Source organism: Eleutherodactylus coqui, chromosome 8 (genome assembly GCF_035609145.1).
Source record: "Eleutherodactylus coqui strain aEleCoq1 chromosome 8, aEleCoq1.hap1, whole genome shotgun sequence".
Classification (NCBI taxonomy): Eukaryota; Metazoa; Chordata; class Amphibia; order Anura; family Eleutherodactylidae; genus Eleutherodactylus; species Eleutherodactylus coqui.
Genome location: NC_089844.1, coordinates 1,973,832 through 2,262,189, shown reverse-complemented (window position 1 = coordinate 2,262,189; position 288,358 = coordinate 1,973,832). Strand labels below are relative to the sequence as shown.

General features: G+C 45.7%; 1 protein-coding gene across 1 annotated transcript; it reads left to right on the top strand.

The window, feature by feature from the left end:
- Window positions 1-84,045: 84,045 nt before the first annotated feature.
- LOC136576111 (antigen WC1.1-like) lies at window positions 84,046-259,093 on the top strand. Its single transcript, XM_066575132.1, has 12 exons — window positions 84,046-84,227; window positions 112,354-112,668; window positions 125,315-125,635; window positions 125,727-126,041; window positions 131,567-131,872; window positions 181,147-181,200; window positions 182,121-182,435; window positions 189,173-189,217; window positions 192,898-193,035; window positions 193,290-193,355; window positions 218,357-218,467; window positions 255,988-259,093. Exons 1-12 carry the CDS (start codon window positions 84,086-84,088, stop codon window positions 256,089-256,091), a joined length of 2,232 nt encoding a protein of 743 aa, XP_066431229.1. The 5' UTR covers window positions 84,046-84,085; the 3' UTR covers window positions 256,092-259,093.
- The last annotated feature ends 29,265 nt before the right edge of the window (window positions 259,094-288,358 follow it).

Sequence of the window (288,358 nt, the reverse complement as noted above, 5' to 3'; positions counted from 1 at the left end):
CTTTCGTAAAACAATTTCTTTAGTCATATTCTTGGCGTTTTTATTTTTTTTCCCTCAAGCCACGCCTCCAACTAACATGAAAAGAGGTCTATGCAAACCAACAAACTTCAAACACCTACCTTTGGTAGCTGTATGCTATTTAGGCACTGAAACAGATTATCTGACTCGCACTGAGAAGGTACCTTGACCAATTGGCCTGGATTGTAATGGGCTCATATCATGCATCTCTGTATAAACCATATCGCAGCAGTGTTGAACCCTGGGGTAAGCCAAGCAGAAGACACCATATCACACATTACCTCCTTGGATGAATGGGTTAGCTCATAGATCAGGTGTGACATCATGGAGTACAGCGTGCAGGGGAGGCACAGGCATTAACCTTTTCTGCCAGACCTCATTAGTGTTCTGTTCGCTTTTCCACTCCTCCTTTTTCTTCTTTTGAGACCTGTTCCTGCAATTCAAGCAACAGAGAAATATCTACACCCATTTCAGGTGCAAGCAGGTTACCAGCCGTTACCTCATTCAAGGGAAGTCAGGCTGCTGCGGTGCCTGCTCTCTGGTTCCTTCCAGCCTCAGTAGTTGTCTCTTTGGCATAAGCCTGGACTTGATGATGTCACCTGTGCGGAAAGAGCTAAAACCTTGTAGAACAAAGACACTGCTTCTGCATTCTGGATTGGCTTACTCAAGGATCCCATGAAAATTCCACTGTGCCATATAAGATGTGAAATCGTGTACGATTCCCAATGTGTACCTTAAGTCGGTGCAGACACAAACAGCCTTACCTGCAGCCAGCTTACATATTTCAGTGAGCGCCATCACCTCTATTTCCTGAGTAACTGAGTCTCTCAGGAGGAAAAAAGTGTTTTTTATACAATTACCTCTTTCTGTTGGTTACCACTGCATAGCCTGTTTTGCTTGTCCTTTTCCACGATATTTGGAACCATCTATGAGAAAAAAACTCAGAATTTACATTAACCACGGCAGTTTCAACATTATTGTTAGGACCCCTAGTTTCTCTTTTCATTAATTTTCCGACAATCATACACTCATGTGCTTGCTATTTAATATCATATTCTGCGTCTGCCGCCCCTTCCTCTCGACTTTACAAATTTAGTAAAAGATATGAAACGGTATTTGGAACTATACCCCACTTGATTGCGATATGTGAGGGTGCTAGCAGGGCAGTCTCATAGTTAGTCTGGAAGCTGAAAGATGTTTAGTTTGTGCTCTATGCAGCATTTTATGACCTCTTGAAGGAGCATGACGTTACGGGGCCCCACACCATCTCTGGTACCTACATGAAAACATACTTCAAACAGGAGAGGAAACATTGTTATTACAATCTGCAACCATAACCACTGCACATATGATGGTTAACTACTAGAGATGAGCGAGCACCAAAATGCTCGGGTGCTCGTTGCTCGAGTCAAGCTTTCTGCGATGCTCGAGGGTTCGTTTCGAGTAACGAACCCCATTGAAGTCAATGGGCGACTCGAGCATTTTTGTATATGACCGATGCTTGCTAAGGTTTTTATTTGTGCAAATCTGCAAAACCCAGGAAAGTGATGGAAACGACACAGAAACGGATAGGGCAGGCGAGGGGCAACATGCAGGGCTGCATCTCAGGTTCCCAGGTCTCACTATTAAGCCACAATAGCGGCAAGAGTGCCCCCCCCAACAATTTTTACTTCGGACAAACCCTCATCAGCAAGGCACACCTTAGCTAAGCACCACACTACCTCCAACGAAGAACAAGCACTGCCTTCGGGACACACCGCTGCCTCTTCTCCTGGGTTACATGCTGCCCAACGACCCCCCCCCCCCCCACACCCGTACGACCCTGCATCCTCAGCGCACACAAAAGTGCCCCTGCGCAGCCTTCAGCTGCCCTCATGCCACACGCTTGCCTCATAGCCACACCATCCTCATGTCTATTTATAAGTGCGTCTGCCATGAGGAGGAACTGGAGGCACACACTGCAGAGGGTTGGCAGGGCCCGGCAGCGACCCTCTTTGAAAGGGGGGGCGATAGCCCACAATGCTCTTGAGTATTGATAATAGATTGACGTTCCATTTTCATCCCAATCCCTTGCCACCTCCGTCAGGAGCTGCAAACGTGGGCATAAAGGGGAGTCCGCTGCCAGCCCAGCACTACACATCTCCACAATGCAGCAATACTCAATGTGGGAAGTATGTGAGCGGGCCCTGGGTCAGCTTCTGTCCCAGCAAACACCTTGTGAGGCCCAAGGTGCTGCGAGTGACATAGCAATGGGGACTCCCCCAGTAACAGTTATGTTGCAGAAATCTAAGCAGACCCCAGTAACATTTCTGTAGTAACAGTATAGACAGACCCCAGTAACATTTCTGTAGTAACAGTATAGACAGACCCCAGTAACGTTTCATTAGCAGAAGTATAGGCAGACCCCTGTAACATTTACGTGCCAGAAGTATAGGCAGACCCCAGTAACATTCTAGTAGCAGAAGTATACGCAGACCCTCTAGTGACATTTGCGTAGCAGCAGTATATGCAGACCCCTGTAACATTTCAGTAGCAGCAGTACAGGCAGAGCCCAGTATTTGTAACATTTCAGTAGTAACAGTATAGACAGACCCCAGTAACATTTCTGCTGTAACAGCATAGACAGAGCCGAGTAACATTTCTGTAGTAACAGTATGGGCAGACCCCAGTAATGTTTCTGTAGCAGCAGTATAAGCAGACCCCAGTAACGTTTCTGTAGCAGCAGTATTGGCAGACCCCTGTAACGTTTCTGTTGCAGCAGTATAGGCAGACCCCTGTAACATTTATGTAGCAGCAGTATAAGCAGACCCCTGAAACATTAATGTAGCAGAAGCATAGGCAGACCCCTGTAACATTTTTGTAGCAGCAGTAAAGGCAGACCCCAGTACCATTTCTGTAGAAGTAAAGGCAGACCGCAGTAACATGTCTGTAGCCGCAGTATAAGCAGACCCGTGTAGCATTTCTGTAGCAGAAGTATACGCAGACCCCCTGTAACATTTATGTGGCAGAAGTATAGGCAGACCCCCTGTAACATTTATGTGGCAGAAGTATAGGCAGACCCCAGTAACATTCTTGTAGCAGAAGTATAGGCAGACTCCTGTAACATTTAAGTGGCAGCAGTATAGGCAGACCCCGTAACATTTATGTGGCAGAAGTATAGGCAGACCCTAGTAACAGTTATGTAGCAGCAGTATAGGCAGACCCCACCACCATTTCTGCTGTTGAAGTATAGGCAGACCCCAGTAACATTTTTGTAGCTGAAGTATACGCAGACTCCTGTATCATTTTAGTAGTAACACTATAAACAGATCCAAGTAGCATTTCTGTAGCAGAAGTATAGGCAGACCCCTGTAACATTCAAGTGGCAGCAGTATAGGCAGACCCCTGTAACATGTAATTGGCAGCAGTATAGGCAGACACCTGTAACTTTCTTGTAGCAGAAGAATAGGCAGGCAGGCAGACCCCAGTAAAATTTCTCTATTAATAGTATAGGCCTACCTCTGAAAGCATTGGGATACCATGAGCGTAGGCGAAGGCCGGAAAAATTAGTTGGATAACAGTGTAGGCGTGGGCCCCAAAAATTAGTGTACCAAGAGTACAAGTGTACCTATGAAAAATTTATCAACAGAGGTGAAACTCTTTTTTTTTTTTAAGATACAGCTCACTGTTGCTTAATTTGTAACAGAGCCTGTAGGCAGCCCTGTTGAAAAAATTGGTTCATGTTACAGTCTCAATACTTTTGAAACTTAGAAAAATTGTAAAAACATTGGTAGATGTAGATGAGCCTTTTGGGCCGCAGAAAAATTGGCCGTTCAGCGCAATGACATGTTTCTGGGGGAGGAGTAGCAGGAGGAGGACTAATGTCAGAGACAGATTGACAAAGCTAAATGCCCCGTTTTACCAGTGACAGAGAAGAGTGCTTTTATCTGCGGTTACAGCAAAAAGAATCTTTAGGTTCCGCTGCTCTCCGCCGTTGCAGAAGAGAAGTCTGGGGAAATCTAGGCATTGTTCATCTTTATGAGTGTAAGCATGTCGGCACTGTCAGTTGACAGGCGGGTATGCTTGTCTGTGATGATTCCCCCAGTTGCACTAAACACCCTCTCTGACAAGACGCTAGCGGCAGGGCAAGCCAGCACCTCAAGGGCATACAGCGCAAGTTTGTGCCACGTGTCCAGCTTTGACACCCAATAGTTGTATGGAGTAGAGGCATCACGGAGGACGGTGGTACGATCGGCTGCATACTCCCTCACCACCTTTTACAGTGCTCCCTCCGACTCAGCCTTGACTGGGGAGTGGTGACGGAGTCTTGCTGGGAAGCTATAAAGCTGGCAAAGGCCTTGGACAGTGTTCCCCTGCCTGCGCTGAACATGCTGCCTGATCTCTGCGCCTCCCTTGCTACTTGGCCCTCGGAACTGAGCCTTCTGCCGCTAGCACTGTCAGATGGGTAGTTTACCATCGGTTTGTCCACTAGGGCCCTGTGGTATTGCATCACTCTCGAACCCCTTTCCTCTTCGGGAATGAGAGTGGAAAGTTTCTCCTTATACCGGGGGTCGGCTGAATGCTTCAGCTAGGAATAATGGAATAGGACCCCGGTTCTATTTTGTTGGTTTTCGGAACTGGGGCCATGATTAAGAGTGACGGCCGGGGGCATTCGTATTGTGCCGCCAGAGGTGAAATTCTTGGACCGGCGCAAGACGGACCAAAGCGAAAGCATTTGCCAAGAATGTTTTTTTTTATTGTTGGAGGAGGAGGAGGGGGAGGGTTTAGAAGACGTGGCATAGACCGCCGCAGATACCAGAACCGAGGAAGGACCCACAATTCTGGGTGTGCGTAGGACGTGTGCGGTCCCAGGCTCTAACTCAGTCCCAGCCACCACCAAAATCACCCAATGTGCCGTCAGGGATATATAGTGGCCCTGCCCGCCAGTACTTGTCCACGTGTCAGTGATTAAGTGGACCTTCCCAGTAAATGCGTTGGTGAGGGCACGATTAATCTTGCGGGAGACGTGCTGGTGTAGGGCTGGGACGGCACACCAGGAAAAATAGTGGCGACTGGGGACCGAGTAGCGTGGGACCGCCGCCATCATGTTTTTGAAAGCCTCCGTTTCCACAAGCCTGTATGGCAGCATCTCCAGGCTGATCAATTTGGCAATGTGCACGTTTAATGCTTGAGCGTGTGGGTGCGTGGCGTTGTATTTGTGCTTGCGCTCCAACGCTTGCGCTAGCGACAGCTGGACGCTGCGCTGCGGACATTGATGGATGGGGCCAAGGACAGTGGAGGTGAGGGTGTGGGTGCAGGCCGGGAGGCGCTTGTGCCTGTGTCCTGAGAGGGGGGGTTGGATCTGAGTGGCAGGTTGGGGCACAGGGGAAGAGGCAGTGGTGCGACCCGGAGGCGGTGAACGGCCTTCGTCCCACCTTGTGGGGTGCTTGGCCATCATATGCCTGCGCATGCTGGTGGTGGTGAGGCTGGTACTGGTGGCTCCCCGGCTGATCTTGGCGCGACACAGGTTGCACACCACTGTTCGTCGGTCGTCCACGCTTTTATTGAAAAACATCCACACCTTTGAGGACCTCAACCTCTGCTGGGTGGCTTGGCGCGAGGGGGTGCTTTGGAAAACAGTTGGGGGAGTCTTCGCTCTGGCCCTGCCTCTACCCCTGGCCACCCCACTACCTCTTCCAACCTGTCCTGCTGCTGCACTTGCCTCCCCTTCTGAAGACCAGTCCTCAGTTGGCTTAGCAAACCAGGTGGGGTCAGTCACCTCAGTCACCTCGTCCAGCCGCTCTTCCTCCGAATCCTCTGTGCGCTCCTCCCTCGGACTTACTGTCCTTACTATTACCTCACAGATAGACAACTGTGTCTCATCATCATCGTCCTCCTCACCCACTGAAAGCTCTTGAGACAGTTGCCGGAAGGCCCCAGCCTCATCACCCGGACCCCGGGAGCTTTTCAAAGGTTGGGCATCGGTCACGACAAACTCCTCATGTGAGAGAGGAACCATTTTTTCCCAATCAAGGCAGGGGCCCGAGAACAGTTCCTGGGAGTCTGCCTGCTCATCAGAATGTGTCATTTTCATGGAGTGAGGAGGCTGGGAGGAAGGAGGAGCAGCAGCGAGAGGATTCAGAGTTGCAGCAGTGGACGGTGTAGAAGACTGGGTGGTTGATACATTGCTGCATGCATTTTCTGCCATCCACGACAGGACCTGCTCACACTGCTCATTTTGTAATAAAGGTCTACCACGTGGACCCATAAATTGTGATATGAAGCTGGGGACCCCATTAACTTTCCTCTCTCCTAATCCCGCTGCAGCTGGCTGCGATTCACCTGGACCAGGAACTCGGCCTGTGCCCACACCCTCACTTGGACCTCCGCGTCCTCACCCGCGTCCATGGCCACGTCCTCTAGGCCTACCCCTACCCCTCAGCATGGTGTATTTTGAATACAGCAGACACAGAGCGTTGTAAAAAATTACGCAATTATTTGCCTGCACTTGGAGGGTCACAGCGGTTATGTTACGCACACTGTAGGCCAAAAAAATTATACGCTAGGCTGCAGAAAGGCCTAGCTGGCTAATAGTGAGCCACTACAACTCCTAGCAGCCACACACTAAAATGTACACGCGCACAGGTAGCCCTAAGCAGGAGCTTTTTTGGGGTACTTGTTGACAGGATTCTACACTACCACTGTCCCTGCCTGACCAGTACTGCCCCTATACTCTGTATAATAGACTGCAGACTGAGAACGCAATAGTCTGCAGAGCCCAAGATGAAAAACAAAAATTGGTGCAAAACTGCTCCCAGCAGCCACAACAGTAATGCATACGGTAAGATATGGCCATAAGAAGGACCTTTGGGGTTCTTGAAGACGCTGACAGTAGCCTAACACTCTCCCTATAGCAGGAACAGCAGGAGCAACACGCTCCCTAATCTCTCCCAGTATGTGTCTGAGGCGAGCCGCGGGCGAGACTGCTTTACATACTCAGCGGTCACTTGATCTCGCCACCCACTCACTGCAGGGGGGTGTGATAGGGCTGGAACGTCACAGCAGGAAGTGGTAATGCCTTCTCTGTATGTCTATTGGCCAGAAAATGGTGCAAAACATGCAGGGAAGGAAATGGAATTGACTCGAGTACCGCATGGTGCTCATCTCGAGTAACGAGCATCTCGAGTACCCTAATACTCGAGCGAGCATCAAGCTCGGACGAGTACGTTCGCTCATCTCTACTTGTGACTTGATGATGTAGATGATATTCCTAGAATCTGGAGTCTATTAAGAGATATTACTATTGGTCGCTGCTCTATGAATCTCTCATGAAGATTGCTGTTATACGAAGAAGTTGGCTCCGGCTTCTCTAGTCCAATCAGCTGTGATCTCAGGGAGTCATGACTTGGGGTTCTGGTGAATTGACACCCATGTGATGCAGAACTTATCAGATCCACTCAGTGCCCCTCTTCATTCTGGCTCATAGAGGGACCCTGAGCACTAGTCACCCCGCTAAGATGTGCATTGTACTTAATGGGCATTTGGAGAGTGGATGTTATGCTGAGATGAGCGCTTTTATATTAGTATTTCCTTATATTCATGGATTTTTATATTTATTTCTATTTCCATAGTTCCAATGAGATTTTCCCAGGAAAACACAGAATGCGAAGGATTAGTGGAAGTGAGATATGAAGGAGAATGGTGGGGAGTGGAATATTGCAGGGGTAGCAATAACATTGCTAATGTGGTTTGTAGAGAGCAGGGATGTAACACTGCAAATCTACAACATCATGTGACCACAGGGGATATATTTGTGGATGATGACAGGAGGAAGTTGTCTCTACGATGTACAGGAAAAGAGTCATCCTTGTCACAGTGTGAATATTCTACAAATGGTGGTCTATATCCTTCTGCATCTCTGATGGGCGTGAAATGTTCCGGTAAGAGACCTATTTTTCCTCTCCACACATCACACATACCAAACTGGATACAGCATCATACCTGACAACCTGTACAATAACTGCACTGACAACTGCTGAGAGAATGACACTAAATATCAGCCAGCAGCAGCTTCATCCAAAGATGTTTTTTATTAGCCATCAGTCTCATCATGAAGGGTTATTATACTGGTGTAATAGAGCCCTCTGTGTACATGTCTGTGTGGATGATGGGACTTGTAGTTCTGGGTATGAGATGTGTTAGAACAGGTGAGATCTGCTGGTGATGAGATGCCAATTGCTCCGTTATAAGCTCTGTAAATGGTGACCCTATTACTGTAGTCCATCTGTCACATACAAAGTGATAAATCCCAATTATCAGGTGCACATATCAGTTGGCTGCAGGGCCGGACTGCCCATTGTTTTGCCAACTCGAAAGGCAACAAGATCAGATATGGCTTTAAAGAAGGACAAATGGGTTGATATATAGCAATTTATTAAAATGGCAATAATTAAACAAATTTATGAATAATAGGTGATATTGATTACAATTGTATAATGATTCTCCTAGACAAAGGTTAAAGGGGTTCTCCCGCGGCAGCAAGTGGGTCTATACACTTCTGTATGGCCATATTAATGCACTTTGTAATGTACATTGTGCATTAATTATGAGCCATACAGAAGTTATAAAAAGTTTTTCACTCACCTGCTCCATTGCTGGCGTCCTCGTTCCCATGGAGCCGACTAATTTTCGCCGTCTAATGGCCAAATTAGCCGCGCTTGCGCAGTCCGGGTCTTCTTCTGTTCTCAATGGGGCTCCGTGTAGCTCCGCCCCGTCACGTGCCGATTCCAGCCAATCAGGAGGCTGGAATCAGCAATGGACCGCACAGAAGCCCTGCGGTCCACGGAGGGAGAAGATGCCGGCGGCCATCTTCAGCCGGTAAGTAAGAAGTCACCGGAGCGCGGGGATTCAGGTAAGCGCTGTGCGGATTTTTCTTTAGGTCCCTGCATTGGGGTTGTCTCGCGCCGAACGGGGGGGGGGTTGAAAAAAAAAAAAACCCGTTTCGGCGCGGGACAACCCCTTTAAGTACATAAATCACCAAATGCTAGACATAAACATAATTTACTTTACAAGAGACTGCATTTAGAACAACGATCCGCGCCACCATATAACAAACGATAGAATAACTCACCTGGTGCGTGACGGGGTTCCCGTGGGACTGTCAGGGACACCCCGCCTGCACCTGTGGTCCAAGTATGCCTGTAGTGTATATAAGAAGAGACTCCAGATATCCTTCAATGGAGAAGGAGAGCCGCCGGAAAAAAAACCCAGAGAAAAAAAGTAAATGAAGTTGCAGCGAGAAAAAGTTTTCTTTCCGCGCTCCTGCTGTGGATCTTCTTATTCAAAGCAAACCAACTGTCAGATCGGACAGTCTTTTTTTAAATAAATTTATTCCAAAACAAAAAATACAACGGGATTGCATACAAGAAAAAAATCTCTTGCAGCGGTAGTCAACAACGCGTTTCGGCGTTCCCAGACGCCTTTTTCAAGCATAACAATTAATTGGAAATACATCTTTTAAATAGCATGCCTTGCTGAGCAATCAGAACTCCCACCTCCACAAGGTAAGGCATGCTATTTAAAAGATGTATTTCCAATTGATTGTTATGCTTGAAAAAGGCATTTTTTTCTTGTATGCAATCCCGTTGTATTTTTTGTTTTGGAATAAATTTATTTACAAGAGACTGCATATACTCCCAACATACAAACTGTATTCGTCTATTAGACATCAGCTGAAGAAAGTAGCAGCAAAGACTAAACCAATCGTTCATCATCATCATCTATCAGCTGGACAGGTGGCAGTGAAAGGCAAAGAGAACTCCTGGAGATTTACACTTTGTGGGTATGCCTCAACATGTGTCCAAATAAAAACCTCAAATTTTATGCCACCAGACCAAGTCCTTATGTACTAAGAAAAATAGCTTAATCAGCCAGCCGGTATTAGTGTATCTTGACGCCTCCAGCAAGTCCTGGTGGAGCCAAGATTGACAGGGGGGTGACGCCCCTGTACCAGTTTGGCTGCACAGCAGCCTTGCAAATAGGTCCTGGAAGGGCACTAAAACTGGCCGGAAGATACATGCAGCTGTGCCAAGCAGGCCCTGCTGCTAACACACTGCCAGAGCTGCTAGCTCGACACCGAGGCACTCGCCACAGACCCGGTTCACTGTTCTAGCAATTCGCCGAAAGCGTCATGAAGTGGCTTTTGCTGGGGAGCCAGCGGCGCACCACAGGAGGCAACCGCAACCCCAAAACCAATTTCACTTTAACATACCGGCCGCTACGCTGCAGGGCCAGGGGGACAGAGAGTGTTATGCGGTGGCTGCACAGTGAAGGAGCACACGCCACCGGCCTTTCTTCCCCTCCTCAGTGGGCTTTCCCAGCGGTGGAGCAGAAGTGCTGATGGTGCAAGCTGTCAGCGGAGGAGCGGCCGGCAGGGATCTGAGTGTGCCGCAGCGGAGCAGAAGCAGCACATAGGGTGCCAGCTGTCAGCGGCGTGAGCGGCGTCCGTGGAGCTAACACTACCGCCGGAGGAGCAAGAGCTTTGAGAGAGGCAGCGGGCAACAGGGAGCAGACAGTTCCGCCAGTAGAACACAAGCAGTGAGGGTGCCAGCTGTGAGCGGTGTTAGGCGGAAACTTACCAGCAGCACGGTCGGGTCTTGGCAGCACGCCAGTCCAGCTGCGGGGGTCCAGGCACAGTGTCCTTCCTTCCAGGTCCGGCGCCGGTTCCCTTAGGGCGGCCGTCCGGCTCTGGGTGCCTCTTCTGATGTGAGTGGATGGGTCTTCTTCCTCCACCCACAAGCATGTCATTGGCTCCGCCCCTTTGCTAAGGATTAGAGGCAGCAGCTGTCAAGTTTCATTGCCAGTGTTTGTTTGTATCTAGTGGAGTTAACTAGGTCTCTCTGGTCCCCTTAGTCCTTGTGCTTTAACCCTTGCCTTCCCTTGCTGTAGTTTCATTTAGCCTTTTGTGTTTCTTCGTGGTAGTATCTTTCTTAGTTTTTGTGCTCCTTTTCCCCCTATAGTATCAGATTATCCCTAGACAGTATAGGGTCCGATGCCCAGTTGTCCCCCTGGGTTTAGCCAGGGCGAGGCAAGTAGGTAGGGTCAGAGGTGTGGATGGTTTTTAGGGACTTCCAGTCTTATCTCTGTAACCGCCTAACAAGCGGGGGACCTTGGGTTGAGGGTATCATTCCTTGTTAGGCTTACATTATTACACTTTAAGGGTGCGTTCACAAGAGCGTATATCGGCTCGGTTTTCACGCCGAGCCGATATACGTCCTCCTCATCTGCAGGGGGGGGGGAGCCTGGAAGAGCCAGAAGCAGGAACTGAGGCTCCCGCCCCCTCTCTGCCTCCTCTCCGCCCCTCTGCACTATTTTCAATGAGGGGATGGGGGCGGGGCTAAGGTACGCGAATTAGCCCCGCCCCCATCCCGCCTCTCTTCATTGCAAATAGTGCAGAGGGGTGGAGAGGAGGCAGAGAGGGGGCGGGAGCTCAGTTCCTGCTCTTGGGCTCTTCCAGCCCCCCCCCCCCTGCACATGAGGAGGACGTATATCGGCTCGGCGTGAAAACCGAGCCGATATACATTCGTGTGAATGCACCCTAACTCTGCCATGTTCCAGCCTTAACATGGCAGCATTTATGCACACTCTGCTAGTAGGACCTTCCTGTCTTGGCCCAATCGGGAGCTAGGGGTGTGACAGGGGCATTCCTCCTAAAATACAAAGAAGCAGCAGCACTCAGTCGTAAAACACCATCTGGTGCGAGGTGCGGGTCCTGTATGCAGGCTCCATTGGCCCCCACTCCTGCGACCCCAGTAGCAAGCGATTGTAGAAAAACGCAGCAGCACCACAGGTCTTCCAGAAAGCTGTTGTTTTTATTTAATCCATAAAAATGGGGCACCAACGTTTCAACTCATGCAGAGTCTTTTTCAAGCTGACCACCACTATAGAACACCATAGACTTTAAAGAAAGCATACACCAATCAAATGGAACCCACACCCAACACATAATTAAAATGACAGAGGCTCACCTGTGACCAGAAACAATCATAGAATCCTTATGGGAAGCATGATGTCAGGAGCAGCTGCGGCATACCTTATAGCTCAATAATGCAAACCCAATGCATTTATGCGGGATTACTAAGTCCATCGCGGTAGTGCACACGCTGCAATGCACTTTGTGGCTCAATGTCGGAGATCACATGCCCACTGCGCATATGCGAGAGTCCTAGAACTCTCGCGATAGTTCGGGCATCACACAGGGCTTCAGCATATATTATGCCCATTCATACTGATGTAACCATAGACATAGCGATATGTCTACAGTGAAAATTACTTATCCACAATGGCAATGGATCGCATCCACAGAGCACACACTGTCAAGAGGCCATCTACCATACTGGTCTACATCATAGATTGCCATGCCCCCAACTGTCAATCATCCAGAGGCTCCAATAGACCAAACATTACAGCGGGGTTGGTTCGTGAAAAAGCTTAATTCACTCAAACAGGGGGGGGAAAAAACAACTGATCTTCAACATCAATGAAGCCTTATATAACTGCCAGTGTTATGAAAAAGGACTAAATATTATATTTTATCAAGAATCCCATTGGTCGTATGCAAATTAATTTTATTATGGTTATTAAAGGCACCGATTAATCATCCATAAACCAGTGCATCAAGATAGAAATAAATCGTCATTATATTAATAGTGCAGCGCCATTGCTCGTCTCCCGACATCAAGTCACAGGGGTCCTGTCAACATATAAAAAACATCAATTAAAATCCAAACAGAATAAAGCTATCAAAAGACTAGTAGGTTTACACAAACGGTAAAGGGTTATACTCTAAATTCAGACCTAACGGGTGGAGTTTGTCTAGTTCGAAAATCCATTTGCATTCCAAATATTTGAGTTTCTATTCTCTATCCCCACCTCTATACAAAGGGGGTATTGCATCAATAATTTGGAACCGCAACTGACTTATGGTGTGCCTCTTCTCAAGGAAGTGTCGTGCTACAGGTGCATCAGGTTTTTTTGTACGTGTAGTACTCTTATGTTTCAATAACAGTGTCCTGCTCTCCAAAATTGTTTCACCTACATATAACATGGCACAAGGACACGATATAACGCAGACCACGTACAACGAATTGCAGGTGAAGCAGGATTTAATCGGGTATTTCTTACCTGTTCTGGGATGCATAAAGCTATCACCCTTAACCATATTGTGGCAACTGCTACAATTCAAGCAAGGGAAGTTACCCATCTTTAGTGGTGCAAGGACCCTTTGAGTAGTATGTAATGTCCCTGTAGATACAGTGTTTCGACTAGGCTTGACAAAGACTAACTGTAGTCGAAACGTTGCCTGTACCACTTTGAATATGGAGTAATAAAGTTGCTGATTTTACTTTAAAACCCTCAACGGATGCTGCCACTTCTTCTTTGTTTATGTCTAACTTGGGGACTGGAGGTCCATAGTCCCTTCAGTGGCTTGGCATACATTGCTGGATACCTCTGCGCTGTTAGCGTATTGCCTGGTGTGCTGCGGGATTCTCTCTTGGATACCATTGTAGATACAATGTGAACTAGCCTATCTCTAAAGTTAATTCCCCCTCTGATAAGCCATAATGGGAGGCTCTTTGAATTCCTTGACGTCTGTATGGCATTGTGCCAAAATCGGCCAATGTCTGCGGATAATTTGTGCCACCTGCCCGCTAATTGGGCCAAACTCTGAAATGAATGGAATGCGCTAGAGATGAGCGAACGTACTCGTCCGAGCTTGATATTCGTGCGAGTATTAGCGTGTTCGGGATGCTCGTTACTCGTAACGAGTACCACGTGGTGTTCCGGTTACTTTCAGTTTCCTCTCTGAGACGTTAGCGCGCTTTTCTGGCCAATTAAAAGACAGGGAAGGCATTACAACTTCCCCCTGTGACGTTCAAGCCCTATACCACCCCCTGCTGTGAGTGGCTGGAAAGATCAGATGTCACCCGAGTATAAAGATCGGCCCCTCCCGCGGCTCGCCACAGATGCCTTGTGACTTAGCTGAGGGAAAGTACTATCGTGCTGGTGCTGCTGTAGGGAGAGCGTTAGGAGTTAGTGTAGGCTTCAAGAACCCCAACGGTCCTTCTCAGGGCCACATCTACGTGTGTGCAGTACTGTGTTAGCACAGTATTTTTATTTTTTTTCCAAAATTGGATCTGCAGAGCATTGCGCCCTGCAATAGGGACAGAAGTGGGGGTTAGGCAGGGAGAGTGTTAGGAGTTAGTGTAGGCTTCAAGAACCCCAACGGTCCTTTCTAGGGCCACATCTATCCGTGTGCAGTACTGTCCAGGCTGCTGTTAGCAGTGTTGCATATTTTTTTTTCTTTCTCAAAACCGGCTGTGCAGAGCATTGCACCCGGCATTAATACTACAGGAATAGAATTGTGTAGGCAGGGCCAGAAGACATACATTATTCATTGAATAGACGCAGTGTGGGTGTTCCTTGTAAAAAGCAGGGAATAAATTCTATTTGGCCTGCCTATTACAGTACTCAGGGCTCTGGGTACGTGTGTGCTGCGTGGAGAACGTAAAAAAATCAGACGCAACCAGCTACGGTTGAGTGCAGCCTTGCGCCAATTTCTTTCCTGCCTGGGAAATACCTGCTCTGCCACAGTTAGTAACTCTGCAACAGTAAAGTTCTGTGACAGTTTTGCAGGGCCGCAACACAGTGTCAGTTATTAAACTTATTATTCAGTGAATAGACGCAGTGGGCCTATCCTTTTAAACAAAAGGGAAGAAAGTATATTTGCCCTGCCTCTGTCAGTCCTAAGGGCTCTGGGTACGTCTGTGCTGCGTGGAGAACGTAAAAAAATCAGACGCAACCAGCTACGGTTGAGTGCAGCCTTGCGCCAATTTATTTCCTGCCTGGGAAATCAAATCACTGGTAATACAGCATGCTGAGGGGTAGGGGTAGGCCTAGAGGACGTGGACGCGGCCGAGGACGCGGGGGGCCAAGTGAGGGTGTGGGCACAGGCCGAGCCAGTGCGGTGGCCAGGGGTAGAGGCAGGGCCAGACCGAATAATCCACCAACTGTTTCCCAAAGCGCCCCCTCGCGCCATGCCACCCTGCACAGATCAAGGTGCTCTACGGTGTGGCAGTTTTTCACAGAGACGCCTGACGACCGATGAACAGTGGTGTGCAACCTTTGTCGCGCCAAGATCAGCTGGGGAGGCACCACCAACAGCATGCGCAGGCATATGATGGCCAAGCACCCCACAAGGTGGGACGATGCCCGTTCACCGCCTCCGGTTTGCACCACTGCCTCTCCCCCTGTGCCCCAACCTGCCACTGAGATCCAACCCCCCTCTGAGGACACAGGCACTACCGTCTCCTGGCCTGCATCCACACCCTCACCTCCGCTGTCCTCGGCCCCATCCAGCAATGTCTCTCAGCGCAGCGTCCAGACGTCGCTAGTGCCACAGTTTGAGCGCAAGCGCAAGTACGACGCCATGCACCCGCACGCTCAAGCGTTAAACGTGCACATTGCAAATTTGATCAGCCTAGAGATGCTGCCATATAGGCTTGTGGAAACGGAGGCTTTCAAAAGCATGATGGCGGCGGCTGCCCCGCGCTACTCGGTTCCCAGTCGCCACTACTTTTCCCGATGTGCCGTTCCAGCCCTGCATGACCACGTCTCCCGCAACATTGTACGCGCCCTCACCAACACGGTTACTCCCAAGGTCCACTTAACAACGGACACGTGGACAAGCACAGGCGGGCAGGGCCACTATATCTCCCTGACGGCACATTGGGTGAATTTAGTGGAGGCTGGGACAGAGTCAGAGCCTGGGACCGCTCACGTCCTACCCACCCCCAGAATTGCGGGCCACAGCTCGGTGGTGGTATCTGCGGCGGTGTATGCTTCCTCCACTAAACCACCTTCCTCCTCCTCCAACGCAACCTCTGTCTCGCAATCAAGATGTGTCAGCAGCACGTCGCCAGCAGTCGGTGTCACGCGGCGTGGCAGCACAGCGGTGGGCAAGCGTCAGCAGGCCGTGCTGAAACTACTCAGCTTAGGAGAGAAGAGGCACATGGCCCACGAACTGCTGCAGGGTCTGACAGAGCAGACCGACCACTGGCTTGCGCCGCTGAGCCTCCAACCGGGCATGGTCGTGTATGACAACGGCCGTAAGCTGGTGGCGGCTCTGCAGCTCGGCAGCCTCACGCACGTGCCATGCCTGGCCCATGTGTTTAATTTGGTGGTTCAGCGCTTTCTGAAAAGCTACCCCCACTTGTCATACCTGCTCGGAAAGGTGCGCCAGCTCTGCGCACATTTCCGCAAATCCCACACGCACGCTGCCACCCTGCGGACACTGCAACATAGGTTTAATCTGCCAGTGCACCGACTGCTGTGCGACGTGCCCACACAGTGGAACTCTACGCTCCACATGTTGGCCAGACTCTATGAGCAGCGTAGAGCTATAGTGGAATACCAACTCCAACTAGCGCGGCGCAGTGGGAGTCAGCCTCCTCAATTATTTACAGAAGAGTGGCCCTGGTTGGCAGCCATCTGCCAGGTCCTTGGAAAATTTGAGGAGTCTACCCAGGTGGTGAGCGGCGATGCTGCAATCATTAGCGTCACCATTCCTCTGCTATGCATCTTGAGAAGTTCCCTGCAAAGCATAAAGGCAGACGCTTTGCGCTCGGAAACAGAGCCGGGGGAAGACAGTATGTCGCTGGATAGTCAGAGCACCCGCCTGTCTATATCTCAGCGCGTTGAGGAGGAGGAGCATGAGGAGGATGAGGAGGAGGGGGAAGAGACAGCTTGGCCCACTGGTGAGGGTACACATGCTGCTGGGCTGTCATCCTTTCAGCGTGTATGGCCTGAGGAGGAGGAAGAGGAGGAGGAGGAGGATCCTGAAAGTGATCTTCCTAGTGAGGACAGCCATGTGTTGCGTACAGGTACCCTGGCACACATGGCTGACTTCATGTTAGGATGCCTTTCTCGTGACCCTCGCGTTACACGCGTTCTGGCCACTACGGATTACTGGGTGTACACACTGCTCGATCCACGGTATAAGGAGAGCCTTTGCACTCTCATTCCCGAAGAGGAAAGGGGTTCGAGAATGATGCTATACCACAGGGCGCTGGTGGACAAACTGATGGTAAACTTCCCATCCGACAGCGCTAGTGGCAGAAGGCGCAGTTCCGAGGGCCAGGTAGCAGGGGAGGCGCAGAGATCAGGCAGCATGTACAGCGCATGCAGGGGAACATTCTCCAAGGCCTTTGCCAGCTTTATGGCTCCCCAGCAAGACTGTGTCACCGCTCCCCAGTCAAGGCTGAGTCGGCGGGAGCACTGTAAAAGGATGGTGAGGGAGTACGTAGCCGATCGCACGACCGTCCTCCGTGACGCCTCTGCCCCCTACAACTACTGGGTGTCGAAGCTGGACACGTGGCCTGAACTCGCGCTGTATGCCCTGGAGGTGCTTGCTTGTCCTGCGGCCAGCGTCTTGTCAGAGAGTGTGTTTAGTGTGGCTGGGGGAATCATCACGGATAAGCGTACCCACCTGTCAACCGACAGTGCCGACAGGCTTACACTCATCAAGATGAACAAAGCCTGGATTTCCCCAGACTTCTCTTCTCCACCATCGGACAGCAGCGATACGTAAGCAATACGTAGGCTGCATCCGCGGATGGAAGCTACGTTCTCTCTCACCATCCAAAACGGGGACATTTCTGCTTCATCAATCTGTGTCTAATATTCCTCCTCCTGCTCCTCCTCCTGAAACCTCACGTAATCACGCTGAACGGGCAATTTTTCTTAGGGCCACAAGGCTCACTCATATAATTTTTCTAAACAATTTTTATACGTTTCAATGCTCTTAAAAGCGTTGAAACTTTAACTTGAACCAATTTTTTGTTAAACTGGGCTGCCTCCAGGCCTAGTTACCACTTAAGCCACATTAACCAAAGCGATTAATGGGTTTCACCTGCCCTCTTGGTTGGCCATGGCCAATTTTTCTGATGTACATTAGTACTGTTGATACAGCAATTTTTGTGGGCCCTCGCCTACAGTGTAATCAAATTAATTTTTAGCCCACCTGCATTACAGCTGACGTTACATCCGCTGTGTTGGGCAATGCAATGGGATATTTTTGTGTATCGCCGGTGGGTTCCAGGGAGCCACCCATGCTGTAGGTGCACACGGAGTTTAACCTACATGTGTCCACTTGTAAAGAACCCCAGTCTGACTGGGGCATGCAGTGTGGGCCGAAGCCCACCTGCATTAAGCACGACATTACTACCTCAGCTGTGTTGGGCAATGCAATGGGATATTTCTATGTACCGCCGGTGGCTTCCTGGCACCCACCCATGCTGTGGGTCCACAGGGAATTATAAATGCATCTGTGTCCACTTGTAAAGAACCCCAGTCTGACTGGGGCATGCAGTGTGGGCCGAAGCCCACCTGCATTAAGCACGACATTACTACCTCAGCTGTGTTGGGCACTGCAATGGGATATTTTTATGTACCGCCGGTGGGTTTCAGGAAGCCACCCATGCTGTCGGTCGACAGGGACTTCACAATAGGGAGTTGTACCTGCCTGTGTCTATGAATTAAAAAGCCCGGTCTGACTGGGGCATGCAGAGACACCTTGACAGAATGAATAGTGTGTGACACATAGGTTCCCCATTGCTATGCCCACGTGTGCAGCTCCTGATGGTGGTGGCACAGGATTCTATTTCTCATTGCTTCTGTACAGCATTGTGGGCTATCGCCCCGCCCCTTTTAAAGACGGTCGCTGCCTAGCTGTGCCAACCTCTGCAGTGTGTGCCTGCGGTTCCTCCTCATGGCAGACGCACTTCTAAATAGACATGAGGGTGGTGAGGCATTAGGGCAGCTGAAGGCTGCGCAGGGACACTTTGGTGTGCGCTGTGGGGGGGAGGGGGGCGGTTGGGCAGCATGTAACACAGGAGAAGTGGCAGTGGAGTGTCATGCAGGCAGTGATTGTGCTTTGTTGGAGGTAGTGTGGTGCTTAGCTAAGGTATGCCATGCTAATGAGGGCTTTTCAGAAGTAAAAGTTTTTGGGAGGGGGGGGGGCACTCTTGCCGCTATTGTGGCTTAATAGTGGGTCCTGTGAACTTGAGATGCAGCCCAACATGTAGCCCCTCGCCTGCCCTATCCGTTGCTGTGTCGTTCCCATCACTTTCTTGAATTGCCCAGATTTTCACACAAGGAAACCTTAGCGAGCATCGGCGAAATACAAAAATGCTCGGGTCGCCCATTGACTTCAATGGGGTTCGTTACTCGAAACGAACCATCGAGCATCGCGAAAAGTTCGTCCCGAATAACGAGCACCCGAGCATTTTGGTGCTCGCTCATCTCTAGAATGCGCCCCTTAGTCTCCTCTTTGTTTTTCGGGATCAAAAGCGTCTCTCGATCAATTGAACGTGTCTCAGACTGCAAACGAGAAATTAATTCATTTGGGTAACCCCGTTTCACAAATTTCAAACACATCTCATGGAGTCGTCTATCAATCCTATCTTCATCCACAATGCGTCGAACTCTCAATAATTGACTCCATCGTAGAGAGTCTCGCATCCGTTGAGGATGATAGCTAGTGTACAGTAGCATGCTGTTTCTGTCTGTCTCTTTGACAAATTGGTCAGTCTTCAAACGTCCATCATCCTTGTATATGAGGACATCTAAAAACTGCATCTCATTGGTTGACATGGATAGTGTGAAATTGAGAGACGGGATTATGTTGTTAATTTCTTCATGGAATGCATGTAGCTCACTCTCCGTCCCGCCCCAGATGATAAAAATATTGTCAATATAACGAGCCCACATATGGACTTTAGACCAGTGCCATGATACGTAGATATAGCGTTCTTCAACATATGCCATAAATAGGTTGGCATACGTTGGCGCCACGTTAGTACCCATGGCGGTACCACGGCACTGTCTAAAGAGGGCATCCTTAGAGAGAAAGATGTTCTGGTACAACACCATCTCCAAGAGTGTCAATATAAAGGTAATCTTGTTGTTCTCAACATTGGAGGTGGACAGAGAGTGAGCCACAGCCTCCAACCCTTTTTCATGTTCTATGTTTCTGTAGAGACAGACAACGTCAAATGATCCGAGAATACAACTATCAGGGATGGAACAATCCTTAATCTTAAACAAAAAATCTGTTGTATCTTTGATGTAAGATTTCGCCTCAACAGCAAAGTTCCTAAGGACCCTGTCAAGGAATCGCGATACGTTGCCAAAGAGAGAACCTCTCCCGGAGACGATAGCACGGCCTGGGGGATGGTATAGATTCTTGTGTATCTTTGGCAACGTGTAAATAATAGGCATTATTGGGGAGGTAACATTCAGAAATTTTTTTCGTTTTTGATCAATAATACCGGAGTCGAAATGCTTAATTTAAGGTATCCATAAGGGTCTTTTGATAATCAGATGTGGGATCCAACATAAGGGGTTCATATGTCTCACAGTCACCCAATTGTGAAGTCAACTCCTCATGGTAATAGGAGGTGTCCATCACCACCATGGCTCCACCCTTGTCGGCCGCCCTGATGGTGATGGACACATCCGTACCAAGGGAGTGTAATGCTTCAGATTCAACTTTAGATAGATTAGATATAGAAAACAATACAAATTGTTGTTTTCTCAATTTACAAAGATCCACATTGACCATGTTGGCAAATGCTTCCACACCACAGAAATTACCAGGTGCTTGGAATGTACTAGGATTACAGTGTCCCAGTCCCACCGCTGAGAAGCCCACATTATGAATGTTTCCTGAGCTACCACTCAATAGGGCTGGTGTCGGTAATGTTGCAAAATAGGCTTTCAATTTCAAATTTCTATACAATCTACGACAATCAAGGTCATATTTGAACCAATCAACAGATGGAACACTGCAAAAAGACAAGCTGTGTGATAACACTCTAATCACAACATCCGTAAGAATGCGGGTGGAAATATTTACCACAAAAGAAGGGTCAAGGTTTATGTCATTCTCTGGCGTACCACAGCCAGAGTCTGAATTCCGTCCTGCTGAGTTCTTTCCCCTCTGTTGCTGCCCCATTTTTATGGATTAAATAAAAACAACTTCTTTTTGGAAGACCTGTGGTGCTGCTCCGTTTTTCTACAGGGGCATTCTTCCTGTCAAACCACTAGCTTCCGGTGGAGTCAAGATACACTAATACCCAGCTAGCCTTACCCAAGCTTGCATATTTTCTTAAAAAAGAACAAAGTGCTATCAATCTGAGACCCCCCACATCTGAAGTGGCCAGCTTCATTGATGAAAGATTCAGGATCAACAAGACTCAGTTCTATAGACAATGATGATGATATCACAGAATTAACAGACTCAACATATTCATGGCAATACAATGCATATGGACAGAGTTTAAACATATCTATACAAATGGAATTGTAATTAATACAATTAACAATGTTCTGGATAATTGTAGTTGATACAATTAACCTTGCAACTGTCAGGATTGGCTGCTATCGGGTTCGCCATGGCCGCACGGCAGATGCTGTCGCCCCTGCTGCGATTGCGCGACGCAGGGGGACTCCTACGCTGGTCATCACTCCTGCTCGCCCGGCTCCTAAACGGCGCAGGGGTGCTAGGAGCATAGCAGCTGCTGCCCGGCGCCGTGTTCCTGTTTCCATGGCAGCCTGCTGCATCTCCACTGACCTAGCCTGGTCTGCTAGTGCTGAGGGAGGTTCTCCCAGCATTTCTGATTATCCTGCTGCTGTCACATGCTCCGCCCCAATCAGCTGCTGGGGCGGGAGCTCTGACAGCATTTAAACCCCTCAGTTGCTTCCTGACACTGCCAGTGTTTGTATAGGCTTCCTTGCACTCACCAGCGTTACCTTGTATTCCTGTTTATTAGTGCATTGACCTCGGCTTTCCCCCTGACCTGACTTTGTCTCCTCCTTCTGTACTGCGTCTCTCTGGACTGACTTTTAGTGCTTGACCTTTGGCTTGCTCCTGGACTGGTTTGCGGTTTTCCCTTGTGCTTCGCTCTGGTTGTCTGTTGTCTGTCCATTTGCTTTCTGTTTCCAGGGATTGTGGATTTCCCCAGCATTCCCCTAGCCAGTGTAGGGACCGTCGCCCAGTTGCCCGCCTGGGGTTATCCAGGAGTGGAGGCAAGTAGGCAGGGACAGGGGTTGTGGGCTACGTTGCAGGGACCCCCGACTCCTGCTTTCCTTGGTTCCCTGACAGCAACTATAGTTAATACAATTAACATTGTAATTGTAGTTGATACTATGTGCAGATATTAACATATTGTCCAGCAAGTCTATAAGACTCAGCTATACAATCCTTATAACACAGGTCTGCAAAAAAAAATAAAAAAATTAAGAGCTGTTTTGGTTATTCCACGTAATCTTTATATTGAATACCCCAAAATAAATGAAAATAGACTTATAAAATTAATTTTTAATTACACATTTTACATGAAAATCATTATTGAATTAAAATGAGCTCACTAAAACACACTAAAACCGTTTCTTCTTCCCTGTGATGCTCCTCTTGTTACATTTACGCTTGTGAGTAGCATCTGGAATGTCTCTCTGAAGCATCCAAAAGTAGTCTGCCATCATTGTAATGCTATTGTAATGCCATATTCCCTGGTATCTTCTTTCCATCTATTTAATGTCCTAGTGGAATCATTCACCTTGTTCTTCACTCACAGCTCGCAAATTTTCAGGAAAGGTGGGATTGGAGGAAATGCACTTTCAAACTCACCAGGCAACCTAAAACTTGAAATGCATTCAGCAGTCGTCGAATGATCTTTTTGTAGTCAGAATTTTTCTTATTGCCTAACAATTTCTCTATTACCTCGTTAAATGCAATCCACCCTTCTTTTTGAGAATCTGTTATGGTATTGACATTCGCTTGATCAGCTATAAGCCTTCTAATACTGGTCCGACGAACACACCTTCCTTCAATTTTGTCTCAGAGAGACCTGGAAAATTGGTGACCAAATATTTGTAGCATTCTCCATCTCTTTGAAGTGATTTCACGAATTGCTTCATCAATGCCAACTTTATATGGAGAACTTTATGTGGAGGTACTAAAGTTTCTAGGAGAACATTTATTTGACTGTCTGTGGGCACCCTAGACTGCCAAATCTTCTTGGTCCAGTAATTTTGTCGGTCTCGACTGTCCCATGGAAACAGAAAACAAGGATATTTGGTATATCCAGCTTGTTGCCCGAGCAGCATGCATAAGACCTTTAAATCCCCACATACTTGCCAACCGTGGTCTTCATATTTAAGTTTACAAAGAACCAATTCCAAGTTCTCGTAGGTTTTCTTCAAGTGTACAGAATGACCTACAGGGATGGAAGCGTAAAAACCACCGTTGTGGAGTAAAACTGCTTTGAGACTTCTTTTTGAAGAATCTATGAAAATATGCCATTGTGTTGAATCATACTGAAATTTTGAATTGACCCATCAAACCTTCAACATTGATGCAATAAACCAACTTGTCTTCCTGGGCAAAGTAAGGAACGAACTCCTTTTCACGATGTCTGAACCATGAAAAAGACAATCCTGGCAATAATAAATTCCTGCTTTTAAGCCTTGAACCGAGTAACTCAGCGGCATCTTTGGGAAGATTCAAGTCTCTTACCAAATGATTCATCTCCGCCTGGGAAAAAAATTTTGGTCTTGTATCATCTTTATTATCAGAACTTGATTCGTCATCTGGTTCAGGTATGATTCCACCTTCATCAGAGCTAGGAATCTCTTTCAAGGTAGCAGGGGGATTAGGTACTGGTATATCTGTGCCATGGAGATGGGACGAATTGCTGAGTGATGATTGGAGTATGAAATGGGATGCTTCCATTTGGAATTATACCCTTTCACATCGTATGAACTAAAGTCGTCACTATGGTTCTTTTCTCTTGCCATGCTATAGGAATCCCAAAGCAGAAAGTTTTTTCCTTACCCTTGAACCAATTTCGGAGATCCGCAACACACCGTTTGAGGCACACTTTATGAGGCGCCTAAACTTTATCTTGATCTCCAAGTTTTAGTATGAAGTATGCAAAGTATACTTTTTTCACAAAGTCTGTAATATTCAGCTGTTGCTTTAATACTGTGTATTCACCACAAATGAAACAGAAACTATCAGGCAAATTAATACACTTCTGCGGAGCCATAACGCTAACTTGGGGAAACATGATTTAAGAATAACGAGCTAACACAAAGAGATTGTGGGAGTTACTCCCTCTCTTTCCATTTGTCAGTGGCCACAGCAGCAAAGCACCGGCGACACTGGTAGCGGCGGCAGACACTGAGCGGGGGAGTGAGCTGTCAGCGGCCACAGCAGCAGAGAGCCAGCATCTGGGACAGAGCTGAGAGGCAGCACAATGGCACAGACACGTCTGCGGAGGGAGCTGTGAGGGAGCAGATGGCCAGGGGAGATTCTCTGAGGCTTTGTAAGTCACAGCACAAGGGCTTTGCCAGGGGAGATGGGAGGGCACAGCCTCACTGCAGGAGGATCTGTAGAGTGCCTACAGTATCACATTGTCAGCGCAGGTACCGCCTAGCGGTTCACCATGGAGGTAAGTAAGGTGGATGGCTGCTCCAGGGAGAGTGATTGCTGCGGCGTGCTAGGACCTTGCTCATAGCAGCGAATCAGCTCCTGGGGGAGTCACCGTCCTGTCAAACATCCTGTATCTTGTCTCCACCCATACTTCTGGTGGCATCAAGATACACTAGTACTATAGGCGAGAACCTAGAGAAAAAAAACGAATAGAGCCTGTGCATGTCAGAGTCTGTGCGGTCAGCTTGCAACATGTTGATGCTGGTTTCCATTAGCTCACTCTGGAAGTTCTTTTCTTTGAAAGTTATATTTTTTTGGAATAGTATATCTTAAATGCACTGATGTGAATCAATTAATAGTAATTTTGACTTTAAATTTGGTTAAAAATCCTGAGATAAAAAAAATACCAAAAATTGAGAAAAATTTGCTAAATTTGAAGACAATTTTGCATTTTGTAGTAAATCCTGATGTCTATGATTTTTTTCATTTTTTCTTTTTCATTTTCAGCACACCAAAATTCATGGCAATTAGTTTAAAATAATCAAACAGCTTTTTAGTCACAGATCTGTGTAATTTACATATTGAGCATTCATGACTGTAAGAATACAAGATGGAGGGCGACAAATAGCCAATTATATTTGCATCACATCATCTGGTAATTCTGTTAAATCCTACATGGCCTCATGTCTGCTATGGGCCGTCTGCTCTGTCAGTAATTGTGGTGGTGAAGGACCTGTGATGGTTTAATCATGTGACCAGTAAATAAGGACAGCTCGGCAGTATTGAGGATAGGTGGAGGTGAAGTACCAGTGATAATATAATCATGTGACCTGTACATGAGGGCAGAGCTCAGCAGTACTGAGGATACGTGGAAGTGAAGGTCCTGTGATGATATAATCATGTGACCGGTACATAAGGACAAAGTTTAGCAGTGCTGAGGATAGGTGGTACGTAGTCAAGTATTTATTATTATGTCATTGTCATGTGAAATGAGGGGGAGGAGCTTTTATAATGTGAAATTACGCATTTAGTCTTCTTTGTAGGTAATTAGCAGCCATGTGACCGCAGCTAGCGAGGGAAAATGCACTCGTCCAAAAGCAGTCCAATAAAATTTTCAACATAAAATGTTAAACAAACCTTTTTCTCAGGAGAAAATATTGAATTACTGAATAATTTAAGTACAAAACAACTGTAACAAAAAACATATTTGGTATCTCCATAAAAGTCTGAATTATTTAAAGATTTACCTGCACAGAGAATACCATAACTACCAAAAAAAATATACAATGTCAGAAATTCAGAGGTTTTTTTATAACTCTGCCTCCCCAAAATTTTGAATAGAAAATTATCAAAAAAGATGTATCTAACAATTGTACCAATAAAAACTGCAGCTTGGGAGTGGCTTGCCAATGGGTGGGTAGGAGGCAGACCTGAAGTTCTCCTGAAAGGCCAGCTACGTCCAGTGGATAAGAAAATCCCACGAATTGCCTAATCTACACCATGGGACACAGAAAAGTTCTAGGCATCCCAAGGCACCTTCCCAGCACCACCTTGAGAGGTTCCTCTATCCCTGCCAGGACCAGATGGGCGGCGGCTCTACCTGAAGTAAAAGCACCACCATGAGCCCCAGGATTAGCAAGGCCTCCCCTGCTTCTGGCAATGACACCACTGCAGTGTCTGGCTGCCAAGTGGGGCCGGCTTAAGTGTAGGCGAAGACCTGCAGGGATTCCCTCTTCCCTGGGGCTTTAGCCTCACACAACAAGAACAGTGGGAAGATATCCCTGTTTGTTATTATTAGAACAGGGTGTCTCAGAAAGGGGGAGCTGTAGGCTCAGGCCTTTCCTCTCAAGCTATTAGGCATATGGAGTGGTATGACCAACTCAGCCACTCCATAAGATATTTTCCCCTCTGCACCCTTGCCATTAGATGGGGAGAGGAATGAGATTGGAAAGCCCACTTAAGAGCTTTACCTAGTAAATTGGAGATAAATGGCCTATTGCAAAAGTCAGACACTGTTGATGGTGGAGGAGTCGCAGAATAAAATAATAGTCATCATAGACTCTCACAAAAATGCCATACAGGAACAGGTACTATAAATCTCTGAATTGTTCATGCAACTAGATGATATAGAAGATCACCATTGAAGAAAAAACATTTGCATCAGAGGCCTTAGTGAGGATATTGGGAGCTCCCAGCTTGAGGCATGGACCCAGAAGTTCCTCAATAACATTCTCCATAGAAACCCTGAAAGGTCAATCAAAATTGACAGAATTCATAGGTCCCACAACCTTAGGCCCATTGACCCAGCAAGACCCTATGATATCATTAGCAGTGTTCATTTTTGCAACGAGAAAGAGTTGATCCTGAAGAAGGCAAGATGGTCTGTCTTTTCAGGGATCTCCCATCCTTATACTCCCTGACCTATCACGCCGCACTGTCCAACTACGACTGGCTCTAAAACCCTTGCTAACATCCCTGAAAGAGATAGAGGTGCCATAAAGATGAGGATATCCCTTATAACTCCATGCCCATAAATGAGGGAAATCAGCTTTATTCAAAGGTCTGGGAGATCTCCCAGGATTTCTTGAAACTTTCAACATCCCGATGATCTCTCTTCTAGACTGACCAGGGACCTGTATCCCTACCAGTTTCTCCCCCATTATGTCCTGGCTGATGGGTGGGGGAAGATCCCGACACAAACCTAGCAATGCACAGTTCGAGGGCACCAAGGGCACGACAACTCAGCGCATGGACTCTTCATTCATAAACGTTTATGGTTTTCTATAACATTTCTGCAGTTCTTATTTCCTTATATAATTTTTAATTTACAGTCTCTGGGATTTCATTGTTTGTTTGGATTTTCCCAATTGTCTGCAAAATCTCTTACATATAGCTGAGGTGAGTAAGGAAACAGGTCTAACATTGGCTTCTTCATCAAGTTTTACAACACTAGTTACTGTATTAAGACAGGTTTGAATTTAGTTTTAATGGTCCGGTTTCAGGACCTGGTATTTCAAATAATTCCCCCCCTTCCATCTCCCTCCCCTCTAACATCAAGGCTTGGGTAATAGATCTCAGCTCCCCCCAAATCGTCTAATATGAATATGGCTAGTGTGACATTCTGCACTTATGACACCAAGGGCCTTAACATCCCAGAAAAGAGAAATCATATTGTTACCATGAGGCTGGTCACGGACTCGGGTGGCAGTGGCGTGGTTTGCCGCGGCGTTCCGGGGTGACGTTGCTCCCACATTCGGGTCGGCGAGCGATGACGCCGTACTCCGGTATGCGGGCACATCATGTGGCATGTGCGGCCGTGCGCCCGCGTGTGCCTGCTATGAGAGGCGTGCACGCTCTAGCTCTGTGAGTTATAGTTGCTGGCTGGGAGCTCCGGTCAGCCGGCTTGATTGGTCTCTGCCCTAGGGGTGGGGACTCCTGAATATAGTCTGGCAGCTGCTGATAGCAGTGCTAGTTATTGGTTCCGTCCTCTGTATGTTTGACCTCGGTCCTGCTCCAGTGGAAGTTACCTGTCCCGATCCAGCTCTGCCTGTGTTCTGTGGTTTTCTTTCAAATTGGTTATTCCATCTGCCTAGCCTGTCAGTGCTAGTGAGAAGTCACCTACCTTGGTTCCTTCCTGCCCTGCCACTAGGCAGCGTAGAGTCAAAGTTGGCGGCCTAGACGTGTCCACATTTGGGGCTATCTCCAGGAAGGGACATTGGCGTAGGTGAAGGTCAGGGAGCCCCATGCCGTGTGTATCTGTGCACCCCACTAGTACTGTAACATAACTGGCCCAAAAAATATTTTCCTGCGGTTTTTTTGTGGTAGGATTCACTGTCTGAATGGAGTCCTACAATACGATTACTGGTCAGATTCGTGACCTGGCCAGGATTGTGCAGGACCTATCGGGGCATCTCAGCCATCATGAGCAGCGGTTGGTTGAGCCACTGATCCAGTACCAGAACCTAAGTCCTCACCGAACGGACAAAAGGTTTCAACAATGACTTAAGAAAAACTCTGTGAACCCTCCATGTAGCTGGCAAATCAAGTTCATAAGCAAGTGGGTTTACTACACGCGTGATGACCTTCAATTTGAGATTTCTAGAAGACAAATATACCTTCTGTCCCATTCTGTAAGGTTCAGATACAGATAGACTCCTCCCACTACGCAACTGCATACAAGCCCCCATTGCTTCCAGGTTCTTCTGTACTTCTTTCCATACCCCCTGCAGCGGTCTCAGAGGCCACTCCGGATGACAATGCCGACTTTTCCTGCGTGCACAGACAGAGCATCTTTTAACAAAGTCGCTGATCTTCCGAGACATGCCTGGCCACCAGTAGTGTCTAGAACAAAGATCCATGGTCCCCTGAACTTTCGGATGACCTGTGAGAACAGATGAGTGAAAGTCATCTGGCACAAACTATCTGCCCTCCAGCAGCACCGAGAAAGCATCCTGCTGACAACTCCATAGACGAGGAACGGGATCAGATTCTACAGCTGCCACCACCACGCCAGGTGGCAAGATATTCTCGGGAGCCACTGTTTCACTTTCCGGTGAACCGAAACTCCGTGAGAGGGTGTCAGCCTTCACGTTCTTCTCCCCTGGAATATATGTAACGACGAGGTTAAACCTGGCGAAAAACAACGCCCACCTCGCCTGACGAGCTGTGAGTCTCTTAGCGTTGGCGAGATATACCAAGTTTTCATGATCAGTATACACGGTAATGGGATGCCTTGCCCCCTCAAGATGGTGACACCACTCTTCTAGAGACCACTTAATTGCCAATAACTCACGATTACTCACGTCATAGTTACGTTCCGCCGAACTGAACTTCCACAAGAAGAACGCACATGGACTATACCCAGATCTCCCGCTGACTTCCTGAGACAATACAGCCCCCACCCCAACCTCAGACACATCGACCTCAATGAAGAACGGTCGCATCGCCTCAGGCTGTACTAGCACCTGGGCAGCAGTAAACACCCTTTTGAGACAACTAAAAGCCTTTAGGGCCTCTGCCGACCATCTTACCAAGTCACACCCATCCTGGTAAGATCGGTCAGGGGTTGAGCAATAACTGAATACTTCTTAATGAATTTAGGCAAAACTTTGCAAAACCTAAAAACCGCTGGAGAGCTTTCAGGTTATCTGGTCTGACCCATTGGGAGTTTGCTGCCACTTTATCAGGCTTCATTTGAATCTCCATGGGTGAAATCACATAACCAAGGAAAGACACTTGTTTAGTGCCAAAATTGCATTTCTCCAACTTGACAAAAAGTCAGGAATCAGGGGCAAGGAGCACTGGTTCTTCACTGTAATTTTATTCAAGCCTGATAATCCACACAAGGCCTCAGGGGACCTGGTCAGCCAGATATGTCGTTTGGCCAGAGACTCTGAGATATAGGACCTAAGGGCTTTGTGCTCACGCCCAGACAAATTGAAAATGGCTCCGTTAGGGATGGGACTGTCGGGGATCAAATCAATACCACAGTCCCACTCGTTATGGGGAGGCAAAGTCTCAGACAGTTCCTTGGAAAATTCGTCATGAAAATCAGACAAATACTCAGGAATAAGTATGGTATCTGCTGAACACATGGATATAGTAGCTAAGTGACTATGACAGGACAACCCCCAATGTGTCAATTCCCGAGTGGACCAATCAAATCGGGGATTGTGCAGTGCCAAACAGGGCATACCAAGCACTACATCAACAAACATCCTTTCCATTACCAAGAACGACAGATTCTCAGAATGGAGAACACCCACAGTGAGCTGTAACACGGGAGTCCTCCATTGTACAACACCTGCAGACAGAGGGGTAGAATCAATTCTAATAAAGCATATGGGAATCTTTAATGCAGAGAATTCAGTCATAAGAGGTCTGACAAAACTTAAACTAATCAATTTGGCGGCAGCACCTGAATCAATAAAAGCTTGACCGAACCAAGTGAAATTCCGGAAGCCAATCTGACAAGGCACCAACAACTTAGGGAGTACCTGTGATCCTAGGCGATCCTTGCAAAAGCAACCTAGGATCTGAAGTTTTTCCGCTGGTTTGGGCTGATGTTGTAGACACTTCTGAGGACAGGTCGCTACACGATGTCCAGCTTTCCCAATATAGAGGCAGAGATGATGAATCATCCGGAACCGTCGCTGTTCCTCGGGACTTAGCAGGTCCACTTCCATAGGCTTGGCACCAGAAGTTGGCATGGGAGAAGTGGGAGCGGGTCTGATGGATTCCCTAGCTTTATGGGCCTGACGTTCCTCTTTTCTAGATCTCAGCCTCCTGTCAGCTTTAACCGCCAATACCATCGCATCACTGAGTGTCCGGGAGCGGGATGAGAAATGAGTAGATCCTTGACAGGGTCAGAAAGACCCAACAAAAACACATGTTTAAGGGCACTATGGTTCCAAAAGGTTTCACCTGCATACAGTCTAAATTTAGAGCAATAGTCCTCTACTCACTGCTGCCCCTGACGTAGAGATATCAGGTGAGATACCGCCAACCCTGCATGGTCCGGCTCATCAAAAATACTTCCAAGTTCCTGAAAAAACAAATCAACTGACTGCAGGCAAGCCGAACTCTTGGGTAAGGAGTAAGCCCATGTCTGGGGGGAACCCCGAAGTAAGGATATAATCAATCCAACTTTCTGGGATTCTGAGCCGGAGGAGTGGGGCTGCATCCAAAAATACAATCTACATGCCCGCTGAAAAACAAGAAACTTGCTCCTCTCCCCTGAAAACACCTCAGGAAGAGGACACTTGGGCTCAGGAATAGAAGGGTCGATAGAAACATGCACTAACTCCCGCTGCTCCTGGGCCACCATATGACCGGACCGGTCTTGGATCTTGACCACCAAACCCTGCAGCTGACTTGTGAGGATACTCATAACCTCCATTGGAGAGCAATTTTAAGGGCCACTTATTAAGTTACCGTATACTACCCTTGATACGCCAGCCTGGGTGCCCAAGATCTCACCCACAACCCCTGTCCCTGCCTACTTGCCTCCACTCCTTGCTAACCTCAGGTGGGCAACTGGGCGGCGGTCCCTACTCTCACTAGGGACCGAAAAGGGACGCTGGCGTACCTGGATGGAAAGTGTAGAATACCGACAGAAAAGGCAGATGTAAATGACCAATACGACAATACTAAGATGAACTGAGGCAGATGGAAAAAACTTGGCGGATAATAGCAAAGTATAGCAGACAGGCTGACAGAAGCAGGAGACCAACAGAGACAGACTAGCTTGCACACTGAGGGAAACCAATAACTGGCAGTGATTGTCAGTCTCTGTCCGACCTTAAACAAAAGCCTCTGCCCAGGGGCAGAGAGAGGGAGACAGCCAACTCCCAACAGAACCTAATAAAAGGGAGCTCGTGCAAGGCAGCTGCACTCACAAGTGCGCGCGCACGGCGCCGCACGCCACCAGCACTACGCCGGCCAGACACCCGCACCCAAGCCGGGGGGACGCGCCCTGACCACGGGACCCCACACACAGCCGCCCAGGGAGGACCAGCAACTGCCACATGGTAACAGTCCTACAATATGATTACCGGTCAGATTCGTTACCTGGCCGGGATAGTTCAGGACCTGTCGGGGCATCTCAGCCATCATTAGCAGCTGTTGGTTGTGCTCGCTGATCCAGTGCCAGAACCTAAATGCCGATTACCTGAGGTGTTCTTGGGGGACTGAAAAAAATTAATTGTCTTCCGGGTGGCATTTAAGTTGTTTTTTCGCTTGCAGCCTCATTCCTCTGGGTCTGAGTCCTAACAGGCGGGGATTGTTATGTCATTGCTCAGAGAAGGGCCTCAGTCATGGGCCTATTCTTTACTGGCTGATTCCGCTTGTCTGCAGTCGGTAAACTCATTTTTTTCCTTGAGCTCGGGAATATTTTTGATGAACCCAATCGTGCGGGTTATGCAGTCAGTAAGTTGTTGGCCCTACACCAGGGGCGCCAGTCGGCAGAAGAATATTGCTCTAGTTTCAGGCAGTATTCTGGTGAATCTGCATGGAATGACTGTGCGCTCAAAGATTTATTTTTGGTAGGTCTGTCTGACGCAGTAAAAGATCTATTGCTGTCCCATCCGTCACCATCTACCTTGAATCAGGCTATGGAATTGGCAGTCAGAGCTGATCGTAGGCTCAGGTCTAGAAGGGAAAGTAAGCTAGAGGCCCATCAAGAATGTGGTGCCAAGTCTATGGCGACTTCTACAGCCTGTACACCATCGTCAACGCCCAGAGATGATAGTATGGAAGTGGACCGTTTGAGTCCTGGAAAGCGGAGGCACTTCCGGGTTTCAACCAACTCTGTTTTTACTGCGGCAAAACTGGTCATCGCATTGCATCCTGCCAGGAAAGACAGCTACGGAAAAAGCAGGAGAACTTCAGCTCCTAGATGACTGTCGGGAGGGTCATCTAGGAGGTCACATACTCCCTAAATTACTGGTGCCTTGTAGTGTGTCTTACAAGGCTTTTCACAGGGTGGAACAGACATTTATAGATTCTGGGTCAGCCACGAACCTTATCCATTTACAGTTCGTAAGACCACTATTGTCAAGTTTTATCGCATTAGGTGTGCCGATCCACTTTACCAGTATCGATGCAACCCCTCTGTCCTCTGGAGTAGTGCGGTGGAGGACACCAGAACTTCGGTTCATGATGAGTGCATTACATTAAGAGGTTATTTCATTTCTGGTCATGGAGAATATGTCCGTGGATATCGTTCTGGGATTGCAGTGGCTAAGGAAGCATAATCCTCAGTTCAATTGGACTACGCTGGAGCTAGTTCGGTGGGGAGGTTCCTGTCAGGATCATCTTGTGCCTGTTACATTGTGCTCCACCAATACTATTAGTATTCCAGACTATTTACGGGAGCTTCAAGATGTCCCATCCCTAAGGGGGCCATATTTAATCCGTTGGGCGGGGAGCATGAGGCTCTTAAATCCTATATTTCAGAGGCTTTAGCCAAGGAACATATCAGACCATCAAAGTCACCAGCTGGAGCAGGCCTACTTTTTGTTGAAAAGAAAGATGGGTCTTTGCGGCCTTGTGTTGACTATCGGGCTTTAAATAAGATCACCATAAAGAATCAGTGCTCGCTCCCTCTGATCCCTGATCTGTTGAATCACGTGGTGGGAGCATGCTGGTTCTCCAAGCTTGACCTTCGGGGGGCTTATAATTTTATATGTATTAAGGCTGGTGACGAGTGGAAAACCGTGTTCAACACCCCGTTGGGGCACTTCGAGTGTCTGGTTATGCCCTTCAAGTTGTGCAACGCCCCTGTGGTTTTTCAGGGGTCTATGGACGCAATCTTTGACGATTACCTGGGCGTTTTTATGGTTGTCGATTGGGATACACATGTCAGACACCTCCATTTGGTGTTAGAGCGGCTATGGGAGTACCAATTGTATGTTAAATTGGAGAAGTGCTCATTCGAGGGTTAAACGTGTGTTATTCCCGCGCCGGTGTCTACTCAGACGGACCCTCAGGAGCCCTTTTTCGTGGAGATTGATGTAAAGAGAATTTATGTGTTTATCAAAGAGAAGACGATCACAGATCTCGTGCAGAAGTCTGGGCCCAGGAGAAATACAAATCACACCAGCCTGTGCGGTATCAGATGATTTCTAATTTATTCTAAGGTGGTCAAGCTAATATATATCATAAATGACATCACAGCAAAAGTATATACCTCCAAGATTAATAAGAATACATAATAGGCTAAAACAAAAAATGATTAACATAAGTTACACCTCCTAAGGTGTATCTATTACATACAATAAAACCGTTATGAGTTGAGGAAAAAGGAATGCATGGGAGGCTTATAGTCTACTGCGTTTCCTGTATACATTGTCTATAAACATACATACATGGGTGGTCTAGCAGACTGTCTAATCTCGTCTGTCTGTCTACCTCAGAAGACATGCAAGCCTATAGAAGGGTTTCGTTTAACCCCTTCACCACTTTAAAAGAACAATTAACTGATACATTGATCTACAATTTTCTTAACAATTGACGCTTCTGAGATTGGGGTGGGTGCAGTCCTCTCCCAGGAATTGGTGGGCCACTCAGGGTATAGTCCGTGTGCCTTCTTTTCCCATAAGAGTCGCCGTTAGAGCCCTGAGGGACCGTTTAGGCCGTTGCCAGTACCCGGTAGGCCATGGTCGCATGTATCGATGGATTTTGTTACTGACCTGCCTCTGTCACAGGGTTGTTCCACCATTTTGGTGGTTGTTGACAGGTTCTCGAAAATGGCCTATTTTGTTCCTCTGAAAAAATTACCGTCTGCCGCTGAAATAGTAAAGATTTTCATTAGAGAAATTATAAGATTGCACGGAATACTGGTCAATATAGTTTTGGATCGGGGGGTGCAATTCGTAGCCCAATTTTGGAGGGCCTTCTGTAAAAACATGGGAACATCTCTGTCGTTCTCATCAGCATTTCATCCGCAGACGAATGGGCAAACGAAACGTAAAAATCAAGACCTAGTACAATACTTGCGTCTTTTTGTGGGCAAGAGGGTGAGTCGGTGGAAAGAGTTTTTACCTTTGGCCGACTTTGCCATAAATAATCATATCGGTGCGGCGACTGGGGTGTCACCTTTCTTCTGTGTGTTCGGTCACCATCCATGGTTCCTGACTTCCATTCCAGTACTTACAGTTTGTCCCGTGGTTGATCTTGTTACTAGTGAGTGGCGGGAGGCCTGGGATGGTGTACACAAGAACCTGGAGGAAGCAAGTGGTTGTATGCAGCTACGTAGTTGTAAAAGGTCCATTGTTTCAGAGCCATTTCAGGTTGGTCAGAAGGTCTATCTGTCCACGACAAATTTAAAATTGAAGCTCCCCTCGGCAAAGCTTGCACCACGTTTTATCGGTCCCTTTGCCATACCGTGAGCCATTAATCCTCTAGCCTATGAGCTGGATTTACCGTGTTCTTGGAGGGTACATAGGGTGTTTCATAAATCCCTTTTGAAGTTGCTTATCCCATAGCTGATCTACATATCAAAGAACCTTCTGATAAAATAAATGCCCCTAGATATGTTAAAAGCTGAGATATCTTACCTCAGACAACAAATCCTATCACTACTAGACCAACGCTCCCTGGGATATAAGAACAAAATCCACAGAGGCACACTTGAATATGGGGATAAATGTGGGAACTGGCTGGCTAAAACTTTTTACCCAAGGCTACCTCAATCCAATATACTAAAAATTAAATCTAGCCATGGAGAAATTGTCCTCTCCACCTCAGATATACTAGAGAAAAACAGATCATACGATGATAAACTTTGCAACATGAACAAAGATCCTTTGGAAGTTGGGTTCTCGGAGGGGGGATATCTATCTAGATAATCACGCTTCCAACATGATAGACGCATAGGGTGCTCAAGCAATGAAGTCGGATTTCTCACCTCCTGAACGATCGGCATTAATCAAAAAGTTAAAAATAGGCAAGACTCCAGGCACCGATTGTTTTTTAGCTAGATTCTGCAAGATGTTTAGGGAAGAGAACTCCCCTTTCATTCTACGTTCTTTCAACGCAATTTTGAGTGGGCTTTCCTGTCTCCCTCATGCCATACAGGACCATATAGTGGTCTTTCCAAAGTCAGGAAAGGATGACTTGGTCTGTGGCAACTTTAGGCCCATTTCACTTATAAACATTGATGTAAAAATGTTCTCCAGATTGATAGATTGGTTACAAACCCTCACTCCAGGTCTAATCCACAGAGAACAGGTGGAATTTGTCCCGGGGAGGAAAGATAGGAACAATACCATTAAATCCATCAGGTTCCCTCTATGAATCCTAGTGGTAGATACAGAGAAGGCTTTTGAGAAAGTTGGCTTTGATTTCCTAGAAATTGGATAATGGCTCTATTCACTTAACCCACAGCCAGAGTCTGAGTCACAGGGTTTCTGTCATCCCCTCTCCTGATCCAGGAAAGTACAAAACATGGATGTCTCCTGTCTCCATTTTTTTTATATGTTAACAATGGAATCTCTGGCCAGTACGATTAGACAAAATTATTCCATAACGGGGTTGTGGTGTGCCAAACAGAACACAAGATGCTACTTTTTGCTGTCGACCTCCTATACTTGTCCTGTCCAAGGGTGGGCTTTTCAGTGATACTCCACGAGTTTAGAAATTTCAATGCGATCAGCAATTTTAAGGTAAACCTTCAAAAGTCAGATCTTGAATTTCTCCTTGCCACAGACCAAGGGGTAAAACCTTGAGAGACAGTTCCCCTACGAATGGAAACATTCCCCTATAAAATACTTAGGGTTCACTTTCCAACTGATTTGACTGAAGCCTTCACTCTGACTTTCATACCGTATGCGTCCAGTTTAGAGAGGGATTTGGATAAATGGAATCTGTTCTTTCTGTCCTGGAGTAGCAGGGTAAATGCCATTAAAATGGACACACTTCCAAAGTTTTTGTACCTGTGTCAAACTGTCCCAGTAAGAATACTCAGGCTTTTTCTGCAGTGTATCTGAGCATTAATCAGCATATTTATATGGAGGGGCTGAGGACCTCACTTATGGTATAATCTCACATACACAAGGGAATCAGGAGGCCTGGGTTTCTCTCTATACTATAAAGCCAATTTTTCCAACTGCATTCTAAATTTAGTTAAACATCTGTCCACCAAGTTATGGTTAGAGGTGGAATGGGACACAGAGCACAGGCTAATACAGGGAGCATTCTGGATCCCTAGAAGCCTCCTGGGAAATAAACTTATCCTGTCCCCATTCCTGACTCAGATGGTAGATGTTTAGTGCAGGTTCGCACCCAAATTCAAACTGATTTATTTACCAGACCCTCTTACATTGTTCGTGGCTAACCCTCAATTTGAGACCACCACTCATAGCCCATCACTACTATCCCTCCCAACTTTTTACATTCTTCTAAATAGGGGCATCGGGACCAAGTCAGCTCTTAGACCATTGATAGACTTTTTTTTAGAGACATTATAGTCCCCCGTGGGTGTGTTTGCAAGGGGTTTCATAAAATCTCTGACACCTGAGGAGAACATGACTAAGCCACTTACTCCCTTAGGCCTCGGTCAGACGGGCGTTTTTTGCCGCGATTTGCGGATCGCATGACGGATGCGCATCCGCAAATAGCGTGACCAGGGTCGAAAAATCGCCGGAAAAATCTGCTCCTAGACGCATTTTCTTTGAAACGGGCCCGAGCACAGGAGCGCTGTCCAGCCCATTGAATTCAATGGAGCCGGCAATACAGCCGGATCCATTGAAAGCAATGGGCTGCCAGCGAGCGCAGGATGAATTTTCAGGAAGGGCTTAAAAATATAAGCCCTTCTCTGAAAATCATCCAAAAATGTGTAAAAATAAAAAAATATATATATACTCACCTTGTCCGTGCAGCCGGAGTTCAGCCGCGGCCGGCCGGCAGTTCTCCTGAACTGCTCTGAGTAGTATTCAGCAGCCGGGGATTTAAAATCCCCGCCTGCTGAATGGGCTGCCTCTGATTGGTAACAGCCTCACCAATCAGAGGCAGCTCTCACTACTCACCCATTCATGAATTCATGAATGGGTGAGTGAGTGCTGCCTCTGATTGGCTCAGCACAGGGACCAATCAGGGGCAGCTCTCAACTATTAAATGACAGCTGAGAGCTGCCCCTGATTGGTTTCTATAGTTTAAAATCCCTGCCTGCTGAATGGGCTGCCTCTGATTGGTAACAGCCTCACCAATCAGAGGCAGCCCATTCAGCAGGCGGGGATTTTAAATCCCCGCCTGCTGAATACTACTCAGAGCAGTTCAGGAGAACTACCGGCCGGCCGTGGCTGAACTCCGGCTGCACGGACAAGGTGAGTATATATATATTTTTTATTTTTACACATTTTTGGACAATTTTCAGGGAAGGGCTTAAATTTTGAAGCCCTTCTCGAAAATTAATCCTGCGCTCGCCGGCAGCCCATTGCTTTTAATGGAGCCGGCTGTATTACCGGCTCCATTGAATTCAATGGGCAAACATCATTCTTCTCTGCCACAGCTGTTACAGCTGTGGCAGAGGAGAATGATTTGTGTAGTACATGTTCTCAATGGGGTCAGCGCTGCTGCCGCCGGCCCCATTGAGCGCATATAGAGAACACAAGGAATCGCAGATAGCCGCGATCTGCCATTTCTTGTCCTATAATTTATCGGACAAGCGCATAACAAGCGCCCATGTGTCCAATACCATTGTAAAGCAATGGTTCTATAAAATCGCAGATCGCATGCGCATGCGCAAATCGCGCGAAAAATCGCCCATGTGACCGAGGCCTCAGAGGAAATAATTTTGTCCTTTGATCCTCCCAAACACCTGATCTCTGCATTATATAAGGAGCTGCTGTAGCGGGAGATAGAGGATGAAGCCCTGGGATATGTGGGAGTGTGGGAGAGAGAGCTTGGTAGGTACCTGCCATGTGAACTATGGAAAAAAGCACATATTCCAACATCCAAGATGGAGGCTTCATGTAAATTGACAGAACTCAATGACAAAATGTCTAAGTGGTATAGAACTCTGGAGAGATTGAATAACATTTTTGATCTGCCAATGGCTCCCCTTTATGCTACAGATGCTGGGTAGCCATTGGCACTTTGATTCATATCTGGTGGAAATGTGCCCCATAGCCACATTGTGGCAGGATATCGTGACCCTATACAACTAAACATGTGAAACAGCCATCAGGCTTACCCCTGAGGCTGCCCTACTATTTATATTCACAGTTCTTTATCCTTGCTAATAGCCAAGTCATCCCCAGGAAGTGTTGTTCCTACATGCTTCCCTCTAGGGTGATGTAGCTGTATATGATAAACACCCTCATATGGTTTGAGGAGATAAGATTAGATGAGAACAATACACACCCCATGCTTCTATGCTACCTGGCAACCTTGGATTACTATCTGGGCATCCTCAATGTTCGATGACCGGATCCTAACAATTAGGACCTAGGCTTGAGTAACCATATACTGTGTGTTCCTATGATAAACCGGAACCATAAGTGGTCTGAGACCAATCTCCTGTCCTGCTTTCCCCCGCCTTGTCCTTCCCCTTCCTTTTCCCCCCACACATTGGATTTAGTTTTTATTTGTTTATAACTATTGCAAATTAGAGACAGTGCTATCTTTCGAAACATGTAGAATCACTTCCCAATAGAAGATTGGGTAATATAACACTTATTTGTTTATAAATGTGTCTACATAACTGATACTTCAGAGAGGCTGTCTTAATAAAAACTTTTTGAACATAAAAACTGCAGCTCATCCTTCAAAAGACAAGCGCTCACAAACCCTCATCAATGCAAACATAAAAAATACTTTTTTTTTAGTGGTGATACATAAATAAAACTAAGCTTAAGCCTCCAGGGCAGGGAAAAATCAGTAAACAGCATGCAGCAATGTGTTTGCCCCTAGTAGCTGTCCCCCTTCCTTCTCCCGGGCCAAGCAGTCATTCCGGACAGAAGGGAGATGGACAGGGGGGAGCTGCAGCAGCGGGGAAGGGCCGAACACCAGTCTCCTGCATGTCCTGGCGCAGCCGCTGGGGAGAGAACAACAGCGCCGATTACCAGGAGCAGCAGCAGGGAAGGGGAGAGAAGAGAGTAGGACACCGGCGATAACCCAGGGGAGAGAACGCCACTGCGGATCATCATCAGCAGTAGCGTGGAATGGGAGAGAAGGGAGATGGACAGCGGCGATTACCAGCAGCAGCAGCAGGAAAGGGCGTGGGAACACAAAACTGCTGCAGGGAGCCTGGAAGAATTACAGCACCAGCGGGGAGCACAGCTGCAGGATCATCATACTGGCCTTCCAGGACCTGCAGGGGAGCCATTTCTGCAGCCAATCAGGTTCAGGGGGCATCACTGTTCTCTCCACCACTACTTCCTGGTGGTGTCAAGGTACAATAATACAAGCTAACATGTCATTTAACGACAAAAATGACTGCTGTAAAATTTAAATCCCAAAAATTGTGTAATTGTTTGTTTTTTCATTTCATTCTGCTTAAAATTTTTGGAAAGTTTCTTAACACATCACATAGTACATTATGTGCTACCAACAAAAATACAACTCACCGGGGGGTGTGGCCTGAATGCCATCTGAGCTAGTTGCACTCTTCTGAGCTCTCCAGCTCAATCCCTTCCCAAGCGACATAAAAGCATCAAAAGAGTGAGATCTTATCTTATCAGCAGAGGCACTTACCAGAGGGACTGCAGGAATGTCCAAAAGGAGGATTTCAAAGCTTCCCCCACAGAAGGTCTCTGACCTTTTCACCACCCGAGGTGCCGGCCGAGGTGAGACTGCAGCTGCTTACTGCCACCCCCCCCCCCCGCTCCTCCTGATCCCTGCACAGAAGAGGAAGCTCCGAGCCCTGTGACAGCTTCTGTCTGCTCCGAAGAAGCTCCTTCAGCCAAAGTCTCGGCCAGGGAGGACAACGGAGATGCTGTAGCCTGCAACCGATCACAGGCTCCTAAAGTTCAACGCCAGAGGAGGGTGAGTGATATAAATTTACCTCACGATCACAGCGAGGAGCTAGGCAAGATGCCGCCCATAACTGATTTTCAGCGGGAAGTGAACCAGTCCTCATTTTCTAGCCCTGAAAAACAACGGCAAAGAATGGCTTCTTCATCCCCCTCAGCCTCCAGCCTGTCTCTGTCAGAATACCCGATTTTAACCCTTCCCTCCTCTGACCAACCTGCCTCAGAACTTTTCATTAAAAATATTGTGGTTGCTCTGAGGAGATCAATACAAAACGATTTCAACCTTCTGTCCTCCTCTGTAAATGCATCTTTACAAGATCTAGGCGACCGCACAGATCATATGGAAAACAAAATGGAGGAGCTAACTACTTCTCACAACAACCTGATTGACTGTCATTATACTTTAGAGGACAAAGTAACCGCCATTAAAAATAAACTTGTGGATTTAGAAGACAGAAATAGGCGAAATAATATAAAATTCCGAGGCATACCCGAAAACATTAGCCAACCTAATCTGAAAAGTTTCCTCTCTCAACTTATTTGCGCCATACTTCCTGACGTACCAGAATCTGAACGCATCATCGACAGGGCTCATAGACTCCCAAAACCAAATTTCCTCCCTGCAGAAATCCCAAGGGATGTCATTGTGAGAGTCCATTTTTTTCATGTCAAAGAGGCCATGATGCATGCCGCGAGAAAAATGGGCACTTTACCAGATATCCGATATCTACTTAGCAGTATGTACTTCTAAGTGTTTGTTTAATGTTTGATGCGGTCCTTTTTCAACCTCAAGATTGTGTTATCTACTTAACCAACATCCATAATGCTTAAAATTTTATCTCAAAACGCAAGGGGTCTAAACTCTCCCTTCAAGAGAGCTGCAGTTTGGAAAGACGCCAGACAAGCAGGCGCCGATGTTATTTGTATACAGGAGACTCATTTCTCCTCTACAGCGTGTCCAAAATTTTCTAACAAAGACTACCCCCAAATTTACATGTCATGCACCCCCAAAAAACAGGCACGTGTCCTAACAGCCTTTAAAGCAAACACCAATTTCTCTCTTAAGAATATCCTTGTTGATCCCAAGGGAAGGTTCCTCATTGTGACTGGCAAAATAGACCATTGCCCTATCACCCTGGCTAATATTTATGCCCCTAACAAAGCTCAAATTTCCTTCCTAAACAAAGTTATAAAAAAAATTAAAATCTGCAATTTGGTAAGCTGATAATATGCGGGGACTTTAACATCACCCCAGACAGAGAACAAGACTCAACGAACAGGCTTAGATCTTCTCCTATACTAGCCCCATGGCTTCACAAAGAAGCTTTATACGACTCATTCAGATGCCTAAATTCCTCGTCTAGGGAATATACCTATTTTTCCCCACGACACAAATCCTTCTCTCATATTGATCTCTTTTTAATAGATAGATGGACCCTCCCACTGGTCACTTCCTCAGAGGTTGGAATAGCAACATGGTCAGATCACACTCAAATACTAATGAAAATAAAACTCAGTCATTTTAAAACAAACACAAAAATCTGGCGTGTAAAAGTTCCCCTGATCAAATGCCCAATAAACAAAGCTGCAATTACTAAGGCCCTGGAGGAATACTTCATTTTTAATGCCGATCCTGAGATCAGCCCCTACACCCTTTGGAACGCACATAAAGCGGTTATTAGAGGGGTTCTGATTAAACTACATTTTCAGCATAAAATAAATAAACAAAAACAAATAGACAAACTCCTAAAGCAAATTCACAGTATCGAAAAGAAAATTCAAAAAAATTCTTTAAACATAGATCAGATAGACCTTAATACCCTCAGAAGAAAACTAAGAGCGATTCTGATAGAAGAACACAACAAGAATTATAACTTTATGAAAGCCAACTACTACTCCTCTCATAACAAGCCATCCAAACTGATGTCCAATATAACTAAACCAAATCCCATCAAAGCGAGAATTCCCTTCCTAATTAAATCAAACTACCCTAAAACCAAAATTACACATCCACAAGACATAACAAACGAATTTAGCTCCTTTTATGCCAATTTATATAATTTAAAAGACGACACAGCAACGCCTAAACCAAACTCCTCCATTATCAATGATTTCCTACAAAAAAGGTCTCTCCCAAAAATAGACCCCTTGTGTCACACTCTTGACGACCCTATCTCTATAAAAGAAGTCATCTCTACAATTAAGTTACTTAAAAATTCCAAATCGCCTGGTCTTGATGGATTCACTAACGAATACTATAAAATCTTCGCACAGTCCCTATCTCCTCATCTTACTTCCATCTTTAATGAAGCTATGTCCTCAGGAGTCATGCCCCCGGAGATGCTCCAAGCTACTATCATTACTATTCCCAAACCCGGAAAATCATCTGACACCCCAGCAAATTTCAGGCCAATCTCTCTCCTCAACTCTGACACAAAGCTTTTCTCTAAAATTTTAGCATCAAGATTACTTCAATTTCTCCCAAACTTAATACATAGTGACCAAGTGGGCTTCACCAAGGGAAGACAGTCATGACGGCACTAGGAGGGTCCTTAACCTCCTGGCTGGTGTGGGGTTGAGTCGAGTGCCTTCTCTCCTCCTTGCCCTGGATGCAGAGAAGGCGTTTCATAGACTCCACTGGGGCTTTATTTTCGCCACCCTGGAAAAATTCGGCATCAGTAACAATTTCTTAAAAGCTATCAAAGCCTTATACTCCACCCAGTCTGCCAGAGTATTAACTGATGGAGCCTTATCTGATCCCTTCCCAATAACTAATGGCTCGAGACAGGGTTGCCCCCTCTCTCCTTTACTATTCATAATGGTAATTGAACCCATGGCCGAAATGATCAGAAGTTCCTCCCATGTTACGGGCTTCCCGATTGGAGAACGACAGCATAAGATCGGTCTATATGCTGATGATGTTCTCCTAACCCTCGCTAATCCTATTGTCTCTTTAAGACACGCACAAAACATAATAACAGAGTTCAGCAACGCTTCGTACTACAAACTAAATATAAATAAATCTCAGATCCTTGGAATAAACATCCCCTCCTAGCTAAAAGAAGCTATTCAATCTGAATTCGAATTCACGTGGAAACCCTCGATTCCATACCTTGGTATAACTATATCCTTCCCAATACCGGAAAGGGTCGCGATTAACTTGGACCCTTTATACCTTTCAATCCAAGAAGAACTAAAATCCCTGTGCAAGATCGAATACTCTTGGCTTGGAAGGATCATGCTATATAAAATGCTAGTCTTACCCAAACTTTTATACTTTTTTCGAACTATTGCCCTCCCTATTCCCCATAATAGAGTCATTGAATTCCAAAAACAACTATCTAACTTCATCTGGAATAAAAGACCTAGAGTCGCTTCCACAATATTATTTCTTAACAGAAGACGGAGAAGGGGGGGGGGGGGGGCTTGGCGTCCCGGACCTATGGGCATATTGCCAGGCTATCAACTTAAACATATCTAGATCCTGGTTTGGAAAGGCACAACATCCTCCTTGGCTGTCTATTGAAAAACAGTTCAACAAAAATAGGGGGCTGGACACCCTGCTATTGGCAACAACATCAGCTGAGTCCCCGCTTTACCCTTCTTCAGAGCTGAACTTACAAGCCTGGAACATCTACAACCTTAAACTAAAACCGAACACAAATAGAAAAGGGATTGTCCTCCCACTAGAGATTCTTACATATTTTATCCCTGGGCTTTTTACCCTTCCCTGGTCTAAAGCAGGAGTAAAGTATATCTCTGATCTATAAGCAGCAGATAAGATATTGTCTTTCCAAACTCTAAGAGACAATTACGGCATCTCCCCTAAAGAACTTTACTCGTATTATCAGATGTGATCTTTCTTATCTACATCTCCCCTGGAAAGATGCTTCCTACACAATGATATAACCACTTTACTCTCCAAAAATGTCCCCTTAAACATTTCCATGACTAGAAATTTCTATAATATTCTTTCAGGAAATACAAACACAAAAAAGAAAATGCACTTGCTAAACTGGGAATATGACCTGAAAAAATCATTCCCCATAGACCAGTGGCTGACAGCCTTTACTTGGGCGAACAAATCTACTCTATCCGCAAACCTCCTCCTAATACATTACAAATTTTTTACCAGATGGTATTACACACCCTCCAAAATAGCAAGATGCTTTCCTAACTTAGACAATAAATGCTGGAGGAGATGCGGCTGAGAGGGTTCTCTCTTGCATTTGTTTTAAGACTGCCCATTAATACAACATTTGTGGAGAGAAATATTTCATATTATATGGAAAATTTCAAACCACTCAGTGCCTAAATCACTGGAACTTGCCTTACTACTACTAAATTGTAGATACATCCCCTTTTCAAAACGAAAATTGATTTGCCACCTATTAATGGTAATCAAACTTGCCATTACCAGAAAGTGGAAATCTACAGTTCCCCCATCTGTAGCTGAAGTGGATGATACCATGTCGGACCATTACTCTTACGAAAAAATCCTTGCCTTGGCAGGAGATTCCACACCCAACTACCTAAATACTTGGAACCCTTGGTTGAAACATATACGATGAGCTCCTTGCAAATAGATAATTTAAGTTAAGCCCACACACGTTTCTCTTGAGGTTTTTTTTTCTCCTGTTCTGAAGACCGCTTTAAAGTGTTCTAGTGTGCTCTAACTTGTTCTTTCATAACCTTTGAAATGCTTGAAGCGTTCCTGTATAGCCTTATTTAGTGCTGCAAACGCTATCACTCTTACTTTATTTCATCAATTTGCGCATATCATTTATTAAAGGGGTTGTCCCGCGCCGAAACAGGTTGTTTTTTTTTTTCAACCCCCCCCCGTTCGGCGCGAGACAACCCCGATGCGGGGGTTAAAAAAGATCACCGGACAGCGCTTACCTGAATCCCCGCGCTCCGGTGACTTCTTACTTACCCGGTGAAGATGGCCGCCGGCATCTTCTCCCTCCGTGGACCGCAGGGCTTCTGTGCGGTCCATTGCCGATTCCAGCCTCCTGATTGGCTGGAATCGGCACGTGATGGGGCGGAGCTACACGGAGCCCCATTGAGAAGATAAGAAGACCCGGACTGCGCAAGCGCGTCTAATTTGGCCATTAGATGGCGAAAATTAGATGGCAACCATGGAGACGAGGACGCCAGCAATGGAGCAGGTAAGTGAAAAACTTTTTATAACTTCTGTATGGCTCATAATTAATGCACAATGTACATTACAAAGTGCATTAATATGGCCATACAGAAGTGTATAGACCCACTTGCTGCTGCGGGACAACCCCTTTAATTGTTTTAACAATGACAACATCTCTAAAATCATGTAATCTTGTAACCCAGATGTATGATAATATTTGAACCGAGGTGATACCTTTAATTTGTAACAATATTTTTCTTCATAAAACCCAATAAAAATTTATTTGGAAAAAATAAATAAATAAAACTCACCCTGCAAAAAACAACCCCTCATATGATTATGATTATGTAAAAAAGTTATGGCTTTTGAAGTTGGGGATGAAAAAATGAAATCTAGTTGGGTCTTAGGGGGTTAAGGTTTCTCTCCCTATTTACCTTCATGTGACATGATGAGGATTGTCTTCTGCTCTCTACACAAAAAGCAGTTTATATAATATCTGAGCAGTAAGAATCTGGGTATAAAATAACACATATTCTTCGCGTTACCACCTCTGATACCAGAACAGTGGAAATACTCTAATATCCAGCGTTAGAACTTACAGGATTCCCTACATACTGCTAATAAAGCTCATGTACTGACAAAGAGAGGAAACAAGATATTGGGGGAAATCTTCTAAGGCCAACATTTCTAACGCTGGTTTTAGGGACTTCCAGGCAGGACGAACTAGGCTGCAACCTGTGGTAAATTCTGTGCCAAAATCTGAAGGCTTCCTGCAAATTTTAATGCAAAATTGAAAATGGCTGAAAATCTACCTGCAATTCTGTATCAAAATCTGCAGCCAGACCTGCAGATCTTGGTGTTGAATTCCGCAGCTGCAGATTTGGCTGCGCCTTGTGGGGTAATTCCGTTTGATGTGAAAGTACCCTTAGTATAACATTCCTGTATCTCCATGCACCTACACAGAAATGTACGTCAGGTCTGACGTAGCATACATACCTAACATAATTTACACTAGCTTCTGGCATAGATTGTACATAAAACTATTAGTTTAGGAAAGCCATGTCCCCTCCTGAGCCCCACCTACTTTTTCATTAAAAAGGTCAGTGCAAAAAGAATGGTAACAATATTTTTAACAAATGTGGCTTACACAAAAATGTGCAACTTTCCTCCACCAGAATTCAGATGTAAATTACTTAAAAAATGTCCCTGATTGGCTTTTCTCCTCTTTATTACTAGATACTAGTAATTATTAGGAAACTATAGCACCAGTGTTTCTTGTGGCACAATGCGCCACACAGCTTTGCTACATGGTACATACATTTTGATCCCGACACATCACATACACAACTCTTCAACATCCATTTGATTCCCAAACATAACACACAGCTCTGCTACATGGTACATCCATTATGATCCCCACACATAACACACACAGCTCTACTACATCCATCCTCTTTTCCACACATTACACACAGCGCATTACACACTAAGCTGTACTATCTCCATCCTGACCCCACACATCACACACACAGCACATTACATACAGCTCTACTACATCCATTCTGACCCCACACATTACATACGCAGCACATTACAGACACAGCTCTACTACATGGTACATCCATTATGATCCCCACACATCACATACAGCACACTACACACAGCTTTACTACATCCATTCTGCCCTCACACATTACATACACAGCACATTACACACACAACTCTACTACATCCATCCTGATTCCCACACATTAGACACACAGCACATTATGCACTCAGCTCTGCTACATGGTACACCCATTATGATCCCTACACATCACACACACAGTTCTACTACATCCATCTTGATTCCCACACATCACACACAGCACATTACACACACAGCTCTGCTACATGGTATGTCCATTATGATGCCCACACATAACACACACAGCACTATTCTATCAATCCTGATTTTCACTCATTACACACACATCACATTACACGCACACACAGCTCTACTACATGAATGCTGACCACACATATTGCACACATAGCTTTACTACATCCATCCTGACCCCACACATTACACACATAGGACATTACACACACAGCTCAACTACATCCATCCTGACCGCACACATTACATACACAGCACATTACAAACACAGCTCTACAACGTGGCACATCTATTATGATCCCCACACATCACACACAGCTCTACTACATTCATCCTGATTCCCACATATGACACACACATCACATTACACACAGCTCTACTGCATTCATCCTGATCCCACATATTACACACACAGCTCCACTACACCCATCAAGACCACATACATTAAACACACAACACATAACACAAAAAAGCTTCACTGCATCCTTTCTGACCCAACACTTTACACACACACAGTACATTACACACACAGCTCTACTACATGGTACATCCATTATGATCCCCACACATCACACACAGCTCTACTACATCCATGCTGATCTCCACATATCACACACAGCTGTACCTCAAATCCACTAGTTGCCCTAGTGGCCATCAAAGTAGCTACACTGCTGCAAGATTATATGTAATATTGCAGCAGTATGGTCACTTAGATGGCCACTAGGGGGCATGAGTACAGCTGTTTTAGGTGGTCTGTGTAGCAGGGAAGGGTTTTCTCTGTGTTGGAACCAGCTAATTAGGTCAATTATGTGAAACCTGTGAGGGCAGAATTCACCAATCTGATGAACATCGCTGTGTACTGTCAATCAATAGAGATTGGTAAATCCAGATATTATAAGAAGGACAAGAGATAATGAATCTGACATGACTAAGGGCTTGTCCACACTGGCATTAGCTGAACACACTCTTTTTCCATTCAAAAAACGGAAATAAAATGGAATGGAGTTAAACAGAAAAATTGGAACTACGTCCATTATTAATGAAACCCATTTAAATCAGTGATGAACAAAGCAAAAACATTTAATTCAGTTTGCATTTCTAGTTCTCCGCTCCTCATATGGGAAAAACTGCCTAAGGAAAATAACCCATTTAGAATAATTTGTTACTTTCCAATGTATATTCTATCCATATTGCATGCAGATGAAAGTGTACATTCAGGCTTCATCTAGTAATAAAGCTTTTCTGCAGATATTTTCCATGTTGCAGTATGTAGACAGTTTCAGACCTCCTGTATACACTCTTTGTCTACACAAATATACATAAACACTTGTGACTTGATGGTGTAGATGATATTTCTGGGATGTGGGGTGTAGTAAGAGATATTACTATTGGTCGCTGCTCTTAGGGATTCTCTCATGAAGACTGCTGTTATAAGAAGTTGGCTCCGGCTTCTCTAGTCCATGACCATCAGCTGGGATCTCTGGGAGCCACATATGGGGATTCTGGTGAATTGACACCCATGTGATGCAGAATCTACCAGATCCACCAGCTGCCCCTCCTCATTCTGGCTCATAGAGAGGGACCCCGAGCGCAAGTCACCCCTCTAAGATGTGCATTGTGATTAATAGGCATATGGAGAGGGGACGTCATGGTGAGACAAGCGCTGTTATACTAGTATTTCCTTATATTCATGGATTTTTATATTCATTTCTGTTTATTTTCACAGCTCCAGTGAGACTTTATGGAGGAAACACTGAATGTGAAGGATTAGTGGAAGTGAGACATAAAGGAGAATGGTGGGGAGTGTATTATGACACTGGCAACAGAGAAAACATTGCTAATATAGTTTGTAGAGAGCTGGGATGTAACACTGCAAATGTACAACATCGTGTGACCAGAGGGGAGATATTTGTGGATGGTTACAGGAGGAGCTTGGATCTAAAATGTACAGGAGGAGAGTCATCCTTGTCACAGTGTCATCATTCTATACACGATGGTCTATATCCTTTTGCATCTCTGATGGGCGTGAAATGTTCAGGTAAGAGACGTATTTTTCCTCTCCACACATCACACACCGCACTGGATACAGCATTATACCTGACAACATGTACAATAACTGCACCGACAACTGCTGAGAGAATGACACTAAATATCAACCTGCAGCAGCTTCATCCAAAGATGTTTTTTTCAGCGATCAGTCCAATCATGAAGGGTTATTATACTCGTGTAAAAGAACCTCTGTGTACATGTCTGTGTGGATGAAGGACCAGTGATGATATAATCATGTGACCAGTACATGAGGACAGAGTTTAGCAGTACTGAGGATAGATGGTGGTGAAAAGCCTGTGATGATATAATCATTAGCGCCCAAACATGGCAGAGTTTCACCCCGCCAAGGACCTCCGCCCACATTTCTACCCTAGTCAGTCAGTGTATTTGTGCCAGACAGGTAAAGCAATGCAATGGGAACTCATTGTGCACTCACAGCATAGGCTAGCCCAAGAAACTCAAGCATGGTATTACACATGAGGAAATCAGAGTGCCCAAATATGGCAGAGTTTCCACGTGCGAAGGGCCTCAGCCTACATTTCTGCCCTAGTCAGTCAGTGGGTTTGTGTTAGGCAGGTAAAACACCGCAATGGGAAGTCTTTGTGCACGCACAGCATAGGCGAGCCCCAGGAACTTAAAGATGGTATTACGCATAAAGAAATCACAGCGCCCGAACATGGCAAAGTTTCACCCCGTCAAGGACCTTGGCCCACACCCTCAGCAATCGTGGGCATAAAGCAGACTTCGATGATAGTACAGCTGTGAACGTCTCATTTAATTATTTGTGGTTGCTTTCACTGCTCCAAAGACTGGATTAACCCGGAACAAGTTCCACAGGCCCAACCTGGTGCAGTTGCATTTCCCCCAGGACATAGGCCTCTGCCCACACCCTCAGCAATCGCAGGCATGAAGCGGACTCCGATGCTAGTACAGCTGTGAAGGTCTCATTAGATCAGTTACGTTTGTTTTCACCGCTCCAAAGACTGCATTAACCAGGAAGAAGTTCCAAAGGCCCAACCTGGCGCAGTTGCATTTCCCCCAGGACATAGGTCTCTGCCCACACCCTCAGCAATCGCGGGCATGAAGCGGACTCCGATGCTAGTACAGCTGTGAACATCTCATGAATGCAGTAACGCTCCTCTTGTTTGGCCCAAACCAGTGTCTCAGATAACTGTGATAACATGGGAGAAAATACATGTTGCCCAGTGCTGATCCATGACAGGAGGAGGAGGTGGCATTACAAGGCCAAGAAACCATGACCAGGACCCGCTATAGTCTGTGTGGGAAGTACCTGAGCGGGCCCAGGGTTAGGCTCGGTCCCAGCCTCCACCTTGTGTGACCCAAGGTGCCTTGAGTTACATAGCGATGGGAAATCCATGCGTCCTCACACAGATAGCTCAACACTGCCAGGGGAAGTCTTTGAGTTCCTTGGGCTCGCCTATGCTGTCAGTGCACAAAGATGGTATTACACAGGAAGAAATCAGAGTGCCTAACCATGGGAAAGTTTCAACCTGCCAACGACCTTGGCCTCGGCCCACAATTCATGCCCTAGTCAGTCAGTGTATTTGTGCCAGATAGGTAAAACACCGCGATGGGAAGACTTAGTGCACCCATAGTATAGACAGACCCCTGTAACATTCCTGTAGCAAAGGTATAAACAGACCCCCGTAACATTTCTTTAGTAAAAGTATAGGCAGACCCCAGTGACATTTCTGTAGCAGTAGTATAGGCAAACAAACACTAGTAACATTTCAGTATCAAACATATAGACAGACCCCTGTAACATTTCTGTAGCAGAAGTATACGCAGACCCCAGGAACATTTCTGTAGCAAAGGCATAGGCAGACCCCTGTAACATTGCTGTAGCAGAAGTATAGAAAGACCCCTGTAACATTTCTGTAGCAATGGTATAGGCAGACCCCTGTAACATTTCTGTAGTAAACGTATAGACAGACGCCTGTAACATTTCTGTAGCAGAAGTATAGGCAGACCTCTGTAACATTTCTGTAGTAAACGTACAGACAGACGCCTGTAACATTTCTGTAGCAGAAGTATACGCAAACAAACACCAGTAACATTTCAGTAGCAAACGTATAGGTGGACCCCGGTAACATTTCTGTAGCAGAAGTATAGGCAGACCCCAGTAACATTTCTGTAGCAGAAGTATAGGCAGACCCCAGTAACATTTCTGTAGCAAAGGAATAGGCAAACACCTGTAACATTGCTGTACCAGAAGTATAGGCAGACCCCGGTTACATTTCTGTAGCAAAGGTATAGGCAGACCCCTGTAACATTTCTGTAGCTGCAATTTAGGCAGACCCCAGTAACATTTCTGCAGCAGAATTATAGGCAGACCCCAGTAACATTTCTGTAGTAAAAGAATAGACAGACCCCAGTAGCATTTCTGTAGTAATACTATAGACAGAACCCTGTAACATTTCTTTACTAATAGTATAGGCAGACCCCAGTAACATTTCTGTAGCAGAAGTATAAGCAGACCCCAGTAACATTTCTGTAGCAAAGGTATAGGCAGACCCCAGTAACATTTCTGTAGTAAAAGTATAGGTAGACCCCAGTAACATTTCTGTAGTTACAGTATAGACAGACCCCTGTAACATTTCTGTAGCAGAAGTATAGGCAAACAAACACCAGTAACATTTCAGTAGCAAACGTCTAGGCGGACCCCAGTAACATTTCTGTAGCAGAAGTATAGGCAGACCCCAGTAACATTTCTGTAGCAAAGGTATAGGCAGACCCCTGTAACATTTTTGTAGTAAAATTAGTGACAGACTCCTGTAACATTTCTGTAGCAGAAATATAGGCAGACCCCAGTAACTTTACTGTAGTAAACGTATAGACAGGACACAGTAACATTTATGTAGCAGAAGTATAGGCAGACCCCTGTAACATTTCTGTAGCTGCAGTTTAGGCAGACCCCAGTAACATTTCTGTAGTAAAAGAATAGACAGACCCCAGTGACATTTCTGTAGTAGAAGTATAGGCAGACCCCAGTAAAATTTCTGTAGTAAAAGTATAGGCAGACCCCAGTAGCATTTCTGTAATAACACTATAGACAGACTCCTGTAACATTTCTGTAGCTGTAGTTTAGGCAGACCCCAGTAACATTTCTGTAGCAAACGTATAGGCAGACCCCTGTAACATTTCTGTAGCTGCAGTTTAGGCAGACCCCAGTAACATTTCTGTAGTAAAAGAATAGACAGACCCCAGTGACATTTCTGTAGCAGAAGTATAGGCAGACCCCAGTAACATTTCTGTAGTAAAAGTATAGGCAGACCCCTGTACAATTTCTGTAGTAACAGTAAAGACAGACCCCTGTAACATTTCATTAGTAAAAGTATAGGCAGACCCCAGTAACATTTCTGTAGCAAAAGTATAGGCAAACAAACACCAGTAACATTTCAGTAGTAAACATATATACAAGCCCCTGTAACATTTCTGTAGCAAAGGTATAGGCAGACCCCTGTAACATTTCTGTAGTAAACGTATAGGTAGACCCCAGTAACATTTCTGTAGTAACAGTATAGACAGACCCCTGTAACATTTCTGTAGCAGAAGTATAGACAGACCCCAGTAAAATTTCTGTAGTAAAAGCATAGGCAGACCCCAGTAGCATTTCTGCAGTAACACTATACACAGACCCCTGTAACATTTCTGTAGCAGAAGTATAGGCAGACCCGTTACCTTTCTGTAGGAAAGGTATTGGCAGACCCCAGTAACATTTCTGTAGTAAACGTATAGACAGACCCCTGTAACATTTCTGTAGTAAAAGTATAGGTAGACCCCAGTAACATTCCTGTAGTAACACTATAGACAGACCCCTGTAACATTTCTGTAGCAGAAGTATAGGCAGACCCCTGTAACATTTCTGTAGGAAAGGTATAGGCAGACCCCTGTAACATTGCTGTAGGAAAGGTATAGGCAGACCCCTGTAACATTTCTGTAGCTGCAGTTTAGGCAGACCCCTGTAACATTTCTGCAGCAGAAATATAGGCAGACCCCTGTAACATTTCTGTAGTAAAAGTATAGGTAGACCCCAGTAACATTCCTGTAGTAACACTATAGACAGACCCCTGTAACATTTCTGTAGCAGAAGTATAGGCAGACCCCTGTAACATTTCTGTAGTAAAAGTATAGACAGACCTCAGTAACATTTCTGTAGTAAAAGTATAGGTAGACCTCAGTAACATTTCTGTAGTAACAGTATAGATAGACCCCTGTAATATTTCTGTAGCAGAAGTATAGGCAAACAAACACCAGTAACATTTCAGTAGCAAACGTCTAGGCGGACCCCAGTAACATTTCTGTAGCAGAAGTATAGGCAGACCCCAGTAACATTTCTGTAGCAAAGGTATAGGCAGACCCCTGTAACATTTTTGTAGTAAAATTAGAGACAGACTCCTGTAACATTTCTGTAGCAGAAATATAGGCAGACCCCAGTAACTTTACTGTAGTAAACGTATAGACAGGACCCAGTAACATTTATGTAGCAGAAGTATAGGCAGACCCCTGTAACATTTCTGTAGCTGCAGTTTAGGCAGACCCCAGTAACATTTCTGTAGTAAAAAAATAGACAGACCCCAGTAACATTTCTGTAGCAGAAGTATAGGCACACCCCAGTAAAATTTCTGTAGTAAAAGTATAGGCAGACCCCAGTAGCATTTCTGTAATAACACTATAGACAGACTCCTGTAACATTTCTGTAGCTGTAGTTTAGGCAGACCCCAGTAACATTTCAGTAGCAAACGTATAGGCAGACCCCTGTAACATTTCTGTAGCTGCAGTTTAGACAGACCCCATTAACATTTCTGTAGTAAAAGAATAGACAGACCCCAGTGACATTTCTGTAGTAGAAGTATAGGCAGACCCCAGTAAAATTTCTGTAGTAAAAGTATAGGCAGACCCCAGTAGCATTTCTGTAATAACACTATAGACAGACTCCTGTAACATTTCTGTAGCTGTAGTTTAGGCAGACCCCAGTAACATTTCTGTAGAAAACGTATAGGCAGACCCCTGTAACATTTCTGTAGCTGCAGTTTAGGCAGACCCCAGTAACATTTCTGTAGTAAAAGAATAGACAGACCCCAGTGACATTTCTGTAGCAGAAGTATAGGCAGACCCCAGTAACATTTCTGTAGTAAAAGTATAGGCAGACCCCTGTACAATTTCTGTAGTAACAGTAAAGACAGACCCCTGTAACATTTCATTAGTAAAAGTATAGGCAGACCCCAGTAACATTTCTGTAGCAAAAGTATAGGTAGACCCCAGTAACATTTCTGTAGCAGAAGTATAGGCAAACAAACACCAGTAACATTTCAGTAGTAAACATATATACAAGCCCCTGTAACATTTCTGTAGCAAAGGTATAGGCAGACCCCTGTAACATTTCTGTAGTAAACGTATAGGTAGACCCCAGTAACATTTCTGTAGTAACAGTATAGACAGACCCCTGTAACATTTCTGTAGCAGAAGTATAGACAGACCCCAGTAAAATTTCTGTAGTAAAAGCATAGGCAGACCCCAGTAGCATTTCTGCAGTAACACTATACACAGACCCCTGTAACATTTCTGTAGCAGAAGTATAGGCAGACCCGTTACCTTTCTGTAGGAAAGGTATTGGCAGACCCCAGTAACATTTCTGTAGTAAACGTATAGACAGACCCCTGTAACATTTCTGTAGTAAAAGTATAGGTAGACCCCAGTAACATTCCTGTAGTAACACTATAGACAGACCCCTGTAACATTTCTGTAGCAGAAGTATAGGCAGACCCCTGTAACATTTCTGTAGGAAAGGTATAGGCAGACCCCTGTAACATTGCTGTAGGAAAGGTATAGGCAGACCCCTGTAACATTTCTGTAGCTGCAGTTTAGGCAGACCCCTGTAACATTTCTGCAGCAGAAATATAGGCAGACCCCTGTAACATTTCTGTAGTAAAAGTATAGGTAGACCCCAGTAACATTCCTGTAGTAACACTATAGACAGACCCCTGTAACATTTCTGTAGCAGAAGTATAGGCAGACCCCTGTAACATTTCTGTAGTAAAAGTATAGACAGACCTCAGTAACATTTCTGTAGTAAAAGTATAGGTAGACCCCAGTAACATTTCTGTAGTAACAGTATAGATAGACCCCTGTAATATTTCTGTAGCAGAAGTATAGGCAAACAAACACCAGTGACATTTCAGTAGTAAACATATAGACAGGCCCCTGTAACATTTCTGTAGCAAAGGTATAGGCAGACCCCTGTAGCATTGCTGTAGCAGAAGTATAGGCAGACCCCTGTAACATTTCTGTAGCAAAGGTATAGGCAGACCCCTGTAACATTTCTGTAGTAAACGTATAGACAGACCCCAGTAACATTTCTGTAGTAAAAGTATAGGTAGACCCCAGTAACATTTCTGTAGTAACAGTATAGACAGACCCCTGTAACATTTCTGTAGCAGAAGTATAGGCAAACAAACACCAGTAACATTTCAGTAGCAAACGTCTAGGCGGACCCCAGTAACATTTCTGTAGCAGAAGTATAGGCAGACCCCAGTAACATTTCTGTAGCAAAGGTATAGGCAGACCCCTGTAACATTTTTGTAGTAAAATTAGAGACAGACTCCTGTAACATTTCTGTAGCAGAAATATAGGCAGACCCCAGTAACTTTACTGTAGTAAAAGTATAGACAGGACACAGTAACATTTATGTAGCAGAAGTATAGGCAGACCCCTGTAACATTTCTGTAGCTGCAGTTTAGGCAGACCCCAGTAACATTTCTGTAGTAAAAAAATAGACAGACCCCAGTAACATTTCTGTAGCAGAAGTATAGGCACACCCCAGTAAAATTTCTGTAGTAAAAGTATAGGCAGACCCCAGTAGCATTTCTGTAATAACACCATAGACAGACTCCTGTAACCTTTCTGTAGCTGTAGTTTAGGCAGACCCCAGTAACATTTCTGTAGTAAAAGAATAGACAGACCCCAGTGACATTTCTGTAACAGAAGTATAGGCAGACCCCAGTAACATTTCTGTAGTAAAAGTATAGGCAGACCACTGTAACATTTCTGTAGTAACAGTAAAGACAGACCCCTGTAACATTTCATTAGTAAAAGTATAGGCAGACCCCTGTAACATTTCTGTAGTAACAGTAAAGACAGACCCCAGTAACATTTCTGTAGCAAAAGTATAGGCAAACAAACACCAGTAACATTTCAGTAGTAAACATATAGACAAGCCCATGTAACATTTCTGTAGCAAAGGTATAGGCAGACCCCTGTAACATTTCTGTAGTAAACGTATAGGTAGACCCCAGTAACATTTCTGTAGTAACAGTATAGACAGACCCCTGTAACATTTCTGTAGCAGAAGTATAGGCAGACCCCAGTAAAATTTCTGTAGTAAAAGTATAGGCAGACCCCAGTAGCATTTCTGTAGTAACACTATACACAGACCCCTGTAACATTTCTGTAGCAGAAGTATAGGCAGACCCGTTACCTTTCTGTAGGAAAGGTATTGGCAGACCCCAGCAACATTTCTGTAGTAAACGTATAGACAGACCCCTGTAACATTTCTGTAGTAAAAGTATAGGTAGACCCCAGTAACATTCCTATAGTAACACTATAGACAGACCCCTGTAACATTTCTGTAGCAGAAGTATAGGCAGACCCCTGTAACATTTCTGTAGGAAAGGTATAGGCAGACCCCTGTAACATTGCTGTAGGAAAGGTATGGGCAGACCCCTGTAACATTTCTGTAGCTGCAGTTTAGGCAGACCCCTGTAATATTTCTGCAGCAGAAATATAGGCAGACCCCAGTAACATTTCTGTAGTAAAAGAATAGACAGACCCCACTAGCATTTCTGTAGTAACACTATAGACAGACCCCTGTAACATTTCTGTAGCTTCAGTTTAGGCAGACCCCAGTAACATTTCTGTAATAAAAGAATAGACAGACCCCTGTAACATTTCTGTAGCTGCAGTTTAGGCAGACCCATGTAACATTTCTGCAGCAGAAATATAGGCAGACCCCTGTAACATTTCTGTAGTAAAAGTATAGGCAGACCCCAGTAACATTTCTGTAGTAAAAGTATAGGCAGACCCCAGTAACATTTCTGTAGCAAAAGTATAGGCAAACAAACACCAGTAACATTTCAGTAGTAAACATATACACAGGCCCCTGTAACATTTCTGTAGCAAAGGTATAGGCAGACCCCTGTAGCATTGCTGTAGCAGAAGTATAGGCAGACCCCTGTAACATTTCTGTAGCAAAGGTATAGGCAGACCCCTGTAACATTTCTGTAGTAAACGTATAGACAGACCCCAGTAACATTTCTGTAGTAAAAGTATAGGTAGACCCCAGTAACATTTCTGTAGTAACAGTATAGACAGACCCCTGTAACATTTCTGTAGCAGAAGTATAGGCAGAAAAACACCAATAACATTTCAGTAGCAAACATATAGGCGGACCCCTGTAACATTTCTGTAGCAGAAGTATAGGCGGACCCCTGTAACATTTCTGTAGCAGAAGTATAGGCAGACCCCTGTAACATTTCTGTAGGAAAGGTATAGGCAGACCCCTGTAACATTTCTGTAGGAAAGGTATAGGCAGACCCCTGTAACATTTCTGTAGGAAAGGTATAGGCAGACCCCAGTAACATTTCTGCAGCAGAAATATAGGCAGACCCCAGTAACATTACTGTAGTAAAAGTATAGACAGAGCACAGTAACATTTATGTAGCAGAAGTATAGGCAGACCCCTGTAACATTTCTGTAGCAGAAGTATAGGCAGACCCCTGTAACATTTCTGTAGTAAAAGTATAGTCAGACCCCAGTAACATTTCTGTAGCAAGAGTATAGGCGAACCCCTGAAACATTGGTGTACCATAAGTGTAGGCGAAGGCCAGAAAATGTAGTTAGATAACAGTATAGGCGAGGGCCAGAAAAATTAGTGTACCAAGAGTACAAATATACCCCTGAAAAATTGCTCAACCGAGAGGGCAGGTGAAACCCATAAAGACTTTTTAAAGAGACAGCTCGCTGTTGCTTAATTTGTAACAGAGCCTGGAGGCAGCCCTGTTAAAAAAAATGGTTTATGTAAAAGTATCAATACTTTTTAAACTTTGAAAAATTGTAAAAAAAATTGTAAGCAGAGCCTTTTGGGCCTCAGAAAAATTGGCAGTTCAGCGTGATGACATGATGTTTCAGGAGGAGGAGGAGTAGGAGGAGGACTAATATCCGAGAGAGATTGACAAAGCTAATTCCCCCTTTTTTCCGGTGATAGAGAATTAATTTTTCTCCGGTTGCAGCGAAAAGAATCTTTAGGTTCCGCTGCTCTCTGCAGGTGGAGAAGAGAAGTCTGGGGAAATCCAGGCTTTGTTCATCTTTATGAGTGTAAGCATGTCGGCACTGGCAGTTGACAGGCGGGTACGCTTATCCGTGATGATTCCCTCAGCTGCACTAAACACCCTCTCTGACAAGACGCTAGCGGCAGGGCAAGCCAGCACCTCCAGGGCGTACAGCACAAGTTCGTGCCACGTGTCCAGCTTTAACACCCAATAGTTGTATGGAACAGAGGCATCATGGAGGACGGTGGTACGATCGGCTACGTACTCCCTCACCATCTTTTTACAGTGCTCCGTCCGACTCAGCCTTGACTGGGGAGTAGTGACACAGTCTTGCTGGGAAGACATAAAGCTGGCAAAGGCCTTGGAGAATGTTCCCCTGCCTGCACTGGACATGCTGCCTGATCTCTGTGCCTCCCCTGCTACTTGGCCCTCGGAACTGCGCCTTCTGCCACTAGCGCTGTCAGATGGGACGTTTACCATCACTTTTTCCACCAAGGCCCTGTGGTATTGCATCACTCTCGTACCCCCTTCCTCTTCGGGAATGAGAGTAGAAAGGTTCTCTTTATACCGTGGGTTGAGAAGGGTGTACACCCAGTAATCCATGTTGGCCAGAATGCGTCTAACGCGAGGGTCACGAGAAAGGCAGCCTAACATGAAGTCAGCCATGTGTACCAGGGTACCAGTATGCAACACATTGCTGTCCTCACTAGGATGATGACTTTCAGGATCCTCCTCCTCCTCTTCAGCCCATAAACGCTGAACAGATGGGAGGCAAGAAGCATGGCACCCTCTGCAGTGTGCCCAGCTGTCTCTTCCCCCTTCTCCTCCTCCTGCTCCTCCCCCTCCTCCTCTCCAAAATGCGCAGAGATATGGACATGAGGGTGGTCTGGCTATCAAGCGACATACTCTCATCCCTCGTCTCCTGTGCCAACAGCGAAGCGTCGGTCTTTATGCTTTGCAGCGAACTTTTCAGCAGGCATAGCAGCGGGATGGTAACACTAATGATTGCAGCATTGCCGCTCACCATCTGGGTAGACTCCTCAAAGTTTCCGAGGACCTGGCAGATATCTGCCATCCTGGCCCACTCCTCGGTAAAGGGGTCTGCGTATACTTCTGCTACAAAAATGGTACTGGTGTCTGCCTATACTTCAACAACAGAAATGGTGGTGGGGTCTGCCTATACTGCTGCTACAGAAATGTTACAGGCCTCTGCCTATACTGCTGCTACATAACTGTTACTGGGGTCTGCCTATACTTCTGCCACATAAATGTTACAGGGGTTTGCCTATACTTATGCCACTTAAATGTCACAGGAGTCTGCCTATACTTCTGCTACAAGAATGTTACTGGGGTCAGCCTATACTTCTGCCACGGAAATGTAACAGGGGGTCTGCGTATACTTCTGCTACAAAAATGGTACTGGGGTCTGCCTATACTGCTGCTACAAAAATGTTACAGGGGTATGCCTATGCTTCTGCTACATTAATGTTTCAGGGGTCTGCTTGCACTGCTGCTACAGAAATGATACAGGGCTCTGCCTATACTGCTGCTACAGAAACGTTACTAGGGTCTGCCTATACTGTTATTACAGAAATGTTACTCGGCTCTGTCTATACTGTTACAACAGAAATGTTACTGGGGTCTGTCTATACTGTTACTACTGAAATGTTACAAATACTGGGCTCTGCCTGTACTGCTGCTACTGAAATGTTACAGGGGTCTGCATATACTGCTGCTACCTAAATGTTACAGGGGTTTGCCAATACTGCTGCTACTAAAATGTGACTGTGATTCTGCCTATACTTCTGGCACGTAAATGTTACAGGTTTCTGCCTATACTTCTGCTGCAGAAATGTTACTGGGGTCTGCCTATACTGTTACTACAGAAATGTTACTCAGCTCTGTCTATACTGTTACAACAGAAATGTTACTGGGATCTGCCTATACTTCCACTAATGAAATGTTACTGGGGTCGGTCTATACTGTTACTACAGAAATGTTACTGGGGTCGGTCTATACTGTTACTACAGAAATGTTACTGGGGGTCTCCCTAGACTTCTGCAACATAACTGTTACTAGGGTCAGCTTATACCTTTGCTACTGGAATATTACAGGGGTCTGTGTATACTATGGGTGCACTAAGTCTTCCCATCGCGGTGTTCTACCTATATGGCCCCCCAAAAAACCCAGAATGTCTGGGGCATGGCGTGTGGGCCGCAGCCAACATGTATTTCCTCTCACGTAACCTCAGCTATCCGGGGCACTGCAATGGGATTTCTTTCTGTAACGTCTGTGTGTTCCTGCTAGTCACCCATGCTGCGTTTGCACACAGACTTTTCATAGCGGAGTTGTACCTGCCTGGCACTTAAAAAAAAAACAGAATGTCTAGGGCATGGCGTGTGGGCCGCAGCCAACATGTATTTCCTCTCACATAACCTCAGCTATCCGGGGCACTGCAATGGGATTTCTTTCTGTACCGTCTGTGTGTTCCTGCTAGCCACCCATGCTGTGGGTGCACACAGACTTGCCATAGCGGAGCTGTAACTGTCTGTCCCCAAAACATTGACAGACTTGGGTAGGGTGCAGATTGTTTACCCCTTGCGTTGTCGATGAGGTATCCGACACCCAAACAGAATGAGTAGTGTGTGGACACATGGAGTCCCCATTGCTATGTCACTCGCAGCACCTTGGGCCACACAAGGTGTTTGCTGGGACAGAGGCTGACCCAGGGCCCGCTCACATACTTCCCACACCGAGTATTGCTGCATTGTGGAGATGTGTAGAAGTGCTGGGCTGGCAGCTGAGTCCCCTTTATGCCCACGTTTGCAGCTGCTGACGGAGGTGGCACAGGATTGGAATGAAGATGGAACGTCAATCTATTATCAATTCTCAACAGCATTGTGGGCTATCACCCACAATTTCGAAGAGGGTCGCTGTCTGGCCTTGCCAACCCTCTGCAGTGTGTGCCTCCGGTTCCTCCTCATGGCAGACACACGTATAAATAGACATGAGGGTGGTGTGGCTATGAAGCCAGCGTGTGGCATGAGAGCAGCCAAAGGCTGCGCAGGGGCACTTTTGTAAGCGCTGCGGACGCAGGGTGGTGTGGGGGGGTTGGGCAACATGTAATCCAGGAGAAGAGGCAGCGGTGTGTCCCACAGGCAGTGATTGTGCTTGGTTGGAGGTAGTGTGGTGCTTAGCTAAGGTGTGCCTTGCTAATGAGGGTTTGTCCGAAGTAAAAATTGTTAGGGGGGGGGGGGGCACTCTTGCCGCTATTGTGGCTTAATAGTGAGACCTGGGAACCTGAGATGCAGCCCTGCATGTTGTCCCTTGCCTGCCCTATCCGTTTCTGTGTTGTTTCCATCACTTTCGTAGGTTTTGCAGATTTTCACAAATGAAAACCTCAGCGAGCATCGGTCATATACAAAAATGCTCGAGTCGCCCATTGACTTCAATGGGGTTCCTTACTCGAAACGAACTCTCGAGCATTGCGGAAAGCTCGACTCGAGCAACGAGCACCCGAGCATTTTGGTGTTTGCTCATCTCTAATTCTGCGTCTTCCTGTTACATGGAGATTTTAGAACCATTAAAGGAATACATGGGTCAAAAATGAGGTGACCACATGTCAATGAGGAGATGCCCCGGGTCATTATGTCTCTACAGTAGATACAAAGTACCAGCCGGGTCTATAATCAAAGTAATGAGACATTAATAGTAAATTAGACATGAGACAGATATATCCTATTTTGGCTTGCATAGGAAACACTATGCTGATCTCATTATTCAGATTAAATTACATAAATAACATCTTTTAAGTACAATTAATTCAAGTTTTGTTGGCTAATGAACATTACGATGTGTTGTAAGATGGACTCTACAAATTGAGTTCAGCACACCATCATGCCTATATACAATTCTGTATTCTTTTCTTGCATGCAACCTTTAAGAGTTAATTGATATGATTGTGTTTTCTTTAAAAAAACGGACCCCATATAAATTTAGATTGGTATGCCATTATGTCCCTATGTAATCTGTGTGATATTACAATGCATGGTAGCCAAGGCATTTGCCCCTTATTATATGTGGCTTCTTAGAATCGGCCCCGCATGCGCGGCTGACGATAGGTTAAGATTACACATCCCCACGATTTAGCAGTGATGACGCATAATGTGTGACTCCATGGAGCTCTCTGAGCTGGCGAGGCACATACGGGATGCCATTGATTACCCACGAATAAGTTAACGTGAGATTTCATCATCACGCGATGCATTGTGGCCTCGGAGGGGGACCCCAACGATTGTATGGGAGTGAGTTATCGCGAGTTCTCGCGAGTTCTTCCTATTCTGTGATGCATCATGGGCTATTGACATGCGCAATGGGACCTGATTGAAGTATAGTGATACACAGGTTACAAATCGCCATGATGACGTCAATGATGGACTTCATCCACCTGCTTGTCAGAGGAGGTAACAATTGTGATGATATTCACTGTGATTGGTTTATCTGTTTATGTATGCACTATTTAAATGTGGTATGTTGCTGAGTGTTTTTAGACTTGAAAAAGACTCGCTAAGAGTCGAAAAGTTGTTTTTTTACGCCTGTAGGAATAAACAAGTTTTACTTGCACCAAACTGCTGCCACGCTTACCTCTTTTGTGGATCTTTAGCTTGGTTGGTCTCTCCGGATCGTGACCAACACATGGTGGCTGTGCAACCTACCTGTCCAGCCCTATATGGGTGAATGTTGTGCTGTTGGCATCTACATCTTATATTCAGTAAAATGTGCCTTCTTATCAGGTGCATCATGTTTATACAAGTCATGAAGAGGAATGTGGTGGTAGGGAAATTCATCATATTTCCATAGCTACGTCGCTGTCTCCGACTTAGCTATGCTGCATGATGTACCTCCTACACCCCGTGGAATCCACTTATATACTTTGTTACCACACACTGCATAGATCCAGAGATGAGCGAGCATACTCATCCGAGCTTGATGCTCGTTCGAGTATTCGGGTACTCGAGATGCTTGTTACGCAAGACGAGCACCACGCGGTACCCGAGCCAATTCCATTTCCTTCCCTGCATGTTTAGCGCCATTTTCTGGCCAATAGCAATGCAGGGAAGGCATTACAACTTCCTCCTGTGACGTTCCAGCCCTATCCCACCCCCCTGCAGTGAGTAGCTGGTGAGATCAATTGACCGCGGAGTATTTAAAGCGGTCCCGCTCGCGGCTCGCCTCAGACACACACTGGGAGAGATCAGGGAGAGTGCTGCTGCTGCTATAGGGAAAGTGGTACTGTAGGTTCCGGTCTTCAAGAACCCCAACGGTCCTTCTTAGGGCCACATCTGACCGTGTGCATTACTGCTGGGAGCAGTTTTGCACCAATTTTTTTTTTTCATCTCGGGCTGTGCAGGCCATTACAGCTATAGCGTTCTAAGTCTGCAGTCTGTAATACAGAGTATAGGGAAAGTGGTGCTGGGATAGGGACAGTGGTAGTGTAGGATCCTGTCTACAAGAACCCCAATGGTCCTTCTTAGGGCTACCTCTGACCGTGTGCATTTTACAGGTTGTCTGGTGGGAGTTGTAGTGCATCACTATTGCAAAGCCAGACCTTTTTGCAGCCTTCCGTATAATTTTTTTCTGACTGCAGTTTGCATAACATTAACGCTGTCAGCCTCCAACTGTACGCCGATAATTCCATAATTTTTTACACCAGTCTGTGTCTGCCGTCAACTACACGCACAGTGTATGGCCACAGCCACTGATAGAGGGAAAGTCATATACACGCTATATAGCCTGTATTCTTTTTCAATAAAATTTAAAACAAAGCTCCTTCTTACAGCTACATCTGACCGTCTGAAATTTACTGGGTATCTGGTGGGAGTTGTAGTGCATCACTATTCCACGGCTAGGCCTGTTTTGCAGCCTTCCGTATTCTTTGTTTCTGCCTGGAGTTAGCGTTACAATACCGCTGTCAGCCTCCAACTGTACGCCAATAATTCCATAATTTCTTACACCGGTCTGTGTCTGCTGTCAACTTCACGCACAGCGTACGGCCACAGCCACTGATAGAGGGGAAGTCATATACACGCTATATAGCCTGTATTCTTTTTTTTTTTTTTTTATTTAAAAAAGCTCCTTCGTTGGGCTACCTCTGACCGTCTGAAATTTACTTGGTGTCTGGTGGGAGTTGCAGTGCATCAGTATTGCACAGCTAGGCCTGTTTGCAGCCTTCCGTATTCTTTGTTTCTGCCTGGAGTTAGCGTTACAATACCGCTGTCAGCCTCCAACTGTACACCAATAATTCCATAATTATTGAGACCGCTCTGTGTCTGCTCTATTCGTAATTCACCATGCTGAGGAGTAGGGGTAGGGCTAGAGGACGTGGACGTGGACGCGGGCGGGGACGTGGAGGTCCAAGTGAGGGTGTGGGCACAGGCCGAGTTCCTGGTTCAGGTGAATCGCAGCCAGCTGCTGCGGCAGGATTAGGAGAGAGGCAAGTTTCTGGGGTCCCCAGCTTCATATCACAATTTATGGGTCCACGTGGTAGACCTTTATTACAAACAGAGCAGTGTGAGCAGGTCCTGTCGTGGATGGCAGAAAATGCATCCAGCAATGTATTGACCACCCATCATCTTCTACGCCGCCCACTGCTGCAACTCTGAATCCTCTCGCTGCTGCTCCTCCTTCCTCCCAGCCTCCTCACTCCATGAAAATGACACATTCTGATGAGCAGACAGACTCCCAGGAACTGTTCTCGGGCCCCTGCCTTGATTGGGAAAAAATGGTTCCTCTCTCACCTGAGGAGTTTGTCGTGACCGATGCCCAACCTTTGGAAAGTTCTCAGGGTCCGGGTGATGAGGCTGGGGCCTTCCGGCAACTGTTTCAAGAGCTTTCAGTGGGTGAGGAGGACGATGATGATGAGACACAGTTGCACATTGCCAAATTGATCAGCCTGGAGATGCTGCCGTACAGGCTTGTGGAAACGGAGGCTTTCAAAAACATGATGGTGGCGGTCCCACGCTACTCGGTCCCCAGTCGCCACTATTTTTCCCGGTGTGCCGTCCCAGCCCTACAGCAGCACATCTCCCGCAACATCAATCGTGCCCTCACCAACGCGGTTACTGGGAAGGTCCACGTAACCACGGACATGTGGACAAGTAATGGCGGGCAGGGCCACTATATCTCCCTGACGGCACACTGGGTGAATTTAGAGGAGGCTGGGACCGAGTCAGAGCCTGGGACCGCACTTGTCCTACCCACACCCAGAATAGCAGGTCCTTCCTCGGTTCTGGTATCTGTGGCGGTCTATGCCACCTCCTGTAAACCCTCCCCCTCTTCCTACGCAACCTCTACCTCTCAGTTAAGAAATCTGAGCAGCATGTCGCCAGCAGTCGGAGTGGCGCGGCAGCACAGGGTGGGCAAGCGTCAGCAGGCCGTGCTGAAACTCCTCAGCCTAGGTGACAGGAGGCACACGGCCCCGAACTGTTGCAGTGTCTGACAGAGCAGACCGTACTCCGGCTTTCGCCGCTGAGCCTCCAACCAGGCATGGTCGTGTGTGACAACGGCCGTAACCTGGTGGTGGCTCTGCAGCTCGGCAGCCACACACATGTGCCATGCCTGGCCCACGTCTTCAATTTGTTGGTTCAGCGGTTTCTGAAAAACTACTCACACTTGTCAGACCTCCTTGGCAAGGTGCGCCGGGTCTGCCCACATTTCTGCAAGTCCACCATGGACGCTGCCACCCTATGGACCCTGCAACATCGGTTTAATCTGCCAGAGCACCGACTGCTGTGCGACGTGCCCACACGGTGGAGTTCTACGCTGCACATGTTGGCCAGGCTCTATGAGCAGCGTAGAGCAATAGTGGAATACCAACTCGAACGTGGGCAGCATACTGGGAGTCAGCCTCCTCAATTCTTTACCGAGGAGTGGGCCTGGATGGCAGATATCTGCCAGGTCCTTGGAAACTTTGAGGAGTCTACCCAGATGGTGAGCCGCGATGTTGCAACCATTCCTCTGCTATGCCTGCTGAGAAGTTCACTGCAAAGCATAAAGGCTAACAATTTGCGGTTGGAGCAGGAGATGGGGGATGACAGCATGTCACTTGATAGCCAGACCACCCTCATGTCTGTATCTCAGCGCGTTTTAAAGGAGGAGGAGGGGGAAGAGACTGCTGGGCCCACTGCAGAGGGTACCATGCTGCTTGCCTCTCATCTGTTCAGCGTGTATGCTCTGTGGAGGAGGAGGAATATCCTGAAAGTGATCTTCCTAGTGAGGACAGCGATGTGTTGCATACTGGTACCCTGGCACACATGGCTGACTTTATGTTAGGCTGCCTTTCTCGTGACCCTCGCGTTAGACGCATTCTGGCCACTACGGATTACTGGGTGTACACCCTTCTCGACCCATGGTATAAGGAGAACCTTTCCACTCTCATTCCCGAAGAGGAAAGGGGTTCGAGAGTGATGCAATACCACAGGGCCCTGGTGGACAAACTGATGGTAAACTTCCCATTTGACAGCGCTAGTGGCAGAAGGTGCAGTTCCGAGGGCCAAGTAGCAGGAGAGGCGCGGAGATCAGGCAGCATCTTTAGCGCTAGTGGCAGGGGAACACTCTCCAAGGCCCTTGCCAGCTTTATGGCTCCCCAGCAAGACAGTGTCACCACTCCCCAGTCAAGGCTGAGTCGGAGGGAGCACTGTAAAAAAGTGGTGAGGGAGTACATAGCCGATCGTACCACCGTCTTTCATTATGCCTCTGCTCCATACAACTATTGGGTTTCAAAGCTGGACACGTGGCATGAACTTGCGCTGTATGCCCTGGAGGTGCTGGCTTGCCCTGCCGCTAGCGTCTTGTCAGAGATGGTGTTTAGTGCAGCTGGGGGAATCATCACGGATAAGCGTACCCGCCTGTCAACTGACAGTGCCGACAGGCTTACACTCATAAAGATGAACAAAGCCTGGATTTCCCCAGACTTCTCTTCTCCACCAGCGGACAGCAGCGGTACCTAAACAATACGTAGGCGGCACCCGCGGATGGAAACATCATTTTCTATCACCATAAAAAACGGGGACCTTTTAGCTTCATCAATCTGTGTATTATATTCATTCTCCTCCTCCTGCTCCTCCTCCTGAAACCTCACGTAATCACGCCGAACGGGCAATTTTTCTTAGGCCCACAAGGCTCAGTCATATTACTTTTGTAAACAATGTTTATACGTTTCAATTCTCATTAAAGCATTGAAACTTGCACCTGAACCAATTTTTATTTTAACTGGGCTGCCTCCAGGCCTAGTTACAAATTAAGCCACAGTAACCAAAGCGATTAATGGGTTTCACCTGCCCTCTTGGTTGGGCATGGGCAATTTTTCTGAGGTACATTAGCACTGTTGGTACACCAATTTTTTTGGGCCCTCGCCTACAGTGTAATCCTAGTGATTTTTATGGGCTTCGCCTGCACTCATGGTACAGCAAGGTGTGTGGGGTTGGCCTACACTTTTGCTACATAAATGTAACTGGGGCCTTGTCTATACTGCAACTACTGAAACGTGAAAGAGACTATTATCTCCCTAAACCGCTGCAACAGGAATGTTACTGTGGCCTGTCTTGACTGCTACTACTACTGAAATGGAACTAATACTGTGCTCCCCCTATACTGCTGCTAGTGATATGTTAGTGGGGCCTGTCCCTAATGCTACCGCTGAAATGTTACTAATTCTGGGCTCTGACTAAACTGCTGCTAATGCTATGTCACTGTGGTGTGGAAACGGAGGCTTCCCAAAGACATGATGTTGGCGAGGCCATTTCCCACCAACGCGGTTACTGTTAAGGTACATATTACCAGTCTGACTGGGGCATGCACTGTGGGCTGAAGCCCACCTGTATTGTATGTGACGTTAGCTCTGCTGAGCAGGGCACTGCAATGGGATACATTTATGTACCGCCGATGGGTTCCAGGGAGCCACCCATGCTATGGGTCCACAGGGACTTCACATTAGGGATTTGTACCTGCCAGTGTCTCTGTATTAAAAACCCCAGTCAGACTGGGGCATGCAGCGTGGGCCGAAGCTCACCTGCATTTAATCTGACGTTACCTCAGCTGTGCTGGGCAATGCAATGGGATTTATTTATGTACCGCCAGTGGTTTCCTGGGACCCACCTATGCTGTCGGTCCGCACGGAGTTCTAACTGCATGTGTCCACTTATAAAGAACCCCAGTCTGACTGGGGCATGCAGTGTGGGCCGAAGCCCACCTGCATTTAATCTGACGTTACCTCAGCTGTGCTGGGCAATGCAATGGGATTTATTTATGTATCGCCGGTGGGTTCCAGGGAGCCACCCATGCTGTGGTCGCACACGGAATTCCCATTGCGGAGTTGTACCTGCCTGTGACTATTTCTAAAAAAACCCCAGTCTGACTGGGGCATGCAGTGTGGGCCAAAGCCCACCGGCATTTAATCTGACGTTACCTCAGCTGTGCTGGGCACTGCAATGGGATTTGTTTATGTACCGCCGGTGGGTTCCAGGGAGCCACCCATGCTTTGGGTCCACACGGACTTCACATTAGGGAGTTGTACCTGCCTGTGTCAACTTATAAAAAACCCCAGTCTGACTGGGGCATGCAGTGTGGGCCGAAGCCCACCTGTATTTAATCTGACGTTAGCTCTACTATCCGGGGCACTGCATTGGGACAAACTACAGGAGCAATACAGCGCTAATGAGACGTGCACAGCTACACTAGCATTGGAGTACGCTGTAGGCCCGCGATTGCTGAGGGTTTGTGCAGAGGCCTATGTCCTGTGTGCAGTGAAAGTCCGCTTCCTGCCTAGGATTGCTGAAGCTGTGGGCCGAGGCCTATGTCGTGGGCGCTGTGCAAGTCTGCCATGTTTGGGCGCTCAGATCAATTTTTGGTTCATGTCTTGGGTTTCCTAGGACCCACCTATGCTGTTGGTGCAAACTTAGCTCCCATCGCGGTGTTTGACCTGTCTGGCACAAAGACACTGACTGACTTAGGTAGGGGGCAGAGTGCAGACAGCTTTCTCCTTGCAGTGTGGATTGAGCTATGCGACACCTTGACAGAATGAATACTGTGTGGCACATGGATTCCCCATTGCTATGCCCACGTTTGCAGCTCCTGACGGAGGTGGCACAGGATTGGATTTCTCATTGCTTCTGTACAGCATTGTGGGCTATCGCCCCGCCCCTTTTAAAGAGGGTCGCTGCCTGGCCCTGCCAACCCTCTGCAGTGTCTGCCTCCGGTTCCTCCTCATGGCAGACGCACTTATAAATAGACATGAGGGTGGTGTGGCTATGAGGACAGCGTGTGGCATGAGGGCAGCTGAAGGCTGTGCAGGGACACTTTGGTGTGCGCTGTGGACACTGGGTCGTGCGGGGGGGCAGCATGTAACCCAGGAGAAGTGGCAGCGGTGTGTCCCGCAGGCAGTGATTGTGCTTTGTTGGAGGTAGTGTGCTGCTTAGCTAAGGTATGCCTTGCTATTGAGGGTTTTTCAGAAGTAAAAATTGTTAGGGGGGGGGGGGCACTCTTGCCGCTATTGTGGCTTAATAGTGGGACCTGGGAACTTGAGATGCAGCCCAACATGTAGCCCCTCGCCTGCCCTATCCGTTTCTGTGTCGTTCCCATCACTCTTGAATTTCCCAGATTTTCACAAATGAAAACCTTAGCGAGCATCGGTTATATACTAAAATGCTCGAGTCGCCCATTGACTTCAATGGGGTTCGTTACTCGAAACGAACCCTCGAGCATCGCGGAAAGTTCGACTCGAGCAACGAGCACCCGAGCATTTTGGTGCTCGCTCATCTCTACTTAATACCTATAATATTTTTTTTTATTTTTTCAAAAAAAATGTTTTCTTTAGGATGTTATATCCCGTAAGGGAATGTATATCTGTGTGTGTATATATATATATATTAGAGATGAGTGAACGTACTCGTCCGAGCTTGATGCTCGGGCGAATATTAGCGTGTTCGGGATGCTCGTTACTCGTAACGAGTACCACGTGATGTTCCGGTTACTTTCAGTTTCCTCTCTGCGACGTTAGCGCGCTTTTCTGGCCAATTGAAAGACAGGGAAGGCATTACAACTTCCCCCTGTGACGTTCCAGCCCTATACCACCCCCCTGCTGTGAGTGGCTGGGGAGATCAGATGTCACCCGAGTATAAAAATCGGCCCCTCCCGCGGCTCGGCTCAGATGCCTTGTGAGATAGCTGAGGGAAATTGCTGTTGTGCTGGAGCTGCTGTAGGGAGAGCGTTAGGAGTGAGTGTAGGCTTCAAGAACCCCAACGGTCCTTCTTAGGGCCACATCTACCCGTGTGCAGGCTGCTGTTAGCAGTGTATATATATATTTTTTTTTTTCAAAATCGGCTGTGCAGAGCATTGCACCCTGCATTAATACTACAGGGACAGAATTGATTAGGCAGGGCCAGAAGACATATATTATTCATTGAATAGACGCAGTGGGCCTTTCCTTTTAAAAAAAAAGGGAGAAAAGTATATTTGGCCTGCCTCTGACAGTCCTCAGGGCTTTGGGTACGTGTGTGCTGCGTGGAGAACATTAAAAAATCAGACGCAACGAGCTACGTTTAACAGCAGGCTTGCGCCACTTTCTTTCCTGCCTGGGAAATTCCTTGCTCAGCTGTAGTTAATAACTCTGCAACACTAAAGTTCTGTGACACATTTGCAGGGGCACAACACAGTTATTAAACTTATTATTCATTGAATAGACGCAGTGGGGCCTTTCCTTTTAAAAAAAAGGGAAAAAAGTATATTTGGCCTGCAGGCTTGCGCCAATTTATTTCCTGCCTGGGAAATCAAATCACTGGTAATACAGCATGCTGAGGGGTAGGGGTAGTCCTAGAGGACGTGGACGCGGCCGAGGACGCGGAGGGCCAAGTGAGGGTGTGGGCACAGGCCGAACTCCTGATCCAGGTGTATCGCAGCCAACTGCTGCGCGATTAGGAGAGAGGCACGTTTCTGGCGTCCCCACATTCATCGCCCAATTAATGGGTCCACGCGGGAGACCGTTATTAGAAAATGAGCAGTGTGAGCAGGTCCTGTCGTGGATGGCAGAAAGTGCTTCGAGCAACCTATCGTCCACCCACAGTTCTGCGCCGTCCACTGCTGCAAATCCGAATCCTCTGTCTGCTGCTCCTCCTTCCTCCCAGCCTCCTCACTCCACTACAATGACACATGCTCAGGAGCGGGAAGACTCCCAGGAACTGTTCTCGGGCCCCTGCTCAGATTGGGCAGCAGTGGTTCCTCTCCCACCAGAGGAGTTTATCGTCACTGATGCCCAACCATTGGAAAGTTCCCGGGGTCCGGGGGATGAGGCTGGGGACTTCCGGCAACTGTCTCAAGACCTTTCAGTGGGTGAGGAGGACGATGACGATGAGACACAGTTGTCTATCGGTGAGGTAGCAGTAAGGGCAGTAAGTCCGAGGGAGGAGCGCACAGAGGATTCGGAGGAAGAGCAGCAGGACGATGAGGTGACTGACCCCACCTGGTTTGCAACGCCTACTCAGGACAGGTCTTCAGAGGGGGAGGCAAGGGCAGCAGCAGGGCAGGTTGCAAGAGGCAGTGCGGTGGCCAGGGGTAGAGGCAGGGCCAGAACGAATAATCCACCAACTGTTTCCTAAAGCGCACCCTCGCGCCATGCCACCCTGCAGAGGCCAAGGTGCTCTAAGGTCTGGCAGTTTTTCACAGAGACGCCTGACGACCGACGAACAGTGGTGTGCAACCTTTGTCGCGCCAAGATCAGCCGGGGAGCCACCACCAACAGCCTCACCACCACCAGCATGCGCAGACATATGATGGCCAAGCACCCCACAAGGTGGGACGAAGGCCGTTCACCGCCTCCGGTTTGCACCGCTGCCTCACCCCCTGTGCTCCAACCTGCCACTGAGATCCAACCCTCCTCTGAGGACACAGGCACTACCGTCTCCTGGCCTGCACCCACACCCTCACCTCCGCTGTCCTCGGCCTAATCCAGCAATGTCTCGCACCGCACCGTCCAGCCGTCGCTAGCGCAAGTGTTTGAGCGCAAGCGCAAGTACGCCGCCACGCACCCGCACGCTCAAGCGTTAACCGTCCAGATAGCCAAATTTATCAGCCTTGAGATGCTGCCGTATAGGGTTGTGGAAACGGAGTCCTTCAAAAGTATGATGGCGGCGGTGGCCCCGCGCTACTCAGTTCCCAGTCGCCACTACTTTTCCCGATGTGCCGTCCCAGCCCTGCATAACCACGTCTCCCGCAACATTGTACGCGCCCTCACCAACGCGGTTACTGCCAAGGTCCACTTAACAACGGACACGTGGACAAGCACAGGCGGGCAGGGCCACTACATCTCCCTGACGGCACATTGGGTGAATTTAGTGGAGGCTGGGACAGAGTCAGAGCCTGGGACCGCCCACGTCTTACCCACCCCCAGAATTGCGGGCCCCAGCTCGGTGGTGGTATCTGCGGCGGTGTATTCTTCCTCCACTAAAGCACCCTCCTCCTCCTCCTCCTCCAACGCAACCTCTGTCTCGCAATCAAGATGTGTCAGCAGCAGCAGCACGTCGCCAGCAGTCGGTGTCGCGCGGCGTGGCAGCACAGCGGTGGGCAAGCGTCAGCAGGCCGTGCTGAAACTACTCAGCTTAGGAGATAAGAGGCACACGGCCCACGAACTGCTGCAGGGTCTGACAGAGCAGACCGACCGCTGGCTTGCACCGCTGAGCCTCCAACCGGGCATGGTTGTGTGTGACAACGGCCGTAACCTGGTGGCGGCTCTGCAGCTCGGCAGCCTCACGCACGTGCCATGCCTGGCCCACGTCTTTAATTTGGTGGTTCAGCGCTTTCTGAAAAGCTACCCACGCTTGTCAGACCTGCTCGTAAAGGTGCGCCGGCTCTGCGCACATTTCCGCGAGTCCCACACGGACGCTGCCACCCTGCGGACACTGCAACATCGGTTTAATCTGCCAGTGCACCGACTGCTGTGCGACGTGCCCACACGGTGGAACTCTACGCTCCACATGTTGGCCAGGCTCTATGAGCAGCGTAGAGCTATAGTGGAATACTAACTCCAACATGGGCGGCGCAGTGGGAGTCAGCCTCCTCAATTATTTTCAGAAGAGTGGGCCTGGTTGGCAGACATCTGCCAGGTCCTTCGAAACTTTGAGCAGTCTACCCAGGTGGTGAGCAGCGATGCTGCAATCATTAGCGTCACCATTCCTCTGCTATGCATCTTGAGAAGTTACCTGCAAACCATAAAGGCAGACGCTTTGCGCTCGGAAACAGAGCCGGGGGAAGACAGTATGTCGCTGGATAGTCAGAGCACCCTCCTGTCTATATCTCAGCGCGTTGAGGAGGAGGAGGAGGAGCATGAGGAGGATGAGGAGGAGGGGGAAGAGACAGCTTGGCCCACTGCTGACGGTACCCATGCTGCTTGCCTGTCATCATTTCAGAGTGTATGGCCTGAGGAGGAGGAGGAGGAGGAGGAGGAGGATCCTGAAAGTGATCTTCCTAGTGCGGACAGCCATGTGTTGCGTACAGGTACCCTGGCACACATGGCTGACTTCATGTTAGGATGCCTTTCTCGTGACCCTCGCGTTACACGCATTCTGGCCACTACGGATTACTGGGTGTACACACTGCTCGACCCACGCTATAAGGAGAACCTTCCCACGCTCATTCCCAAAGAGGAAAGGGGTTCGAGAGTGTTGCTATACCACAGGACCCTTGCGGACAAGCTGATGGTAAAATTCCCACCCGACAGCGCTAGTGGCAGAAGGCGCAGTTCCGAGGGCCAGGTAGCAGGGGAGGTGCGGAGATCGAGCAGCATGTACAGCACAGGCAGTGCAACAGTCTTTAAGGGCCTGGACAGCTTTATGGCTCCCCAGCAAGACTGTGTCACCGCTCCCCAGTCATGGCTGAGTCGTCTGGAGCACTGTAAAAGGATGGTGAGGGAGTACGTAGCCGATCGCACGACCGTCCTCCGTGACGCCTCTGCCACCTACAACTACTGGGTGTCGAAGCTGGACACATGGCCTGAACTAGCGCTGTATGCCCTGGAGGTGCTTGCTTGTCCTGCGGCTAGCGTCTTGTCGGAGAGGGTGTTTAGTGTGGCTGGGGGAATCATCACAGATAAGCGTACCCGCCTGTCAACCGACAGTGCCGACAGGCTAACACTCATCAAGATGAACAAAGCCTGGATTTCCCCAGACTTCTCTTCTCCACCAGCGGACAGCAGCGATACCTAAGCAATACGTAGGCTGCACCCGCGGATGGAAGCATCGTTCTCTCTCACCATCCAAAACGGGGACATTTCTGCTTCATCAATCTGTGTATAATATTCCTCCTCCTCCTCCTGCTCCTCCTCCTGAAACCTCACGTAATCACGCTGAACGTGCAATTTTTCTTAGGGCCACAAGGCTCACTCATATAATTTTTCTAAAAATTTTTTATACGTTTCAATGCTCTTAAAAGCGTTGGAACTTTAACTTGAAACCATTTTTCGTTAAACTGGGCTGCCTCCAGGCCTAGTTACCACTTAAGCCACATTAACCAAAGCGATTAATGGGTTTCACATGCCATCTTGGCTGGGCATGGCCAATTTTTACTGAGGTACATTAGTACTGTTGGTACACCAATTTTTTGGGGCACTCACCTACAGTGTAATCATAGCAATGTCTATGTTCTTCACCTGCACTCATGGTACAGAAAGGTGTGTGGGGTTGGCCTACACTTTAGCTACCTAAATGTAACTTGGGCCTTGTCTATACTGCAGCTACTGAAATGGAACGAAGACTGCGCTCCCACTATACTGCTGCTTCGGAATTGTTACTGGGGCCTGTCTTGAGTGCTACTATTACTGAAATGGAACGAATACTGTGCTCCCCCTATAATGCTGCTAGTGATATGTTAGTGGGGCCTGTCCTAATGCTACGGCTGAAATGTTACTAATTATGGGCTCTGCCTATACCGCAGCTAATGGTATGTCACTGGGGTGTGGAAACAGAGGCTTCACAAAGACATGATGGCGGCGAGGCCATTTCCCACCAACGCTGTTACTGTTAAGGTGCATATAACCACGGACACGTGGAGAGGACACGTAGTGCCTCAAAAACATCCCCCGCCACAGCCCACTTAATCCTGGCCACATTCCGAAAACCAACAAAATAAAACCGCGCTACTAGGTCCGCAGTCACCACCACATTACCACCAACGCGGTTACTGTTAAGGTACATATTACCAGTCAGACTGGGGCATGCAGTGTTGGCCGAAGCCCACCTGCATTAAGCACAACATTACTACCTCAGCTGTGTTGGGCAATGCAATGGGATATTTTTATGTACCGCCGGTGGGTTCCAGGGAGCCACCCATGCAGTTGGTGCACACGGAGTTTAACCTACATGTGTCCACTTGTAAAGAACCCCAGTCTGACTGGGGCATGCAGTGTGGGCCGAAGCCCACCTGCATTAAGCACGACATTACTACCTCAGCTGTGTTGGGCAATGCAATGGGATATTTTTATGTACCGCTGGTGGCTTCCTGGCACCCACCCATGCTGTGGGTCCACAGGGACTTCACAATAGGGAGTTGTACCTGCCTGTGTCTATGAATTAAAAAGCCAGGTCTGACTGGGGCATGCAGACACCTTGACAGAATGAATAGTGTGTGGCACATAGGTTCCCCATTGCTATGCCTACGTGTGCAGCTCCTGATGGCGGTGGCACAGGATTATATTTCTCATTGCTTCTGTACAGCATTGTGGGCTATCGCCCCACCCCTTTTAAAGAGGGTCGCTGCCTAGCCATGCCAACCCTCTGCAGTGTGGGCCTGCTTTTCCTCTGGCAGACGCACTTATAAATAGACTTGAGGGTGGCGTGGCATGAGGGCAGCTGAAGGCTGCGCAGGGACAGTTTGGTGTGCGCTGTGGACACTGCGTCGTGCAGGGGGGGGGGTTGGGCAGCATGTAACACAGGAGAAGTGGCAGCAGAGTGTCATGCAGGCAGTGATTGTGCTTTGTTGTAGGTAGTGTGGTGCTTAGCTAAGGTATCCATTGCTAATGAGGGCTTTTCAGAAGTAAAAGTTGTTGGGAGGGGGGGGGGGGGCACTCTTGCCGGTATTGTGGCTTAATAGTGGGACCTGGGAACTTGAGATGCAGCCCAACATGTAGCCCCTCGCCTGCCCTATCCGTTGCTGTGTTGTTCCCATCACTTTCTTGAATTGCCCAGATTTTCACACATGAAAACCTTAGCGAGCATCGGCGAAATACAAAAATGCTCGGGTCGCCCATTGACTTCAATGGGGTTCGTTACTCGAAACGAACCCTCGAGCATCGCGATAATTTCGTCCCGAGTAACGAGCACCCGAGCATTTTGGTGCTCGCTCATCTCTACTATATATACATATATATAATACCCAAAATCTAGTGTTAAATATTTACAAAAACCTAATTTAAACACATTAGAAATTGTTACAAATATTTTATATCCTTTTTATATTTTATATCTCATGCCGCAACTGCATTCTAATAAATATATAATGTAACTACTCCCACAATCCAGTCTAACTCTATTGTCTAGTCTAACTACTTCCCCTTCGGGTTTTATTTCAAATAGATCTTCCACCCTGTTGGATATGTGGGCAACACTTACATCTATTTTTATGGCATCTAAATATTCCAGTCTTATTATATGCTGTAATATTAGTAATTATACTCTTCTTTTTAGCCTCTGCTCTGGATGGGGCTATAGAATCTTTGATGGTCCTATTCTTTCTAAAAAAATTAATCTAGAATATTTATCTAAAGTTTTCCCCAAAATTGGGTCATTCATAAGGATTGACCAGTTTTTTTGTATAATTTTACGGATGTCCCGATTTTGCTTATTGTATCTAGTTATGAAGGCTAGTCCAAAAATATTTTTATTTTTGTTTTTACACTTACTACTTAATCCTTTTTTATCTTCATTCTTATTTCTATTTTTATTTTCATTTTCATTTCTAACCTCTATCTCTTCCCTATCATTTACATTCTGTCTTTCTTTTAGTATTTTATTGTATGCTGCATCTATAAGCTCTTCGGGATATTTCTTCTCTAAAAACCATTTTTTTTAAATGAGAGATTGTTTTTTAAAATCTTCAATTCTTGTACAGTTTTGACTTATCCTTTTCAGTTGCCTATAAGGAATGTTAGTCTTCCAGGGGTGCTCATGGCAACTGTAAAAAATGATGTAACTGTTACTATCAACTTTTTTAAAATGGGTGGTAGCAATAATCCTGTTATTATCATGGGTTAATTCTAAATCTAAAAAAATTAATTTATTATGGTCAATATTATCGGTGAACCGGAGATTATATTCATTCCTATTCAATTGTGAGACAAAGTCTATCAGATCATTTTCTTTCCCATCCCAAATTAAAATGACATCGATGAACCTCCTATAAAAGGTAATTCGTTCATCTAAAAATCTATGCTTTTCAAAGTCACCCACGTATAGATTAGCATACGTGGGAGCAAATTTGCTCCCCATCGCAGTACCTCTCTTTTGTTTATACATTTTTTTTTTATCAAATGTAAAATAATTATCTAAAATGAATAAAATAGAATCTAAAATGAATTGTATTTGTTGAATGGGCATTAGTGGGTCCTCAGGTGTACTACCAGTAATCACTGTAACTTTATTTGGAAAAGACCTCCCTGGAGATATTGTGACAATACTATCAGATTTATTAGTGGAGAATCGTAAAGGTGAATCCCGGTTTGTAATAGCAACGGATGTATGTCTGTCCCTATCTAAATGAATGAGTCTATCATGATGGTGATTCTTTCTATTAGAGGAATAAGTCCCATGTAAATTGTATCCTTCATCCTGGTAATCTACCCTCCTATTGATGCTCTTGGAAAAGGTTAGTGTATTACCCATCCATAATCTTTCCGTGGTAATAAAATTATATGCAGAATTGTCTCTATGTCTGTGGGAATAGTCATTAGAATCATCTTTTTCTTTATGATGAGAATTTCTATATAATTGGCCAAAAAAATCCCTATATAATTTTGAAATCTTCCGTGTAAACATTTGTATTTCCATAAAATTAATATGATTAGAATTTAAAGAGAACATGGTTTTAGGACAAAAAGTATTCCAATATACCAACTTATTGATCGCCATTAAGAATAGTTCTTTTCTTTTTTTCATAATTATTTCAATCATAGTTTTTGAAATTTTTTTTAGCATATCATCCCATTCTTCAGAAAAAACTACATCAGTAGGAAATGCAGATTTCATACATATTTTCAAGCCATACGGCATGTTGTTATTCATTTTATAAATGCACAGAAAAATCCAATCTATAGTATGCCTCCATGGATCATTAATACAGTTCTTCACTGTATGAACTGTACACACAGGTGGAGTTCCTTCAAGTGGCTCATAATCATCTGGCCAAATGCCCGCTAAGGATATCAAACTTTCTTCAATCTTTATTTTATCCAATTCCTTATGTCTATTACGGATGGAAGAAATTCTTGTGGGGATACTATTCCACTCTTTTCTTATAGTATCCATCCTTGTTGTAGAGTCGCCGGTTAAAACAATAATCCAGTCACCAGTGTCGGCAGCCGTAAAGAACAAATATAAAAACAATCATTCAGCGCCTCATACAAAAATAACAAATCATTTGATGAAAAAAGGGAGTAATAACTCACCTGGTGCACAGTGGACTTCTCTGGAAGGAGAAGCCACCGACACCCGAAATCCACGATGGCCCCCCAAAAAAGATAATTCCCCACCTGAATTCACGAATAGTAGTTTAGTTAGTGTTAATAATTCCAACAAAGCCCTCTGTCAGGAATATTTTTTAGAAAGGGTATCACATACAATAGAGAGGGACAAAATAGATTTAGAAAGACTCCCGGTGAAAACGAAAAAGATTGCATCAATAAACACTCCTCCAATTACCAGGTCAAAAATAAATCAATATTTTCTGAAACCTTCAACAACCATTCCCAAAACACCAATCATGAAAGAAAAACAAAACATAGGAGGGGAAAGAGAGGGGGGAAGAAAAGAAATTCGGCCAGAGAGAAGAATCACGACCATGAAAATAAGGAAGTAACCATCTTGGAAACACAAAAACTCGGTATTTACAATATATCTAGCCATACAATACATCAAAAAGACATTAATCTATTATCAAAGGGACTTTCTTTTTGCCCTACTAAAGACATTCATTTATTTGAAGTGTTTGTAGACCTAAATCAATTTATTAGAAAAATGACTAGAGATGAGCGAGCACCAAAATGCGCGGGTGCTCGTTGCTCGGGTCGAACTTTCTGCGATGCTCGAGGGTTTGTTTCGAGTAACAAACCCCATTGACATCAATGGGCGACTCGAGCATTTTTGTATATGACCCATGCTCCGCTAAGGTTTTCATTGGTGAAAATCTGCAAAACCCAAGAAAGTGATGAAAACGACACAGAAACGTATAGGGCAGATGAGGGTCAACATGCTGGGCTGCATTTCAGGTTCCCAGGTCCCACTATAAAGCCACAATAGCGGCAAGAGTGCCCCCCCTAACAATTTTTACTTCAGACAAACCCTCATTAGCAAGGCACACCTTAGCTAAGCACCACACTACCTCCAACTAAGCACAAGCACTGCTTGCGGGACACACCACTGCCACTTCTTCTGGGTTACATGTTGCCCAACCCCCCACATGACCCAGTGTCCACAGCACACACCAAGGTGTCCCTGCACAGCCTTCAGCTGCCCTCATGCCACATGCTGGCCTCATAGCCACACCACCCTCATGTCTACTTATAAGTGCATCTGCCATGAGGAGGAACCGGAGGCACACACTGCAGAGGGTTGGCAGGGCCAGGCAGCGACCCTCTTTAAAAGGGGCGGGGCGATAGCCCACAATGCTGTGCAGAAGCAATGAGAAATCCAATCCTGTTCCACCTCCGTCTGGAGCTGCAAACGTGGGCATAGCAATGGGGAATCCATGTGCCACACATTATTCATTCTGTCAAGGTGTCGCATAGCTCAATCGACACTGCAAGGGGTAAGCTGTCTGCGCTCTGCCCCCTACGCAAGTCAGTCAGTGTCTTTGTGCCAGACAGGTCAAACACTGCAATGGGAACTAAGTTTGCACCAACAGCATAGGCGGGTCCTAGGAAACCCATGAACAAAAAATTGATCTGAGCGGCCAAACATAGCAGACTTGCACCGCACCCACGACATATGCCTCGGCCCACAGCTTCAGCAATCCTAGGCAGGAAGCAGACTTTCACTGCAGCCAGGACATAGGCCTCTGCACAAACCCTCAGCAATCGTGGGCCTACAGCGGACTCCAATGCTAGCGTGGCTGTGCACGTCTCATTAGCGTTGTATTGCTCCTGAAGTTTGTCCCAATGCAGTGCCCCGGATAGTAGAGCTAACGTCAGATAAAATACAGGTGGGCTTCGGCCCACACTGCATGCCCCAGTCAGACTGGGTTTTTTTATAAATAGTCACAGGCAGGTACAACTCCGCAATGGGAATTTCGTGTGCACCCACAGCATAGGTGGGTCCCAGGAAGCCACCGGCGGTACATAAATAAATCCAATTGCAGTGCCCTGCACAGCTGAGGTAACGTCAGATTAAATACAGGTGGGCTTTGGCACACACTGCATGCCCCAGTCAGACTGGGGTTTTTATAAGTAGACACAGGCAGGTACAACTCCCCTATGTGAAGTCCCTGTGGACCCACAGCATAGGTGGCTACCTGGAACCCACCGGGGGTACATAAATAAATCCAATTGCAGTGCCCCGGACAGCTAAGCTAACATCAGATAAAATACAGGTGGGCTTAATACGGTCAGATCAATTTTTTGTTCATGGGTTTCCTAGGACCCACCTTTGCTGTTGGTGCAAACTTAGTTCCCATTGCAGTGTTTGACCTGTCTGGCACAAAGACACTGACTGACTTGGGTAGGGGGAGAGTGCAGATGGCTTTCCCCTTGCAGTGTGGATTGAGCTATGCGACACCTTGACAGAATGAATACTGTGTGGGCACATGGATTCCCCATAGCTATGTAACTCATGCCCATGTTTGCAGCTCCTGAGGTGGCACAGGATTGGAATGACGATTGAACGTCAATTTCTCATTGCTTCTGTACAGCATTGTGGGCTATCGCCCCGCCCCTTTTAAAGAGGGTCGCTACCTGGCCCTGCCAACCCTCTGCAGTGTGTGCCTCCGGTTCCTCCTCATCCAGTACGCGCTTATAAATAGACATGAGGGTGGTGTGGCTATGCGGCCAGCATGTGGCATGAGGGCAGCTGAAGGCTGCGCAGGGACACTTTTGTGTGCGCTGCGGACGCAGGGTTGTGCGGGGGGCTGGGGGGTTGGGCAGCATGTAACCCAGGAGAAGACGCAGCGGAGTGTCATTCAGGCAGTGCTTGTGCTTGGTTGGAGGTAGTGTGGTTCTTAGCTAAGGTGTGCCTTGCTAATGAGGGTTTGTCCGAAGTAAAAATTGTTAGGGGAAGGGGGGGGGGGGGTTATGGCAACTAGCCCTGTCTTGTTTCTACGGTGCACAAACTGAAACAAAAATAATATGATAACTTTATTCTATGGGTCAGTATGATTACTACGATACCAATCTGGTGTCGCTTTTTTTTTTTTTTTTTTTTTTTTTTTTTACAGTATAATTTTTTTTTTTAAAGAAATCCAAATTTTTAAAAAATTATTTTCTGCCGCCATCTTTTGTGCGCAATAACTGTTTTATTTTTCTGTCCACATAGTTGGGCAAGAGTTCATTTCTTGCAGGGCATCCTGTAGTTTGTGTTAGTACCATTTTGGAATACATACGTCTTTTTGATCACTTTTCATTGCATTTTTTCTTGGAGACAGAATGACCAAAAAAGTGCATTTCTGGCTTTCTTAATTTATTTTTCGGACGACGTTCACCAGGAGGGGTAAATAATCCATTACTTTGATCAATAGGACTTTTACGGATGCAGCAATACCAAGCATGTGTTTTTCTTTTATGATTTTGATTAGTCTAACCAATGACCTGTAAAAATACAGTTCATTAATTACAACTTACTGGTGGATGATCAGCAGTTTTTCCACCACGCTGCATATAGTGTATGTATATGTTACATAAACCTACCCTTATAGTATTCAGTCAGCATGCGGTGTGTAATAGTGATTGCCAAATAGTTGTGCAATCACTTTTCTTATTCTTTTCATAAAGCAAGGTTAATGGCGAGCCTGCTGGATTAATTGTATAGGCAGTTTTCAAAAACATACAATGCAATTGGATTACATTATTACCCATAATTGGAAAACCTTACATGGCAGAAAAATGGGTATGATATTTAAATTCAGCGCACTAAAGTTACCATGAGCCACCTATCTGCTTATCGATTTCAAAAATTGTGTTGCACGGTGTTATAGTATGGGAATGTGATGTGAATGTACAGTAATGTGTTCAGTGATTTACCATCAGGTCACAGAGAATACAGACTAGCTGATGGGGCTACTGCTTGCTCAGGACATTTGGAAGCACTTCATGGTGATACTTGGGGATCTGTTTGTGAGATTGAACTAAGAGCGGCCAATGTATTTTGTAAAGAACTTCAATGTGGGGAAGCAGTGCCATCATTAATGACCTATACAAGAAGACCAGGACCAATATGGACAGAGCAAATCTATTGTGACGGTAATGAGTCCAGGCTATATGACTGTATAAGATGTGGGATAGAAGGAAACTGCACCAAACAAAGTTCTGCCTATATCCAATGTAAAGGTGCGTAATACTGTACATTTCATTCTATGATGTCATTGTGAATAATGGTGTAAAATATTATATAAAGAACATGTATAATCACTAGAGATGAGCGAGCATGCTCGTCCGAGCAGTAGCATACTCGAAGGTGCTCGTTACTCGAGCGAGCACCACACGGTGCTCAAGAAAATTTCCTCCTCTCCTCCCCACATGTTTAGTGCCATTTTTTTAGCCAATAAACATGCAGGGAAGGCTTTGGCACCTCCTGCTGTGACGTGCCAACCCTGTGCACATCCATAGCAGTGACTAGCTGGGCTGAACACGTGACCTATGAGTATAAAAACTCTGGTCACCTGAGGCTCGCCTCACACTCCCGCTGCATGAGCTGAGGGATAGAGCTGCTGCTATAGGGAAAGCGATAGTGTAGGGAATAGGTAGCGGTTAGGCAGAGACCCTTGCTCCAAGTACCCAACAGTCCTTTCTAGGACTACAACTCCTCTCATTGTGTGCATCAGCAGTTTGGCTGGCTGGGAGCAGTAGTGCGCACAAAGTGTTCTCAAGCATCCCGGCTGTATACTGCATACTGTTACCAGTTTTATGCAGTACACCGCTAGTGGTGTACACAGACTAGATAGGAAGTAACAAAACTGATTTAATTTTTAATTTTTTTAAACTTTTTTGGCCGCTGAAAGCGTACGCTATATAGCAGTGTGTTGGTGCTGTCAATCTACGCTATCTAACAACAGTATACACTCTTTACATTTTTGGGGGGGATGCTCAAAGCGTTCGGCATATAGCTGTGTGTTGGTGCTGTCGATCTATGCAATCTAGCAACAGTATACACTGTTTATATTTTTTGGGGGCCCACTGAAATCATACGGTAGCAGTGTGTTAGCGGTGGACGATGAGGTGACTGACCCCACCTGGGTTGCTAAGCCTACTGATGACAGGACTTCAGAGGGGGAGGCAAGTGCAGCACCAGAACAGGTTGGAAGAGGCAGTGGGGTGGCCAGAGGGAGAAGCAGGACCACAGCAAATAACCCCCCAACTTTTCCCCACAGCACATCCTCGCAGCAAGCCTCCATGCTGAGGGCTAGGTGCTCGAAAGTCTGGAAGTTTTTTATTGAGAGCACAGTCGACCGACGACAGTGGTGTGCAACATGTGCCACACCAAGATCAGCTGGGGAGCCACCACTACCAGCCTCACCACCACCAGCATGCGCAGGCATATAATGGCCAAGCACCCCACAAGGTGGGACAAAGGCTGTTCACCGCCTCCGGGTCACACCACTGCCTCTTCCCCTGTGTCACATCCTGGCACAGAGATGCAACCCCCCTCCCAGGTTGCAGGCATGAGTGTCTCCCGCCCTGCACCCACACCTTCACCTCCATTGTCCTCCACTAACTCCACCAATGTGTCCCAGCGCAGCGTTCAGCTGTCGATGACCCAAGCAAGCATTGGAACGCAAGCAGAGATATGTGGCAACCCACCAGCATGCACAATCGCTAAACGTGCATATTTCCAAACTACTCAGCCTGGAGATGCTGCCATATAGGCTGGTAGAAACAGCTTTCGCAACCTCATGGTGGCAGCCGTCCCTCAGTACTCGGTCCCCAGTCGCCACTATTTTTCCTGCTGCGCCGCCCCTGCACTACACCAGCATGTCTGACAAAACATAAATCGTGCCCTCACCAATGCGGTTATTGGGAAGGTCCACTTAACCACAGACACATAGACAAGTGCTGGTGGGCAGGGACACTACATCTCCCTGACAGCACATTGGGTAAACCTGGTGTAGGCTGGGACCAAGTCTGACCCTGCGTCCGCTCACGTGCTCCCCACACCGAGGATTGCAGATCCTATCTCGATCATGGTTTCTCCAGCTTATTATGCCACCTCCTCCAAATACCCCCATCATCCTCCTCCACCTCTCAATTTCCATGTGTGAGCATGTCACCTTCAGTCGGTAGCTCGAGGTGCTGCAGCACTGCCGTGGGGAAGCATCAGCATGTGCGCACATTTCTGAAAGTCTACCTCAGATGCTGCCCCCCTTAGGACATTGCAACCAGCTGCCAGTGCACCGACTGTTGTGCGACGTGCCCACGTGCTGGAATTCAACATTGCACATGTTCGCGACAGTTTACGAGCAGCGTAGAGCCATTGGTGAATACCAGCTGCAACATGGCTGTCGGAGATGTAGTCAGCCTGCGCAGTTCTTCACAGAGGAGTGGGCATGGATGTCTGACATCTGTCAGGTCTTAGGAAACTTTAAGGAGTCAACACAAATGGTGAGCAGCGATGCGGCCATTATCAGCATAACCATCCCGCTGCTTTGCCTGCTGAGAAGGTCGCTGCTAAGCATTAAGGCCGACGCTTTGTAAATAGAACAGGAGATGGGGATGACAATACATTGCTTGATAGCCAGACCACCCCCACATCTGTTTCTCAGTGCGTATTGAAGGAGGAAGAGGGGGAAGAGACTGCTTCCCCCACTGCAGAGGGTACCCATGCTACTTCCTTCACATTTGTTCAGCGTGTATGGGAGGAGAAGGAAAATGAGGAGACTGGGAGTTATCCTCCTAGTGAGGATAGCGATGTGTTGCATACTGGGACTCTGGCACACATGGCTGACTTCATGTTAAGCTGCCTTTCTCATGACCCTCGCGTTAAACGCATTCTCGCCAACACGGATTACTGGGTGTTCACTGTTCTCGACCCATGGTATAAGGAGAACCTTTCCACTCTCCTTCCCGAAGAGGAAAGGAGTACGAGAGTGATGCAATACCACAAGGCCCTGGTGTAAAAGCTGATACTAAAGTTCCCATCTGACACGCTAGCGGAAGAAGATGTAGTTCAGTGGGCCAACTAGCAGGGGAGACGTGAGGAACAGGCAGCATGTCCAGCGAAGGCAGGGGAACACTCTCCAAGGCCTTTGCCAGTTTTGTGGCTCCCCAGCCAGACTGTGTCACCACTCCCCAATCAAGGCTGAGTAGCTGTAAAAAGATGGTGAGGGAGTACATTGCCGACTGTACCAATGTCCTCCGTGATCCCTCTGCTCTATACAACTATTGGGTGTCAAAGCTGGACACATGGCACGAACTTGCGCTGTACTCCTTGGAGGTTCTGGCCTGCCCTGCAGCTAGCGTCTTATCAGAGAGGGTGTTTAGTGCTGCTGGGGGGATTATCATGGATAAGCCTACCCGCCTGTCTACTGTCAGTGCTGACAGGCCTACCCTCATTAAGATGAACAAAGCCTGGATTTCCCTAGATTTCTCTTCTTCACCGGTGGAAAGCAGTGGAATATAAAGATTCTTTAAGCTGGAACAGGAGAACCATGCACTCTCTATCAACCCCAAAAAAGGGAGAAGTAGCTTGGTCTATCCTTCTCTGATCCCCCTCCTCCTCCTAAACCAGCATGTCAGCAAGCTGAACTGCCAATTCTTTAGAGGGCCAAAAGGCTCTGTACAAACTAATTTTTCAAAAGGGCTGCCTCCAGGCTCTGTTAGCAAATTAAGCAAGTACGAGCTGTGTGTTAAAATTTTTTTCTGGCTTTCATCTGCACTCTGGGTAAACAAATTTTTCAGGGGTTCACCTATAATCTTGGTACACAAATTTTTCCGGCCTTTGCCTATACTCCTAGCAAACTAATTTTTCAGGGGTTCGCCTATATTCTTGGTACACGAAGGTTTCAGGGGTTCACCTAAACTCTTGGTAAAGCAATTGTTTTAGGGGTTCACCTATACTCTTGATAAAGCAATTGTTTCAGGGGTTTACCTATACTCTTGGTCAGCAAATGTTTCAGGGGTTCGCCTATACTCTTGGAACACAAATTTTTAAGGAGTTCGCCTTTATTCTTGGTATACAAATTTTTCAGGGGTTCTCCTATACTCTTGGTAAAGCAACTGTTTCAGGGGTACACCTCTACTCTTGGTCAACAAATCTATCAGGGGTTCGCCTATATTCTTGGTACACAAAGGTTTCAGAGGTTCGCCTAAACTTATGGTAAAGCAATTGTTTCAGGGGTTCGCCTATACTCTTGGTCAACAAATGTTTCAGGGGTTTGCCTATACTTAGTGTACAAATGTTTCAGGAGTTCGCCTATACTTTTAGTACACAAATGTTTCAGGAGTTCACCTATATTCTTGGTAAAGCAATTGTTTCAGGGGTTCGCCTCCACTCTGGGTACAAAAATCTGTGGTTGTAGAATGGGTGGTTGAATTGTGCAGATATGTAGAAGTACTGGCATCTGAGTCTCCTTTATGCCCACGTTTGTGGCTCATGAAATTTTGTAACGGAGGTGGCATGGGATTGGAATTATTGGACCCCAACAGTCCTTTCTAGGACTACAATTCCTCTCATTGTGTGCATCATCAGTTTGGCTGCCTGGGACCATTAGTGCGCACAAAGCGTTCGCAAGCATTCCGGCTGTATACTGCATACTGTTACCTCTTCTATGCAGTATACTCCTACTGGTGTACGCAGACTATATAGCAACTAACAAAACTTCTCTCATTTTTCATTCTTTTTTTTTTTGCTGAAAGCATCTGCATAATAGGCCCAAGTGTGTGTCCCATTGATAGCTTGGTCTATCATTTTCTGATCTTCCTCCACCTAAACCAGCATGTCAGCATGCTGAACAGCCAATTCTTCAGAGGGCCCCATAGGCTATTTAAAAAATTATTTTTTACCAGGGCTGCCTCCAGCCTCTGTCAAAAGAATTTTTTTGGAGGGCGGCCTCCGGGTTCTTGCCACCAATTTTGAAGAGGTTCACTACTACAGTTCAGCAAAAGTGCTGGTTCCAGCATCATACGCCCACAGAGTGCACAAATGTATTCCAGTGCAGTGTCCAGCTATCTGACACCTAGACAGAATTAATTGTCCTGCTTTGGCCACTCAAATTTCTTCATGTGTCCCACTGTCCTTGTAGTGATCAAAGGAAGCGTAACTGATTTCAGGAGACATTGACAGCTTCACTGTACACCTGTGGTGGCAACTTTTGTGACACCTCCTGCTTAAAACAAATCTTTTGTTTTAGAATGCGTTGTTGAATTGTACACATGGTTAGAAGTACTGGCATCTAAGTCCCCTTTATGGCCACAGAGGATTATGGGTCCTACCTCGGTCACAGTTTCTTGGGCTTATTATGCCACCTCCCCCTCCTGCTTGGGGTCTGGGAATCAGCGCTGGTCGACATCTATTTGCTCGTGTTACCACAGTTATCTGGCACACTGGTTTGGACCAATCAAAAGAAGCGTAACTTAATTAATGAGACATTCACAGCAATACTAGCATCCGAGTCTGCTTTATGCCCACGATTGCTGAGGGTATGGGCAGAGGCCGAGGTCCTGGGGAGGGATGCAACTGCGCCTGGTTTGGCCTGTGTAACTTCTTCGTGGTTCATCCAGTCTTTGGAGCGATCAAAGCAACCGTAACTGATTTAATGAGACATTCGCAGCAGTACTAGCATACGATTGCTGAGGATGTGGGCAAAGGGCGAGGCTTTGGTGCAACTGTTCCACATTTGGACTGTGGAAACTCTTCGTATATCACAGGAAGGAACCTGGACTCTAATATATAACTTTTATTTATCCGCTTAAATCCAAAAATAGACAGTGTACTATAAGATCTGTCTTACTAAACAGTGCTGATCAGAATTCCAATGCCCATGCCACCTCTGTTGAAAATTGATGATAAATTGACATACGATCATAATACCAATCCAATGCCACCTCCATCACAAAATTGTCAGGATCCACAAACGTGGGCATAAAGGGGACTCAGATGCTAGTACTTCTACACATTTCCACAATGCAGCAGCGCATACTAACACCAAAGATTGGTTTGAAGCAGGAGGTGTTGCAAAAGTAGCCGCCACAGGTATATAGTGACCCTGTGAAAGTCTCATTAGATTAGTTTTGCTTCCTGTGAATGCTCCAATCCGGTATCTCAGATAACTGTGGTAATTTGTAGCAGGAGAGATAATACATACCGACCAGCACTGATCCCCAGACATTATGGAGGAGGAGGAGGGGGCATAATCAACCCAAGAAACTGTGACCGAGGTAGGACCTGCAATACTCTGTGTGGGAAGCACATGAGCGGGCCCAGGGTCAGACTTGGTCCCAGCCTCCACCTGGTTGACCCAATGTGCCATTAGTTGCGGTTCCTTTCATCGCTCCAAAGACTGGATGAACCACGAAGAGGTTCCACTATTCACTGTGACAGAAGGTTCCAAAAATTAAAGTATATCACAGGAAGGAACCTGGACTCTAAAATATAACTTTTATTGATACTAATAATTAAAACAAAAGCTCGTCAAGGGACCCGCTATATATAACAATCACACACAGGACAAGACATAACATAAAAGAGGGTGCCACAAATGATGCCAACACCGGATTGTGTCTACCCACTATATTAGGGCCACAGAGTCAGTATTTAGTTTATATATTTGGTATAGATATGCAAGGACCATTTGATATATATTGTTTTATGGACGTCCTAATGAAGAACCACCTGCTGTGTTTGGGCAATGTGGTGGTCTGTCATTCCGAGTCTAGATGAATAGGATGAGGGTATGGCATAGAGCAGGGGTGTCAAACTCATGTTCAACGAGGGCCATATCAGGCTTATGAACCCCACAGTGGCCCGATTGGTAATAGGGTCCCCCATAGCGGCCAGTGGCGCACACTATTATATATATCTATAAATATCTACACACACACAGGAGCACACTAATATTTATATATATATATATATATATATATATATATATATATATATATACACTACCGTTCAAAAGTTTGGGGTCACCCAAACAATTTTGTGTTTTCCATGAAAAGTCCCCCTTATTCCCCACCATGCGTTGTGAAATGAATAGACAATAGAGCCAAGACATTGACAAGGTTAGAAATAATGATTTGTTTTTGAAATAACATTGTTTTTACATCAAACTTTGCTTTCGTCAAAGAATCCTCCTTTTTCAGCAATTACAGCATTGCACACCTTTGACATTCTAGCTGTTAATTTGTTGAGGTAAGCTTGTGAAATTGCACCCCACGCTTCTAGAAGCATCTCCCACAAGTTGGATTGGTTGGATGGGCACTTCTGGCGTACCATACGGTCAAGCTGCTCCCACAACAGCTCAATGGGGTTCAGATCTGGTGACTGCGCTGGCCACTCCATTACTGATAGAATACCAGCTGCCTGCTTCTGCTGTAAATAGTTCTTGCACAATTTGGAGGTGTGTTTAGGGTCATTGTCCTGTTGTAGGATGAAATTGGTTCCAATCAAGCGCTGTCCACTGGGTATGGCATGGCGTTGCAAAATGGAGTGATAGCCTTCCTTATTCAGAATCCCTTTTACCCTGTACAAATCTCCCACCTTACCAGCACCAAAGCAACCCCAGACCATCACATTACCTCCACCATGCTTAACAGATGGCGTCAGGCATTCTTCCAGCATCTTTTCATTTGTTCTCCGTCTCACAAACGTTCTTCTTTGTGATCTAAACACCTCAAACTTGGATTCATCCGTCCACAACACTTTTTTCCAGTCTTCCTCTGTCCAATGTCTGTGTTCTTTTGCCCATCTTAATCTTTTTCTTTTATTGGCCAGTCTCAGATATGGCTTTTTCTTTGCCACTCTGCCCTGAAGCCCAAAATCCCGCAGCCGCCTCTTCACTGTAGATGTTGACACTGGTGTTTTGCGGGTACTATTTAATGAAGATGCCAGTTGGGTACCTGTGAGGCGTCTGTTTCTCAAACTAGAGACTCTAATGTGCTTATCTTCTTGCTTAGTTGTGCAACGCGGCCTCCCACTTCCTTTTCTACTCTGGTTAGAGCCTGTTTGTGCTGTCCTCTGAAGGGAGTAGTACACACCGTTGGAGGAAATCTTCAATTTCTTAGCAATTTCTCGCATGGAATAGCCTTCATTTCTAAGAACAAGAATAGACTGTCGAGTTTCAGATGAAAGTTCTCTTTTTCTGGCCATTTTGAGCGTTTAATTGACCCCACAAATGTGATGCTCCAGAAACTCAATCTGCTCACAGGAAGGTCAGTTTTGTAGCTTCTGTAACGAGCTAGACTGTTTTCAGATGTGTGAACATGATTGCACAAGGGTTTTCTAATCATCAATTAGCCTTCTGAGCCAATGAGCAAACACATTGTACCATTAGAACACTGGAGTGATAGTTGCTGGAAATGGGCCTATATTCACCTTTGTAGATATTGCACAAAAAAACAGGCATTTGCAGCTAGAATAGTCATTTACCACATTAGCAATGTATAGAGTGCATTTGTTTAAAGTTAGGACTAGTTTAAAGTTATCTTCATTGAAAAGTACAGTGCTTTTCCTTCAAAAATAAGGACATTTCAATGTGACCCCAAACTTTTGAACGGTAGTGTATATATATATATATATATGTATACATACACACGCGTGCGCACACACTACATATATACGTACAGACACACACTAATATACACATGCGCACATACGCACCTTATTATACACATACATGCGCACAGACGAACGCTATTAAACACACACATGCGCACAGACGCACACTATTATACACACACATGCACACAGACGCACACTATTATACACACACATGCGCACAGATGCACACTATTATACACACACATGCGCACAGACGCACACTATTATACACACCCATGCACGCAGACGCACACTATTATACACATACATGCGCACACACACACACTATTCTACACATACATGCGCACAGACGCACACTATTCTACACATACATGCGTACAGAGGCACACTATTATACACATACATGCGCACAGTCCACATAATATACACATACATGCGTACAGATGCACACTATTATACACACATGCGTACAGACGCAAACTATTATACATATATGCACACAGACGCTCACTGTTATACACATACATGCACACAGACGCACACTATTATACACATATGCACACAGACGCACACTATTATACACAAATGCACACAGACGCACACTATTATACACATACACGCACAGATGCACACTATTATACACATACACGCACATATGCACACTATTATACACATTAGCACACAGACGCACACTATTATACACATAAGCATACAGACGCACACTATTCTATACATACATGCGCATAGACGCACACTAGTATACACATACATGCGCACAGAAGCACACTATTATACACATATGCGCACAGACGCATACTATTAAACACATACGCGCACAGACGCACACTAATATACACATATATGCACACAGATGCACATTATAATACACATACGCGCACAGACGCACACTATTATGCACGTATGCGCACAGATGCACACCATTATGCACATACAGACAAAGACGCACACTATTATACACATAGAGACGCACACTATTATACATATACATGCACACAGATGCACAAGGTTATACACATACGTGCACAGATATACACTATTATACACATATCCAAACAGACGCACACAATTATACACATATACGCACAGACGCACACTATTATACACATACAAGCAAGCAGACGCACACTATTATACACAAACATGCACGCAGACGCACACTATTATACACATGCACACAGACACACACTATAATACATATACATGCGCACAGACGCACACTATTATACACATGCACACAGACACACTATTATACACAAACAAGCGCACAGACGCACACTAATATACATATATGCACACAGACGCACACGATTATACACATACATGCGCATAGACGCACACTATTATACACATACGCGCACAGACGCACACTATTATACACAAATGCACACAGACGCACACTATTATACACATAAGCAAACAGACGCACACTATTATACACATATGCACACAGACACACACTATTATACACATACACGCACAGATGCACACTATTATAAACATATGCACACAGACGCACACTATTATGCAAATATGCACACAGACGCTCACTATTATACATACACGCACACTATTATACTCACATATGCGTACAGAAGCACACTATTATACACATATGCACACAGACGCACACTATTATACACATACATGCACACATACGCACACTATTATACACATACATGCACAGATGTACACTATTATACACATATGCACACAGACGCACACTTTTATACACATACGCGCACAGAGGCACACTATTATACACATACGCACACAGACGCACACTATTATACACATACGCACAGATCGACGCTATTATACACATATGCACACAGACGCACATAATTATACACATAGGCACACAGACGCACTCTATTATACACATACATGGGCACAGACGCACACTATTATACACATACATGCGCACAGACGCACACTATTATACACATACATGCGCACAGACGCACACTATTATACACATACATGCGCACAGACGCACACTATTATACACATACGCGCACAGGCGCACACTATTATGCAAATATGCATGCAGACGCCCACTATTATACACATACATGCACACAGACGCACACTATTCTACTCATACATGTACACAGACGCGCACTATTATACACATACATGCACACAGACGCACACTATTTTAAACATACGCGCACAGATGCACACTATTATACACTTATGCATACAGACGCACACTGTTATACACATATGCACACAGACGCACACTATTATACACATACATGTGCAGACGCCCACTATTATACATACATGCACACAGTTGCACACTGTTATATACATACATGCACACAGACGCATACTATTATACACATATGCAAACAGACACACACTATTATACACATACATATGCACAGAGGCACACTATTATACACATACATGCGCAAAGAGGCACACTATTATACACATACATGCGCACAGAAGCACATTATACACATATACGCACAGACGCACACTATTATACACATACATGCAAACAGACGCACACTTTTATACACATACATGCACACAGACGCATACTATTATACACATACGCGCACAGACGCACACTAGTAAACACATATGCACACAGACGCACACTAGTATACACATATGCCCATAGACGCACTCTTTCTATACATATACATGCGCACATACGCACACTATTATACACATACATGCACACAGACGCACACTATTATACACATACGCACACAGACGCACACTATTATACACACAGATGCCCGCAGACGCACACTATTATACACATACATGCACACAGACGCATACTATTATACACAGACGCACACTATTATACAAATACATGCACACAGAAGCACAGTATTATTCACACACATTCGCACAGACGCACACTATTATACACACACATGCGCGCAGACGCACACTATTATACACATACATGCGAACAGAGACACACTATTATACACTTATGCGCACAGACGCACACTATTTTACACATACGTGCGCACAGACGCACACTATTATACACATACATGCACACAGACGCACACTATTATGCACCTGCATGCACAGAGAAGCACAGTATTATACACACAGATGCGCGCGGACGCACACTATTATAAACACACATGCGCGCAGAGGCACACTATTATACACACACATTCACACAGACACACACTATTATACACTAAAATGCACACAGGCGCACACTATTATACACATACGGGCAAAGATGCACACTATTATGCAAATATGCACACAGACGCACACTATTATACACATACATGCACACAGACGCACACTATTATACTCATACATGTGCACAGACGTGCACTATTATACACATACATGCACACAGACGCACACTATTTTAAACATACGCGCACAGATGCACACTATTATACACATATGCACACACACGCACACTATTATACACATACATGCGCACAGACGCCCACTATTATACATATACGTGCGCACAGATACACACTATTATACACATATGCACAGACGCACACTATTATACACATATACTCACAGACGCACACTATTATACACATACATGCAAACAGACGCACACTATTATACACCTGCATGCACAGAGAAGCACAGTATTATACACACACATGTGCGCGGACGCACACTATTATACACACACATGCGCGCAGACGCACACTATTATACACACACATGCACACAGACACAAACTATTAAACACTTACATGCACATAGGCGCATACTATTATACACATACGCGCACAGATGCACACTATTATGCAAATATGCACACAGACGCACACTATTATACACATACATGCACACAGACGCACACTATTATACTCATACATGTGCACAGACGAGCACTATTATACACATACATGCACGCAGACGCACACTACTATACACATACATGCACGCAGACGCACACTATTATACACATGCACACAGACACACACTATTATACATATGCATGCGCACAGACGCACACTATTATACACAAATGCGCACAGACGCCCACTATTATACACAAATGCACACAGACGCACACTATTATACACAAACATGCGCACAGACGCACACTATTATACACATACATGCGCATAGATGCACACTATTATACACATACGCGCACAGACGCACACTATTATACACAAATGCACATAGACGCACACTATTATACACATAAGCACACAGACGCACACTATTATACACATACGCACAGATGCACACTTTTATAAACATATGCACACAGACGCAAACTTTCATACACATACACGCACAGAGGCTCACTATCATACACATACGCACTCAGACGCACACTATTATACACAGACGCACACTATTATACACATACGCACAGATGAACGCTATTATACACATATGCACACAGACGCACATAATTATACACATAGGCAACCAGACGCACACTATTATACACATACATGGGCATAGACGCACACTATTATACACATACATGGGCATAGACGCACACTATTATACACATACATGCGCACAGACACAAACTATTATACACACACAAGCACACTATTAGACACACACACGTGTACAGATGCACTCTGTTATACACATATGCGTACAGAAGCACACTATTATACACATATGCACACAGGCGCAAACTATTATACACATACATGCATAGATGTACACTATTATACACATATGCACACAGGCGCACACTATTATACACATACATGCACACATACGCACACTATTATACACATACATGCACAGATGTACACTATTATACACATATGCGAACAGACGCAAACTTTCATACACATACACGCACAGAGGCACACTATCATACACATACGCACTCAGACGCACACTATTATACACAGACGCACACTATTATACACATACGCACAGATGAACGCTATTATACACATATGCACACAGACGCACATAATTATACACATAGGCAACCAGACGCACACTATTATACACATACATGCGCACAGACACAAACTATTATACACACACAAGCACACTATTAGACACACACACGTGTACAGATGCACTCTGTTATACACATATGCGTACAGAAGCACACTATTATACACATATGCACACAGGCGCAAACTATTATACACATACATGCATAGATGTACACTATTATACACATATGCACACAGGCGCACACTATTATACACATACATGCACACATACGCACACTATTATACACATACATGCACAGATGTACACTATTATACACATATGCGAACAGACGCAAACTTTCATACACATACACGCACAGAGGCACACTATCATACACATACGCACTCAGACGCACACTATTATACACAGACGCACACTATTATACACATACGCACAGATGAACGCTATTATACACATATGCACACAGACGCACATAATTATACACATAGGCAACCAGACGCACACTATTATACACATACATGGGCATAGACGCACACTATTATACACATACATGCGCACAGACACACACTATTATACACATACATGCGCACAGACACAAACTATTATACATATACATGCACACAGATGCACACTGTTATATACATACGCGCACAGATACACACTATTATACACATATGCACACAGACACACAAATTATACACATATGCAAACAGACACACACTATTATACACATACATATGCACAGAGGCACACTATTATACACATACATGCGCACAGAAGCACATTATACACATATGCGCAAAGACGCACACTATTATACACATACATGCAAACAGACGTACGCTATTTCACACATACATGCACACAGATGCACACTATTATACACATACGCGCACAGACGCACACTATTATGCAAATATGCACAGACGCACACTTTTATACACATACATGCACACAGACGCATACTATTATACACATACGCGCACAGACGCACACTAGTAAACACATATGCACACAGACGCACACTAGTATACACATATGCCCATAGACGCACTCTATTTTACATATACATACGCACACTATTATACATACAGATGCCCGCAGACGCACACTATTATAAACATACGCGCACAGACGCACACTATTATACACATACGCACACAGACGCACACTATTATACACATACATGCACACATACGCACAGTATTATACACACACATTCGCACAGACGCACACTATTATAGACACACATGCGCGCAGACGCACACTTTTATACACATACTTGCGCACAGAGACACACTATTATACACATGTGCGCACAGACGCACACTATTATACACCTGCATGCACAGAGAAGCACAGTATTATAAACACAGATGCGCGCGGATGCACACTATTATGCACACACATGCGCGCAGACGCACACTATTATACACACACATGCACACAGTCACACACTATTATACACTTAGATGCACACAGGCGCACACTATTATGCATATATGCACACAGACGCACAATAGTATACACATACATGCACACAGATGCACACTATTTTAAACATACGCGCACAGATGCACACTATTATACACATATGCACACAGACGCACACTATTATACACATATGCACACAGACGCACACTATTATACACATACATGCGCACAGACGCCCACTATTATACATATACATGCGCACAGATACACACTATTATACACATACATGCACACAGAAGCACACTATTATACACATACATGCACAGATGTACACTATTATACACATATGCACACGGACGCACACTTTTATACACATACGCGCACAGAGGCACACTATTATACACATACGCACACAGACGCACACTATTATACACATACGCACAGATGGACGCTATTATACACATATGCACACAGACGCACATAATTATATACATAGGCACACAGACGCACACTATTATACACATACATGGGCACAGACGCGAACTATTATACACATACATGCGCACAGACACACACTATTATACACATACATGCGCACAGACGCACACTATTATACACATACATGCGCACAGACGCACACTATTATACACATACATGCGCACAGACGCACACTATTATACACATACGCGCACAGGCGCCCACTATTATGCAAATATGCACACAGACGCACACTATTATACACATACATGCACACAGACGCACACTATTATACTCATACATGTGCACAGACGTGCACTATTATACACATACATGCACACAGACGCACACTATTTTAAACATACGCGCACAGATGCACACTATTATACACATATGCACACACACGCACACTATTATACACATACATGCGCACAGACGCCCACTATTATACATATACGTGCGCACAGATACACACTATTATACACATATGCACAGACGCACACTATTATACACATACATACGCACAGAGGCACACTATTATATACATACATGCGCAAAGAGGCACACTGTTATACACATACATGCGCACAGAAGCACATTATACACATATACGCACAGACGCACACTATTATACACATACATGCAAACAGACGCACACTATTATACACCTGCATGCACAGAGAAGCACAGTATTATACACACACATGTGCGCGGACGCACACTATTATACACACACATGCGCGCAGACGCACACTATTATACACACACATGCACACAGACACAAACTATTAAACACTTACATGCACACAGGCGCATACTATTATACACATACGCGCACATATGCACACTATTATGCAAATATGCACACAGACGCACACTATTATACACATACATGCACACAGACGCACACTATTATACTCATACATGTGCACAGACGAGCACTATTATACACATACATGCACGCAGACGCACACTATTATACACATACGCGCACAGATGCACACTATTATACACATATGCACACAGACATACACTATTATACACATACATGCACACAGGCGTACACTATTATACACATACATGCAGAAACGCACACTACTATATACATATGCACACAGACGCACACTATTATACACATACGCGCACATATGCACACTATTATACACATGCACACAGACGCACAGTATAATACACATACACGCACTGACACACACTATTATACACATACATACGCACAGACGCACACTAATATACACATACGCGCACAGATGCACACTATTATATACACACATGCACACAATTGTACACATGCATGCGGACAGACGCACACTCTTATACACATGCATGTGCACAGACACACGATATCATACACATACGTGCACAGACGCTCACTATTATACACACACATGCGCACAGAGGCACACTATTATACACACACATGCACACAGAGGCACACTATTATACACATATGCACACAGACGCACACTATTAAACACATACATGCGCACAGACGCACATAATTATACATATACATGCGCATAGACGCACACAATTATACACATACATGCACACAGACGCACACTATTATACACATACATGCACGGACGCACACTATTATATACATATGCACACAGACGCACACTATTATACACATACTCGCACAGATGCACACTATTATACACATATGCACACAGACACACACTATTATAGACATACATGCACACAGGCGTACACTATTATACACATACATGCACAGACGCACACTACTATATACATATGCACACAGACGCACACTTTTATACACATACGCGCACAGATGCACACTATTATACACATGCACACAGACGCACAGTATAATACACATACACACATTGACACACACTATTATACACATACATGCGCACAGACGCACACTACTATACACATACGCGCACAGATGCACACTATTATATACACACATGCACACTATTATACACATGCATGCGCACAGATGCACACTATTATACACATACATGCGGACAGACGCACACTCTTATACACATGCATGTGCACAGACACACACTATCATACACATACGCGCACAGACGCACACTATTGTACACACACATGCGCACAGACGCACACTATTATACACACACATGCGCACAGACGCACATATTATACACATACATGTGTACAGACGCACACTATTATATACATATGCACACAGACTCACACTGTTATACACATATGCACACAGACACACACTATTATACACATACATGCGCACAGACGCACCCTATTATTCAAATACAGGCGCACAGACACACACTTATATACAAATGCAGGCGCACAGACGCACACTAATATACACATACATGTGCACAAACGCACACTATTATACACATAGGCGCACAGACGCACACTATTATACACATACGCGCACAGACGCACACTATTATACACATAGGCGCACAGACGCACACTATTATACACATATGCACAGAGACGCACACTATTATACACATACGCACAGAGACGCTCACTATTATACACATACGCACACTATTATACACACATGCACACAGACGCAAACTATTATACACATATGCACACAGATGCACACTACTAAACACATACATGCGCACAGCCGCACACTATTATACACATACATGCGCACAGACGCACACTATTATACACATACATGCGCACAGACGCACACTATTATACACATACATGCGCACAGACGCACACTATTATACACATACGCGCACAGACGCACACTATTATACACATACGCGCACAGACGCACACTATTATACACATACATGCACACAGACGCACACTATTATACACATACGCGCACAGACGCACCCTATTATACACATGCAGGCACACAGGCGCAGCCTTTTATACACATATGCACACACACGCACACTATGATACATATATGCACACAGATGCACACTATTATACAAATATGCACAGAGACGCACACTTTTATACACATACGCGCACAGACGCACACTCTTATACACATACGCGCACAGATGCACACTATTATACACATATGCACGCAGGCGCACACTATTATACACATATGCACACAGACACACACACTATATATATATTTATATATGTATATATATGTATATATATATATATATATATATATATATATACACACACACATACATATGCACACAAGGACACTTTTGCATTTTTTTACTTACCTGCATCCAATGTGGTCCCACTGACAGGTATACCAGCTGCTCTCTTCTTGGGGCCCACCTGCATACTTGGGTCCCTGATGTCTCCCCAGGCCTGCAGCCATGAACATAGGGAGGGCTGGTTAGAGGAGTTCAGCACTGACCAGGCTCTCACCCTGCAGCTGCTCCTCCTCAGAGTCGCTCTCCTCACACCAGAGATCATGTTCTCTGCAGTTTTATTCCCTCCTCCGCGGCCGTTGTCAGTCTGCTATCAGCACTCCTCTATTTCTGTCTGCACTAGACAGAACTAGCCGATAGAAGATCGCCGGCGGGCCACAGAAAATGTGGTGGCGGGCCGGATTTTGCCCGTGGGCCTTGTGTTTGACACCTGTGATTCCGAGTCTGGATGAATAGTAGGATGAGTGTATGGGCATAGAGGATAATCACATATAATATACAGTGAGTGAACAGTAAATCCAATGTGACCTACTAGTATTTTTATAAAGACCACTAATAGCGTGTTATGGTGTTTGAACTAGTTATGGTGAAGTGAATAGAGTCCCTTCACTCCCCTTCCTACAGCTCGGCTCTGAACAAATAATGCTGTATGGGTTATAGTATTGACACATATATTGACGTAATCAATGCCAGAGTGTCAATATAAATTTAGGAGTAAAGCTGCCCTATGCATAATATCATACCCTCATTGATAGCCGCACACAGTGCTAGAGGGATATTAGGCACAGCTTTACTATAATGAGGTAGCTAAGGCTGATGGTCTATCTAACCCACAGCATTAACTAGTGCCTGTATGGTAAAGAAATGGATAGCTATTCAGCTATCCAAATGGTGTTGGTAATAATAGATTAGATATCTATACGACTGACTTTCGACGCGTTTCTGCTTCATCAGGACAGTAGAATCTATCTCGCACTATTGCTAGATGGACAGCTAGTGTGTAACTGAACTCTATGATAACACACAGCCTAAGGGCATGAAGGCCCAGTAAAGACTGATAGACCTGGTAGGTATTAGTCCGGTGTCTGTTTAAGTAGCGTAAATACCGCCCCTAGTTACCTAGAGTTTGTAGCGCTCAGCCAATCGGAAATACTAGGAGGAACATGTCACGGAGGATGCCAACGTTGCGGTCCAATGGACGTCATCAGTCACATGACTATCACGTGACGATGTACTGATATTCTTGCGATATCTCAGTAAGAACAAGTGCGCATGCGCACTCACGAACCAACCTATTAGCAATGCAGCAACATGCGCTGTCTAGATATAGACCATCAGCGCAGGTGCATGAAGAGCCAAGATAGCACTGCCTGAAGCGCACTACGGTCTAGCGCCACCATCAACATCATAATATCACTTTACCAGCATTGAATAAAAAACTTTCAGACATTGTTCCGATACTTTAAATAGTAATTATTAAATGATAACCTGTATCTTAGGGACTGCATCAGGTAAGTGAGTTGAAAAACAGATGAAATACGGGCACTCAGGTACTAGAGAGTAAATAAAATGCCTATGATGGGGCATAATGTGATACAGCAAACAGGTACGTATCCATCAATAGTGAGATTAACATATTTTATGATATAATCGAGTGCAATAGAGTCTAAGCCTACATGGGTGGTTGTAAAAATATATTATGAGAATATGGAACTGCACAGAGCTAGAGATCAAAAGAGAGCAGTAATGGTTGTATGGCAGGAGGGAATTTAAATGATGTTCTAGATGAAAGGAACAAAGGAGAGGCATTCATTAAGTCCCTTTGGAGCAGAGGACTCCAGATGATAAATCTAAGCCGCCTCTTTTTGTAGGAGTTTGCGGTCAATGTTGCCTCTCCGTCCTGATGGTCTCAGGACTTCAATGCCCCTAAAGGTAACCAATTCTGGATTGTTGTCATGTACATCTCGCATATGAGTAGCCAAACTTGTTGGTTCCTTACGGCTGATGTTGCCCACGTGGGCTAGTACCCATCTTCGTAGTTGTTGAGCAGTTTTTCCCACATAATCCTTGGGGCAGGGGCAGGTAGCACTGTAGACCACATTTGTAGACCTACAGTTGATATAGTCCCTGATGGTATATGTTTTTCCAGTTGATGGGCTTTTGAAGGTGCCAGTTTTTTCAATAAACTGGCAAGCCTTGCATCCATGACAGGAAAAGGAACCTTCTAGCTTCAGGGAAAAAATTTAAAAAAAACAGTATACATCACCTAAAAAGTGATGTGAGCCTGGCTGCATCATCTCCCTGGTCCCGACACTGTTTCTCTTCATTATCTTCTGGCCGGGATTGAAAAATCCCCCCTCCTGAAAGCACTTGCCGTGATTGGCTGACGTTTAGCCAATCACAGCCAGGACTTGATGAACCAGTCACAGCCATTCATTGGCTAAGTGTTAGCCAATTACAGCCAGCGCTTCCAAGAGGAAGGGATTTATCAATCCCCGGCCAAAAGAGAGGAAGATGATCTGTGTCGGGGACCCAAGAAGAAGCTGCTATGGAGCCACGGACAGCGCTTCTAGGTGATATATACTTTTTTTTCTTCAGCTACGGCTTATTTTCAGAGTAGGGCTTATATTTCAAGCACCCCACGCTTTCCCCCAAAAATCCTTGCATGTGGTGCTACAAAGTTGTGTGAGTTTGTAGCACCACATGCAACTTAGTACCACTACAAAGTTGCGGTATCCTTGCAAGCAACCGCAGCGATATTGCAAGGGCCTGCATAAACTGTATTCATGCATGGAGATTAGAGTTGAAAGTTATATTTCTTAAAGAGAAGGTATTTCACAATGTTTCGTTAAGAAGTAAACTTTATACTTCCAGCTCACCACACTTTGACAGACTGTCCAAACTTTACCTATCTTCATTTTTTTTACACAACTTTTCATGATATCAGTTGTAGAGAATTTTGTGCTATCAGGTGAAAATATCTTCTATGCTAACAAAGGTGTAAAGTTTTTCACATAGGACCCTTTGGTTGATGGGTCACTGACAGGTAGCATTCATAAAGTCCTTGAAAGTCCATTTAAAAAATAGGCATTTTTTCCAGTGTCCATAAAAAAATGGTGTCTGATTTTATTTATTTTTTTAAGTGAGAGGAGCTTTTGAAAGTTATTGTAATTTTCATTTTACATTTCAGAGTAATTGCTGCTCCGGTGTTCATATCAGTTTTCCGGGTTACTGGCATGTATCTCTTATAATCTTTTTGGATTATTGTGTTTTTTCAATCTGTCCATAAATATTTTATGGATATATTGTCCAAAAAAAAGTAATGTTGGCAGCCCTGCATCTGCTGGATGTGTAATGTTTTTGTTTAACATGTTACACCATAGACCTCAGCATCTGTCACTATGTCTTGCCTAGAGAGAATTTAAAGGGGGTTTTGGCACTTTTTAATATTGATGACCTATTCTTGGGATGGGTCATCAGTAACAGATCATTGGAGATTGGCCCTTTGGGATCCCTGCTAATCAGCTGATTCCACGGTCCGCTGTCAGTTCATGTTGGCTGGGCAGCTACATCAGTGGTCAGGACCGGAGGATCAGCTTCACTTCTATTGGTTTCAATAGAATGAAGACGTATATAACACTTCCAGCCCTGACCACGTGTCACGTCTCAGTCAGCACATGGTTAATTGTTTGCCAGCACACCTAGTTTGTGTAGGTTCAATCCAGATTAGCCAAGGTTCTCAGCTCCTGTGCTTTCTAGTCTAGGTACATTAGTCCTGCTAGTGTCAGAGAGGTATGGCTGGTGATTGACATTTCTGTCAGCCAATTGGCTTCTCCCTATAAGATCCAGCTCTTGCTGCCTGGGAGTTGCCAATTAATTTCCAGTATTCCCTGAGCAGTCAGCCTGCTCAGAGCTGCTATGTGTCTGTCTCTGGTACTTTGGTTTGTTCCCTGTTTGTGTCTATTGTTTGTCTGTACTTTATTTCTGTCCACTGTACCCAATGTGTTCAGGGTGCCTTGGTAGGGATTTGTAGTGGCCTAGGTACAAGTGTGGGTCCGCACCTGTCGAAAGCGATCGACCTGCCAATAGGGCAGGGCTCACTCCCGGGGTAGGGGTTTGCAGGGAAAGGATTTCTCTTAGGTTATTTTTCATTTATGTTGCACGGTCGAGATAAACAGGCCTTTACCCTCCTGCAGAGGTGCATTCTGTCTGTTCTGCATCTAGCCGCCTGTACCAGCACTTTCCCGCGTCCGTTTTGGCTGCCCCCTGTACCCTGTTCATGTTAGCAGTCCAGGATGAACATGCCACCACCGATACAGATGTCCTGCCCAGTTGCACAGACTGCAGGCCAGAGAATTTTATAATTTTGTATTTTAATGTTTTCACTTCAACTTAGTTGTAATTATTCACTTTACTTTATTTGTGCTTTGTGCTACACACCAATTCTTTTGTAATACAATTTTACTTTTTTGGTAGGAGTATTTATTAATTTTAGACATGAGCGAGTACCAAAATGCTTGGGTGCTAGTTACTCGAGTCGAACTTTTCGTAATGCTCGAGAGCTCGTTTCGAGTAACGAATCCCATTGAAGTCAATGCGAGACTCAAGCATTTTTCAAGCTGACCGATGCTCCGCATAGGGGAGGTTCTGTGAAACACCTGAAAACATTAGAAAGTCATGGAAACATCACAGAAATGGATAGGGAACAGCAGGGACAACATGCATGGGTGCATCTGAGGCTCCCAGGTCACACTATTAAGCCAAATTGGTGGCAATAGCCTGGCGGTCACCCCCTCCCCCCCCAACAAATTTACTTGGGGCAGACCATAAGCAGCAAGGCACACGCGCTGGCACATCTTAGCTAAGTATCACACTAGCTGCAATCAAGGCCAATCACCACCTGTGGGTGACACCACTGCCTCTTCTCCTGGGTTACATGCTGGCATTGCTGCCCAACCCCCTGCACGAGCCTGCATCCACAGTGCACACAAAATTTTCCTTGCGCAGCATTCAGCTTCCCTCATGCCACATGCTGGCTTGATAGCCACACCACACTCATGTCTATTTATAAGCTCGTCTTGGATGAGGAGGAACCGAAGACACACACTGCAGAGGGTTGGAAGGGCTGGCAGCGACCCTCTTTAAAAGTGTGGGCAATAGCCCACAGTGGTGATGAAAATTGATGATAAATTGACGTATGATCATAAATCCAATCCAATGCCACCTCCATCACAAAATTGTCAGGAGCTGCAAACGTGGGGATAAAGGGGACTCAGGTGCCAGTACTTCTACACATCTCTGCAATGCAGCAGCGCATACTAACACCAAAGATTAGTTTGAAGCAGGAGGTGTTGCAAAAGTAGCCACCACAGGTATACAGTGACCCTGTGAAAGTCTCATTAGATTAGTTACACTTCCTGTGAATGCTCCAATCCAGTATCTCGGATAACTGTGGTAATTTGTAACACAAGAAATAATACATGCCGACCATCGCTGATCCCCAGACCCTATGGAGGAGGAGAAGGGGGCATAATAAGCCCGACAAAAAACTGTGACCGATGTAGGACCTGCAATACTCTGTGTGGGAAGCACATGAGCGGGCCCAAGGTCAGACTCGGTCCCAGCCTCCATCTGGTTGACGCAATGTGCCATTAGTTACGGTTCCTTTCATCGCTCCAAAGACTGTATGAACCACAAAGAGGTTCCACAGTTCAAACCTGGCACAGTTGCACCAAGGCCTCGGCCTCTGCCCACATCCTCAGCAATCATGGGCATAAAGCAGACTCGGATGCTAGTACTGCTTTGAACGTCTCATTAAATCAGTTACAGTGGCTTTCATCGCTCCAAAACTGGATGAACTATGAAGAAGTTACACAGGCTAAACCAGGCACAGTTGCATCCCTCCCCAGGACCTCAGCCTCTGCCCACACCCTCAGCAATCGTGGGCATAAAGCAGACTCGGATGCTAGTATTGCTGTGAACGTCTCATTAATTCAGTTACGCTTCTTTTGATTGGTCCAAACCAGTGTGTCAGATAACTGTGGTAACACGAGCAAATAGATGTCAACCAGTGCTGATCCCCAGACCCCAAGCAGGAGGGGGAAGTGGCATAATAAGCCCGAGAAACTGTGACCAAGGTAGGACACGCAATCCTCTGTGTGGGAAGCATGTGAGCAGGCCCAGGGTCAGGCTCGGTCCCAGCCTCCACCTTGTGTGACCCAAGGTGCTGTGAGTTATATAGCTATGGGAAACCCATGTGTACCCACACAATTCATTCTGTGTATTTGCCAGATGGCTGAACATCATGCTGGGAAACCTTTGTGCACCCACAGCATAGGTGAGCCCATGAAACCCAAGGACAGTATTAAACATGAGGAAAAGAGAGTGACCAAACATGGCAGAGTTTCACCCAGCCCAGGACCTCGGCCTCTGCCCACACTTCTGCCCAACTCATTCTGTTTATGTGTCAGATAGCTGAACAATGCAATGGGAAAGTCTTCTGCCCCCTACCCCTGTCATTCATTGTATTTGTGCCAGATAGCTAATCACCGCTATGGGAAACCTTTGTGCACCCACAGCATAAGCGAGCCCATGAAACCTAAGGACAGTATTAAACATGAAGAAAAGAGAGTGCACAAACATGGCAGAGTTTCACCCAGCCCAGGACCTCGGCCTCTGCCCACACTTCTGCCCAATTCATTTTGTGTATGTGTCAGATAGCTGAACAACGCAATAGGAAAGCCTTTGTGCACACGCAGTATAGTCGAACCCCTAAAACATTTTCTGTAGCAATAGTATAGGCGAACCCTGGAAAACCATTTCTGTGGCACGTGTATAGGCGAAACCCTGAAACATTTCTGTAGCAATAGTATAGGCGAATCCCGGAAAAACGACAAACTCTTCAGCTGGGTAAGAATACGTTTTTTTCCGATGCAGGGCAGGGACCCGAGAACAGTACCTGGGAGGCTACCTGCTCAGAATCTGTCATTTTCCTGGAGTGAAGAGGCTGGGAGGAAGTTCCTAGCCCAGTTCCTAGCCCAGTAGGAGTGGACTGCGTGGAAAACTGTTGGATATGTTGCTGGACGCGTTATCCGCAATCCACGACAGGACCTGATCGCACTGCTGTGCTTGTAATAAAGGTCTACCACACGGACCCGCAAAATGTAAGATGAAGCTGGGGAGCGGTGCTCTCCTAATCCCTCAGCAGCCGACTCTGATTCACCCTGCCCAGGACCTCAGCCTCTGCCCACACCCTCACTTGGACACCCACGTGAACGTCCACATCCTCGACCCTTACTCCTACTCCTCATCATGTCGGATAAAGGATAGAGCAGGGCCCAAATAAATTAACCCACTGTATAGCGCTGAGAACTGGGGCTAATTCACCGCACACAGAGACTTGTAGATACCAGAGGCTCTATGCTGTGACAGAAAAAAATTAAACCGGTGTCTTGCGCTGATACGTAGGGGTAATTTACCGCTCACAGAGACTTGTAGATAAGAGAGGCTGTATGGAGTGCCAGAAAAAATTAACCCAGTGGATAGTGCTGATAACTGCAGCTACTTCACCGCACACAGACAATGGTAGATGTGAGATACTCTGCAGAGCCCCAGGAAAAAGTAGCCCACAGTTAAGCATTGAGAATTACGGCTAGCTCACCGCACACAGTGAATGGCAGGTGTGAGATACTCTGCAGAGCTCCAGGGAAAATTAACCCACTGTTTAGCGCTGAAAATTATGGCTAATTCACCGCACACAGCAAATGGAAGATGTGAGATGCTCTACACTGGCCCAGCCAGCAATTAACTGGCTGTTTAGTGAAGCAAACTATGGTTAATTCACCGCACACAGAGAATGGTAGATGTGAAATGCTCTGCACAGGCCTACATGCTTGAAAAAAAATTGGTGCACTACTGTTTCTGGCCAGCCAAAAAAGTAATGCACACAATGAAGAGTAGCCCTAAGAAGGACTGTTGGGTTCTTGAAGACAGGATCCTCCCTACTCTAACACTTTCCCTATCTCAGCAGCAGCTCTTTTCTTAGTGCAGGCGGCACTAGTTTAAAGGGGTTGTCCCGCGCCGAAACGTTTTTTTTTTTTTTTTTAACCCCCCCCCCGTTCGGCGCGAGACAACCCCGATGCAGGGGTTAAAAAAAACAAACGGAGAGTGCTTACCTGAATCCCGGCGGTCCGGCGTCTTCATACTTACCTGCTGAAGATGGCCGCCGGGGTCTGCTCCCTCCGTGGACCGCAGCTCTTCTGTGCGGTCCATTGCCGATTCCAGCCTCCTGATTGGCTGGAATCGGCACGTGACGGGGCGGAGCTACACGGAGCCGGCATTCTGCACGAGCGGCTCCATTGAAGAGAGCAGAAGACCCGGACTGCGCAAGCGCGGCTAATTTGGCCATCGGAGGGCGAAAATTAGTCGGCTCCATGGGAACGAGGACGCTAGCAACGGAGCAGGTAAGTAAAAAACTTTTTATAACTTCTGTATGGCTCATAATTAATGCACAATGTACATTACAAAGTGCATTAATATGGCCATACAGAAGTGTATAGACCCACTTGCTGCCGCGGGACAACCCCTTTAAGTACTCGGCGGTCACCTGATTCCACCAGCCACTCACTGCTGTAGACGTGCATAGGGCTGGCACGTTACAGCAGGAAGTGGTAATGCCTTCCCTGCATGTTTAGTGGCTAAAACTTGGAGCTAAACATGCAGGGAAGGAAATGAAATTGACTTGAGTACCGCGTGGTGCTCGACTCCAGAAGCAAGCATCTCGAGTGACCTAATACTCGAACGATCATCCAGCTCAGACCAGTGTGCTCACTCATCTCTAATAAATTTATGATTTTTACCTTAAAATTGTAATACATTAGATTAGCTCTATATTCTAAACAAGTAACCCCCTCACTGCCACATATAACCTCCAACTAGTATGTATGAGCCATTTATTGGTCAATGAATATATTGCAGAAGGCAAAGAAACTTATCAGTAAACGGTCACAATCCCTACTGACTATTAGATGTAGTGGTTACATTATCAGGGTCAGCTATGATTTTGGCTGCTGCCCTGAGAAGGTACAGTAGATGTAAATGACATCCTGGGTCAGTGCTATCACTTAGTCATATATTTTAGGCGCTTGTCACTAATAACTTGCTTCCAATATGAAATGTAATGCAGTATGACCTCCAATCTTTTCCATCAGAACAATAGTAAATGATCTCTAAAAATGCTGCCATTAGGGCAGCTTCAGATATCCGTAAGTACATATACACTTGGGACAGCGCAACTTGTTCACATCAGCACGGGACACATCTATGCCATGATTTATTAGTCTGTGCAGCTTAATCCCCGATGTTTCAAATTTCTTGAGAAATCACACAGTATTCTGTGCACGCGGGTGTTGTCATTTGCGCACCCCCTATAGATTCCTATGGGGTCTTGGGTGCACAAATGCACACTAAATAGAGCATATCATGTTTTATTTTGCAAGTGGAAAAAAGATCTGTGAGAATGAACCGGTTGAAATCAATGGTGTCTTAAGCTGCCCTTATTATTATACCCCATACAGATTAGTTCTGCACTCGCATCGGATTTAGAACACTTATTATACCTTACTGGTACATACAGACTGTAGGATGCTGTGGCTTTTATTGCTACAGAACAGACACATTTACTCTAATGACTGATTTACTTGATGATTTTGTATTTTTTCACAATATGTTTTCATTCCTTGATGGTTTTTAGGCTTATTTAACAGCTATAGACTTGTGAACGGTAGTGATCGCTGCTCTGGGAGAGTGGAGGTATTATATGAAAGACAATGGATGGTGTTGTGCAGTTCTCATTGGAGTCTACAAGAGGCTAATGTGCTCTGCAGGCAAATAAAATGTGGAGTTGCTGGGTCCGTTCCAGGTGGAGGGCATTTTGGGAAATATTATGTTACCACCACATACAGATTTCATTGTTCAGGTACAGAATACCACCTGGGGGACTGCAATATAACTGCACTTGGAAACAGTGAATGTCCATCCTGGGATACTGCTGGTGTTATATGTACAGGTAAGATTCATTCAACAGTGTTTAAAAATGTTGGGCTTTTAGAGAGTCTGCTTGGATTTAACATTGATGGACTAGTAAGTGGGACAAGCTGCAGAACCAAACAAAGAACAAGACCAGGGTAGGTGCTCAGTAAGAGAGCCACTGGGATTAATACCGAATGGGGGAAAGGCTTGGTGGCAACGTTGCCTCCTCCCATAGAATGCAGGAGTGCAGAACAAAACTGCGGGACTACAAATCACTGATCAGATCTAGAAGTAAATGAAGATAATGTTTCATCAGATGACCCATCAGATGCATATAGTAGATAGAAGTCAGAAGTAGGCCATGCATTATGAGAATACACAGTTCAGCTTTATCAAGAGCTAAAGTAGGTATTATGAAAGAATACTCCCACTAGTACACTACATGGACAAAAGTACTTGGACTCTGCATGTTTTTCAGAAAAAGTGCTTTATTCTATTTAGTAACGTGTTGGCCCGCTTTTGCTTGTATTGCAGCAACAATATGTCGAGGCATACTTTCCACAAGGTATCTGTAAGTCTGGTGGGGAATAGCTCGCCATTCCTCCAGCAAGGCTGTGAGAAGAGATTGCTGTAAGAATAGGTGTGGGTAGCAGTGTCATACCCGTTGTTCCTGTTCGTCCCATACGTGCTCTATCGGGTGCATGAATAGTTAGTACAAAATGAGCAGCTTTCTATTTTACCCATGTCCTTCCCAGGATACCATTCAGCAAACTCAGTATTTCCTTTTTTTTGCAGTCCAAATAATTCTGTCCATATAGTGCGTATATATAGTAATCACAGCATTCTTCACTACGGCTGGTTTCCCACTAAGATACCAGATTACCTCAACCAGATTTATCCGTGACCAGAAATGATTTGTGTGCCACAGTGTAATGCACAAAGAATAGCATATTCATATAAATTGCCTCACCTGCTGGGTTCCTGGCAAGTAATGGAAGTGTCTCAGCCAGAAGTGCTTTGTGTTTCACTGCTGGAACTCACAGACAGCATTGGATTCAGGATATAAATAACACAGGTCAAGTCGAAAAGAGAAAATTGCCTATCTCGCCTTACAATAAAGTGATCAAAACATCACATGGATTAACAAATGGTACTATTAAAAAGTGCACCTAATCTCACAAAAAAAACACCTTACACAGCAGCATTGATAAGAAAAAAAATGTTAGGGGCCTTTGAATGATGTAATAAACAAAAAACACTTTAATTTAAAAAAGTGTGAAAACGAACTATATTTCTTTGGTATTGCCATAATTGTACTGGCATTAATGTAGCATATTATTTATACTGCATGTTGAAGGCCCTTAAGAGTGAATAAAAACATTACAGAATTGCAGATTTTGTTAATCTTGAAAACAAAATGGAATAAGGTGACATGCGTTTTTTTTCTCGAAGTCATTTTCCACGGCGATACGGAATTACTCTATAGGGGACCGCGAGTTACTGGCTATCACGATGGCTCTGGAATTTTGGCGATATGTGCTGGAGGGAGCCTCGCATCTCATCGTAATTTACACTGACCATAAAACTCTGACGTATCTTCAGACTGCACAATGGCTCGGTGGTTTGATTTTACATTGTAATTTTGGCCTGCCAACCAAAATATTAAGGCTGACACCCTATCTAGAGCATTTAACTGTAACAACGCTGAAGAGGCTCCACCGTTCATCATTGAACCTGCCAGATTATTGACCATAGCTCCTGTTCAGGTTAAGCCTTTGCAATCCAATTTGGGATTCAGGCTCTCCTAGGGGACTTTCTCTTTCTGCCATTATGCAATGGCATCATTAGCTGGCTAGAGCCAGTACTGCGATATGGGACATGCTGGAGAGACCCCCGACAACAGAGCGGCCAGTAATATACAGTAAGAATACCCTGCTGGACATCGTCCGACATCGGATCTGTACAGGTTTCAATCAGAATGTCTTCAGACGTCAGACAGTGGATTGGAAAGGGATAAGGATATTCCGCCAGGTAAGACGTTCGTACCTGAAGCCAAGAAGAGAGGTGTCCTATCCTGGGGTTACTGTCCCAAATTAGCTGGTCATTGTGGGCAATGCAAGACTAGTGAGTTAATTCATAGTCGGTACTGGTGGCCATCCATGATGAAGGAAATCCATGATTTTGTGTCCTCCTGTACCTCCAGAGCCCAGTATAAACCACAGAAACTAAGACCCGCAGGGCCCTTGTGCCCAGTACCCATACCTGAGGCTCCATGGCAGCATATTGCCATGACTTTATTACAAGCACATCTGCCACTCTCTGCTCTACACTTGGTGGATTGTTCACTTATTGGGATGCTACAATGCCAATACAGTTTGGAGAACATGATAACAAAGTTTTTATATGCTGACCTGACCAAATACCGACCTGACACACATCATCATGACAAAAGATATGTTCCCCACCACCACTTGAACAATGAGGTTCAGTCTTACTTGGAATATGTCCAGTCTCCAGCAAATATTCTGAACCAACATCCCATGGATCTCTGAGTCAGTAGATTGGAACATTGGCAATCACTGGCCCAGTTTACTGTGGGTATATTATCTTGTACACCTTCCAGTGTAGCATCAGAGAGGGTATTCAGCATGGCAGGTGATGTAGTTATTCCCAAGCAGACAACATTGTATATCAAAAGCTTGGAAGAATTCATATTAGTGAAAATGAATCAGACATGGATTGCTGAGTATTTTAACCTCTGGAAGATTTTTTTATTTTTCATTTTTTGGTTTTCCTCTCCACTTTCAAAAATCCTAACCCTTATTTTTTTCCACTGACTTAGCTGCTCAGTGCTTGTTTTCTACGGGGCAAGTAGTATTTTTCAGTGGTGCTTTTTAATGCACTAAATAATGCACTGAAAAAACACTTAAATATTAATTAATGGAGTGCAATGGAAAAAAAACGCAATTGTCATCTTTGGAGCTCTTGTTTTTACACCTTACGCACTGTCCCAAGAATTACCTGATAACTTTATTCTATGGGTCAGTACAATTCCGATGATACTAAATGTATACAGTTTTTTTCTCTACTGTATTTAAAACAGTAAAATATCTTTGGAAAAAAATATAATTTATTTTCTTTCACCATGATTTCATTTTGGGAATCACGGGGGCAGAAAAGTCTATATATATATAAGTTAAAACAGCCCTTCACAGGTACAGACTTAAAACAGAAATCTTTATTGAAATCCTTTAAAAAGACACTTATTGGCCAACAAACAAAAAGAGAGACACTACAGACAGGGGTTGTACAGGTGAGTAGTCATTTATAACTCCTCAAAAATACAGTACGTGAACCATCTAATCTCTCTATATATCCAAGTGTGATGAAATACCTGGACGAAAGATGGAGAGACTGTGGATGTCAGATCTCTTATAAAAGGATTCTGACAAACTGTCTTGTGAGACAGCTGCTCACAATAACTCAGTGAATATATTAATAGATGTAGAGTTGAAACATCAGCACATCATCAATCACACAGTTCCTTTAACTTAAAGGGGTTGTCTCGCGAAAGCAAGTGGGGTTCAGCACTTCTGTATGGCCATATTAATGCACTTTGTAATATACATTGTGCATTAAATATGAGCCATACAGAAGTTATTCACTTACCTGTTCCGTTGCTGGCGTCCCCGTCTCCATGGCTCCGTCTAATTTCAGCGTCTAATCGCCCGATTAGACGCGCTTGCGCAGAAGGGTCTTCTCCCTTCTGGTCGGTCTGGGCACGAGCAGCGTTCTGGCTCCGCCCCCTTCTACGCGTCATCGCGTAGCTCCGCCCCGTCACGTGTGCCGATTTCAGCCCATCAGGAGGCTGGAATTGGCAATGGACCGCACAGAGCCCACGGTGCACCATGGGAGAAGACCCACGGTGCATCGTGGGTGAAGATCCCGGCGGCCATCTTGGAGGAAAAGAAGGAAGAAGTTGCAGACAGGGGATTCGGGTAAGTAAAAAATTTTTTTTAAATTTCAACACATCCCTTGGGTTTGTCCTGCGCTGAACAGGGGGCCTATGCAAAAAAAAAAACGTTTCAGCGCGAGACAAACCCCTTAAAAAGTTCTATTTTAACTTAAAGGTGTTCCTGGACTTTTCATTTTTTTTCTATTGATGATTGTTATCAATAGATGATTGTGGGATGGTAGGATGTATCATCCAACTTCTCTTTTATCAAGTATATTAAAAAAAAAACAGCATAGGATATGCATTTCAAGGAGAACCCCTTCTTCTTTCATGTTGGGTGGGATATCACTTCTGGGACTAAGGGATATGGGAATCAAAAGTGCTGATGGTACCAAAGATGAAGCTGGAGATAGCAAGAGAAGTGGAGGGTGATATTTAGTATACTTAATAAAAGAGAAGCTGAATAATTCATCCTACCATCCCACCATCTTGTCTGGAGAGTTGCGCCTATCCACCAGTCTTTTCTTTCTATACAAATCTGATGTGCCAACCTCTGGCGAGCTCTCCTGATTGGCAGCACCTGGGACCAAAGCCTTTGATACCATCATGTTTGCTCCACCCCTCTCCTTTAGATGATCATCAGTGACCTGTTGCTGGGGATTCCTGCCCACCAACTGATTCCAAGGGTCATTGTCAATATGGCCATTGCGGGAAGTAGAAAGCACTAACCATAACACAGCTGCCCAGGTTGGTACTACAAGCGCAGCTCCCACTGAATTAAGGGGGAGCTGCATCTCCAATACCAAGCCAGGCCACTGCACTATGGTCAGTGCTTTCTGCTTCCTATGTGGACTGTAATGAGAGGGGCCCTGGGAATTAGCTGATCAGCCTACAAGCAGCACAAGTATAGTTCATGTCATGCATTGTGACATTTCAGTGGTGTGAACAGCATAATAAATGTGGGTTTATACTAAAGGAAAGGAAAAAAAATGAATAGGGGCTCACCTCACCAGCAGTGCCTCCGGTAAAGGGGAAAAAACAATACCTGTTTCCCAGCGGGAGCTCCGTCCTCAGATGGCCATTGGCAATCGGCTAAACTTCATTAGAGAAACCGTAGATATGGAGGAGGGCTTCAACCATTAAAAAAAATAACTTTATTGATTAAAACTAGAGATGAGCGTGCGTACTCGTCCGAGCTTGATGCTCGTTCGAGTATTAGGTTACTCGAGATGCTCGTTACTCGAGACGAGCACCACGCGATGTTCGAGTCACTTTCATTTTCTTCCCTGAGAAATTAGCGCGCTTTCCTGGCCAATAGAAAGACAGGGAAGGCATTACAACTTCCTCCTGTGATGTTCCAGCCCTATACCACCCCCTGAAGTGAGTGGCTGGGGAGATCAAGTGACACTGAGTATTAAAATCTGCCCCTCCCGCGGCTCGCCACAGATGCATTCTGACAGAGATCAGGGAAAGTGCTGTCTTGCTGTAGCTGCTATAGGGAGAGTGTTAGGTGTTATTTTAGTCTTCAAGAACCCCAATGGTCCTTCTTAGGGCCACATCTGACCGTGTGCAGTACTGTTGAGGCCGCTTTTAGCAGTGTTGCACATTTTTTTTTTTTTTTGTATATAGGGCGTGCAGAGCATTGCGTCCTCAGTCTGCAGTCATTTTACAGAGTATTGAGGCAGTACAGGTGAGGCAGGGAAAGAGGTATACTGGCTATATAGGCAGTGGGCTTTTTCCCAAAAAGTGGAAAAAAATACTATATTTGGCCTGGCAGTAACAGTCTTCAGTTTACTGCGTGGCTGCTGGGGGTAGTAGTCACTGATTAATACCCAGCCTTGCGCATAATTGTTTCCTGGCTGCACTGGCCTTTCAGTAACCACAGTCATCCTCCAACAGAGAAATCCAAATACAGCGTATATCAGAGGCAGTGGGCTTTTTCCCAAAAAGTGGAAAAAAATACTATATTTGGCCTGCCTGTGACTGTCTTCAGTTTACTGCGTGTCTGCTGGGGGTAGTAGTCGCTGATTAATACCCAGCCTTGCGCATAATTGTTTCCTGGCTGCACTGGCCTTTCAGTAACCACAGTCATCCTCCAACAGGGAAATCCAAATACAGCGTATATCAGAGGCAGTGGGCTTTTTCCCAAAAAGTGGAAAAAAATACTATATTTGGCCTGACAGTGACCGTCTTCAGTGTACTGCGTGTGTGCTGCGGGTAGTAGTCGCTGATTAATACCCAGCCTTGTGCATAATTGTTTCCTGGCTGCACTGGCCTTTCAGTAACCACAGTCATCCTCCAACAGGGAAATCCAAATACAGCGTATATCAGAGGCAGTGGGCTTTTTCCCAAAAAGTGGAAAAAAATACTATATTTGGCCTGACAGTGACCGTCTTCAGTGTACTGCGTGTGTGCTGCGGGTAGTAGTCGCTGATTAATACCCAGCCTTGCGCATAATTGTTTCCTGGCTGCACTGGCCTTTCAGTAACCACAGTCATCCTCCAACAGGGAAATCCAAATACAGCGTAGATCAGAGGCAGTGGACTTTTTCCCAAAAAGTGGAAAAAAATACTATATTTGGCCTGCCTGTGACTGTCTTCAGCTTACTGCGTGTCTGCTGGGGGTAGTAGTTGCTGATTAATACCCAGCCTTGCGCATAATTGTTTTCTGGCTCTGCTGTGCATTCCGTAAGCGAAGTCAGCCTCCAACCACAGGCCAATAAGCGGCACATTTAATTACAGCGTTCTGTTTCTGCTCTACTCGTAATACACCATGCTGAGGGGTAGGGGTAGGCGTAGAGGACGTGGATGGGGGGCGAGGACGCGGAGGCCCAAGTCAGGGTGTGGGCACAGGCCGAGCTCCTGGTCCAGGTGTATCGCAGCCGACTGCTGCGGGATTAGGAAAGAGGCAAGTTTCTGGGGTCCCCAGAATCATCTCACAATTAATGGGTCCACGCGGTAGACCTTTATTACAAACTGAGCAGTGTGAGCAGGTCCTGTCGTGGATGGCAGAAAGTGCATCCAGCAATCTATCGACCACCCAGTCTTCTACGCCGTCCACAGCTGGAACTCTGAATCCTCTGGCTGCTGCTCCTCCTTCCTCTCAGCCTCCTCACTCCATGAAAATGACACATTCTGAGGAGCAGGCAGACTCCCAGGAACTGTTCTCGGGCCCCTGCCCAGATTGGGCAGCAATGGTTCCTCTCCCACCGGAGGAGTTTGTCGTGACCGATACCCAACCTTTGGAAAGTTCCGGGGTCCGGGGGATGAGGCTGGGGACTTCCGGTAACTGTCTCAAGAGCTTTCAGTGGGTGAGGAGGATGATGACGATGAGACACAGTTGTCTATCAGTGAGGTAGTAGTAAGGTCAGTAAGTCCGAGGGAGGAGCGCACAGAGGATTCGGAGGAAGAGCAGCAGGACGATGAGGTGACCGACTCCACCTGGTTTGCTAAGCCTACTGAGGACAGGTCTTCAGAGGGGGAGGCAAGTACAGCAGCAGGGCAGGTTGGTAGAGGCAGTGCGGTGGCCAGGGGTAGAGGAAGGGCCAGACCGAATAATCCACCAACTGTTTCCCAAAGCGCCCCCTTGAGCCATGCCACCCTGCAGAAGCCGAGGTGCTCAAAGGTGTGCAGTTTTTCACTGAGAGTGCAGACGACCAACGAACTGTGGTGTGCAAGGTTTCTGGCGCCAAGATCAGCCGGGGAGCCACCACCACCAGCATGCGCAGGCATATGATAACCAAGCACCCCACAAGGTGGGACGAAGGCCGTTCACCGCCTCCGGTTTGCACCACTGCCTCTCCCCCTGTGCCCCAACCTGCCACTGAGATCCAACCCCCCTCTCAGGACACAGGCACGAGCGTCTCCCGGCCTGCACCCACACGCTCACCTCCGCTGTCCTCGGCCCCATCCAGCAATGTCTCTCAGCACAGCGTCCAGCCATCGCTAGCGCAAGTGTTTGAGCGCAAGCGCAAGTACACCGCCGCGCACCCGCACGCTCAAGCGTTAAATGTGCACGTAGCCAAATTGATCAGCCTGGAGATGCTGCCGTATAGGCTTGTGGAAACGGAGGCTTTCAAAAACATGATGGCGGCGGCGGTCCCGCGCTACTCGGTTCCCAGTCGCCACTACTTTTCCCGATGTGCCGTCCCAGCCCTGCACGACCACGTCTCCCGCAACATTGTACGCGCTCTCATCAACGCGGTTACTGCCAAGGTCCACTTAACAACGGACACGTGGACAAGCACAGGCGGGCAGGGCCACTTTATCTCCCTGATGGCACATTGGGTGAATTTAGTGTAGGCTGGGGCCGAGTCAGAGCCTGGGACCGCTCACGTTCTACCCACCCCCAGAATTGCGGGCCTCAGCTCGGTGCTGGTACCTGCGGCGGTGTATACTTCCTTTACTAAACCACCCTCCTGCTCCTACGCAACCTCTGTCTCGCAATCAAGATGTGTCAGCAGCAGCACATCGCCAGCAGTCGGTGTCGCGCGGCATGGCAGCACAGCGGTGGGAAAGCGTCAGCAGGCCGCGCTGAAACTACTCAGCTTAGGAGAGAAGAGGCACACGGCCCACGAACTGCTGCAGGGTCTGACAGAGCAGACCGACCGCTGGCTTACACCGCTGAGCCTCCAACCGGGCATGGTCGTGTGTGCCAACGGCCGTAACCTGGTGGCGGCTCTGCAGCTCGGCAGCCTCACGCACTTGCCATGCCTGGCCCACGTCTTTAACTTGGTGGTTCAGCGGTTTCTGAAAAGCTACCCACGCTTGTCAGACCTGCTCGGAAAGGTGCGCCGAGTCAGCGCACATTTCCGCAAGTCCAACACGGACGCTGCCACCCTGCGAACCCTGCAACATCGGTTTAATCTGCCAGTGCACCGACTACTGTGCAACGTGCCCACATGGTGGAACTCTACGCTCCACATGTTGGCCAGGCTCTATGAGCAGCGTAGAGCTATAGTGGAATACCAACTCCAACATGGGCGGCGTAGTGGGAGTCAGCCTCCTCAATTCTTTACAGAAGAGTGGGCCTGGTTGGCAGACATCTGCCAGGTCCTTGGAAACTTTGAGGAGTCTACGCAGATGGTGAGCGGCGATGCTGCAATCATTAGCGTCACCATTCCTCTGCTATGCCTCTTGAGAAGTTCCCTGCAAAGCATAAAGGCAGACGCTTTGCGCTTCGAAACGGAGGCGGGGGAAGACAGTATATCGCTGGATAGTCAGAGCACCCTCATGTCTATATCTCAGCACGTTGAGAAGGAGGAGGAGGAGGGGGGGAGCATGAGGAGGAGGGGGAAGAGACAGCTTGGCCCACTGCTGAGGGTACCCATGCGGCTTGCCTGTCATCCTTTCAGCGTGTATGGCCTGAGGAGGAGCAGGAGGAGGATCCTGAAAGTGATCTTCCTAGTGAGGACAGCCATGTGTTGCGTACAGGTACCCTGGCACACATGGCTGACTTCATGTTAGGATGCCTTTCTTGTGACCCTCGCGTTACATGCATTCTGGCCACTACGGATTACTGGGTGTACACACTGCTCGACCCACGGTATAAGGAGAACCTTTCCACTCTCATACGCGAAGAGAAAGGGGTTCGAGAGTGATGCTATACCACAGGACCCTGGCAGACAAACTGATGGTAAAATTCCCATCCGACAGCGCTAGTGGCAGAAGGCGCAGTTCCGAGGGCCAGGTAGCAGGGTAGGCGCAGAGATCAGGCAGCATGTACAGCGCAGGCAGGGGAACACTCTTCAAGGACTTTGACAGCTTTATGGCTCCCCAGCAAGTCTGTGTCACTGCTCCCCAGTCAAGGCTGAGTCGGCGGGAGCACTGTAAAAGGATGGTGAGGGAGTACGTAGCCGATCGCACGACCGTCCTCCGTGACGCCTCTGCCCCCTACAACTACTGGGTGTCGAAGCTGGACACGTGGCCGGAACTCGCGCTGTATGCCCTGGAGGTGCTTGCTTGTCCTGCGGCTAGCCTCTTGTCAGAGAGTGTGTTTAGTGCGGCTGGGGGAATCATCACGGATAAGCGTACCCGCCTGTCAACTGACAGTGCCGACAGGCTTACACTCATAAAGATGAACAAAGCCTGGATTTCCCCAGACTTCTCTTCTCCACCAGCGGACATCAGCGATACCTAAGCAATACATAGGCTGCACCCGCGGATGGAAGCTACGTTCTCTATCACCATCAAAAACGGGGACCTTTTAGCTGCATCAATCTCATTAAAGCGTTGAAACTTGCACCTGAACCAATTTTTATTTTAGCTGGGCTGCCTCCAGGCCTAGTTACAAATTAAGCCACAGTAACCAAAGCGATTAATGGGTTTCACCTGCCCTCTTGGTTGGGCATGGGCAATTTTTCTGAGGTACATTAGTACTGTTGGTACACCAATTTTTTTGGGCCCTCGCCTACAGTGTAATCCTAGTAATTTTTATGGGCTTCGCCTGCACTTATGGTACAGCAAGGTGTGTGGGGTTGGCCTACACTTTTGCTACATAAATGTAACTGGGGCCTTATCTATACTGCAACTACTGAAATGTGAAAGAGACTGTTATCTCCCTAAACTGCTGCAACGGGAATGTTACTGTGGCCTGTCTTGACTGCTACTACTACTGAAATGGAACTAATACTGTGCTCCCCCTATACTGCTGCTTCGGAATTGTTACTGGGGGCTGTCTTGACTGCTACTATTAATGAAATGGAACTAAGACTGCGCTCCCCCTATACTGCTGCTAGTGATATGTTACTGGGGCCTGTCTTGACTGCTACTACTACTGAAATGGAACTAATACTGTGCTCCCCCTATACTGCTGCTAGTGATATGTTACTGGGGCCTGTCCCTAATGCTACCGCTGAAATGTTACTAATTCTGGGCTCTGCCTATACCGGTGCTAATGCTATGTCACTGGGATGTGGAAACGGAGGCTTCCCAAAGACATGATGGCGGCGAGGCCATTTCCCACCAACGCGCTTACTGCTAAAGTGCATATAACCACGGACACGTGGAGAGGACACGTAGTACCTCAAAAACATCCCCCTCCTCCTCCAACAATGAAAACATTCTTGGCAAATGCCTTTGCATTGGTCCGTCTGGTGGCAGTCCAAGAATTTCACCTTTAACGACACAACAAGAGAGTCCCCCCACCATCCCCCCGCCACGGCCCACTTAATCCTGGCCACATTCCGAAAACCAACTAAATAAAACCACGCTACTAGGTCCGCAGTCACCACCACATTACCACCAACGCAGTTACTGTTAAGGTACATATTACCAGTCTGACTGGGGCATGCACTGTGGGCCGAAGCCCACCTGTATTGTATCTGACGTTAGCTCTACTGAGTAGGGCACTGCAATGGGATACATTTATGTCCCGCCGATGGGTTCCAGGGAGCCACCCATGCTGTGGGTCCACAGGGACTTCACATTACGGATTTGTACCTGCCAGTGTCTATGTATTAAAAACCCCGGTCAGACTGGGGCATGCAGTGTGGGCCGAAGCCCACCTGCATTTAATCTGACGTTACCTCAGCCGTGCTGGGCACTGCAATGGGATTTGTTTATGTACCGCCGGTGGGTTCCAGGGAGCCACCCATGCTTTGGGCCACACTTCACATTAGGGAGTTGTACCTGCCTGTGTCTACTTATAAAAAAAAACCAGTCTGACTGGGGCATGCAGTGTGGGCCGAAGCCCACCTGCGTTTAATCTGACGTTAACTCAGCCGTGCTGGGCAATGCAATGGGTTTTTTTTATGTAACGCCGGTGGCTTCCTGGGACCCACCCATGCTGTCGGTCAACACGGAGTTGTACCTGCCTGTGTCTACTTATAAAGAACCCCAGTCTGACTGGGGCATGCAGTGTGGGCCGAAGCCCACCTGTATTTAATCTGACGTTAGCTCTACTATTGGGACAAACTACAGGAGCAATACAGCGCTAATGAGACGTGCACAGCTACGCTAGCATCGGAGTCCGCTGTCGTGGGGGGGGGGGGGGTTGGGCAGCGTGTAACCCAGGAGAAGTGGCAGTGGAGTGTCATGCAGGCAGTGATTGTGCTTTGTTGGAGGTAGTGTGGTGCTTAGCTAAGGTATGCCTTGCTAATGAGGGCTTTTCAGAAGTAAAAATTGTTGGGGGGGGGGGGCCCACTCTTGCCGCTATTGTGGCTTAATAGTGGGACCTGGAAACTTGAGATGCAGCCCAACTTGTAGCCCCTCGCCTGCCCTATCCGTTGCTGTGTCGTTCCCATCACTTTCTTGAATTTTCCAGATTTTCACAAATGAAAACCTTAGCGAGCATCGGCGATATACAAAAATGCTCGAGTCGCCCATTGACTTCAATGGGGTTCATTACTCGAAACGAACCCTCGAGCAGCGCGGAAAGTTCGACTCGAGTAACGAGCACCCGAGCATTTTGGTGCTCGCTCATCTCTAATTAAAACGCATACATCTACCAGGTGAACGCTGAACGCGTTTCGGCCAGACATTGGCCTTTGCCAACGTTCAGCGTTTACCTGGTAGATGTATGTGTTTTTATCAATAAAGTTTTTTTTTAATGGTTGAAGCCCTCCTCCATATCTACGGTTGGCTTATACTGTACATTTATATTTCTCTGGAAAAAAGTAAAATAAATAAATCTGCAATCATTCTTAGTTTCGTCACTTCTGATTTCTCAGGTTGAATCTATGAAACTATTAGAATGAATTATGTTAAATAATGAGATTATATAACCACAGGGAAAGAGGAGACAGTGAGGCTGATGGGTGGAGAGGATCACTGTGCAGGAAGACTGGAGATTCTCCCCAATAATACATGGAACAGAGCTGTCGGTGACCAATGGGGCATTAATGAGACCCAAGTTGTGTGCAGAGAATTACGTTGTGGTCATGCGGTTGGGCAATTTACTATCATACCTCCAACAACAGTCAGTGGTCATGTGTACCTCAGTGGTAATTGTCAAGGAAATGAGACCCAACTGGCAGATTGTTCTGTTACTGGATCATCTGATACAAATACATGGACGGGACAGGAAAAGGAGATAGAAATTATCTGCTCAGGTATAGTAGCTTCTATGTAGCACAAGTAGAGATTATTTAATACTAAACATATTACATGGTGTGTTATATCTGTGAGTCTCTTCTAATACAGAAAGTAACCAGCTGAGGCTGGTAGATGGTCCCGACCGATGTGCGGGCAGAGTGGAGATTTATCATGATGGAAGATGGGGGACAATCTGTGATGACTCCTGGAATAAAGCAGATGCAGATGTGGTCTGTAAGCAGCTGGGCTGTGGTTATGGTGTCAGAGCTACAACTGGAGGCTATCATGGAAGAGGAACTGGGGAGATCTGGCTGGACAATGTGGAATGTGGAGGGAATGAAACACACATCCAGGACTGTCCAGCAAACCAGTATGGTAAACATGACTGTGGTCATAAAGAGGATGCAGGTGTGATATGTTCAGGTAAGATAGTATTCACTGCTATTTAAAGGGGTTTGAAATATTGACTAGGTGATATATTAGGTCATATGGACATCATTAATGAGGTTATGTGCTCAAGACATCTGTCCATGAACTTAAAGATTCACTAGAAAAAAGTAGCCCACGTTCCAGGTAAGGGTTAAGAGCCTGGGGCAGTACGGTTAGCATGCTTTAAGCTTGTCAGATTGAGAATGAGGTGTGATTATTTGTTTTTTATATGCAGAAATGAATTGCTCCATCTATTTAAATAATATTGGCACATGACCTTTCTTTATGTCTGCCTGGATCGTTTAATAAAGACTGGAAGCTTTTAACCCAACGTTGGACTTTCTTCATTCTTCCTGCGCAAGATTGGTGTTTTAGCACGATTCTTTGTACCTGATATAAAACATGTACAACCTATGGAAGATGTAAACTTATTGGTCCAGATTCCAATTAGAATAATGTTACCATTTTGCTTACGATGTTAGAAGTCTCTAAATGATAGCATTACACTATCCAGGAGTCATTTATTATATACATATATATATATGCAGCATCCGAGGAGCGCGCCCACAGCCGAGGAGACAGCGGCGTACAGAAAGGCCCTGTCACAGGGCTCTACCATCTTCCCTCTGGGGGTAGCTCAGGACCTGACCTCGGCACTGCTAGGGGAGATCAGAGAGAGAGTATCCGGAGCTTGCCTGTAGTTCAATTGTCACACATGATGCCACTCTTCTGTCCTCTGCAGCAGATTTCTTGCATGTAGTAAAGTAGTCCACATACAGGATGTTTTTTGAAGGAGAATGGGGAACGGTCGATTCTGTTTATTTACTTAAACTTCTGAAATTATAACCAAATAAACAGTCTTGTACAGAAGCAAATTATCGGGCAGATTCTCAGGGTATTTGTATAATCCACAGTTTAAGTTATCTGTAAGATTTCCCTCTCTCTCTCCTGTCATACACTCACGTTCCTCTCACTTAGTATGGGTTTTCCCTTCCTCCGGATGCATGCAGTAACTGTGCTATATACCCATGTGTTTCCATCATGTCCGGGTGTTCATGCTCTCTCCCAATGGAAGTCCTAAGTAGTCTCTTTGCAGGGCTAGGCCCGGGTGAGAGCAGCAGACCTTCTCTCGGACTCTTCTTTGTCTCCTGATCCTCTCCTTTGATGCTGATTCTCATTCTCTCTCACATAGACATGCGACTCTTATTTTATACTGAACGCAGGACAAAAGGGTACATTTCGAGACATGTCCAGTCATTAACCCTTTCAGTCCTGCATACAGCCAATACACATAAATTTAAATGCACACCACAAACAAGACAGTGACACAAGACAGACATAGAGCATTATAAAGGACCCCACTAACTCTGGGTCACTATAAATAATATATACACACATATCCATCTAATGACAACTTGGGAGTTAATTTCACTCATGGAATTGCCACCTCTGGGGTAAGATGGTTGGCACACAAAGAAATTCACTCCTGGTCTCAATTTTATTGTCTTCACAGTAAAAATACTTCACACAATCAGTTCAGGATAATAAAACAAGTCCTGTCTGTGTAGCCACTTACTGACTGCACAATGTGCCACTCACTTTCAATCACGGAGTCAACCACACAGCAACCTTAACCCCTTCATGACACGGCCTATTTTGGGCTTAAGGACGCAACAATTTTTAATGGATTTTCTTCTCCATTTTTCAAAAGTCATAACTTTTTTATTTTCCCGTCACTGCTGCCGTATAAGGGCTTATTTTTTGCGTGGCGAACTGTAGTTTTTATCGGTACCATTTTTGGGTACATAGACTATATTGTAAAACTTTAATTATTTTTTTTATGATAACAGGGAGAGAAAACAATCAATTCTGCCATTTTTTTACAGCGTTAATCATGCAGCATAAATGATACAATCCATTTTTTCTGTATATCGGTACGGTTACAACGATACCAAAATTCTTACATTTTTTTAGGTTTTTCCACTTTTCTGCAATAAAAATCCCTTTTTTGGAAATCCTTTTTTTTTTCTAACCCGCTGAATTCAAAGACCTGTAACTTTTTAATTGTTTTATGTACGGAGCTCTATGAGGGCTTATTTTTTGCGAGACGAGCTGTAGTTTTTATTGGTACCACTTTGGGGTACATACGGCTTTTTTGATCACTTTTATTGCGTTTTTAGGGAGGCAAAATGCTAAAAATTAGCATTTTGCCCCAGTTTTTTAGCGTTTTTTTTTTTACGCTTTTTTCCGTGCACAGTCAAAAGCATGTGCAGCTTATTGTATGCATCATTATGGACGTGACAATACCAAATATGTGGGCTTTTAATTTTTTTTTTAACCTTTTTTTATGCTAATATGAGAAAAAGCATAACAAACGTTTTTTTTTCCTTTTTTTTCTCCTTTTTTAATTTATTTTTTTAAATCTTTTTTTTTAACATAATTTGCGTCCCCCTAGGGGACTTACAACACTGCCATGGTGATCACTGTGATAAGGAATGTCAGGGCTACTGCCCTGCCATGCCTTATCGCTTGTACAGCGATCTCAGGCACTGGCAACAGAAGACGCCAATGTCTGGCATCCTGTTGCCATGGCAACAGGCTGGGTTCTCTGCGATTATATCGTGAGAGCCTGACAACTTCACAGAGGGAGCGCACTCCCTCTGTGAACCCTTCCCATCCCGCAATCTACATAGATCGCGGCAGGGAAGGGGTTAACAGCGGGGGGGGGGGGGGGCAGAGGCATCTCCGATGCACCCCCGCTGTTGCAGCGGGAGGCCGGCTATGACTGACAGCCGGCTCCCGCTGCGGGATAGCGCGAGATCATATGTGATCTCGCTCTATCCCCAGGACGTAAGTTCACGCCCTGTTGCGGGAAGTACCCTGCTGCAAGGACGTAAGCTTACACCCTGGAGCGGGAAGGGGTTAAACAAAGAACATTTGAATGTATACCATTTTATGACTTCCATGGGATTTCTATTTGTGTGTCTCGTCCCCAGACTGGGAGTCATGTGGGAACATTTCACACCTCTCCCAAAGAGCTCTTCCACCTGGCTACTAGTTAGGCAAACCAAGTCCCGGGATATCCTGCATGGATGGAGTGGGTGCTTGCCCTTCTCCTCCCCTACTCTGGCAAGCTAGACACATCTCATGGGTTTTACACCTACTCCAGTGCAGAAAAATGCCTCCCTATTACATACTTTCCTTTATAACAGTGTGAAGACAGAAAACATTCCTGCACTCAGGGTAACCTCAGAAGGGAACATCTTGTCAGAATGCCATACGTGGGTATGGTCAAGTGCAATAACTTATGCAATAAGGGAAAAAAACTGGTCGCTGATGACTTGAAAAAGTGGAGTTTTAATACACAGGATAAAGCCTGTGCAAGAATGGCCTCATAGTGTAAAATTACACCAGGCAGGCTAAAAATGTGCCAAATCTATTACAGTCTCATGCATTTGGGGAACCTTTAGATACTTTTGCCAATATTTGTACCGTCTACTGGATGAATTAGTTTGTGCCAAAATTCTACTCCAGCATTTTGGTGCACTTTGTCTCATTTAGGCCACTCCAATTTCGCTGCAAAGTCTTACCCCTTTACCAAGTGAAAGACATAAGTTTCTGGAATGCATGGTGAATGTGGGACAAGGCATGTAGGTCAGTTTTTGGTATACATTCAGCCAGAATTCTGGTTATCAGACTTAGTAAACCTCCCCCAATGTGCGTGACTTCAGCGCGGATGTAAAATATTTATGAATTGACTAGCTTACCCGTCGCACGTTGCTGCGAAGACAGACAGACATACATACATACATTCGTTTTTATATATCTAGATAACAACCAATCACAGTGCAGCTTTCATGTTACCTCAGCAGTAAGAGAAATAACAACCAATCACAGCGCAACTTTTATTCTGCCTCAGCAATATCAAAAATAGCAACAAATCACAGCGCAGCATTCATTTTACCTCAGCGGCATAATATATAGCCACCAATCACAGCACAGCTTTCATGTTGCCTCAGCAGTATAAGAAATAGCAACCAATCACAGCACAGCTTTCATGTTACCTCAGCATTCTCAATATGTAGCAATTGTCTTGTGAAACGTTCAGTGGATGCATCATTTTGTAGTTGAACACGCCTCCCGTTGCTCGTAATGCCTTTTGCTTTCGTGCTTGAGATGGAAATCAAACGATCTTTGTCTAGGGGGGCATAACTGTTGACGACGCTCGCACTCACCCCACCTATCGTAGGATAGTTGTACTATGCCAGTAATCTTCCCAGGAGTGTACTCAACAACTTCCCAAAGTTTCATGGTGATTGGATAAATGGTGTAGTAGCGCATAACAGACAGACAGACAGACAGACATTTTTATATATGAAGATGATGTCAGGTAGTGAGAGAATTAGATTCCGTACGTAAAATTTGGACGCTAATTATTTTGCGCATAGAATTGAATAATCAAGTTGGGACCCATTAGCGTTTCCTATTTATGACATAATCAATGCTCGTGCCAAATTTCATGTTTCTACAACATCGGGAAGTGAGAGAATTAGTGGCAATGATGGAAATCTAGGAGCCTCCTTCTGGAGTTCCTTCTGTTACCCAAATAGCTCAACTGCAACACAATTGCCGGTGGCCGTTCATATACCATGGCAGCCTTGGGCCTTGTGAAGGCCCCCAGGGCTGTTCTGGATGCTATTAATCCCTTTCTGCCTGTGGGTACTAATATAACAAAATATTAAAAGTCTAGACTCCCTCTTACAATTTTTAGAATAAGAATATTAAAAGAAAAGTTCAATTCCTTAAAATAATGCTTTACTTATCGCACACGGTGACACAATGAACACTGTAAGAAGAAAAAGCACAACAGCAGAGCTGTGTTATTGTGGTCATCCTATTTCCAGGAAAGTTTTATAAAAAGCTTATCAAAAACTGTACATGCCCCAAAATATTACCAATAGAAACGACAGGTCATCCCACAAAAAGCCTTCACACAACCCCATCAATCAAAGAATAAACACAGTGATGTTGGGTGTAAGAATTTTGCTTTAAGACTAGAGATGAGCGAGCGTACTCGGATAAGCACTACTCGTTCGAGTAATTTGCTTTATCCGAGTATCTCTCTGCTCGTCCTGAAAGATTCGGGGCGCGCCGCTGCTGACAGGTGAGTCGCCGCGGGGAGCAGGGGAGAGCGGGCGGGAGAGAGGGAGAGAAAGATCTTACCTCCGTTCCTCCCCGCTCTCCCCTGCAGCTCCCCGCTCCGCGGCGCTCCCCGAATCTTTCAGGACGAGCAGAGAGATACTCGGATAAAGCCAATTACTCGGACGAGTAGTGCTTTACCGAGTACGCTCGCTCATCCTTATTTAAGAATTTTCATTTTTTAAAGTGTCAGATGGAAATTGTGTATTATTGCCAATACAAAATGGAAAAATGACACCTATTCCAAATACTGCATCGTAAGTAGGTGTATTATCACATGTACATATGTGTATATATAAAGTCATACATTTTTCTTACAGAACTTCTGGATCTCCGCCTGGTAGATGGAGCACATGAATGTGAAGGTTGGCTGGAGGTGTATTATAATGGAAGCTGGGGCTCAGTGTGTGATAATGTAATGCCAGTCTTATCAGTCTCTGTTATCTGCAAACATCTGAATTGTGGATCAAAAGGACATCGAGTGGCAGGAGGATATGGTGTTAGGAAAAGACCCTTCTGGGTGGATCATATTAACTGCACCAAGTATAGCAAACTACTTTGGGAATGTCCATCATCTCCATGGAATATAAACTCCTGCAATCATAGAGAACTTGCTTATATAGTATGTGAGTATCTGTATTATTACAAGTTTTAGAATGTATCATATGTATCACCTTTATTGTGTGTTTATTATGTTGTGTATTTGACAAGTCTCTATAATGTAATTGTGCCACATAATGGGTTTCTCCATTTTCAGCTACTGTATGTAGAATTGTATATATAAATTGTACCTGGCATTGTCCTGCACTTGTTACTGATTCCAACTGATCAAGTAATTAACCTTTTTTCTATAACTTCTATAACGTCTTCCCTTTGTAATATCCAATCTTATAAAGACTTGTGCTATATACAGACTATTATACCAGAATACATATAATACTATTCTCACAACAAGTCTACTGTTATCCAATCAGAGAGCAGTTTTAATTTTTTTTAGGACCAGGTTGGATACAGAATACAAGATCTGATTGGTTGCTGTGAACAACGTCTGGGCCTAATATAGAAATGAAAAAGCTTCATTTTAGCTTTACTTCTATAGAAGTGTATTTTACATTTTTGTATTCTTCCCTGCTTAGTAGTTACATTTTGATCATCCTTTCAGTGATCTTACTGAAGATTTCTGTAAACTGACCATGTACATAAGATATCAGCTGAACAATCTATGAAGGTACCTTTACAAGGTTTCTAAGTGCCTGACAGCTGTCCCAGTGATTATCGCTCCTTGCTTTTACACTGGATAGATAGTCTGATGGATAATGTAGGCAGAACGCCCCAGAGATGACTTCCAGCCACCCACCTCCATTTACAATAACCAGGAGTCATTTAAAGGTAGAGTAACTCGAGTCTACTTTAAACGAGAAGCCACTCAGTAGTCATTCCCTATCAGTGAGCTAAAATGGAATGACTAGCGACAACTGATCGACTTCTTACTCAATGCCCTGTCAGGAACCATGTTTATACGTGCCTGTAGTCACCCATAGTTGCTCTTTTCATTATTTGGGTGACCATAGGCCCATGTAAAGGTACCGTTACTCAACAACAATCTCCTGTAAGCTTCCTATGAACATGTACTGTTCAGTCAATGCAGACAAGGTGCAGGTTTATTCAAAAGGGTAGACGGAAACAACCTGCTGCCATATTACTTCTATCATCAGGACATCTCCTAATATAATAGAAGAGCAATTGAAATCAAATCTATCATCCCTGATACTCTTTCCCGAAATATCAGTCATTAAGGGTCTGACAGTATACCCAAAAACACTCATTGTCAAAATAAATCAAGCCCTATAAGTAGTTGTCAGAATCAAATGAAACGTTATAGTGTGATTGTAACATTGATAAAATGTAAGCGATTACAATATCAGAGCAAAAGGATAATTTATGGCAGACAACAAAACACTTTGAAGGGAGACTCCAGTACTCTGTTGGTTCACCCCTAGATCTCTAGTCACTAGCAGGCCATCATCACTGCCCAAACTGAAGCTGGATTAATCGCTGAAGACAACCTGGTTCTACCCCATAGCACTCCAGTTTCATCATTCTCGACACCAGACCAAATGGAGGCGATAGTGGGTGGATGTCAAAGGCAATACACATAATAGGTGCAGTGACACCAAATGTCCTTCAGTCAAGCACCTGAAAATGGGTCTGACAGACACAGGGGCCTGTAGCAATGGTGCCACCTGTCTCTGGATAGTGGACATCTTCTCAACAGTGAAGTTTGATGGAGGTTCTGTTATGGTGTGGAGGTGTTTCTGCAGGGAAGGACTAGGGCCATAGGTTATAGTGAAGTCGACCTTCAACCCCAATGGATACGGAGACATTCTGGATAATGCGATTGTTCCGAGCAGGAGAAACCACATAATCTTGTAGATATGACACCTTTTAAAGGCTAACCAAAATACATGATGTTATAATGAGCTTCCGAACCAATGCAGTGTTCTTCTTCAGGCTTAAATAGAATAGATCCAAAGAGGCATGAATATTTATACGGACGCATTACACACATACTTATGACAAGGCACAGGCATGGATGTGATTGGTTTGCACTTAAAAGGAATACTGCAACAGAAACAGACATTTTTTTTTACTAGACACTGATAAGGGAGTGAACGTTTATGGTCTCTGAATTACTGTTGGGGGGAGGGGTCACAAGGCCAGAAGTGTTATCTGTGCTATACAGTTCTCATTCCCTGCCATTCACCCATAAAACCTTGTGAATAATTTAGCCTTCTATTAAAGGTCTCAAAAGTTCTTATAAATTTATACTCCCAAATTCTTCTATGGCTTTGAGACTTGAAACCACCCTTTAACATCATAACTCTCATATCTCCTATGTCATGTTCATGACAGGTAATTCTCTCTTTCTCTGTTTAATCGTGGCGGAGATCTCATCTTGGCTGTCACTTTTTGCCCTGTTTCTCCAACATAAAGGCCCCCAACAGGACATTTACTGCACATGATCAGGTACATAACATCAGATGTGAAACTGAGAATGTCCCTGGGATAGTCCTGCTGTGTGTTGGGGATCCGTATCCTGTCCGCAGTCCATACATGTCAGCAGGTCTTACAGCTCCTTACATTACAGGGATAAGTTCCGTTTTGTGTGTCAGAGGACAATGCACACCTGATTATAAGTTTCCTCAAATTTGGAGGTTGCCTTTAACACAGAAGTGGAGGGTCTGGGAATATGGTTTTCAGACGGTCATCCTTGTGTAGGGTATGGTTGAGTTTCTTTTTTTTATTAATTCACTTTTTATTGAAAAAGATTTTCATACAGGGTATTCAACCTTACATAAGTACTAACTGTTTGTCCATAATTCAATAACAAGAAATACAAAGAGTATTTAACAGAATTTGTGTGCGAGTATAACCGTCATGACTGTAAACCCTTATCAAATGGACATATATCTGGGCTGCCCAGTCTGGTCAGACACCCGGCTCTGAAGTTTAATTATCTGGCCAGAGTGGGCATAGGTCATCACATTCAAGTACCTATAATTATAAAAACTTTACAACTTATCAGTAAGGTAAGGCTTAAAGGCTAAGAGGGGGGGGGGAACAAAGGGGGAGGGGTGGAGACGGGGGGGAGAGGGGGAGGGGTGGAGGAGAGGGGGAGGGGGGAGGAGGAGGGGGGGCAATGTCAAATCTCCGTATTTAGACTTCAGACTTTGGATCTGCGCTTAACGCCACTTAGATGGTCGAGGTGTATACACCGGTGCCTCCCACACGTCACCTACTTCAATTCTTTTGTGAGTAACAATATTACTTCCACATATCTCTTAGGTCCCTGAGGTGTTTTTCAGGTTAAGGTTAAGGTTAAGATTAAGACGCCTGGATGCAGGCGGTCACGCCCCCGCCGGGGGATTGCGGGGACGCGAGCACCCGAGCAGCGTTCTCCCAATGTCTCCAACTTGGTAAATCTCAGGACACTTTAAAGTTCTGTGGCTCTGTGAGTGGGAGGGGGTTAAGGGGTTAATCTGTCATGTTTCGAATCCGGTGGGGTGATAGGGTTCAGAGCTAATGTGAGTATGTTGTTCCGGTGTATGACATTTAAGGGTTAAATTTGTTGTGTGAGGTAAATTATTTCCAGCTAGTGTCTATTCTTGTTCGCCACTTGGGTTTGTCTCTGCTTCAGCGCGATCTGGTCTCTTCTCCAGTGGAATCAGCTGGAAAGGGTATAATAGAGGCTCTGGTGGAGCCCCTCATCTCGGGTGTAGAGGGGTTCTCTCCGGGAAATCAGCCTTGTGATGTGGTGCTAGAGCAAAAGTTTACCCAAGGCGACCATATGGTCAAGAATGTTGGGTATGTCGAGTTTGTCCAGCTAAGGATCTCCTCAAACTGGTATATCTGGTTGATCTTCGTTTTCCACATCTTGATGGAGGGGGGTGTTGGGTTTCTCCAATGTAGCGGGATTAAGGCTTTAGCTGCCGTTACCATAAATGCGGCTAGTTTGTCTTTTAGGGGATTAAATGACTTGTTTGGTCTATTTAATATTATTGTGTCTGGGGTTAAGATAATTGCTTTTCCGAGGATTTTATGCATTTCGCTTTCAATCTCTGCCCAAAAGGGTTTAATTAGCTTGCAGTTCTACCAGATGTGTAAGTAAGAACCTCCTGGCATCTCCAGCACCTGTTTGATTCCGCAAGTTTGTAGTTGTACAACCACTCAGGGGTTTTATACCATCTAGACAGTAATTTATAGTTGTTTTCTTGGAGACGAACGCATAGAGATACGCCATAAGAAGCTTTAAATATCGTTTTAATATCTGCTTCGGATAACTTAATGTCTAACTCCTTCTCCCACGAGGCGATATAAGTTGGTCTGCCTAGTGTGTGAGGCGTTGTGAAATTTTTAGCCATAGAGGAAATTTTCCTCAATTCTGTGTTTTGGGATGTTAATAACCTTTCGAATTCCGTTGTTGGTCTAGTAGAGGGGAAATCTTTTTTAAATGTAGCAATTGTGTTCTCAATGTGCATAATGTGGAGGTTTTGTAGTTTTTTTTGTAAGCCTAGAGAGTTAATGATAGTGGAGGGTTCCTCATGCATGATGTTTTGAAGGTCATGAATTGTGTTTTCTTCAAAAATGTTCCAGAGGTTCTCTGGAATCCAGGTCTTAGGATGTTTGATGGTGTTGGGGAGAAGACTTAGCGGTGCGTATGGCGATGGCGAGGGAGCCAACTTGTGGGAAAGGGTGTCCCAGGTCTCGCAGATGCCTCTCAGCAGGATACTAAAATCTTTGGCCCGGTATGTTTTTGGGCAGGGAAGCAACAGATCTCTTATGAGGTTGTTTCCATAGGTTTGTTGCGCGATTTTTCTCAATTTATGGCTTTTGATCGGGGCCACCATTCCCAGCCATCTATTTAGGTTTATTGCCTTGTAGTATTCCAATATGTTAGGGAGACCCACTCCTCCGTGTTGTCTTCTTCTAGACATTAAAGAATATGCTAGGCGCGGGCGTTTGTATTTCCAGAAGAAACGTGAGAATTGGGAATTGATTTTTTTAAAGAAGGATTTGGGTATGTGTATTGGTAGCATTTGTAATTTGTATAGGGTTTTGGGTAAAATGTATGTTTTAATGAGATTTTTCCTCCCGAACCAGGAAATTATGGGTAGGTTATATGCGGTAAGGAGTGATGTGATTTCTGTTATTAACGGTCCCAAGTTGTTCTCATAGAGTTTGGAGAGGTTATTTGTGATTTTGATACCTAGATAGTCTAATGAGTGATCTGTCCATTTGAAAGGGGATGATCCCTTCACTTCTTTTGCCCTGTGGGGGGGGGGGGGGGCAGCGAAATATTAAGAATTACCGATTTGTTAAAATTCACTTTTAGGTTGGAAAAACTACCGTATTTATCCAGCAGGTGAATTAGGCTATTGAGACCCTGTGCCGGGTTTGTGATTAAGAATAGTACATCATCCGCGAAGGCAGCGGATTGTATACAATCCCCTCCAACCTCTAAGCCTCGAATTTCGGGAGATTGTCTAACCGCCTGAAGGAGAATTTCCAATGTAAGGTTGAATAGTGTGGGGAAAAGTGGGCATCCCTGGCGCGTGCCGTTTGTTATGTTGAATGGTTGAGATAAGGTATCATTAATTTTTATTCTGGCGTAGGGTTTTGCATAGAGGGAGAAGATAGCGTCGATAAGTTGGCGAGGGAAATTAAATTTGTCTAAAGTCGCTCGCATGAATGACCAATTTACCCTATCGAAAGCTTTTTCAGCATCGATCCCCAGGAAAATTAGGGGAATGTTCTTTTTCTTAGCATATTGTATCGAGTGCAATAGTATTGCGGCGTTGTCCTTTCCCTCTCTACCTTTAACGAAACCTGACTGTTCGTCAGAAACTAGTTTGGGTATAATTCTGCTCAGGCGATTAGCAATTATTTTTGCCCAGATTTTTATATCTACGTTCAGTAGAGAGATTGGGCGGTAGTTGTTGCATAGGGTTGGATCTTTGCCTTCTTTATGTATTAAGGTGATGTGGGCCTCCTGCGTTTGTGTGGGGAATGAAGCTCCGTTCATAATTGCGTTTAACGTCGTTCTAAGATGGGGTTCCAGACTTTGTAGAAGTGTTTTATAGTAGCCTGTAGTGAGGCCATCGGGGCCCGGGCTCTTCCCGTTAGGGAAGCTATTTATTACTTCTGTCAGTTCTTCTTGACTCACTGGGGCCAGAAGATCTGTGGCTTCTTCTGTGTTAATTTTGGGGAGAGAGAGCTTTTTAAGGAAAATCTCCATGTCCTTGTGTTTTCTTTCAAGGTCTGTTTGTGTGAGTGTACCTTCAATGTTGTATAGATTTGTGTAGTAGTTATGGAATTCTGTCGCTATATCCTTGGATGATGTAGCCTTCCCACCCGAGTCTTTTTTGATTTCTTTAATATGAGTTTTTTCCCTCGCTTTTTTAATGAGGGTTGACATCAGCTTGCCTCCCTTATCCCCATGAGCATATAGCTTTTGTTTGTAATTTATAGAGAATTTAGTGAACTTTTTGTCCAGAATTGACCTTAATTGATCCCTGAGGAAAATTAGTTCGGATTGTACCTTTTCTACTAGTGCAAGTTTTCTTTTTTGCTCTAGGGATGCAATTTTTGTTAAAAGGTCATCTATTTTCTTTTGTTTCTGTTTCTTAAGTTTCGAGCCTAGGGAGATGAACAGGCCTCTCACGAAAGCCTTGTGCGTTTCCCATATCAAGGGAGCATTTGTGTTGTCTTTTGAATTAATCTCAAAAAATTCAGAGAGATTTTTTATCAGCTCTTGTTTATATTCCTCTTCTCTTAATATCGACTCGTTCAAGGACCATCTCCATTCCCCTAGGTTGTTCGAAAATATAATTAGACTCGTGTGCATTGGGGCGTGGTCTGAAATTGTTATACAGTCTATTTGGGAACTGTGTATTGCTTTTAGTAGATTGTTTGACACGAAAATGTAATCGAGTCTCTGATGTGAGGTGTGAATGTGCGAGTAAAATGTGAAATCTTTTACTCCTGGGTGTCTATATCTCCAAGAGTCAGTTAAATTTAGTTCCTGCAAAGCTAGATGAATTTTTTTAAGCGCCCTCTGCGAGACCTGGGACTTGCCCCTTGAAGTATCTAGTAACGGGTTTAATGTCACATTAAGATCCCCGCCTAAAATCACATGGCCCACCGCAAAGGCTCTCAGTGTATGCAGAGTATCCGTGAGCCACTTGGTTTGGTTCGTATTGGGTACATAGATGTTAGCTAGGGTGTACGGGACTCCCCCTATTTTACCTTTAACGAATATAAAGCGTCCCTCTGTATCTGTTAGTTGTTTTTCGCACTGAAAGGGTAGATCTTTGTGAATTGCAATAGTAACACCCTTAGAGGCTGAGGAAGGGTTGCAGCTGTGGAACCATTGTTTAAAATGGTTTTTTGGGAGGGTTGGGATCTTGTTACTTTTAAAATGGGTCTCTTGGAGGAATGCGATTTTGGTTTTGCTTTTTCTCAGTAGCCATATCATATGATGTCTTTTGTTAGGGGAGTTTAAACCTTTAGCGTTGAAGGTGGTGAATGTTACGCTTCCTGTCTGAGGAGATGTGGAGTTTTTTTGTTGTTTTTTCCGTTTATGTTGTGGGGTTTCAGTGTTATCAAGATGTCTCGCAGACATCTTTCTGGGTTTTGTATACGTATAGATTTGCGCGGAGGGTGGAGGTAGTGGGGAAAATGGGATAGACTGTTAGCAGAAGAACTGTAGTTAACGTTGGGTTCTTGACTGGGGGGTAGGTGTCCAGTCTACTGTTATATGGTCTGTGGTTGTTTAGTGTGGATCAGAAGCACCCCGACAACCTCCCCTTGCGGGTCTCTGTTGTCGGTGTCTTTCTCATCATGGTACTGCCCCTGAATAAGGGCGGATGTTAGAGTTCTGTGTGTAGTAGGTTCACTCACGTGTGCGACCTCCCCTGGTGGCGCGTGGACAGGTGTTATTCTCAGTTCCGCCTATGACGTCCGGGGAATTTCTCTCCGCCCTCTGGACGGACACCTCCCTCCATTAGCAAAGTCCTGTTGTTTTGACTCAACCTGGATATGGAGAAAGGCTAATCGGGACCGTAGAAAGTAGACGAGATGAGAGATAGAAGGAAAAAAAAGGCACGTTAACTTAAAACCATAATGAGTGTAACTGTTTCCTTCGCAGCCAACATGACACAATCTGCCTAGGAACATCTTATAACCGGAGCACGTAGGTGGGCCACCCCGATCAGGCAGCTCTCTCGCTGCGATCCCCGGGTAGGGAGGAACCCGGCGGACCGACCCCCGTACGACCCCCGGGCCCCACCCAGCCCCAGGTCCCACTCCCCCGCTCCGAACTCCCCTCATGCATAATCACAATCATTTAGAGCTAAAACGCCTCCATCAAAGCAGATTTTAAGATCCTCTGCCTCAACGTCCGGTGCTCACTCCCTTCTCCTATGTTAGTCCGGAAGCTCGAAAAGAGGGGATCACAAGATCTCTTCCATGCGTACTTGAGTCATGCGAGGGGAAGCCCACCATCACCTCCTTTGTAATAACGTAACTGGTAAAGTAGGCAGTGTGGAGAAGGCCGTATAGTTCTCAGGAAGCCAAAGTCGCGTGACTGAGTCTCACTCTCGTTGGTCCACAGCGCCACTCCTTTGAGAGGTCGTCACTACTCCAACAACAAGAAGAAGTCCCTTAAAGTGTCCTAAGATGCGGTTTTTGCGCCATGTTTTTTGCTTCTAGGTGGTTTGAACTTTGTTGTTGACTTCCAGGACTCTCCCTCCGGGAGCGGAGGTATAGTTAGATCATATTGTGTCGGCATCCAGGAAGGAATATCTATTGGATCTATTTTCAGTTGTTGCCAAATCGCCTCGAGATCTTCCGGGGTTCTGACCGTCAATCTGTGTCCTCCATCATTGATTGCTAGGCCAAATGGAAACAGCCAGGAATATTGGATTCTTTTTGATTTCAGAGCTTCTAGAAGCGGTCGCAGTATCCGCCTTTTTGCCAGAGTGGATGGCGCTATGTCTTGGAAGAAGAGTAATGTTGCGTCGTTGTATTTAAAATTCTGACGAGATCTGGCGGCATTTAAAATAGCACTTGTGTCTGTGAAGGATAGTAGACCGCAAATAACATCTCTTGGCGGGTCACCGTTTTTTGGTTTGGGTCTGATTGCTCTGTGTATTCTCTCGATTTGGATTTGTGTGACTCTCTCTTCTCCCAGTAAGTCTGGGAAAATTTCTTCAGCCACTTTGCGTAAGGATTCTGCTGCCCAGGATTCCGGGAGACCTTTTATCCGGACATTACAGCGCCTGCTGCAATTTTCTTGATCCTCAATTAAAGTAAGCGCTCGGTCAAGATATGAGCGGTGGACCCCCACTACTTGCGTGGTGGCTTTTGCGTGTTCTATAATGGCTGAGCATGAACCTTCCAGGTCCTCCACTCTGTGGGCTATTTGTTGTAACTCGGTTTTGATGTCCGCCAGTTCTGACATTATTGGTTGGGTGACTTTCAGGAGTGCTTTTTGAAGGAAAGATTTGGAAATTTGGGCATTGAGGTCACACTCTTCTTCTTCCATATCACTGTCTAGTTCTGAGTCTGGGGTTGCTTGGTCAGAAGGGTTTTGTAAGGGGAGCGGTTTTGCAGAAGTACTTGGATATTGTAAGCTTTTCTTTTTTAGAAATTTCTGCATGTCAACTTGATTTTTTTGCCCTTTTGGTGTATTTGGTGGATCGCAGCTGCGATCTCTGCTACCCTTCACCATTCTGTGCGATTGTAAGAGGTTTGTAGAAGTTTGTCTGACGGTCAGAAGGGCCCCGGGAATTAGCCGTAATTTGTTGTGTCTGGCGCTATGGGTCAGGTCGAGGTGTGACTTCCTCCACACTAGTTAGAATTCAGCCTGTCATCTTTGTAGGTGAGCTTCAGCCCATGAAAAGATGGTATTGCAAGATGACAGAGGAAAAATTAAATTTTGTGGTTTTAGCAGACTTATATATATATGGTCCTGAAAAATTGCGTTGTAGATCTGTGTATTACAGTTCTGTAGAGGATTTGGACAATGCTTTTGGCAGGGATTCTTCTTCTCAGTAATCCAGTAAGCTATATGCTTGTTGGTGGTGAAAAATTATTTAGCGAGATGCAGTGCAAGCCCACGTGTGTCCGAAGACTGCAAAAATTGAAGAAGTTATGGAGCTGGGTAAACCAGCTCCGAAAAAATTAGGGCAGTGCCCTTTTGCAGGTTTTATTTAGCTTTAGCTTGTGCTATTTGGGCTGAAAGCCCCTTTGGGCTACGTCCTCTGCTCTCTCTAATGGCCGCAGGCACGATGGGGGAAGAGGGAGGGGGGGCGGTAAGGCGGGAGATTCAGACGGGAAACAGGTTTGCTGGAGAGGAGCTGGAGTTATAGTTAAAATGGACGTTCCCTTAGCTCTGGAGAGATTGCCTAGTATGTGGGTAGGCTTAACAGGGTCTCCGGTACTCACAGCTTTAGAGATCGTAGTTTCTCTCCTTCCTGCCGGTTGCCGCGGCTCCCGCTCGCGGGGCTGTCTGGAGGAGCGTCCTGTCAGCTGTTCTTGTTCCCCGAGCTCTCCTCAGCTTCTCTCCGCTAGCGCTGCTGGTATGAGCTCACCGGGGATCCTCCGCTTCAAGGGAACAGATTCTTTAATGCTCCTCCGTGCGCATCGCTCCCTCTCCTCACCCCCGCTCCCCTGCAGGGCTCCGCTCCGGCTCTGCGCTCCGGGACTCCCGGTGCCCCGATTTCGTAGGGGAAACCGCTCAAACTGTGCCTTGCACTGCAGGAAGGTTCTGTCAGATGGTGTGAGAGGCACTTGCTGGCTAAAAAACGCCAAAAGAAGCCTTGAAAACCTCTATGGCTCCGGAGCCACGTTTCAGTGCATCCTCACACTCTGCAGGCTTGGCCACGCCCCCCATGGTTGAGTTTCTTTGCAGTTTTCATTAGTATCTCTAGCAGCGGATTGTAGGTCACTACTAGAGGTATACGATTCTTTCTCTTTTTTCTCTGTGTATCGGGGTAGTTTTTCCTGGGTATCCTGGTGGCTCTGGTGATTTGTTCATCAATTGAGGTGGCATGGTAGCACTGATTTAAAAATGTCATTTCAAAATGGTATAGATGTTCTTCTCTGTCTGTTGGGTTGGAGTAGATCCGGTTGTATCTGATGGCCTGCCTGGTAGATGATGGACTTTTTGATGTGTTTCAGGTGGGAACTGTCCCATCTGCAGTAGGTAGGCCCATTAATCGGTTTCCAGTATAGGAATGTCTGTATTGAGCTATTTGAAATTTTTATGATGGTGTCCGAAAAGTTGATTTCGGTATACGAGTAACTTAATATCAGGTTTATGGTGGGGTGGAATGAACTGAATCTCTCATGGAATTGTATTAATTCTTGTTTGGTGTTAATCCAGATGATTATGATGTCAGCAATGTAGCGGATGTAGGCTAGTGGTTTGCTGGAGCAGGAGGTCAGAAAGTCACTCTCCATTTTTGCCATGCAAAGGTTGGCATATTGCAGTGCCATTTTACTGCCCATGGCGGTACCGGTGAGTTGCAGGAATATCTCTTTGCCAAAGGACTCACTTTTGAACAGCCACATAGGACTAACCATGTAAAAAAAACAGTCCTCCTGCAAGTCCATGCTGGCTATAAAATGTCTAGACTGACTGATCATCAACTCAGAGCCGAAACTACTGAAGTTAGAAACATGAAATTTGGACTGTAGCTTCTTTGTATAATGTAAAGATCCACTTCATAAAGATTTTTTGAAATTCAACCCCTACCGAGAAGAAAAGAGGGGTCAAGGTTTGTATGGGAAAACAATATCTAATGCATCTATGAGCTTGAAACTTGGCAAAGATAATGTTGGACAAACGCTTTTTACCGATTATTAAAAACATTGACCTAAATATTTGCCCAGCTGCTGCTAATTTGCAGAATCCACCATAAGTGTGAAGTCACGACATATCAGCAAAATAGTCAGCAGAACTGTCATAATTATTCCCATCGCTATCATGGGATAAAATTGTGAAATCTTCCTAGTGATCCACCCCGTGCTCCAATGTCTCCTCACGCACTTCTCTGGCCATGACTTGAGTATCGTACAAAGTACAGGATATTGCTTTAAACAGGCAAGCACCATCACAAATAATAGGTACGATAGTATGAGGCACCATTAAACCTTTAACAACCATTGTAGATAAAATATATGAAAGCTGCCTTTGTGTTCCATAGCAACCAATCATAGCACAGCTTTCATTTTAACTCAGCAGTATAAGCAAAGAAAGCTGCACTGAAATTGGTTGCTATTAGAGATGAGCGAACGTACTCGTTTGGGGTGATTTCGCAATCGAGCATCGCTTTTTTCGAGTAACTGACTACTCGAGCAAAAAGATTTGGGGGGCGCCGGGGGGGCGGTGGGATGGAGCGGGGGGTAGCAGTGGGGAACAGGGGGGAGCTCTCTCCCCCCCCCCCCCACGCTCCCCTCTGCAACCCCCTGCTCACCCCTGGCACCCCCCAAATCTTTTCACCTGAGTAGTCAGTTACTTGAAAAAAGCGATGCTCGATTTCGGAATCGCCCCAAACGAGTACGTTCGCTCATCTCTAGTTGCTATACTACTGGGGTAAAATGAAAGCTTCAGTGTTATTGGTTGCATTTCACTTCAAAGACAGATTTTCTTTTAGACAGCTTTTATAAGGGTGTGGTGCGCATAGCAACCAATCACCATGCAGCTTTTATTTCTTATGCTGCTGAGGTAAAGTGAAAGCTGTGCTGTGATTGGTTGTTATGGGCAACAAAGACTGATTTTCTTTTAGACAGCTGTCATAAGAGTGTGGTGATTGCCTGCTTTTCCATGGACCATTCTGTATTATCAGTCACACATATGTATGGAAATATAATTTTGCTTGTTACCCTACTGCTGGCATGTTCTCCTAATTCAGAAATGGCTGATAACTGGGAGCAATAGATAACATTTTTAAAAGGAGGAGATGTTGGAGCACGTGGTGAATCACTGGGTTGATTTAGCCATTTTCATAGAATGCTTGAGTTGTAAGAGACCTCCTGGGTCATTAGGTCCAACCCCCTGCTCAATGCAGGATTCACTAAATCATCCCAGACAGATATTTGTCCAGCCTTTGTTTGAACACTTCCATTGAAGGAGAACTCCCCCCCCTCCTGTGGTAACCTGTTCCACTCATTGATCCCCCTCTCTGTCTAATATCTAATCTGTGGCTCCTCCCTTTCAGTTTCATCCCATTGCTTCTAGTCTTTCCTTGTACTGATGAGAATAGGGCTGATCCCTCTGCACTGTGACGGCCCCTCAGATATTTGTAGACCGCTATTAAGTCTCCTCTCAGCCTTCTTTTTTGCAAGCTGCACATTTGTTGATCCCTTAACCGTTCTTCATAAGACATGATTTGCAGACCACTCACCATCTTTGTAACTCTTCTCTGAACTTGCTCCAGTTTGTCTATGTCTTGTATAAAGTGGGGTGCCCAGAACTGGACCCAGTATTCCAGATGAGGTCTGACTAAGGAAGAGTAGAGGGGGATAATGACCTCACGTGATCTAGACTCTATGCTTCTCTTCATACATCCCAGAATTGTGTTTTTTGATGCTGCTTTATACTGTTGACTCCTGTTCAGTCTGTGATCAATTAGTATACCCAAGTCTTTAGGCCCATTTACACGGAGCAATGATTACTCAAAATTTGCTCAAATGACAGTTTTGAGTGATCATATTTGCATAACTCTAAGTAGCTCATATGTAAGAGTTATGAAAATAAAATATAATCTTTATTAATTTAAAGGATAAAAAACCCCTCTAGATTCCGGGGGTAATTGAGACCCGAAACAGACACAAAGAGACAAACACACAAAAAACCTATGGGAATTTAAGCAATTGGCTTAGATACATCAATTCATACCGACCTCATTGGTTTTAGAGGTAGGTAATACTGTGAGGGCGTAAAATGAATTAGTGAAAGCGGTGGCCGTTTCCTGTGAAAGGGGGCCAGAAAGGTGGTCACTAAATAATTAGCTTGTGGTTATTATCCACTGGTGGAAACGTGCGCGTTATGTTAGAGGGCCTCGTTCACACCAGGATATATTGCCACTCCACAGTATTAAGTAAGGGGTGCTGATACTCAGCAATCCATTACACAAAAAAATATTATTATATTCATATCCAATTGTGACAACAATGCCCTGTGTCCATATGTCACAATTGCTACAATTGCTATTCCGATAGGGGCAACGGTCCGTCAAGACCCAAAAATGTGATATAATCCCAACCTATGTTGGGTCTGACAGCGATCTAAATGTTTTAATAAAAAGCTGGACTAAAGTGGTGTTGACAAGTCCTTATGCCAATTAATTCAGAAGGAGTCAACAACGTTTATAGTATAAATAGTACACGACAGACATACACTTGATTCATGTGTGTGTCAAACGCTGTAGTCTAATGACGACTAAAGCCAACAGAAGTCGTCCGTAATCGTCGACGCGTTTCTGCAGCACGGGTAAAATAAATTTACCGCTGCTTCATCAGGACGAAATTGAGACAATTTATTAGATTATACTAGATTTGTTGTTGTTGATCAATCTGTGTAGTGAGCATCAAACTGCACCGATCTGATTTTGTATGCTGATGCCTGACAGCTGATGCTCAATACACTTAAGACGCTGCTGCGAGGACTAGTTTAGTCATCACTCCACACGCTGCGGCCTCACCCCTAAGCCGTTCGGCTGCCTAGCAACGCACACGGCATGTGGCGACGCGTCAAGCGGCCTGACGTGTATATATATATATATATTTTTACGAATCAACTAGGTGTTGCTTAGCAACAAACCATGCGTCCTCCTCCCCATAATGGACATGTCATTCTGGACCTCCCATGAGTCTCTTGCCCCATTGGAAACACAGGGTATCTTCCTCCCACTAGGAGGAGCTAGCCCTATAAGAACAGACCAGTTTCAGACAGTTACCAGGTCTGTCAAACTGAAGTGCTGTCTCACAGGGGCTAGTTGTGTAGTTTAGCCAGCGGTCACTACCTTGGACCGCGCTGTAGTTTAGCTGTGGTTGGGTGTTTACTAACACAATTCTAAACTGACTCTTTTTGGCTCTTTACTGTGTCTGGAAGTCAATCATCAGACTCCTATACAATTAACCAGCCGACACTTTGAAAAAAGTTCGTTATATAATTATCAAATAACGCACTCATTCAATATAAGTGTCGCAGGCCAGAATTTGTTCAGCTATATCAACTCAGTTTAGCGGCTATTACCCGTACGGCATTATAATGTGCTTGCCCGTCTGTCCATCAATACTACACTAAACTAGTCCTCGCAGCAGCGTCTTAAGTGTATTCAGCATCAGCTATCAGGCATCAGCATACAAAATCAGATCGGTGCAGTTTGATGCTCACTACACAGATTGATCAACAACAACAAATCTAGTATAATCTAATAAATTGTCTCAATTTCGTCCTGATGAAGCAGCGGTAAATTTATTTTACCCGTGCTGCAGAAACGCGTCGACGATTACGGACGACTTCTGTTGGCTTTAGTCGTTATTAGACTACAGCGTTTGACACACACATGAATCAAGTGTATGTCTGTCGTGTACTATTTATACTATAAACGTTGTTGACTCCTTCTGAATTAATTGGCATAAGGACTTGTCAACACCACTTTAGTCCAGCTTTTTATTAAAACATTTAGATCGCTGTCAGACCCAACATAGGTTGGGATTATATCACATTTTTGGGTCTTGACGGACCGTTGCCCCTATCGGAATAGCAATTGTAGCAATTGTGACATATGGACACAGGGCATTGTTGTCACAATTGGATATGAATATAATAATATTTTTTTGTGTAATGGATTGCTGAGTATCAGCACCCCTTACTTAATACTGTGGAGTGGCAATATATCCTGGTGTGAACGAGGCCCTCTAACATAACGCGCACGTTTCCACCAGTGGATAATAACCACAAGCTAATTATTTAGTGACCACCTTTCTGGCCCCCTTTCACAGGAAACGGCCATCGCTTTCACTAATTCATTTTACGCCCTCACAGTATTACCTACCTCTAAAACCAATGAGGTCGGTATGAATTGATGTATCTAAGCCAATTGCTTAAATTCCCATAGGTTTTTTGTGTGTTTGTCTCTTTGTGTCTGTTTCGGGTCTCAATTACCCCCGGAATCTAGAGGGGTTTTTTATCCTTTAAATTAATAAAGATTATATTTTATTTTCGGGCCTTTTTCAGTGAGAAATAGTCTAACAGCTTATAAGAGCCTTGGTTGTCGCAGTGAATTCTATTCTAAAATGACAAGTTTCTTATCATGCGGTGTCGACACGACACCATGGATGGCGGAGGCCAATATGGTCTTCTCCAATGAAAATTTGTCCAATTCTAGTCAAATGATCTCTATCAACCACGCATTTAAAAATCTTACAGTAGTTTACAAAGAATTTGTTCGATCATGGTGGGAGGTTCAGGGACTAACGAAATATCTTGATAATAAGATAATCCCTAGAGGATTAAGGATTAACACTTTACCACCGGTGAAAATGCGCACTCCTGCATTTATGAAGAACTGGGAACAAGAGGCGTCTGAGAGCTCATTTAGATTTATGAGATTGCTATTAACAGAGGAAAAACAGATACATGAGAATAATAGTAAATTATTGGATGCGGCCATTGTTGAAACAAAAAAAATTTCTGGGGAGGATGAGTATGATAAAAAAGAAAAAATCTTAAAATCAACTATTGAAAAATACACATCCTTCCTTAAGGATAGAAAACACCATCAGTTTCAACGGGACATGCAAGACTTTACAGATGATAAGGTCTATGATGTTACAGCATCAGCACCATCTGATTTAAGTTCCTCAGAGAGTGAACTCTCAGGGAGTGACGCCCCTCAAAGATCGTATCAATACCCCAAACAAAGAGGGAAGGGCCAAGGTCGCGGTAGAGCCAAAAACCGCGGTAGAAATTATAACAGCCCCGCTGACCGTTTTTTAGGCCCACCCATTGCCAACTATTTCATGCGGGAGCGCAGAAAACCGGCTTATCAACAACAAGTATAAGGGTTAACCCTATGAGTACCGAAGAATCCCTGAGCACCACTACTAGAGCTGTAAGTTCAAGTTCTATACATAGTAATGATGATTTTCAAATCATCAATTTATCTTCAAGACCGCTTTCCACAAATGAAACTAATCTCTTGACAAAAGGTCTGTCATTCGTCCCCACTTATCGTTACGACCCCTTTATATGGAAAAAAGATATAGCATTATTTTTAAGGAAACTGAAATGGAAAAAGTTTTACGCCATACAGAATCGCAAAAAGAGCACTGAATTGGGGCTCGATGTCAATGATTTACAAGCTTTGAACGACCTTGAGGATCTGGCACGAGAAGCCAACAAACCACCGGGTGAGGGCCCATTCACTACTCTCAAATCAAAGAGCACAAGTATGCCACCCATTCACGATTCCCCCTATATCGACATGTTTGAAAAACTAGTGTCTGAAGAACTAAAACCCCTATCGGAAAAAAGACGTTTTCACTATCAAAATCTAACCCAAGGGGAAAAGAAAGCTTTACTTGAAATCGAAAATGATAGGAGTATAGTAATAAAACAATCTGATAAGGGAGGGAATCTAGTTATCATGGATGATATGGCATACAGAGAGATGTGTATGAGTCTATTGGGTGACAACACCAGCTATGGTAGATTGGAACGGGATCCTACTTATTTGTTTCAAAAAGACTTATTTGAAATTTTGACACGAGCGGAAAATCAACATCTTATCAGCCATACGGAATTTAACTTCTTGTATCCGCAGCATCCCCAGATTCCTACCTTTTATGGTATCCCCAAGATTCATAAGGGCCTTTCTCCACTGAAAGGACACCCCATTGTTTCTGGTATAAACAGTGTAACTCAGGCGTCTAGTCAGTACATTGAAACAATTCTTAAACCTTTCGTGGAATCACTACCATCCTTTGTACAAGACACGACCGATGTACTCAGGCGCTTAGCGGACCTACATGTTTCTGATACCACACTTCTGGCTAGCCTTGATGTAGAGGCGCTCTATACCTCTATTCCACATGAAGGCGGTCTAACAGCCATTAATTTCTATCTACAACAAAGGGGCAGACATTTTCTTGATCACAACAAGATGGTTCTAGAACTTTTACAGTTCATTTTGGAACACAATTATTTTGTGTTCGACCGAAAGTACTTCCACCAGCTCAGGGGGACCGCGATGGGGAGCCCTTGTGCGCCCCATTACGCGTGTCCTTACCTGGGCTGGTGGGAGGAAAAGTACGTCTTTAATGAGGCCACCATCATATGGACCCAATACATCGATATGTGGATCCGTTATATCGATGATATTTTCATTCTGTGGACCGGGACGGAGGTTCAGTTTCTTGAATTTGTCAGTGTACTTAACAAAAATTCCCTGGGCCTGTTTTTGACTTCGGAAGTCCAGGAACAATCCATAACCTTTTTGGACCTCAAAATTTCAAAGACTGAATCAGGGCTCATTTCCACAACACTTTTCAGAAAATCTACATCCACCAATAATTTTCTGCACTATGATAGTCACCACCCGAGATCGTTAAAAGATGGTATTCCAAAAGGTCAATACATCCGTGTCAAACGTAACTGTTCCAGTGAAGAAGACTGTCATGAGAAATCCAACGATCTCACGCGTAGGTTCCTGAATAGGGGTTACCCCCAGGAGGTTTTGGAAAAGGCACGCCAGGGAGCAACCACTAGAACGAGAACAGAATTATTAAAAGGGAGAAATAAGACGGAGGGGGAAAACCTCATACGTCTTATTGGTACCTACGACGACGAGTCTCCCAGGGTTAGAAAAATTATTTCCAAATACTGGGACATCTTACGTGAAGACCCTGACCTAGTCGATTCGTTACATCTGTACCCCGCGATCACCTATAGAAGAGGTAGGAGTCTCAAGGACCGCCTTATGCGGAGTCATTATACAAGACCATCCGCTCCCCCAACCTGGCTCACAACAAGCAAGATGGTGGGCTTTTTTCGGTGCCACGGTTGCAAGGCTTGCCCGGTAATGGAAAAAACAAAAACTTTTCAAAGCGCAAGTACTGGGCAGATTTTTTCTATCCGCGACTTTATAAATTGTCGATCATCCTATGTGGTGTATCTGGCAACCTGTCCGTGCCCAAAAGACTATGTGGGAAAGACTATCCAACAGTTGCGTAGACGTACACTGGCCCACTTGGGAAATATAGACAGAAACGAAGTCACAAGTCTTTCCACTCACATGCGTGAATGCCATCCTGATCACCTTGAATCGGTTGTATTCAGAGGCATTGAAATAGTACGGGACAACGGCCGAAAAGGCGACATGAATCGAAGACTCCTCCAAAAAGAGGCCTTTTGGATTGACAAATTGGATTGTTTGGCACCCAAGGGTCTTAACGAAAATTTGTCATTTGTTCCGTTTATTTAAGAATTCTGACCTTGGGTTATCTGTGATGCACCCCCACTACTCAGGTGCTTTAATCCCTCTTCTTTCTTGTTTCAAAAATATACTGAACCGTTCTTGTCCCTGTCTACTATCATCACACTAGGAGATAGTTACGTCATTTGACTTAGTAAATTGGACAATTTTCTATTCAATCATATGGTACCCTAAATCTATAGATCTTTCCCAAGGGGCTGATTTATCGTAATTCCATGATCTACCTATAAAGCACGTTCATGCTGGTCCAGCATTTTCTTATAACCATATGTTCAACAATAACACTTATGGGCAGACATTTTTTGAGGTAGCCATGTGGTAAAAAAAAAAAAAAAAAAAAAGGTTTTAATGCCTTCCAATAAGGTTGTTTCTAACTGTAATTCGACAACAATAAATAAACAATGTATGCAGAGTGTCTTCGATAATTTCTACGCAATCTATATCCCACTGCAGTGCTTTATTATACCAAATAATATCTATATAGTAGGTCCCACAACACTTCATGCTGGGGATCCAAATAATGTGTTGAGCTGCATCATAATGCATATTGTTTTGTTTGTCCTTAGTAGTTAACAAACGGTGGCTGTCAGTTTTTTCTGTGACCTGTTAGCCACGCCTTCTCATACCTTACCTCTGTCAATAATGAATGAACAATGTGTTGTACTGGAACGCCTTTGTATTGAGGAATTCCCTAAGTGACAGTCATGTCACACGGAGGGGGCGGAGCTTGCGCTCAACGGCATCACGTCAGACGCTGCAGCTCTGCTGGTAGGCCGATCGGTAGCTGAGCAACGAGCAGCGTTGGTAGCGATGCACATAGGGGGCGGAGCTAGCGCCGCAGCGTCATCACTCCACACGCTGCGGCCTCACCCCTAAGCCGTTCGGCTGCCTAGCAACGCACACGGCATGTGGCGACGCGTCAAGCGGCCTGACGTGTATATATATATATATTTTTACGAATCAACTAGGTGTTGCTTAGCAACAAACCATGCGTCCTCCTCCCCATAATGGACATGTCATTCTGGACCTCCCATGAGTCTCTTGCCCAATTGGAAACACAGGGTATCTTCCTCCCACTAGGAGGAGCTAGCCCTATAAGAACAGACCAGTTTCAGACAGTTACCAGGTCTGTCAAACTGAAGTGCTGTCTCACAGGGGCTAGTTGTGTAGTTTAGCCAGCGGTCACTACCTTGGACCGCGCTGTAGTTTAGCTGTGGTTGGGTGTTTACTAACACAATTCTAAACTGACTCTTTTTGGCTCTTTACTGTGTCTGGAAGTCAATCATCAGACTCCTATACAATTAACCAGCCGACACTTTGAAAAAAGTTCGTTATATAATCATTCAATAACGCACTCATTCAATATAAGTGTCGCAGGCCAGAATTTGTTCAGCTATATCAACTCAGTTTAGCGGCTATTACCCGGACGGCATTATAATGTGCTTGCCCGTCTGTCCATCAATACTACACTAAACTAGTCCTCGCAGCAGCGTCTTAAGTGTATTCAGCATCAGCTATCAGGCATCAGCATACAAAATCAGATCTGTGCAGTTTGATGCTCACTACACAGATTGATCAACAACAACAAATCTAGTATAATCTAATAAATTGTCTCAATTTCGTCCTGATGAAGCAGCGGTAAATTTATTTTACCCGTGCTGCAGAAACGCGTCGACGATTACGGACGACTTCTGTTGGCTTTAGTCGTTATTAGACTACAGCGTTTGACACACACATGAATCAAGTGTATGTCTGTTGTGTACTATTTATACTATAAACGTTGTTGACTCCTTCTGAATTAATTGGCATAAGGACTTGTCAACACCACTTTAGTCCAGCTTTTTATTAAAACATTTAGATCGCTGTCAGACCCAACATAGGTTGGGATTATATCACATTTTTGGGTCTTGACGGACCGTTGCCCCTATCGGAATAGCAATTGTAGCAATTGTGACATATGGACACAGGGCATTGTTGTCACAATTGGATATGAATATAATAATATTTTTTTGTGTAATGGATTGCTGAGTATCAGCACCCCTTACTTAATACTGTGGAGTGGCAATATATCCTGGTGTGAACGAGGCCCTCTAACATAACGCGCACGTTTCCACCAGTGGATAATAACCACAAGCTAATTATTTAGTGACCACCTTTCTGGCCCCCTTTCACAGGAAACGGCCACCGCTTTCACTAATTCATTTTACGCCCTCACAGTATTACCTACCTCTAAAACCAATGAGGTCGGTATGAATTGATGTATCTAAGCCAATTGCTTAAATTCCCATAGGTTTTTTGTGTGTTTGTCTCTTTGTGTCTGTTTCGGGTCTCAATTACCCCCGGAATCTAGAGGGGTTTTTTATCCTTTAAATTAATAAAGATTATATTTTATTTTCGGGCCTTTTTCAGTGAGAAATAGTCTAACAGCTTATAAGAGCCTTGGTTGTCGCAGTGAATTCTATGTAAGAGTTATGCAGGCGGAGCAGGATACTGCCACAATAGATCAGAGAACAAGGAAGCTGTTTTGTATATGCAAACAGCTGCTTTGTTCTCATGGTGTCCTGCTAAGCTGCTAGCTCAGAGACACAGCAGGAGCTCTGACAGCTTTGTTCTCAGTGCTTTCAGCTGGTATCCCACTGGGAAGTCCCAGCAGGATAGCAGCTGAGAGAATGTTATCAGTGCCGCCTGCTGAAAAAATTTGTGTACAGCACTGATAAGGCTCATCACTCATTTCTAGCTGCCAAGAAATAAGCGATTAACCCTGCTGTCATCTAAGTACAAGATTTACGTGCACGGTGACAGAGGGTCAAAGACAATGACGAGGCTCATCCAAAAGCAAAAAGAGAAAACATTCATCTCTCAAATTAAAACCCCTACGGGGAAAACGGTGACATCAACAGAAGATATTGCAGTAGAATTTGAGAAATACTACACCGTATTATATAGCCTAGATAATAACAACAAGTGCCCACAAGACACCACACTCAATTTTCTAAACAACTTAAATCTCCCTGGACTCTCAGAGGAAGATGCTGCCTCACTCCTACACCAAGTCACGGACAACGAGGTGAGGGAGGTCCTAGCAACTATCCCCAACGGAAAAATTCCCGGCCCTGATGGACTGCCCATCATATATTATATAAAATTCACCGATACACTAATCCCTCACCTAAGCAAACTATGCAATTTCCTCCTTTCAGGCATGCCCCTACCCAAACAAGCCTTAGAGACACACATCTCGCTCATACCTAAAGAAGGCAAAGCACCGAACCTATGTAGCAATTACAGACCCATTTCACTGCTGAACACAGATATAAAACTATGGGCAAAAATACTAGCTCAAAGAATAGTCCCTCTACTCACAAAGCTAATAAACCCAGACCAAGTTGGATTTGTCCCGGAAAGAGAGGGCAAATTCAACACGACCAGAGCAATCCACGCAATACACTTTGCCAGACAAAACAAACTACCACTGGTCCTGATTTCTACGGATGCCGAAAAGGCTTTTGATAGAGTAAGATGGAAATATATGGAAAACACCCTGAACAAGTTTGGCTTCCCGCCCATATTTATTAAAGCCATCCTCTTCCTATATACAGAGCCAACGGCCAAAGTCCTTGTTAATGGCACGCTAACCAAACCCTTTGCCATAAGAAATGGCACCAGACAGGGTTGCCCACTATCCCCTACACTTTTTATACTGATGATGGAGACACTCCTACAGGAAATCAGGCAAAACTCCGACATTGTAGGCTTCCGAATAGGAGGTAAAACACACACCACGGCGGCATTCGCGGACGATCTGCTGGTACTGGTCACAAACCCGACCAAAGCACTGGCGGCGCTCATGGGGACGTTCGACCTCTTCGGCAGGCTGTCCAACTTTAAAATAAACTACGACAAGTCAGAGGCACTAAACATCTCCGCCCCACCCCAAGTAGTTAGAAAACTGAATGAGCAATACGCCTTCAAATGGCCCACGAGTAGCATTAAATACCTAGGCATCACACTAACAGCCAACCCCTCTCAGCTTTTACGAGGCCAACTTCACCCCACTAATTAAAAAAGTAAAAACACAACTTACACAATTCAACATACCGCTAATTTCATGGCTGGGGAGAAAGAACCTCATTTCCACCTACATACTGCCTCAAATAATTTATACTATGCACTCAGTCCCCATAGAGATACCCAACTTCTTCTTTGCTCATATACATAAGCTCTTTAGAGACTTTATATGGGATGGACACAAACCACGATTGGCGTTCTCTACTCTCACCCAAAAGCGCCCACAGGGAGGCGCCAGCCTCCCGAACTTGCAATACTACCACAGGGCGATCCACATTGCCAGGTGGATCCTTTTGACAGACAAAGAAGTGGCCTCTCCCTCGCTTGAAATGGAGAGAGAGGCGCTGGGCAGGGAAAACCAAGCACTACTATGGATAAAAGGCCCCCACCTCGGTAAACATACACGCCTCAGCCTAATCACAAAATGTACGATAAAAGTACTGAGGCTCATAAGAGCAGAGGCATCGAAAGAAAAACTCACCCCCCCCCAATGACCCCGGCCAATCTGATACCGGCCATCTTGGCAAATAAACCACTGAGAACAGAAAAAGTTTGGGACAAACTTGGGGATCTCACAATTTATGATATCCTTAAAAGCCCCAAACTTAACGACCAAACACAACTAGAAACTCTCTTGCCACAGTGCCCACTCGACTTCTTGAGCAGGGCAGGCCTTTTCCAAGCCCTGAGACGATTTCAGACAATCCACCAGAGGGACTTGCGGGATCCCCTCTGGTTTGAAACCTACACCGCACTCCCTTCCCGCCCGAAGAGACTGGTCACCCAGCTTTACAGAGGTCTCCTCCTACAAAATGCCATAGAAAAACCCTGGTTTCTTAGGGAATGGGAGAGGGAATTAAATATAACCCTGAACAGAGAAGAGACTCTTAGAGTTCTAAAAAATTCACATGGCTTCTTCAGATGTGTACGGACTCAGGAGAACTCGTACAAGATACTCACGAGATGGTACAGAACACCTGTCACATCTTCTAAAATGAACCCGGAGTCTCCAGACATCTGCTGGAGATGCGGGGAAGAGAGGGGAACAGCCCTACACATCTGGTGGAACTGCAGCAGAATCAAATCCTTTTGGCAATCAGTTAATAACCTTATTAACAAAATCTGTCACACAAATCACACATTCAGACCAGAGGAGATACTAATCTGGCTGCCCACAAGGCAATTTAAACCCTCTCATAAAAACCTAGCGACCACTCTCCTCACAGCAGCCAAACTGCTGATCCCCTTATTTTGGCCGAAAAAAGAGAGCCCGCAGATCGCACAATGGGAAGGAAGGGTCTCACAAATCTTTAGATTTGAGGAGATGCTAGCCTGGGAAAACGGCTCGAGAGAAGACTTCACCACCCTGTGGACGTCCTGGATTCTGTACCAGGGTGATAGAGATAACTCAAACCCATAATCAAAAACATGCCTCCAAACCAACCTGCTACCAAAAGCCCGTCTAGTCCCACTTAAAGATTTAATTAAATGCACCTTGCTGTACTTTCCCTAAGTTAACCAACCCTGAAACCTAACCACCCCCCTCCCCCACACCCCCAACACCCCCTCCCCCCTAACCCGTACTATGTGTCAACAAACAAATGGAGTATTCGTGTCATGATATTCTTTTGCCTTAATTAATCTGTTTGAGTTACCACACGAAACGATATACGGCCCTGCGCCGCCAATCTGCACTTGGCCATTGTTGATGTCGTCTCTGTTATTCATTTCAATAAAAAGAAATTGTTTAATAAAAGAAATAAGCGATTAATGAACAGTGCACAATGGCAGAGCATTCAGACATAACCATAACCGTGCAAAAGATGGCTTTTGAGTGAATTTTGAGCGATAATCGTGGTGTTTAAATGGGCCTTTTTTCCCATTTGCTGCTGAGCCCAATTCCTCCTATTCTGCATTAGCTTTTCTCATTTTTCTTAGCCAGATCTAGCACCTTGCATTACTCCTTGTTAAATTGTCTAAAGAGTACTGTTTAGTGGGCACCACCTATTTATATAAATTTAAGGTAAGTAGGTGCTTAATAATCCCAGCATGCTTAGCTAAATATCAATTGTCACATGAATAAGAAGTATGCATAGATAGATTGGCACAGTAATCGTTCGAAAGAGTTCTGTTTATTATTCAATCAATAGAAAAAAGATCATTATATAGGAAGCACACGTTAAAACCATTTTAAGAAGTGCAAAAACTGATTCAAATAATGGAGAAATACGGATGAATACAACAAACAGGGACACAGTTTAAATACAAATGTGAATGTGATTGCTAAATCATAATGGGAAGGGTATGGACAAACCTATACAAACACTAGGTCCAAACACAGTAGTCAGGTATAAGGGGTCAACCAAAAATGGGCAGCTGCTGGCATAATGCAAGAAATAGTATGAAAAAGTCTCATCTATACTGTAATACCCATCCTAAATCATGAAGTAAAATATGTTGCTGCTTGTCCCTGGTGGGGTCTATAAAATAAATTGACCTAAGTACCCCACTAAATCCAAAACGTGTATCGCTGGGACTCAGCCCAGGTTCCTCAGGCAAAAGTATCCAGCCAGTGCTATTTATCATCCATATAGTGAAAAATAAATGGTCTTCATTGTCTACTTCTGATAGGGATGCAATATTTGTTAACAATGCTCTCATGGTTAAGCTGTCCCAGCGCCATCCTGGTAGTGGAAAACTCAAAGATCCACAATACAATCTCATGTCTGGTCACATGACCAGTCCCATAGCACCATCTTCTTTTAGAGAAAAAAGTCTATTAAAGGATCTGTAGAAATAGGCAATCACATGGTTCACCTCTATTCACAACAATGCATTCTTTTTAATGTAGGAAATTAAAATCATAATACAAAGATAACAATCCAGTTGGGGTTACCATAATAGATGCAAAAGATGGATATCACCCCCCCCCCCCACACACACACACACACACAAAAAAAAGTCTCTTGGGTTATCTTACCCCTTTTTGGGGGTGGGGGGATATCTATCTTTAAACGGAACTCTTTAGAATGATTAGTGTTCCAATCAGTCTATGCATGCTTCTGTTTTGTTACTCCTTGTTAAATACCATTCTGTTAGTCGCTGCCAAATGTTCAAGCTTTTCTAGAAATTTTGGAATCCTCTCTTTCTCTTCTCTAATGTTAGCTATCATTCCTAGCTTTGTATTTTCTGCAAATTTGATCACTTTCCCATCGATTTCCTCCTCCAGATCATTTATAAAATGTTGAACACTGGGCCTAAGATAGAGCCTTGTGGTTCCCCACTTGACACAATTTTCCAATTGGATGTGCAGCCATGTATGACCACTCTTTGAGTACGATCACTTAGCCAGTTGTGAATCCACCTCACAGTTGCCTTGTCAATTCCATATTTGGTCATTTTTTTCAGTAAGGAAGGTATGAAATATTTTTTCAAATGCTTTACTAAAGTCAAGATATACTATACCTACTGCGTTTCCCTGATTAACCTAGCCAGTTATACTGTCATAAAAGGAAATTATATTCGTCTGGCATGACTTGTTTGTTACAAACCCATGCTGGCTCTGGTTTATTACTCCATTCTCATCCAAGTACTTGCATATATGTTTAATAATTTGTTCAAAGATTTTTCCTACTACAGAAGTCAGGCTCACAGGCCCGTAGGTTCCTGGTTCCACCTTTTTTCCTTTTTTGAAGATCGGGGCAACATTTTCCCTTTTCCAATCTTCTGGGACTTCAGATCTCCATGAATTTTCAAAGATCGTGGCGAGTAGTTCAGCAATTACCACTGCTGCTTTCTTCAGTATCCTAGAATGTAATTCATCTGAACCTGGAGACTTGAATTTATTTAAATTAGCCAATCACCATCTCTCTGCTTATAGACAGCCTACATTCTTTTATTCCTTCAGTAGCACAGAGAAGATCAATTGATGTTACATCTACTTTCTGAGAGAAAACATACAAAGCAAGAATTTAAAAGTCCAGCCTTCTCAACATCATTTTTACTCTGTAAACATCCTATAGCATCTTTGACTTTTCTTTTACTTTTGACAACCCCCTAAATCCTTTTTTAATGCTTTTGGCATCTGTTGTATGCCTTAGTTCATTATTAGCTTTATCTTTTCTGACACCTGCCCTACAGTTTCTGCAGACTGCATTATATTATATACTAGCTGATATACCCGGCTTCGCCCGAGGTAATTTGGTACTGGTGTTTATCTGGTGTTCACACGGAAAATCTTATGAAGTCGTGGTTACTTTAGAGATACCGAGGAAAAACATATGTTCACCATTTTGCATAGTTCTCTGGGTTACCCAGGAAATACCACGGGGAGGTAACCATGCGACATTTCCTTTATATAAAATGACATCAGGAAGTGAGAGAATTAGATTCCATACGTAAAATTTGGACACAAATTCTTTTGCGCATAGAATTGAATAATGGAGTTGGGACCCATTAGCTTTTCCTATTTATGACATAATCAATGCTCATGCCAAATTTCCCGTTTCTATGACACCGGAAAGTGAAAAAGTTACATTCCGCACGTAAAATTTGGACGCTAATTCTTTTGCGCTAGAATTGAATAATTGAGTTGGGACCCATTAGCGTTTCCTATTTATGACATAATCAATGCTTGTGCCAAATTTCACGTTTCTATGACACCGGAAAGTGAAAAAATTACATTCCGCATGTAAAATTTGGACGCTAATTCTTTTGCGCATAGAATTGAATAATGGAGTTGGGACCCATTAGCTTTTCCTATTTATGACATAATCAATGCTCGTGCCAAATTTCCTATTTCTATGACACCGGAAAGTGAAAAAAGTACATTCCGCACGTAAAATTTCGACGCCAATTATTTTGCGCTAGAATTGAATAATCGAGTTGGGACCCATTAGCTTTTCCTATGTATGACATAATCAATGCTCGTGCCAAATTTCCCGTTTCTATGACACCGGAAAGTGAAAAAATTACATTCCGTACGTAAAATTTGGACGCCAATTCTTTTGCGCTAGAATTGAATAATTGAGTTGGGACCCATTAGCTTTTCCTATTTATGACATAATCAATGCTCGTGCCAAATTTCACGTTTCTATGACACCGGAAAGTGAGAAAATTACATTCCACATGTAAAATTTGGACGCTAATTCTTTTGCGCATAGAATTGAATAATCGAGTTGGGACCCAATTACTTTTCCTATTTTGGAGATAATCTATGCTCGTGCCAAAATTTATGTTTCTACGATATTGGGAAGTTGGAGAACTTTTGGCGAGTCAGTCAGTGAGTCAGTGAGTCAGTGAGGGCTTTCAGCTTTATATATATAGATGAGGTGATAGAGGGTACAGGGTTCTCCTGTTCCAGCTAAAAGAATCTTTATATCCCGCTGCTCTCCGGTGGTGGAGAAGAGAAGTCAGGATAAATCCAGGCTTTGTTCATCTTAGCGAGTGTAAGCTTGTCAGCGCTGTCAGTTGACAGGCGGGTACGCTTATCCGTGATAATCCCCCCAGCAGCACTAAACCCCCTCTCTGATAACACACTAGTGGCTGGGCATGCTAGCACCTCCAAGGCGTACAGCGCAAGTTCGTGCCACGTGTCCAGCTTTGACACCCAATAGTTGTATGGACCCGAGGGATCACAGAGGACGTTGGTACAGTCTGCTGTGTAATCCCTCACCATCTTTTTACAGTGTTCCCTCTTACTTAGCCTAGACTGGGCAGTGGTGACATAGTCTGGCTGGGGAGCCATAAAACTGACAAAGACCTTTGGAGTGTCTTCCCCTGCCTGCACTGGACATGCTGCCTGTTCTCCACATCTCCCCTGCTAGTTCGCCCACTGAAGTACGTCCTCTACCGCTAGCATTGTCAGATTGGAACTTAAAGGGGTTGTCTCGCGAAATCAAGTGGGTCTATACACTTCTGTATGGCCATATTAATGCACTTTGTAATGTACATCGTGCATTAAATATGAGCCATACAGAAGTTATTCACTTACCTGCTCCTTTGCTAGCGTCCCCTGCGTTTGGCCCCGCCCCCTTGTACGCGTCATTGCCGTAGCTCCGCCCCATGACGTGTGGCGGTTCCAGTCTCCTGATTGGCTGGAATCGGCACGTGACGGGGGCGGAGCTACGTGATGATGCGTACAAGGGGGCGGGGCCAAAACGACGATGATGGCCGATGCTGCCGAGCGGAGCCGAAGGGAGAAGACCGCACAGCGCAAGCGCGTCTAAAAAAGCAAGAACACACCGAAGTTAGACGGAACCATGGCGACGGGGACGCCAGCAACGGAGCAGGTAAGTGAATAACTTCTGTATGGCTCATATTTAATGCACGATGTATATTACAAAGTGCATTAATATGGCCATACAGAAGTGTAGAGACCCACTTGGTTTCGCGAGACAACCCCTTTAAGCATCAGCTTTTCCACCAGGGCCTTGTGGTATTGCATCACTCTCATACTCCTTTCCTCTTTGGGAATGAAAATGGAAAGGTTCTCCTTATCCCATGGGTCAAGAAGGGTGAACACCCAGTAATCCTGGTTGGCCAGAATGCATCTAATGCGAGAGTCACAGGAAAGGCAGCCTAACATGAAGTCAGCCATGTGTGCTAGAGTCCAAGTACGCAACACATCACTGTCCTCACTTGGAGGATGACTCTCACTCTCCTTCTCCTCCTCTTCAGCCCATACATGCTAAGCGGATGTGAAGGAACTAGCATGGGTACCCTCTGCAGTGTGGGCAGCAGTCTCTTCCCCCCTCCTCCTCCTCCTCCTCCACCCCCTCCAATACCCGCTGAGAAACAGACGTGAGGGTGGTCTGGCTATCAAGTGACGTATTGTCATCCCCCATCTCCTTTTCTAGCCGCAAAGTGTCGGCCTTAATGCTTAGCAGCGACCTTCTCAGGAGGCAGAGCAGCGGGGTGGTAATGCTGATAATTGCCGCATCACCGCTTACGATTTGTGTAGACTCCTCAAATTTTCCCAAAACCTGACAGATGTCAGACATCCATGCCCACTCATCTGTAAAGTACTGTGGAAGCTGACTACCACTCCGCTGGCCATGTTGCAGCTGGTATTCAACAATGACTCAACACTGCTCCTAAAGCCTGGCCAACATGTGCAATGTTGAATTCTAGTGCATGGGCACGTCGCACAACAGTTGGTGCACTGGCAGCTGGAAGCGATGTTGCAGTGTCCTGAGGGTGGCAGCATCTGTGTTGGACTTCCTGACATGGGCGCAGACACGACGCACCTTGCTGAGCAGGTCAGACAAATGAGAGGAGTTTTTAAGAAAGTGCTGAACCACCAGATTGAACATGTTGGCCAGGCATGGCACATGCGTTAGTCTGCCAAGCTGCAGAGTTGCCACCAGGTTACGCCCATTATCACACACGACCATGCTACAGAAATGTTACAGGGGTCTGCCTATATTTCTGCTGCAGAAAGTTACAGGGGTCTGCCTATACTTTTACTACAGGAATGTTACAGGGCTCTGCATATTCTTCTGCTACAGAAATGTTACTGGGGTCTGCCTATACCTTTGCTACAGACATGTTACTGGGGTCTGCCTATACTTCTGCTACAGAAATGTTACTGGGGTCCGCCTATACCTTTGCTACAGAAATGTTACTGGGGTCTGCCTATACCTTTGCTACAGGAATGTTACTGGGGTCCGCCTATACCTTTGCTACAGGAATGTTACAGGGGTCTGCCTTACTGCTGCTACAGAAATGTTACAGGGGTCTGCCTATACCTTTGCTACAGGAATGTAACTGGGGTCTGCCTATATCTTTGCTACAGGAATGTTACTGGGGTCTGCCTATACTATGGGTGCACAAAGACTTCCCATGGCGGTGTTTTACCTAACTGGCACAAATACACTGACTGACTAGGGCAGAAATGTGGGCCGAGGCCAAGGTCCTTGGCGGGGTGAAACTCTGCCATGTTTGGGTGCTCTGATTTCTTTCTGTGTAATACCATCTTTGCACTGACAGCATAGGCGAGCCCAAGGAACTCAAAGACTTCCCCTGGCAGTGTTGAGCTATCTGACACCTACACAGAATGAATTGTGTGGGGGCACATGGATTTCCTATTGCTATGTAACTCACGGCACATTGGGTCACACAAGGTGGAGGCTGGGACCGAGCCTTACCCTGGGCCTGCTCACGTGCTTCCCACACAGGGTATTGCTGCATTGTGGAGATGTGTAGAAGTGCTGACACCTGAGTCCCCTTTATGCCCACGTTTGCGGCTCCTGACAATTTTGTGACTGAGGGGGCATGCGAATTGTGACTAATTGACAATACACTGAGAATGGTAGGTGTGAGATGCTTTGCCCAGGCCCAGAGAAATTTAACCCACTCGGTGTGCGGTGAATTAGCTGTAGTTCTTATCGCTATAGAGTGGGTTAATTTTTTTCTGGCCCTGTGCAGAGCACTCACATCTACCATTCTCCATGTACGGTGAATTATCCACAGTTCTCATTACTGTAGAGTAGGTTAATTTTGTCTGGGCCTGTGCAGAGCATCTCACATCTACCAGTCTCTGTGTGCAGTGAATCAGCTATAATTCTTATCGCTATAGAGACTGGTAGATTTGAAATGCTCTGCACAGGCCCAGAAAAAAATTTAACCCACTCTATAGTGATGAGAATTGTGGCTAATTGACAACACACTGAGAAAGGTAGGTGTGAGATGCTCTGCCGAGGCCCAGAGAAATTTAACCCACCCTATAGTGTTGAGAACTGTGGCTAATTCACTGCACATGGAGAATGGTAGATGTGAGTTTTCTGCACAGGACCAGAAAAAATTAACCCACTCGGTGTGCGGTGAATTAGCTGTAGTTCTTATCGCTATAGAGTGGGTTAATTGTTTCTGGCCCTGTGCAGAACACTCACATCTACCATTCTCCATGTGCGGTGAATTAGCCAAAGTTCTCATCAATATAGAGTGGGTTAAATTTCTCTGAGCCTGTGCAAAGCATCTCACATCTACCATTCTCTGTGTGCGGTGAATTAGCCACAGTTCTCATCACTATAGAGTGGGTTAATTTTGTCTGGGCCTTTGCAGAGCATCTCACATCTACCAGTCTCTGTGTGGGGTGAATTAGCTGTAATTCTTATCGCTATAAAGACTGGTAGATATGAGTTGCTCTGCACAGGCCTAGAAAAATTTAACCCACTCTAGAGTGATGAGAACTATGGCTAATTCACCGCACACAGAGAATGATGTATGTGAGATGCTCTGCACAGGCCCAGAAAAGCTTAACCCACTCTATAGTGATGAGAACGATGGCTAATTTACCGCACACAGAGAATGATAGATGTGAGTTGCTCTCCACAGGCCCAGAAAAGTTTAACCCACTCTATAGTGATGAGAACTGCGGCTAATTCACCGCACACTGAGACTGATAGATGTGAGATGCTCTGCAAGGCCCAGAAAAATTTAACCCAATTTGAAGTAAATTACACGTAGTTCTCATCACTACAGAGTGGGTTAATTTTTTCTGGTCCTGTACAGAGCACTAACATCTACCATTCTCCATGTGCGGGGAATTAGCCACAGTTCTCATCACTGTTGAGTTGGTTAAATTTCTCTGGGCCTGTGCAGAGCATCTCACATCTACCATTCCCTGTGTGTGGTCAATTAGCCACAATTCTCATCACTATAGAGAGGGTTTCATTTTTTCCTGGCCTGTGCAGAGCATTTCACATCTACTATTCTCTGTGTGCAGTGAATTACCCGTAGTTCTCATCACTTTAGAGTCGGGTACATTTTTCTGGGCCTGTGCAGAGCTTCTCACATCTACCATTCTCTGTGTGCGGTGAATTACCCATAGTTCTAAACACTATAGGGTGGGTTAAATTTTTCTGGGCCTGTGCAGAGCATCTCACATCTACCATTCTCCATGTGCGGTGAATTATCCACAGTTCTCATTACTATAGAGTAGGTTAATTTTGTCTGGGCCTGTGCAGAGCATCTCACATCTACCAGTCTCTGTGTGCAGTGAGTCAGCTATAATTCTTATCGCTATAGAGACTGGTAGATTTGAAATGCTCTGCACAGGCCCAGAAAAAAATTTAACACACTCTATAGTGATGAGAATTGTGGCTAATTGACAACACACTGAGAAAGGTAGGTGTGAGATGCTCTGCCGAGGCCCAGAGAAATTTAACCCACCCTATAGTGTTGAGAAATGTGGCTAATTCACTGCACATGGAGAATGGTAGATGTGTTTTCTGCACAGGACCAGAAAAAATTAACCCATTCGGTGTGCGGTGAATTAGCTGTAGTTCTTATCGCTATAGAGTGGGTTAATTTTCTCTGGCCCTGTGCAGAGCACTCACATCTACCATTCTCCACGTGCGGTGAATTAGCCAAAGTTCTCATAAATATAGAGTGGGTTAAATTTCTCTGAGCCTGTGCAGAGCACCTCACATCTACCATTCTCTGTGTGCGGTGAATTAGCCACAGTTCTCATCACTATAAAGTGGGTTAATTTTGTCTGGGCCTGTGCAAAGCATCTCACATCTACCATTCTCTGTGTGCGGTGAATTAGCCACAGTTCTCATCACTATAGAGTGGGTTAATTTTGTCTGGGCCTTTGCAGAGCATCTCACATCTACCAGTCTCTGTGTGGGGTGAATTAGCTGTAATTCTTATCGCTATAAAGACTGGTAGATATGAGTTGCTCTGCACAGGCCTAGAAAAATTTAACCCACTCTAGAGTGATGAGAACTATGGCTAATTCACCGCATACAGAGAATGATGTATGTGAGATGCTCTGCACAGGCCCAGAAAAGTTTAACCCACTCTATAGTGATGAGAACGATGGCTAATTTACCGCACACAGAGAATGATAGATGTGAGTTGCTCTCCACAGGCCTAGAAAAGTTTAACCCACTCTATAGTGATGAGAACTACGGCTAATTCACCGCACACTGAGACTGGTAGATGTGAGATGCTCTGCAAGGCCCAGAAAAATTTAACCCACTCTGCAGTAGATTACACGTAGTTCTCATCACTATAGAGTTGGTTAATTTTTTCTGGTCCTGTACAGAGCACTAACATCTACCATTCTTCATGTGCGATGAATTAGCCACAGTTCTCATCACCGTTGAGTTTGTTAAATTTCTCTGGGCCTGTGCAGAGCATCTTACATCTACCATTCCCTGTGTGTGGTCAATTAGCCACAATTCTCATCACTATAGAGAGGGTTAAATTTTTTTCTGGCCTATGCAGAGCATTTCACATCTACTATCCTCTGTGTGCAGTGAATTACCCGTAGTTCTCATCACTTTAGAGTCGGTTAAATTTTTCTGGGCCTCTGTAGAGCATCTCACATCTACTATTCTCTGTGTGCGGTGAATTAGCTACAGTTCTCATCACTATAGAGTGGCTTAATTTTGTCTTCGCCTGTGCAGAGCATCTCACATCTACCAGTCTCTGTGTGCAGTGAATTAGCTATAGTTATTATCGCTATAGAATGGGTTAATTTTGTCTGGACCTGTGCAGAGCATCTCACATCTACCATTCTCTGTGTGCGGTGAATTAGCCACTGTTCTCATGACTATAGAGTGGGTTAATCTTTTTCTGGGCCTGTGCAGAGCATCTCACATCTACCAGTCTCTATAGCGATAAGAATTATAGCTAATTCACTGCACACAGAGACTGGTAGATGTGAGATGCTCTGCACAAGCCCAGAAAAATTTAACCCACTCCATAGTGATGATAACTATGGGTAATTCACCGCACACAGAAAATAGTAAATGTGGGATGCTTTGCACAGGCCCAGAAAAAATTAACCCACTCTATAGCGATAAGAACTACAGCTATTTCACCGCAGACAGGGTGGTATTTTTTTTTTTTTTTTTGGTTCTGTGCAGAAAACTCACATCTACCATTCTCCATGTGCGGTGAATTAGCCACAGTTCTCAACACTATAGAGTGGGTTAAATTTCTCTGCGCCTGGGCAAAGCATCTCACACCTACCATTCTGAATGTGTTGTCAGTTAGCCACAATTCTCATTACTATAGAGTGGGCTAATTTTTTTCTGGGCCTGTGCAGAACATCTCACATGTACTATTTTCTGTGTGTGGTGTATTACACGTAGTTCTGATCACTATAGAGTGGGTTAAATTTTTCTTGGCCTGTGCAGAGCATCTCACATCTACCATTCTCTGTGTGCGGTGAGTTAGCCACAGTTCTCATCACTATAGAGTGGATGAAAATTTTCTGGGCCTGTGCAGAGCATCTCACATAATTTTCTGTGTGCGGTGAATTAGCCGTAGTTCTCTTCGCTATGTAGTGGGTTAATTTTGTCTGTGCAGAGCATCTCACATCTACCATTCTCTGTGTGTGGTGAATTAGCTGTAGTTCTTATCGCTTTAGAGTGGGTTAATTTTTTCTGGCCCTGTGCAGGGCACTCACATCTACCAGCCTCCGTGTACGGTGAATTAGCCACAGTTCTCATCACTATAGAGTGGGTTACATTTCTCTGGGTGTGTGCAGAGCATCTCAAATCTACCATTTTCTGTGTGTGGTCAATTAGCCACAGTTCTCATCGCTATAGAGTGGGGTAAATTTCTCTGGGCGTGTGCAGAGCATCTCAACTCTATCATTCTCTGTGTGCGGTGAATTAGCCACGGTTCTCATCACTATAGAGTGGGTTAATTTTGTCTGTTCAGAGCATCTTACATCTACCATTCTCTGTGTGTGGTGAAATAGCTATAGTTCTTATCGCTTTAGAGTGGGTTAATTTTTTCTGGCCCTGTGCAGAGCACTCACATCTACCAGCCTCCGTGTATGGTGAATTAGCCACAGTTCTCATCACTATAGAGTGGGTTAAATTTCTCTGGGCGTGTGCAGAGCATCTCAAATCTACCATTTTCTGTGTGTGGTCTATTAGCCACAGTTCTCATCGCTTTAGAATGGGTTAAATTTTTTCTGGGCCTGTGCAGAGCAACTCACATCTACCATTCCCTGCGTGCGGTGAATTAGCCACAGTTCTCATCACTTTAGAGTGGGTTAATTTTGTCTGGGCCTGTGTAGAGCATCTCACATCTACCATTCTCTGCGTGCGGTGAATTAGCCACAGTTCTCATCACTATAGAGTGGGTTAATTTTGTCTGGGCCTGTGCAGAGCATCTCACATCTACCAGTCTCTGTGTGCGGTGAATTAGCTATAGTTTTCATTGCTACAGAATGGGTTAATTTTGTCTGGGCCCTTGCAGAGCATCTCACATCTACCATTCTCTGTGTTCAGTCAATTAGCCACAGTTCTCATCGCTTTAGAATGGGTTAATTTTTTCTGGGCCTGTGCAGAGCATCTCACATCTACCATTCTCTGTTTGCGGTGAATTAGCCACAGTTCTCATCACTATAGAGTGGGTTAATTTTGTCTGGGCCTGTGCAGAGCATCTCACATCTATCATTCTCTTTGTGCGGTGAATTAGCTACAGTTCTCATCACTATAGAGTGGGTTAATTTTGTTTTGGCCCGTGCAGAGCATCTCACATCTACCAGTCTCTGTGTCCTGTGAATTAGCTATAGTTTTCATCGCTATAGAATGGGTTAATTTTGTCTGGACCTGTGCAGAGCATCTCACATCAACCATTTTACGTGTGCAGTCAATTAGCCACAGCTCTCATTACTATAGAATGGGTTAAATTTTTCTGGGCCTGTGCAGAGCATCTCACATCTACCGTTCTCTGTGTGCGGTGAATTAGCCATAGTTCTCATCACTTTAGAGTAGGTTAATTTTTTCTTGTCCCGTGCAGAGCATTTCACATCTACCAGTCTCTGTGTGCGGTGAATTAGCTATAGTTTTCATCGCTATAGAATGGGTTAATTTTGTCTGGACCTGTGCAGAGCATCTCACATCAACCATTTTCTGTGTGCAGTCAATGAGCCACAGTTCTCATTGCTATAGAATGGGTTAAATTTTTCTGGGAGTGTGCAGAGCATCTCACATCTACCATTCTCTGCGTGCGGTGAATTAGCCACAGTTCTCATCACTTTAGAGTGGGTTAATTTTGTCTGGGCCTGTGCAGAGCATCTCACATCTACCATTCTCTGTGTGTGGTTAATTAGCCAATGTTCTCATCGCTATAGAATGAGTTACATTTTTTCTGGGCGTGTGCAGAGCATCTCACATCTACTATTCTCTGTTTATAGTGATGAGAACTATGGGTAATTTACTGCAAACAGGGAATAGTAGATGTGAGATGCTCTGCACAGGCCTAGAAAAATTAAACCCACTCTATAGTGATGAGAACTACGGGTAATTTACTGCAGAGTGGGTTAAATTTTTCTGGGCCTGTGCAGAGCATCTCACATCTACAGATCTCTGTGTGCGGTGAATTAGCCACAGTTCTTATTACAATAGAGTGGGTTAAACTTTTCTGGGCCTGCGCAGAGCATCTCACATACATTATTCTCTGTGTGCATTGAATTAGCCGTAGTTCTCATCACTATATAGTGGGTTAATTTTGTCTGGGTCTGTGCAGAGCATCTCACATCTACCATTTTCTGTGTGCGGTGTATTAGCCACAGTTCTCATCACTATAGAGTGGGTTGATTTTGTCTTGGCCTGTGCAGAGCATCTCACATCTACCAGTCTCTGTATGCATTGAATTACCCGTAGTTCTCATCACTATAGAGTGGGTTAAATTTTTCTGGGCCTGCGCCCAGAAAAGGCCACTAGTGCACTGTAGAGCAGCTTGAGGAAGCTCCAATCATAAATATGGTGGAGTTGAATGCAAACAAGGAAGAAAATAAAAAGTCCTCAGCGCTGAAAATGGTACAATGTGGCAGGAGTTGTAGTGAAGATAGCAAAATGTAATGACTTACTTCACGGAGGCGTCCTGGTATAGACGCCCCCAATCCCAGCAAACGTGACAAAATGCCGTCGGCAACAGCAGAAATAGTTCCACGGTTTAGTAATAGTAGCCGCGTTTCGGCCATACAATAATTAGGCCGTCATCATGTACTTGATGAAGGCCTAATTATTGTATGGCCGAAACGCGTCTACTATTATTAAACCGTGGAACTATTTCTGCTGTTGCCGACGGCATTTTGTCACGTTTGCTGGGATTGGGGGCGTCCATACCAGGACGCCTCCGTGAAGTAAGTGATTACATTTGCTAGCTTCACTACAACTCCTGCCACATTGTACCATTGTCAGCGCTGAGGACTTTTTCTTTTCTTACTTGCTTGTTATTCTCTGTGTGCTGCGATTTAGCCACAGTTTTCATCACTATAGAGTTGGTTAATTTTGTCTGGGCCTGTGCAGAGCATCTCACATCTACCAGTCTGTGTGTGCACATGTAATTACCCGTAGTTCTCATCACTATAGAGTGGGTTAAATTTTTCTGGGCCTGTGCAGAGCAACTCACGTCTACCATTCTCTGTGTGCTGTGAATTAGCCACAGTTCTCATCACTATAGAGTGGGTTAATTTTGTCTTGGCCTGTGCAGAGCATCTCACATCTACCAGTCTCTGTTTGCGGTGGATTAGCTGTAGTTTTCATCGCTATAGAATCGGTTAATTTTGTCTGGGCCTGTGCAAAGCATCTCACATCTACCATTCTCTGTGTGCAGTTAATTGGCCACAGTTCTCATCGCTATAGAGTGGGTTACATTTTTCTGGGCCTGTGCAGAGCATCTCACATCTACCATTCTCTGTGTGCTGTGAATTACCCATAGTTCTCATCGCTATAGAGGGGATTAATTTTATCTGGGCCTGTGCAGAGCATCTCATATCTACCAGTCTCTGTGTGCGGTGAATTAGCTGTAGTTCTTATCGCTATAGAGTGGGTTGATTTTTTTCTGGCCCTGTATAGAGCATCTCACATTTACCATTCTCCGTGTGCGGTGAATTAGCCACAGTTCTCATCACTATAGAGTGGGTTACATTTTTCTGGGCCTGTGCAGAGCATCTCACATCTACCATTCTGTGTGTGCGATAAATTAGCCTAATTTCTCAGCACTATACAGTGGGTTAATTTTTTCTGGCACTGCATGCAGCCTTTCTTAGCTACAAGTCTCTGTGAGAGGTAAATTACCCATAGGTATGAGCACAATACAATGGTTAAATTTTTTTCAGTCACAGCATAGAGGCTCTGGTATCTACAAAACTCTGTGTGTGGTGAATTAGCCCCAGTGCTCAGCCCTATAGAGAAGGTTAATTTACTTGGGCCCTGCTCTATCCTTTATCCTACATGATGAAGTGGAGGGGTAAGGATCGATGTCGAGGACGTGAACGTGGATGCGGGCGTCCGAGTAAGGCTGTGGGCAGAGGCCGCGGTTGTGTGCAGAGTGAATCAGAGCCTGCTGCTAAGGGATTAGTAGAGCGCCGCGCATCTCTGCTCACTAGCTTCATCTCACATTTTGCTGGTCTGTGTGGTAGACTTTTATTACAAGCACAACAGTACAATCAGGTGCTGATGTAGATCGCGGATAACGTGTCCAGCAATTTATCTAACATACAGTCTTCCACGCAGTCCACTCATACAGGCCTAGGGACTGATCCTCTGAATCCTCAGGCTGCTCCTCCTTTCTCCCAGCCTGGTCACTCCAGGCAAAGGAGAGATTCTGAACAGGCATACTCCCAGGAACTGTTCTCCGGTCCCTGCCCTGAGTCGGAAAAAAATGTTCATCAGCCACCTGAGGCGTTTGTCGTGACCGATGCCCAACATTTGGAACTTTCCCAGAGTCAGGGTTGAGGTTGGGGACTTCCAGGAACTGTCTCAAGAGCTTTTTGTGGATGAGGATAATGAGACCCAGTTGTCTGTCAGTGAGGTTGTTGTTAGGGCAGGAAGTCCGAGGGAGTGGCTGACAGAGGATTCAGAGGAAGAGCTGCTGGACGATGAGGTGACTGACCCCACCTGGTTTGCTAAGCCTACTGAAGACAGGGCTTCAGAGGGGGAGACAACACCAGCAGCAGAACTGGTTGGAAGAGGGAATGGGGTGGCCAGGGGGAGAGGCAGGGCCAGAGCAAGTAATCACCCAACTGTTCCCCACATCACCCCCGCGCGGCAAGCCTCCGTGCAGAGGGCTAGGTGTTAGAAGGTCTGGAGGTTTTCTAGTGAGAGCGCGGACAATCGACAAACAGTGGTGTGCAACCTGTGCTGCACCAAGATCAGCCGAGGAGCCACCACTACTAGCCTCACCACCACCAGCATGCATAGGTATATGATGGCCAAGCACCCGATGACTTGGAACGAAGGCCATTAACCACCTCTGGGTCACACCACTGCCTCTTCCCCTGTGTCACAGCCTGCCACCCATATCCAATCCATCTCCCAGGACGCAGAAACGAGTGCCTCCCGGCCTGCACCCACACCCTCACCTCCATGGTTCTCTACTGCCTCCAGCAATGTCTCCCAGCGCAGTGTTCAGCTGTCACTAACATAAGCATTGGAGTGAAAGTGGAAATTCATGGCCACCCACCCGCTTGCACAATCTTTAAACATGCACATTGCAAAATTACTCAGCTTGGAGATGCTGCCATACAGCCTAGTGGAAACGAAGGCTTTCCGCAACATGATAGCGGCGGCAGTCCCTCAGTATTCGGTCCCCAGTCGCCACTATTTTTCCCGATGCGCCATCCCCGCCCCACAACAGCACGTCACAAGCAACATAAACCGTGCCCTCACCAACACTGTTACTGGGAAGGTCCACTTAACTATGGGCACATGGACAAGCGCTGGCCATCAGGGACACTACATCTCCCTGATGGCACATTGGGTGAACTTCGTGGAGGCTGGGACCAAGTCAGAGCCTGGGACCCAGTCAGACCCTGAGTCAAACCTCACGTGCTTCCCACACTGAGGATAGCGGGTCCTACCCCGGTGATGCCACCTCCTCCAAACGCTCCCCCCGCCTCTCCTTCTTCTACGCCACCTCCACCTCTCAATTAAGAAGTGTCAGTATGTCGCTAGCAGTTGGTAGCGCGCAGCGCGGCACCACTGCGGTGAGGAAGCGTGAGCAAGCCATGCTAAAACTAATCAGCTTAGGTGACCAGAGGCACACTGCCCAAGAGCTGTTACAGGGTTTGACGGAGCAGATCAATCTCTGGCTTTCACCGCTGAGACTCTAACCAGGCATGGTCGTGCGTGACAATGGGCATAACCTGGTGGCAGCTCTGCAGCTTGGCAGCCTCACACACGTGCCATGCCTGGCCCACGTGTTCAATCTGGTGGTTCAGCGCTTTCTAAAAAACTACCCCCACTTGTCCGACCTGCTCGCAAGGTGCTCCACATGTGCGCACATTTCCGCAAGTCCACCACGGATGCTGCCACCCTCAGGACACTGCACCATTGGTTCCAGCTGCCAGAGAACCAACTGCTGTGTGATGTTCCCACGCACTGGAATTCTACGGTGCATATGTTGGCCAGGCTTTATCGGCAGCGTAGAGCAATTGTAGAATACGAGCTGCAACTTGGCCATCGGAGTGGTATTTAGCCTCTGCAGTTCTTCACAGAGGAGTGGACATGGATGGCAGACATCTGTCAGGTCCTCGGAAACTTTGAGGAGTCTACACAAATGGTGAGTGGCGATGCAGCCATTATCAGCCGAACCATCCCGCTGCTTTGCCTGCTGAGAAGTTTGCTGCTAAGCATAAAGGCTAACGCTTTGCGGTTAGAGCAGGATATGGGGATGGCAGTATGTCGCTTGATAGCCAGACCACCCTCACGTCTGTATCTCAGCACGTTTTGGAGGAGGAGGAGGAGGGGGAAGAGACTGCTGCTCACACTGCAGAGGGCACCCATGCTGCTTCCCTCTCATCTGTTCAGCGTGTACATTGGGCTGATGAGGTGGAGGAAGAACATGAAAGTCATCTTCCTAGTGAGGACAGCGATGTGTTGCATACTGGGACTCTGGCACACATGGCTAACTTCATGTTAGGCTGCCTTTCCCGTGACCCTCGCATAAGACGCATTCTGGCCAACATGGATTACTGGGTGTACACCCTTCTCGACCCACGGTATAAGGAGAACCTTGCCATTCTCATTCCCGAAGAGGAAAGGAGTATGAGAGTGATGCAAAACCATAGGGCCCTGGTTGAAAAACTGATGCTAAAGTTCCCATCTGACAGCGCTAGTGGTAGAAGGTGTAGTTTAGAGGGACAACTAGCAGGGGACTCGTGGGGATCAGGCAGCATGTCCAGCGCAGGCAGGGGTAACACTCTCCATGGCCTTTGCCAGTTTTATGGCTCCCCAGCCAGACTGTGTCACCACTCCCCAGTCAAGGCTGAGTCGGAGAGAGCACTGTAAAAAGATGGTGAGGGAGTACATAGCCGATCATACCACGGCCCTGCATGATCCCTTTGCTCCATATGACTATTGGGTGTCAAAGCTGGACACGTGGCATGAACTTGCGCTGCACACCCTGGAGGTGCTGGCCTGGCCTGCCACTAGCGTGTTATCAGAGAGGGTGTTTAGTGCTGCTGGGGTGATCATCACGGATAAGCGTACACACCTGTCAACTGACAGCACCGACATGCTTACACTCATTAGGATGGACAAAGCCTGGATTTCCTAAGACTTCTATTCTCCATCGGTGGAAAGCAGCAGAACATAAAGATTGTTTTAGCTGCAACAGGAAATCCATGCATCCTCTATCACCCCCAAAAAGGTGAGACGTATCTTCGTCTATCCCTCTCGGATCTTACTCCTCCTACTCCTAAAACAGAATGTCATCAATGCCAATTTTTCTGCGGGCCAAAAGGCTCTGTTAAAACCATTTTTTTCTGAGGGCTGCCTCCAGGCTCTGTTACAAATTAAGCAACAACGAGCTCTATCTTTAAAAAATGTTTATGGGTTTCACCTGCTCTCAGGGTAAACACATTTTTTCAGGTATTCGCCTATACTTTTGGTACACCAATTTTTCTGGGGTTCGCCTATACTCTCGGTACACCAATGTTTCAGGGATTTGCCTATACTGTGGGTACACCAATTTTTCAGGGGTTCGCCTATACTCTTGGTACACAAAAAGTTTCAGGGGTTTGCCTATACTCTTGGTACACAAATGTTGCAGGGCTTCGCCTAAACTCTTGGTACACCAGTGTTTCAGAGGTTCGCTAGATAGTCTTGGTACACAAATGTTTCAGGGGTTTACCTAAACTGTGGGTGCACAAGGGTTTCCCAGTGCAGTGTTCAGCTATCTGACACATACACAGAATGAATTGTGTAGGTACAGAAGGGATTCCCACTGCAGTGTTTAGCTATTTGACACATACACGGAATGAATTGCGTGGGTACACACGGGTTTGCCATAGCAATGTAACTGACGGCACATTGGGTCACACAAGGTGGAGGCTGGGACCGATTTAATGAGACGTTCACAGCAGTACTAGCATCCGAGTTTGCTTTATGCCCACCATTGCTGAGGGTGTGCGCAAAGGCCGAGGTCCGGGGGGGATGCAACTGTGCCAGATATGGCCAGTGGAATTTCTTTGCGGTTCATCCAGTCTTTGGAGCGATGAAAGGAACTGTAAGTGACGGCACATTGGGTCACACAAGGTGGATAGTGGGACCGAGTCTGGCCCTGGGCCCGCTCACATGCGTCCCACACAGAGGATTGTGGGTCCTACCTCTGTCATGGTTTCTCAGGCTAATTATGCCACCTCCTCCTCCTGCTTGGGATCTGAGGATCAGCACTGGTCGACATGTATTTGCTCTCATGTTACCACAGTTATGAGACACTGGTTTGGACCCATAAAAAGAAGCGCACTTAATGAGACGTTCACAGCAGTACTAGCATCCGCGTCCGCTTTATGCCCACCTTTGTTGTGCCTAGTAGTGCACACTAGGCTTTTGTAAGCATTCTGGCTGTATAACAGGTCAACTCATTGTACACTGCCTGTTTTTGGATGTCTGCTGAGTGGTAAACAACCGGATTGGTTTAGTTGTGATAAACGCACGCATCCCTGGAGGTCAGTGCTGGTCGGCATGTATTATTTCTTATGTTTCGTGTTACCATAGTTATCCGAGATACTGGATTGGAGCGTTCACAGGCAGCATTACTGATTTATTGAGACTTTCACAAGGTCACTGTATACCTGTGGTGGCTACTTTTGCGACACCTCCTCATCCAAGATGCACTTAAACATAGACATGAGGGTGGTGTGGCTATCAAGCCAGCGTGTGGCCTGAGGGCAGCTAAACGCTGCGCAGGGAAAATTTTGTGTGCGCTGTGGATGCAGGCTTGTGCGGGGGATTGGACAGCAATGTCAGCACGTAATCCAGGAGAAGAGGCTGTGATGTCACCCACAGATGGTGATTGTCCTTCATTGCACCTAGTGTGATGCTTAGCTAAGATGTGCCAGTGCGTGTCCCTTGCGGCTTATGGTATGTCCTAAGTAAATTGTTAGGGGAGTGACCGCCAGGCTCTTGCCCCCAATTTGGCTTAATAGTGCAACCTGGGAGCTTCAGATGCACCCATACATGCAGCCTCTGCCGCTCCCTATCAGTTTCTGTGGTTTTTCTGTGACTTTCTGATGTTTTCAGGTGATTCACACAACCTCCCCTATGTGCAGCATGGGTCACCCTGAAAAATGCTCGAGTCTCCCATTGACTTCAATGGGGTTCGTTACTTGAAACGAGCTCTTGAGCATTATGAAAAGTTTGACTCGATCATCAAGCACCCAAGCATTTTGGTGCTTGCTCATCTGTATTTATTAATTATCCTATAGTTACGCTTTTCAAGCAAGTGGATATCGTGCTGGGAGATCGGCATATCTTGCAATCGGATAATCTTTATAGCTATAGAGCATACATCAAAACTATTATAAATTACAGTTCTCAAACCTTGGCTTTGTAATTTATAGCTTAATTGTTCTACAAAGACACAGCTGTATAAAAGGACCCATGATGGAGGCGATTCGGGCTTCACAAAAAGAGCTCAGGCCATGCACTGTTCTAAATCTGTGGAGCTTGTGAGCCAATTTATTGGGACATGTTTAATTAACCAAAATGCATAATGAAAGGAATAGATGTTAAGATCAAACTGACCAGAAATAAAGGTACTTTTTGTTTGATATCTGCAGAGCAGGAAAATGTTAAAGTTCAGATCACACAGGCCTGTCTCTATATAAAGAGGTTGCTGGTGTCCCCGGCCATCAATATAGGCCACAGCCAGACCCTTCTATCGTCTTTGGCTAAATACACTCTTGATGAAGCCTGCTTAAAAGCATACAGCATACCTGCGAGAACGATAATTACCAACCATGAAAATATGTTTCTGGGACAGATTCAGAAAACAGTAATATTAGAGTTTGTCGATAATGAAGCCTTTAGTGGTAGGTAAAAGAAAAATCTGCTATGTTTCCATTACTACAATGTGAATCATACCGCTTTGTATCTAAATGGTCAGCAGATCCCTGCCAGGCCTTTTCAACCTAATTTTGAGGCTGAATTAGCTATTAGAGAGTACATGGCTCTTGTGCATATATCCGGAAAACAAAAATCAGGTAATAGATTATCCATTGATGGTGAAGAGTTCATGAACGAATACACTTTTGTTTCTTTTGATATTTCTCCCGATAAAGAAGCAGGAACACACTCCTCCCTCATTAAAACGGGGAACCTGCACGCTGAAATAAGATTTAGCTCCCCGACACCACATACTGTAAGTATGATAGTATACGCTGTCAATCCCACTATTCTAGAAATAAACCACAGAAGTCCTGTATGATTACAACTAATTATGAACACGCTACAACTTTTACATGTTTTACATCAGATCCTTATACCAAATGTCTATTTGTGTGTGTATTTCCATGACATTTCTTAGCAACCTATAATGTACATAAAACCAGCAGCGTACATAGTAAACACTGAATATTGCAGCCAGCGAGGACGTCATTCAGTGTTAATAGTGCTATGTAATGAGAGAGCCATCTTTTCCGACAGCTGCAATTAGCGCTGACCAGCGAAAACTTTCCTTCAGCATTTGTAGACTTTTTAAAAAGAAGATGTCACACATACACATATCAGAATAATCAACTAAAAGATAGAGATAGCGAGTTCTGTGGACATTATTGCGTCTTTACATTATATTGCATGGCTCGCAGATTATCTTGTTAGTGCATTTTACGCCTCTTTACAGATGATTTTAAAATAAATTATTTCCTAGTGCACCATATTATTAACAAGACATTCCCTGAGCCCCAGCCGATGCCCAAGGTCATGTATTTATAGCATGACATGCCAGGTTCTGCAATAGCTGATAGGAGGGTAACTACTTGCTGACCCGCACAGCCTCTAATTAACATTTCATTTAGCCCTAAATAGACCTTTTCATGTTTAATCGCTTATAGCTGTGTAATCATTGCTAGACATGTCTGCCATATTTTTATCGTATGTCGTTTAAGTATTCATATGTGCCCTCAATAAGGCTTTTTAACACTTTGCATTTAGTCTGCTGTGTGATCTCTATACCACTATAATAAGTCTTAATGTCCTTGTACAATAAACAAGGTAGGAGGTGTATATACTTGGACTTGAAGGTACATGACTTAATGTCAGGCTATAAATAAAGCCTTACCCTGGGTTCACACGGGCGTATTTTCATCGGAAATCTTGCGGTTTGGCCGCAGCAAAAACCGCAAGATTTCTGCCAGGAGAACCGCTGCAGTTAAAGCCGCGGCGGCTTTGAAGCGGCCCGGCCGCTTGCTTTTCCGTTGCGGCCGGCGCTCCCATAGAGGAGAGCGCGGCCGCAGCGGAATGAAAAAAAGAATGAGCATGCTGCTTCTTTTGAAACCGCGGCTGCGGCCGCCGCAGCCGCGGTTTCAACCGGATTTACCGCAGCGGATTAGCCGTCCCGTGTGGACGAGATTTCTGAGAAACCTCGTCCACATGGCTGGCTAATCCCGGGCTTAGCGGCCGCGGGCGGTTTTGCCGCGGGCGGATCTGCTGCGGCAAAACCGCGGCAAATCCGCCCTGTGTGAACCCAGCCTTATACTCATAATACAATTTACAGGGAGGGCTACATAAATCTTATATGGGCTGGGGATACATTTTACTAGGTCTCTGAGGTGTATAAACTCCATGCCATGGTTATAAATATAAATAAAACTTCAGAATACACTTTGCTGTGTGTATCATGGTACGTCAGATGTCTGGAACACAGGCCGGGGTCAAAAGGACAGGGGGCATGGTCATCATGCTCGTTTCAGGTAGTCACACTATCAAAGGGGTCAAAAGGTAAGGGGGAGTAAAGAAAGAGGTTTTGGCAGCATATACAGGTGCTAAGCATAAACAGACTTTTTTGCAGATGGGAAGAGACTCCATGCCACAGACTTTAGATGGTAAATCAACTCAACTCTTGATTTGCAGGGAGAGAATCGGTTGAGACTTGAAGTGACGACACAGTTTACATTATATTCACTTGACGTAGATGAACACTTGGAATTACACTTCCCAACAGTGACTACTTCTTAATTTTTCTCAGGGGTTGACATCCCTGAGAAAAGACTTTATACACTTTTTACACTTTGCTTTTACTTACAGCTTTTCTCCCTTGTTTTAACTAGTGCCTTGAATATCACTCGCTGACTTGCTTTCCTTTTCCTTCTTTTTCTGTCTCTATCTCTCTCCTTCCTCTTCTGTCCTTGCTAACAATTCTTGTACTTTAGTACTCACACTGGCTTTGGAGTAAAAAATAGTTCCCTTTCTCGTACACGGTCTCTATCTCTGGCTGCCTTCTTTCAGCTATATCCAGGACTAGACTCACTAACCCTGCCCACTCTTCACCTTTTATACCTTATAACTCAACCAGTCCTAAACTAGAGGAATCTGACTATCCAATCCCTGTATTAGCGAGGAGTGACTGACAGATGTGAGAGCAGGTTAAGGTGCATTCTGCCTATTCATGCAGGGGTAGGTTATAGGAACACATCTAAATAACACCTTTAAAGTCATATACACACAATTTCACTTATTGAAAGATATAGATATATATGCAGATTTTCTATAAGGTGATTATAGCAGATATGTGGGACCCTAACTCTGGGGTGCTACAGAGGTAATAGGTAAGCCTTGCTATGGAGCCAGTCCCGTATTGGCATATGTTCTGGAAACCAGAAGTGTGTGGCCAGAGGTTCACTGTGTTCCATCAGATGGATATGTGATGTGTTCCAGCAGATGTATTGTCTAGTGCTGCTGATAGCAGATAACAAATGCCAGTGTCTTCCAAGGAGTGAAGTAATAAAAAATCAGAAGTCTCATTCATTTATAACTCACTCTGGGATAGGAGGGCACATTGGATAGGAGGATGATGCTAAAAAATGCTAAAAAGGGGGCGGGGGTTAATTGTATTCTAAATAAATAACAGCATATCCATTACATATATAGATATGTATTAAAGCTTCTAAAATTACACAATTACAATATGGTCAGATTGTAGGCATGTTACTGTATACCTGCTGGAAGAAATGTGTTCCAGACATTGGAGTGATGAAGAATTGTATTCAGGCTTTATTGCTCATCTACAAGCTAGAGGTAGATCCTATAGGGCTTTACTTTTCACCTTCATTCTCAGAGATTCAGTTATCACAATATTAACTCTTGAACTGTCATAATGGAAATCCATGTTTCATCAGGACCCTCCTTCATTTTATCATTTTTTAGCTTTTGATTTATTGAATATTTTTGACTTATTGTTCTTCCTTTTCTCATTCTTGACATTTCTCATTAAATCTGGATATTACTCATCTTTAGTTCTTATATATAACATATTTCATTATTTCTGTCTATAATATTAAGGTGAGGGACATAGAAAATCTATTCAGAGCCTCCCAACATCCCGGTCTTCCTCAGGTTAGTACCAATGTATTATTGACTAATCATTCACATCATACAAGCTCATCAATAGTATATCAGAACAGAGAATATTCACTCCAGGTCATTTACTTTCAGCCCTATTAACTTTTTGTTTTGAAATTAACTTTAGAGGAAAGGATTCAATAGTGTCATAGACAAGAGATAAGTAATGGATAGCTTGTATTTATATCTTTCTGAAAAAGAATTGGTTAGAATCTAAAGCAATTAGTTAGTAATTGATACTTAATATCATTTCCTCATTATTCTTGTTCAGGACTTTAAATGATAATTAAAGAGTTCTTCTGGTTTTGAAATACCATTTTATAGAGGTAGTGGGAAGAAGCTGTCCCCTTTTAGGATCTCCATCACTTACACAAAGTATATTGGGATTACAAAGGGCCTTTTTCTCTAAAGGACTAAGTATATCCATATGTTATATGAATAGCCCATTGAGCTTAATGTGTAATTCTTTATTTCCTGCATGGTGTCGCTGCTGAGAAATTGAACAATTTCTATCAAATTATCTAATAAATTATAGATAATAAATGGGATATATTATAGGAATAGGAAATCTTGGGAGTTTATTCTCTTAAATCTCCCTGTATAAATATGCCCAATGCTTAAAGGGTCTGAAGTGAGACAAACATTAGACATCTTCCATCCACTAGAATCTTTTTAAAGTTCTTACTGTATGTGTTGGGTGCAAATTAATGTTAAATGCTGGTGCATTACAGCAATTATGAGCAGGTCCAGTCTGCCTGGAGGGCCTTCTAGGACAAGTGCTGATAAAGCATTCGAGAATATTTCTTCTATTTTATAGCTTTACTGAATTTTATGATGAGGTGGACTCTTTATATACAAAGCCTATTTACCTTTATAATATCCTATTATTTTACTTGCATCCTTTATAATGCTAGATAATGACAGGATTCGTCTCACTGGAGTAGAAAACAACTGCTCAGGAAGAGTTGAAGTGTTCTTCCAGGGAGAATGGGGAACAGTCTGTGACGATGATTGGGATATCAAGGATGCAGAAGTTGTCTGTCGACAGATAGGATGCGGCTCCGCTGTGAATGCCACTACAGAAGCGATGTATGGAAAAGGAGCAGGTCCCATATGGCTGAGTGAGGTGCAATGTAAAGGATATGAGCGAGCTCTACAGGATTGCTGGGCTAAACGCTGGAATAAAAGTGATTGTCTCCATAAGGAAGATGCAGGAGTTATATGTCTTGGTATGGGCAAGTCTTAATATCTCTAAATGTATCATGTAATTATCAAACTCTTTGATTTATACTTCATAACCTGTCATCAATACATTATAGATCAATAAGTAAAGAGATTTAGTAGGTATCATGGATCGGCATTAGAGATGAGCGAGCGTACTCGTCCGAGCTTGATGCTCGTTCGAGCATTAGGGTACTCGAGATGCTTGTTACTCGAGACGAGCACCACGCGATGTTCGAGTCACTTCCATTTTCTTCCCAGAAAAGTTTGCGCCGTTTTCTGGCCAATAGAAACACAGGGAAGGCATTACAACTTCCTCCTGTGAAGTTCCAGCCCTATCCCACCCCCCTGCAGTGAGTGGCTGGGAAGATCAGGTGACACCCGAGTATATAAACTGGGGCCGGCCGCGGCTCGCCACAGATGCACGCTGAGAGACATTAGGGAAAGTGCTGTCCTGCTGTAGCTGCTATAGGGAGAGTGTTAGGCTGTTATCTTCATCTTCAAGAACCCCAACGGTCCTTCTTAGGGCCACATCTGACCGTGTGCAGTACTGTTGAGGCTGCTTTTAGCAGTTTTGCACATTTTTTTTTTGTATATCGGGCGTGCAGACCATAGCGTCCTCAGTCTGCAGTCATTTTACTGAGTATAGGGGCAGTACTGCTGAGGCAGGGACAGTGGTACAGGGAAAGAGATATACTGGCTATATAGGCAGTGGGCTTTTTCAAAAAAATTGGAAAAAAAAATCTTTGGGCTGCCTGTGACCGTGTTCAGTTTACTGCGTGTCTGCTGGGGGTAGTAGTCGCTCACTATTACCCAGCTAGGTGTTACTGCAGCCTTGCGCATCATTTTTTCTGGCTGCACTGTGCTTTCAATAACCACAGTCATCCTCCAAAAAGGAAATCCATATACAGGCTATATAGGCAGTGGGCTTTTTCCCAAAAATTGGAAAAAAATACTATATTTGGGCTGCCTGTGACCGTCTTCAGTTTACTGCGTGTCTGCTGGGGGTAGTAGTCGCTCATTATTACCCAGCTAAGCCTGTGACCGTCTACAGTTTACTGCGTGTCTGCTGGGGGTAGTAGTCGCTCATTAATACCCAGCCTTGCGCATAATTTTTTCTGGCTGCACTGTGCTTTCAATAACCACAGCCATCCTCCAACAGGGAAATCCATATACAGGCTATATAGGCAGTGGGCTTTTTCCCAAAAATTGGAAAAAAAATACTATATTTGGGCTGCCTGTGACCGTCTTCAGTTTACTGCGTGTCTGCTGGGGGTAGCAGTCGCTCATTATTACCCAGCCAAGCCTGTGACCGTGTACAGTTTACTGTGTGTCTGCTGGGGGTAGTAGTCGCTCATTATTACCCAGCTAAGCGTTATAGCAGGCTTGCGCATAATTGTTTCCTGGCTCTGCAGTGTTCGTTACATGATCGCCGTCATCCCGCCAGAGGGAAAGAGTATACATATATACGCTGCATACGGTGTCTATCTGTTTTTTTACCTCACCATTTTAAAAAATTGAAGCAAAATACTTAAAGCCTACCACTGGCCTTTGGCCACTTGACTGGTTCTGCGCTGTGAATTCCAGTAGCTCAGTCATACACACCTAGGTCTCACTACAGGCTTGCGCATAATTGTTTCCTGGCTCTGCTGTGCGTTCCGTAAGCGAAGTCAGCCTCCAACCACAGGCCAATAAGCGGCACATTTAATTACAGCGTTGTGTTTCTGCTCTACTCGTAATACACCATGCTGAGGGGTAGAGGTAGGCCTAGAGGACGTCGACGTGGACGCGGGCGAGGACGCGGAGGCCCAAGTCAGGGTGTGGGCACAGGCCGATCTCCTGGTCCAGGTGTATCGCAACCGACTGCTGCGGGATTAGGAGAGAGGCAAGTTTCTGGGGTCCCCAGATTCATTTCACAATTAATGGGTCCACGCGGTAGACCTTTATTAGAAACTGAGCAGTGTGAGCAGGTCCTGTCGTGGATGGCAGAAAGTGCATCCAGCAAACTATCCACCGTCAAGACCCAGTCTTCTACACCGTCCACTGCTGCATCCCTGAATCCTCTCGCTGCTGCTCCTCCCTTCTGCCAGCCTCCTCCCTCCCAGCAAATGACACATTCAGAAGAGCAGGCAGGCTCCCAGGAACTGTTCTCGGGTCCCGGCCTTGAGTGCGAAAAAATGGATCCTCTATCACCTGAGGAGTTTCTCATGACCGATGCCCAACCTTTGGAAAGTTCCCGGGATCTGGGTGAGGAGACTGGGGACTTCCGGCAACTGTCTCAAGAGCTTTCAGTGGGTGAGGAGGACGATGACGATGAGACACAGTTGTCTATCAGTGAGGTAGTAGTAATGCCAGTAAGTCCGAGGGAGGAGCGCACAGAGGATTCGGAGGAAGAGCAGCTGGACGATGAGGTGACTGACCCCACCTGGTTTGCTAAGCCTACTGAGGACAGGTCTTCAGAGGGGGAGGCAAGTGCAGCAGCAGGGCAGGTTGGAAGAGGCAGTGCGGTGGCCAGGGGTAGAGGCAGGGCCAGACCGAATAATCCACCAACTGTTTCCCAAAGCGTCCCCTCGCGCCATGCCAGCCTGCAGAGGCCGAGGTGCTCAAAGGTCTGGCAGTTTTTCACTGAGAGTGCAGACGACCGACGAACTGTGGTGTGCAAGGTTTGTTGCGCCAAGATCAGCTGGGGAGCCACCACCACCAGCCTCACCACCACCAGCATGCGCAGGCATATGATGGCCAAGCACCCCACAAGGTGGGACGAAGGCCGTTCACCGCCTCCGGTTTGCACCAATGCCTCTCCCCCTGTGCCCCAACCTGCCACTGAGATCCAACCCTTCTCTCAGGACACAGGCACGACCATCTCCCGGCCTGCACCCACACCCTCACCTCCGCTGTCCTCGGCCCCATCCAGCAATGTCTCTCAGCGCAGCGTCCAGCCGTCGCTAGCGCAACTGTTTGAGCGCAAGCGCAAGTACGCCGCCACGCACCCGCACGTTCAAGCGTTAAACGTGCACATAGCCAAATTGATCAGCCTGGAGATGCTGCCATATAGGCTTGTGGAAACGGAGGCTTTCAAAAACATGATGGCGTGGCAGCCCCGCTCTACTCGGTTCCCAGTCGCCACTACTTTTCCCGATGTGCCATCCCAGCCCTGCACGGCCACGTCTCCCGCAACATTGTACGCGCCCTCACCAACACGGATCCTGGCAAGGTCCACTTAACAACGGACACATGGACAAGCACAGGCGGGCAGGGCCACTATATCTCCCTGACGGCACATTGGGTGAATATAGTGGAGGCTGGGACCGAGTCAGAGCCTGGGACCGAGTCAGAGCCTGGGACCGCTCACGTTCTACCCACCCCCAGAATTGCGGGCCCCAGCTCGGTGCTGGTATCTGCGGCGGTGTATGCTTCCTCCACTAAACCACCCTCCTCCTCCTACGCAACCTCTGTCTCGCAATCAAGATGTGTCAGCAGCAGCACGTCGCCAGCAGTCGGTGTCGCGCGGCGTGGCAGCACAGTTGTGGGCAAGCGTCAGCAGGCTGTGCTGAAACTACTCAGCTTAGGAGAGAAGAGGCACACAGCCCACGAACTGCTGCAGGGTCTGACAGAGCAGACCGACCGCTGGCTTTCGCCGCTGAGCCTCCAACCGGGCATGATCGCGTGTGACAACGGCCGTAACCTGGTGGGGACTCTGCAGCTCGGCAGCCTCACGCACATGCCATGCTTGGCCCACGTCTTTAATTTGGTGGTTCAGCGGTTTCTGAAAAGCTACCCACGCTTGTCAGACCTGCTCGGAAAGGTGCGCTGGGTCAGCGCACATTTCCGCAAGTCCAACACGGACGCTGCCACCCTGCGGACACTGCAACATCGGTTTAATCTGCCAGTGCACCGACTGCTGTGTGACGTGCCCACACGGTGGAACTCTACGCTCCACATGTTGGCCAGGATCTTTGAGCAGCGTAGAGCTATAGTGGAATACCAACTCCAACATGGGCGACGTAGTGGGAGTCAGCCTCCTCAATTCTTTACAGAAGAGTGGGCCTGGTTGGCAGACATCTGCCAGGTCCTTGGAAACTTTGAGGAGTCTACCCAGATGGTGAGCGGCGATGCTGCAATCATTAGCATCACCATTCCTCTGCTATGCCTCTTGAGAAGTTCCCTGCAAAGCATAAAGGCAGATGCTTTGCGCTCGGAAACGGAGGCGGGGGAAGACAGTATGTCGCTGGATAGTCAGAGCACCCTCATGTCTATATCTCAGCGCGTTGAAGAGGAGGAAGAGGAGGGGGAGGAGCCTGAGGTGGAGCAGGGGGAAGAGACAGCCGGGCCCACTGCTGAGGGTACCTATGCTGCTTGCCTGTCATCCTTTCAGCGTGTATGGCCTGAGGAGGAGGAGGAGGAGGATGAGGATCCTGAAAGTGATCTTCCTAGTGAGGACAGCCATGTGTTGCGTACAGGTACCCTGGCACACATGGCTGACTTCATGTTAGGATGCCTTTCTCGTGACCCTCGCGTTAGACGCATTCTGGCCACTACGGATTACTGGGTGTACACACTGCTCGACCCACTGTATAAGGAGAACCTTTCCACTCTCATACCCGAAGAGGAAAGGGGTTCCAGAGTGATGCTATATCACAGGACCAGCTGATGGTAAAATTCCCATCCGACAGCGCTAGTGGCAGAAGGCGCAGTTCCGAGGGCCAGGTAGCAGGGGAGGCGCGGATATCAGGCAACATGTACAGCGCAGGCAGGGGAACACTCTCCAAGGCCTTTGCCAGCTTTATGGCTCCCCAGCAAGACTGTGTCACCACTTCCCAGTCAAGGCTGAGTCGTCGGGAGCACTGTAAAAGGATGGTGAGGGAGTACGTAGCCGATCACACAACCGTCCTCCGTGACACTTCTGCTCCGTACAACTACTGGGTGTCGAAGCTGGACACGTGGCCTGAACTCGCGCTGTATGCCCTGGAGGTGCTTGCTTGCCCTGCAGCTAGCGTCTTGTCAGAGAGGGTGTTTAGTGCGGCTGGGGGAATCATCACGGATAAGCGTACCCACCTGTCAACTGACAGTGCCGACAGGCTTACACTCATAAAGATGAACAAAGCCTGGATTTCCCCAGACTTCTCTTCTCCACCAGCGGACAGCAGCGGTACCTAAACAATACGTAGGCTGCACCCGCGGATGGAAGCATCGTTCTCTATCACCATAAAAAACGGGGACCTTTTAGCTTCATCAATCTGTGTATTATATTCCTCCTCCTGCTCCTGCTCCTGCTCCTGAAACCTCACGTAATCACGCCGAACGGGCAATTTTTCTTAGGCCCACAAGGCTCATTCATATTACTTTTGTAAACAATGTTTATACGTTTCAATTCTCATTAAAGCGTTGAAACTTGCATCTGAACCAATTTTTATTTTAACTGGGCTGCCTCCAGGCCTAGTTACAAATGAAGCCACAGTAACCAAAGCGATTAATGGGTTTCACCTGCCCTCTTGGTTGGGCATGGGCAATTTTTCTGAGGTACATTAGTACTGTTGGTACACCAATTTTTTGGGGGCCTCGCCTACAGTGTAATCCTAGTAATTTTTATGGGCTTCGCCTGCACTCATGGTACAGCAAGGTGTGTGGGGTTGGCCTACAATTTTGCTACATAAATGTAACTGGGGCCTTGTCTATACTGCAACTACTGAAATGTGAAAGAGACTGTTATCTCCCTAAACTGCTGCAACGGGAATGTTACTGTGGCCTGTCTTGACTGCTACTACTACTGAAATGGAACTAATACTGTGCTCCCCCTATACTGCTGCTTCGGAATTGGTACTGGGGCCTGTCTTGACTGCTACTATTACTGAAATGGAACTAAGACTGTGCTCCCCTTATACTGCTGCTAGTGATATGTTACTGGGGCCTGTCTAGACTGCTACTACTACTGAAATGGAACTAATACTGTGCTCCCCCTATACTGCTGCTAGTGATATGTTACTGGGGCCTGTCTAGACTGCAACTACTACTGAAATGGAACTAATACTGTGCTCCCCCTATACTGCTGCTAGTGATATGTTACTGGGGCCTGTCTAGACTGCTACTACTACTGAAATAGAACTAACACTGTGCTCCCCCTATACTGCTGCTTTGGAATTGTTACTGGGGCCTGTCTTGACTGCTACTATTACTGAAATGGGCGGTTGGGCAGCATGTTACCCAGGAGAAGTGGCAGCAGAGTGTCATGCAGGCAGTGATTGTGCTTTGTTGGAGGTAGTGTGGTGCTTAGCTAAGGTATGCCTTGCTAATGAGGGTTTTTCAGAAGTAAAAATTGTTGGGAGGGGGTTCACTCTTGCCGCTATTGTGGCTTAATAGTGGGACCTGGGAACTTGAGATGCAGCCCAACATGTTGCCCCTCGCCTACCCTATCCGTTTCTGTGTCGTTCCCATCACTTTCTTGAATTTCCCAGATTTTCACAAATGAAAACCTTAGCGGAGCATAGGTCCCATACAAAAATGCTCGGGTCGCCCATTGACTTCAATGGGGTTCGTTACTCGAAACGAACCCTCGAGCATCGTGGGAAGTTCGACTCGAGTAACGAGCACCCGAGCATTTTGGTGCTCGCTCATCTCTAATCGGCATCTGTAGGTATACAAATAATATAATATGATAGATCTGGTTATATATTACACCACAAATGAATCTGCTGAATCGGAAATGTATTTTTACTTTGACCAATACTTCTGATTCTGTCACTTGTAGGTCCTGAGAACAATATTACTCCTACTGCCCTGACCACAACGCCAGGTAACATAATAAAGAGACATTGGCTAAGATATAATAAGTGATACCAACTCTTATGGCACAAAACTGACTGATTACAATATATGAATGACTGTCTATAACACATATCTATAAAACATAGAATAACCCAGTCTCATAAGAATATTGACTATAATAAGACAAATTGATACCAGAGAACATGATGCATGGCTATCTTATGTACTAAACCTGGATACAGATTATAACGATTAACCCCTTAACGACGGCCCCATCGGGATTCTACGTCCTCAGAAAGTGGGCTTTAATCCTAGAGGACGTAGTTTTATGCGTCCTCTTAGGAATAATGCCCACTTGCCTGAGGACGTGACAGCTCCATGCTGTCGGTGCCCGCAGGTAGCCGACAGCATGGAGCTGTCATCCCAGGATGTGGGCAGTCACCCCCGGCATTGCGATCCAATGGATAGCGCTGATCGCAATAAAGTAAATAAAACTGTCAAAAAAGTTAGTTATTCAGCTGCCCTGATGGATCGGATCCATCAGGGCAGCTGAAAATACTCACCCGGCTTGTCCGCAGTGTCCCCCGGAGATCTGGTCCTCCCGCACCCGCCGCCGGCCTTCTGCGCATGCGCGCCAGACGATAATGTCCCACGCATGCGCAGAAGCCCGGGAGCCCCCGGCAAATTTAAAATCTCCTGGCTCCCGGCTCCTGAAGATAGCCAGGAACCAGGAGGTGTTACCGGGGACCGCTGTGAGCGGTCCCCGGGCACGCGATCATGAAAAAGTTTTAAAAGTTTTTTAAAAAGTATCAGTTTCACCTCCCTTCATGGATCGAATCCATGAGGGGAGGTGAAAATACTCACCTAAGTCCTCCCCGAAGTCCCCGTCTGCGCGTGCACAGAGGGGCTCGAGCCCCGGGAAATTTAAAATCCCTCTGCTCCTGGCTGCCATGTGTAGCCAGGAGCAGAGAGATTATACCGGGGACATGATCCCTGTTTTCCAATGGATAGCAGTGATCATGTAAAGTAAAAAAATGTGTAAAAAGTGAAAAAAAAGTGTAAAAAGTAAAAAAAAAAGTTTAAAAATGTTTAAAACAAGTTTAAAAAGCTTGCGTTTCATCTCCCCCCACGGATCATATCCGTGAGGGAGGATGTAATGACGTACCTAAGGCCCGCAGATTTATCCGCGGACCTTACCCCAGCTTCTGCGCATGCGCCTGTCGCCACAATGGCAGGCGCATGCGCAAAAGCCATGGATTGCCAGGATAATTTAAAATCTCCCTGCTCCTGGCTACAAAACTTAGCAGAGAGCCTGAAGATTTCACGGGGGGCCGCGGTGAGCGGTTCCTGATCACGTGTTTGCCGTTATCCAATGGATAATGGCGATTTACATAAAAGTAAAAAAATGGTGAAGGTTCATCTCCCCTCACCGATGCGATCCAACGGGTGCTCCTTCCATTATAGGCCTAGCCATGTGTCCTTTAAGTAGATTAGGGCCACAAAGGGTATGGTTCTGAACACGGGGCAAAAAGGGGTATCCATTTTGGGGTGAAAGTCTTCATTCCTATGTGTGCTGTACAAAAAAAACCCAGTTTTTAAAATGATACAACTGCCAAAAAAATGAAAATTGTAATTTTTTTCCTACTGCTTTGCTTAGATTTATTCAAAAATTGTAGGGTAAAAATACACAGTACACTGCTAGATGAATTCTTTAAGGGGTCTAGTTTTCAAAATGGGGTCATTTGTGGGGGTTCTCTGTCGTTTTGGCCGCTCAAGGGCTCTAAAAGTGGGCAATGGGGCCTAAATCACCTTCATGCTAAATTTCTGTTCTGAAAGCCACCGACTACTCCTTTCATTTTGGGCCCAGTTGTGCATCCACACATAAGATTAGGGCCACAATGAGTATGTCTCTGAATACGGGACAAACAGGGGTATCCATTTTGGGGTGCAAGTCTTCATTCATGTGTGTGCTGTACAAAAAAGAAGTTTTTAAAACAACAGAATTGCCAAAAAAACGAAAATCACATTTTTTTCCCTTCTGCTTTGCTTGAATTCATTCAAAAACTGTGGGGTCAAAATGGGCAGTACACCCCTATATAAATTCGTTAAGGGGTCTAGTTTTCAAAATGGGGTCACTTGTGGGGATTCTCTTTGGTTTTGGCCGCTCAAGAGCTCTACAAAAGTGCTATGGGGCCTAAAATGCCTTCAAGCAAAATTTATGTTCTGAAAGACGCAGGCTACTCCTTTCATTTTGGGTCCCGTTGTGCATCCAGACATAAGATTAGGGCCACAATGGGTATATTTCTGAACACGGGAGAAACAGGGGTATCCATTTTGGGGTGTAAATCCTCATTTTCATGGGCACTATAGGAAAAAAATATGTCTTTAAAATGACATATTTGCAAAAATATAAAATTTTATTTTTTCTCCTCTAAATTGAATTAATTCATTCGAAAACTGTGGGGTCAAAATACTCATGACACCCCTCAGTGAATACATTAAGGGGTGTAGTTTTTAAATTGGGGTCATTTGGGGGGTATCTATTATTCTGACACTCACGAGCCTTTGCAAACTTGGCTTGGTGCAGGAAAACAAAGTGTTCCTCAAAATGCTGAAAAGTAATGTTAAATTTGTACGTCCTCTAAATGGTTAAAAAAAACACAAAAGTTTTTCACGTGTGCATTCAGAATAAAGTAAACAGAAATATATATCTTATCAAAAATTTGTACAGTATGTTTGGACATATTTGAGATATACAGTTGAAAATGTGAAAAAATGACAATTTTTTCAAAATTTTTCCAATATTGGTACTTTTAATAAATATACACAAATTATATTGGTCTCTTTTTACAACCAAAATAAAGTACAACATGTGGTGAAAAAACAATGTCAGAATCACTTGGATATGTAAAGCCTTTACGGAGTTATGCTACGTTGAACAACGCATGTCAGATTTCCAAAATTTGGCTCCGTCACTAAGGCGCAAACAGGCTTCGTCACTAAGGGGTTAATCTGAACTAAAATAATAAAGATAACACGTGGAAAGTTCTGTTCACATTCATTATATGAGATTGATGTGCTCTGTATGGACAAAAGTATTTGGACACTGCATGTTTTTCAGAAAAAGTGCGTTATTATTTTATTTAGTAATGCGTTGGCCGTCCTTTTGCTTGTATTACAGCGGCAACACGTCGAGGCAGACTTTCCACAAGTTCTCTGTAAGTCTGGGCAGGAATAGCTCGCCATTCCTCATGCAAGGCTATGAGAAGAGATTGTTGTGAAGATGGGCATGGGTGGCAGTGTCGTACCCATCGCTCCAGTTCATGCCACAAGTGCTCGATCAGACGAATGAATAGTTATTACAAAATGAGCAGCTTATTTTACCAATACCCTTCCCAGCATACCGTAGTTGCATATTTGCTGATTTTCTGCAGTGTCTAAATACATGTTCATATATGTGTATACCAGTGTTTCTCAACTCCAGTCCTCAGGACCCTCAGTAAGTCATGTTTTTAGGACATAGTAATAACACCTGTGGCATTGTCTGTGGCATTGACTATAATTACAGCACCTGTGCAATACTGAGGAAATCCCTAAAATATGAGCTATTGGGGGGGTTGGGGGGCGTGAGGACTGGAGTTGAGAACCACTGATGTATACGATGGATGTCATTATTGTAATTCTGAATTTATTTCTATTTTCTTATAGCCCAGCGTCCAGCACTGCCATCTTCTTCCACTACCTCTAATGTGTTCCTTGTGATCTCTATTATTTCCCTGCTCTTTCTTGGTATTGCAGTCATTGTAATAGTATACTTGATAACACAATCCAAGTGGTATAAAAAAGGTGAGTTTAGTAATAATGATAATAGTCAGATCCAAATATTCCCATGACCAATAACTTGTATATATCAATAGAGAAGTCATTACCAGACCTGACTACCATGTCCTATACATGATGGAGTTCATTGTGTCTGGTTGTGTGTTGGTTCCATTACTTCTCTGTATGAAGCTCTACAGATCTAGTATTCTATTATTTCTGTATATAACATTAAATTCTAATCTTAGTCCTCAGAAAATTCACTTCCATTTCTCTTCAAGACCCAGTATATGAAGAGATTGATTTCACATTGATGGAGATAAACAAGAGCTTGCCCCAGGAATCAGGTAAGGAACTTGTAAGTATTCTATTTAGAATAATGTTCTGTATAACTCCTGTAAGGGTCTCACAGGACAACTGTCATCCCCATAGATGCTCCAAATCATTACTACAGCAAGTTGGGATCATATGAATGGCTGTTGTTTGTGTACTTTAACATTGAGGGATTGTGTTCCACTTATTAATGCTTTACTCTCAGTATTGCTGGTAGTATTGCAGGTTGGACCCCCACCAAATATCATGCATCTTATTAATATACCATAACTAGAGATGAGCGAGCACCAAAATGCTCGGGTGCTCGTTACTCGGGACGAAATTATGGCGATGCTCGAGGGTTCGTTTCGAGTAACGAACCCCATTGAAGTCAATGGGCGACCCGAGCATTTTTGTATATCGCCGATGCTCGCTAAGGTTTTCATTTGTGAAAATCTGGGCAATTCAAGAAAGTGATGGGAACGACACAGAAACGGATAGGGCAGGCGAGGGGCTACATGTTGGGCTGCATCTCAAGTTCCCAGGTCCCACTATTAAGCCACAATAGCGGCAAGAGTGGGCCCCCCCCCTCCCAACAACTTTTACTTCTGAAAAGCCCTCATTAGCAATGCATACCTTAGCTAAGCACCACACTACCTACAACAAAGCACAATCACTGCCTGCATGACACTCCGCTGCCACTTCTCCTGGGTTACATGCTGCCCACCCCCCCACCCCCGCGCACGACACAGTGTCCACAGCGCACACCAAATTGTCCCTGCGCAGCCTTCAGCTGCCCTCATGCCACACCACCCTCATGTCTATTTATAAGTGCGTCTGCCAGAGGAAAAGTAGGCACACACTGCAGAGGGTTGGCATGGCTAGGCAGCGACCCCCCCATAAAAGGGGCAGGGCGATAGTCCACAATGCTGTACAGAAGCAATGAGAAATCCAATCCTGTGCCACCTCCATCCGGAGCTGCACACGTGGGCATAGCAATGGGGAACCCATGTGCCACACACTATTCATTCTGTCAAGGTGTCTGCATGCCCCAGTCAGACCGCGGTTTTTTATAAATAGTCACAGGCAGGAACAACTCCGCAATGGGAATTCCGTGTGCACCCACAGCATGGGTGGCTCCCTGGAACCCACCGGCGGTACATAAATGTATCCCATTGCATTGCCCATCACAGCTGAGGTAATGTCGTGCTTAATGCAGGTGGGCTTCGGCCCACACTGCATGCCCCAGTCAGACTGGGGTTCTTTACAAGTGGACAGATGTAGGTTCAACTCTGTGTGCACCTACAGCATGGGTGGCTCCCTGGAACCCACCGGCGGTACATAAATATATCCCATTGCATTGCCCATCACAGCTGAGGTAATGTCGTGCTTAATGCAGGTGGGCTTCGGCCCACACTGCATGCCCCAGTCTGACTGGGGTTCTTTAGAAGTGGACAGATGTAGGTTCAACTCCGTGTGTACCCACAGCATGGGTGGGTGCCAGGAAGCCACCGGCGGTACATAAATAAATCCCATTGCATTGCCCATCACAGCTGAGGTAATGTCGTGCGTAATGCAGGTGGGCTTCGGCCCACACTGCATGCCCCAGTCAGACTGGGGTTCTTTACAAGTGGACAGATGTAGGTTCAACTCCGTGTGCACCTACAGCATGGGTGGCACCCTGGAACCCACCGGCGGTACATAAATATATCCCATTGCATTGCCCATCACAGCTGAGGTAATCTCGTGCTTAATGCAGGTGGGCTTCGGCCCACACTGCATGCCCCAGTCAGACTGGGGTTCTTTACAAGTGGACAGATGTAGGTTCAACTCCGTGTGCACCTACAGCATTGGTGGCTCCCTGGAACCCACCGGTGGTACATAAATGTATCCCATTGCATTGCCCATCACAGCTGAGGTAATGTCATGCTTAATGCAGATGGGCTTCGGCCCACACTGCATGCCCCAGTCTGACTGGGGTTCTTTAGAAGTGGACAGATGTAGGTTCAACTCCGTGTGTACCCACAGCATGGGTGGGTGCCAGGAAGCCACCAGCGGTACATAAATAAATCCCATTGCATTGCCCATCACAGCTGAGGTAATCTCGTGCTTAATGCAGGTAGGCTTCGGCCCACACTGCATGCCCCAGTCAGACTGGGGTTCTTTACAAGTGGACAGATGTAGGCTCAACTCCATGTGCACCTACAGCATGGGTGGCTCCCTGGAACCCACCGGTGGTACATAAATGTATTCCATTGCATTGCCCATCACAGCTGAGGTAATGTCGTGCTTAATGCAGGTGGGCTTCGGCCCACACTGCATGCCCCAGTCAGACTGGGGTTCTTTACAAGTGGACAGATGTAGGTTCAACTCTGTGTGCACCTACAGCATGGGTGGCTCCCTGGAACCCACCGGCGGTACATAAATATATCCCATTGCATTGCCCATCACAGCTGAGGTAATGTCGTGCTTAATGCAGGTGGGCTTCGGCCCACACTGCATGCCCCAGTCTGACTGGGGTTCTTTAGAAGTGGACAGATGTAGGTTCAACTCCGTGTGTACCCACAGCATGGGTGGGTGCCAGGAAGCCACCGGCGGTACATAAATAAATCCCATTGCATTGCCCATCACAGCTGAGGTAATGTCGTGCGTAATGCAGGTGGGCTTCGGCCCACACTGCATGCCCCAGTCAGACTGGGGTTCTTTACAAGTGGACAGATGTAGGTTCAACTCCGTGTGCACCTACAGCATGGGTGGCACCCTGGAACCCACCGGCGGTACATAAATATATCCCATTGCATTGCCCATCACAGCTGAGGTAATCTCGTGCTTAATGCAGGTGGGCTTCGGCCCACACTGCATGCCCCAGTCAGACTGGGGTTCTTTACAAGTGGACAGATGTAGGTTCAACTCCGTGTGCACCTACAGCATGGGTGGCTCCCTGGAGCCCACCGGTGGTACATAAATGTATCCCATTGCATTGCCCATCACAGCTGAGGTAATGTCATGCTTAATGCAGATGGGCTTCGGCCCACACTGCATGCCCCAGTCTGACTGGGGTTCTTTAGAAGTGGACAGATGTAGGTTCAACTCCGTGTGGACCCACAGCATGGGTGGGTGCCAGGAATCCACCGGCGGTACATAAATACATCCCATTGCAGTGCCCAACAAAGCTGATGCAACGTCAGCTGTAATGCAGGTAGGCTAAAATTGAATTTGATTACACTGTAGGCGAGGGCCCCCAAAAATTGGTGTACCAACAGTACTAATGTACATGAGAAAAACTGGCCATGCCCAACCAAGATGGCAGGTGAAACCCATTAATCACTTTGGTTAATGTGGCTTAATTGGTAACTAGGCCTGGAGGCAGCCCAGTTAAATAAAAATTGGTTCAGGTGAAAGTTTCAACGCTTTAAAGAGCATTGAAACGTATAAAAATTGTTTAGAAAAATTCTATGACTGAGCCTTGTGGCCCTAAGAAAAATTGCTCGTTCGGCGTGATTACGTGAGGTTTCAGGAGGAGGAGCAGGAGGAGGAGGAGGAGGAATATTATACACAGATTGATGAAGCAGAAATGTCCCCGTTTTGGATGGTGAGAGAGAACGATGCTTCCATCCGCGGGTGCAGCCTACGTATTGTTTAGGTATCGCTGCTGTCCGCTGGTGGAGAAGAGAAGTCTGGGGAAATCCAGGCTTTGTTCATCTTGATGAGTGAAAGCCTGTCGGCACTGTCGGTTGACAGGCGGGTACGCTTATCCGTGATGATTCCCCCAACTGCACTAAACACCCTCTCTGACAAGACGCTAGCCGCAGGACAAGCAAGCACCTCCAGGGCATACAGCGCGAGTTCAGGCCACGTGTCCAGCTTCGACACCCAGTAGTTGTAGGTGGCAGAGGCGTCACGGAGGACGGTCGTGCGATCGGCTACGTACTCCCTCACCATCCTTTTACAGTGCTCCAGCCGACTCAGCCTTGACTGGGGAGCGGTGACACAGTCTTGCTGGGGAGCCATAAAGCTGTCCAGGGCCTTAAAGAGTGTTGCACTGCCTGGGCTGTACATGCTGCTTGATCTCCGCGCCTCCCCTGCTACCTGGCCCTCGGAACTGCGCCTTCTGCAACTAGCGCTGTCGGATGGGAATTTTACCATCAGCTTGTCCGCCAGGGTCCTGTGGTATAGCATCACTCTCGAACCCCTTTCCTCTTCGGGTATGAGAGTGGAATGGTTCCCCTTATACCGTGGGTCGAGCAGTATGTACACCCAGTAATCCGTAGTGGCCAGAATGCGTGCAACGCGAGGGTCACGAGAAAGGCATCCTAACATGAAGTCAGCCATGTGTGCCAGGGTACCTGTATGCAACACATGGCTGTCCTCACTAGGAAGATCACTTTCAGGATCCTCTTCCTCCTCCTCCTCCTCGTCCTCCTCCTCCTCAGGCCATACACGCTGAAAGGATGACAGGCAAGCAGCATGTGTACCGTCAGCAGTGGGCCAAGCTGTCTCTTCCCCCTCCTCCTCATCCTCCTCATGCTCCTCCTCCTCCTCCTCAATGCGCTAAGATATAGACAGGAGGGTGCTCTGACTATCAAGCGACATACTGTCTTCCCCCGGCTCTGTTTCCGAGCGCAAAGCATCTGCCTTTATGCTTTGCAGGGAACTTCTCAAGAGGCATAGCAGAGGAATGGTGACGCTAATGATTGCAGCATCGCCGCTCACCACCTGGGTAGACTGCTCAAAGTTTCCAAGGAGCTGGCAGATGTCTGCCAACCAGGCCCACTCTTCTGAAAAGAATTGAGGAGGCTGACTCCCACTGCGCCACCCATGTTGGAGTTGGTATTCCACTATAGCTCTACGCTGCTCATAGAGCCTGGCCAACATGTGGAGCGTAGAGTTCCACCGTGTGGGCACGTCGCACAGCAGTCGGTGCACTGGCAGATTAAATCGATGTTGCAGGGTGGCAGCGTCTGTGTGGGACTTGCGGAAATGTGCGCAGAGCCGGCGCACCTTTATGAGCAGGTCTGACAAGCGTGGGTAGCTTTTCAGAAAGCGCTGAACCACCAAATTAAAGACGTGGGCCAGGCATAGCACGTGCGTGAGGCTGCCGAGCTGCAGAGCCGCCACCAGGTTACGGCCGTTGTCACACACGACCATGCCCGGTTGGAGGCTCAGCGGCGCAAGCCAGCGGTCGGTCTGCTCTGTCAGACCCTGCAGCAGTTCGTGGGCCATGTGCCTCTTATCTCCTAAGCTGAGTAGTTTCAGCACGGCCTGCTGACGCTTGCCCACCGCTGTGCTGCCACGCCGCGCGACACCGACTGCTGGCTACGTCCTGCTGCTGCTGACACATCTTGATTGCGAGACAGAGGTTGCGGAGGAGGAGGAGGGTGCTTTAGTGGAGGAAGCATACACCGCCGCAGATACCAGCACCGAGCTGGGGCCCGCAATTCTGGGGGTGGGTAGGACGTGAGCGGTCCCAGGCTCTGACTCTGTCCCAGCCTCCACTAAATTCACCCAATGTGCCGTCAGGGAGATATAGTGTCCCTGCCCGCCTGTGCTTGTCCACGTGTCCGTTGTTAAGTGGACCTTCGCAGTAACCGCGTTGGTGAGGGCGCGTACAATGTTGCGGGAGACGTGGTCGTGCAGGGCTGGGACGGCACATCGGGAAAAGTAGTGGCGACTGGGAACTGAGTAGCGCGGGGCCGCCGCCGCCATCATACTTTTGAAGGACTCCATTTCCACAACCCTATATGGCAACATCTCAAGGCTGATAAATTTGGCTATGTGCACGTTTAACGCTTGAGCGTGCGGGTGCGTGGCGGCGTACTTGCGCTTGCGCTCAAACAGTTACGCTAGCGACGGCTGGACGGTGCGCTGCGAGACATTGGTGGATGGGGCCGAGGACAGCGGAGCTGAGGGTGTGGGTGCAGGCCAGGAGACGGTAGTGCCTGTGTCCTGAGAGGGGGGTTGGATCTCAGTGGCAGGTTGGGGCACAGGGGGAGAGGCAGCGGTGCAAACCGGAGGCGGTGATTGGCCTTCGTCCCACCTTGTGGGGTGCTTGGCCATCATATGTCTGCGCATGCTGGTGGTGGTGAGGCTGTTGGTGGTGGCACCCCGGCTGATCTTGGCGCGACAAAGGTTGCACACCACTGTTCGTCGGTCGTCTGCACTCTCAGTGAAAAACTGCCAGACCTTTGAGCACCTCGGCCTCTGCAGGGTGGCATGGCGCGAGGGGGCGCTTTGGGAAACAGTTGGTGGATTATTCGGTCTGGCCCTGCCTCTACCCCTGGCCACCGCACTGCCTCTTGCAACCTGCCCTGCTGCTGCCCTTGCCTCCCCCTCTGAAGACCTGTCCTGAGTAGGCGTTGCAAACCAGGTGGGGTCAGTCACCTCATCGTCCTGCTGCTCTTCCTCCGAATCCTCTGTGCGCTCCTCCCTCGGACTTACTGCCCTCACTACTACCTGACTGAAAGACAACTGTGTCTCATCGTCATCGTCCTCCTCACCCACTGAAAGGTCTTGAGACAGTTGCCGGAAGTCCCCAGCCTCATCCCCCGGACCCCGGGAACTTTCCAATGGTTGGGCATCAGCCACGATAAACTCCTCTGGTGGGAGAGGAACCACTGCTGCCCAATCTGTGCAGGGGCCCGAGAACAGTTCCTGGGAGTCTGCCCGCTCCTGAGAATGTGTCATTGTAGTGGAGTGAGGAGGCTGGGAGGAAGGAGGAGCAGCAGCCAGAGGATTCTGAGTTGCAGCAGTGGACGGCGCAGAACTGTGGGTGGACGATAGCTTGCTGGAAGCACTTTCTGCCATCCACGACAGGACCTGCTCACACTGCTCATTTTCTAATAAAGGTCTTCCGCGTGGACCCATTAATTGTGCGATGAATGTGGGGGCGCCAGAAACGTGCCTCTCTCCTAATCCCGCAGCAGTCGGCTGCGATACACCTGGATCAGGAGCTCGGCCTGTGCCCACACCCTGACTTGGGCCTCCGCGTCCTCGGCCGCGTCCACGTCCTCTAGGCCTACCCCTACCCCTCAGCATGCTGTATTACCAGTAATTCAGAAACAGAACGCTGTAATTAAATGTGCCGCTTATTGGCCTGTGGTTGGAGGCTGACTTCGCTTACGGAACGCCAGGAAATAATGTGACACAAGCCTGCTGTTACACTTAGCTGGCTGCGTATGATTTTGTTCAAGTTCTACACCAAGCACACACGTACCCAGAACGCTGAGCAGAGTGAGAGGCAGGCCAAATAGATTTTTTGCCCAATATTGTTTAGGAAAGGCCCACTGCGTATATTCAATCAATAATATCTGTCTTCTGGCCCTGGAGTGTGTCACAGAACTGCAGTGTTGCACTGTTATTAACTGCAACAGAGCGGTGATTTCACAGCCAGGAAATAAATAGGCGCAAGCCTGCTGTTAAACTTAGCTGGCTGCGTATGATTTTGTTCAAGTTCTACACCCAGCACACACGTACCCAGAACGCTGAGCACAGTGAGAGGCAGGCCAAATAGATTTTTTGCCCAATATTTTTTAGGAAAGGCCCACTGCGTATATTCAATCAATAATATATGTCTTCTGGCCCTGCCTACACAATTCTGTCCCTGGAGTATTACTGCAGGGTGCAATGCTCTGCACGGCCGATTTGGAAAAAAAAAAAAAAGGGCAACACTGCAAAAAGCAGCCTCCACAGTACTGCACACGGTTAGATGTGGCCCTAAGAAGGACCGTTGGGGTTCTTGAAGCCTACACTAACTCCCAGCACTCTCCCTATAGCAGCAGCAGCATCAGCAGCACTTTCCCTAAGCAATGTCAGACCTCAACTGTGGCGAGCCGCGGGAGGGGCCGTTTTTTATACTCGAGTGACACCTGATCTCGCCAGCCACTCACAGCAGGGGGGTGGTATAGGGCTGGAACATCACAGGAGGACGTTGTAATGCCTTCCCTGTCTTTCTATTGGCCAGAAAAGCGCGCTAACGTCTCAGAGATGAAAGTGAAAGTAACCCGAACATCGCGTGGTGCTCGTTACGAGTAACGAGCATCCCGAACACCCTAATATTCGCCCGAGCATCAAGCTCGGACGAGTATGTTCGCTCATCTCTAGCCATAACTCTTGGAAAGTATAGTACAAGAATGGAAGAACTTAGTTGCTTTCTTCCAGCGCTATTTCATACTTGTTCAAAAAAGACACAGGTCCATCAATGTCTATCTGAAATTCTATAGTGTTGATCCAGATGACAATTACCTCATATTAAGGAGGAGAATCCTTCACAGACTATAATTATGATAATCAGAATAAACCCCTGGATCAGTGACCCACATTCAGAATGTAATATGCAATAACTTCTATTATTGTCACAGCATAGGGCAGCATGGTTGTGGTCATCTCTGGTCCAGAGTGACACCACAATGTCATTCCTGGACCATATGATACAGGGTTATGTCCTATGAAATCCTCTGATTCTAGGGTTCAGTAGTAGGGGATTAGTCAATATAGTTTTGTGAAATCACTTTGTGTCAAAAAGTTACTGTTTGGAGTAGCTGTTGCCTATAATTCTCAAACTGGTTTTCAGTCTCATTAAAGTAGTGAGGTTGTCCTTTTCAGGGTGGGTGCTCTCCTTGAGGGATCAGTCCAGTTTGGTTAATTCTAGTTATATTTTATACCTTACTCTCTTCGGTTCAGTTATCCTCTTTTTGTTCAAACCCATATTATTGTTCACTGATTTAACCCTATGTTGGTATCTGTAACTCATCGCCTCAAGTTGTGCATATGCCTCGAACGAGATGTGACGGTTATTTTTAAGGAAGACATCCAGGCCCCTGTTGTACTTGTTCAACACATCAACTATCGCAACATTATTTGGCATAAAGCTCCATAGTCTCCCTGCTCTTATAGGAAAGAAGCTCTTTCTATGACAGCAGTGAAACCTTTTATTCTCCAGATGTAGCAGATGCCCCCTTGTTATCGTAATTGGTCTACAGTAGGTATAAAAAGATCACTAGATTTATTTTTTTCTCATTTCATATATTTGTACATACAGTAATTAAATTGAACCAAGGCCACCAATATTCGTCAATTAGCAAACAAGAAAAATGCTAGCTCCATAAAAAGGATTCTTCTTTATTTCATACATAGAAAGATGTGCCATGCAAGGCTATGTCCATGCTAAGACATGTTTTGGAAGCAACTGCCTCCCTGATCACAGCTTCCTGAACATTAGAATACCCCTCCTTCAAAACAATGCATGGACCAATCAAGTGTTATGTCTTAATTACAACTGTGCAAACAGACAATTCCACAATGAAATGGAATACATATCACATAGATATGGAACAGCATAATCTATATACCGTGTTTCCCTGAAAGTAAGACAGTGTCTTACTTTCTTTTTATCCCCAAAAGCCAGACTATGTCTTACTTTCGGGGTATGTCTTATAATAAAAAAAAATCATTACTCACCTCCCCCGGCGTTCTGTCGCGCTCCGGCAGGATGTCGCTCGCTCCTCGTCCCCGGCGCAGCATTGCTTTCTGAATGCGGGGCTTGAAATCCCCGCCTCCAGAAAGCTAATACACACGCCGTCAGCCAGTTACAGCCATTCAATGACAGCATTGAATGGCTGTGATTGGCTGAAGGCGCACGTGGCTTCAGCCAATCACACTATTCAATGACATCATTGAATGGGTGTGATTGGCTGAAGCCACGTGCGCCTTCAGCCAATCACAGCCATTCAATGATGTCATTGAATAGTGTGATTGGCTGAAGCCACGAGCGCCTTCAGCCAATCACAGCCATTCTGTAACTGGCTGACGGCGTGTGTATTAGCTTTCTGGAGGCGGGGATTTCAAGCCCCCGCATTCAGAAAGCAATGCTGCGCTGGGGACGAGGAGCGAGCGACATCCTGCCGGAGCGCGACAGAACGCCGGGGGAGGTGAGTAATGATTTTTTTTTTCTACGGTATGTCTTACTTTCGGGGTACGGCTTACATTGGCCGACCCCCCTGACACCCCCGATACGTCTTACAATCGGGGGTGTCTTACTATCGGGGAAACACGGTATATAAAAATGAATGTATGCGTGTCTGTGTGTGTGTTTGTCCTTTATGCGCTACTACACCATTCATCCGATCGCCATGAAACTTTGGGAAGTTGTTGAGTACACTCCTGGGAAGATTACTGGCATAGTACAACTATCCTATGATAAATTGCGCGCGTGCGAGCGTCGTCGACAGTTACGCCCCCCCCCACGTAGATCATTCGATTTCCATCACTGCCACTAATTCTCTCACTTCCCAATGTCGTAGAAACATGAAATTTGGCACGAGTATTGATTATGTCATAAATAGGAAACGCTAATGGGTCCCAACTCGATTATTCAATTCTAAGCGCCAAAGAATTAGCGTCCAAATTTTACGTACGGAATCTAATTTTCTTGCTTCCCAATGTCATAGAAACTTGAAATTTGGCACAAGCATTGATTATGTCAATAATAGGAAAAGCTAATGGGTCCCAACTCGATTATTCAATTGTCAGCGCCAAAGAATTAGCGTCCAAATTTTACGTACGGAATCTAATTTTCTCGCTTCCCAATGTCATAGAAATGTGAAATTTGGCACGGGCATTGAATATGTCAAAAATAGGAAACGCTAATCGGTCCCAACTCGATTATTCAATTCTATGCGCCAAAGAATTAGCGTCCAAATTTTACGTACGGAATCTAATTTTCTCGCTTCCCAATGTCATAGAAACTTAAAATTTGGCACGAGCATTGAATATGTCATAAATAGGAAAAGCTAATCGGTCCCAACTCGATTATTCAATTCTATGCGCAAAAGAATTAGCGTCCAAATTTTACATACAGTATCGAATTCTCTCGCTTCCCAATGTCATAGAAACTTGAAATTTGGCACAAGCATTGATTATGTCAAAAATAGGAAAAGCTAATGGGTCCCAACTCGATTATTCAATTGTAAGCGCCAAAGAATTAGTGTCCAAATTTTACGTACGGAATCTAATTTTCTCGCTTCCCAATGTCATAGAAACTTGAAATTTGGCACGAGCATTGATTATGTCATAAATAGGAAAAGGTAATGGGTCCCAACTCGATTATTTAATTCTAAGCGCCAAAGAATTAGCGTCCAAATTTTACGCACAGAATCTAATTTTCTCGCTTCCCAATATCATAGAAACGTGAAATTTGGCACGGGCATTGAATATGTCATAAATAGGAAACACTAATGGGTCCCAACTCGATTATTTAATTCTATGCGCCAAAGAATTAGCGTTCAAATTTTACGTACGGAATCTAATTTTCTCGCTTCCCAATGTCATAGAAACTCGAAATTTGGCACGAGCATTGATTATGTCATAAATAGGAAAAGCTAATGGGTCCAAACTCGATTATTCAATTCTATGCGCAAAAGAGTTAGCGTCCAAATTTTGCGTACGGAATGTAATTTTCTCACATAGAAACTTGAAATTTGGCACGGGCATTGAATATGTCACAAATAGGAAACGCTAATGGGTCCCAACTCGATTATTCAATTCTATGCGCAAAAGAATTTGCGTCCAAATTTTACGTACGGAATCTAATTTTCTCGCTTCCCAATGTCATAGAAACTCGAAATTTGGCACGAGCATTGAATATGCCATAAATAGGAAAAGCTAATCGGTCCCAACTCGATTATTCAATTCTATGCACAAAAGAATTAGCGTCCAAATTTTACGTACGGAATCGAATTCTCTCGCTTCCCAATGTAATAGAAACTCGAAATTTGACACGCGCATTGATTATGCCATAAATAGGAAAAGTTAATGGGTCCCAACTCGATTATGAAATTCTAGGCGCAAAACAATTGGTGTCCAAATTTTACGTACGGAATCGAATTTTCTTGCTTCCCGATATAATAGAAACTTGAAATTTGGCACAAGCATTGATTATGTCATAAATAGGAAAAGTTAATAGGAAGTTGTTGAGTACACTCCTGGGAAGATTACTGGCATAGTACATCTATCCTACGATAGGTGGCGGCGCGCGTGCGAGCGTCGTCGACAGTTATGCCCCCCCAGACAAAGATCGTTTCATTTCCATCTCAAGCACAAAAGCAAAAGGCATTACGAGCAACGGGAGGCGTGTTCAACTACAAAATGATGCATCCGCCGAACATATCACAAGACAATTCCTGGATATTGAGAATGCTGAGGTAAAATAAAAGCTGTGCTGTGATTGGTTGCTATATATTATACCGCTGAGGTAAAATGAATGCTGCGCTGTGATTCGTTGCTATTTTTTATATTGCTGAGGCAGAATAAAAGTTGCGCTGTGATTGGTTGTTATTTCTCTTACTGCTGACGTAACATGAAAGCTGCACTGTGATTGGTTGTTATATTTTATACTGCTAAGGTAACATGAAAGCTGCGCTGTGATTGGTTGTTATATATTATAAAGCTGAGGTAACATGAAAGCTGCGCTGTGATTGGTTGTTATATATTATACCACTGAGGTAACCTAAAAAAGCTGCGCTGTGATTGGTTGTTATCTAGATATATAAAAACGAATGTATGTCTGTCTGTCTTCGCAGCAACGCGCGACGGGTAAGCTAGTTAATTGATATAAAGTACATGGTTTCTAGATTCATACCATTTGGCTGCCATGTATCTAGTTTTATTATCCAATCGGCTTCACCTATTCTGTGAATTCAGAATTCTAATCATTTAGTTCAATAATGTTAATAACTGTCAGGGGCATAGGTAGAAAATGTTTGGCTCCAAAGACAATTTTCACGGTCCTGTAGATACATATTTTGCTTAATTGCAAAGAAAAATAGAACCATGTATTATCAGAGTGCAAAAATGCTCTCCTCTAGTCTGCTCCTCACTTAATCATCTCGAGGATTTCTCCTGTGCATCACCTATACTTTGGTACTCGCTACCCCAGCACATCAGACTCTGTACAACCATGGAAAACATCAAAAAGGACCTGAAAACCTATCTTTTCAGAAAAACCTACATTCTATAGTATCCCTGCAGCCACCAATACATGAGCATCTTCTACCAGCATTCCTTTTAGACTGTAAACCCAGGGTCCTCTCTCTGTATGAATGTATGTATGTATGCTGCTGCAGGTATGGAGAGTCAGGTCGCTTCTCCATTTAGCCACACTAGATATTTGAGATTACAGTGCCCAATTACTTACTAAGAAGCTGCACTCGAGCAGTGATGGGTGAGATAATGGGAGTAGTAGTTGCGTCTCCTGTCACTGCAGCTGCTGTGCTTCTCACTACCACTATATATTTTTTAATTTGTTTTCCTTCTGCCGTCGCTATGTGATGACACGTATGCCCAACCTATCTGCAATGTCAATTGCGGATGGGCCGCGGGTCGGACAGCTTTCATTGACTTCAATGGAAGCCACTCGTGCAGAATCCGCACTAAATTAGAACATGGTGCGATTTTATTTCCACTCACGGAAATCACAATTGCTGCCCACTCATGTGAGCAGGCATGTGAATGTTCTGTTATTTCGATGTATGCAGAATACCGCAAATCATCTGCGTGGGTGACGATCGCGGATTCCGCAATTCAAATCCGGTAGTCTGCCACCGTCCGAACACAACTATCATGACTTGTATTATATCATTATTGGATTATACAAGACCTTAGAATATGACTATGATGACACTGGGTTATTTTATAAGAATAATGAAGCATCAGCAACTGGAGCTAAGAGAAACGGGGAAAATGTACTGATATGTATTATTATTCTACTATCCACTGTTCATGGAGAGAAATCTTACTGGACTGTATATTTGTATGCAGCAGATTTATAGCAGGCATTTCTGTGACTGCCCCGTCCATCTGATTCCGACTTACAATATTTTCCTACCAAAACAACCCCATTAAGATTAATGGAACCCATTTTGTAATATAGACATTTCTGTGACAGATCCATGTGTGTAAATATTTCTTTGTAGTCTTATTATATCATTAAATTTAGCTTTATCTCAAAGGGGGATGGCTTCTTGAAAAAAACTTTTTTTAAATTTAACATCAGTTTAAAATCACTGAAAAAAGGGACTGTACAATTTTTTTGTATATGCCATTGTTTAAGTTATTTTAAATTGATGTTAGTGTAGGGACTCACAAGTGAATGACAACCCTTGTCGTGGGCTTGTGAGCTTGCGTTTTTTGGCCAAAATATTAACCAATACCAATCCCCGCTTGTGGGTGACACCATTGCCTGTTCTCCTGGGTTACATGCTGGCATTCCTGTCCAACCCCTCGCACGAGCCTGCGTCCACAGCGCACACAAAATTTTCCCTGCGCAGCGTTCAGCTGCCCTCATGCCACACGCTGGTTTGATAGCCACACCACCCTCATGTCTATTTATAAGTGCGTCTTGGATGAGGAGGAACCGGAGACACACACTGCAGAGGGTTGGCAGGGCCTGGCAACGACCCTCTTTGAAAGTGTGGGCGATAGCCCACAATGCTGATGAGAATTGCTGATAAATTAACGTACGATCATAATTCCAATCCCATGCCACCTCCGTCACAAAATTGTCAGGAGCCACAAACGTGGGCATAAAGGGGACTCAGATGCCAGTACTTCTACACATCTCCACAATACAGCAGCGCATACTAACACCAAAGATTGGTTTGAAGCAGGAGGTGTCGTAAAAGTAGCCACCACAGGTATACAGTGACCCTGTGAAAGTCTTATTAAATCAGTTACGTTTCCTGTGAAGGCTACAATCCAGTATCTCGGATAACTGTGGTAATTTGTAACATGAGAGATAATATATGCCGACCAGCGATGATCGCCAGACCCCGAGGAGGAGGACGTGGCATAATAAGCCCGAGAATCCGTGACCAAGGTTGGACTCGCAATACTCTGTGTGGGAAGCACATGAGCAGGCCGAGGGTCAGACTCGGTCCCAGCCTCCACCTGGTTGGCCCAATGTGCCATCAGTTACAGTTCCTTTCATCGCTCCAAAGACTGGATGAACCACAAAGAAGTTCCACAGGCCAAACCCGGCATAGTTGCACCCCCCCAGGACCTCGGCCTCTGCCCACACCCTCAAGAATGCTGGGCATAAAGCCGACTCAGATGCTGGTACTGCTGTAAACGGCTCATTAAATCATTTCTGCTTCTTTTGATTGGTCCAAACTAGTGTCTCAGATATCTGTGGTAACATGAGAGCAAATACATGTCGACCAGCGCTGATCCCCAGACCCCAAGCAGGAGGTGGCATAATAAGCCAGAGAAACCGTGACCAAGGTAGGACCCGCAATAGTCTGTGGGCCCAGGGTCAGACTGGGTCCCAGCCTCCACCTTGTGTGACCCAATGTGCTGTTAGTTACATAGCTACGAAAAACCCATGTGTACCCACACAATTCATTCTGTGTATGTGTCAGATAGCTGAACACCACAATGGGAAAGTACCTACAGCATAGGCGAGCCCATGAAACCCAAGGACAGTATTAAACATGAAGAAAAGAGCGTGCCCAAGCATGGCAGAGTTTCACCCCACCCAGGACCTTGGTCTCTGCCCACACTTCTGCCCAATTCATTCTGTGTATGTGTCAGATAGCTGAACAACACAATGGGAAAGCCTTCTGCACCCTACCCAAGTCATTCAGTGTATTTGTGCCAGATAGCTGAACACCCCGCTGGGAAACCCTTGTGCACCCACAGCATGGGCAAACCCATGAAACCCAAGGACAGTATTAAACATGAAGAAATTGGAGTGACCAAACATGGCAGAGTTTCACCCTCGGCCTATGCCCAAACGTCTGCCCAATTCATTCTGTGTATGTGTCAGATAGCTGAACAATCCAACGGGAAATCTTTGTGCACCCATGGTATAGGTGAACCCCTGAAACATTTCTGTAGCAAGAGTATAGGCAAACCCCTCAAGCATTTCTGTAGCAAGATAATAGGCAAACCCCTAAAAAATTTCTGTAGCAAGATAATAGGCGAACCCCTGAAACATTTCTGTAGCAAGTGTATAGGCGAACCCCTCAAGCATTTCTGTAGCAAGAGTATAGGCGAAGCCCTGAAACATTTCTGTAGCAAGAGTATAGGTGAACCCCTCAAACATTTCTGTAGAAAGATAATAGGCAAACCCCTGAAACATTTCTGTAGAAAGAGTATAGGCGAACCCCTCAAACCTTTCTGTAGCAAGTGTACAGGCGAAACCCTCAAAACTTTCTGTAGAAAGAGTACAGGCGAACCCCTGAAACCTTTCTGTAGCAAGAGTGTAGGGAAAACCCTGAAACCTTTCTGTAGCAAGTGTATAGGCGGACCCCTGAAACATTTCTGTAGCAAGAGTATAGGTGGACCCCTGAAACATTTGTGTACCAAGAGTATAGCTGACTCCTGGAAGAATTGGTGTACCAAAAGTATAGGTGAACCCATGAAAAATTGGTGTACCAAGACTATAGGTGAACACCTGAAAAATTTACTGACTAAGAAACCTGGAAATATTGGTTTGCTATTAATAAAGGCGAAGGCCTGAAAAATTGGTTTGCTATGAGTTAGGACGAAGCCTGGAAAAATTGGTTTGCTTTGAGTATAGGTGAAAAATGTGTGTACCAAGAGTACAGGTGTACCCCTGAAAAATTGGTTTACCCATGTAGCATGGAGAAATACAGAAACATTTTTTAAAGATGAAGCTCGCAGTTACTAGTTGCTTAATTTGCTAATACAGCCTGGAGGAAGCCCTCTGAAAAAATTAGTTTTAACAGAGCCTTTTGGCCTGCAGAACAATTGGCAGTTCAGCGTGATGACATGCTGTTTTAGGTGGAGGAGTAAGATCTGAGAGGGATAAACCAAGCTACTTCTCCCATTTTTGGGGTAATAGAGGATGCATGGTTCTCCTGTTCCAGCTGAAAGAATCTTTATGTTCTGCTGCTTTACACCTGTGGAGAAGAGAAGTCTAGGGAAATCCAGCCTTTGTTCATCTTAATGAGTGTAAGCCTGTTGGTGCAGTCAGTTAACAGGCGTGTACGCTAATCCGTGATGATCACCCCAGCAGCACTAAACACCCTCCCTGATAACACGCTAGCGGCAGGCCAGGCCAGCACCTCCAGGGTGTGCAGCGCAAGTTCATGCCACGTGTCCAGCTTTGACACCCAATAGTCATATGGAGCAAAGGGATCATGCAGGTCCGTGGTATGATCGGCTATGTACTCCCTCACCATCTTTTTACAGTGCTCTCTCCGACTCAGCCTTGACTGGGGAGTGGTGACACAGTCTGGCTGGGGAGCCATAAAACTGGCAAAGGCCATGGAGAGTGTTCCCCCTGCCTGCGCTGGACATGCTGCCTGATCCCCACGCTTCCCCTGCTAGTTGGCCCTCTAAACTACGTCTTCTACTGCTAGCGCTGTCAGATGGGAACTTTAGCATCATTTTTTCGACCAGGGCCCTGTGGTTTTGCATCACTCTCATACTCCTTTCCTCTTCGGGAATGAGAATGGAAAGGTTCTCCTTATGCTGTGGGTCGAGAAGGGTGTACACCCAGTAATCCATGTTGGCCAGAATGCGTCTTATGCGAGGGTCATGGGAAAGGCAGCCTAACATGAAGTCAGCCATGTGTGCCAGAGTCCCAGTATGCAACACATTGCTGTCCTCACTCGGAAGATGACTTTCATGTTCCTCCTCCACCTCATCAGCCCATACACGCTGAACAGATGAGAGGGAAGCAGCATGAGTACCCTCTGCAGTGTGAGCAGCAGTCTCTTCCCCCACCTCCTCCTCCTCCGCTCCTCCTCCTCCTCCTCCAAAATGTGCTGAGATACAGAAGTGAGGGTGGTCTGGCTATCAAGCGACATACTGCCATCCCCCATCTCCTGTTCTAACCGCAAAGCGTCAGCAAACTTCTCAGCAGGCAAAGCAGCAAGATCGTTATGCTGATAATAGCCACATCGCTGCTCACCATTTGGGTAGACTCCTCAATGTTTCTGAGGACCTGACAGATGTCTGCCATCCATGCCCACTCCTCTGTGAAGAACTGAGGTGACTGACTACCACTCCGACGGCCATGTTGCAGCTGGTATTCTATAATGTTTTTTACACTGCTCGTAAAGCCTAGCCAACGTGCAGTGTAGAATTCCACCACGTGGGCACGTCGCACAGCAGACGGTGCTCTGGCAGCTGGAACCAAGGCTGCAGTGTTCTGAGGGTGGCAGCATCCGTGTTGGACTTGCGGAAATGTGTGCACACGCGGCGCACCTTGCTGAGCAGGTCAGACAAATGGGGGTCGTTTTTAAGAAAACGCTGAACCACCAGATTGAAGACATGGGCCAGGTATGGCACGTGTGTGAGGCTGCGAAGCTGCAGAGCTACCACCAGGTTACGCCCATTGTCACACACGACCATGCCTGGTTGAAGGTTCAGCGGCAAAAGCCAGAGATCAGTTTGCTCTGTCAAACCCTGTAACAGCTCTTGGCCACTGTGCTACTAGTCACATAAGCTGAGTAGTTTCAGCACGGCCTACTAATGATTTCCGACTGCATTGCTCCTGCGCCTCGTGCTACTGACTACTGGCGACATGCTAACACTTCTTAATTGAGAGGTGGAGGTAGCAGAGGAGGAGGAAGGGGTTTTTGGAAAAGGTGGCATAATACGCCGGAGAAACCATCACCGTGGTAGGACTGGCTATCCTCGGTGTGGGAAGCACGTGAACGGTCCCAGCTTCTGACTCGGTCCCAGCCTCCCCCAAGTTCATCCTATGTGCCGTCAGGGAAATGTAGTGTCCCTGCCCGCCAGCACTTGTCCATGTGTCCGTCGTTAAGTGGACCTTCGCAGTAACCACATTGGAGGATGGTGTACGTGAGGGTGTGGGTGCAGGCCAGGAGGCGCTCGTGCCTACGTCCTGGGAGGGTGATTGGATCTGTGTGGTGGGTTGTGACACAGGGGAAGAGGCAGTGGTGTGACCCGGGGGTGGTAAATGGCCTTCGTTCTACCTCGTGGAGTGCTTGGCCATCATATGCCTGCACATGCTGGTGGTGGTGAGGCTGGTAGTGGTGGCTCCCCGGCTTATCTTGGTGCGGCACAGGTTGCACACCACTGTTCGTCAGTCATCCGTGCTCTTACTAAAAAACCTCCAGACCCTTGAACACCTAGCCCTCTGCACGGAGGCCTCTGCACGGAGGCTTGATGCGAGGAGGTGCTGTGGGGAAAAGTTAGGGGATTATTTGCTCTGGCCCTGCCTCTCCTCCTGGCCACCCCACTGCCTCTTCCAATCTGTTCTGCTGTTGCACTTGCCTTTCCCTCTGAAGCCCAGTCTTCAGTTGGCTTACCAACCTAGGTAGAATCAGTCACCTCATCGTCCAGCAGCTCTTCCTCTGAATCCTCTGTCCGCTCCTCCCTCAGACCTCCTGCCCTAATAACGACCTCACTGACAGACAACTGTGTCTCATCATCCTCATCCACAAAAAGCTCTCGAGACAGCTGCCAGAAGTCCCCAGCCTCATCACCCGGACTCTGGGAAGTTTCCAAATGCCGGGCATCGGTCACGACAAACTCCTTAGGTTGGTGAGGAAACGTTTTTTCCAACTCAGGGCAGGGACCCAAGAACAGTTCCTGGGAGTCTGCCTGTTCAAAATCTCTCCTTTTCCTGGAGTGACCAGGCTGGGAGGAAGGAGGAACAGCCTGAGGATTCAGAGGTACAGTCCCTAGGCCGGTAGGACTGGACTGCGTGGAAGACTGGGTGTTGGATAAATTGCTGGACGCGTTATCCGCCATCCACGACAGGACCTCATTGCACTGTTGTGCTTGTAATAAAGGTCTACCATGCGGACCTGCAAAATGTGAGATGAAGCTGGGGAGCGGAGAGACGCGGCGCTCTACTAATCCCTCAGCAGCCGGCTCTGATTCACCCCGCCCAGAACCTCGGTCTCTGCCCACACCGTCACTTGGACACCCCCGTCCACATCCACGTCCGTCCACATCCACGTCCTCGACACTTACCCCTACTCTTCATCATGTCGGATAAAAGATAGAGTAGGGCCCAAATAAATTAACCCACTGTATAGCGCTGAAAACTAGGGCTAATTCACCGCACACAGAGACTTGAAAATAACAGAGGTTCTATGCTGTGACAGAAAAAATTAAACCACTGTCTTGCGCTTATACCTAGGAGTAATTTACCTCACAGAGACTTGTAGATAAGAGAGTCTGTATGGAGTGGCAGAAAAAATTAACCCACTGTATCTGAGAACTAGGGCTAATTCACCGCACACAGAGAATGGTAGATGTGAGATACTCTGCACTGGCCCACAGAAAATTAACCCACTGTTTAGCGATGGGAACTACCTACGACAAATTCACCTTACACAGCGAATGGAAGATGTAGTCAGAAAAGTACAGTTACCAGCAGCATTACTGCAATCCAAACCTTGTGGCAGGACTTAAATCATGCACCAGCCGTCCAGGAAGCTGAACACCTTCCAAATATAGGATCCAATAATGCGTAAAGACGGCAGCATTCAGGTTGTCGGTGTAAAAGCGTCTTTTTATTTCCCCATGAAATATAGTAGACAGCAACGTTTCAACCTTGACGGTCTTTTTTGAATGGGAGATGTGAAATGCTCTGAACAGGCCTAGAAATAATTAGCCCACTGTTTAGCAAAGTAAACTACGGCTAATTCACCACACACAGAGAATGGTAGATGTGAGATGCTCTGCACAGGGGCACAAATAATTAACCCGGTGGATAGTGCTGATAACTGCGGCTACTTCACCATACACAGAGAATGGTAGATGTGAGATACTCTGCACAGGGGCAGAAAAAATTAACCCGGTTGATAGTGCTGATAACTGCAGCTACTTCACTCCACACAGCGAATGGGAGATGTGAGATACTCTGCACAGAAAAAAATAACCCACTGTTTAGTGATGAGAATTACGGCTAATTTACCGCACATAGCGAATGGGAGATGTGAGATGCTCTGCACTGGCCCAGCCAAAAATTAACCGACTGTTTAGCGATGAAAACTACGGCTATTTCACTGCACACAGGAAATGGTAGATGTGAGATGCTCTGAACAGGCCTAGATGCTTGAAGGAAAAAAAATGGTGTACTACTGCTCCCAGCCAGCCAAAAAAGTAATGCACACAATGAGGAGTACCCCTAAGAAGGAGTGTTGGGTTCTTGAAGACAGGATGCCTACTCTAACACTTTCCCTATCTCAGCAGCAGCTCTTTCCCTAACCTCTGCCAGCATGCGTCTGAGGCGAGTCGCGGGCGGCACCAGTTTAAGTACTCGGCGGTCACCTGATCTCGCTAGCCACTCACTGCTGTAGACGTGCACAGGGCTGGCACATCACAGCAGAAAATGGTAATGCCTTCCCTGCATGTTTAGTGGCTAAAAAATGGTGCTAAATATTCGGGGAGGGGAAATGAAATTTCCTTGAGTACCGCGTGATGCTCGCCTTGAGTAGTGAGCATGTTGAGTAGCCTACTACTCGATTGAGCATCAAGCCTGAACGAGTGTGCCCGCTCATCTCTAGTTGTAAGCCTGCATGATACACTACACATACTATATGGTGTGACACACTTTGTATGATATATCTGTGTGCATATATTGTGCTACCCCCCTCAGTATCAGCATATATATGCAGCTATTGGAGTTGTGTGCAAAAACCGCGAGCATGTGAAGCATTAGATTCCAATGCATTCATTCACATGAACGATTCGCACGCATAAAAAAAACCTGGCGGTATCAAAAATAAAACACCAGCAACCGTTGTCAGTCACCGATTTTATATTGTCCATGAAAAAATAGGTCTTGCCCTATCTTTTGCCGAGATATGCTGGGGGCTCTCATAGATTTCAGGAGCTGAAAATAATGGGAGGGGGAGGGAGTTTAGCTGCATCCAACACTGGGAAAAGAAGACAGCTCTCTATATTTAAGCATTGGAAGTCCTTCTGAGTATTTCTGCCAGCTGAGGCATTTCCGGGCAGCTGCTTATTTCACCAAGACACTTCAGTCGCCCGTTAGAATGGACAAGAAAATATTAATTAAGATCAAGACTCGATTGCGGCTTTTCTTCATTGACATGATTTTATGAGGCATGCGGGTGACCATAAAAAATGCATACGCTCGTGTGAGTGAGCCATAAGGGCTTTTACCCACTAGTGTGTTTTAACGCTGTGATATCGCTGCATTTTTTTCAATGGGACTTTCTAATATTAAGTTTGGGCTTTTGCGATTTTTGTGCAATGCAATTTTAACATTAGAAAGTCCCATTGAATATTGCAGCGTTAAAAAAATGCTGGTGGGTAAAAGCCCTAAGGAAGGTGTGAGAGTGGTTGTTTATCAGTGCTTCGCACTTGTGCAATGTTCCTCTATTTAGCATTTTGGCTAGCTGTATGTTGAGGGATGTGGTGCTTTCTTCTCAGTTTAGGTTTGTGTTTTGGGTCTTTGGTGTTTTTTTGTAGGTTTGTCTTTTTTAAGAATTTGCCAATACACTTCCCAATAAGAAAAGTAACTCACATGTGCAAAAAAAAATCCTAAAAAGGTGTGTAAAAACACATGAAATTCATGTTGTGCTTTAATAGACTCACAGGAGGCTACAAAAACACTTTGTTCGAAGGAAGCCTTATGGAGAAAGAAAGTAAAATAAAAAACACGAACTTCCTAAGCCATTTAATCAGCATTTCCTAGACTGTTCTCTCCATGTGGATCTAGAAGTATTCTGGACTTATTTCCATATCCATCAGATGGTTCCCTAATTATAATAAATGTTATATACGTTGTACCTACTCATTTCCTACACATATGCTTCTAGCATTTATCAATCACCATAATATACAGATGGGATCTAATACTGAATAGGAATCATTCTGGGAAGTTAAGGTTCATTCTAAGGCCTTAGTCAGACGGGCGATTTTTCGCGCGATTTGCGGATCGCATGACGGATGCGCATCCGCAAATCGCGTGACCGGTGCGCGCAAGTCGCCCGCAAATCGCCCGAGAATCTGCTCCTAGCCGCGTTTCATTAGAAACGGGCCGGAGCTGTCCAGCGCATTGCATTCAATGGAGCCGGCAATACAGCCGTCTCCATTGAAAGCAATGCGCTGCGGGCGAGCCCGGGATGAATTGTCGGGAAGGGCTTAAATATATAAGCCCTTCCCTGCAATTAATCCTAAAATGTGTAAAAATAAAAAAAAATTGTATACTCACCTTCTCCTGGCAGCCGGAGCTCCGCGTGGCCGTCCTGCAGTGGGTGTGAAGGGGGTGTGAGTCAGACCTGCCCCCTGATTGGCTCAGCGCTGAGCCAATCAGAGGCATGCCTCACTCACACCCATTCATGAATTCATGAATGGATGTGAGTCAGACCTGCCCCTGATTGGCTCAGCACTGAGAGGCAGCAGTCACTCACCCATTCATGAATTCATGAATGGGTGTGTGAGTGTTTTCAGCCTCTGATTGGTCAGGGCTGTGACCAATCAGAGGCAGATCATTCAGCAGGCGGGGATTTTAAAGCCCTGCCGGCTGAATAGTGCCAAGAAGCAGTTCAGGAGAACTGACAGCGGCCGTGGCTGGACTCCGGCTGCAGCGTAAAGGTGAGTATACAATTTTTTTTTTATTGTAACACATTTCTGGATGAATCGCAGGGAAAGGCTTATATATTTAACCCCTTTCCGACAATTCACCCCGCGCACGCTGGCAGCCCATTGCTTTCAATGGAGCGGCTGTATTGCCGCTCCATTGAATTCAATGGGCAAACATCGTTCTTCTCTGCCACAGCTGTTACAGCTGTGGCAGAGAAGAATGATTTGTCTTCTATATGCTCTCAATGGGGTCGGCGCTGCTGCCGCCGGCCCCATTGAGCGCATATAGAGAAGAGAACAGGAATCGCAGATCGCAGATAGGTGATCTGCGATTTCTGTTCTATAATTTATCGGACGAGCGCATAAAAACCTCTCATGTGTCCGATACCATTGCAAAGCAATGGTTTTATAGAATCGCCGGACGCATGCGCATGCGCAAATCGCGGCTAAAAACGCCCGGCTGACTAAGGCCTAAAGATGTCTCTGAATTGGACATTTCAGTAATACCGTGGGTGAAAAATACTTCCAGCAAAGTTTTGTTGAATTGGCCAGATATAGGAGCTCTCCTAAGAATTCCTTCACACTATTTATTTGTAAAGCTTATTTTACCCACAAAAAATGAATGCAAAAAAACGGCATTTTTTCCCGCATATGGAGTTTCTCCCATACACACATCTATTATGTGCATTTTTTCCTGTCCTATATAGAAGTCGACGCAAAAACACCAAGAAAAAGAGCCAAACCTGCTGCATGCTGCAAATGTAAAAAAATGAAAGAATATTTAAGAACAGAGTTCAGGGTAAAAGTACAAAATCAGTTAAACTAAATGATAAAGAAGCAGATGGGGGATTGGTAAGTGAACTGCAAGTCAAGAAAACGTCCCAAAGGTCCAGTTAAGGTCTTGGGGTCTCATGTACCAGGTACATTCACGAAGAGTAGAGAGTCGCCAGGGAAGAAATGTAGTCCAGGCGAGAAACAGTACAAATAAAACAATGTATCCGCGCTCATAGGAACCAAGGTAAAAAAAACTAAATATACTTTTTGATTTGAAAATAATGGAAAACGCACTTTCATATTACTTCCTGTTTGGACTGCAATTATGAGTAAAACTATTAAGTAAAAGCAAGTTTAGTAGTGACATCCCATGATATCTGTCTACAGTGTATATATAATAAATGCATTCCTGTATGTGCTACCTCCACCTCAGTGCTGGGTTCAGGATTCCACCAGGACAGCTTCGCTGTTCAGTCCACTACGGCCATGTATAGGAAATGATTATAGAATACTACTGTTCTTATTGTGGAAATCCAAAAAGCCTTTATTGTAACAAGTGTTGCATAAAAGAACAGACGCTACGTAGGACACGTTCCAACTCAGTAAGACAGAGTCTTGATCATAAGACTAGTATATATAATAGTCATTGACTAGTATAAAATATGAGGATGAAATGAACAACCTCTCATTGTGATTTTGTAACCAGGAGAAGAACATGGATATGACGATGTGGATAGTGAACATTTATCTCAGCCAGTAAGCCCTGGAGTAGCTGCTGCTCCTGAGAACAATGGACAGCTGAGACCATCTTGGAAAGGTTTGTACTTGTACAACATACAGACATACATCTGGGTCAGAATGCCTTGATCAAAAATGTACATACCTTCAAGGGCTTACTTAGCTGGTCATATTTATAGGCTGTATGCTGTCTATGTATTCCACAGACAATGCATGGCCCCATGGTAGCCAATTTGGCTATTTACATAGGCTGTTTTTTATACAAACAGATGGGCTATGTAAAAAAAAAAAGCATGTCCTATTCTCATTCTTTACGGATTAGACCTGGGCACAAAATGGGTGGGATTTTGGGAACATTGGGCAGCACATGTTGGCATTTGTGTGCTTTTGGATGCATTTTGTAACCAATTTTCTGAACAGCACCCTGCCAAAACCCACTGAAGGATCCATAAGGCCTCTATTCAGGCAAGTATGGATCAAGCTTATATCAAGTTTGAGTGCATTAACAAAAGAGAAGTAGAATCTGTGTTTTATACTTTGGTATATACTTTTATACTTTGTTACCTGATCAGATCCTGCATTTGTACGGATACCCTCAAACAGAACAAGGCTTCAGTACAAAGCACAGCTGCTACAAATAGTACATCTTGTGCAGTAGGAATCAGTGGATGGCCGATGTAAATAACAAAGAGGTTGCAGCGCTGCCCAGGTACCGAGCCCTAAACAGCTGATCTGCAAGGCTGCCCAGAGTTTGACCCTCACCATTCTACGGCTATATTGATGGGCTATACTAGAGCTATGAAAACCTTTAAACAGGAATATCTATTATTTTCATTATGGCCACAGATTATCTAATATATGCGCTATTCTCACTGTGTAATATTTTAAATTGAAGACAACTAAAATGATCGGCTGTTTTGTCTGATCTCTCATGTCATCTTGCATAGTTTGCCTGGGGTTGTGAACTTAAAAAATGAGCATAACTGAATTTAAGGGTCCATTCTCAGCCCATGTTATGTTAGTATTTTTTATGAACGTAATATGGACAGCATACTACACCATTGATTTGCATTGGTGTATTCCCTTGGCAGTAGCTGCCTGATACTGGTTGATCCAGTTAAGCTTCAAAGCCTTCAAACATTTTCCCACAATAGAAGTAGAACACAGCCTGTAGTTTCCATGTTCACATATTGACACAAGAGATGAGCGAACGTACTCGTCAGAGCTTGATGCTCGCTCGAGTATTAGGGTACTCGAGATGCTCGTTACTCGAGACGAACACCATGCGGTACTCGAATCAATTCCATTTCCTTCCCTGCATGTTTTGCGCCATTTTCTGGCCAATAGACATGCAGGGAGGGCATTACCACTTCCTCCTGTGACGTGCCAGCCCTATCCCACCCCCCTGCAGTGAGTGGCTGGGGAGATCAAGTGACCGCCGAGTATATAAAGCAGTACCGCCCGCTGCTCGCCTCAGACACACACTGGCAGAGATTAGGGAGAGTGCTGTTCCTGCTATAGGGAGAGTGTTAGGCTACTGTTTGCATCTGCAAGAACCCCAACGGTCCTTCTTAGGGCCACATCTGACCATGTGCATTACTGTTGTGGCTGCTGGGAGCAGTTTTGCGCTTTTTTTTTTTTTCATCTTGGGCTGTGCAGGCCATTACAGCTATAGCGTTCTCAGTCTGCAGTCTATTATACAGAGTATAGGGGCAGTACTGGTCAGGCAGGGACAGTGGTAGTGTAGAATCCTGTCAACAAGTACCCCAACGGTCCTTCTTTGGGCTACCTCTGACTGTGTGCATTACTGTTGTGGCACCTGGGAGCAGTTTTGCACTTTTTTTTTTTTCATCTTGGCCCGTGCAGACTATTGCGCTCTCAGTCTGCAGCCAATTATACAGAGTATAGGGGCAGTACTGGTGAGGCAGGGACAGTGGTAGTGTAGAATCCTGTCAAGTACCCCCAAAAAGTCCCTCCTTAGGGCTACCTGTGAGCGTGTGCATTACTGTTGTAGTAGCTCACTATTAGCCAGCCAGACCTTTCTGCAGCCCAGCGTATAATTTTTCGGCCTGCAGTGTGCGTTACATAACCGCTGTGACCCTCCAAGTGCAGGCCAATAATTGCCTAATTTTTTGCACCACTCTGTGCGTCCCGTCAACTTCACGCACAGCGTACGCCCACAGCCGCTGATAGAGGGAAAGACATATACAGGCTATCTAGGCTGTTTTTTTTTTTTTTTTAAAAACTGAAAAAACACTTCTCCTAAGGGCTACCTGTGAGCGTGTGCATCACTGTTGTAGTGGCCCACTCTTAGCCAGCTAGGCCTTTCTGCAGCCCATTGTATAATTTGTTCGGCCTACAGTGTGCGTTACATAACCGCTGTGACCCTCCAAGTGCAGGCCAATAATTGCCTAGTTTTTTACACCACTCTGTGCGTCCCGTCAACTTCACGCGCAGCGTACGCCCACAGCCGCTGATGGAGGAAAAGACATACACACGCTATCTAAGCTGTTTGCTTTTAAAAAAAACATTTTTTAAAAGCTCCTTCTTAGGGCTACCTGTGACCATGTACATTTTACTGCGTGGCCGCTGGGAGTTGTAGTGGCTCACTATTACCTAGCTAGGTCTTTTTGCAGCCTAGCGTATAATTTTTTGCGGACTGCAGTGTGCGTAACGTAACTGCTGTCAGCCTCCAACTGCACGCCACTAATTGCATAATAATTCAGACCGCTCTGTGTCTGCTCCATTGGTAATACACCATGCTGATTGGTAGGGGTAGGCCTAGAGGACGTGCATGCGGGCGAGGACGCGGAGGTCCAAGTGATGGTGTGGGCACAGCCAGAGTTCCTGGTCCAGGTGAATCGCAGCCGGCTGCTTCGGGATTAGGAGAGAGGCAAGTTTCTGGGGTCCCCAGCTTCATATCACAATTTATAGGTCCACGTGGTAGACCTTCATTACAAAATAAGCAGTGTGAGCAGGTCCTGTCGTGGATGGCAGAAAATGCATCCAGCAATGTATCGACCACCCAGTCTTCTACGCCGTCCACTGCTGCAACTCTGAATCCTCTCGCTGCTGCTCCTCTTTCCTCCCAGCCTCCTCACTCCATGAAAATGACACATTCTGATAAGCAGACAGACTCCCAGGAACTGTTCTCGGGCTCCTGCCTTGATTGGGAAAAAATGGTTCCTCTCCCACCTGAGGAGTTTGTCGTGACCGCTGCCCAACCTTTGGAAAGCTCCCGGGGTCCGGGTGATGAGGCTGGGGACTTCCGGCAATTGTCTCAAGAGCTTTCAGTGGGTGAGGAGGTCGATGATGATGAGACACAGTTGTCTGTCAGTGAGGTAGTAGTAAGGGCAGCAAGTCCGAGGGAGGAGCGCACAGAGGATTCAGAGGAAGAGCCGCAGGACGATGTGGTGACTGACCCCACCTGGTTCGCTAAGCCAACTGAGGACAGGTCTTCAGAGGGGGAGGCCAGTGCAGTAGCAGGACAGGTTGGAAGAGGCAGTGGGGTGGCCAGGGATAGAGGCAGGGCCAGAGCGAAGACTCCCCCAACTGTTTCCCAAAGCACCCCCTCGCGCCAAGCCACCCTGCAGAGGCCTAGGTCTTCAAAGGTGTGGATATTTTTCTGTGAGAGCGCGGACGACCGACGAACAGTGGTGTGCAACCTGTGTCGCACCAAGATCAGCCGGGGAGCCACCACTACCAGCCTCACCACCATCAGCATGTGCAGGCATATGATGGCCAAGCACCCCATGAGGTGGGACGAAGGCCGTTCATTGCCTCCGGGTCGCACCACTGCTTTTTCCCCTGGGCCCCAACCTGCCACTGAGATCCAACACTCCTCTCAGGACACAGGCACAAGCGCCTCCCGGCCTGCACCCACACACTCACCTCCGCTGTCCTCAGGCATGGCGTGTGGGCCGAAGCCAACATGTACTTCCTCTCCCGTAACCTCAGCTATCCGGGGCACTGCAATGGGATTTCTTTATGTACCGTCTGTGTGTTCCTGCTAGCCACCCATGCTGCGGGTGCACACAGACTTGCTATGGCGGAGTTGTACCTGCCTGGCACTTAAAAAAAAACAAAAAACAGAATGTCTAGGGCATGGCGTGTGGGCCGCAGCCAACATGTATTCCCTCTCACGTGACCTCAGCTATCCGGGGCACTGCAATAAGATTTCTTTATGTACCCTCTGTGTGTTCCTGTTAGCCACCCATGCTGTGGGTGCACACAGAATTGCCATATCAGAGTTGTACTTGTCTGTCCCCAAAACACTGACAGACTTGGGTAGGTTGCAGAGTGCAGATGGTTTACCCCTTGCGTTGTTGATGAGGTATCCGACACCCAAACAGTATGAGTAGTGTGTGGACACATGGAGTCCCCATTGCTATGTCACTCGCAGCACCTTGGGCCACACAAGGTGTTTGCTGGGACAGAGGCTAACCCAGGGCCCGCTCACATACTTACCACACCGAGTATTGCTGCATTGTGGAGATGTGTAGAAGAGCTGGGCTGGCAGCGGACTCCCCTTTATGCCCACGTTTGCATCTCCTGACGAAGGTGGCAAAAGATTGGAATGAAGATGGAACGTCAATCTATTATCAATTCTCAACAGCATTGTGGGCTATCGCCCCGCCCCTTTTAAAGAGGGTCGCTGCCTGGCCCTGCCAACCCTCTGCAGTGTGTGCCTCCTGTTCCTCCTCATCGCAAATGTACTGAGAAATAGACATGAGGGTGGTGTGGCTATGCAGCCAGCGTGTGGCATGAGGGCAGCTGAAGGCTGCGCAGGGACACTTTGGTGTGCGCTGTGGACGCTGGGTCGTGCGGGGGGTTTGGGAGCATGCAACCCAGGAGAAGAGGCAGCGGTGTGTCCCGCAGGCAGTGATTGTGCTTGGTTGGAGGTAGTGTGGTGCTTAGCTAAGGTGTGCCTTGCTAATGAGGGCTTGTCCAAAGTAAAAATTGTTAGGGGGGGGCACTCTTTTCCGCTATTGTGGCTTAATAGTGAGACCTGGGAACCTGAGATGTAGCCCTGCATGCTGCCCCTCACCTGCCCTATCTGTTTCTGTGTCGTTTCCATCACTTTCGTAGGTTTTGCAGATTTGCACAAATGAAAACCTTAGCGAGCATCGGTCATATACAAAAATGCTCGAGTCGCCCATTGACTTCAATGGGGTTCATTACTCGAAACGAACCCTCGAGCATCGCGGAAAGCTCGACTCGAGCAACGAGCACCCGAGCATTTTGGTGCTCGCTCATCTCAAATTGACACCTTTTTGAACATTGGCACCATATTGGCTAATGTACTAATCCAGTGGAACAGACCCCATCACTCAAGAGTCCTTGAATATAAGAAACAATGGTCTATCACATTACTTAATTCTCCTAAAACCCAGGGTTGTATGCCATCAGGACCCAACAATTTATTTATTTTAATCTTTTTAAGGTGGATCTGCACTTCTTCCTGGGTTAGACTGGTTCCATTTAGTCGAGAGCTGACATTATCCCTCTGCATCTCATCTGACATTTCATTTTCCTCTGTGAATACATTGGAGAAAAAACGACATAATAGATTTGCTTTCTTGTCATCACCCTCTACATTTTTCCTGTATTATTTAATAAGGGGCCAACACTTTAAGTATTAATCATTTTATTATCCACATAATTGAAGAACAGTCCGGGGTTAGTTTACTCTTCTTGGCAATAAGTCTCTCTGTCTTCATCTTTGCTGCTTTCATCTGCTTTTTACTTAATGTATTTTTTCCTTAATAAAAAGTGCCCCTGCATAGCCCTCAGCTGCCCTCATGCCACACGCTGGCCTCCTAGCCACATCACCCTCATGTCTATTTATAAGTGCGTCTGCCATGAGGAGGAACCGGAGGCACACACTGCAGAGGGTTGGCACGGCTAGGCAGCGACCCTCTTTGAAAGGGGGGGCGATAGCCCACAATGCTGTACAGAAGCAATGAGAAATCCAATGCTGTGCCACCTCCGTCAGGAGCTGCAAACGTGGGCATAGCAATGGAGAATCCATGTGCCCACACAGTATTCATTCTGTCAAGGTGTCGCATAGCTCAATCGACACCCCAAGGGGAAAGCCATCTGCACTCTGCCCCCTACCCAAGTCAGTCAGTGTCTTAGTGCCAGACAGGTCAAACACCGCGATGGGAACTAAATGTGCACCAACAGCATAGGTGGGTCCTAGGCAACCCAAGACATGAACAAAAAATTAAATGGGGTAGGAATGCGCCACAAGGTCTTCAAAACTCCGAAGAAACTTCACAAGTACCCGATCCACTTGTTATCAGGAGAGCTGCAGGACGTTAAAAAGGGTTTCCCTTATAAAGGGTAACCCTCACAGAGAAATATACAATACAATGGTGTTAGAAAAGATATAAGTCACCGCGCTACGTGGTACTTGTGTTATGTATATAGGTACTTTTTATCCTTAGCGATAAGCATAAAGGTAAGTAGTGGTATAAGAAGGACACTTACTGGACAGGAGGGGGGTGTGCGTATTGCAGAAGCCCCCTCCTTGAAGTGCTGACTCCAGTCACTGATTCTCAGGGGGCGTAGCCTTGCTTGATGACGTGGTCACGCTGTATTGGCGTACCGCGTCTTACCAGGGGGGGCGTGGCTTTGCTTAATGACGTGGTCACGTTATGTGCCGCGTAGTGGCGGGGATGACATGCATAGCTTTATGATGCGGTCATGTTGTGATGATGGAATGCTAGACAATACTTGTTGATTGGAAAGATTAATTAGAGTAACCAGCCACATAGTTAAGGAAATGGTAAGAGAGCAGTATGACCTGCCTGAGGGTAGTAAGGCAGAAATAAAACTAATTAATGATGGTTATCATAATAAAATATATGAATAAATAAGTAGATAATAAATATTGATAAAATGGTCAGCGGCCTTGTAATGACCGACATAATAAAAGTTGTTATCAGAGTTGATGGTGTGGCTTCTTAAGGATAAAAATGGTGATGAACTGGAATAAATGGATTAATAAATAATTGATATGGATAGTTGGGAAGGAGGGGGGGGAGGGGGGGGGAGAAGGGGGGGGGGAAATACGTGACCCATATACTGATGTTAATTAATATACATCGACGACAACAAGTGAAGTAAAATATAAGTAGAGATATATAAGTATATGTACATACATATATATATATATATATATATATATATATATATATATATATATAATATATAATGTGTGTGTAATGCAGAGAATATAATAATGATGTTAATATTGATACAATTGGAGGATAATGCTGATAATTCTTTATATATATATATATATATATATATATATATATATATATATATATATATATATATGTAAATAGATAAAAACAATCAGTCAAATGTTTTTCTCTAAAACCTCATTTAGTCCGAATGGGGCTAAGGTCTTCATTTTATAGATCCAATACATCTCTCTTTACGTTTAGAATGAATTTTTTCTATGGGTGTTACTTTTAGACCTGCAAAGTCACAGTCTTGGTGTTGAAGGAAATGCCGGGATACGCTGTGTTTAAGGAAACCCTTGATTATATTCTTCCTATGTTGTCCAATGCGTATTCTTAATGCGTTGATGGTCCGTCCCACATATCCTAATCCGCATGGGCATTCTAGATAATAAATTACAGAATTTGTAGCGCAGTTTAGTATGTTTTTAATATAGTGTGTTGTGTCATCCAACTGGACTTTCATCTCTTTTCTGCCATGGGTAATGGGGGTACAGCGCTGGCACCTGGGTTTCCACATTTGAAGGCACCTTTTATATTATTTAAAATGGCGTTATTACCTATTATTTTTAATCTTCTCCTTTTCTTGGTGTTTTGGATCCGTCTATGTGGGCCTGAAGGGGCTACTAATTCTTTTATAGTCTTGTTCCTCCAGAACGTGACTAAATGAGGTTTTAGAAAAAAACATTTGAGTGATTGTTTTTATCTATTTACATATATATATATATATATAAAGAATTATCAGCATTATCCTCCAATTGTATTAATATTAACATCATTATTATATTCTCTGTATTATATATATCTACTTTTTGTTCCAGTCTTTTTGCTCCATTTATCATCTAGCCCTACATCCATTAGTCATAGTTATTACCTTTGCACTTTCATACTGGCACCATTATTACATTAAGGATCTTTATCCCTCTTTCCAGTTTCTCGGACGCACAGCCCTTCCCACATCATTATGCGTGCCTGACTCCTCCCCTTATTATGACGCCATACGCTGTCACTACTAACCCCTCCCACAATATGACGCTACCCATGTACTGATTGATCAGAAATAAATCTTGGATTTTATCCTGTACACTGGAGTGTACTTTTCGTCAGTGATTGGAGTCAGCACTTCAAGGAGGGGTCTTCTGCAATACGCACACCCCCCTCCTGTCCAGTAAGTGTCCTTCTTATACCACTACTTACCTTTATGCTTATCGCTAAGGATAAAAAGTACCTATATACATAACACAAGTACCACGTAGCGCGGTGACTTATATCTTTTCTAACACCATTGTATTGTATATGAACAATAAATAAATCTGAGCGGCCAAACATGGCAGACTTGCACCACGCCCACGACATAGGCCTCGGCCCACAGCTTCAGCAATAGTAGGCAGGAAGCGGACTTTCCCTGCACCCAGGACATAGGCCTCTGCACAAACCCTCAGAAATCGTGGGCCTACAGCGGACTCCTATGCTAGCGTAGCTGTGCACGTCTCATTAGCGCTGTATTGCTCCTGTGGTTTGTCCCAATGCAGTGCCCCGGATAGTAGAGCTAACGTCAGATAAAATACAGGTTGGCTTCGGCCCACACTGCATGCCCCAGTCAGACTTGGTTTTTTTTTATAAATAGTCACAGGCAGGTACAACTCCGCAATGGGAATTCCGTGTGCACCCACAGCATGGGTGGGTCCCAGGAAGCCACCAGCGGTACATAAATAAATCCCATTCCATTGCCCTGCACAGCTGAGGTAACGTCAGATAAAATACAGGTGGGCTTTGGCCCACACTGCATGCCCCACTCAGACTGAGGTTTTTAATACATAGACACAGGCAGGTACAACTCCCTAATGTGAAGTCCGTGTGGACCGACAGCATGGGTGGCTCCCTGGAACCCACTGGCGGTACAAAAATATATCCCATTGCAGTGCCCTGGACAGCAGAGCTAATGTCAGATTAAATGCAGGTGGGCTTCGGCCCACACTGCATGCCCCAGTCAGACTCGAGTTTTTTTTATAAGTATACACAGGCAGGTATATCTCCCTAATGTGAAGTCCGTGTGGACCGACAGCATTGGTGGGTCCCAGGAAGCCACCGGCGGTACATTAATAAATCCCATTGCAGTGCCCTGCACAGCTGAGGTAACGTCAGATAAAATACAGGTGGGCTTTGGCCCACACTGCATGCCCCAGTCAGACCGAGGTTTTTAATACATAGACACAGGCAGGAACAACTCCCCTATGTGAAGTCCCTGTGGACCCACAGCATGGGTGGCTCCCTGGAACCCACCGGCAGTACATAAATACATCCCATTGCAGTGTTCTGGACAGCAGAGCTAACGTCAGATTAAATACAGGTGGGCTTCGGCCAAGAACTTTTTCATTGTTGGAGGAGGAGGAGGGGGATGTTTTTGAGGCAGTACTTGTCCTGTCCCCGTGTCGATGGTTATATGCACCTTACCAGTAACCGCATTGGTGGGATAGTGGTCACGACTGTGGACCTATTAGCACGGTTTTAATTTGTTGGTTTTCGGAATGTGGCCAGGATTAAGTGGGCCGTGGTGGGGGGGCTTTCTTATTGTTTCGTTTAAGGTGAAATTCTTGGACTGCTGCCAGACGGACCACTGCGAAAGCATTTGCCAAGAATGTTTTCATTGTTGGAGGAGGAGGGGGATGTTTTTGAGGCAGTACGTGTACTGTCCACGTGTCCGTGGTTATATGCACCTTCCCAGTGACCGCGTCGCTGAAAAGTTGTCGCGTCTGGGGACCTAGTAGCGCGGCCTCGCTACCATCATGTCTTTGGAAAGCCTCCGTTTCCACAACCCTGTAACATAGCAGTAGCAGCAGTATAGGCAGAGCCGAGAATTATTAACATTTCAGTGGTAAGAGTATGGACAGACCCCTGTAACATTTCATTGGCAGCAGTGAGGACAGACCCCACTAACATTTAATTTGCAGCAGTATACACAGACCCCAGTAACATTTCAGTAGTATAAGTCTAGACAGACCCCAGTAACATTTCAGTTCCAGCAGTGTAGACAGACCCCAGTAACATTTCAGTTCCAGCAGTGAATGAAGACAGATCCCAGTAACATTTCTGTAGTATCAGTTGCGACATGCCCCAGTCACATTTCAGTTCCAGCAGTGCAGACAGAAGCCAGTAACATTTCAGTAGTATCATTAGGACAGGCCCCAGTAACATTTCAGTAGCAACAGTATAGACAGACCCCAGTAACATTTCATTTACAGCAGTATTGACAGACCCCACTAACATTTCAGTTGTATCAGTTGCAACATGCCCCAGTCACATTTCAGTTCCAGCAGTGCAGACAGACCCTAGTAACATTAACGTAGAAGCAGTATGGGCAAAGCAGCAGATTCACATTTCCCTTGCAGCAGTGTAGGGAGAGCACAGCATTTGTAACATTTCAGTAGTAGCAGTATATACAGGCCCCAGTAACATTTACGTTGAAGCAGTATGGGCAAAGCAGCAGATTCACATTTCCTTGGCAGCAGTGTAGGGAGAGCACAGCATTTGTAACATTTCAGTAGTAGCAGTATAGACAGGCCCCAGTAACATTTACGTAGCAGCAGTATGGGCAAAGCAGCAGATTCACATTTCCCTGGCAGCAGTGTAGGGAGAGCACAGCATTTATAACATTTCAGTAGTAGCAGTATAGACAGGCCCCAGTAACATTTACGTCGAAGCAGTATGGGCAAAGCAGCAGATAAACATTTCCCTGGCAGCAGTGTAGGGAGAGCATAGTATTTGTAACATTTCAGTAGTAGCAGTATAGTCAGATCCCAGTAACATTTACGTAGAAGCAGTATGGGCAAAGCAGCAGATAAACATTTCCCTGGCAGCAATGTAGGGAGAGCATAGTATTTGTAACATTTCAGTAGTAGCAGTATAGACAGGTCCCAGTAACATTTACGTAGAAGCAGTATGAGACGAATATCATGCACAGATTGACAAAGCTCTTTAGGTATCGCTGCTGTCCGCTGGTGGAGAAGAGAAGTCTGGGGAAATCCAGGCTTTGTTCATCTTTATGAGTGTAAGCCTGTCGGCGCTGTCAGTTGACAGGCGGGTACGCTTGTCCGTGATGATTCCCCGGCTGCACTAAACACCCTCTCTGACAAGACACTAGTCGCAGGCCAAGAAAGCACCTCCAGGGCATACAGCGCGAGTTCGGGCCACGTGTCCAGCTTTGACACCCAGTAGTTGTACGGAGGAGAAGCGTCACGGAGGACGGTGGTACAATCGGCTACGTTCTCCCTCACCATCCTTTTACAGTGCTCCCGCCGACTCAGCCTTGACTGGGGAGCGGTGACACAGTCTTGCTGGGGAGCCATAAAGCTGGCAAAGGCCTTGGAGAATGTTCCCCTGCCTGCGCTGAACATGCTGCCTGATATCTGCGCCTCCCTTTCTACTTTGCCCTCGGAACTGCAACTTCTGCCACTAGCGCTGTTGGAGGGGAAGTTTACCATCAGTTGGTCCACCAGGGCCCTGTGGTATTGCATCACTCTCAAACCCCTTTCCTCTTCAGGTATGAGAGTGGAAAGGTTCTCCTTATACCATGGGTCAAGCAGTGTGTACACCCAGTAATCCGTAGTGGCCAGAATGCGTCTAACGCGAGGGTCATGAGAAAGGCATGCTAACATAAAGTCAGCCATGTGTGCCAGGGTACCTGTACGCAACATATAGCTGTCCTCACTAGGAAGATCACTTTGAGGATCCTCCTCCTCTTCGTCCTCAGGCCATACACGCTGAATGGATGAGAAACAAGCAGCATGGGTACCCTCTGCGGTGGGCCCAGCTGTCTCTTCCTCCTCAGGCTCCTCCCCCTCCTCCTCCTTCTCCTCCTCCACGCGCTGAGATATAGACATGAGGGTGCTCTGACTATCTAGCGACATACTGTCTTCCCTCGCCTCTGTTTCCGCCCCCCAAAAAAGCGTCAGCCTTTATGCTTTGCAGGGAACTTCTCAACGGGCATAACAGGGGAATGGTGACACTAATGATTGCAGCATCGCCGCTCACCATCAGGGTGGACTCCTCAAAGTTTCCAAGAACCTGGCAGATGTCTGCCATCCAGGCCCACTCCTCTGTAAAGAATTGAGGAGGCTGACTCCCACTTCGCCGCCCATGTTGGAATTGGTATTCCACTATAGCTCTACGCTGCTCATACAGCCGGGACAACATGTGAAGCGTAGAGTTCCACCATGTGGTCACGTCGCAAAGCAGTCGGTGCACTGGCAGATTAAACCGATGTTCCAGGGTGCGCAGGTTGGCAGCGTCCGTGTTGGACTTGCGGAAATGTGCGCTGATCCGGCGCACCTTGCCGATGAGGTCTGACAAGTGTGCGTAGCCTTTCATAAACCGCTGAACCACCAAATTAAAGACGTGGGCCAGGCATGGCATGTGTGTGAGGCTGCCGAGCTGCAGAGCCGCCACCAGGTTACGGCCGTTGTCACACACGACCATGCCCAGTTGGAGGCTCAGTGGCGAAAGCTAGCAGTCGGTCTGCTCTGTCAGACCGTGCAACAGTTCATGGGCTGTGTGCCTCTTATCTCCTAAGCGAAGTAGTTTCAGCACGGCCTGCTGACGCTTGCCCACCGCTGTGCTGCCGCGCGACACCGACTGCTGGCGACGTGCTGCTGCTGACAAGTCTTGATTGCGAGGTAGAGGTTGCGTTGAAGGAGAAAGGTTTAGTGAAGGTGGCATACACCGCAGCAGATACCAGCACCGATCTGGGGCCCCCAATTCTTGGGGTGGGTAGGACATGAGCAGTCCCAGGCTCTGACTCGGTCCCAGCCTCCACTAAATTCACCCAATGTGCCGTCAGGGAGATATAGTGGCCCTGCCCGCCTGTGCTTGTCCATGTGTCCGTTGTTAAGTGGACCTTGCCAGTAACCGAGTTGGTGAGGGCGCGTACAATGTTGCGTGAGACGTGGTCGTGCAGGGCTGGGATGGCACACTGTGAAAAATAGTGGCGACTGGGAACAGAGTAGCGCAGGGCTGCCGCCGCCATCATGTTTTTGTAAAGCCTCAGTTTCCACAAGCCTGTAGGTGAGCATCTCCAGGCTGATCAATTTGGCTATGTGGACATTTAAAGCTTGAGCGTGCGGGTGTGTGACAGCGTATTTGCGCTTTCGCTCCAACGATTCTCTTAGCGACAGCTGGACGCTGCGCTGAGAAACATTGCTGGATGGTGCCGAGGACAGCAGAGGTGAGGGTGTGGGTCCAGGCCAGGAGACGGTCGTGCCTGTGTCGTGAGAGGTGGGTTGGATCTCAGTGGCAGGTTGGGGCCCAGGGGGAGAGGCAGTGGCGCAAGCCGGAGGCGGTGAGCGGCCTTCGTCCCAGCTTGTGGGGTGCTTGGCCATCATATGCCTGCGCATGCTGGTGGTAGTGGCTCCCCGGCTGATCTTGGCGCGACAAAGGTTGCACACCACTGTTCGCCGGTCGTCCGCGGTCTCAGTGAAAAACTGCCACACCTTAGAGCACCTTGGCCTCTGCACGGTGGCTTGGCGCGAGGAGGTGCTTTGGGAAACAGCTGGTGGATTATTCGCTCTGGCCATGCCTCTACCCCTGGCCACCCCACTGCCTCTTCCAACCTGTCCTGCGGCTGCAATTGCCTCCCCCTTCTGAAGACCTGTCCTCAGTTGGCTTATCACACCAGGTGGGGTCAGTCACCTCATCGTCCAGCGGCTCTTCCTCCGAATCCTCTGTGCGCTCCTCCCTCGGTCTTACTGCCCTTACTACTACCTCAATAATAGACAACTGTGTCTCATCGTCATCGTCCTCCTCACCCACTGAAAGCTCTTGAGACAGTTGCCGGAAATCCCCAGCCTCATCCCCCGGACCCCGGGAACTTTCCAAAGGTTGGGCATCGGTCATGACAAACTCCTCCGGTGGGAGAGGAACCATTGTTGCCCAATCTGGGCAGGGGCCCGAGAACAGTTCCTGGGAGTCTGCCTGCTCCTCAGAATGTGTCATTTTCATGGAGTGAGGAGGCTGGGAGGAAGGAGGAGTAGCAGCCAGAGGATTCAAAGTTGCAGCAGTGGACGGCGTAGAAGACGTGCAACCTGTGCCACACCAAGATCAGCCGGGGAGCCACCACTACCAGCCTCACCACCATCAGCATGCACAGTCATATGATGGCCAAGCACCACACAAGGTGGGACGAAGGCCATTCACTGCTTCCGGGTCACACCACTGCCTATTCCCCTGTATCACAACCTGCCACACAGATCCAATCCCCCCACCCAGGACGCAGGCAAGAGTGCCTCCGGCCTGCACTCAGCAATGTGTCCAGCGCAGCATTCAGCTGTCGCTAACACAAGCGTTGGAGCGAATGCTGAAATATGCCGCCACCCGCCCAAATGCACAATCTTTAAATGTGTACATTGCAAAATTACTCAGCCTGGAGATGCTGACATACAGGCTGGTGGAAACGGAGGCTTTCTGCAGCATGATGGCGGGGGCGGTCCCTCGGTACTCAGTCCCCAGTCCACACTATTTTTCCTGTGCGCCGTCACTGCCCTACACCAGCACGTCTCCCGCAATATAAACCGTGCCCTCACCAATGTGGTTTCTGGGAAGGTCCACTTAACGACGGACACGTGGACAAGTACTGGCAGGCAGGGACACTACATCTCCCTGACAGCACATTGGGTGAACTTGGTGGAGGCTGGGACCGAGTCAGAGCCTGGGACCGTTTACGTGCTACCCACACCGAGGATAGTGGTTCCAACCTCGGTGATAGTTTCTCCGGCGTATTATGCCACCACCTCCAAACCCCGCCCTCTCTGCCACCTCTACCTCTCAATTAAGAAGTGTGAGCACGTCGCCAGCAGTCAGTAGCGTGCAGCAGCACAGCGATGGGGAAGTGTCAGCAAGCTGTGCTGAAACTACTCAGCTTAGGTAACAAGAGGCACACCGCCCTAGAGCTGTTATAGGGTTTGACGGAGCAGACCTACCTCTGGCTTTCGCCGCTGAGCCTCCAACCGGGCATGGTCGTGTGTGACAACGGCCGTAACCTGGTGGCAGCTCTGCAACTTGGCGCCTCACACACATGCCATGCCTGGCCCACGTGTTCAATCTGCTGATCAATTAGTTTCTGAAAAACTACCCCTACTTGTCTGACCTGCTCGGCAAGGTGCGCCATGCGTGTGCACATTTCTGCAAGTCCACTACATATGCTGCCACGCTTTAGGACACTGAAAGATCGGTTCCAGCTGCCAGAGCACCAACCACTGTGTGACGTGCCCACGCCCTGGAATTCCACACTGCACATGTTAGCCAGGCTTTATGAGCAGCGTAGAGCAATTGTAGAATACCAGCTGTAACATGGCCGGCGGAGTGGTAGTCAGCCTCCGCAGTTCTTCACAAAGGTTTGGGCAGGGATGGCAGACATCTGTCAGGTCCTTCGAAACTTTGAGGAGTCTACACAAATGGTGAGTGGCGATGCAGCCAGTATTAGCGTTACCATCCCGCTGCTTTGCCTGCTCAGAAGTTCGCTGCTAAGCATTAAGGCTGATGCTTTGCTGTTATAACAGCAGATGGGGATGACAGTATGTCGCTTGATAGCAGACCGCCCTCACATTTGTATCTCAGCGCATTTTGGAGGAGGAGGAGGGGGAAGAGATTGATTGCCACACTGCAGAGGCTACCAATGCTGCTTCCGTCTCATCTGTTCAGCGTGTATGGGCTGAGGAGGATCATCCTCCTAGTGAGGACAGCGATGTGTTGCGTACTGGGACTCTGGCACACATGGCGGTTCAGCGGTTTCTGAAAAACTACCCGCACTTGTCAGACCTGCTCGGCAAGGTGCACCGCGTCTGCGCACATTTGCGCAAGTCCATCACGGACGCTGCCACCCTGCGGACCCTGCAACATCGGTTTAATCTGCCAGAGCAGGTACTGGCACCCTGGCACACATGGCTGACTTCATGTTAGGCTGCCTTTCTCGTGATCCTCACGTTAGACGCATTCTGGCCACTACAGATTACTGGGAGTACACCCTTCTCGACCCCCGGTTTAAAAAGAACCTTTCCACTCTCATTCCCGAAGAGGAAAGGGGTTCGAGAGTGATGCAATACCACAGGGCCCTGGTGGACAAACTGATGGTAAACTTCCCATCTGACAGCGCTAGCGGCAGAAGGCGCAGTTCTGAGGGCCAAGTACCAGGGGAGGCGCGGAGATCAGGCAGCATGTTCAGCGCAGGCAAGGGAACACTCTCCAAGGCCTTTGCCAGCTTTATGGCTCCCCAGCAAGACTGCGTGACCACTCCCCAGTCAAGGCTGAGTCGGAGGGAGCACTGTAAAAAGATGGTGAGGGAGTACGTAGTCGATCGTACCACCGTCCTTCGTGATGCCTCAGCTCCATACAACTATTGGGTGTCAAAGCTGGACACGTGGCACGAACTGTATGCCCTGGAGGTGCTGGCTTGCCCTGCCGCTAGCGTCTTGTCAGAGAGGGTGTTTAGTGCAGCTGGGGGAATCATCACGAACAAGCGTACCCGCCTGTCAACTGCCAGTGCCGACATGCTTACACTCATCAAGATGAACAAAGCCTGGATTTCCCCAGACTTCTCTTCTCCACCAGCAGAGAGCAGCAGAACCTAAAGAATCTTTTCGCTGCAACCGCAGATAAAAGCACTCTTCTGTATCACCGGGAAAACGGGGCATTTACCTTTGTCAATCTGTCTCTGACATTAGTCCTCCTCCTGCTACTCATCCTCCAGAAACAATATGTCATTGCGCTGAACGGCCAATTTTTCTGCGGCCCAAAAGGCTCATCGACATCTACCAATGTTTTTACAACTTTTCTAAGTTTCAAAAGTATTGACTATTATTACAGAAATTTTACTGGGGTCTGTCTGCTTCCCTATACTTCTGCTACGAGAAAGTTACAGGGGTCTGCCTATACTGCTTCCACTTACATGTTACAGGGGTCTGCCCATACTGCTGCCACTTGAATTTTACAGGGGTCTGCCTATACTTCTGCTACAGAAATGTTACTGGGATCTGTCTATAGTGCTACAACATAAATGTTACAGGGGTCCACTTATACTGCTGGTACAGAAATGCTACAGGGGTCTGCCTATACTGCTGCTACATAACTGTTACTGGGGTCTGCCTATACTTCTGCCACATAAATGTTACAGGGGTCTGCCTATACTGCTGCACTTAAATGTCACAGAAGTCTGCCTATACTACTGCTACAAGAATGTTACTGGGGTCTGCCTATACTTCTGCCACGTTAATGTTACAGGGGGTCTGCGTATACTTCTGCTACAAAAATGGTACTGGGGTCTGTGTATGCTGCTGCTACAAAAATGTTACAGGGGTCTGCCTATGCTTCTGGTACATTAATGTTTCAGGGGTCTGCTTATACTGCTGCTACATAAATGTTACAGGGGTCTGCCTATACTGCTGCTACAGAAACGTTACTGGGGTCTGCCTATACTGTTGCTACAGAAATGTTACTCGGCTCTGTCTATACTGTTACAACAGAAATGTTACTGGGGTCTGTCTATACTGTTACTACTGAAAGGTTACAAATACTGGGCTCTGCCTATACTGCTGCTACTGAAATGTTACAGGGGTCTGCATATACTGCTGCTACTGAAATGTTACTGGGGTCTGCCTCTACTGTTACTACAGAAATGTCACTCGGCTCAGTCTATACTGTTACAACAGAAATGTTACTGGGGTCTGCCTATACTTCTGCTAATGAAATGTTACTGGGGTCTGTCTATACTGTTACTACAGAAATGTTACTGGGGTTTCCCTAGACTACGGCAACAGAACTGTTACTGGGGTCAGCTTATACCTTTTCTACTGGAATATTACAGGGTTCTGTGTATACTATGGGTGCACTAAGTCTTCCCATTGCGGTGTTTTACCTATATGGCCCGACAAAAAAAACAGACTCACTAGGGCATATCGTGTGGGCCGCAGCCAACATGAATTTCCTCTCACGCAACCGCAGCTATCCGGGGCACTGCAATGGGATTTCTTTCTGTACCGTCTGTGTGTTCCTGCTAGCCACCCATGCTGCGGGTGCACACCGACTTGCCATAGTGGAGTTGTACCTGCCTGGCACTTTAAAAAAAAAACCAGAATCTCTAGGGCATGGCGTGTGGGCCGCAGCCAACATGTATTTCCTCTCACGCAACCGCAGCTATCCAGGGCACTGCAATGGGATTTCTTTATGCACTGTCTGTGGGTTCCTGGGGGCCACCCATGCTGTGGGTGCACACAGACTTCCCATTGAGGTTTTTTACCTGTCTGTCCCCAAAACACTGACAGACTTGGGTAGGGTGCAGAGTGCAGATGGTTTACCCCTTGCGTTGTCGATGAGGTATCCGACACCCAAGCAGAATGAGTAGTGTGTGGACACATGGAGTCCCCATTGGACGCAGGGTCATGCGGGGGGGTTGGGCAGCATGTAACCCAGAAGAAGAGGCAGCGGTGTGTCCCGCAGGCAGTGATTGTGCTTGGTTGGAGGTAGTGGGGTGTTTGGCTAAGGTGTGCCTCGCTAATGAGGGTTTGTCCGAAGTAAAAATTGTTGGGGGGGGGGGGGCACTCTTGCCGCTATTATGGCTTAATAGTGAGACCTGGGAACCTGAGATGCAGCCCTGAATGTTGCCTCTCGCCTGCCCTATCCGTATCTGTGTCATTTCCATCACTTTCGTAGGTTTTGCAGATTTGCACAAATACAAACCTTAGCAAGCATCGCTCATATTCAAAAATGCTCGAGTCGCCCATTGACTTCAATGGGGTTCGTTACTCGAAACGAACCCTCGAGCATCGCGGAAAGCTCGACTCGAGCAACGAGCACCCAAGCATTTTGGTGCTCGCTCATCTCTAATTAACAGCAAAAGGATTTGCACCGAGAGCACTGGCCCTTTAACAAATAATGCAGGAGAAATCATTGAAGATGATGGAGGGAAGGCAAACCTATTAAACAGTTTTTTTTCAAGCGTATTCACAAACAAAAAGGAAATGCCATATGAGATGCAGGGGAATAATATGAATCCCTCACAAAATATCTCATACCTAACGCAGGAGTAAGTGCGGAACAGGTTGAAGAAGATTAAAATCGACAAATAGCCAGGCCCTGATGGAATACACTCAAGGGTACTAAGGGAACTAAGTGATGTTATAGCTAGGCCGCTATATGTAATATTTGTGGATACTATAAAGACTGCGGTTGTACCATTGAATTGGCGCATTGCCAACGTGGTTTCAATTTACTAAAAGGGTCCAAAAGGGAACCTGGTAACTACAGGCCAGTAAGTCTCACTTCAGTAACTGGAAAAATATTTCAGGGGTTTCTGAGAGACGCCATCGAAGAATACCTCAAGGAGAACAACGGAATAACTCCTCACCAGCAAGGATTCATGAAGGGTCGATCATGTCAGACCAATCTGATCAGCTGCTACGATGAAGTAAGCTCTAGGCTAGACCTGGGAGAGTCTATTGATCTCGTATATCTGGACCTCTCTAAAGCATTTGACACTGTGCCGGATAATAGGCTGATATATAAAATGAGAAGCTCGGATTGGGTGAAAACGTGTGTATATGGGTAAAGAATTGGCTCAGAGATAGAAAGCAGAGGGTGGTAATAAATGGCTCATACTCTGATTGGGCCACCGTCGCTAGCTGGGTGCCACAGGGTTCAGTATTGGGCCGCATTCTGTTCAATATATTTATCAACCACCTCATAGAGGGGCTGCACAGTAAAATATCAATATTTGCAGATGACACAAAATTATACAATATAATCAATGCAACGGAGGACAACGTGCGGCTACAAATGGACCGAGATAAGCTGGGGGCTTGGGAAGAAAAATGGCAAATTAAGTTCAATGTTGATAAATGTAAGGTTTTGCACATGAGCAGAAGAATCGGTTGTCACCAATATACACTAAATGGGGTACTGCTTGGGAAAAGTGATATGGAAAAGGATCTGGGGGTACTAGTGGATTATAGATTAATCTGGAGTAACCAATGCTATTCAGCTGCTGCAAAAGCTAATAGAGTCTTGGGGTGCATTAAAAGAGGTATAGGGGCGAAGGATGAGAACATTATCCTCCCACTATATAAGGCACTAGTCAGGCCTTACATGGAATGCTGCGCACAGTTCTGGTCACCGGTGCGCAGGAAAGATGTTACAGTGCTTGAGGGGGTTCAAAGAAGGGCAACTAAACTAATACATGGAATGACGGGACTGGAATACCCAGAGAGGGATTATTTACCCTGGAAAAAAGACGGCTAAGGGGTGATCAAATAACTCTATATAAGTACATGAGGGGACAATAGAAAGATCTCTCCCACAATCTGTTTACACCCAGGACTGCGACGGTAACGAGAGGGCATCCGCTACGTGTAGAGGAAAACAGCTTTCATCGCCAACACAGAAAATGGTTCTTTACTGTAAGAGCAGTGAGACTGTGGAACTCTCTGCCTGAGGATGTGGTGATGGCAAAATCCATAGAGGAGTTTAAAAGGGGACTTGATGTCTTTCTAGAGGGGAAGGATATTACAGGATATAAATCTTTGGTTAAATGTTAATCTGGGTATACAGGCAGGTAGGAACTATTAGGGGTTGGTCCAGGGATTAGTCTGATTGCCATTAGGGAGTCAGGAAGGAATTTTCTCCCAAAAGGGCTAATTGGCTCCTGCCTCTTGGGGTTTTTGCCTTCCTCTGGATCAATAACATAGGAGGATAAACAGGCTGAACTAGATGGACATTGTCTTCATTCCACCTAACATACTATGTTACTAAGTGTATAGGCCAGTGATGGCGAACCTTTCAGAGACCGAGTGCCCAAACTGCAACCCAAAACCAACTTATGTATCGCAAAGTGCCAACACGTCAGGGGGCGGGGCTTATCACGACATGATTTTACCCCCGTCGTTCTAAAAAGGACAGGGCTGCTTAAAAATAGACAGCGTGCAGATTCTGACTGCTTTTTGGATGTGGAAAATTCTGCAGCATTTCTGCATCCAAAAAGTTGTCAAAATCTGCACCCTGTCTATTTTAAAACAGCCCTGCCAGTTTCTGCCGCATGTAAACATACCCCAGTGGTAATAGTGGCCCTCCTAGCGATAATAGTGACCCCCCCAGTGGTAATAGTGACATACCCCAGCGGTCCCCCAGTAGTAATAATGCCCGCTTCCCCCCCAGCGGTTACCCACAGCAGTCATATTACCCCCCCCCCCCCCCCCCAGTGGTCCACCAGCAGTCACAATGCCACCCCCAGCTGTCTGCCAGCAATAATGCCCCCCTCCCCTCAAGCGGTTCCCCCAGCAATCATAATGCGCCCCCCCCCCTTAGCGGTCCCCTCAGCAGTCATAATGCCTTCCCCCCAGCGGTTCCCCCAGCAGTACTAATGCCTCACCCCCCCAGCGATTTTCCCAGCAGTCAGAATGCCCCCTCCCCCCCAGCGATTTTCCCAGCAGTCAGAATGCCCCCCCCAGCGATTTTCCCAGCAGTCAGAATACCCCCCTCCCCCCCCCAGCGATTTTCCCAGCAGTCAGAATGCCCCCCTCCCCCCCAGCGATTTTCCCAGTCAGAATGCCCCCCCTCCCCCCCAGCGATTTTCCCAGCAGTCAGAATGCCCCCCCTCCCCCCCAGCGATTTTCCCAGCAGTCAGAATGCCCCCCCTCCCCCCCAGCGATTTTCCCAGCAGTCAGAATGCCCCCCCCTCCCCCCCAGCGATTTTCCCAGCAGTCAGAATGCCCCCCCTCCCCCCCAGCGATTTTCCCAGCAGTCAGAATGCCCCCCCTCCCCCCAGCGATTTTCCCAGCAGTCAGAATGCCCCCCCTCCCCCCCAGCGATTTTCCCAGCAGTCAGAATGCCCCCCCTCCCCCCAGCGATTTTTTCCAGCAGTCAGAATGCCCCCCCCCCCAGCGATTCTCCCAGCTGTCAGAATGCCCACCCCCTGCCCCACATACTCCTCCTCGCGGGAGCGCCGCTCCTCTCCTGCCTGATCTCAGGTGCTCACTGAAGGCAGTGTGCTGCTGTTGGATGCCTTCTCCCCCTGCTCTTGCGGAACCAAAGTAGGAGACGTCGGGGGACGGGGGAGAAGGATCCTAGCTGCACACTGACTCACAGTGTGCGCCGGGATCAGCACAGAAAGCAGCGCTGAGTGAATGTCAGCAGGGGAGCCGCGGACCCTGCAGGCATTCACTAAGGTGGTGATGAGTGGCCGATGGCGACGCGTGCCAGCAGGGAGGGCTCTGCGTGCCGCCTCTGGCACGCGTGCCATAGGTTTGCCACCACTGGTATAGGCAGACCCCTCAAACCTTTCTGTAGCAACATAGAGGTGGACCCCTGAAACATTTCTTTGGCAATAGTATAGGCGAACCCCAGAAGAACATTTCTGTGGCAATAGTATAGGCGAACCCCAGAAGAACATTTCTGTGGCAAGTGTATAGGCGGACCCTAGAAGAACCTTTCTGTAGCAAGTGTATAGGGAGACCCCAGAAACCTTTCTATAGCAAGAGTATATGCGGACCCCTCTAACATTTTTGTAGCAAGTGTATAGGCGGTTCCCTGAAACCTTTCTGTAGCAAGAGTATAGGCGAACCCCTCAAACCTTTGTGTAGCAATAGTATAGGCGAACCCCTGAAACATTGGTGTACCAAGAGTATAGGCGAACCCCTGAAACATTTGTGTACCAAGAGTATAGGCGAACGCCTGAAACATTTGTGTACCCACAGTATAGGCGTACCCCTGAAACATTGGTGTACCAAGAGCATAGGCGAACCCCTGAAACATTTGTGTACCCACAGTATAGGCGTACCCCTGAAACATTGGTGTACCAAGAGTATAGGCGAACACCTGAAAAAATTTGTTTACCAAGAGTGTAGGCGAAGACCAGAAAAATTACTTTGCTAAGAGTATAGGCGAATGCCTGAAAAATTGGTGTACCAAGAGTACAAGTGTACTCCTGAAAAATTTGTTTTACCCCAAGGGCAAGTGAAACCCATAAACATTTTTTAAAGATAGAGGTTGTTGCTTAATTTGTAACAGAGCCTGGAGGCAGCCCTCCGAAAAAAATGATTTTAAAAGTGCCCTTTGGCCAGCAGAAAAATTAGCAGTTCAGTGTGATAGCATGCTGTTTTAGGAAGAGGAGGAGGAATAAGATCCGAAAGGAATAGACCAAGCTGTTTCTCACCTTTTTGGGGGTGAGAGAGCGGATGCATATTTCTCCTGTTGCAGCTAAAAGAATCTTTAGAATCCGCTGCTTTCTACCAGTGGAGAAGAGAAGTCTGGGGAAATCCAGCATTTGTTCATCTTAATCAGTGTAAGCCTGTCGGCACTGTCAGTTGACAGGCGGGTACGCTTAACCGTGATGATCTCCCCAGCAGCACTAAACACCCTCTCTGATAAGACGCTAGCGGCAGGACAGGCTAGCACCTCCAGGGCATGCAGCGCAAGTTTGTGCCACATGTCCAGCTTTGACACCCAATAGTTCTATGGAGCAGAGGCATCACGGAGGATGGTGGTACGATCGGCTATGTACTCCCTCACCATCTTTTTACAATGCTCCCTCCGACTCAGCCTTGACTGGAAAGTGGTGACACAGTCTGGCTGGGGAGCCAAAAAACTGGCAAAGGCCTTGGAGAGTGTTCCCTTGCCTGCGCTGGACATGCTGCCTCTGCCCCCACCTCCCCTGCTAGTTGGCTCTTTGAACTACGTCTTCTACCACTACCACTGTCAGATGGGAACTTTTGCATCAGTTTTTCCGCCAGGGCCCTGTGGTATTGCATCACTCTCGTACCCCTTTCCTCTTCGGGAATGAGAATGGAAAGGTTCCCCTTATACTGTGGGTCGAGAAGGGTGTACACCCAATAATCCGTGTTGGCCAGAATGCATCTAACGGGAGGGTCACAGCAAAGGCAGCCTAACATGAAGTCAGCCATGTGTGCCAGAGTCCCAGTATGCAACACATCGCTGTTCTCACTAGGAGGATGACTTTTATGATCCTCCTCCTCATCAGCCCATACACGATAAACAGATGAGAGGGAAGCAGCATGGGTACCAGCAATGTGTGGCCAGCAGTCTCTTCTTCCTCCTCTCCCTCCTCCAAAATGCACTGAGAAACAGACGTGAGGGTAGTCTGGCTATCAAGCGACATACTGTCATCCCCAATCTCCTGTTCTTTTTTTAAACCAAATTTTATTAAGGTTTTACATTAATTAAGACATTCAGTTTTCCATAGACCAATCACAGAGATAATTGTTAGCATAAGAAAACAGCAGAGGTACCGGATTGCAATGAGAAGAGTCTGTGTCTGCCGCTCCACGGTCTCTGGCATATGAATATGCTGTAACAGTAACATTAATGATAACTTATAATTACTATAATATAATATATAACTTTTTTCTCATCACTGCGGACGGGGAGCCCATTATCTAAGAGGGGTTAGCGTCTTTTCCCGTATTGCATAAGTGCGTCGTTGTAGCGCACATTTCCCGTGAGAGAAAAGATAAATAAGTTTAACCTCTGAACAATTCTTATGGGTGGGGGGGTTGGGACGGAGGGGGGGGATGGGAAGGATAAGGTAAAAGGGGGGTAGGGGAGGGTAGAGTGATCCGACGATATCTTAGTATGATCTAGGGGATTGCCCCCCACCGGAACTGGTTAACTTTTTGCTTCTCTAGAGAGGTACTCACAGTCAGGACTCGATCTGCCGCTTCGATGGATGCTAGATGCCGCGAAGCCACTCTCTACTCCCTCCTGAGTGCGCCAGACACCGGTCCTCAACTCCAGGAAGTCCACACTCCAGTCATGGGCCGGTATATAGTGGGGTTCGTGCCCCCTGGGTTTTCAAGGGTAACCGTTCATGTGTTATATGTCCCCGCAGATTTTTCATCTCTGGGTCTCTATCTAATGTGTATTAGTGCGCATGGGGTCATTGTTCTGGTTTATTTGTCTCCAGGGGTGCCATGTCTTGATAAATCCCTCGTGTGAGTCCGTGTTCCAGCTATGTAACTCCTCCATGTTGTAGATTGCCTCGACTTTGGTTTTCCAAAGTGCCAAAGCAGGTGGTGCTTTCTGTAGCCAGAGGGAGGGTATCAGTGCCTTGGCTGCATCTAAGAGGAAGGACAATAATTTGTCCCTAAGGGGGTGGAAGTTTGCTAAGATTCTCAAAGGAAGAGAGTCTCTGGTGTGATTCGGAAGTTAGGTTTAAGTAAGCGCAAGACCTCCTCTACTTCTTTCCAAAATGTGGTGAGTGCGTTACACTCCCACCAGATGTGATTGTAAGAGCCTGTTGCTGCGCCGCATCTCCAACATTTGTCCTGATCAGCTAGTTTATGTGTATATAGCCATTGTGGAGTCTTATACCATCTGGCTATGACTTTATAGTGGCTTTCCTGGAGCAAAATACAAGGAGACAGGCCGAATGAGGTCTGTAGGATCAGTTTTATATCTGATGTAGTGAGGGTTATTTTAAGTTCTTTTTCCCACGATGTTAAGAACGCAGGTTTGTAGGGGGCTGTGGGGGCGATGAACCTGTTATGAATACTGGATATGGAGCTATTGTTTGGGTGACTTTTTAAAGTCTTCTCAAAAGGGGTCTCCGGTCTCGTTGATTTAGAGGTTCTCTGGAAATCGCCAAATGTTTGTGTTATTTGAGCTTTTTGTAAGAAGGATAGAGGGAGTTGCGGAGCCAACGTTTCCAGAATATCCACTGGTTTTCTGTGTATTTGTGTTTGTAGGTCGCCTAAATTAAATGGTGCAAATCTCTTCCATAGGTTTCTGGAGACGCTATCCGATGGCCGGTTTAGGTACCTATTGAGGCTGCTCAATGGAGCTATAGGGGAGGGATCTGGAGCCAAGGAGTTTCTGTACTTGTCCCAGACCTCGCATTGGCCCCTTAGGAGTGGATTGAAATTTTTGGATCTATATTTATTTTTGGTTGGGAACCAGAGTTCCTCCAGGAAGGAGTCTCCCACACCTCCTTTAGCCAGTGTACGTAGGATATCGTCACCTAGGTCCAGCCAGTACCTAAGTTGAACTGCCAGGAAAAAATCGTGGACGCACGGTAACCCAATTCCCCCCTCGTTCTTCCTTTTGCTCATAAGGCTAAAAGCCAGACGTGGTCTCTTTTGTTTCCATGTATATCCTGAGAAGGCAGAGCGTATAGCTTTGAAGAACGTCTGGGTTAGATGAATGGGCACCATTCTGAGTTTGTATAAGATTTGAGGGAGGACATAGGACTTTAATATATTTTTCCTGCCTAGCCACGAGGCGCACGGGATGTCGTATTTCTGTAGTAGGAGTTTAATCTGCGTCAAGAGGGGCGCAAAGTTAGCGTTGTAAAGGTCATCGGTGTTCTTAGTAATTTTAATTCCTTAATAATCTATGGATGTATCGGACCATTCAAAGGGTGAGCTGGACCTGAGCTGGGGGATCGATACATTGAAAATAGCGGATTTAGTGAAATTTATCTTAAAGTTAGAGATGGAGCCAAAGGTATTTTGTAGGGTGATCAGGTTGGCAATTCCTGTTTCCGGTTCAGAAATTAGGAACATAATGTCATCCGCAAAGGCTGCCGCGCTCAAGCTAACTGAGTCCCCCTCCAGGCCCCTAATAGTAGGAGATAGCCTAACCATTCACAGTAGAGGTTCTAGAGTGAGAATGAAGAGAGACGGCGAGAGCGGACAGCCCTGGCGGGTGCCATTTCTGATGTCAATTGGGGGGAAAGTAGATTATTTATCTTTAGTCTTGCGTATGGTTCTTTGTATAGGGAGAGGATTTCAGAGATAAAGGTGGGTGGGAAGTTGAAATGACTCAGTACTCTTTCCATATAAGTCCAGCTCACCCTATCGAATGCCTTCTCGGCGTCAGTGCCGACTACTGCCAATTCTATATTGTGGGTCTGCGGGTATCTAATGGCGTGGAGCAATCTGTAGCAGTTGTCCCTGCCCTCTCTATTTTTGACAAAACCAGATTGTTCTATCTATCAGACGTGGAATGATGTCTTCTAGCCTTTTTGCCAGGAGTTTTGCCCAAAAATTAATATCCACATTAATAAGGGAGATGGGCCTGTAACTGCCACAGAGCTCCGGATTTTTATTTTCTTTATGGATGAGCGTTATGTGCACCTCTCGCACCTGTTTTGGGAGTTGTTTCCCTGACATGAGTGCGTTCATCACGTCTCTCAGTTTGGGGGCCAGCGTGTCTTTGAATGTTTTATAGTACATTGCTGGGAGACCAACTGGGCCAGGACTCTTTCCATTAGGGCTATTCTTAATTATATCTTCCACTTCCTTTAAGGAGATGGGTTGTAATAAGTTTAATGTCTCTATATTCTTCCACTTGGGAAGGTTAGCGGAAGAAAGAAAGTGGTCAATCTGATCTTTGGTGTTATTCCGATCTGTGAGAGAATCTGGGCTTTTGAGGTTGTAGAGATCAGCGTAAAACCTTTGAAAGGTCACTGCTATTTCCTTTGATGAGGACTTGGTTACGCCTAGATGATCTTTAATGGAGGAAATGTGGTTCCTAGATTTGGCTTTCTTAATTAAGGAAGTAAGTAGCTTGCTGCCCTTATTGCCATGTGCATAAAATTTGTATTTAAGATAAAGATGCTTTTTATTGTATCTAGATTCTAACAGGCGTTTAAGTTCCCGCCTGAGGTCCAACAGTTCCTCCATGTTATTCTTAACTAGAGACAGTTTGGTAAGTTGTTCTAGTTTCGCAATTTGGGTTAAAAGATTATCTATTTTGAATTGGTGTTGCTTTTTGATTTTGGAACCCAGAGAGATGAACAGGCCTCTCATGTATGCCTTGTGAGTTTCCCACAAAACCGGGGAGTCTACATCACCCGTGTCATTAAGCAGGAAGAACTCTTCTAACAGAGCTGTGAGGCGGTCCCTCTCTAATTCTGAGTCCAATAAAGAAGCGTTTAGTTTCCAAATCCATTCCCTATGTCCTTCTGCGGTAAGTCTGAGATCTATGTGTATGGGTGAATGGTCTGAGATGGTGATTGCTTCTATTTTTGCTTTCACTACCTTGGTCAGGATTTCTTTGGAGACATAGATATGATCAAGTCTCTAGAACGATTTATGTACTTGTGAAAAGTACGTATAGTCTTTTTCTGAGGGGTTAATGGATCTCCACGCGTCCACGACCTTCATCTCCTGAAGTATTTTATGCAGCTTTTTGGTTTATCTCTGGGAGATCCATGATCTACCCTTTGACGAGTCTAGTAGGGGGTTGAGGAACAGGTTAAAATCTCCTCCTAATACGATTGGGCCCTTAGCAAATTCTTTCAGTGTTCTCAATTGTTCTAGCAGCCAGTCTACTTGGTTCAAGTTAGGGGCGTAAAGATTTGCTATTGTTATTTTTGCGTTATTGATGGAGCCTTTTATGAAAAGTGTTCTCCCTAACTCGTCAGAGTACTTAGCTTTCAGGGAGAACACAATGGACTTGTGGATCAAGATTGACACCCCTTTAGAGGCGGAGACAGGATGTGTGTTATGATAGCACTGGGGGAAATTTTTCCCGGGGAGGTGACTATGTTTATCGGCCTTAAAGTGTGTCTCCTGGAGGAGCAGGATCTTGGTGTTGTATTTTTTGACTAATTGTGATATGCTGTACCTTTTTTGAGGAGAGTTCATTCCCTGAACATTAAACGACGTGACTCTGAGCGGCTCCGCGGCACCCGGCTTCTCCATCACTCCCTGGCAAGATCGAGTGATGCTTTTTTTTTTTAAACACTAGGAGATAAAGATACCAAAGTCAAAAGTCAGAGCACAGATTAGACACTCTATAATTCTCTAAGACAATGAGTAGATTGTCAGACGTCGCAGTCCGGACTGTATCTCTGACACCTACAGCTGTTTGTGTGTTGGGGGTTAGGGTGGAAGGGAGGTTTAGGGAAGTAAGAGGGAGGAAAAGAAGGGGGGTGGGTAGGTCGTACAATGGAAGAAAGGTTGTTAAGTTAACGAGTCAGCACCTTAAGTGCTGTATGAGATACGAGTGGGCTCCGTAAAATTACTAGAGCACAGACGTATACCCTGGGCGGAAAAGAAATATTTCGACTATGAAATGAAAAAGTTTAGCTGAAGCCTAATCGGGGGAGCACAATAAGGCACTATTCTTATGGGGAGACATAACAAGGGGGAATCAACCAGAAAGTTACAACCGGCGGAATCTGGCAGCGTCGTCGGAACGCTGTAATTTGGCGAACATTTCCTCTCATGTCCGGAAGGTGGTCTTCCCGGGCCTTGTCAGCAAAGTCTTGTTAAACTTAGGAATTCAACTGGTTCTTTAAACATAGCTGAGGGATTAGAAGAATCCCTGACTTTTTAACTTCAGGTGGTTCCGTCGGTGTTTTCCTCTCTTTGTTTCTTTTTCTGTTTACTACGAGGGGATTTCACATGGGTGACTGTGTGCCAGCTGTCTTGCGAAGGTAGTGTAGGCAGGGTCGGGAGCTCCGGGAGGGGGAGCCAGTTAGGGAGGTTTATGGGTTCAAGCCCCAAGAAGTGCCAGCTTTCCTGTAAGTCCTCTGGGGATCTTATCTTGATCCTCCTCCCTTTGTAAGTGATCCCAATTCCGAAAGGAAACAGCCACGCATATTTGATGTTTTTGGCTTTTAGTTCCTCCAAAAGGGGTCGCAATAACCTGCGCTTGGCTAAGGTAGAGGGGGAGAGGTCCTGGAAGATCTGGATCGCCGCGCCGTCATACTGCAAGTTTCTGGAGCTGCGTGCAGCATTCAAAATGGCCAATGCGTCCGGAAATGACAGCACTTTGTACACTATGTCCCTGGGGGGGTCAGATGGGACCGGTTGTGGTCTGAGGGCCCTATGGACTCTTTCTATAATGATCTCTGCTGCTCTGTCCTCCCCCAGCAAACTCACAAAAATCTCCATCATAACTTTCTGCAGGGTTTCAGATGCCCAGGTCTCTGGGAGTCCTTTTATGCGGACATTATTGCGGCGACTCCTGTTTTCCAAGTCCTCTTGCATGAGGATCATCTTATTTAGCTGGGAGTGCTGCTCTGTCACCACCGCTGCCAGCTCCCCCGTATGTATGGTGATGGTTGCCGTGGAGCTCTCAAGCTCCTCCACTCTCCTCCCCACGCTCCTTACCTCCTCCTTAATGGCTGTTAATTCAGCAAGCAGGGGACTCATGGTTGTGGACAAAAGATCCCTCATGAATCCTTTTGAAAGGGGTTCGTCTGCTTCTCCCTCCGAGGAGACTTCTCCTTCCCGCGCTGCTGTCAGAGCTGAAGCTGCCGCCGGCGCCATCTTGCCCACCGCATGTGGAGAGTGGGAGCTTCTATCTTCAGAAATCTCTGAAGATCCGTTTGCCCCCGGGCTGGACGAGGAGTCACAGTGTGATCTCCTGCTTTCTCCCTGCCAGGTTTCCCCATTTTCGGGTAAGATCGCTGCTGGTAAGTGCCTTTCTTTGTGCTATGGAGATGGAGTGTTCTTTGTGCTATGGAGATGGAGTGCAGGCTCTAAGCGTCCATCTCTCTCCGCAGTTAGGCTCCGCCCCCATCTCCTGTTCTAACCGCAAAGCGTAGGCCTTTATGCTTAGCAGCAAACTTCTCAGCAGGCAAAGCAGCGGGATGGTAACGCTAATAATGGCCGCTCACCATTTGTGTAGACTCCTCAAAGTTTCCGAAGACCTGACAAATGTCTGCCATCCACGCCCACTCCTCTATGAAGAACTGCGGAGGCTGACTACCACTCCACCGGCCATGTTGCAGCTGGTATTCTACAATTGCTCTACGCTGCTCGTAAAGCCTGGCCAACGTGCAGTGTAGAATTCCAGCGCGTGAGCATGTCACACAGCAGTTGGTGCTCTGGCAGCTGGAACCGATGTTGCAGTGTCCTGAGGGTGGCAGCATCTGTGGTGAACATGCGGAAATGTGTACCTTGGTAAGCAGGTCAGACAAGTGGGGGGCAGTTTTTCAGAACCTGCTGAACCACCATATTGAACACGTGGGCCAGGCATGGCACATGTGTGAGGCTGCCAAGCTGCAGAGCTGCCACCAGGCTACGGCCGTTGTCACACACGACCATGCCCGGTTGGAGGCTCAGCGGTGAAAGCCAGTGGTTGGTCTGCTCCGACAAACCCTGTAACAGCTGTGAGCCGGTGTTCCTCTTGTCACCTAAGCTGATTAGTTTCAACGTGGCTTGCTGACACTTTCCCACAGCTGTGCTTCTGTGCCACATGCTAGCGACTGCTGGCAACGTACTCACACTTCTTAATTGAGAGGTGGAGGTGGTGGAGGAGGAGGGGGTTGGAGGAGGTGGCATAATACAACGCAGAAATCATCACAGAGGTAGGACCTGCTATGCTCGTTGTGGGTAGCACGTCAGTGGTCCCAGGCTCTGACTCAGTCCCAGCCTCCACCAAGTTCAGCCAATGTGCCATCAGGGATATATAGTGTCCCTGCATGCCAGCACTTGTCCACGTGTCCATCGTTAAGTGGACCTTCCTAGTAACCGCATTGGTGAGGTCACGGATTATGCTGCGGAAGACGTGCTGGTGTAGGGCGGGGACGACGCACCAGGAAAAATAGTGGCGACTAGGGCCCGAGTAGCGCGGGACCGCCGCCGCCATCATGTTTTTGAAAGCCTCCTTTTCGGCTAACCTGTATGGCAGCAACTCCAGGCTGAGTAATTTGGCAATGTGCATGTTTAAAGCTCGTGCATGCGGGTGGGTAGCAGCATATTTCTGCTTTCGCTCCAACGCTTGTGTTAGCGACAGCTGAACGCTGTGCTGAGAGACATTGCTCAATAGCGTGGAGGACCGTGGAGGTGAGGGTGTGGTTGCAGGCCAGGATGCGCTCATGCCTGTGTCCTGGGATTGGATCTGTGTGGCAGGTTGTGGACAGGGAAAGAGGCAGTGGTGTAACCCGGAGGCGGTGAATGGCCTTCGTTCCACCTTGTGGTGTGCTTGGCCATCATATGCCTGCGCATGCTGGTGGTGGTGTGGCTTTGAACACCTGGCCCTCTGCACGGAGGCTTGCAGCGAGGGGGTGCTGTGGGAAACAGTTGGGGGATTATTTGCTCTGGCCCTGCCTCTCCTCCTGGCCACCCCACTGCTCTTCCAACCTGTCCTGCTGCTGCACTTGCCTCCCCCTCTGAAGCCCTGTCTTCAGTAGGCTTAGCAAGCCATGTGGGGTCAGTCACCTCATCGTCCAGCTGCTCTTCCTCTGTGCGCTCCTCCCTAGGACTTTTTGCCCTTACAACAACCTCACTGACAGACAACTGTGTCTCATCATCCTCATCCACAAAAAGCTCTTGAGCCAGTTGCCGGACGTCCCTATTCTCATCACGCGGACTCTGGGAAATTTCCAAATGTTGGGCATCGGTCACGACAAATTCCTCAGGTTGGTGAGGAAACGTTTTTCCCTCTTAGGGCAGGGACCTGAGAACAGTTCCTGGGAGTCTGCCTGCTCAGAATCTGTAATTTTCCTGGAGTGACAAGGCAGAGAGGAAGGAGGAGCAGCTAGAGAATTCAGAGGTGCAGTCCCTAGCCCGATAGTAAAGGACTGCGTAGAAGACTGGGGGTTCGATACATTGCTGGACACGTTATCCACGATCCACAACAGGAGCTGCTTGCACTGCTGTGCTTCTAATAAAGGTCTACCACGCGGACCCGCAAATTGTGATATGAGGCTGGGGAGCGGAGAGATGCGGCGCTCTCCTAATTCCTCAGCAGCCGGCTCTAATTCACCCCGCCCAAGTCCTTAGCCTGTGCCCACACCCTCACTTGGACACCCGCGTCCACGTCCTCGACCCTTACCCCTACTTCTCATTATGTCAGGGCCCAAATAAATTAACCCACTGTATAGTGCAAAGAACTGGGGCTAATTCACCGCCCACAAAGACTTGTAGATACCGGAGGCTCTATGCTGTGACAAAAAAAATGTAACCGCTATCTTGCTCTGATACCTAGGGGGAAATTAGCACTCGTAGAGACTTGTAGATAAGAGAGGCTGTATGGAGTGGCAGAAGAAAGTAACCCACTGTATAGTGCTGATAACAGCGGCTTCTTCACCACACACAAGAAAAGAGTATTGTGAGATGCTCTGCATAGGGGCAGAAAACTATTAACCCGGTAGATAGTGCAGATAACTGCGGCTACTTCACCGCACACAAGGAAAGGTTATTGTGAGATGCTCTGCACAGGGGCAAAAAACTATTAACTCAGTGGATAGTGCTGATAACTGCGGCTACTTCACCCAACACAGTGAATGGTAGATGTGAGATGCTCTGCACTTCCCCAGAAAAAAAATTGCAGACTGTTTAGCGGTAAGAACTCTGGCTAATTGACTGCACACAGCAAATGGGAGATGTGAGATGCTCTGCACTTCCCCAGAAAAAAATTAGCAGACTAATTAGCATTGAGAACTCCGGGTAATTCACCGCACACAGCAAATGGGAGATATTCTGCGCAGCCTCAGAAAAAATTAACGGACTGTGTAGCGATGAGAACTCTGGCTAACTCTGCACACAGCAAATGGGAGATGTGAGATGCTCTGCACTGCCCCAGAAAAAATTAGCGGACTGTTTAGCGATGAGAACTCTGGCTAATTGACTGCACACAGAGAATGGTAGATGTGAAATGCTCTGCACAGGCCTAGATGCTTGAAAAAAAAATTGGTGCACTACTGCTCCTAGCCAGCCAAAAAAAATGCAAACAATGAGGAGTAGCCCTAAGAAGGACTGTTGGGTTCTTGAAGACAGGATCCTCCCTACTCTAAGACTTTCCCTATCTCAGCAGCAACTCATTTCCTAACCTCTGCCAGCATGCGTCTGAGGCGAGCCGTGGGCGGCAACAGCTTTAATACTCGGTGGTCACCTGATCCCGCCAGCCACTCACTGCTGTAGACGTGCACAGGGCTGGCACGTCTCAGCAGGAACTGGTAATGCCTACCTCGCATGTTTATTGGCTAAAAAATGGTGCTCAACATGCGGGGCAGTGAAATGAAATTTACTTGATTACCACGTGGTGCTTGACTCGAGTAACGAGCATGTTGAGTAGCCTAATACTTGAACAAGCATCAAGCTCGGACGAGTGCGCTCTCTCATCTCTAATAATTACATAGAAGTTATTCTTTCAAAGTCCCTGAATCAAAAGTCAGTAATGCCAAGTCACAGACTTTGAATAGAGCTTGCATGCTCACTCAGCTTGCATGCTCATGTATGTTTGATTGAGGGCTTAAACAGATGGGCCTATATGCAACTATGCTTCCCACTATGGAGCGTTGTTGTGCATGAATGTTTGGGTCTTTTTTCAGACTATTCAAAAGAAAAAAAAAGAAGCAAGTAGACAGGTCCCCTGTCAATGGGATCATGTAGAAACACAGCAAATATGCAACTACATGTGTATTCAGTGCATTTTTACACATTTTGCCTGCCTGGGAAGAACAGGAAAAGAAAGTGGCAAAAATTGGATCTTCTTCTGTATTTTTGCAAAACAACCCAAACCATAAAACTCTAAATATGCGCATACAAACACAGTGAAAACTGTCTGATTTTCATGCACCAAAACTACATATGCGTAACCCTTAGGGCTGCTTCACATTTAAAATTTGCCCGCACTGAACACAGAGTAAAGAACCCACCGATTTCAATGGGTTCATTCTCAAAATAGGGCCTACCCTATTTTCCTGCAATTTGCACATCAAAACTGCCATAGAAGTATATGGCGGCCTTTAAAAATACGCAGGGGGAAGGGTGTGACACTACGCAAATGGCAGGAAAAAGAAGACAGCTGGACCTTATTAAGCTTAAATAGCCATTAAATTCCACGGATATGGTATGTAAAGCGCACATGTGAACTGGCCCTGTGTGACAGTAATATGCGTAGACATGCACACAACACCCTGATTATGATCCTCTTCACACCTTGCTTATACACAAATATGCTGTGCATACGAAAAGTCAATGGTAGTGTATCAAAATGCAGTGAATATGCCTTTGCATGAATATTCACTGCAACTTCACAAATGTTGCCAGAAGATGGAGAAGATGGTAGGGAAGAAAGTTTTTTTTTCTTTTGGCATGAAATAAATGCATTGAATATGGATGTAATACATGTGTTAACCCCTTAGTGACAGCCCCATTGCTTTTTTACATCCTGGCTTGCCGGGCTTTAATCTTTGGGGATGTAAAAACACGTTCGCTCTGAGGATTAAAGCCACGTGGGCTGTGGACGTGACAGCTCCATGCTGTCAGCTGCCGAAGGTTGTGGGGAGATGAAATTAAGGACCATAGGGCCCCAGATTTATCCATGGATCTTACCCCTGTTTCTGCACAAAGTCCCTTTGCAAAATGGCGGATGCATCCGCAAAAGCTGTGGATTGCTAAGGTAATTTAAAATCTCTCTGCTCCTGGCTACCAAACATACGCGGGCCCTGGTCACATGATCGCTGCTATCTATTAGATAACGGTGATCACGTAGAAGTAAAAACAGTTTAAATGTCACCTCCTGTCGTGGATCCTTGGTGCCTTCCCTAACGTCGGCAAAATGGCGGAAGTAAGTTTAGAAGCTGAAGAGGGCCGGGAAAATTTAAGATCTCTTTGCTCTTGGCTAAAGGTAGCAAAGACCCTGGAACAGTGACCACAGATCGTGGTGAGCGGTCCCCCATAGCGTGATTGCCGTTATCCAATGGATAAGAGCAATCACGTAAAAGTTGAAGTTTATTGCTCCTTTCGGCTTGGGCCCGGTTGCAAATACAGACATAAGATAAAGCCCACAAAAGGGTATGTTTCTGAACACAGGACAAACAGGGGGATCCATTTTGGGGTGAAAGCCTTCAATCATATGTGTGCTGAACAAAAAAACTGTTTTTAAAATTACATAATTGCCAAAAAAATGAAAATCATAATTTTTCCTTCTGCTTTGCTTAGATTCATTCAAAAACTGTAGGGTCAAAATACGCAGTACACCCCTAGATAAATTCATTAAGGGGTATTATTTTCAAAATGGGGCCATTTTTTTGGGTTCTCTATTGTTCTGGCAGCTGAAGGGCCCTACAAGTGGGCAATGGGGCCTAAATCACCTTCAAGCTAAACTTTTGTTCTAAAAACCACTGGCTGCTCCTTTCATTTTGGGCTCCATTGTGCATATGAACATAAGATTAGGGCCACAATGGGTATATTTCTGAACACAGGACAAAGAGGGGTATCCATTTTGGGGTGCAAGTCTTCATTCAAATGTGTGCTGTACAATTTTTTTTTTTTTAAATGACACAAATGGCAAAAAAATGAAAATTGTAATTTTTTTCCTACTGCTTTGCTTAAATTAATTCAAAAACGGTGTGGCCAATAGGCAGTACACCCCTAGATAAATTCAGTAAGGGGTCTAGTTTTCAAAATGGGGTCAATTGTGGGGGATCTCCATCATTTTGACTGCTCAAGAGTTCTACAAGTGTGCTAGGGGGCCTAAAATGCCTTCAAGCAAAATTTCTGTTTTGAAAACCACCTTTCATTTTGTGGCCAGTTGTGCATACAGACATGAGATTAGGGCCACAATGGGTATATTTCTGAACACAGGACAGATATATCCATTTTGGGGTGTAAATACTCATTTTGTGTGCACTAAGGAAAAAAATGTCTTTAAAATTATATATTTGCAAAAATATAACATTTTATTTTTTCTCCTCTAAATTGCATTACCTCCTGAAAAAAAACCGTGGAGTCACAATACTTATGGCACCCCTCAGTGGATATATTAAGGGGTGTAGTTTTTAAAATGGGGTCATTTGTGGGGGTATCTATCATACTGACACCTATGAGCCTTTGCAAGCTTGGCTTGGTATAGGAAAACAAAGTGTTCCTCGAAATGTTGATTTTGTATGTCTCCTAAAAAGCTAAAAAAAGTTTTTCTAATGTGCATCCAGAATAAAGTAAACAGATGAAAATATATATTATCAAAGATGTGTACCATTTGTTTGCACATATTTGAGATATTACAATTGGAAATGTGAAAATTTCAAACTTTTCCCAATTTTATCACTTTTAATAAGTATACACAAATTCTATTGGACTATTTTTACCATCTAACTGAAGTAAAACATGTAGATAAAAATCACTTGGATATGCAAAACCTTTACAGAGTTATTCTATGTTAAAGTAACACATGTCAGATTTCAAAAATTTCTCCCCGTCACTGCGGGGTTAAAAAACCCAAAAAAATACACTAAATACATACATAAACATGTAGTGAAAATGATGTGACTATTACATGCATATGACCATGTGATTGGGCTCTAACAATGTAACAATACATTGAGCCAAGTAAAGTACATAATACATAATTGCTCAGTAGATTAATATCTATTCTTTTTTACTGTTTTCAGACGCCATTCTCCTGAATAATGAGCAGAATGTTTCCATATCTGACAATCAGGACGAGATTCTTCTCTCTGTGGACCACGATTATGATGATTCCATGTCTGCATAACCAGAACCTGACCGAGTGGATTATTGTCACATTGTAGATAAATGTATGACAAGAGTAATAATAGAGAGTAGAGTCTCTCTCATCCGTATATTCATTGATGAATGAGGGTTTTGTTTAACATACTTTTTATTAAGAATAGAATCATTTTACAACATAGAAATGGTATAGGTACATGAATATCAATCATAAGCTCATGTCTCATGTATATAATATTGGCATTTTAGACATCAATACAGTGTTCGTTGAGTCTAAAGGCCCACTTAGACATAACGATTATCACTCAAAAGCCATCTTTTGAGCAATAATCGTGTGTAACTGCACTGACATCGTGCAGGTTTCTGTTAAGCCATCGCTCATCGTTGTCTTTTAGCGTGCTGAAAGACAATGATGAGCCTTATCAGGAATTCACAGTGGGATACAGCTGATACTATTGTTTCAGCTCTATTCCGCTCCCTAAACACAGGCTGGGTATAAAGAACACAGCTGGACAGCTGTGTTCTTCATACCCCGTTTGGAGCGTCCGGCTGTATAACAGCCAGGCACTCCAAGCGGGGAACAACTGAATGCAAAAGACAAGCGGCCCCACTTGTCTTATGCATCCCCTGCTCAGAGTGCTTGGCTGTTATACAGCCGAGCACTCCAAGTGGGGAACAACTGGATGCAAAAGACAAGCGGCCCCACTTGTCTTATGCATCCCCTGCTCAGAGTGCTCAGCTGTTATACAGCCGAGCACTCCAAGCAGGGAACAGCTTGATGCAGAAGACAAGCGGCCCCATTCGTCTTCTGCATCCTCCGCTCGAAGCGAAAGGTGATCGCTCAACGTTTGAGTGATCACCTTGTCCTGTAAATGACACAATAATTAGCGCTCAAAAGTCGCACAAAAGACCTCTTAATCGTTGTGTCTAAATGGGCCTTAACATATATTGTCATTTGGTAATATAATTGCTTTGCTTACCGTGAAACCAAAAGGATTAGTCAGCATGCTAACAGTAACATATAAGAAGGGAAGGCTAAAGCCAAACATGGGTTAAAGAAAAAGGAAGTGTATGCCCATCATAATAATCTTAATAGGCATTCGGTGCTGCCGCATGTGAAACCCGTACTAAAGTATCCTAGAAAATATTAGTGAACAATAAGAAAAGAAAATAGAATTAAATTTAAAAAAAACATTAAGGGATACTGAGTAATCGAATGAGTGAGATTATCATTGTTAAGTCCAATGCTGCATTTGTATAAGAATTGGGAGTAGTGTAGGGAGGTACCGACAATTAATAAGCATACCCTTAGCTTGACATGTATAACCCTTTTTTATTTAGGTTCTCCAGCCAAGTTGTGCATCTAGGGTGGTATAGATGATAATTACTTTGGTGTAATGCTATTGAGCCTTCCATAGAGCAGTTATAATTAACACGTTGAATTACTTTGATAATGGTGGGAATATTGCTAGACCTCCATTTTTTAGCTATCAGCTACTTCACCACAACAAGCCTGTTAAAAAGAACTGGCTTCTCTAAGGGTGGTAGATCATCTAGCCCTAAATTGAGCAAACAAAGAGTCAGAGACCATGGTGTGCGTTATCCCGAAAGAAGGTTTAACTACCCTAGAATATATGTAATATAGTGCCCAAGTCCAAGTGGCAATGCCAACAGAGACTAGATATTGTGGCAGATATTAATGAAATTCTATATGGTATGAAATATCATCTACATAAACGTTTTCTTGTTGTCTCCAAGTAAGATGAGCCTTGGGAATATTAGCTGCCCGGAAAGCTTGATACTAAGTGGAGTTATCCACTGTAATATTTAAATCTCTTTCTAATCTAGCCACACCCTGGTGCATATCAGGAGATTTTCAGAAACAGTTTGATATGTCTTAGAAAGTCCTTTTTTGTGCTAGTGATATTTAAAAAAAGAAAAGGTCAAATGGGGACTGGGGGTGCCATTGGACTAGGCACCGCTGACAAGTAAGTTCTTTTTCACAATATCTTAAACCCATCTATCATCGGAGCGCTGAGCACTTTTTTGATACTACATACATATCTTTATTTTCTCTGGCATATAATATGCCTAGAGTCTTCTCATGATGCTCTCCCGACTAGACTATACAACACCAGCTTGGATTATATGACGGACCGGTATCTACTAATATAGTAGACCGGCAGCGCCGGGGTGAGTCTATCCTTCTCTCTCTTTATTCATATAAGATACAAATTTGTATACATTCACTTCTTTACTGCCCCACTGGAGCGCTGCCTCTGACTTTTTGCTCTAAAAAACAATCGAGGGGTGCTGGCAGACCATTGGTTTCAATGGAGCCGCCAGCAGCAGCCGTGGCTCCATTGAAAGCAATGGGCAAGGACCTGCATTCACGCGTGTTTGTGCACGTACGTGGGTGCGCACTTTTTTGCCACCTATGTATGGCACATGCACACGCTTGTGTGAAGCAACCCTAAGAATGATTCAGGAATATATCCCAATGCCATGGATTTTAATGAAGCAATAGTTGTATTTACTTCTGTTAAAGTAAAATCCTCTGACGGGGCAGAACGTTGAGCTGAAGATATAGAGGGAAGTTGTACTGAGTTAAGAAATGTGTTAATTCTAGCCTCTGATGGTTGCACCACAGAGGAATTATGCTGTAAATGACATAAGGAAGAGTAATAATTGTGAGAGTATTAGAAATATCTTGTGGATTGAAAATTATTTTTCCCTGTTAGAATTCTAAAGAAAAGAAATCTTAGATTAATAAGAAACATTTTTTCAAGCGGCGAGCTAACAAGGACCCAGCTTTACTGCTATGACTGTAGTATAAAGCTTTGAGTCTCCTTATATAAATATGTTTTAGCACTAAATACGTGGGTTCAGTCTATGGTGTAACCTGCCAGCTCTTGAGCGCTGAGTTGGCAATAAGATTGTTTATTTACCTGCTTAATACTTAGCATGGAGTTAGTAATTCGAAGGATGGAGGCTTCTCTCTTTTTCCTGTCTTTAGCTGCAAAACTAACCTAGTGTCCGCTAATAAAAGCTTTATGAGAGCACCATACCATTGTGTCGCCTACTTCATTATTATAGTTGAATGGAAAAGAATCATCCCAAACTGCCCCAAACCATTGCAGGTATTAATTAGAATGAAGTATATATTGTTTGATTCTCCAGTGGACGGAGGGAGGTTGGTTAAATTTCTCATCAACTGTTATATGCATGGGAGCATGATCAGACCATTTAATTAGACTAATCTCAGACCACACGAGTCTCCGATATAACTGATTATCTACAAGGGAGGTCAATTCTTGAGTAACATCTGTGAGGATTTGAGAAGAAGGCATAGTCTCTTTCTCATAAATTTTGTATCCTCCACATCTAACAAGCCTTCTTTGTGCATAAATTGAAATAGATCGGAAGGGGAATCTGAATTAACTGGAGCTGAAAAATCTAAAGAAGGCCACATGGTTTTATTGATGTCACCCAATACTAGTAAAGCTCTTTTTTTGACCTTGTACTCATAATTAGGTTTAAAAAGTTGTTTAACAAAGTGAAGCTGCCCAACATTAGATGTGTAAAGGGAAACTTAGTTCACAGACTAAAATCATATATCCCCCTGATTGTCCTGGTGTTCAAGTTCTTTAAAAGCAAGTGTACAACACATAGCAATGGTTACTCCTCTTTATGCTATAAAGGTCTGCACTCACCAGGTGCATTTCCTGAATGCACAGTATATTGGATTTATCTATTAGTGCCTCCCTACACAGGCAGGATTGCTTATAGGGGTTATAAAGTCCCTTTACATTTATTGAAGTGACCATGATAATAAAAAGGGCTGATCATAGGTGTAACGCATGAGTACTCATAGTTACGTGTACCTCTGAACTGTACACTAGATACACATAGTAACATAGTAAGCTAGGCCGAATGAAGATAATGTCCATCTAGTTCAGCCTGTTAATAGTTCCTACTTGTCTGTAAGGCCCGGGTCAACAACCCGCTGCTCCCCTAAAATCTATATCCTGTAATATCCTTCCGCTCCAGAAAGACATCAAGTCCCCTTTTAAACTCCTGTATGGATCCTGCCATCACCACGTCCTTAGGCAGAGAGTTCCACAGCCTCACTGCTCTTACAGTAAAGCACCCTTTTCTGTGTTGGTGATGAAACCTGCTTTCTTCTAGACGTAGCGAATGCCCTCTTGCAGTCCTGGGTGTAAACAGATCAAGGCAGAGATCCTTGTATCGTCCCCTCATGTATTTATACTGTTAGCGCAACATTCGCTATTATAGATATACCGTGTGTTCCAAATTAAATAATATGTGTACAGGCCTGGAGAGCCTTCAAAGACCACACGGCCTACATCATGTGTTCCCCAAAGAGTCTCTCTTTATTATGCGCTCGTAAAACTTAAATAAGTTTCAACACAGGAAGTCAGGCAATTTAGCAGTTACAGTGAGCTGATAGGCCATTTCTCAGAGGGAGGTATTTGTGAGGTAGCTTGTGATGTCATCCATCTGGGAGGAACTTCGGTGAGCACGCTCAGTTCATTCTTGAATTTGGTCTCATGAGAAGAACATCCTGTTTCTCCTCTCTGCTGTCCAAGACAAAGCACTCCTAAAAAGGTTTGGCCAGTTAGAACTGGTTTTTCCAGTTCTTGAGCACACAGCACTAGCTCCTCCAATTCTTGTGGAGGTGGGGGGGAGGTGATGTTCCCTTCCTCCAGAGGTTCAGACCATTATAGACAAAATACAGTATATTCACAGTTGATAACAGAAAATACATACAAAATGGTGAACATATAGGATATCTCCCACAATTCCCTCCTTTGTTGTGCGTATTTTCATTCTCCTGGATGTTTTTTTTCTTCCTATTTGTGTTCTCGGGCCTTTCCCTACCGCCTACAGGGGACCCTAGCTGTCACCTTCCTTATCCCTGCCTACTGCTGAGTGATATCCAGGATAAGGAAAATACCTCACAACACGTTACAGTTTCCCAACGGTTATTCTAGGTAGATGGCTCCTGAAAGATTTATCTTTATTTCACGTTTTCTGCATAAGCCACCTTGTTCATAGTTTAGATGATACAACATGTTGAATGTGACTGGCTTTCCAAGTGTGATCTCAGGTTATATTGTTTGTTACATGTTAACATTGGTCTGATTACACAATATGGCTGAAACATTGGTACACTTACTGCTACCTTATTGTATCTATTGACATTTTTTTGTACTATTGCGGATTTTTTTTTAAACAGCGACATTTTCACACTATGCCAGATTATCACAAGAAATTCTTCAAATATGAGTTTATCACAATTTTCCTTTGAAACAAACTAGTATATTACTCTCTGCGTAATCCTGTTCACAGCGCCATTTATGTATTGCTGCAAGGAGCAAGACTTAGTTCATATTACGCTTTAAAGAGAGTAAGACACTATAAAAGGGTTACCAATAAGAATTTATTAAAACCAAATGATAATTGAGCATAGTGGTGACTAATTGTCCTACGTCTGTCAACTATTGGATCTATACACAAAGGATAATGTCTATATACAAGTGATAATAGCTATATACAAAACATAAAGGTTGCAGATGTTACATAACAAAGTATAAAAATAGCAAGTTACATTATTACCTAAAAGATTACGGATCGCATATTACCATCACCAAAGGTTCCCTCACTTATAGGGGTTCAACAGATGACATCCTCATCTGGTATTGAAGAGTCCGGACTACCCAGAGCTTCTCATCCTTCCATCAAAGATTCCAAGAGCTTCTCCTCCTAGATTCAAAAAGCTACTACCCCTTCATTCCCCCTACTCCCTAGACTCTCTCCTGTCCTTTATACTAGTATAACTTGCTGAGTCATAGGCCATATTCTCCATGCTTTTCAAACCAAGATGTTATCAGTCTGAGACCCCCCACCATCTGAAGGAGCCAGTTTCACTGATCAAAGGTTCAGAATCAGCAACTCAATTCCCTAGACAATGATGATGGTATCACAGGATTAACAAGACAACAGATTCCTGGCCATACAATGTATATGGACAGAGCTCAAACAAACCTATACAAATGGAACTGTAGTTAATGCAGTTAGCATTGTTCTGTCACATTTCACAGTTACATCAAAGCTTCCTACACCAAACAGGTTTGAAGGCCACATGAATGTTCATAGCTATTCGTATGTAAGATACAAAATGGAGAATAAAGGAAAATACAAAATGGAGGATGAAGGACAAAATGGAGGGCTACAAATAGCCAATTATATTTGCACCACAATCCACCCTTTGGCTATTTGTAGCCATCATACAACTATTTCATCAAGATACATAAAATTAGCATACAATTTAGGGTTGGAATATGTACTTTGACATATCATGGTTTGATCTTCAAGTTCTATTAATCAACTTCTGAAATATATTACATAAACAACCAAATACCTGTTCCCTATATATATCCATTTGCTATCAACATAAAACCAATCTTGTCAAATCTGGGCTCGAGAAAATAACGAAAAGCAAAAAATTCAAAAACCGTTAGACGTTGAATACAAATGTCTCTTCCTGTAAAATAGTTTCTTCTTCTCTTGATCTTCTTTAGACCCTAAACCTATAGGATCTCCGATGCAGAGAAGCAGGAGGATTATTGTGCCCTCACTGCTTTCCCTGGTTAGCCAAAGAACAGACCCTAAGTAGGAATCTGTCCTGCCCATTACGTTGGTATCAAACAATCTTCTCCATTCTCCATATCCAGAAGTATCCACAGCTGACTGTAGAGCCCCTTTCTTAGAATTTTGCAGATGCCCTCTCTACACCGCTTTGTTGCCCAAGGTCTTCAGGGAGGAGCTGTGATGCTTCGCCCTCCTTTGACGTCATCTGCTGGCGGTTATTATGCAGAGTATGAGGATCACCCCAGTGGCAATTTAACAGCAGTCCGGCACACGTGTCAGTTCTTCAGGCTCAGTTGAATAGTCATAGTGTGTGGATAGGTGCAGCATTCACTTAGAGAAGATGAAATTTCAAATCACACTTAGAAAGTCCCAATGTCCTGGTGGAAATAAATCAGTTCATAAATTTTCTCAGTCCCAAATAAACTTGATCCAAAATAATTCAGTCCATGGCAAATCAAACAAAACAAAAACAAAATCATAATCTGGGGTCTTGTGTGCTTTTCTTCACCCCTTCATAAAAATAGATGAAACAAAAATCTGTAGGTCAAATTTATCAATAAAGCAAACTCTGCCCAGAGAGACTTGATAAGTTTTCTGCTGTAGCAAATGAATATTTTTAATATTCCTAATCTTCCTACATTACGGCACAAATACCTTCTACATACAGTAGACATATAACTCAAGAATTCTTACTATGTAAACAATATAATATAATATCAAACATTGCAAATCAATCAAGTTTACAATACAATAATCTTAGATTGATCAATATCATCATCAGTGCAGTTACTTATTTTTCACGTTATCAAACACTGCGAACCAAGTTAAGCAAATTTTATAGCTCAATATTCCTAGATTTGTCATAATCCTCTTCATCAGTAGTTATGTATTTACCACATCCCTTATGAGGAAGAAGAGAAATGACAGCCCAATGACCGCAGGGGTCCTACATATAACAAAGGATTATGGGCCACATTTGTCTCCTTCCTTGATTATCTTTATTCAATGTCTGACATGAACCCAAATTAGCTTTTCTTGAAGTTTCACTGAGGTTGTAGTGGTTAACAGCACTTGAAAGGATTCTTTGCATTTTGATCTGGAAACACGGAGAATACACATTTATGAGTGACAGATGATATAACTCCTGATGTTAGGCACTCACATGGGAGGTAAGGCCCTCCTTTTTGGCCTGGAATAGGCATAGGCCTATTACAGCAGCATTACCAACCAAAACCTTCATAGGGACTCAACTTAGTCTTATATTTAGGCGTGGTTCTAACCAAGTAGATGACTAATAAAATGTTTACCTTTATTATTTATTATTACTTCTGGTGTACCTAAATATTCAAAATTACTTTCATAAAACATATTTTTAGGTCATATTTTAAGTGTGTTAAAATTATTTTTATTTTATTTATTTTTATTTCTCAAGCCACGCCTCCAAATAACATAAAGAGGTCTATGCAAACCAACAACTCCAAACACCTACCTGTGGTAGCTGTATGCTATCATCCTGCAGTCACTGATACAGATAGTCTGGCTCGCACCGAGAAGGTACCTTGACCAATTGGCCTGGATTGTAACGGGCGCATATCGTGCATCCCTGTACAAACCCTATTGCAGCAGTGTTGAACCCTGGGGTAAGCCAAGCAGAAGACACCATACCACACATTACCTCCTTGGATGGATGGGTTAGCTCATAGATCAGGTGTGACATCATGGAGTACAGCGTGCAGGGGAGGCACAGGCATTTACCTTTCTGCCAGACCCCAGTAGCATTCCGTTCGCTTTTCCACTCCTCCTTTTTCTTCTTTTGAGGCATGTTCCTGTAATTCAAGCAACAGAGAAATATCTACACCTGTTTCAGGTGCAAGCAGGTTACCAGCCATTACCTCATTCAAGGGAAGTCAGGCTGCTCTGGTGCCTGCTCTCTGGTTCCTTCCAGCCTCAGTGGTTGTCTCTGTGGCATAAGCCTGGACTCTGATGAGAAGTCACCTGTGCGGAAAGAGCTAAAAACTTGTAGAACAAAGACACTGCTTCTGCGTTCTGGATTGGCTTACTTAAGGACCCCATGAAACTTCCACTGTGCCCCATAAGATGTGAAATCGTGTACGATTCCCAATGTGTACCTTAAGTCGGTGCAGACTCAAACAGTCTTACCTGCAGCCAGCTTACATATTTCAGTGAGCGCCATCACTTCTATTTCCTGAGTAACTGAGTGTCTCAGGAGGGAAAGAGTGGTTTTTGTACAATTACCTCTTTCTGTCGGTTACCACTGCATAGCCTGTTTTGCTTGTCCATTTTCACAATATTTGGAACCATCTATGGGTAAAACTCAAGATTTACATTAATCATGGCAGTTACAACATTATTGTTAGGACACCCAGTTTTCTGTTTTCATATCTTCCGACAATCATACAACCATGTGCTTGCTATTTAATGTCATGGTCTGAGCCTGCCGCCCCTTCCTCTCAACCTTCTAAATTCAGTAAAAGACATGAAACGGCATTTTGGAACTCTACCCCTCTTGATTGCGATATGTGAGGGTGCTAGCAGGGCAGTCTCATACATAGTCTGGAAGCTGAAAGATGTTTAGTTTGTACTCTATGCAGTATTTTATGACCCCTTGAGGGAGCATGACGTTACGGGGCCCCACACCATCTCTGGCACCTGTACTAGAACATACTGCAAACAGGAGATGAAATATTGTTATTACAATCTGCAACCATAACAACTGCACCAATGATGGTTAATTACTGGTTTACTAAGGGACTGGTATCCCTGATAGCATTTGGGATATACTCAAATTCTGTCATTAAAAATTTTCTTATTTTTCAAATGTAACGATTTTCATGTAAAATACTGTTGTTAACTGAAAATGAGATACACTCTAAAATAGAACTTTTGCTATTTATTTGACTAAAGTACTTATCAGGTGTCTCAAGTACACAACTATCTCATTTTAGTATCTTAATTCAATAATATTCAAAATAAATACAACTCAATAATTTTAAATTCTCCACATACTCCAAGAACCTATATATATATAAATATACTGTGGCAATCTTGGACTATTATCTCACACAACTACCCTCAGGAATAAAATTAGATGCCCCTCCTTTGGTCACCTACATTTGTTCAAGTGAGAGACTTAACATGGAGTCTAAGAGTGACCTTCCCTCTATACATTACCACAATATATATAACTATACCAACATCCATTTAAATGGAGACACACTTCTCTCCTTGGCTGATCTGTGTGGAGGGTGGAGCAAAACCTCTTCCTATTGTTCTTCCCATCTCCTTACATCACCTAGCTCCACCCCCTGTGGCCTGGCTCAGCGTTTTGTCTTTCTTGCCTCATTTCATTTCTGGTTACAGATAGTACACACCATATAACACAATCTAACTCTCATACGGGCCCTTCATTTATACACACAAATTCAAACTCACTGGGGTTTTCACTCACTCATATACAGACTGATAAGTATCTCATGTGAAGTAGAAACTGGGATTGTATTTACTGTACATAGAACTTCCCATATTGAACAAAGTATATATATAAGAAAAACTCTTATGTACCGCGGTTTTTACATATTTTGTTCAGAATAGGCTATCCAATGACAAACATAATACAACTTATGCCCATTTCCACCCACATACTTATATTCACCACTCCAGATAGCAACCATTATCACCGTTCATTGTTAAACCTTCTACCTTTCCTTAACTCATTGACTTGCTTTTTCCTTCACCCATTTTTGTGTGTCCAGTTGTGTTTACAAACATCATTTCATTGAATTTGCTTGCGAGTCTTTGATTTTTCCCCACAACTCACGACGCAGGTTTGGCTTATCTCACTAATAAGCACTTACAGTTTCGACCCTGCTCTTTTATGTCGTAATTAGAAAAATCCTATTATTATTGAGATTCTCTCATCCCACAACTCGTAGCACAAACTTTTACTTTTGGCACTAGTCCTCAAAAAATTCGTTGGGCCCACTACAATTGGATAGGTATCTCGGCCGGCTCACTCTTCCATCAGACAGGCCTCTCTGCTGTCTGGTATCAATTACTCCAAGCCAAAATCCTTTGAGTTGATGACTACTAGCATGGCAAATGAAAGCATTCCATGTGTACCCCTCCCCCCACATAACAAAGGGAGACCTCATCAACCACATGTTGCACAATGGAAACTCTCTGACCGCATGGACACTACTGTTTTTAACCAGAATCACTACTATAACCTTCAGCTAAAATTGCTTATATCAACTTTCCTTTTTACTTTCTTTTAACAAGTTATTCTACTTTCTTTGTTCCTTATTAACCTGCACAGTCTGCTCACACCATCTTACACTCCTACAAAGACAATACAAAACCCCCATAGCTCACACCTTCTTACACTCAGGACATTACTTCACAGACAACATTAAAACCACACAGTATATCTACTTGATTGTTCTTTTGATACAGACTTATCATATTTCAACTCACCCGGCCTGGGGCGGATCATAGCAGAGAGGGAGAGATGGGACAGGTACAAGAATAACTTATTACCTTGTTTGAGCTCATTATCTGTCCGTCTCTGCTTCGAAGTCCCCTTGTGTCCGGATAACGATGAAATATCTTCATTATCCCTGTATCTTCATTATCTCAGCAGTGCCTCCAAATTTGTTAGCGCAAAATTCGCTATTATAGATATACTGTGTGTTCCAAATTAAATAATATGTGTACAGGCCTGGAGAGCCTTCAAAGACCACAAGCCTACATCATGTGTTCCCAAAAGAGTCTCTCGCTTTATTAAGCGCGGGTAAAACTTAAATAAGTTTCAACACAGGAAGTATACAGTTACATTATTTAGCGTGCTGATTGGTTGTCCTCAGAGGGAGGTATTTGTGAGGTAGCTTGTGATGTCATCCATCTGGGAGGAACTTCGGTGAGCACGCTCAGTTCATTCTTGAATTTGGTCTCATGAGAAGAACATCCTGTTTCTCCTCTCTGCTGTCCAAGACAAAGCACTCCTAAAAAGGTTTGGCCAGTTAGAACTGGTTTTTCCAGTTCTTGAGCACACAGCACTAGCTCCTCCAATTCTTGTGGAGGTGGGGGGGAGGTGATGTTCCCTTCCTCCAGAGGTTCAGACCATTATAGACAAAATACAGTATATTCACAGTTGATAACAGAAAATACATACAAAATGGTGAACATATAGGATATCTCCCACAATACATAGTTATTTGATCGCCCCTTAGCCGTGCTTTTTCTAGAGTAAATAATCCCAGTTTGGATAGCCTCTCTGGGTATTGCAGTCCTCTTATTCCATGTATTAGTTTAGTTGCCCTTCTTTGAACCCCCTTCAGCACTGTAACATCTTTCCTGAGCCCCGGTGACCAGAACTGTACGCAGTATTCCATGTGAGGCCTGACAAGTGCCTTATATAGTGGGAGGATAATGTCCTCGTCCCTATACCTCTTTTAATGCATCCCAAGACTTTATTTGCCTTTGCAGCAGCTGACTGGCATTGGTTACTCCAGTTTAGTCTACAATCCACTAGTACCCCCAGGTCTTTTTCTATATCACTTTTCCCTAGCAGTACCCCATTAAGTGAATATTGGTGACATCCGTTTCTCCTGCCCATGTGCAGAACCTTACATTTGTCAACATTGAACTTCATTTGCCATTTTTATGCCCAAGCCCCCGGCTTATCTAGGTCCGTTTGTAGCCGCATATTGTCCTCAGGTGCATTAATTATATTGTATAATTTTGTGTCATCTGCAAATATTGATATTTTACTGTGTAGTCCCTCTATCAGGCCGTTGATAAATATATTGAACAGAATGGGGTCCAATTCTGAACCCTGTGGCCCCCACTAGCAACGGTGGCCCAATCTCAGTATGAACTGTTTATTACTACCCTCTGTTTTCTATCTCTGAACCAGTACTTTACCCAATTACACACGTTTTCACCCAATCCGAGCTTCTCATTTTATATATCAGTCTATTATGCTGCATGGTGTCAAATGCTTTAGAGAAATCCAGATATACGGGATCAATAGACTCTCCCAGGTCCAGCCTAGAGCTTACTTCATCGTAGCAGCTGATCAGATTGGTCTGACATGATGGACCCTTCATGAACCCGTGCTGGTGAGGAGTTATTCCGCTGTTCTCCTTGAGGTATTGTACGATGGCGTCTCTCAGAAACCATTGAATATTTTTCCTGTAACTAAAGTGAGACTTACGGCCTGTAGTTACCAGGCTTTCTTTTGGTCCCCTTTTTGTACATTTGAACCCCATTGGCAATGCGCCAATCCAGTGGTACAACCCAGGTCTTGATAGTGTCCATAAATATTAGGTTCAGCGGCCTAGATATCACATCACTTTGTTCCCTCAGTACCCTTGGGTGTATTCCATCTGGGCCTGGCGATTTATCGAGTTTAATCTTCTTTAACCGGTTCTGCTCTTCCTCCTGTGTTAGATATGTAATATTTTGCGGGGGGTTCATTTTATTCCCCTGGATCTCCTGTGGCATTTCCTTTTCATTTGTGAATACACTTGAAAATAAACTGTTTAACCCCTTAGTGACGTAGCTTTTTTTTTTCCATTTTCGTTTTTTCCTCCTCCCTTTTAAAAAATCGTAGCTCCTTTATTTATCTATCGACGTCGCTGTATGAGGGCTTGTTGTTTTTTGTGGGATGAGTTGTATTTTTCAATGATGCTATTTATTGTACCATATAATGTACTGAATAACTTTTTAAAAATTCGAAGCGGAGAAAAATGGAAAAAAAACGACATTTCCCCATCTTTCGGTGTGTTCTGTTTCTACGGCGCACAAACTGCAACAAAAATGACCCGATAACTTTATTCTATGGGTCAGTACGATTACTACGATACCAAACTTATATAGTTTTTTTTTGCTGTACTTCTTGTATTTTTTTTTTAAGATATTTAATTTTTAAAAATTATTTTCTGCATCCATTTTCTGCGCACAATAACTTTTTTACTTTTCTGTCGACATAGTTATGTGAGGGCTAATTTTGTGCGATACGTCCTGTAGTTTCCGTTGGTACCATTTTCGCATACAATTGACTTTTTGACTGCTTTTTCTTACATTTTTTTCTCAGAGATAGGGTGACCAAAAAAGTGCATTTGGGGCATTCTTTTTTTTTTTTCGGACCACGTTCACCATGCGGGTTAAATAATACATTACTTTGATAGATTGGACCTTTACAGACGCAGCGATACCAAATACACATATTTTTGGTTTATTATTTTTATTTTTCTATTGCAAATATGGCAAAAGGGTTTTTTTTTTTTACCTTTATTACTTTTTAATAAAAGAATTACTAAAACTTTATTGATCTTTTTTTTACACTTTCCTTTAGTCCTCCTAGAGGACCACAACCAGCGATGCTTTGATCGCTCCTGCAGTATGACGTAATGCTGTAGCTTTACGCCATACTGTTTTTTGACAGGCAGTCTATCAAGCCACCCCACAGGAATGGCATGATAGGCAGTCTGCTAAGGCAGCCCTGGGGCCTTTCAGAAGGCCCCCGGCTGCCATGACACCTGCACAGCTCCCCCGATCTCACCGCGGAGGGGGGGGGGGGCGTACTGGACCCCTGAACATAGTGGGATTTAAATGCCGCTGTTAGAATTGACAGCGGCATTTAAAGGGTTAATAGTCGCGAACGGCCAATTGCGTCTATTTCTGCGCTATCTCCCTCCATACACGTCCTGCAACAGCCGTCACTAAGGGGTTAATAGATTTGCCTTCCCTCCATCATCTTCAATGGATTCTCCTGCATTATTTGTCAAATTTTTTTACTGTATGGTAATATAATTGAAGAATAGTTTTGGGTTATTTTTGCTCTCTTTGGCGATCAGTCTTTTTGCCTCATCCTTGGCAATTTTGATCTTTTCTTTACATATTTTGTTTTTTTCTCTGTATGATTTTAGCGCTTCTTTCCCGCCTTATATACTATATATACTTATAGGATCAATTACCAGGATTTATAAATTCACAACCTAGCAAACAGAACGTAAACAAACATGGCCGCATGTACATGTTGTATTAGGTTAACGCTGCACACGAGCATTTAGGGGAAATTAAGGTGTAGTAGAAGTAAGCCATATAGGCACATAATGCAACTTTTACCCAAACTATACACACTAAAGATATTAGAACCTGTAGTAGGGTATAATAAGCATAAATATGTAAATGGACTAAAGAGTGAATATCATATTATTGGGTCAGGTAGAAGTGTCACCAATGACTCCAACCTGTAATTCTGTTGGAAAAAAAGAAAAAGGAGAAAAAATACACAGCAAACAATATTATCAGACAAATGCATACTCAGGTCGTTATTGTCCATTCCTCATCCAGGCGATTTGGTATGTGTTGTTTACGGCCAATGGGAAGAGTTGATGATGTTGCAAATTTCCAATCAACAAGCAGCTAGGTTTGACAGAGAGGAAGTTGTTATTTTTGTGTCATCTCTAGAAATAAAGAAACTCCAATGATGAGGGATTTTATTATCTCGTAAAATTGTTGTGACCAGTTCAACCTCCAACCTTTTAGCCAGTGTAGCTGCTGACAAATCCACAAAGAGGGATATGGTTTGGAATCTGTCTGGTAGCATAGATTTAGTTCTGGCCGCTGCCATGATCTTTTCCTTAACATAGAGAAATGTTATATGAGCAAGCTTGTCCCTGAGTATATCCGCTCCCAAGTTCTTAGGTTTGGTAATACGGTGAGCACTATCTATGAAGGGTTCACTTTGTGGGATATTAGGCAGAAGGACAGTAAATCAACCAAAAATTCCTAAAGATTTAATCCCTTAGAGAATTCCAAGGAAATTATTATTGTTCCGGAAAGAACGGTCATCCAAAGGAGTAATTTTAGCATGTAGTGCAGCTAATGCTTCTTCTTTATCATTAGTAGTATGAACTAGAATACTGTGAGTCTTTTTTTTCTCAACATGTTCGGTTCCCTATATCCGCAATGCCTTTTTGCAGGCAATAGGAAGAGAGAGCTGTAAGTGAGGATGAAATTCTGCAAAATAAAAGTGATGGGAGCAGATTTGGGCTCTAATATGATGAAGCATACCAATAATATCTGAATAATAGCTTCATTAATTGCCATAAATCACCCTTCAATTCCTTGGAACCGATTTGCAGGATTAAATACAGAAAATGTATTATTCAATACTTGCTCTTATCTGCATATTTTCCTCTGGATCTTTTTAATGGCAACTACTATAAATCTTTGAGCCTGTATCTGATTAGTCTGATTTACTAGTTCTGTAGCTTGCATTTATTTATCATACATTTGCATATGTATAGGATAAATTAATAAATAAACTGAAAACTTTGTTCGCTTCCCCCATGGATACCATATATGGTTTGCCATCTGGCCTTGGTCTATTATCGGCTACCCTCTTAGGGATGCTCCTGTATGAAAAATCCCCATGTGGAAACATGAATGTGGCAGGTGTGAGCTGGGCAAGAGTACATAATCCTGCTGTATTTAATGCAAGCCATTTTGTATGCAATATCTCCGTGCACAATGTAGATACCTGGAGGCAGAGCTACAATGATATTACTCAAAAAGCACATCACCCAATTAATTTGGGATCCCATTCTTCCGGAAGTATCTATACTCCTATAAAATGAATTCTATATGTATTCCACGAATGTCCAATAATCCAGAATTTAGAGGCTGCATTCGTAAGCCTTTCAAGATCTACGTTAGTCGAGCACAACCTCCTTAGGCACTTCAATTGCTTCCATTGAAACATGTCACATACTTCTCTTACCCATGAGATCAAGACAACCTGGAATCAGAATAGAATATTAGCAGAAGTTTTTGTAGATATTTTTGTCATTATTTCTAAAGTTCCCCTTGATACATCCTCATATCTGCCCACAAGATCCTATGTGGGCTCTTTTGACAAGCAAATTAACTGTTTAACTTCTAAACCTCTAGGTGAGACGTAGACAATCTGTAGCACATCTGCAGTGCTGCTGACTAGGAATTGTGTCAGAATCTTATGCATGAGGGAGACAATTCTGCGATCTCAGTCGATATCTACTTCAGGAATGGGAGTTTAAACAACATTTTAAAACCCCCCACAGTTTCACTTCTAACAATTCGGATTGCTATTAAAATCTGCCTCTAAAATCCATGTGTGAATCCACAGCAGAAATATCTTCAATGTTAAAATTGAACATTTGTTGCTTGGTACCAACAGATTATAGCTGGTCATGGGGCTTACAGCAAGCCAATTTGTAGTTTTAAAGGAGTTTTCCCTTACTGTTACAGCATTGAGGTCCTAGATATAGCAGTAAGATCAGTTGACTAGTTTTCCAAGTAAAATATATTTCACACTGTAGATTGAAAATGCAGAAAATTAAATCTATGTGCTGATTTTTAGAATTCAGGGTGTTGAAAAATTCAATTATGTCATTAATCCAATGGTTTAAAACCATGTTTTCCTACAAAAGATACAGCAATATCAGCAGCACAACCAAATACCCGCTTAAGGGAGGTGTAGAAGTTTGCACATTCACTTGTTTGTGTTATGTGCACTGTTCAGACACAATTCTCAGCTTTTGTGTCTGGTAGGCGAGGGCGTCGTCCTGCTCTCCCTGTTCACTGAACTTACATTTATTCTCTTCCAGCACTCATAGGGTTAAGTGCTTTTGGGCCTTCTGCTCAGCTGATGCACCTTTTCCAATCATCTCCCTATATAGCTGTCCTGGGCCTTTCAATCACTGTTGTGTGAATCGTGTCCATAACTCCATGTTTAGCTGCTGCTCCAGCAGTTTCCCTGCTACCTTGCTTTCTGGTCGTGTTATGTGTCCTCCGTTCATGTATCCAGCTGTCTGTTATCCTTGTGAGTCTGCTTCTCTGTTTATCCTTCTTTGTTCCTGTACACCCCTGTATTGTTCTGTCATTTGTTTTATGTGTTCTGTCCTGTCAGGGTCAGTAAGGCCCATTTTGTGCCCCTACCCAATTTCCCATCCACCAGTCAACTTGCGGAGAAATTCATTGATCACATTTTTCATCTCCATGGCTTTCCTAAGCATATTGTGTTGGATAGAGGGGTGCAATTTACATCTACATTTTGGAGATCTATTTGTAAATTGATGGATATATCATAAGATTTCTTTTTGGCCTATCATCCCCAGTTTAACGGGCAGGTGGAGCGCACCAACCAAATCCTGACTGGATACCTCCGCCATTTTATTAATGCCTACCAGGATGATTGGGTCAGTCTACTGTCCTGAGTGGAGTTTTCTCATAACCAGCACATCAGCTACTCCACGAAGACCTTTCCCTTCTTCATAGTATATGGGCATCAAACTAGAGTTCCCCAGCCAGTCTCCACTACTTATGAGGTTCCAGCCACATCCCCTTCAGCAGAGAGCTTTGCCAAGAGTTGGCAGGTCACCAAGGTGAACCTGGAGAGGTCAGTTGCTTCCATGAAGAGGTTTGCCGATCGCAGGCATCGGTCCTCTCTTCAATTTGTCCCAGTGGATAAAGTGTGGCTTTCCTTCAAACATATCAGGCTGAGAGTTTCGTATTATAAGCACGTGTCATGTTTTTTTGGGTCCGTTTGTAGTTTTGGAGAGAATTAATTCTGTTTGTTACTGGCTGCGACTCCCTCCCTCCCTGTGTATCCCCAACACCTTCCATGTCTCTCTCCTCAAACAACCTATGTTAAGCTTTATAGGTTTTCCAAAAATCCCAGACCAGATGCCACTCGGGTCAGTTCAGTGAACATCTTCAAGGTGAAGAATATTCTTGATGTTAAGAAGGTCAGAAACAAGACCTTTTTCCTAGTGGATTGGAAGGGTTACAGACTGGAGGAGAGGTCATGAGACCTGTAGTGTTGTTGTGTGATTCATGTCCATAGCTCCATGTTTAGCTGCTGCTCCAGCAGTTTCCTTGCTACCTTTCTTTCTGCTTGTGTTCTGTGTTTTCCATTCATGTATCCTGCTGTCTATTATCCTCGTGAGTCTGCTTCTCTGATAATCCTTGTCAGCCTGTACCTCCTTTGTTCCTGTAGACCACAGTATTATTCTGTTGTTTGTTTTATAGGTGTTCTGTCCTGTCAGGGTCAGTCAGTGCCTAGAAGAACACGCTTTTACCTATAGGCCTTAATGAGAGCTTGCAAAGCATGTTTGACAGTTAATTAGGTTTGTGTGTGTTTTTTTTCTCTCCTTCTATCCCCAGCCTAATATTGACTTGCAGGATTGCTGCATTCCAATAGATGGCACTGTAGAGTCATTGTTTCCATCTCCCCTATTTGATATACTCCTAGCATAGTCCTCTCCCTACTCCACACCTCCCTCTCTTTACAAACCAAGCAGTAGTAATCACCTTGTACATGAATTCCCCTCCCAATTCCCAATTCTATTCATGCACCCTGTAACCGCACGCCTTTTTAGTCAAGCCAATCAATAAACATTGAATTGTTTTTCTCTCAGGTATTTATACCCCTGACTTTCTTTCAGCTCCCATGCTGAAGCATTTCTTTCTCCCCTGTCTCCCTGACACATACAGGTAAGCAAACTTCTCCTTTATTCCCTGGCATCCTATAACCTATATTGCCACATTAACTCCTCTCCCTCCCCCTTCTCCTTCCATCTTAGTACAACTTTATCAGCTAATTTTTTTTTCCAGTGCTCAGTTCTATTTACCCCGATCCCTGCACTCAATTACCCTGCTAGAATCCTCTGCCATATATCATCCATACATCATCCCTAATCTTACAAATTCTCATTTTCAGGACCTCTGGCACACTGAATACACCTTTGGAGTTGTGTCACTCCCAGGCATCCTGTTGGTGAGCTCCTTTTTATTCAATTTTTAGTTAGTTTTATTCTAATTTTTGTTGGTCACAAAAAGGTGGGGTTTTTTGTTTTTGTTTTTTTTCCCCCTCAAACTTTATTCCACACCATGAATACAATGCTGTAAATGCACACAATTCGGAAGTAGCTTCCAATAGATATTGTTTTCTCATTTTCACATGCGTATGCATATACACACTTATATATGCACCCTCGGGTGTAGCAATTATATCATGTTTCCCAATAGGCTGTACATTCATTTTAATTCTGTAGTCATTCTGGTCAGCTGAAAGCAACCACATGATTTTCAGTCCATCTGCTTTTATATTGGCATTTTTAAGATTGTTATTTAATAGAGATGAGCGAGCACAATCGTTTGAGCATTAGGGTACTTGAGATGCTGGTTACTCGAGACGAACACCACACGGTACTCGAGTCAATTGCATTTCCTTACCCGCATGTTTAGCGCCATTTTCTAGCCAATAGACATGCGGGGAAGGCATTACCACTTCCTGCTGTGACGTGCCAGCCCTCTCCCACCCCACAGCAGTGAGTGGCTGGGCCGATCAGGTGACCGCCGAGTACTTAAAGTGGTCCCGCCCGCGGCTCGCCTCAGACACATGCTGGCAGAGGTTAGGGAAAGTGCTGCTGCTGCTGCGAATGACTTCATTTATACCGTTCTCTGTCTGCAGAGCATAACACAGAGTGTTGGGGCACAGCCACTTCTATAGGGAAAGTTATATACACTATACAGTCCTAATCCTCCAAGCAAAAACCCCAAAGCTCCTTCTTTGGGCTACATCTGACCGTGTGTATTATACTTGTGGCTTGCTGGGAGTTGTAGTGCATCCATTTTTGTATTACGCATCTAGGCCTGTTCCCAGCCTGTCAGTAATAGCGTTCTCAGGCTGCAGTGCCGTACAACCAGCTCTCACCATGAAACTGCACTCAAATAATTCCTAGCCTACTGCAAACTACTTCAGTTATACCGTTCTGTGTCTGCAGTGCATTAGACAGAGGTCTCACCGCTAAACAGTACTGTGATATTACCGGGGCCACTGCAAAGTATTTCAGCTCTGCCGCTGTGCAGAGCATCTCACAATACCCTTTCCTTGGTGGGGTTGAGATCGCCGCAGTTACCAGCACTATCCACTGGCTTTAGAGTCTTCTCCCACTCCACACAGCCTCTATTATCTACATGTCTCTGTGAACGGTAAATTACCCCTAGGTATCAGAGCAAGACAGCGGGTTACTTTTTTCAAGTCACAGCATAGAGCCTCCGCTATCTACATGTCTCTGTGTGCGGTGAATTAAGGCCCAGTTGTCAGTGCTGTACATTGGGTTAATTTATTTGGGCCCTGCTCTATTCTTAATTCGCCATAATGAGGAGTAGGGGTAAGAGTCGAGGACGTGGACGCGGACATCCAAGTGAGGGTGTGGGCACGGGCGGAGTTCCTGGTCATGATTAAACACAGCCGGCTGCTGCAGGATTAAGAGAGAGGCAAGTTTCTGGGGTTTCCAGCTTCATATCACAATTTACAGGTCCGCGTGGTAGACCTTTATTACAAACAGAGCAGTGTGAGCAGGTCCTGTCGTGGATGGCAGAAAATTCGTCCAGCAATGTATCGACCACCCAGTCTTCTACGCAGTCCACTACTCCCAGCCTAGGGATTGCAACTCTGAATCCTCTAGCTGCTGCTCCTCCTTCCTCTTAGCCTCCTCACTCCATGAAAATGACATATTCTGATGAGCAGGCAGACTTCCAGGAACTGTTCTCGGGTCCCTGCCATGAGTGGGAAAAAATGGTTCCTCTCTCACCTGAGGAGTTTGTCGTGACGGATGCCCAACCTTTGGAAAGTTCCCGTAGTCCGGGTGATGAGGCTGGGGACTTCCGGCAACTGTCTCAAGAGCTTTCAGTGGGTGAGGAGGATGATGATGATGGGACACAGTTGTCTGTCAGTAAGGTAGTAGTAAGGGCAGTAAGTCCGAGGGAGGAACACACAGAGGATTCGGAGGAAGAGCAGCTGGACGATGAGGTGACTGATCCCACCTGGTTTGCTAAGACAACTGAGGACAGGGCTTCAGAGGGGGAGGCAAGTGCAGCAGAAGGATAGGTTAGAAGAGGCAGTGGAGTGGCCAGAGGAAGAGGCAGGGCCAGAACGAAGAATCCCCCAACTGTTTCCCAAAGCACCCCCTCGTGGCAAGACCCAGTGCAGAGGGCTAGGTGTTCAAAGGTGTGGATGTTTTTTAGTGAGAGCGCGGACAACTGACGAACAGTGGTGTGCAACCTGTGTCGCACCAAGATCAGCCGGGGAGCCACCACTACCAGCCTCACCACCACCAGCATGTGCAGGCATATGATGGCCAAGCACCCCACAAGGTGGGCCGAAGGCCATTCACCGCCTCCAGGTCACACCAATGTATCTTCCCCTGTGCCCCAACCTGCCACACAGATCCAATCACCCTCCCAGGACACAGGCACGAGCGCCTCCCGGCCTGCACCCACACCCTCACCTCCACTGTCCTCCACTCCATCCAGCAATGTTTCTCAGCACAGTGTTCAGCTGTCACTAACACAAGCATTGGAGCGAAAACGCAACTACGCCGCCACCCACCCGCACGCACAAGTTTTAAACGTGCACATTGCCAAATTAATCAGCCTGGAGATGCTGCCGTACAGGGTTGTGGAAATGGAGGCTTTCAAAAACATGATGGCGGTGGCGGTCCCGCACTACTCAGTCCCCAGTTGCCACTATTTTTACCAATGTGCCTTCCCAGCCCTACACCAGCACGTCTCCCGCAACATAAATCGTGCCCTCGTCGCCAGCAGTCGGCAGCGCATGGTGCGGCAGCACAGCAGTGGGCATGCGTCGGCAAGCCGTGCTGAAACTAATCAGCTTAGGTGACAAGAGCCACACGGCCCCCGAGCTGTTGCAGGGTCTGACAGAGCAGACCGACCTCTGGCTTTTGCCACTGAGCCTCCAACTGGGCATGGTCGTGTGTGACAACGGCCGTAACCTGGCGGCGGCTGTGCAGCTCGGCAGCCTCACACACGTGCCCTGCCAGGCCCACGTCTTCAATCTGGTGGTTCAGCGGTTTCTGAAAAACTACCTCCACTTGTCTTACCTGCTCGGCAAGGTGCGCCGCGTCTGCGCACATTTCCGCAAGTCTACCACGGATGCTGCCACCCTGAGGACGCTGCAACATCAGTTTCAGCTGCCAGAGCACGGACTGCTGTGTGACGTGCCCGCACGCTGGAATTCTATGCTGCACATGTTGGCCGGGCTTTACGAGCAGCGTAGAGCAATAGTGGAATACCAGCTGCAACATGGGCGGCGTATTGGTGATCAGCCTCCCCAATTCTTTAATGAGGAGTGGGCATAGATAGCAGATATCTGTCAGGTCCTCGGAAACTTTGAGGAGTCTACCCAGATGGTGAGTGGCGATGCTGCAATCATTAGCATTACCATCCCGCTGCTTTGCCTGCTGAGAAGTTCGCTGCAAAGCATAAAGGCCGACGCTTTGCGGTTGGAACAGGAGACGGGGGATGACAGTATATCGCTTGATAGCCAGACCACCCTCATGTCTAAATCTCAGCGCGTTTTGGAGTTGGAGGAGAAGGGGGAAGAGCAGGAGGAGGAGGGGGAAGAGACAGCTGGGCACACTGCAGAGGGTTCCCATGCTGCTTGCCTCTCATCTGTTCAGTGTGTATGGGCTGTAGAGGAAGAGGATCCTGAAAGTCATCTTTCCTGTGAGGACAGCGATGTGTTGCATACAGGTACCCTGGCACACATGGCTGACTTCTTGTTAGGATGCCTTTCTCGTGACCCTCGCATTAGACGCATTCTGGCCAACATGGATTACTGGGTGTACACCCTTCTCGACCCACAGTATAAGGAGAACCTTTCCACTCTCATTCCCGAAGAGGAAAGGTGTACGAGAGTGATGCAATACCACAGGGCCCTGGTGGAAAAAGTGATGCTAAAGTTCCCATCTGACAGCGTTAGTGGCAGAAGACGCAGTTCCGAGGGCCAAGTAGCTGGGGAGGTGTGGGGATCAGGCAGCATGTCCAGTGCAGGCAGGGGAACACTCCCCAAGCCCTTTGCCAGCTTTATGACTCCCCAGCAAGACTGTGTCACCACTCCCCAGTCAAGGCTGAGTTGGAGGGAGCACTGTAAAAAGATGGTGAGGGAGTATGTAGCCGATCGTGCCACCGTTCTCCATACAACTACTGGGTGTCAAAGCTGGACATGTGGCACGAACTTGCGCTGTACGCCCTGGAGGTGCTGGCCTGCCCTGCCGCTAGCGTCTTGTCAGAGAGGGTGTTTAGTGTAGCTGGGGGAATCATCACGGATAAGCATACCCGCCTGTCAACTGCCAGTGCCGACATGCTTACACTCATAAAGATGAACAAAGGCTGGATTTCCCCAGACTTCTCTTCTCCACCCGTGGAGAGCAGTGGAACCTAATGATTATTTTCGCTGCAACCGGAGAAAAAAACATTCTCTATCACTGAAAAAAAGGGGGAATTAGCTTTATCAATCACTCTCGGATATTATTACTCCTCCTCCTGCTACTCCTCCTCCTAAAACAGCATGTCATCGCGCTGAACTGCCAATTTTTCTGCACCCCAAAAGGCTCTGTTTATAATTTTTTGATAATTTTTCAAAGTTTCAAAAGTATTGATACTTTAACAGAAAGCAATTTTTTTCACAGGGCTGCCTCCAGGCTCTGTTACAAATTAAGCAACAGTGAGCTGTATCTTTAAAAAATGTTTATGGGTTTCACCTGCCCTCGTGGTTGAGCAATTTTTTAGGGGTACACTTGTATTCTTGGTACACCAATTTTTCTAGCCCTCGCCTATACTGTTATCTAACTAATTTTTTCGGCCTGCGCCTATACTCATGGTATACCAATGTTTCAGGGTTTTCGCCTATACTCTTGCTACAGAAATGTTACAGGGGTCTTCCTATACTTCTGCTACAGAAATGTTACAGGGGTTTGCCTATACTTCTGCTACAGAAATGTTACAGGGGTCTGCCTATACCATGGGTGCACAAAGATTTCCCATCGCTCTGTTTTACCTATCTGGCACAAATACACTGACTGACTAGGGCAGAAATGTGGGCTGAGGCCAAGGTCCTTGGTGGGGTGAAACTCTCCCATTTTGGGCACTCTGATTTCTTCCTGTGTAATACCATCTTTGTGCACTGACAGCATAGGCGAGCCCAAGGAACTCAAAAACTTCCCCTTGCGTTGTTGAGCTATCTGACACCTACACAAAATGAATTGTGTGGGGACACATGGATTTCCCATTGCTATGTAACTCAGGGCACCTTGGGTCACACAAGGTGGAGGCTAGGACCGAGCCTCACCCTGGGCCCGCTCACATACTTCCCACACAGACTATTGCGGTTCCTACCTCGGTCATGGTTTCTTGGCCTTGTTATGCCACCTTCTCTTCCTGCTTGGGGTCAAGGGATCAGCACTGGGCAACATGTATTTTCTCTCGTTACCACAGTTATCTAAGAAACTGGTTTGAGCCAAACAAAAGGAGCGTTACTGCATTAATGAGATGTTCACAGCTGCACTAGCTTCTGAGTCCGCTTTATGCCCACGATTACTGAGGGTGTGAGCCGAGGTTGAAGTCCTTGGCAGGGTGAAACTGCCTTGTTTGGGGCGCTCTGATTTCTTTATGTGTAATACTTTCCTTGGGTTCTAGTGGCTAGTCTATGCTTTGGGTGCACAAAGACTTCCCATTGTGTTGTTTTACCTATCTGGCACAAACACACTGACTGACTAGGGCAGAAATGTGGGCCGAGGCCCTTAGCAGGGTGAAACTCTGCCATGTTTGGGCACTCTGATTTCCTCATGTGTAATACTATGCTTCAGTTCTTGGGCTCGCCTATGCTGTGAGTGCACAAAGGCTTCCTATAGCGGTGTTTTACCTGTCTGGCACAAATACACTGACTGACTAGGGTAGAAATGTGGAGAGAGATCCTTGGTGGGGTGAAACTCTGCCATGTTTGAGTGCTATGATTTCTTCTTGTGTAATACCATCTTTGTGCACTGACAGCATAGGCAAGCCCAAGGAACTCAAAGACTTACCATTGCGCTGTTGAGCTATCTAACAACTACACCTATACAGAATGAATTGTGTGGGGACACATGGATTTCCCATTGCTATGTAACTCACGGCACCTGGGGTCACACAAGGTGGAGACTGGGACCGAGCCTGACCCTGGGCCCGCTCACGTGCTTCCCACACAGAGTATTGCTGCATTGTGGAGATGTGTAGAAGTGCTGCCACCTGAGTCCCCTTTATGCCCACGTTTGCGGCTCCTGACAATTTTGTAACGGAGGTGGCACGGCATTGGAATGATGATCGTACATCAATTTATCATCAAGTCTGACCCTCAGCCTGCTCACATGCTTCCCACACAGAGTATTGCAAGTCCAACCTCGGTCATGGTTTCTCGGGCGTATTATGCCACCTCCTCCTCCTTGGGGTCTGGCAATCATCACTAGTCGGCATGTATTATCTCTCATGTTACAAATTACCACAGTTATCCGAGATACTGGATTGTAGCGTTCACAGGAAGCGTAACTGATTTAATGAGACTTTCACAGGGTCACTGTATACCTGTGGTGGCTATTTTGCAACACCTCCTGCTTCAAACCAATCTTTGGTGGTAGTATGCGCTGCTGCATTGTGGAGATGTGTAAAAGTACTGGCATCTGAGTCCCCTTTATGCCCACGTTTGTGGCTCCTGACAATTTTGTGACGGAGGTGGCATGGGATTGGAAATCTGATCGTACGTTAATTTATCAGCAATTCTCATCAGCATTGTGGGCTATCGCCCACACTTTCAAAGAAGGTCGCTGCCTGGCCTTGCCAACCCTCTGCAGTGTGTGCCTCCTGTTCCTCCTCATCCAGTACGGACTTATAAATAGACATGAAGGTTGTGTGGCAATGAAGCGAGCATGTGGCATGAGGGCAGCTGAATGCTGCACAGGGAAATTTTTGTGGACGCAGGCTTGTGCTGGGCGGTTGCAGGTAGTGTGGTGCTTAGCCCTTCCTGTGAATGCTCCAATGCAGTATCTCGGATAACTGTGGTAACACGAGAGCAAATGCATGTCGACCAGCGCTGATCCCCAGACCCCAAGCAGGAGGAGGAGGTGGCATAATAAGCCCGAGAAACCATGACCGAGGTAGGACCCGCAATACTCTGTGTGGGAAGCATGTAAGTGGGCCCAGGGTCAGGTTTGGTCCCAGCCTCCACCTTGTGTGACCTAAGGTGCCCTGAGTTACATAGCAATGGGAAATCCATGTGTCCCCACACAATTCATTCTGTGTATGTGTCAGATAGCTGAACACCGCAAGGGGAAAGCCGTATGCACTCTGCACACTACCCAAGTCATTCAGTGTATTTGTGCCAAACAGGTAAAACACCGCAATGGGAAGTCTTTGTGCACCCACAGCATAGACGAGCCCATGAAACTCAAAGACAGTAATACACATTATGAAATCAGAGTGCCCACACATGGCACAGTTTCACCCTGCCCAGGACCTCCGCCCACACTTCTGCCCTAGTCAGTTAGTGTATTTGTGCCAGATAGATAAAACACCGCAATCTGAAGTCTTTGTGCACCCACAGCATAAGCGGACCCATGAAACTCAAAGACAGTATTACACATGAAGAAATCAGAGCGCCCACACATGGCACAGTTTCACCCCGCCCAGGATCTCAGCCAATACTTCTGCCTAAGTCATTCAGTGATTTTGTGCCAGACTGCTGAACACCGTTATGGGAAACATTTGTGCACTCACAGTATAGGCGGACCCCTGAAACGTTTCTGTAGGAAGAGTATAGGCGAAGTCCTCAAACCTTTCAGTAGCAAGTGTATAGGCGAACCCCTTAAACCTTTCATTGGCAAGTGTATAGGCGGACCCCTCCAACCTTTTAGTAGCAAGTGTATAGGCCAACCCCTCAAACCTTTCAGTAGCAAGTGTATAGGCAGACCCCTCAAACCTTTTAGTAGCAAGTGTATAGGCAAACCCCTCAAACCTTACAGTTGCAAGAATATAGGCAAACCCCCCCAAACTGTTCAGTAGCAAGTGTATAGGCGGACCCCCACAAACCTCTTAGCAGCAAGTGTATACGCGGACCCCTCAAACCTTTCAGTAGCTAGTGTATAGGCGGCCCCCTTCAACCTTTTAGTAGCAAGTGTATAGGTGAACCCCCCCCCCCAAACCGATTAGTAGCAAGTGTATAGGCGGACCCCTCCAACCTTTCAGTAGCAAGTGTATAGGCGAACTCCCTCAAACCTCTTAGTAGCAAGTGTATAGGTGGACCTCTCAAACCTTTCAGTAGCAAGTGTGTAGGCGGACACCTCAAACCTTTTAGTAGCAAGTGTATAAGCGAACGCCTCAAACCTTTCAGTAGCAAGTGTATAGGCGGACCCTTGAAACTTTTCTGTTGCAAGACTATAGGCGGACCCCTGAAACATTTGTGTAGCAAGACTATAGGCGAACCCCTGAAACTTTTCAGTTCCAAGAGTATAGGTGAACGCCTCAAACCTTTCAGTAGCAAGTGTATAGGCGAACCCCTCAAACGTCTCAGTAGCAAGTGTATTGGCGGACCCCTCAAACCTTTTAGTAGCAAGTGTATTGGCGGACCTATTTAATCTTTTAGTAGCAAGTCTATAGGCAGACCCCTCCAACCTTTTAGTAGTAAGTGTATAGGCGAACCTCTACTGAACCTCTTAGTAGCAAGTGTATAGGCGAGCCCCTCAAACCTTTCAGTAGCAAGTGTATAGGCGAACACCTCAAACCTTTCATTATCAAGTGTATGGGCGGATTCCTCAAACCTTTTAGTAGCAAGTGTATAGGCGAACCCCTACAACATTTTAGTAGTAAGTGTATAGGCGAACCCCCCCAAACCTCTTAGTAGCAAGTGGATAGGCGGACCCCTCAAACCTCTTAGTAGCAAGTGTATAGGCGAACCCCCCCAAAACCCCTTAGTAGCAAGTGTATAGGCGGACCACTCAAAGCTTTCGGTAGCAAGTGTATAGGCGAACCCCTCAAATCTTTCAGTAGCAAGAGTATAGGCGTACCCCTCCTACCTTCTAGTAGCAAGTGTATAGGCGAACTTCCCCCCCCCAAAACCTATTAGTAGCAAGTGTATAGGCGGACCCCTCAAACCTTTTAGTAGCAAGTGTATAGGCGAACCCCTCAAACCTTTCACTAGCAAGTGTATAGGCGGACCCCTGAAACTTTTCTGTTGCAAGACTATAGGCGGACCCCTGAAACTTTTCAGTTGCAAGAGTATAGGCGAACCCTTCAAAGCTTTTAATAGCAAGTGTATAGGCGAACCCCTGAAAGCTTTTCAGTAGCAAGTGTATAGGTGAACGCCTCAAATCTTTCAGTACCAAGTGTATAGGCAAACCCTCAAGCCTTTCAGTAGCAAGTTTATTGGCAGACCCCTCAAACCTTTTAGTAGCAAATGTATAGGCGGACCTCTTTAATCTTTTAGTAGTACGTGTATAGGCAACCCCCCCCAAACCTCTTAGTAGCAAGTGTATAGGCGGACCCCTCAAACCTTTTAACAACAAGTGTATAGGAGAGCCCCTCGAATCTTTCAGTATCAAGTGTATAGGCGAAGCCCTGAAACTTTTCTGTTGCAAGACTATAGGCGGATCCCTGAAACATTTGTGTAGCGGGACTATAGGCGAACCCCTGAAACTTTTCTGTTGCAAGAGTATTGGCGAACCCCTCAAAGCTTTCGGTAGCAAGTGTATAGGCGAGCCCCTCCAACCATTCAGTAGCAAGTGTATAGACGAACGACTCCAACCTTTCAGTAGCAAGTGTATAGACGAACGACTCCAACCTTTCAGTAGCAAGTGTATAGGCGGACCCCTCCAACCCTTTAGTAGCAAGTGTATAGGCAAACCCCTCAAACCTTTCAGTAGCAAGTGTATAGGCGGACCCCTGAAACATTTGTGTAGCAAGACTATAGGCGGACCTCTGAAACATTTGTGTAGCAAGAGTATAAGCGAACCCCTCAAACCTTTTAGTAGCAAGTGTATAGGCGGACCCCTTCATTCTTTTAGTAGCAAGTGTATAGGCGGACCCCTCAAACCTTTCAGTAGCAAGTGTATAGGCGGACCCCTGAAACATTTGTGTAGCAAGACTATAGGCGGACCTCTGAAACATTTGTGTAGCAAGAGTATAAGCGAACCCCTCAAACCTTTTAGTAGCAAGTGTATAGGCGGACCCCTTCATTCTTTTAGTAGCAAGTGTATAGGCAAACCCCTCAAACCTTTCAGTAGCAAGTGTATAGGCGGACCCCTGAAACTTTTCTGTTGCAAGAGTGTAGGTGAACCCCTCAAAGCTTTCAGTGGCAAGTGTATAGGCGAACCCCTGAAATCTTTCAGTAGCAAGTGTATAGGCGGACCCCTCCTACCTTTTAGTAGCAAGTGTATAGGCGAACCGTTCCCCAAAACCTATTAGTAGCAAGTGTATAGGCGGACACCTCAAACCTTTCAGTAGCAAGTGTATAGGCGAACCGCCCCCCAAAACCTATTAGTAGCAAGTGTATAGCTGGATCCCTCCAACCTTTTAGTGGCAATTGTATAGGCGAACCCCTCAAACCTTTCAGTAGCAAGTGTAGAGGTAAACCCTTCAAACCTTGCAGTAGCAAGTGTGTAGGCGGACACCTCAAACCTTTTAGTAGCAAATATATAGGCGAACGCCTATAACCTTTCAGTAGCAAGTGTATAGGCGGACCCTTGTAACTTTTCTGTTGCAAGAGTGTAGGTGAACCCCTCAAAGCTTTCAGTAGCAAGTGTATAGGCGAACCCCTCAAATCTTTCAGTAGCAAGTGTATAGGCGGACCCCTCTGTTACCATGCAGGGTGGCGCAGGGTCCCGCAGTCAGCACGCGCCGCTCCAGCGTCGGCTCCAGCGTCCTGGAGCTCTGAAGTCGGGGCTCTCCCGGCAACGTGGGGCGGCCGGTGTGCGGCGACGTGGGCGTGTCCGCCCGTAGGGTGCCGCCCGCACTCCTCCACCTTTCTTATGCAGCAGTGGGGGAGTTGGCTCCGCCCACTCTCTGCCCCTGGGCGGAGTCTTGTAGTTATAAGGCTGGCAGTGACCTGAGCTCACCGCCAGTTATTGGTTCTGTCAGTGTCTAGTTAGTCCTGTCTGCAGTTTACTCAGTCAGTTCCCTAGCTTGCTCGTCAGCTCCCAGCTTCCATCTTTGCCTTGCGCTCTGTATGTTTTTCTGTTTGGTCATTCTATCTGCCTTTTCTGTCGGCACTCTGTCCCCTGTAATTAGATTAATCTTGTGTAGCCGCCAGGTCCCTAGCTAGGGTAGGGACCGTCGTCCAGTTGTCCGCCTGGGGTTAGCCAGGGTGGAGGCAAGTAGGCAGGGACAGTGGGGTGCGGGAAGTTCAGGGCACCCCACCTGGCGCTCAGGGGTCAGAGTGCCGTAACACCCTCCTACCTTTTAGTAGCAGGTGTATAGGCGAACCTCCCCCCAAAACCTATTAGTAGCAAGTGTATAGCGAGACCCCTCCAACCTTTCAGTAGCAATTGTATTGGCGAACCCCTCAAACTTTTCAGTTGCAAGTGTATAGGCGAACCGCCCCCCAAAACCTATTAGTAGCAAGTGTATAGCCGGACCCCTCCAACCTTTTAGTAGCAATTGTATTGGCGAACCCCTCAAACCTTTCAGTAGCAAGTGTATAGGCGAACCCCTCAAACCTTTCAGTAGCAAGTGTATAGGCGAACGCCTCAGACCTTTCAGTAGCAAGTGTATAGGCGAACCCCTCAAACCTTTCAATAGCAAGTTTATTGGCTGACCCCTCCAACCTTTTAGTAGCAAGTGTATAGGCGGACCTCTTTAATGTTTTATTAGCAAGTGTATAGGCAGACCCCTCCAACCTTTTAGTAGTAAGTGTACAGGCGAACCCCTACCAAACCTCTTAGTAGCAAGTGTATAGTCGAGCCCTTCAAACCTTTCAGTAGAAAGTGTATAGGCGGACCCCTGAAACTTTTCTGTTGCAAAAGTGTAGGTGAACCCCTCAAAGCTTTCAGTAGCAAGTGTATAGGCGGACCCATCCTACCTTTTAGTAGCAAGTGTATAGGTGAACCGCCCCCCAAAACCTATTAGTAGCAAGTGTATAGGCGGACCCCTCAAACCTTTCAGTAGCAAGTGTATAGGTGAACCGCCCCCCAAAACGTATTAGTAGCAAGTGTATAGCCGGGCCCCTCCAACCTTTTAGTGGCAATTGTATAGGCGAACTCCTCAAACCTTTCAGTAGCAAGTGTATAGGCGAACCCCTCAAACCTTTCAGTAGCAAGTGTGTAGGTGGACACCTCAAACCTTTTAGTAGCAAATGTATAGGCCAACCCCTCAAACCTTTTAGTAGCAAGTGTATAGGCGAACCGCCCCCCAAAACCTATTAGTAGCAAGTGTATAGGCGGACCCCTCAAACCTTTCAGTAGCAAGTGTATAGGTGAACCGCCCCCCAAAACGTATTAGTAGCAAGTATATAGCCGGGCCCCTCCAACCTTTTAGTGGCAATTGTATAGGCGAACTCCTCAAACCTTTCAGTAGCAATTGTATAGGTGAAGCCCTCAAACCTTTCAGTAGCAAGTGTATAGGCGAACCCCTCAAACCTTTCAGTAGCAAGTGTGTAGGCGAACCCCTCAAACCTTTTGGTAGCAAGTGTATAGGCGGAACTCTTTAATCTTTTATTAGCAA

Coding starts and splice junctions, on each gene's coding strand:
- LOC136576111 (XM_066575132.1), top strand. CDS start 84,086: ATGACCTATACAAGAAGACCAGGACCAATATGGACAGAGCAAATCTAT. Junction 112,669..125,314: donor TGCTGGTGTTATATGTACAG/GTAAGATTCATT, acceptor ATATAACCACAG/GGAAAGAGGAGACAGTGAGG. Junction 218,468..255,987: donor GCTGAGACCATCTTGGAAAG/GTTTGTACTTGT, acceptor TACTGTTTTCAG/ACGCCATTCTCCTGAATAAT.